The 243,793-nt window shown below is 39.6% G+C and overlaps 3 protein-coding genes across 14 annotated transcripts; 1 reads left to right on the top strand and 2 right to left on the bottom strand.

Annotated features, from left to right (window-relative positions):
* The first annotated feature begins 43,788 nt into the window (after positions 1 to 43,788).
* LOC129642121 (39S ribosomal protein L53, mitochondrial-like) lies at positions 43,789 to 44,136 on the top strand. Its single transcript, XM_055566682.1, has one exon. The coding sequence runs from the start codon at positions 43,789 to 43,791 to the stop codon at positions 44,134 to 44,136; it is 348 nt and encodes a 115-aa protein (XP_055422657.1).
* Positions 44,137 to 56,277: 12,141 nt separating this feature from the next.
* On the bottom strand, positions 56,278 to 132,880 carry LOC129629920 (protein FAM170A-like). Of its 12 annotated transcripts, none has more exons than XM_055550147.1 (5): positions 60,953 to 61,022; positions 59,050 to 59,190; positions 57,487 to 58,267; positions 57,180 to 57,239; positions 56,278 to 56,434 (listed from the first exon to the last, which is right to left on the bottom strand). In XM_055550147.1, the coding sequence occupies exons 1-4, from the start codon at positions 61,020 to 61,022 to the stop codon at positions 57,233 to 57,235; spliced, it is 999 nt and encodes a 332-aa protein (XP_055406122.1). In that variant the 3' UTR covers positions 56,278 to 56,434; positions 57,180 to 57,232. The 12 variants fall into 12 exon arrangements, 1 of the variants encoding a protein (XP_055406122.1); XR_008703396.1 differs by lacking the exons at positions 56,278 to 56,434; positions 57,180 to 57,239; positions 57,487 to 58,267; positions 59,050 to 59,190; positions 60,953 to 61,022 and adding exons at positions 61,306 to 61,589; positions 73,725 to 73,882; positions 76,217 to 76,350; positions 123,745 to 123,853; positions 132,087 to 132,880; XR_008703410.1 differs by lacking the exons at positions 56,278 to 56,434; positions 57,180 to 57,239; positions 57,487 to 58,267; positions 59,050 to 59,190; positions 60,953 to 61,022 and adding exons at positions 61,306 to 61,589; positions 73,725 to 73,882; positions 123,745 to 123,853; positions 124,078 to 124,162; positions 132,087 to 132,880.
* Positions 132,881 to 144,797: 11,917 nt separating this feature from the next.
* HSD17B4 (hydroxysteroid 17-beta dehydrogenase 4) lies at positions 144,798 to 243,186 on the bottom strand. Its single transcript, XM_055550183.1, has 24 exons — positions 242,979 to 243,186; positions 234,517 to 234,570; positions 222,843 to 222,950; positions 212,504 to 212,563; positions 210,641 to 210,662; positions 210,489 to 210,535; positions 208,903 to 208,987; positions 207,585 to 207,772; positions 200,767 to 200,858; positions 197,949 to 197,973; positions 196,331 to 196,459; positions 190,168 to 190,271; positions 188,539 to 188,775; positions 185,857 to 185,908; positions 179,569 to 179,640; positions 176,651 to 176,754; positions 174,653 to 174,718; positions 170,641 to 170,710; positions 168,628 to 168,734; positions 163,357 to 163,443; positions 160,740 to 160,826; positions 159,290 to 159,428; positions 153,249 to 153,376; positions 144,798 to 145,341 (listed from the first exon to the last, which is right to left on the bottom strand). Exons 1-24 carry the CDS (start codon positions 243,034 to 243,036, stop codon positions 145,252 to 145,254), a joined length of 2,211 nt encoding a protein of 736 aa, XP_055406158.1. The 5' UTR covers positions 243,037 to 243,186; the 3' UTR covers positions 144,798 to 145,251.
* Between the last annotated feature and the right edge of the window lie 607 nt (positions 243,187 to 243,793).

Consider the following 243,793-nt stretch of genomic DNA (forward strand, 5'->3'; position numbering starts at 1 on the left):
AAACAGAAACAAGACAAACAGTGAGATGAACAGCAAGAACAATTCTTTCATGATCTGGCAATTTAACCTTAAAGTTTCACAATGAGACAAGGAGGACCCTAACTCTGATGGTAACTGAGAGTGGGCTAACACCAATATTTGGTCAATCTCTCATGTATAAGAGGATGACCAAAGGGTGGAATGGTTAAAACTAATAAGCAAGGAGGGCATTAGACTAATGTGGCTTTAATGCTGTGACACCATCTGTAAGCGAACCAAAACCTCAGTCTATAACTGTCTCAAGATTACAAAATCAAAATACTGAGGACAACTAATCATAGTCAACTTGGCTTTAAGTTATAGCCAACAAATAATTTCCCTACTTTGCGTCTGCTTTTTCTCTATAAAAGCTTCTCCCCGAGCTCTTATTTGTGGATCATTCCTACATACTTCTGATTTGGAACTGTCCAATTCAAGTCAATTTTTGCTCAAATTAGCTCAAAAATTTCAATATGCCTGTTTATCTTTTAACAGCATGACCATGCCAGTCCTTCACCGTCCCCATGACTCTCAACTGTCTTGTAACAGTTATGTCTCACATTTGTGTGACTCAGTGACATTTGAGCTTGAAAGCCTCTGCTGTGAGTATGAGGTGGGTCCATTGGTAAGTGATTCAAGGAAAGGACAATTAAACTGTTAGATTACTGTTTCTGTTACCCCAGTTAATATATTTAGCAAAAAGCAAACTATATTGTATTTTAAGCTTCTAGGACTTTCATTCAGGATTCAAAGTTCATGACCAGAAAAATATGTAGTCATGATTGCTCTCTTCTTACAAAATATATATGTTCATGAAATATTTTCTGTGTGATTCAAAGAATCACAGCATAGATCTCTTTTTTCAGTATTGTTTAGCCTGCAATATATTTTCTCAGTATAGAACAATGGATGATGATGCTGCTGCTGCTGCTGCTGAGTCGCTTCAGTCGTGTCTGACTCTGCGCGACCCCATAGACAGCAGCCCACTAGGTTCCCCCGTCCCTGGGATTCTCCAGGCAAGAACACTGGAGTGGGTTGCCATTTCCTTCTCCAGTGCATGAAAGTGAAAAGTGAAAGTGAACAATGGACGAAGTACTTACAAATCCTGACACATAAATATCTAACATTTTTCTTTGATGTATAATAAAACAGCGAACAGAAAGCATTAAGAGCTGAATTATTCTGAAATTGATCATAAAGAACTCCAAAACATTTGTCAGAAGATTTTAAACAATAGGAAGGCAATGCATATATTTACATGAATTTAAGATCATTTTTGTAGCCTCCTACAGTTGAAATATACTGAGCCATAACAAGCCTCGAGATAACACTCAGATTACTTCTATAATTTAAGTCCCTTTTGCAATAACTTCATAGGACAGCATAGACATTAAAACATCCAATTGGTATTCACGGCAAAGATATTCCACTATTCATTCATCTTGAGGTTCTCAGCTGCAAACCAAAGAAATTGCTCTTAGTCATTAAAGCAGAAAGAAAACCTCTTCATTAAGAGGATATAAGTTTCAGAATCTCTGGGAAAGCCCCAGAAGCAGGGACGATGGATAATTCTTCCAAGAACAATCTTCAAAACAAGACACAAAATTGTGCCAGCACCAGGGCTACCACCTGGCACAACAGCACAGTTTGCCCTGATGGTTCCAGTTCCAGGACTGGAGACAACCAGCCTCTTTTGGACTGTGCCCTGGCAGGCTGCATGTCACAGCCTGGGTCATGTGTTTGTGTTTGGCTGCGAAGCACAACGGCTAGAAAACTAAGGTAATGGGCTCTGCCACCTAAACTGTGGGCTGATAAGGTGAAGACCTCCCCAAACACAAGATCAGTACACAAAATAAATGGCCAAAGCACCCTCCACCCCCAAACAAGAGGGAGTTAGATACTGGATAAGAAAATGATGAAGAAAATAAAATATCATGTCAACAAACAATTCTTATGAAAGTTTTAGTCTCTTGGAGAAGACAGGACAAAAATTAAGCAAATAATCACATTAATAAATGTATAACTACCAGCCACATATGTGATCCAAAGGAGAAAGATCTCTGAGAGTTGATATAAAAAGGATTTGACTTGAACTGGGGGTCCAGAAGATTTCTTGAGGAAATGATTTCTGATCTGGGATTGAAGAAGGACTAAGAATTAAACTGAAGAGAGGCCAATAGGATAGGCACATGAAAAGATGTTCAACATTGCTAATTATTAGAGAACTGCAAATCAAAACTACAATGAGATGTCACCTCACACCAGCCAGAATGGCCATCATCAAAAAATCCACAAACAACAAATGCTAGAGAGGGTGTGGAGAGAAGGGAACCCTCCTACAACGCTGGTGGAGATGTAAATTGGTACAGCCACTATGGAGAACAGTATGGAGTTTCCTTACAAAACTAAAAATAGAGCGATCATATGATCCTGCAATCGCAATCCTGGGCATAAATCCAGAGACACTCATGATCCAAAAGGATACATGCACCCCAAGACATGGAAGCAACCTGCATGTTCATTAACAGAGAACTGGATATGTGATACATACACACAATGAAATACTACTTAGCCATTAAAAAGAATGAAATAATGCCATTGTCAGCAACATGGATGGACCTAAAGAGTGTCATATTGAGAGAAATAAGTCAGACACAGCAGGAGAAATATCATATGACAGCCCATACATGTAAAATATAAAAAGAAAGGATACAAATGAACTTATAGAACAGGAAGAGACTCGTTGACCTAAAGAACAAACTTATGGTTGCCAGGGAGTAGAATAGGGGAAAGGGATAGGTAGGGAGCTCGGGATGGACATGCACACACTGCTATATTTAAAATGGATAACCAACAAGGACCTACTGTATAGCACAGGGATCTCTGCTCAATGGTATGTGGCAGCCTGGATGGGAGGGGAGTTTGGGGGAGAATGGACACATGTATACGTGTGGCTGAGTCCCTTCGCTGTTCACCTGAAACTATCACAACACTGTTCGTTAATCAGCTATACCACAATACAAAATAAAAGTTTTTAAAAAATAAAAAGAAAGAAACTGATGAAGAGGGTTGAAGAACATTCCAGAACATTCCATTCAAGGGAAGTACATATGCAGAGAGCTGTAATGTGCGGGAACACAGCAAGTTTGAGGAGGCGGAAGGACAGTGTATTTACTTGAGGTTAAGGTTAGGGTGGAAGAGGAATTGTATAAATAACATTTGAAATGTAGATGGGGCTAAATCAGGCAATGTTTATATCTCCATTCTGAATGCAAATGTGGAAGGGGAGTGCCAGAGAACTCTCATTAGATCTGATAGTTGTGTGCCAAGTGAGCACTAGGAGGCTGTAGACATTGTGTGGTTCAGGAGAGAGGTTATCCTGGTCTCACCTCCAAGAGACACTTAGAAAACCCATCGGCCACTTCATAAGAGATTCTTGCTGCTTTTTCTTCAGCATGTAAGTTCTATTTTAATCAGTTTTGCCATATCTGTTATTTTTGCAAAACTGAATTACATACATACCTAAACTATTTTCTGATTTTGAAAAGTTTAATGCCATAAATATTCATTTTTTGGAAACTGCATATGGAATGACACTATAGAGTATTTGCAGTTCATAGCCTAATGCATTTGGACAAGTTGAGATTCCTTGAAATTCAGAATTTACAATAAAAGGCATTATGGTTTCCAAACAGTAGTGGATGACCAGGGAATTATATTATTTATCACTGCCTTCCAGGCTTCCACCTGAAAATTGCCTTTTCATGGTTGTCATATCTACTGACTCTGTACCAATTACTTCTTAGTTAACTCCTACATAAATAGCAAAAGAAAGTTCTGTAAGAACTTCATTAATTTTTTTCAATTACTTGAAATTCAGTTAGAACTGAAGATTTCTTTGCATTAAAGCAGCCTTAAGTGTTAGATCAAGAAGTGTGGTTTGAAGACAGGAGACTTGACGTGAAGTATTATTTTTATCACTTCCCAGAAATATGACATTTTGAAAGTTCTATGGGGTCTTTAGCTTTTGTTTTCTCAACTGCAAAAGAGAGGGCCTCCAGCTTAGTCGTAATGAAGATAGGATACAACAATGTTTCATCAAAGCAATTTGATGCTAGAAAAAGGTAGAAGCAAAAACATGAAAATGATCTACTAGATAAACAGGAGAGGAGAGGCAGAAATATCATGGTACTTCACAGCAGAGAAAATATTCAAAACATTTGCAGTATTTTAAGAACACGCACAGAAGTAGAGATCAGAACTGCTGTGATTGTGCCCTGCTCCTTCCTTCAGAATTTTCCTTGCTGGTCTCTGAGTTTAGAGCACATGAAAACCCAAAATCAGCCCCCCGCAGACTCTCAGATGGGCCACACCCCAGAAGGCAAGAGTGGCAGGATTTAAGCAAAGCCAAGGAGTAAGCAAGGCACATTTCTCCAATAGCCATGAACATTTAGGTTCTTTTGATGCACTACACTTCATTTTACTTATTAGTTGTTTATCAAATAGACAGGGTGGAATTAATAATACTCCACACTTCAAGGCACAGTGGAATCATTGATGGATCATTGTGATGCACTCTTGTTTTAACATTTAGTCCACTTAATCCACAGCTCCAAGGTAGTCATTCTGTTGGATTTATTGCTTTTTATTTTAAAATGCTCCAAAATGTGTAATTTTTGTTGGCATATATTTTAAACTATGTAAATCTTTACAGATCTCATTCATTTTCATATTCTTTCACACCAAGTACTATCTTTTTAAGACCCAATCTAACACTTCCATGTGTACATCAGATATGTACTTCCTAAAGCTCCAAAACCATGTATTCTTCACATCTTCTCTATTTACTCTACCCAAACTGCCACCAACTCCCTCCACTGTACACATCACTGTAATAAGTGTCTTTATATATTTTGCAATATACAAATGCTAGAAATTTTCTTTGGGATAAATTGTCAGTAGCAAAATTACTGCACCATGGTATGCATGTATACTTGTCTATATCATGCCAGATTATTCAGAATGGCTGTACCCAATCTACTCCCCATGAAGCTTTTCGCCAAGCTGCTTCCCTGGCAACACTCAGCATTATCCAGTTTTCTCATTTTTGCCAATTTAATATTGTCAATGGAACCTGAATTTCTCTGATTACTATCTTTAATATGCCTTCAAGAACTTGGCTTTGAGAGCTCTTTTTTTTTTTTTTTCTTTTCTTTGAGAGCTCTTAAGTTGCTTGTTCATATTCTTTACCTGTCTTCCTATGACAGAAACTGACTTACCAATTTACAGAAATTCCCAGCTAATTATTCATTCCTTTGTAGTTTTAAGCATTGAAAATGCCTCTTCCCATTTAGTCACCTATTAATTTGGTACATAGTGTTCTTCTTGAATGTAAAAAACCTTAATTTTCCTGAGCATAATGAGGCTTTCACAGATTCTTGTTTTCTCACCTTCTCACCCATACATATCTTCCCCGTGGTCTTCTCCCTGAGGGCCCTGGAGACAGAATGGCAGCTGTCTAAGTACAGAGTGGGGGTCAGGTTTGTTTGATGCTTTCTCGCCGTGAACAATGCCTAGATCAGGGTTACTGCCATATGTATGTGCCAAGTGAATGAAGCTAGACAGCCTCCCAGAGCTATGAAGAGGTCACTTCATCTCCTGGATTCTTTAAGGTGCTCAGTTCCCAATGACTTCCTTGGTTTTTGTACAAGAAAAATCCTTCTTGCTCATGGAGGGAGGGCTGCAGTGGGGTGCAGCAGGGGAAGCTTTTTGTTAGTCCCTTTCCATCTCCATCATGTTCTCAGTGGATCCTTTCCAAAAGTCAGTATCTGGCAGATTTTACAGAGATAAGCATATGAGTAACTATCTTGCTGGTACAAACCAATCCAAAATGTAGATTTCCACAATATTTCTGATTATTTTCTTTATTGCGGTATAATTTACATGTAATAAAATTCTCCCATTTCAGCTATACGGGGCATTTTAAGTGTGATATAATTGTATTTAGCAATCTTTTGCTTTATGGCTTTGCCTTTTGAAATTTTTTGGTTTCCTCATTCCTAAATTGTGAAGATTATCTCATAAATTCTCTTCTATCAGCTGTATGTTTCTTCCCTTCCAACTTAATGTTTAACCTATCTGGAAAGTGAAAGTGAAGTCGCTCAGTAGTGTCCAACTCTTTGCGACACTGTGGGCTGTAGCCCACCATTTTCTTCCATCAATGGGATTTTCCAGGCAAGAATACTGGAGTGGGTTGCCATGTCCTTCTCCAGGGGATCTTCCCGACCCAGGGATCCCACATTGCAGGCAGATGCTTTACTGTCTGAGCCACCAGGGAATCCCTAACCTATCTGGAGGTCACCCTTTATGTAGGCTTAGGTTGGGATCCAATCTTTCTCCATTTGGTGAGACCACGTCCCTCCGCCACCCAAAATAAATAAATAAATAAATAACTCTGACTAAACAATTTCTACTGATTTATGGTAATTTCTTTAAACTTTATTAAATTCCCATGGATATATGAGTCTCATTCTGAGTGCATTATTTTCTTCCACTTATCTGTTTAGCTGATCTTACACCACTAGCCATCACTATTATTGCTCTGGCCTTGTAGCTGGTCTTAATATTACAGCTTCATTTTAAATAACACAGACAGCCATGAACTTTTATTTCCCTCTACAAATTTTACACCAAGTTTAATAGTTTATCTAAAATATCTAACCAGCATTATGATGGAAATAGCATTGTATTTATGTACTGAATTAAAGAAAATCTGTATCTTATTAACTATGACTTCATCGCATCCAAGAGCATGAAATGACACTCCCTTTATTCATATCAACTTTTATGTCCTTCATCCAAATTTCAAAGTGTGTCAGGAAAATTATTTGAAACTTGGAAATAAGACCACAAAAAGGTGAGTGTTGCATCCTTTCAGTGTCACATGGGGGCAAAGACCACAAAAGGATTCCTGTGAAATGTATTTATCTCATTGTTTACTATTAATAAAAGCTCTCAAACTTAGTGAGGTTACAAGTTATTTTCTAGAGTTTTGTCCAGTAGATGCAAATAATTTTGTGCCTAATGAAAGAATTAACTCCAATGATGTAGGGCCTGTGTTTGGGATATCAGTTTTATAACTAATTCAGCAATTCCTAATATTTCTCTGTTAAACTGCCTTTAAATCCTCGGCATCTTACATGCTCTTTGAACTGACCATACATCTCCTTGATTCTCTTACTAATTAATGAGTTCCAAATCTTTGACATGTTGATTTCATATTTGCATGAAACTTTTTGAAAAGCACACTTTGTTGAGTTTCTTAATAAAGGTTTTACATATTCTAGGTTACTTTAACTCTTAGATTCTTTATAGTTTTATTGAAATTATGTATATAATATAACATTTCTGGAGTTTTCTGATTATTGCTGGTATAGAGAGATATTTTTGATGTTGCATGTTGATGTTGTATCCAGCAACTTTGCTAAAATTTTATTGCTTCTAATAGGTTGTCTCCATGAGGTCTTTTAGGCACAAAATTATAATATCAACAATTAATGAACAGTTAGATACTATACACTAATAAATGTTTAGAGATACATAAAATGGATAAATTCCTAGAAAATTATCAAATGCCAAAATGAGCCCTAATGTTACAATTATTTCCCTTGAGGTCCTAGTTGTAGCTTCTGACCCTCAGTAAAAATTCACACTTATGTTGTACTTTCACATAAATGAGCTCATTTCATAGTCACTAAAATTTTGAGTTAAGTACTATGCCCATTATATATTGAAGAAAATAAATATGTAAAGGGTAAGTGCATTGTACAAAATCACACTAGTTTCAGTGGCTCTTTGTCAAACACCCAGCTCTTGTGCCTTGATCTGGCATAATTTTCTGAGGCAGAAATTTTTGTGTATCTCTCGGCCCCTATCCTCTAGACTGTTTTACTACCTATAACTTCCGAAAAAACCAAAACTGATCATAACAAAGAAAAGTTCATCAGCTAATAAGGTATCTATTTATATGAGGTTTTATTTTTGCCATCCTTAAACCTAGAAAGGAAGACCAATTTGTTGTCAAGGAAAAGAGAGAAATATAAAATGACAATATTTCATCAGGGGTATTGCTTGCTCTATGGACTCTTGATGACAGGCAGGTTCCTGTTACTAATGAAGCAACTTTTAAGTTGTGCTTGTGGCAGGGCTGCCAGATTTGGCAACTAAATATACAGGATATCCAGCTAAATTTAAATTTCAGGTAAACAATAGATATTATTTTAGTATAAACACATCTCATTCAATATTTGGGGTATATCCAGTATGGATGTGAGAATGGGACCATAAAGAAAGCTAAGTGCCAAAAAACTGATGCTTTTGAAATGTGGTGTTGGAGAAGACTCTTGAGAGTCCGTTGGACTGTAAGGAGATCAAACCAGTCAATCTTAAAGGAAATGAATGCTGAATATTCATTGGAAGGACTGATGCTAAAGCTGAAGCTCCACCACTTTGGCCACCTGATGTGAAAAACTGACTCATTAGAAAAGACCCTGATGCTGGGAAATATTGAAGGCTGAAGGAGAAGGGGATGGCAGAGGATGTGGATTTATGCCATTACCAACTTGATGGACGTGAGTTTGAGCAAGCTCCATTTCAGTTCAGTTCAGTCGCTCAATCATGTCCGACTCTGCAACCACATGGACTACAACACACCAAGCTTCCTTGTCCATCACCAACTCCCAGAGCTTGCTCAAACTCATGACCATCGAGTCGGTGATGCCATGTAACCACCTCATCCTCTGTTGTCCCCTTCTACTCCTGCCTTCGATCTTTTCCAACATCAGGGTCTTTTCCAATGAGTCAGCTTTTCACATCAGGTGGCCAAAGCATTGGAGCTTCAGCTTCAGCATCAATCCTTCCAATGAATATTCAGGACTGATTTCCTTTAGGACAGACTGGTTTGATCTCCTTGCAGTCCAAGGCACTCTCAAGAGTCTTCTCCAACACACAGTTCAAAAGCATCAATTTTTTGGCCCTCAGCTTTCTTTATAGACCAACTTTTACATCAAGATATGACTACTGGAAAAACCATAGCTTTGACTAGATGGACCTTTGTCAGTAAAGTAATGTCTCGGCTTTTCAATATGCTGTCTAGGTTGTTCATAGCTTTTCTTCCAAGGAACAAGCATCTTTTAATTTTATGGCTGCAGTCACCATCTACAGTGATTTTGGAGGCCCCCAAAATAGTCTCTCCATATTTCCATTGTTTCCCCATCTATTTGCCATGAAGTGATGGGACCAGATGCCATGATCTTAGTTCTCTGAATGTTGAGTTTTAAGCCAACTTATTCACTCTCCTCTTTCACTTTCATCAAGAGGTTCTTTAGTTCTTCCTCAATTGCTGCCACAAGGGTGGTGTCATCTGCATATCTGAGGTTATTCACATTTCTCCTGGAAATCTTGATTCCAGCTTGTGATTCATCCAGACTGACATTTCACATGATATACTCTGCATATAAGTTAAATAAGCAGGATGACAATATACAGACTTGACGTACTCCTTTCCCGATTTGGAATCAGTCTGTTGTTTCATGTCCAGTTCTAACTGTTGCTTCTTGACCTACATAGATTTCTCAGGAGGCAGGTAAGGTGGTCTGGTATTCCTATCTCTTGAAGAATTTTCCACAGTTGCGATCCACACAGTCAAAGGCTTTGGCATAGTCAATAAAGCAGAAGTAGATTTTTTTCTGGAAAACTCTTGTTTTTTCTATGATCCAACAGATGTTGGCAATTTGATCTCTGGCTCCTCTGCCTTTTCTAAATCCAACTTGAACATCTTGAAGTTCACAGTTCACATGCTGTTGAAGCCTGCCTTGCAGAATTTTGAGCATTACTTTGCTAGTGTGTGAGATGAGTGCAATTGTGGAGTAGTTTAAACAGTAGTTTTGCATTGCCTTTTTTGCATTGCCTTTCTTTGAGATTAGAGGGAAAACAGACCTTTTCCAGTCCTGTGGCCACTGCTGAGTTCTCCAAATCTGCTGGCATATTGAGTGCAGCACTTTCACAGCATCATCTTTCAGGATTGGAAATAGCTCAACTGGAATTCCATCACCTCCACTAGCTTTATTCATAGTAATGCTTGCTAAGGCCCACTTGACTTCACATCCAGGATGTCTGGCTCTAGGTGGGTGATCACACCATCATGGTTATCTGGGTTATGAAGATCATTTTTGTATACTTCTTCTATGCATTTTTGCCACCTCTTCTTAATATCTTCTGCTTCTGTTAGGCCCATACCATTTCTGTCCTTTATTGAGCCCATCTTTGCATGAAATGTTCCCTTGGTATCTCTAATTTTCTTGACGAGAGCTCTAGTCTTTCCCATTCTGTTGTTTTCCTCTATTTCTTTGCATTGATCACTGAGGAAGGCTTTCTTATCTCTCCTTGCTATTCTTTGGAACTCTGCATTCAGATTCTTATATCTTTCCTTTTCTCCTTTCCTTTTTGCTTCTCTTCTTTTCACAGCTATTTGTAAGGCCTCCCCAGACAGCCATTTTGCTTTTTTGCATTTCTTTTCCATGGGGATGGTCTTAATCCCTTTCTCCTGTACAATGTCACGAACCTCTGTCCATAGTTCATCAGGCACTCTATCTATCAGATCTAGTCCCTTAAATCTATTTCTCACTTCCACTGTATAATTGTAAGGGATTTGATTTAGGTCATACCTGAATGGTCTAGTAATTTTCCGTACTTTCTTCAATTTAAGTCTGAATTTGGCAATAAGGAGTTCATGATCTGAGCCACAGTCAGCTTCCAGTCTTGTTTTGGCTGACTGTATAGAGCTTCTCCATCTTTGCTGTCAAAGAATATAATCAATCTGATTTTGGTATTGACCATCTGGTGATGTCCATGTGTAGAGCTGTCTCTTGTATTGTTGGAAGAGGGTATTTCCTATGATCAGTGCATTCTCTTGGCAAAATTCTGTTAGCCTTTGCCCTGCTTCATTTTGTACTCCAAGGCCAAATTTGCCTGTTACTCCAGGTATCTCTTCACTTCCTACTTTGCATTCCAGCCCCCTATAACAAAAAGGACATCTTTTTGGATGTTAGTTCTAGAAGGTCTTGTAGGTCTTCATAAAACCTTTGAACTTCAGCTTCTTCAGCTATTACTGGTTGGGGCATAGACTTGGATTACTATGATACTGAATGGTTTGCCTTGGAAACAAACAGAGATTATTCTGTTGTTTTTGAGATTGCACCCAGGAACTACATTTTGGACTCTTTTGTTGACTATGAGGGCTACTCCATTTTTTCTAAGGGATTCTTGCCCACAGTAATAGATATAATGGTCATCTGAGGAAAATTCACCCATTCCAGTCCATTTTAGTTCACTGATTCCTAAAATGTTGATGTTCACTCTTGTCATCTCCTGTTTGACCACTTTCAATTTGCCTTGATTCATGGACCTAACATTCCAGATTCCTATGCAATATTGCTCTTTACAGCATCAGACTTACTGATCAAGACCATCTAATTCCCATGGTCTTACACTGCCTACCTCAACAACTGAGCATTGTTTTTGCTTTGGCTCTGTCGCTTTATTCTTTCTGGAGTTATTTCTCCACTGTTCTCCAGTAGCATATTGGGCACCTACCAACCTGGGTAGTTCATCTTTCAGTGTCGTATCTTTGCTTTTTCATACTGTTCATGGGGTTCTCAAGGCAAGAATACTGAAGTGGTTTGCCATTTCCTTCATCACTGGGCCACATTTTGTCAGAACTCTCCACCACAACCCATCCATCTTGGGTGGCCCCACATGTCATGGCTCATAGTTTCAATGACAGAGAATGTGGAGTGATGGCATCACCAACTCGATGGACATGAGTTTGAGCAATCTCCAGGAGGTGGTAAAGGACAGGGAGGCCTGGCATGCTGCAGTCTATGGGGTCACAAAGAGTAGGATACAACTGAGCAACTGAACAACAGTTATGTGTGCATACTATGTATCCAGTGTATATTATATACATATATATACACTGTATACATTATAAATCTTCATCACAAACCTGAAAGATTATTGCCTTTTAATATAAATAAGGAAGCTGTGATTCAAAGATACTAAGTAAATCATTCAAGGCCATTAGATGGTAACTGGGAAAGCTGATCAAGACCATCTAATTCCCATGGTCTTATACTGCCTACCTCATTCCTCAGATAACCCTTTGCAGCAAGCACCATGCTTTAGTTAACCCCAATCCTATTCCTAGCCCTCTCCTGCCTTGATCCACTCTATGGCAGGGGATGGGAAAACTAAATTCTCCCTTTCCAGCTTCCATCACAGCCAGAGCAGGCCATGTGAGACAGTTCTGGCCAAAGGAGTAGAAGCAGAAGTTTACTGCGCCTTCCGGGAAACCTTGGTTTTCATGATCAAAGGAACAAACATGAGTTACTGACCTGCCCCTCTTCCTCTTGCCATGATCACAGACTTGTTGATGTGAGATGTAGCCCTCATCTTGTGATGACTATTAAGGAAAGGCCAGGTGGTCTATAGTGTTGCCACCCAACCCTGATATTATTGAACCCCTGAACTAGGAAGAGCAGCACCTATCTCAGATAGGTGCTGCTGGAGTCTGCTCCAGACTTTCTATTGCATGCGTGCTCAGTCAGTCATATCCAACTCTGTGCAATCCCATTAAATATAACTAGGCTCCTCTCTTGGTAGAATTTTCCAGGCAAGAATACTGAAGTGAAGTTGCTCAGTCATGTCCGACTCTTTGCAACCCCATGGACTATACAGTCCATGGAATTCTCCAGGCTAGAATACTGGAGTGAGTAGCCTTTCCCTTCTCCAGGGGATCTTCCCAACCCAGGGATTGAACCTAGGTCTCCCACATTACAGGCGGTTTCTTTACCAGCTGAGCCACAAGAGAAGCCTAAGAATACTGGAGTGGGTAGCCTATCCCTTCTCCAGAGGATCTTCCTGACCCAGGAGTTGAATCAGGGTCTCCTGCATTGCAGGCGGGTTCTTTATCAACTGAGCTATCAGTGAAAGTGAAGTCGCTCAGTCATGTCAACTCTTTGCGACCCCATGGACTATAACCTACCAGGCTCCTCTGTCCATGGGATTTTCCAGGCAAGAGTACTGGAGTGAGTTGTCATTTCCTTCTGCACGGGATCTTCCCGACCCAGGGATAGAACCTGGGTCTCCCACATTGCAGGCAGACACTTTACTGTCTGAGCCACCAGGGAGGCCAAAGAGTAAACCTGTTTCTTCCCGGTTTTGAACCAGGGATCTTTCGGATGTTAGGTGAATACGATAACCACTACAGTACAGAAAGAATACTGAAGTGGATTGCCACTTCCTCCTCCAGGAGATCTTCTGACCCAGGGATCAAACCTGCGTCTCCAGTTTTGACAGGCAGATTCTTTACCACAGAGCCATTGGGAAGCCAGATTTCCTTAAAGAAAGAGACAACTATTTGTTTAGCTGCAGAATGTTAGGATGTGAACTTCCTTTCATATTAATTATTTGGATGTTCTCAATAGATTTGAATTAGCCAACATGTATTGGATACCTAATACTTACAAATTCATTGACAGATGTCATCGTAAATTAACCCTTACAATATCCTTGTTTGGTGGGGCTTATTGTACCCATTTCACAAAACTGTAATTCCAAGAAGCCTGGCAGCCTGTTTAGAGGCTACCCATAGCTTGTGGCAACATCAGGATTCTAAATCTGAATCTGGCTGTCGGCTTTTCTCTCTCAGATATGTGGAAATACTCAAATGATACTGAAATAACAGTTTGGTTTCATTTTGAAAGTATGCATTCAGCAGGAATTTTCCAATGTTCAGAGAAAATAAAATCATTTTATAAAGAAGTTTCACTTTTACTAAAACTCATATTCCTTAAATTCACTGACTATTTTAAACTGGCCTATGGTTTTTCATTTTTATGTAGAGCAAGCTCTGTTCTCTACTATGGACAAAAGATATGTGATAAAATAAAGATTAAAATCCAAGTACCGTTAAAAAAAAAGTACCCAAAAATGGTATGTTACAAATGTGAAAAAAAGATGTAATAGTTACATCTTTCATTGGCTGAGAATGGAATATATAATGCTATAGAATTCTCTTACAATTTCATTTTAGTGTGAGTTCATAATACGGCACTGGCGGGCAATCTCTCTTCATACAAAGTCTGTGAGCAGAGGAAAAGAGAAATAAGTTGTCATCTTTAAAAAAATAAAAAGGTACTATAGAAAGGAGGAAAGATTCAGTACTGGGTAGCACAATAACAAGTTATGGGAAGGCATTACAAAGTCAAAGAGAGCTATGTAACTGCTCGTTTGCCCACCATCTTAATAGGATAAATTCCTCCAGGCTCTTAAAAGATAATGAGCAAGCCAATTATTTTCTCAGGGCACAGGAGCACGACGAGGAATTCCTGCTGTTTTTCAGACATAATAACACAAGACAGACAAGTCAGAAATGTCATCCTTAAGCAGTTATCCTTATTTGAGCAGAAGGAGGGAAATGTCATCCTTAAGCAGTTATCCTTATTTGAGCAGAAGGAGGTTAATCACAGGTAAGTCTTGCCAGTGGCTCTCCAATCACAGAGGTCAGGGTTCCTTTGCAGTTCAAGCATGATGCTCTCAAATCCAATCTGGTATTAAGGATATCCCACAATAAGGAGATTTGCAGCAACTGTAAATCTTTTGATCTCTGAGTCAGTTGTCTATTTCTCCTTGTTGGCAGAGAGCACATGGTTACTAGGCTTTCAGGGGGATATAACTGAAATAGATGCCAGGGGTAGAAGACGATACCACTGATTCATGAGCATGGGATTCTGTGCAGTAAGTCTTTTGACAAGATAATAATTGCTATTTATTTTGTACATTATGAGTAATTTCCAAGTACAAATATTACACTCTGTTCAAATCATTGGGCTTTCAGAGGAAGTTACACAGTGGTATTACTTGGTGGTATCAGCACCCCTTTGAAGTTCTTTTGTTCTATCACTGTTCACTTGGGCTTTTAATCATAAAATTTTTATTTTAAAAATTTTAAACCAACAAAAATGTTTAAAGAGAAAAACAAATACCATCCATCTAAATTCGTCAAAATATTAACATGTTGTCACCTTTGGTTTTCTCTTCTGGGGATTTTCTCTCTTTTTTTAATTTTATAAAAGTATAGTTGATTTACAATGTTGTGTGAACATTCTTTACTTCTTTCCTACCTCTGGGCTAATCTTTTTTTTTTTTTTTTTCACATAAGAATGTTTATACTTTTTCGCTCTACCATTTGAAATAGGTTCCAGATACCATGACATTTCAGCCTTAAATATCATACATCAGCTAAGACTGTTTTCCTATATAACCAGAGTATCACTTTCATATATCCACATGCAAATTTGCAGAAGTGACCAAAATTGTATTTTGAAATTGTTTAACCTTTCAATCTAGGATCAAATAAAGGGAGGCCAGGGAGGCCTGAAGTGCTGCAATTCATGGGGTCGCAAAGAGTCGGACATGACTGAGCGACTGAACTGAACTGAACTGAACTGAATGTGAAATAGAAATCTGTTACACAGATATCATGTATTCCCAGATCTTCACAGATGTGAAGAACACAGAATAAGAACACAAGGTAATTCAAGCTCTTTGAGGGGGAAACAACCTCTATAAATACACAGCAGCAGCAAAATCTTTATTCCTTCCCAGGTTACTTGACATTTTCAAATTGTTTCGAAAACAGTTATGGACAGAGCTATCAATTTTCTGTTTAGAAAATCAACTTTCAAAAGGCTATGTGCTTTCATGATGTCAGAGGGCTCCTCAGAGGGTCAAAAGCATTTAAATTTCTCGCTCAGTCAGGATATTAAGATGATTCTAAGAGGCTTTAGATTTCATATAAATGTTAGATTAGAGAAGCTCATCATTAAATTAAATTAATAGAAATAACCATCACATTTAAACACTCAAAAAATAAAGCTACAGGTCTTTGTCAAAACAAAAATGATAATAACAATAATACTAGAAGCTACCATGTACTGAATGCCTTTATGTTCCAAACACATTACAGGCATCCTTGTAACAACTCATTGGATTAAATATTAATATTATTTCAAGGTTGCAATGAGGAAACTGAATCTCAAAGAGGTGAAATAATGTGACCAGCATCCCACAGCAGGTAAGTGAAGGAGTGAGGATTCAAGCATAAAGCAGAAAACAACACTGAAAATTCAACATTTCGTAACTGTATTTTAGTTCTGAAAGTAGAGCACAGGTTGATTTCCACTAAAGATAGAAAGTGCCAAACTAGCTCAGATTTTAACTTAGTCAGCATAAACTCTTACTCTCTTCTCTTTCATTTCTACCTTAGAATATTACGGGTCTAGCGCCCAAGAGAACCAGTCACCAAATGACCAGGGATGGGGCAGATAAACTATTTGGACTTTTCCAATTCATAGGATCACACCAACAATCAATTTGGAATTCAATGGCGTATGTCCTGTTGCGGTCTTGAGGGACCTGTTTTCAGCTGAAATCCATACTTCTCTCTATTACAACCACTCTGAACAAAGAAAATAAACCTCCTACCCAAAACTTGCTTGGAATGTCAAGACTGATGACATGCAGCAAGAAGGCATGAAAAGTTTATTACTTACATGATGATAGTGAAATGAGAGAGGTACTGATTTCAAAAGTACTTATAGATGGATAGGTTTAAAAAAAAAGTGCTCAACCATTGTTTACCTTCAACTTTGGAGATCTCAGTATCACATGTAGTGATAATGTAGGGTAATATTCTACATGACTGATACTTTTCAGAGCACTTTTACACACATCTCATTGGATCACCTCAATAACTCAGTATGAATGACAGAAAATTTACCTATACAAAGATGAAGCAAGTATCTTATGTAACCAGTGTTTGTGCTCTGGTAGGGGGAGTGTGCCAAGCACTTTCATAACCCCTTTGCCCACCAGTTTGCTCAAGTGGCTGTGGCAATCAGCTGTGCCACACAAATAGAACCTTTGACAAAATGAAATACCTTGGCTGAGCCACCCATCACTTGCTTTCTGGCCCAGGCTTCTCTGTCCTCTGAGATTCTAGGCTTGTGATGGATCATGCACAAAATTCTAAGTACCAGGAAATTAACACCTCTGGAGCATCAGTTCAGTTCAGTTCAGTTCAGTCACTCAGTCATGTCTGACTCTTTTCGACCCCATGAATCGCAGCACGCCAGGCCTCCCTGTCCATCACCATCTCCCAGAGTTCACTCAAACTCACGTCCATCGAGCCGGTGATGCCATCCAGCCATCTCATCCTCTGTCGTCCCCTTCTCCTCCTGCCCCCAATCCCTCCCAGGATCAGAGTCTTTTCCAATGAGTCAACTCTTCGCATGAAGTGGCCAAAGTACTGGAGTTTCAGGAACCATTAAATAAACACTCACCTTTCCCCATCCTTTGTGGACAATTCTGAGGCACATTCTGTACCACTTCAGTGGGGCTTTGGTAGCCCTGAGCCCCAACTGCACCCAGCCACCTTTTTAAAGCTACATCCTTGTATTGGCTTCCTCCCTTCCCTGTTCCATTCTTCCCAATCCATCATGCCTATTTTGCTTTATGAGATTTGGCTGCAGTCATTAATTAATAAACAGTTAATATATACCTCAAGATAAATCACATTTGCTGGGAACCATTCATCAAGCCCTTGTCATGAGATCTGTTTTGGGGGGAATCCAAGCAAAATCAGGGAGTTTAAGTAACTTATAAAAGAGTCAGTTAATGTTGGAGTTAGAAAACAGGTCTTCTGTCTCCTTATGGGGTATGATTAAAAGCATGGATTCTAAAGCCAGGTTCACCTGGGCCTGAAGCTAACTGAGATTCCTTAAGAATATGCCCTGGTTTTTCAAATGTTCAGTCACTTAATTGAAATGTTAATAAAAATGCTAACAGCAATGGCCAATCGTTATTGAGTGCTTCTGTGTACACTGTTTGAAGTGCTTTGCATATATTAACCTTCTAATCCTTAACATAACCTTGTGAGATATTTATACTATTATTGTCACTATTTTGTACCCAGATGATGAAACTGGGATACAAAAAGCTTACTCTGCCCAAAATCACAGAGCCAATAAGTAGAACTTCAGGGATTCCAACTCCAAACAATCAAACTCTAGGGCTCACACGTGTAAATATTATTAAACACTATTAGCCTACTCACGGGGCTGTAATAATAAAATTTTAAATAAAGCATTTAGTCCAATGCCAGGTACATAAACAGTGCTTATAAACATTAATATAAAAAGAAAAGAAAAATGCTGTTTTAAAAGTTTATGTCCTGATTGGGAAAAAAAAAAATGACAAATGCTTCTTTTCTGTTCATTTATCTTTATTTCTCTAATTTCTTCTTTTCCCAGACTCTCTTCCATCACTGTGACTCCCTGATGTTTTATCTTTCCCTTATGCCTGGTCCCCAATCACCTGCTCCAACATCTTCCATTTCTTCTTTACAAAGCTCATTTTTCTCAATTTCAAGGCCCCTGACAGATCAGCATAAGAAACATTAGAGAGTTTATTTTCATAACATTCCCTTCAGAATATCACCAGAAAAAATGTGTTAGTGGTCCTTGAGACAAACACCCCAAAATACAAGCACAGTTACTATCAGTAATTGTCAGACCCTTCAGTATGTAAACAGAGGCCTCTCAGTGATCAAAAGGGGTCAAGAAAAGCATCACCCTGCACTTTGGGTGCTGCTTATAGTAGGAGGTACAAGAAAACTAAATAGACACTTGATTTGATTCACTACTAAGATCGTCTTTCTTCTTAATTAATAGTATACATGCTAACTCACTTACCTTAACATTTCCTCACAAAGGATGCCAATGAGGATAATTTGCATATGCAAAAGAGTCACTCAGGGAGCTTTAATTACAGTGCCTGACAACTTCTCTGATTACATTTTTCACAACTACCAAGAAGTGTTGAACTTCAGTCTGGACTTCTTTCTCCTGGTGGAAGAATATTGTTTATGAAATTCTGAACAATTTGGTAATCACTAGTGAACATGAGCAGATGACACATAGATGATTCCACAACTGATGCACTTGGTCGTTCAGTCGTGTCCAATTCTTTGCAACCACATGGACTGCAGCACACCAGGCTTCCCTGTCCATCACCAACTCCCAGAGCTTGCTCAAATTCATGTCCATCAAGCTGGTGATGCCATCCAACCGTCTCATCCTCTGTCATCCCCTTCTCTCCTGCCTTCAATCTTTCCCAGCATCAGGGACTTTCCCAATGAGTCAGTTCTTTGCATCAAGTGGTCAATGTATTGGAGTTTCAGCTTCAGTATCAATCCTTCCGATGAATATTCAGGACTGATTTCCTTTAGGATTGACCGGTTTGATCTCTTTGCAATCCAAGGGACTCTCAAGAGTCTTCTCCAACACCACAGTTCAAAAGCATCGATTCTTTGGCCCTCAGCTTTCTTTATGGTCCAACTATCAAATCCATACATGAATTACTGGAAAAAACCATAGCTTTGACTATATGGACCTTTGTCAGCAAAGTAATGTCTCTGTTTTTTAATATGCTGTCTAGGTCATTCATAGCTTTTCTTCCAAGGAGCAAGCATCTTTTAATTTCATGGCTTCAGTCACCATCCACAGTGATTGTGGAGCCCAAGAAAATAAAGTCTCTCACTGTTTCCATTGTTTCACCATATATTTGCCATGAAGTGATGGGACCAGATGCCATGATCTTAGTTTTTTGAATGTTGAGTATTAAGCCAGTTTTTTCACTCTCCTCTTTCATTTTCATCTACAAGCTTGACTCTTCCCTGGAACACAGTATGAATTAATTTAATTATGTTAGGTATTTCCCAATGAAGAAACATTTTCAGGCACTATACGTAAGCTTGCAATTTAGCATCTCCCATTGAGGTAATGAGTATTTTATAATAACTATAAATGGAATATAATCTTTAAAGTTATAAATCACTATATTGTACACCTGAAACTTATATTGTACATCAAGTATATTTTAATATTTTTTAAAAAATCTTCCATCAAACAACCTCTTCAAGGCAGTTGGCATGTTGACATTTCCAAGGTTGGCACTAATTCCTCTATTCCTGTGGTAAGCAATTGCGTGCTCTGACTTCTAGACAATGGTTAATTTTTTTAATTAATCTACTTAACAAAAGACCTTAATGGATTCATATCTCACACTGAAATATTCCCCCAGGTGAAGAGTTTACATATTGCTTACTCTTTGAGTCATTACTTGTTTCAAATGAATAATTAAAAGAAAAGAAAAATCTTCAGGATCCACATGTTAACTGGTATCTGTGTCTGTCTAAGGTCAAGGAGGGGCTTCACTAGTAGCTCAGTGGTCAAGAATCTGCCTGCATTGTAGGAGACGCAGGTTTGATCACTGGGTTAGAAGATTCCCTGAAGGAGGAAATGACAACTCATTCCAGTATTCTTGCCTGGAGAATCCCATAGACAGAGGAGTCTGGTGGGCTACAGTCCATTGGATGGCAAAAGAGTTGAACATGACTGAGCAACTAAACAATCCAATCCAATATCAGGGATGTGAATTTCCTTGCATTTTAGGAGATAATAGTATCATGCCAAGTATCAATATGCCTCAATGGTAATCATATAAATGTCTATAATTTCAACTGTATGTGTGTGTGTGTTTTATCTAGTTAACTCAAATGTAGAGACCCATATTAAACATTCTGAAACATTGTGTCCTCCAGCTTTATCAGTTGAAGCTGCTATATATTGTTCAGTCGCTCAGTCATGTCCGACTCTGTGACCCCATGGACTGCAGCATGCCAGGCTTCCCTGTCATTCACTGTACTGAACTTTAAAATACAATGAAATAAGATGTTTCTAAAAGGGAATTTTTGGCACCACTTTTACAGAACACTCCTGGTACAGAAATCAAAATTATTAGCAATGTCTTTTTTTTTTTTTTTTTTTTTTGCTTGTTCTAAGAGATTTCTCCCTTTGGGCTGATGGTTACATTTCTAAGTAGATTTCAGGCTCCCTGCTCAGAAAAAGAAAAGCACACACAACTCTCCTAATATCCAAATAAATATCTCTTCACTCATCCTCACAGAAATCCAATATCTATCCCAGGACCTATTAAATTAACTATAAAATATTTGCTGGAGTTGAGTTCTCAATAAAAAAGCATGTCTGTGAGGACATTTTACTCATTCTACCTCACTATTCCACAGAATGTTCCAGAATGCACCTATATGACTTAAACAGGTCAATTTCTGTGAGCCTTTGAATTAACCATAATGACTTCTCTCAGTGACAAAAGAGGGTCTTACATGAAGAGAGATCTGAGTGTAAGAACTATGCTTGGTATGAGCTCCAGTTTAGGTATAGGGTTCACTTTCATGCATTGGAGAAGGAAATGGCAACCCACCCCAGTGTTCTTGCCTGGAGAATCCCAGGGATGGGGGAGCCTGGTGGGTTGCCGTCTATGGGGTCGCAGAGTAGGACACGACTGAAGCGACTTAGCAGCAGCAGCAGCAGCATTTAGCCATAGGAAGTTCAACTTACTGTAGTTCAAAAACACGAAAGGGTTGCAGAACCCAATTGAAGATGGTAACAATCTAGAGTGGAGGCAATTGAGTAAAAGGGAGGCAGTGACACCAAAGCTAAGCAGGGATCTAAGAGGGAAGGAACCAGGTCATACAGTGGGGGTATGGGGGTGAGGACAGGAAATCAGCCCAGAGCACAGCTGCTTCCCAGGTGGGACACACCCCCATCAGTTCTTAAAGACCTACCACAACAATGGTGACCTGCAGAAAACAGTCACGAGAGATGAAAGCTTTCGTTTTGAAGCTGCGGTGGCTCTCCATAGCCTCGTACTACCCAGAACCATCCTGTGCTGCTTGAATGGCATTTCCACCACCTTGTTTCTCAATTCTAGAATGTTGCCATTTTAAAAGGACATTCGAAATAGATCTCTCAATTGCCTCAGAGTATGGGGACCTTTGATTACCTTGCTAAGCACTGTGGGATGTGTGTTATATGAGTCATCTCAGTTAAATCCAACAGTGACCTGCTGAGACAGGTCCTACGTTACACTCATTCTGTACCATAACGAGATGGTTGGTGCTGGCTCCACCTCTCCCTAAATCACCTTCCCCACAACCATACCATCACTCTCACTTACAGCACCAGGAACCAATACGCAATACTACCCAAAGCTATCAAAAATGTAATTTTAAGCTCAAAAATGGTTTCAGGGGGTGGCAGAGTTGCTAATGCTACAGGACCTAAGCTAATGATAGTCAAACTTTAATGTGCACACAAATCTCCTAAAAAATTTTACTAAGATTATATAGTTCTGGAGTGATGAGTGCTTGCCTTTGTAACAACCACATGGGTGAGGTCAAAGGTTGCTGTTATGGATCACATCACTGACGCCGAGTGACTCAGAACCCCTGTAACTTTCCAATAATTGTGGTGCTCCTTCAGATTAGAATTCAGCTTAGAATCACATTCTCTATAGCAAGGGTTCTAAAACTAGACTCCATGCATCTTCAGCTCTGATACCAGACTTCATAAATTCTAATCCCAGCTCTTCTGCTTACCTCCTGTGTAACAGAGCTCCTAACGCTCTCTATGCTTCCATCTCGTTATGGTACAGAATGAGTGTAACATAGGACCTGTCTCAGCAGGTCACTGTTGGATTTAACTGAGATGACTCAGATAACACACATCCCACAGTGCTTAGCAAGGTAATCAAAAGACAAAGGTTAGTTGACCCTAGAGGATCCTGAAATGAACTTCAGGGTACTCTATGAAGGCTTCAAAGCTATTTCTAAAATATCCTACGTGCTGATGTTTATTTCCCCTAGAGAGAGTCTATGTCTTTCATTAGATTCTCAATGGGATAAATAACACTCCCCCCTAAAGTTTAAGAACTGTTGATTAAGAGTGACTGTGGGGCCCAGAGCCACCATGGTATCCAGAATACGGATCTAAGGAAAATGCACTGTCACGAGTCAAAGCCCTCAGGTTTGGGGTAAAGGCACAGGAGGACTGGGCAGTAGACTTAACTTTTTGCTATACTATATTACTTAGGATCACTACTGTGTTCACGCTCAGTCCCTAAGTCATGTCTCTTTGAGACCCCATGGACTGTAGCTCCCCAGGCTCCTCTGTCCATGACATTTCCCAGGCAAGAATACTGAAGTGGGTTGCCATTTCCTCCTCCAGGAGATTTTCCCAACCCAGGGATCGAACCCATGTCTCCTGTATTGGCAGGCGGGTTCTTTGCCACTGAGCCACCAGGAAAGTCCAAGGGTATCACTATTACCATAATCTTATTAACGGGTTTTTATCCATTGGGGTAAAGTTCTCCTGAGTATTCAGGTGTTCCAAGGACATAAAATGACATAATGTGAAAACTTTTCGAGACCACCAATGACCTCACATAGGTGACACGCTCAATTTTTAAACATCATCATCTTCATGCTTAGCATGCCCTACCTATGAGACCCCTATGGGGTCAGTTCCATCACAGCATGGCACAGAGTTGGGCAAAACAAAATGTTGATGAATGTCATCACCATACCAAACCTGTCCTGACTGCTCATTAGGACAGAGTCAGCTGTGAGCAACGTAGGCAGAAAAAACAGCTTCATTGTCCCTGAAGAACTTAAGCATCTACAAAGGCTAATGGCACATACCAAAGAAAACAGCAACGGAAAGCTGGAGAAAATTCAAAAAACACACCCATAAACATAATTCATAAACAATAATCAAAGTTGAGAGAATACTGTGGACCAAAGCTGAGGTGAAGGAAAACAATGCTTTAAACTTTGCTTTATTAATCATCTTGCTTACTGTTTAGTGAGCAAAAAGAAGTCCAGTTTCAGGAAAAAAAAATTAAAAAAAAAACAGAAGAAAAAAATTTTAATGTATGTATTATAGATACAATGTGAAAGCACTGAATGAAGAGTCAAAAGGAAGAGCAACTCCTTCTGTTGCTAACACTAATTTAAAGCAAACCATATGACTACACAGAACATTAAAAGCTAACACACTGGAAGAGTCCTGATTTTTCATATTGGGAAAAAGGCATATGAAGGCCAATATATATGCAAAATAGAAGCCCTTGAGCATTGAAAGAAAATATATTGATTGACTGTTTTATAAGGTCTCAAGGTGAAAAAATGGTTTCACAAATACATGTCCTAAAATCCAAACCTGAGTTTGCTTTCAAATTATAGAAGTAAACACTATGTCACAACAGATCACCAAAAGGTGCACAAAACAGTCATTTTTGTCAGGATTTCCACAGACCACAACATCCCTCCAGAATATGTGTGGATGGATACCATAAAAATAATTTTTATTTTCACTCTTTACAAGGTGGCTAAAAATCATTCTAATAGCTAAGGTACTTTACTAAATTAGATAAGCTGCTGAATTTTGTCATAATTTTTAAGTCACTGTGCGTACCATATTTGAATGGTTAACACTAAGTCTCAAGCTTATATTCATTTTTATAAAAATTATCACGCTAAGTAAAACCATTTTATAAATTTCAGTATTGGCACTTTTTTCTTCTTAATCATAATCTCTCATCTGGCAGCTAATTTTATATTTTATCTAGTTATAAAAACATCACAGGGTTTCAAAAATGAAGATTGTTGCAAATTGAGATGATTATGGGATATTTCAATTATGCCAAATATAGGCTAAGACAAGCTTTTAATGACATTAAAATAAAGAAGAAACTGTTTGACAAAATTTTGCTAAAGTGTTACATACATTTGGCTTCCTTCCATATAAATCTGTACTAGAAATGTCTTGAGGCATTCTATAGCTTATCCACTATACCCCTCCTTTCTATTCTGAGAAAATCATCCTTGCCAACTTGGCCATAGAAGAATAGCTGGACCTTAAAGATGCTTCATAAGTCAAATATATTTCTAATTCTTAAGATGTGTAGATTTATGTCAAATCCCACTTTCTCTTCCTTGACTAAGGGGCTCTCTGTTCTTTTGTTACAGAGGGTCCTTGAGCTATCTAGGAAGAATAAATTTCAACTTACTCAAATTTTTCCAAATGAAATGACATAGACTGATATCAATGAATATTTTCTGTCTGATATCAATGAACACTCTTTACAACTAGAAAATTAGTACCACTGGACCATGAGCTGGCATAGCAGGAATTTCAATTTCTATTTGTTGTTCAAAGAAGATAGTCAAAGAGGCTGAGTTCACTTTCAAAGCATCATCTAAATTAGGAAGACATTCTTTGCTGTATGCCTACAGAAGGATTGAAATGGGAAAATATATTTGAAAATCATATATCTAATATGGAACAAATATCCAAAATATCTGAGGAACTTCCACAACTCAACAAGGAAACACAACTGATTTTTTAAGTGGGCAAAGAACTTGAATAGACATATCCCTAAAGAAGATATGAAAATGGCCAAAAAGTACATGAAAAGATGCTCACTGTCACTAACCTTAATAAAAATGCAGATTAATACCACAGTGAGATATTATCTCACACCTAATTAGGATGGCCACTACCAAAAGAACAGAAAATAACAAATGCAGGTGAGGACCCAGAGAGTTCAGAACCCCATGCACTTTTAGTGGTAATGAGAAATGGTTCAGCCATTATAGAAAATAGTATAGAACCTCCTCAAAAAATTAAAAATAAAATTACCATATGATCCAATAATCCCACTTCTGGGTATATATGCAAAATAATTCAAAACAAGATCTCAAAAATAAATCTGCACACTCTTGTTCATAGCAGAATCATTCACAATAGTCAGGAGGTAGAAGCAAAGAAAATGTTCCTTCACAGATGAACAGAAAGACAAAAAATGAAATATTGCACAGCCTTAATAAAAGAAGGAAATCCTGTTAAATTAGCTACAACATAAATGAATCCTGAGGACATGATGTCAAGCAAAATAAGCTAGTCACAAAAGGACAAATACTATATGATTCCTCTCATATGAAGTATCCAGAGTAGTTAAATATCATAGAAACTTAAAAGTAGAAAAGTGGTTGCCAGTGTTGGTGGGACTTCAAACTAATACAGCCACTATGGAGAACAGTGTGAAGATTCCTTAAAAAACTGGAAATAGAACTGCCTTATGACCCAGCAATCCCACTCCTGGGCATACACACTGAGGAAACCAGAACTGAAAGAGACACATGTACCCCAATGTTCACTGAAGCACTGTTTATAATAGCCAGGACATGGAAGCAACTTAGATGTCCATCAGCAGATGAATGGATAAGAAAGCTGTGGTACATATACACAATGGAGTATTACTCAGCCATTAAAAAGAATACATTTGAATCAGTTCTAATGAGGTGGATGAAACTGAAGCCTATTATACAGAGTGAAGTAGGCCAGAAAGAAAAACACCAATACAGTGTACTAATGCATATATATGGAATTTAGAAAGATGGTAACGATAACCCTGTATGTGAGACAGCAAAAGAGACATAGATATATAGAACAGTCTTTTGGACTCTGGGAGAGGGGGGCCAGGGGATGATTTGGGAGAATGGCATTGAAACATGTATAATATCATATAAGAAACAAATCGCCAGTCCAGGTTGGATGCAGGATACAGGAAGCTTGGGGCTGGTGCACTGGGATGACCCAGAGGGATGGTATGGGGAGGGAGGTGGGAGGGGGGTTCAGGATTGGGAACATGTGTACACCCGTGGCGGATTCATGTTGATGTATGGCAAAACCAATACAATATTGTAAAGTAATTAGCCTCTAATTAAATAAATTTAAATTAAAAAAAAAAAAAAAAAGAAAAGTGGTTGCCAAGAGCTGGAAGGAGGAAAGTGGGGGAATAAGTATTTAATGGGTATCGAGTTTCAGTTCTGCAAGGTGAAAAAATTCTAAAGATCTATTGCACAGCAATATGAATATACTTAATACCATTGAAATGTATGCTTTAAAGGGCTAGGATGGTAAATTCAATGTTGTGCTTTCAACACAATTTTTAAAATATACACTGATGCCTGAGTACTAACCATAAAGAACATAATTTGTCTGAGATACAGACTGGACACTGGGATGTTTTAAAGGGCCCTGTGATTCATCAGTGCCATACAGGGCCATGGGCTAGTGTTGTCAGATGTTATGATTTCCCCAAGAGAAGGCAGAATCAAGAGTTTAATATAAACATTGGTATTTTTTTAAGTTATCAACTGATTTTTAAGATTCTATGACATCTACGATGGTCCGCTGGTTAAGAATCTGTCTGCCAACGCAGGGAACACGGGTTCGATCCCTGATGTGGGATGATTCCACATGCCACAGGGCAACTAAGCCTACATGCTGAAGCGACTAAGCCTGCCCACTCCAGGGGCCATGCTCCACAAGGAGAGACACCACTGCAATGAGAAGCCCACGCGTTGCAACCAGAGAGTACCCCACTCACTGCAACTAGAGAAAGTCCACACACAACAATGAAGACCCAATGCAACCGAAAAATAAAAATAATAAAAGTAAATAAATAAACTTCTAAGCAAACCAAACACACCATTTGCAGCTTCTTGGGCTACTGATCTCCAAGTTCTCTTCTAACTTAAAAGGTCTATGGATCTAAAATAAGTTTCCTGTCTCAGTAGGTAGCCTTCTTACCAGGGACTCTCCTCTGGCTTTTGAATCTTCCAACATGAAGTACTCATCGATAAAAAAGTCCGTAAGGACAATGGGGTGTCCCAAGGGGTTACAAGTCCTCAGCACGTGTAGATTATCCTTTCAGTCAATAAGGCAGATTGGAGGTTTTTTAACAACTTTTTCTGGCAGAGAAACCTATTTTGGAGGGCAGGGAGGGTGTCTCATTCATTTCCAACTTAACAGAACCTTGTAGTTTAAGTTGAACAGCACATAGATTCCTAAGTACATTTACCATACAAAAGCTGAATTGCTTTGATGTAAGTAGGACTGGAGAAGTGGGAAGTGAATGAGTGAAATTTATTTCCTGCCTTCTCAGCAGGCTTTTCTGTTCTAAGCAAACTTAACTCCACAGAGCCTCCATCTAGGTTCAGAGTGAAAGGTTTAGGGGCTGGAGAAGGGAAAGCAGTGAGCCACATGTCTTCACGCCATGCTTGAGTAACAGCTGCTCTTATCCGCAGTACTGAGCTTCTACTGAAGCTTCTATTAGAAAAAGGGTTCAATTGCTTTAAAGAAAGAAGTTTAAAAAATCTTAACTTTGGGACTTGCTGGCAGCCCAGTGGTTAAAACTTTGCCTTCAAATACAGGGGGTGTGGGTTCAATTCCTGGTCAGGGACTTAAGATCCCACATGCCTCACAGCCAAAAAACCAAAACATAAAACAGAAACAACATTGAAATAAATTCAATAAAGAGTTTTAAAATGGTCTACATCAAAAAATATACTGTAATAAAAAAAAAACCCTTACCTAGAGAAGGGTGTTTAGAATGATCAATATTTCAGGTCACATCAGCAGAGAGAAAACTAACTGCAAAATAGAAAATATAAGCACCAATGAACAGTGAATAAATAGATGAAAAAGGTGGAATTCTAAGGTTATCCACCAAATCAAATGATATGTTATTGTTTATAACACAACTTCAACCTAGGCAAAGCACAAGTAGAAGTCAGCATGGGGATATATGGCCCCTGAGCCCCGTGTCCTACTCCCTGAACCTCCATGTGGGCGACACTCCAGGCTGGACTTCAGTGTTTGTGGGGGTGAAGAGCATGCTTAGCAGTGAGCACAACTAAAGGTTTGTAACAAGGAACTTGAGGAAAGAGTAAGATAACCAAGATTATCCTCTTGAGATAAAAACACTAGAAAAGATTTAATATAAAAAAGGCTGCAGTTAGTTCAGTTGCTCAGTCATGTCCAACTCTGCAACCACACGGACACAGCATGCCAAGCCTCCCTGTCCATCACCAACTCCCAGAGTCTACTCAAACTCACATCCATAGAGTTGGTAATGCCATCTACCCATCTCATCCTCTGTCATCCCCTTCTACTCCCACCTTCAATCTTTCCCAGCATCAGGGTCTTTTCTAATGTGCCTCATCAGGTTCTTTGCATCAGGTAGCCAAAGTATTGGAGTTTCAGTTTCAGCAAATATTCAGTCCTTCCAATGAATATTTAGGACTGATTTCCTTTAAGATGGATTGGTTGGATCTCCTTGCAGTCCAAGGGACTCTCAAGAGTCTTCTCCAGCACCATAGTTCAAAAGCATCAATTCTTCGGTGCTCAGCTTTCTTCATAGTCCAATTCTCACATCTATACATGACTACTGAAAAAACCATAGCTTTGACTAGATGGACCTCTGTTGGCAAAGTAATGTCTCTGCTTTTTAATATGCTATCTAGGTTGGTCATAACTTTTCTTCCAAGGAGTAAGCATCTTTTAATTTCATGGCTGCAGTCACCATCTGCAGTGATTCTGGAGCCCCAAAAAATAAAATCTGTCACTATTTCCACTGTTTCCCCGTGTCTTTGCCATGAAGTGCTGGGACCAGATGCCATGATCTTAGTTTTCTGAATGTTGAGTTTTAAGCCAACTTTTTCACTCTCCTCTTTCACTTTATCAAGAGGCTCTTTAGTTCTTCTTCACTTTCTGCCATAAGTGTGGTGTCATCTGCATATTTGAGGTTATTGCTATTTCTCCAGGCAATCTTGATTCCAGTTTGTGCTTCATCCAGCCCAGCGTTTCTCATGATGTACTCTGCATATAAGTTAAATAAGCAGGGTGACAACATACAGCCTTGACGTACTCCTTTCCCTATTTGGAACCAGTTTGTTGTTCCAAGTTCAGTTCTAACTGTTGCTTCTTGACCTGCATACAGATTTCTCAGGAGGCAGGTCAGGTGGTCTCGTATTTCCATCTCTTTAAGAATTGTCCATAGTTTGTTGCGATCCACACAGAAAGGCTGCAGAAGAAGCAAAATAAATAGGTTAATTGACTATAACAAAATTTAATGTTCATGCATCAAACTTTCGTGGTATTGACTGATACTCACAGAATGAAAGAAAATATTTGCAAATTATACATCTGATAAAGGGTTAATATCCAGAATATAAACAGAACCCCTACAACTTGACAACAATTTTTAAATGCGCAAAGGACTTGAATAGAAATGTTTTCAAAGAAAAGATACAAACGTCAAATAGGCACATGAAGAGATACTTTACATCTCTAATATTATGGAAATACAAATCAAAATCACAGTGAGATACCACTTCCCATCAGAATGGTTATTATAAAAAACAAACAAACAGAAAATAACTATTGGTGAAGACATGGAGAAATTGAACTACTGGAGGGAATATAAAACAGGGTCAGTCACTGTAGAAAATACTATGGCAGCTCCTTTAAAAATTAAAAATAGAATTACTATTTGATCCAATAACTCCACTTCTGAATATATACCGAAAAGAACTGAAAGCAAGCACTTGAAAAGATCTTTGTCCACCCACTTTCATAGCAGTACCATTAACAATGTCCAAAAGGAGGAAGCACCCCAATTGTTCATCAACAGATGAATGGATGAAGAAAATGTGGTATGCACCTACAATTAAACATTGCTGCTGCTAAGTCACTTCAGTTGTGTCCGGCTCTGTGCAACCCCATGGACTGCAGCCTACCAGGCTTCTCCATCCATGGGATTCTCCAGGCAAGAACACTGGAGTGGGTTGCCATTTCCTTCTCCAACAATTAAACATTACACAGCCTTAAAAAGAAAGGAAATTCTGACACATGCCACAACACAGATGAATCTTGAAGATACTATGTGTAGTAAAATAAGCCAGTCACAAAAGGATAAAAACTGTATAATCTCATTTATAAAAGATACCTATCAGAGTCAAATTCATAGAGACAGAAGGTAGAATGGTAGTTGCCAGGGGTTAGGGGAAGGGAGGAAAGAGGAGTTATTATCTAATGAGCACAAGGTTGCCATTTTCTGAGATGAAAAACATCCTGGATGAAGATTAGTGACGACTGCACAACAGTGTGAATGACTGAACTGTACGCCTTTTTAGAAAATGGTTAAGATGGTAAATTATACGCTATGTATATTTTACCATAAAGAATTTAAATATTTTTAAAACAAAGACTACAACAATCATGAAACCTAGCTCATATGCCAAGTGAGTTTCATGAGATGCCAGCCATATGGACTTCACATATTTCTTCTTTACAATATCATCCCACTTCATCTGATGGACATGAGAATCTATGGTCCACCAGGGTGAACTCTGGCTGCACCTGCAATGGCAGGCCTTCTCATAGGGACTGTGAATCAGAGAAGAAAATCAATGGAAACAAGAAGGAAAGCTTAGAAGGACTGGTGGAACACAATGAGCTGAGCAGGCAGACTGAAAACATTTCAGGCCAAAAGGAGTTTAGAGAACCTGATGATTCTTGAACATTACTGGCAAAGCTACTGAAATTGACTGGTTTTATGAAGATCTCTACACCTTCTAGAACTAGCATCAAAAAAAAAAAAAAGATGCCCTTATCGCCATAGGGGACTGGAATAAAAAAGTAAGAAGTCAACAGATATACAGAATAACAGGCAACTTTGGCCTTTAAGTACAAAATGAAGCAAGTCAAAGGCTAACAGAGTTCTGTCAAAAGAACACGCTGATCATAGCAAACACCCTTTTCCAGAAAGCCAAGAGATGACTCTACACAAGGACATCATCAGATTGATTATGTTCTTTAGAGCCAAAGATGGAGAAGCTCTATCCAGTCAGCAAAAACAAGTCCCAGAGCTGATTGTGTGAGCCACACAATCAGACCATGAGCTCCTTACTGCAAAACTCATGTTTAAATTAAAAAAAAAAAAAAGGTAAAAACACTAAGCCATTCAAGCATGATCTAAATCAAATCCCTTATCATTATACAGTGGAGGTGACAAATAGATTCAAGGGATTAGATCTGATAGGGTGCCTAAAGAACTATGGAAGGAGGTTCATAACATTGTACAGGAGGCAGTGATCAAGAGCATCCCAAAGAAAGCAAAGTGGTTGTCTAAGGAGGCCTTATAAATAGCTGAGGAAAGAAGAGAAGCAAAAGGCAAAGGAGAAAGGGAAAGATATACCCAACTGAATGCAGAGTTCCAGAGAAGAGCAAGGAGAGATTAGAAGGGCTTCTTAAATGAGCAAGGCAAGAAACAGAGGAAAACAACAGAATGGGAAAGACTAGAGATCTCTTCAGGAAAAGTGGAGATTCCAAGAGAACATTTCATGCAAGGATGGGCACAATAAAGGACCGAAAGGGAAAGGGCCTAAAAGAAGCAAAAGAGATTAAGAAGAGGTGGCAAGAACACGCAGAAGAACTGTACAAAAAAGGTCTAATGACCCAGAAAACCACAATGATGTGGTCAATCACCTAGAGCCAGACATCCTGGAATGTGAAGTCAAGTGGGCCTTAGGAAGCATAACTACAAACAAAGCTAGTAGAGGTGATGGAATTCTAGCTGATCTATTTCATATCCTAAAAGATGATGCTGTTAAAGTGCTGCACTCACTATGTCAGCAAATTTAGAAAACAGTGGCCACAGAACTGGAAAAGATCAGTTTCATTCCAATCCCAAAGAAGGGCAATGCCAAAGAATGTTCAGTTTCACTCAATTCACATGCCAGCAAGATTATGCTCAAAATCCTTCAAGCTAGGCTTCAGCAGTACCTGAACCAAGAAGGTCAGAAGTACAAGTTGCATTTCAAAGAAGCAGAGGAACCAGAGATCGAATTGCTAACACCTTTGCTAAAACCTCTGTGTGGATCACAGCAAACTGTGGGAAATTCTTAAAGAGATGGGAGTACCAGACCACCTTACCTGCCATCTGAGAAACCTGCATGCAGGATAAGAAGCAACAAGTCAGAACCAGACACAGAACAATGATTGGTTCCAAATTGAGAAAGGAGTACATCAAGGCTGTATACTGTCACCCTGCTTATTTAACTTATATGCAGAGTACATCATGTGGAATTCCAGGGTGGATGAAGCACAAACTGGAATCAAGATTCCTGGGAGAAATATCAACAACATCAATATGCAAATGATACCACTCCAATGGCAGAAAGTGAAAAGGAACTACAGAGCCTCTTGATGCGGGTGAAAGAGGAGAGCAACAAAGCTGGGTTGAAATTCAACATTCAAAAAAACTAAGATCACGGCATCCAGTCCCATCACTTCATAGCAAACAGAAGCGGGGAAAATGGAAATGGTGACAGATTTTATTTTCTTAGGCTCCACAATCACTGTGGACAGTGACTGCAGCTATGAAATTAAAAGACGCTTGCTCCTTGGAAAGAAAGCTATGACAAACCTAGACAGCATGTTAAAAAGCAACAACATCACTTTGCCAAAAAAGGTCCATATAGTCAAAGCTATGGTTTTTCCAGTAGTCATGTATGGATGTGACAGTTGGACCATAAAGAAAGCTAAGTGCTGAAGAATTGATGCTTTTGAACTGTGATGTTGGAGAAGACTCTTGAGAGTCCCATGGACTGCAAGGACATCAAACCAGTTGATCCTAAAGGAAATCAACTCTGAATATTCATTGGAAAGGCTGATGCTGAAGCTCTAATATTTTAGCCACCTGATTCAAAGAGCAGACTCATTCGAAAATACCCTGATGCTGAGAAAGACTGAGGGCAGGAGGAGAAGGGGGTGACAGAGGATTAGATGGTTGGATGGCATCATCAGCTAAACAAACATGAATTTGAACAAACTCTGGGAGATAGTAGAGGACAGGGGAGCCTGGCGTGCTGCAGTCCATGGGGTTGCAAAGAGATGGACAGGACTTGGTGACTAAACAGCAACAACTTATAACAGACATCAAGCTTCTTATCATGACAAAGGAGATAAAAGTCAACTGCTACAGTTTGTGAGAATGAACTCTTTAGACTACTGCTGCTGCTAAGTCGCTTCAGTCGTGTCCGACTCTGTGTGACCCCATAGACGGCAGCCCACCAGGCTCCCCCGTCCCTGGGATTCTCCAGGCAAGAACACTGGAGTGGGTTGCCATTTCCTTCTCCAATGCATGAAAGTGAAAAGTGAAAGTGAAGTCGCTCAGTCGCGGCCGACTCTTCGCAACCCCATGGACTGCAGCCTATCAGGCTCCTCCGTCCATGGAATATTCCAGGCAAGAGTACTGGAGTGGGTTGCCATTGCCCTAGCAAGACAAAAGTGTAGACATTAGGGGCTGTTTATCAGATAATGAATCATACAGACAGAAACTAAGGCATCTTCTAAAAACACATGGATGTTGAAAAAATCCTACAGTTTGAGATAGCAATGATTTCATACATTTTATAATACTAGAAAGTCTGTCCCCACTGCCTCTGAAAAAATTCAAGATTCTGACTTCTTTTCAGCCTCTCTGCTTCAGATGGCTTTGAGAAACTCAGACTTGCTTGGCAGGACAGTTGCTACCATTAAACATGCTTAAAGAAGTGTAAATATCAATGAATAATGAATAATGTAAAACTAGCAATGAATAAAGGACATACCAAATTTGATACTCACAGGAATTGAGAACTAATAGCAAATTAACAACAAGTAAGAGAAAATGCCAACAAAGCAATCTGGAAAAAGTCCCCCACAATTTAGTTATAAATGGAAAAAAAAGAATTTTCAAGAAAACATTGTGTCAATGAAGCTTTTGGCAAGATTTAAGTATATATTTTCAATCCTTGAAACAACCAGCTTCAGGAGCAGACAGAAAGCTCTCGGGTCCATGGTGGTGCCAGAGAATCCAAGTCCCAACTGTGCCTGGGGTGAGCAGTGAAGGAAGAAGATAAAAGCCTGCCACCTTATGGGGTATGAGAAGAGCTGCCAAAGAGCTGCAGCTTCAAGCAGCCCCCCAATCCACTGGTGGCACTCTAGTAATCAGACACCTGATCACAATGCCTGAAGCACACGTTAAAAGGATGTTCTATGTCCAAAGACATGCCAGGCCTCAGAGGCAAAGGCCTGTCCAGGTGGGCAAAGTGTAACTGACCTACATGCTTTTCCTCTTTTTATTGAAACTCTACTTGGCTTCAAGTCACTGAATGTTCATATCATAAAAGCTATGTTCCATTTCATAGAAACAGCCGTCTCAAGGACTGGGGTTTAGACAATCCATGAGACCCACATCACTATTGTTTCTCAGCATTCAACCTTCTTAAATCCTCCTAGACAAAGGCTACATTTTACCCAAAAGACATCTATCCATTCATAGGAGCAGGCTTCATGGGGGAGCAATTACTCACACGGCCTCTGCCTCCCGAACACATTTCTTGTGAGTAGAGGTCACCATGGCTTAATACACTTTCTGTGTAGAATATGGAGAGGAATAAAATTGCATTTTGTAATCAGATCTATATTTGCGCTTGTGACACAGCAACAGAGGAGTGTTTTTTTTTTTAATAAAATATAATCAACTCAATTTGATGAAACAGACACAAGATTATGGAAAGAACAACTATCCCAAATTCAGAGAAGGTGTGGACTTCTCACTGTTCATTATTTCAGCAATTTTAAAGTGTTTTGAGATTCCAGTCTGTGAAATTTCTTTCTAACCCAAGGCAAAGACTTGGACTCCCTCCAAAATTTTTTCAAGAAAACATGGATTCAAAGCTAATGCAAATCAGTCACAAAGGGTGATGTGGCTTTTATAGTGAGACACAGATCTGAACACTGTTGTGAACATAGCCTTATCACTTATTAGTTACATGACCTGACATGAGTTTCTTTATCTTTCTGAGTCTCAATTTCCTGTCTGTAAGATGGTGCTGATAATGTTCACTTCTGCTGCTTGTGAAGATATCATATGGAGTAATGAAGTCTAGATTACCTGGCAGAGAGCCAGGCATATGGTAAATGTTGTAAAAATTGAAGGTAAAAGGTTAGGAAATTTCTAGCTTCTGTTTGTTCTGAGGAGGAGGAGGAGGATGGGGAGAGAAGGAAAGAAAAGAAGGAGTATCATAGCACAATGCACTGACATCCCTACGATATGTTGCTATCTTAATATCCTTTCTAACAGAAAGACAAAATAGAATCAAATACCCATCGTATGTAGCCATCTCATAAAGTAGGTATAGGACTCCCACCATATCATCAGGTGCCAAATGGTTCCACTGTATTTGACTTGAACTTGTACTCAGATTATTCAGACACAAGGATAAAATTATTTCTTAAACTAAAGAGAATTTAAAGATGACCCTTTACCCCCAGTCTCCATACTAAGGGCTAAAGAACTTCCATATTTGTCTCCCTTTTCCACTCACTTTGGACATCCTCTGCTCCACTAAGATGCATTTATCCTATTTCCCTCTCCTTCATCTGTGTTTGGGGGAATTAAAAAGAAAACATTTTTGTGTTGGTCCAGTCTTTTGAACCATTTTTAATCAGTTTTCTTCATATCTCCTCATAGAATGGTAACTTTAGCCAAGCCTTGAAGGTAAACTGCTGCCAACTAACAAATTCAAAACAAGCCCAAGGTTAGCAGCACACCAGTGAGGCCAAGGTTCATTATTTGGAGGTTAGAATAGTTTGACATGAAAATGAAAAGGAGAGTAATCAGTTAATGAATCTGGCACAGTAGCATCCACCAGGACAGGGGAGAACAAAACACTGAATGAGTTCAGAAACTAAGGAGACATTATAAACAAATAGGGTCAGTGCCTGCATGTTCCGGCTTCTCTCCATCATGTGTGAATGTCCTTTGAATCCTATCATTAAAGAGCGCAGCCCTTTGCAGCTCTGGGAGGCTTGAATGCCCCCAGTGAAATGCCAGCAGCAGTGAAACTCTAACGGCATTCCACCTGCAGCACCTGTGCCGACAAATGGTACCAGGCTTCAGACAAGCTGAAGGGCCTGCATGTGCTGAGGATGGAACAGTTGGGCCAGCCAGTGGTCATTTGCTGAATGGTTCCTGCAGTCCCAGCTTGAGCTGAAAAGGAAACTCTACAGTTAACTCAGAGCCTCCACACAAGAAACCTCTGTCATCGAAACAACTTTGGATGATACGCCTACCTTCTCCACTGTGGCAGATGATGACAAAGACGGCCACCAGAGAGACTGACGACGGTAGTCAACACATCCTTCTGAAGTGACGCAACAAGCCTCTGTCCCCACTGGCTCAGGTTGTTAAACAACATCTGGCCCAGAACCAGAGTCATTTACCCAACCCCTTCCTTGGAATAAAATGAACACTTGGTTATTCACAATGCATTTTATCCTGCTCCACTGAGGGGTACTTTAGCTACCAGCTTGTTTTATCTACTGACAGTACATAGTCTCTCATTGCATCTACTCTACAAAGTCTGTAAGTATTGTTATCAAAAGAAAAATGAAAAAAAGCGTTTTCCAGAACAGTGTGGCAGAAACCTTCAAACCACCCAACTAACTTTAAAGTACTTTGTAACCGCCAGAATTATCCCAGTGGGTACAAGTATATATTACGGAAATAATGTGTGTTTCAACAAAATGTTGTTTCTTTGTATGCATTGGCAAAAACATGTCTTCTCCCCATATGTAATTATTAGTTAGCTATTAAAGTTCTTTGAAAGTGAAAGTGAAATCGCTCAGTTGTGTCCGACTCTTTGCGACCCCATGGACTGTAGCCTACCAGGCTCCTCTGTCCATGGGTTTTTCCAGGCAATAGTCCTGGAGTGGATTGCCATTTCCTTCTCCAGGGGATCTTCCCAACCCAGGGATTGAACCCAGGTCTCCCGCATTGTAGACAGACGCTTTACCATCTGAGCCACCAGGGAAGTCATTAAAGTTCTTTAACAACTATTAATCAAACTATTTCTTAAGATAGGTTCTTCCGAAGATTCATATCCGCTAAACATCACTGATATGAATCCCACCCTATACCAGAGACTCTCAATAAAAGGAAATGAGAAGACTGCACATATAGAAAGTCTGTGTTCACACTTGCCCTCCAAAACTAATACATCAATAAAGCTAATAAACCACTTGAAAATAAAAAGAGATCCTTCCATGCTCCATGCCCACCAGATCTCACATTGTCCTACTTCTATTCTCAGCTTTGTCTTCATTTCCAGATCTTTGCCCATCTTTTGGGAATCTGAACTTATCTTCTGAATGAGAAAACTAAATGCCTTCAGTGAATACTCACCCCTATATCTTTCTTATTGCACAAACCCTGTCATACAATTTCCAGGTGACCAGCTTATCAGTCCTTCCCCAACTCCCCATGATGAGGGGAGGGGAATGTCCAAATTTTCCCATGAGAATGAGATTAGATTCAAAGAGCCATCTAAACTTTCAGGCTAGTATAGATTGTTCTGGATTTCACTCTTAGAGGATAAGGATCTCTTTCAATGATGGTCCTTTAAAATGTTATTGTTGGCAATGCACTTTAGCATCGCTTTAGGGGAAAACATATAACACTGTGTTTCCTACAGACACTTTACAGTCTACAAGCTGAGTTGGTTAATACTTGATATTCAGCACAATGTGATAGCCCAAAAGCTAATAAGAAGATAATTATGAATGACTTCATAGCCTAAGAGAGTGGCTTACAATTCCATCCTATTACTGGTTCTGTCCTCCCAACCTAAGGATTATTCCTGCACATAACTTTACACTTTGATTTTTCATCATTACCAAGCCATCAGACATGGACTAGGAGCAAAGTCAAAGTAATAAGTTATATCCCAATATTATTTTTTGAGCAACAGACAATTTCCACTTGAATGAGATGAATTTAATTTTACACCAAAGTCAATGATGCAGCTCTAGGCTGAAACTTCAATGCTGTAATCTACTTACTGGAGGCTTAGTTCATTAGATTCCTAGACCTCAGCACAGAGACCTTGAGCTCTACCCTTCAGGTCTGCCTCTGAGTTACTATGTAATCATGCCTAAGTCACATTTTAATTTGTTACTTTTTATCCACTTGTAAAATGGCAATAATTCAAATTCTCCAAGTCATGGACCTCATTTTAGGATTTATTTGTAAGCTGTTTCTAGAAGCCCTGAAATTCCACATAGCTGTTTCAAGTGTTACATATAAATAATTTGGTCCAATTTTTTATTTTTAGTGTATATTTTAACCCTGTGGGAATAGTCTAGGAGTCATTAACTAACACAAGATATATAAAAGATTTTAACACATATTAGTGAACTCTCTTGCAAGATATTATCTGGTTCACTCATTCTTATCTGCTGCTGCTGCTGCTGCTAAATCGATTCAGTCATGTCCGACTCTGTGCGACCCCATAGACAGCAGCCCACTAGGCTCTTCTGTCCCTGGAATTCTCCAGGCAAGAATACTGGAGTGGGTTGCCATTTCCTTCTCCAATGCATGAAAGTGCAAAGTGAAAATTAAAAGTGAAGTTGCTTAGTCGTACCCGACTCTTAGCGACCCCATGGACTGGAGCCTACCAGGCTCCTCCGTCCATAGGATTTTCCAGGCAAGAGTACTGGAGTGGGGTGCCATTGCCTTCTTATCTGCAAACCTCAGTAAAAAAAATCTAAAACCGATTTACATATGAATGACATTACTTCGGTTGAGTTCAGTTCAGTCGCTCAGTCGTGTCCGACTCTTTGCGACCCCATGAACTGCAGCACGCCAGGCCTCCCTGTCCATCACCAACTCCCGGAGTCCACCCAAACCCATGTCCATTGAGTCAGTGATGCCATCCAACCATCTCATCCTCTGTAGTCCCCTTTTCCTCCTGCCCTCAATCTTTCCCAGCATTAGGGTCTTTTCAAATGAGTCAGCTCTTCGCATCAGGCGGCCAAAGTATTGGAGTTTCAGCTTCAACATCAGTCCTTCCAATGAACATCCAGGACTGATCTCATTTAGGATGGACTGGTTAGATCTACAATATGTTATTTATCAATAAGGGTCATTTTTTTTTTTAATAACAGAATGCCTGGTTTACTATCATTTCTATAGAAATGTAATCAAGTTCTCTCATATGTCAAAGACTTTGTCAGGGCCTACAGGCTACACCAGTCCATGCTGGGCGTGCACACTACCTATTCTTACCATGGTATCTTTGGACAATGAGGCAAGGTGATGCTGGTGGTGTCGTGAGAAACTATTAGAGCCAGGTTACGAGGGCTGGTTGGCTAATGGTAGATTTTGTAATCATCTTGGGAATCATGATGAATTTTTAGGGTAACAATAGCTTTCTGGATCATAAAGGGTTAGACCCAGATACACCATTCTGGGTTTCATGCAACTGGATGGAGTCTCAGAGACCGGAGAATCCATGTTCCTTGAACATCTCGCACTCTGATCTTTTGGTACAATTTGCTAAGTACACATCCTTTACACTTATCATAGCAAACTCTTCTGTCTTTAAGATTTATATGATAAGAGAACTCAGTTTTCCCATATCCATAACCAGTTCTACAGTAATATGCCCCTCCCATTTATATATCGTGTAAAACTCAAACTCATCTACCTGGAAGATAGTCTTATCACATCATAGTTGACTATTCAGTAACTAATTTCCAAAGATAATGTCTTATTATTATTAAATTATAAATCTTTCAGTACTTATTAGAAGTTTTTTGTGCTTCTCTGACTTTGATGTTAATGATATGAAATACAAGCAATAGTTATTGTTGGTGATGGAATTTTTGAAGCAGAATTTCCTACTATAGCTCCTTTGGGTTTTTGGATAAATAAATTGCAGAGTGTCCTGAGAGCACACAGCAGTCTGTTACCATTATCAACTACCTGCCTATAGAATCAGTATTTTCATAATGTAGTTTATATTTTTGAGTTCTACAGAAAATTATATTTGTAAAAGGAATCAGTTACTGGGGGAAAAAGTTTGGCAACTGCTATTTTGAAGATACGACTGTCATTATTTGCAAGTCAACCTGATAAGTAGAGCCAAAACATTCAATGTGCAATCCACACTGTATTTTGTCCAAGCTATGAGTAGTCATCATAAACTAAGACAGGGGGACTGCTTACCTTGTGCCAACCAAAGACAAAGATGGAACAGCTCTCCAAAATCAAGTACATGGCCAATGCACGAAGCTAGAAAAAGTAAGTTTCATGTAGTTGTTGTTCGGTCGCTAAGTCATGTTCAACTCTTTGTGACCCCATGGACCGTAGCACGCCAGGCTCCTCTGTCCATGGGAATTTCCAAGCAAGAATACTGGAGTGGGTTGCCGTTTTCTTCTCCAGGGGATCTTCCTGACCCAGGAGCCGAACCTGCATCTCCTGCAGGTGGATTCTTAACCACTAAGCCACCGGGGAAGCCCATTAAGAAATTGCAAATTAAAACAATAGTTAGATACCACTACCCACTTATCAGAATGGTCAAAATTTGTAACACTGGGGAAGACATGAAATTTGAGTTTCATCTAATGACCACTGGTTGTCATTCACTAAACAGTTCTTATGTGCCAGGCAGGTACTGCACCAATGGTCCAGTGGCCATGACCTCATTTAATGCCCTCAACAATCTTATCGTCATCATCACCAGTTTAGAGATGAGGAAGTTGGCTGAGAGGAACTAAGTAATTTACTGAAGTAATAGATACCAACCCAGGTCTTTCAGTTGCCAAAATATTTGCTCTTTCTGCCTCCCACTCTTTTCAAAGGTCCCTAGATGGACAGATATATTTTCTTTAGCTTGAGTATGTCATTAGCTCTGGAAATTCTCTCTCAAAAACAGCACAGTCCACCCTTTTCAGAGAAAGACCTGTGTCCTGATATCTCTGGAATTCCAGCCTGTGTACCAGAAATGGAGAGACTTCCTGTCTGGTGGCCCTGCCACTCCGCCATGTGGACTTCGACAAGAAGCTCTCATTTAGTGCTCTGCACCTGGCCCTCGGTGCTTATCACTTTCAAAGAGCTGCAGGCACCATAACTTAGGAAACCAGCTCTGCTTCTGTTTCCTTTCCTGTCTGAGTCCCATTCACTCCACATGGTCATGGATGGGGTAGTTCCTCTTTTGTAGCATCACTGCAGCCTGACTTTTCTTTCACCTCTCCATATTCCACATTCCACCAAGTGGCAGTTTAATTCTAAGACCACCAGTCAGAACTTTAAAACAGATTTTCAAAGAACATCTGACTGCTAGAACTTCAAATAGCTCAAGTGTAACCATTTTCTTCAATAAACCTAAATTCTATTTTAAATAGTATTTTGAGTAAAATAATAGTTTATACTCACTTGTGTCGGTCCCTTTTTACTTCTGAGTCTCCAAGTCATTCTTAAAACCTTCAAACTTTAAGTCTTCTCATGTTATCACAGCCCATTTTTAATTACTGGTATCAAAAGGAAGGGATTATCACAGGGGAAAAGGCTTCTATGCTATTTTACCAGCTTAATTTCTAGACAAAAGCTTTGAAATGGTCAACAGAAAGAAGAAATGTGAGTTCAAATAAGCCACAAACCAGGAAGACAGTCCAAGAATTAGCAATGAAGGTCAAATTCGAGCACAATAAACCCACAGAGAATACTGATGTGTTTTGTTGTGGTGACAGTTCATAGTTAATTGGTAGTTTGTAAAGATTACATCTCTGAGATCAAAAGGGACAGTGATGAAAAACACTCAGAAGGGGGAAGCAAGAGGGCTCTACAAACGGTAGGTGTTTGGAAACTAGAAATGGTACTAAGTGACTAATAAGGAAGGAAGAGAAGCAGCTTATCACTTCTCAGAGAACTTTGTGACTTTCAAACCAGAGTGTTGTGGGCAGAATCTGATCAGAGGCCTTTAGGATACATTTTCATCCTCATGAGGTTAGGGGTCAGGAAGAGGAGAGGGTAAGGAGGACCAGTAGTTATAAAGCTGTGAGTTAGAAAGGGCTTTCACGGTTATTTACTTCCCACATCGTGCTCCGGAATCCCTCGAATTCTCACTTACTCCATCAGCTTCTGTTTCCACCCAGATTGTTACATGCGCCAGACCCCTTTCTACAGCAATGGCCCTTACAGGTCTTGAGTTAATTTAAAATAACACAAGGAAAGATCTGGTTTCCCCGGTGGCTCAGCGGTAAAGAATCCACCTGAGATGCAGGAAATGCAGAAGACAAGGGTTTGATCCCTGGGTCAGGAAGATCCCCTGGAGAAGGAAATGGTAACCCACTACAGTATTCTTGCCTGGACAATCCCACGGACAGAGAGAGCCTGGTGGACTATAATCCGTTGGGTTGCAAAGGGTCAGACACAACTGAGCACACACACACACACACACACACACACACATTTCATTGATTTCATGTTGCTGTTAATGGAAATAAGGCATCACATTCCAAAAGAGAAACAAAAATCGAAAATACTCACAGCCTCGGTTGAATCCAGTGACTACACGGTCTCAGGTATGACCTGGCCCCACACAGAAGAATTTGAGCTTATTGTCAAAATCCACTGTACACAGTCACCTAAGTGACTTTACTAAAGCACAATCTGACAGCGTCACTCCTCTGCCTTCACAAACTTCAGCGAACCCCCATTGCCCACAGAACGAAATCTACATGACAGAGCCCTGCCTCTCTTTCTGGCCACATCTATCACCCCCCACCTTAGATTTCACACCCCAGCCATACTTTTGAACACACAATATTCTCCTTAAGGATTCTATATCGAGTGGTCCCTCTGCTTGAAACTGTCTTTCTTCCTTCCATCTTTGCCTGGAAAGGTCCTGGAAAATTTCTACTCACCCTGCAGATCTCCAATATCACTTCCTTCGAAAAGTCCCTCTGAGCCGGCGTGGGTGTCAGCATGGCGGCGGCCTTGGCTCGGCTCGTACTCCACTCGGTCAAGCAGGTTCAGGTTCAGTTCTGTTCCTTAGAGAAGAACGTGAAATCGACAAGGACCTTCCACCAGGCAGTGAGCAATGAGAAAGTTCGCTGCACGAACCTCACCTGCTCTGTGATTGTAGACGTGAGGCACAACGGCTCCGAGCCTTGCGTGGACGTGCTGTTCGGAGAAGGGCATCGTTTGATTATGCGCAGGGCGCACCTCACCGCCCACACCGCCCAGGAAATGCTCACGGCCTATGCCCACCACATCCAGGCCAAGGGCGCGGAGGGGAGCAGGGACAAGCCCAGCGCCAGTACCAGGCGCTGACAGCACAGAAGAAACCAAAAGATTTTAACCTAAGACTGCTAAGGACACTTACTTAAGAAGAACTCAATTACTCACATCACTATCTGGAGGGCCATGGAACGCCAAAAAATGGAAAGAGGCCTGTGACTGCTAACATAACCAATGTTTCTGGGATGAGGAAAGATAGGAGGGGTGTGGACAAATTTGAATTTATTTCAGTTTCTTACCATCACTTACTGCTTAACCCTTTTGAATTTGGCTTCTCCCTCCACTACTCAAGGTACCTCTTACTCTTATAAATGCTGTTTTCTCAGTCCTCATCTTTCCATTTCTGTAACATGTGCCACTCTTAATTCATTCCTCGTGGAACTTGTCTTCCTCTGGGGTCCTTTTTCTTCTCTTAACCATAAAGGTGTACTACTCTCCTTTGTCTTATTTTTGGGACATCTTGTCTTCTGTCATGACTTGAACTATCCTGTTGGATTAAATCCTACATTTCTGTTTGGCTCTAATCTTAAATTCCGTGCTATATAGTCAGGGTACCTACTACCAAATTCTCCAAATTATAGCAACACTCTTTGTCCAAAATAAAACTGATAATCTTGCATACTGTCTATAACGACCCTTGAACAATGACAGGTTTGAATTGCAGGGGTCCTCTTACATGCCTATTTTTAAAATAAATACTACATTACTACATGCAAAAAAAGAAGTCCCTCTGGGTTTTCCATTCCCTATCCCACCACTGGGCTTAGATAAATCGGCCCTCCTGCTTACACCCACAAAGATCCACTTCCTTGGTTAAGTGCCTTACTTCCTATGTTGCAATTGCCTATTTCTTTAATCAGTCTTTTTGACTGAACTATACACTCCTTAAAGACTGAGAATTCATTTTCTTCACTATTGTATCCCAAAACCTAACAGAGTACCTGACACATGGTAGTACCTCAGCAACCCACCTTTTGGGTTTTGGGTGAATGAACAAATGAACAACACAGTGGCCATCTATATAAGGTCAACCCCTATTCCCTCCCTCCCTCTCTTATCTGTGACCCAAATTAAAGCCCAGTACTTCTGGTTGTCCTTCCTGGTCCTGGAGCATTTTCAAAATTACAGCAACGCCCTTCCCATCCTAGACACCTCCACTTCCGGTCATTTGTTCTCCCTGGCTCTAGTAAAACTAGTGTTACTTAAATTTGACCAGTCTTCTCCCGCTACATATGAAATCCTCTGAGCCAGATGTAGCAACTTCTTTTCACAACATTAAGACAGGCTACCAGGCCACAAAACAGATGACAATCCCTTTACACACTTCAGGGAGCAGCACCAAGGAAACAGCACTTGAGAAAGCCATTGACAGCCTGAATATTCATGGCATTCCTATAGACACAGCACTTCTCTCCCTCTAGGAGAGAAGGCCCCAAAAGCACATCAGAGAATGTTCTGAACCTCCATAGGTGTAAACAAGCTCCACCTTTGCAACACAATCTAGATAGAACCAAATATAAAAGTCTGCACGATGGATGAAGCCAACGCCTCCTCCATGATTTCCCTTCTGGGAACTATGTGAACTTCCTGTTGTCTCCACAACCATAAAAGATGAACTTGAAACTCAGGTCCTTGCCTTACCATCAGAAACATCCAAGTTTGGATCAGTCTTTCTAAGACCAGATCTTTGTGAACTATTAGAGACTTGTCACATATACAGAAGTATAACAGGGTTATTTCTGTCCATACAGGTACCTGGACTCTTTCACATTTCTCCTATTAAATCTCCCAGGATGGCAAAACTTTATCCACAAAGGGTCAAAGATATGTAACTCCCATCACATGGACCTAATTCCAGGAACTGGAAACATGGTTGCAAGGATGAAACTGACTTTGGGGGTTCCCCTTGGAAAGGGTCTTCCAGACTTTCTAAAGGGCCATTAAGAGAAAGGTTCATCCCACCTCAGGCAAACCCAAGGATGTACTTGCAGTCAAGGGCTAGTCATGACTTCTTGCTGCTAAGACGCTTCAGTCATGTCCGACTCTGTGCGACCCCATGGACTGCAGCCTACCTGGCTCCTCCGTCCATGGGATTTTCCAGGCAAGAGTACTGGAGTGGGTTGCCATTGACTTCTCAGCTACATCCAAAAAGAATTTTTGTACTGTACCTGGATCTCCAGAAGCAATCTGTGACTGTCTGAGAGCTGGTAGGTACTATCTCTGAACTGCCTCCACTGTGGATCATCAGAGGACTATCAGATTTAGTAAATAAAAATATAGGACACTCGGTTAAATTTGAACTTTAGAAAAAATAAATCATTATTTTTAGTATAAGTACATCCTATGTACTATTTGGGGTGTGTTGTTGTTTTTGTTGTTGTTGTTTAGTCACTAAGTTGTGTCTGACTTTTTGAGACCCCCATGGACTGTAGCCTGCCAGCCTTCTCTGTCCATGGATTTTCCCAGGCAAGAATGCTGGAGAGTGTTGCCATGCTACCTCCCCCAGGGGACCTTCCCAACCCAGGGATCAAACCTGCGTCTCCTGCATTTTTCTTTACCACTGAGCCACCAGGGAACTTACCTTAAAAACATACTCATTGTTTTCCTGACATTCATATTTAACTAAACAGCCTATATTTTATCTGTCAACCCTACTCATCAGTAATGATGGAGACTCATAAAGATCTGAGAGATGCCTCAGAGCATGCTTGACTATAATTAGACATCCTAAACAGTAAACATGAACTTTGCATTCCAATTTACTGGCTATGATGAAGTATATTTCAGTTTTAGAGTTTTTTTTCTACTTATCACTGTATCTTCTTTATTTTAAAGAGATGTTCATTTTTTTCCCAAACTTGATAGTTCATCAAAAAGTATTTGAAAGTTCGTTAGACAAAGGGAAAACAACGTGATTCTAAAAAGCTAAGGAAAAGTATTGTGGAGATCAAAAAAGCAAAGCTTAATAAGCAGACCTCTCTAAGGATATTTTTCATAACTTGATATCCTCCCACACCCTGAAAATATTATTGCATCAAGAATATAGAACTGCTTTCACAATATTGTAAAGTAATCATCCAATTAAAATAAACAAATTTAAAAAAAGACTGTAGAACTGCTAACCAGGTATATGGCATCCTTATGAGTCTATCAGACTGAAGATGCTGCTACACTAGCTACCCAGGGAGTTACAATGTGGAGCTCTGCGCTTTGGGACAGAAATGGTGAGTTTTGCTGTGGGCCTTTACCTTGGCCCGGGTAATACTACACTCCTAGTACCTGTCAACTTTAAGCACTTTTCTGCACATTTCCATTTTTCTATTACTATTTGGACTACACCTTAGACTTGACATTACATAAACTGAATTCAAGAAGCTATGTTTGAAAGCTGGTAGGAAATCTTGAATCTACAGCTTGCAGTCCGTGGCTTACTTTCATTTCAGGCTTAATTTCATTTCAGGTGCATAAGGGTTTTTAAAAGTAGTCTGTTTAGTTACCTCATATCACAACTCTATGCCTGTGTAAGAAATATGAAAATGTAACATGGTATTTAAGTTGTAGTTGCATAATCATCAAGCATCTCAGAGGGAGGCAATAAAGCAAAATGATTATAGAGGCATGGATTTTGATTTGCTCCAGCGTTTTGGGCAAGTTACTTGGCCTCTGTATTTATCTGTCATAAGGGGGTTATAATTGTACCTAGTCCATGGGTGTGTTGTAAAAAGTATATGTAACATAGTCAGAAGATACAGATATTGTGTAAGCACTCCACAGACATTGACTATTAGCTATTGGAAATATTTTTCCGTGAAAAAAACTACTTATTCATTGAATGACTCAGTGGGAGTGAATGAATCATAGAATCACAGCATGTTGAAAGTGACCTAGTTCACACTCACGTGAAAAAAAGAAAAAAGTGTGTATGTGCAGAAAATGACTGAAAGTTTATATAACAAATAGTTAATCATGTCAACTTGGAAGACTGGAATAAATCAGGAAAGGACTAAAGAAAAATTAGATGTGATTCAATTTCTTATCATTTGTGTTTTCACGCTGAGACTTTTAATACACTGTAAGTGCAATTTCTTTAATTCGGCAGGATAAATATTTCAAGTTTTCCTAATATGTCTCTGTATTGTAATTTCAGAATTGTTGGCATTCCTTGCCATCTTTGGATCTGCACCCATTTGAGTCAGTGGGCCATTCTGGACAGAGATGATAGAACAAAAGTAAATTGAGAGAAAAGGAGTCTTTGAAACAGGAACAACTTACAACCAAACTTTGAGGAAAGAACTTGATGGAAAACAAAACAAACATTCTACCTTGTGACGAAAATAATTCCTCAGGCTGGATGGAGGGATGTTGGAGGTGACTGGACAAGGAAAACGACTAGAAAGAAACACACACACGTGCAGAACAAGCTTTTAGAGACCATTCTGCCTTTCTGACTCCATACAAGTTGTGTCTCCAGCAGCCAATGATTCACTCATGGCTCCCCAGTAAGAGAGGTACCACAGGGGTACCAACTTATTCTGAGTCCATTATGCCCAAACATTCATAAACGCTTGTCTAATTTGTAAGGAACAAACTCTGAATGTTTACAATAAAGTTAGGAAATGAGACAAAGTTTATTTAAAGAGAAAAAAAAAAAGTTCAGGAAGGTAGGATGGTAGAGAGACAAGAAAAGGACCTTAAAAGATAGAAAGGATTTGCCAAAGAAGAGAAACAAAAAGAAATTATTTCTAATGGGTTAACCTGCAGCTAGAAAATTGCTTCCCTCATAGATCAGTCGGTGAAGAATCTGCCTACAATGCAGGAGACTTGGGTTCTATCCCTGAGTCAGCAAGATCCCCTGGAGAAAGAAATGGCAACCCACTCCAGTATCCTTGCCTGGAAAAGCCCATGGACAGAGGAGCCTGGTGGGCTGCAGTCCATGGGGTCACAAAGAATCGAACCCAACTGAGCAACACACAACCCTGATAAGTGAAGACTATGGAATAAAGTAGATAAAATTGATCAGAAGCAGCTGAGAATAAGGGAAGAAGCATGATTACCTAATTATAAATTTGCTGCAGTGACATTCTAGGGGGACACTAGGAAGGGGCAGTAAATGTTCAAGAGATGACAATAGCGCTTGGAAAGTTGTTTTGGGGGAAAATCAGTCTTAAACAGTCTGTATCTGAGGAGGGCACATATGAGCAAGCAATGAAAATCCCAAGTGCATACGTTTCCTTCACTGTGTAAACCCTGGTCAGCCTTGAGAACAAGCAGGACTTTAGGAGATCCTTGAGGCACTGGACCTAGATTTTATTCATCAGGACTTAAGAAAACACTCTCAACTCAGATCTCCTTTCAAACTCCATCTTTCCTTCTTGAGCACGTTTGGCCTCCACCCTCCCCCTCAAGCTGTGAACTAAATGCCACAGAGCAAGACAGATTAACTACCATGATTCACATCAGTGGAGTACTAAAAGCAATAACTAAGCAACAGGACAAAAAGGGTATATGAACAAGCAGAGAATCTGATAAGGCAGCAGATTTCTGTGACAGTGTGGACCAAGTCAACTTTACATGACTGGTATCACCTTAATAATAAGCATCCTTATGGGAGAAGTTCTCAGAAGGCAAAGCCTGGCTCTCTAGGGGTTCTGCACCCTCACAGCCCACTCAAGGACCTCAGTAACAGCTTTGCCCCACCACCATCTCTCCCTCTTTCTACTCTCAGTTCTTAGAGTCTTCTCCACATTTCTCTTGAGGGATGGAGGAGGAGGTGATTCTGGCCAGCTCAGACTCCCCTAGGATCCCAGTAGGATGCCTATCATTAACCTTCTACATTCTGAAAGCTCCTAAGGTCTCCCTATTTGGCGAGATTTTCTGTGCTTCAAATTGCTGGAGATGGCATGTTGGATGGTAGCTAAAGGCAAGCAAGGAGATCAAGCCAGTCCATCGTAAAGGAAATCAACCCTGAATATTCATTGGGAGGACTGATGCTGAAGCTGAAGCCCCAATACTTTGGCCACTTGATGTGAAAAGCCAACTCACTGGAAAAGACCCTGATGATGGGAAAGATTGAGGGCAGGAAGAGAAGGAGGTGACAGAGGATGAGAGGGTTGGATGGCATCACTGACTCGATGGACATGAGGTTAAGCAAACTCTGGGAGATAGTTAAGGACAGGGAAGCCTGGCGTGCTGCAGTCCATGGGGTCGCAAAGAATCAGACATGAATTAGTGACTGAAAAACAACAACAGCAACAAAAGGCAATCAGGAATGCTTCAGGCAGCCAGGCCCTTCTTGACTGTCAGATGTGATTGCAGCCATGAAATTAAAAGAACTTGCTCCGTGGAAGGAAAGTTATGACCAACCTAGCTAGCATATTAAAACACAGAGATATTACTTTGCCAACAAAGGTCCATCTAGTCAAGGCCATGGTTTTTCCAGTGGTCATGTATGGATGTGAGAGTTGAACTGTAAAGAAAGCTGAGCACCGAAGAATTGATGGTTTTGAACTGTGGTGTTGGAGAAGACTCTTGAGAGTCCCTTGGACTACAAGGAGATCCAACCAGTCCATTCTGAAGGAGATCAGCCCTGGGATTTCTTTGGAAGGACTGATGCTGAAGCTGAAACTCCAATACTTTGGGCACCTCATGCGAAGAGTTGACTCATTGGAAAAGACCCTGATGCTGGGAGGGATTGGGGGCAGGAGGAGAAGGGGACGACAGAAGATGAGATGGCTGGATGGCATCACCGAGTTTGAGTAAACTCCGGCAGTTGGCGATGGACAGGGAGGCCTGGCGTGCTGTGATTCATGGGGTGGCAAAGAGTTGGACATGACTGAGCGACTGAACTGAACTGAAAGTCCAGACAGGTTAAGTTACTTCATCAAAGGCCCAATGTCCTAACTCGAAGACTAGCATTTTTCACTAATACATAAGATGCAATCAAATTTACTATCTTGGAAAAATAAAGAAATCAATCATATAGTTACTTATACTTAAGTAGAGAAATAGCCATGACAGAATTACAGGTATTGGGGGAAACTGATGGGCAGAGTTTAAGATGTCAGTAATCCATGGGGAAATTGATACCATTTAAAACATTCATATTAAACCTCTGTATTAAAGACGTTCAAAGCTCTCTAATTTTTACAATAGATATGGTATGATACAGTTAATAGATCAAAATTCTCTATAAAGCTATAAATCACATGTAAAACACATATGTAAATTCATGGACCAAAAGTCTTGAAATCAGACAGCTAATGATTGATAATCTCTGCAAAACATAATAATAATGATCACCTCTGCAGAAGGAAGTAGTCTTGGGAGTGGGGTTGGGGTGTTATGAAGGGGGACTTTTATACATTATACCCTTTAAAAATAATTTCATTATTTATAAAGAAACTATTCCTAATATTATTCCTAAATTTTAAAAATATATTGTTGGAGAATACTATGAAAAATTAACTGGTATATTTATTATTTCTCTTCACCCCCTGGATTCTTTCCCCCACCCAGTCAGCAAGGCATTCTGAGTTGACCACATTCAGAAGGTAAAGAAAATTCTTAGCTTTGGAATGTTAAAAAAATAAATAGGAGCCATAGTAGAACATGTGAGAGTTCCGTGAACAAAAAAAAAAAAATCTCATCTCAACTGAGAAAGTACTCCCTCCAATGAAGGGTGGGAGAGAGAGGGAATGAAGGATTGAGGGAGGAGACCCCTGTGGCCGGGGACATGGAAACGGCGCTTGGGGCCAGGCTAATATTCCCAGGAACAGAATTAGTTTCTGAAGACATCCAGCCTGCATGTGATCATTGCCTCTAGCCACCACTGCCCATCTCAGACCCCCTGGAAACTCTGAGAGTTAGTGAGTGTAAGTCAGGAGGGCCACATACACAGTCTGCGTGGCAAGGATTGTGGCCATTCCTTATCTGTGAGAAAGCCCCAAATATTTTCATTTTTTGCTCTAGTTCAGTTAAGTGGATTTCAGGGAGTTCAGTTACATCTACTGAACTAGAATCCTAACCAACAGTTCAAAAAAAAATAGATAAGCTCAAATATGACTTCAAACTGCATGGATGTTACATTCTTCTGAGCATGATTCAGGCTCTTAACTCAAATTTTGTAAGTGGCCCTGCAGAGAAGATAGGCTTCCCAGGTAGTGCCAGTCATAAAGAATTTGCCTGCCAATGCAGGAGGCATAAGAGATGAGGGTTTGATTCCTGGGTCAGGAAGATTCCCTGGAAGAGGGCATGGCAACCCACTCCAGTACTCTTGCCTGGGAAATCCAATGAACAGAGGAGCCTGGCAGGCTACAGTCCGTAGGGACACAAAGAGTCAGACATGACTGAAGTGACTTATCACACGTTGCAGAGAAGATACATTGTGATATGTGAATTTGTATTGGTCAGAAAAGTATTCAAGCTGCAGGCCTCAATTCCCTCTTCCACAGTCAACTTGGCTCTTTCGAGAATAGGTAAGCACAGCGATAATTGCTTCCTGCAATGCTAAATCCTGCCTACAGGCCCTCATGTTACCCTCAGTCCATGCTTACAGGGAAGTCTCTATCCCAGAAGGAACAGCAGTGAGAACTCTCATATAATGACCAATTTCCTACCAATTTATGTGGAGGTCAGCAGAAGAGAGAAGTCAAAAAATCTCTCAAGAAAGTAAGACATGATAAAGACTTAGGAAAAGAGGGGAAAAGGATAAATCTTGGTAAGTTCAAGAGCAGGAGAAAAGGAACCAAGGTGAAGATCATAGAGTATGCAGAGAATGTCATAGTATGAGTGGAATCTCCCAGGTGGCATGAGTTTGGAAGGGAGGGATAAACCTCAAATTCTGAATTCGTTGGGATGACTGTGAGAGGAGACACTCGGGATCCTGAAGGGATGTGTCTGTATGGATGAGAGATCCATTCCCAGATGGAGAGACTGGGGAACATGAAGCCAATTTTTTTATTGGAGTATAGTCGACTTACAATGTTGTATTAGTTTCTGGTGAACAGCAAAGTGATTCTGTTTTATATATATATGTGTGAGTGTGTACATTTTTTCATATTCTTTTTCATTAGGCTATTTTTATTGAATATAGTTCCCTGTGCTATATAGTGGGACCCTGTTGATTATCTATTTCATATTTAGTAGTTCGTATCTGCTAATCCCAAACTCCTAATTTATCCCTCCCCATCCCCTTTCCCCTTTGGTAACTGTAAATTTGTTTCTATGAATCTGTTCCTGTTTTGTAAATAAGTTCATTTGTATCATATTCTAGATTCCATATAAATCATTTATTTGTCTTTCTCTGTTTGATTTATTTCACCAAGTGTGATAATTTCTAGGTCCGTCCATGTTGCTGCAAATGGCATTATTTCATTTTTTTATGGCTGAGTAGTACTCCACTATATATATGTATCACATTTTCTTTTCTTTTTTAATTTATTTTTTATTGAAGGATAATTGCTTTACAGAATTTTGTTGTTTTATGTCAAACCTCAACCTGAATCAGCCATAGGTATACATATACCCCCTCCCTTTCAAACTTCCCTCCCATCTCCCTCCCCATCCCACCCCTCTAGGTTGATACAGAGCCCCTGTTTGAGTTTCTTAGCCATACAGTAAATTCCCATTGGCTATCTATTTTACATATGGCAATGTAAGTTTCCACATTACTCTTTCCATACATCTCACCCTCTTCTTCCCTCTCCCCAGGCCCACAAGTCTATTCTCTATGTCTGTTTCTCCACTGCTGCCCTGTAAGTAAATTCTTCAGTATCATTTCTCTAGATTTTTCTAGATTCTGTATATATGTGTTAGAATATGATATTTCTCTTTCTCTTTCTTACTTCACTCTGTATAACTGGTTCTAGGTTCATCCATCTCATTAGAACTGACTCAAAGTTGTTCCTTTTTATGGCTAAGTAATATTCCATTGTGTATATGTACCACAAACCCTTATCCATACATCTGTTGCTGGACATCTAGGTTGCTTCCAGGTTCTAGCTATTGTAAATAGTGCTCCAATGAACAGTGGGATACATGTGTCTTTTTCAATTTTGGTTTCCTCAGGGTAACACACCTAGGAGAGGGATTGCTGGGTCATAAGGTGGTTTTATTCCTAGTTTTTTAAGGAATCGCCATATCATCTTCCATAGTGGCTGTTATCAATTTACATTCCCATCAACAGTGCCTTTTCTCCACACCCTCTCCAGCATTTATTGTTTGTAGACTTTTTGATGATGGCCATTCTGACCAGTGTGAGGTAATAATATCTCATTGTAGTTTTGATTTGCATTTCTCTAATAATGAGCAATGTTGAGCACCTTTTCATGTGTTTGTTAGCCTTCTGTATGTCTTCTTTGGAGAAATGTCTGTTTAGGTCTTTTCCCCACTTTTTGATTGGGTTGTTTGCTTTTCTGGTATTGAGTTGTATGAACGGCTTATAAATTTTGGAAATTAATCCTTTGTCAGTTGCTTCATTTGCTATTATTTCCTCCCATTCTGAGGGTTGTCTTTTCACCTTGCTTATAGTGTTCTTTGCTGTGCAAAAGCTTTTAAGTCTAATCAGGTCCCATTTGCTTACTTTTGTTTTTATTTCTGTTATTCTAGAAGGTGGGTCATAGAGGATCTTGCTTTGATTTGTGTCATCGAGTTCTGCCTGTGTTTTCTCCTAAGAGTTTTATAGTTTCTGGTTTTGCATTTAGGTCTTTAATGCATTTTGAGTTTATCTGGGTGTATGGTGTTAGGAAATGTTCTAACTTCATTATTTTACACGTAGCTGTCCAGTTTTCCTCCCAGCACCATTTATTTTTTTTTAATTTTATTTTATTTTTAAACTTTACAAAATTGTATTAGTTTTGCCAAATATCAAAATGAATCTGCCACAGGTATACATGTGTTCCCCATCCTGAACCCTCCTCCCTCCTCCCTCCCCATACCATCCCTCTGGGTCATCCCAGTGCACTAGCCCCAGGCATCCAGTATCACCAGCACCATTTATTGAAGAGGACGTCTTTCCCCCATTGTATACTCTTGCCTCCTTTGTCAAATATAAGGTACCCACAGGTGCATGGGTTAATTTCTGGGCTTTCTATCTTGTTTCATTGGTCTGTGTTTCTGTTTTTGTGCTAGTACCATACTGTCTTGACAACTGTAACTTTGTAATATAATCTGAATTCAGGAAAGTTTATTCCTCCAGCTCTATTCTTCTTTCTCAAGACTGCTTAGTTTGGGAAGCTGGCTTATTATTTTTATCTAAATAGTAATGACAAAACCAGCTCCCTGGAACCATTGTTGATTCAATGAAGCCCAGTGGAAGTCTCCTTACATATCCTAAGGAAAAAAAATAAACCCATGGGACTTTGGAATTAGACCTTATTCTGCTTAAACTGACAAAAATCTCTGAACTGCAAAATGATTTCCTTCTATAAGTCCTACCAAAACCTGATTTTGGCCCCTTACCCAGATGAGGAAGATACATTATTCCTCCCTTACCTTAAAGACCATGGATCATACATCAAAGTGAGTCTTCAGTGCCTCCCAGAGCCTTTGACTCTAGTGGATGGTAGCAGTGATGAGAAGACACAGTTCAGAGGTGATGTGGTCAAAACCTTGAGAGGCTAGAATAAGAATTTATTTAGAAAATGAAATGCATCAGAATTGGCTTAGATTCCTAACATGGTGATCTCTTCTCCAAATTCCTGATGGAGGTCTATATATAACTATAATAATGTCTTACCATCTCAGGAGGAAACTGTTCCATCAATAGCTTCAAGACAGAAAATTCCTCCTCTTTCCCAGTGTTTCATTGTGAAAGCATGCCAGTCTCTCTCTCAAGCCAGCCCTAAAGACACATACACCACCCTCCATCCTCTGAAGTTACTGGTCACAACATTTTCAATCATGACCCACTGGACACAGTTCCCACAGCACCTGCCACTTCCCAGTGACTTTACCTGAACTCAGTGTGGTCTGCCATGTTTTCATGTGAAGCATGGCATCCAGTCTTTGAAAACTAGTCACACAGAACCCTCATCAACCCTGGAAGCTTGGGGACTGCTGTTTCTGGAAAAGGCTGGTGGACGTCTTTGGTGCTTGTGTGAAACCTTGTTCACAAACAAACCACTAGAGATATAGATGTAGATGACTGATTGATGGATACATAAGTAGATACATACATAGGTAAATAAAATATCCAGAAAAGGTTTGGGAAACACCCTTTATTACATATCATGTTTATACTGTCATATGATGTTGGACTGAATGCCAGCCCCTTCTTTCTCCTTCAGACCACTGGCATTCTGTCTGCTACTCTCTCTGGGGTCCTTTCTTCTCTCTGGAAGGGACAAAACAAATGAGGCAGGACAGCAAGAGACAAGAAGCACCAGGAGCTCTGCTGATCGAGTTACCCTTCACCTCTGCCTCGAAGCTCAAGAGCCACACACACCACAGAGTCTGGCTCCAGATCAACTATCGCATAGTGACGGTTGGATGGCATCACTGACTCAATGGAAATGAGTTTGAGTAAGCTCTGGGAGTTGGTGATGGACAGGGAAGCCTAGTGTGCTGCAGTCCATGAGGTCACAAAGAGTCAGACATGACTGAGCAACTGAACTGAACTATCACACAATGAAGGTTCTGGAATATATTTCCAAACCTCAGGAGACCTCATTTCGATATGACTCCCTCTCCCATTCTCCTCTGTCGCAGAAGGCTAGGTACAGTGGTCAGGGTGAGGTCCCGGCTCAGGTCACAGGCTCTCAAGACCTCAAACTGTGGGTCCTGTGAGGCCCCTGTTCTTTCCAGACCACTCCTGGCTCTCTCTACCAAAACGAGCTGCTGGCAGTACATCCTCTTAGAGTCGAAGTCAATCATGGAGACCCTGAGAAAACTCAATCGAATGTTCCACCTTCTTGTCTAAATCAACAGAGGTCAATCCCTCCCAAGTGCTGCCTGGGCCCCAAGGTGATGCGACTGCAGAGCCATCAGGTAACCCAGAGCATCTCCTCGGCCCCTTCCCTTAGATTCCTCTGGGCCTTCATGACATAGGCTTAGAAGACTGTGCCAACCTCAGGTCTCACCTCTTCCAAGAGAAGGCCACACCATCTTTCAGGATCGTCTGGCCCATGAATTATCAGTTGCTGTGTGGAAATCAAGAGAGATGCTTTTGAGTTAAAGAGAACTTCCAAGGGAAGCTGAAAAGCTCAGGATAAATTCTCTCTTACAGTCATGACTTTATTAAAATGCCTGGGCCAGAAGCAAGGGGCCCAGTTACCCCCTTCGGTTGTCCCCTGAGGTGAGAAAGCCCCACTTCTCCCTTCTGAGCCAGGGTGGAGAGACAGGACTGGAGAAGACATAGCTCCCGCTGCAGCCCTGGGCCCTGCTCACTTCCGGTCCTTGGGAGAATGGAACACACAGCCTGGACACTGGCTCCAGGGTCTCCTCAAGCTGACATCTTCCCCTGCAGACTGCTGCTCCTCGTTCTCCTTCTCCTCCTGCTCCTCGTCCTCCCCATCCTCATCCTCGTCCTCGTCCTCCACCTCCTCCTCAGGGGTGTTCTCTGGTTCCACGTTGCCTGTCAGCTGGGCCATGGTGAGATGAAAGACGTGGCAGCTGAAGCCCTCACTGATGCCATTCTGCACGTGCTCCTGCAGGATCTCCAGGCTGGGGAAGACCCGGCAGCAGGCCATGCACCGGAAGCCAGTCTCCATGGTCACCAGCCAGTCGGGTGTCCTGGCCCGGGGTCTCTCCTCGACGGTGGGTGACCCTGGGGCGGGGCTGTCGAACTCAGCTCTCTCCTCGTGCTCTCTCTCCTCCCCGCTGGGCTCGCTGTCAGACAGGAGGTTTCTGGTGGACACATCCGAGGGGGGAGTCCCCGCCCGCACGTCCTCAGGAAGGGTCACTTCCTCCCTCCTCGGCTGCTTTTCTAGTGACTCCGAGGGTTTCTCTGCCTCCCAGGAGACAGCAACGCCCTTTTTCATTTGTACCCGCATGTAGTATATTTTCATGCCCCTCTTCTCTTTGTTCATATGCAGAGAGGTTGCACAGGTCTTGTAGGATGAAGGGGAGGAGGAGACACGTGGTGACAGGGGAGCCATCTCCCCTTGTTCTTGAAGACGGGCTAGGGGTGCTCTAGGCTGGGGACTGTCTCGATGCAACTTCCAGATTCCTGGGAAAGGAAATTAGAAACATAAGACCATGTATGGGTCCTTCCAGGAGCTGAGGGTGGGGAGGGACATCCGCATGATATAGTCGTGTCAAATGCTTGGGGTTTGTTGGTCATAGGATGGGGTGGGGTATGTGTTGGCATCTGTGTGTTCTTCATCTGTGGGAGAGGGAGCAGATACTAGAGCCATATCTGTGTGCAGGGGTGTAGAGTGTGGTGAGGGGGCATGCTGTGGTATGTGAGGGATGCTAGTGGGTGTGTTTACGAGGAGCAGGTGAGTTGGGGAATATCATTGATGTGTTACTTGTGGGAGGTGGGCTGTGGTACAGGAGGAGGGCCCTGGGGAATCGCCTGCTTGGGGTTGGTGTCTGGGGTGAGAATGGCCGAGTGAAGAGCAGATGCACGTGAGAGGTGTGCGGACCTGAGTGGCATGGTCCTGCCCTCGGGCTGAGCTCAAGAGCTCTGTCCTTCTCTGAAAACAAAGGCAAAGACAAGCCCTACATGTCCCTCCAAAGATGCTAAACCTGGTCCCTCTGCTCTCCACTTCAAGCCCAGACCTCTCCATCCCCTCTCCTTAACTTCCCTACCATGGTGGGACCAAGGCTCGCACACCCCCATGCTGAGCTTGGTCCACGCCCTCCTAATAGCTCAGATGTCCTCCCCAGGCTCCTCCACAGAGCCCTGACCACCTCTGAGAACCCTGGGTTTCTGTTCAGCCTTATTTGGATCTCTGTCCCTGCTCCAGAGCCAAGCACCCCTACACTCAAGGATTCCCGTACCCTTACCACCGTGGATGAGCTTGCGTGGAGAAGAAACACAGGAGAAGTATTCAGAGGCAGAAGAGACCTCCCCTGACCCTTGGGGGCAGACTCGGGCCACTGCAGTGCATCCTAGCTGAGGGGGATCCTCTTGTGATTTTGAGATTCCTGGGAGAGAAATTAGAGGCTGAGAGAGAGAGTGGTGTGGACATGTTTGCTCATCAGACGTCTGTCCAACAAATATTTACCAAGTGTCTGACACATGTTAGTGACTACACATGGTTTGTAGTGTATGGTTTGTAGTGAATACACATGGTTTGGAGCATGTTTCCTGGTATATACCCCAGAATTCAATTAAAATCAATAACTATTCTGTTGGTGTATTTGGGGGAATGTAGGTCTGAGAGGTGACTGTAAGTATATAGAAATATGAGTGATGTGTATTAGTTAAATCTGTGATAAGTGTGGAGTCAGTGTGGTAAGCACAGTGCAAATGTGTGTATCTGTGTCTGTGGCATTTGTGTGCGTGGTTTCTGTTTACAATTCAGGAATTATGGGACATGTAACTCTTCCTCGTTCCATGGTGTGGCTTGCATTTATGGTTTGTGTTCATTCATTCATTCAATAAGATTTGGTGAGCAGTCACTATGTATCTGGCACTATTCCATTATTCTGGTCTCTGGTAAAGCTAAGCATTCTAGTAGGGGAAGACAGACACTACACAAAAATATAAATAATATGAAAATATAATCAGTACATAACACTTCAGTGGGTGCCAGAGTTAGCAAACAAAAATACAGAACACCCAATTTTCAATGTGTGGTTTAGTAAGGAGCTTATATGTGGAAGTGTGTGATATTTCTGCTATATCACAGTGTACATGAGTATATGAGTGACTGTGTCGTGAAACACCCCTTACACACACTGAGGGTCACCCAGGTCCCAGCAGGGTGACAAGAATTTTACCATGCAGACTTTATATCTGATAAGCACTCTACCCCATTCTCCCCACTCTCTCTCCTCCACCACACATAGAAATATTCTGATGTGTAAGGGGCAGGGTAGTCATTGCTTTCCCCATCCTGTCCCAGCTGCTGCCTGCTCCCAAGTCCCACCCTACAGTCGCCAGGGCCCTGGGCCCGGTGGGAGGTGCTGCTCTAATATGGGGCCTAGGCCTCCAGCTGGAACTCTGGGATAGGCTCCATTCTGCCCCACTTCCTCATGTGACCACCCCCTCTCCCACGGTGACTACTCACCTACGCTTAATCCACACAGGCACCCTGTAGCCGTGGCTCTCAGAACTCCCCACAGGACTCTAACAACATTTCTCACCCCCACCCTTGTGGTCTCAGGTTCTGGAAGGCCCTTCCCCTCTCCCTTGATCTCCTTCAGGAAATTCTTCCTGTTGAATAAATAAAACCTCCATGTTTTCTATAGGAGGCCATCCCTAGACGAACAACCTCCTTTTGAAGAGCATTCCACTCCTTGAGATATTTTTCAACAAGGCCTTCAGCTCAGGGGGCTTTTCTTTCCTCTTTGGCAAAAGGGGCCAAGCAACCCATGGGTCTGTCTCAGCATCCTTCACGTCCCCTAGCCCGTGACCCCAGAGAAAAAGCAAAGAGAAGTAGAAAGAACTTGAAGATTGAGAAAAGCTGCATGTCTAGGTCTGTGCAGGCAAGATACAGCCTCTGCAAGTGCCACGAATCCCTAGGCCTGCAGCCCCTGGAGAGTCCTCAAACCAGCAGGGCTGACCTCCCATCTGCCTGGGGCATTTTGTCTTTCTGTGTCATCTCACACCGCGGGGACCTCCCCCCAGATGGATACAGCAACATCACCAAGACTGTGATGGTATCTTGCTCCCTGCTTCATATGTAACAGGTTCTCAGTACCCCCGAAACCCTTGTGCCCCAGACAAATTGCCCCCACATACCTCCTCCCTTCTCAGCAGTCTCCTGGGACTCTTCATTTTCCAGGTGTTTCCTCTTTTGTCGCCTTTTCATGGTCCCAACTAGAAGACCCCCTAGAAGAAGATGCCACACGTCCAGCTCCTCCTCTTCACTACAGGTTGGCCCTTCTTGGCTCTCCGGAGACCCGCTGAAATGACTTGATAATTAAATCAAGTAAAAGCAGTCAAGTCTCCGAAGTGGCTGAAGAACTCAGACCACTTAAAGCAGCAGCACTGCCCAGTGCTCTCCACAGCGCAGGGCTGTTAAGGTTCAAAGGTCGCCAGGCCCACAGCAGGATTCTCTGACCTCAGTGATGACATCAGAGCATTCTGTGGACCTAGGGGCAACGCTGTCTCTGCAACAGCACAGACTTCATTTTCAAGAACAATTCCTTTTTCCCAGTAGAACATCACACATGAATCCAACTCTCACATCTTTCAAATGTAGCAGGATATTTTGAGATGTTAATCTGTTCCTGTTTATTTTTTTTTTCTTTTCTCCCTTTATTTCACTCTTTCCCTTCTGCATTCAAGTGGGTAGCAGAGCCTGTGTTCGCTGGCCAGTGGAAGAACAGGGCAGGGTGTAGCAGCAATGGCATGCTGATGATCTTGGCTTTTATTTCTGAAATCCCAAACACCATGGAAAAGAGAAGATACTTGAACAGAAATGTAACAGAAGCAGGTTTTTGAAATTACATACTGTCTTGTTTCCCTCTTGGAGTGTTGAAAGGCGCTAATTAAGTCAGAGAGGGATGCCTGTGGATCCTGGAGGAGAAAAGGCCTCTCAAGTGTGGTTGGAGGGGTAGTGGGGCAAAAATTCTAGAAGGAGATGGCTGTAGTGTGTGTACAAGCAGAATCATGGCAATCTGTCCCACACCTGGCACATGCCTGCTCAGCTGCTCAGTTGTGTCTGCCTCTTTTTGACCCCAGGGACTACAGACTGCCATGCTCCCCATCCATGGGATTTTCCAGGCAAGAATACTGGACCAGGTTACTATTCCTTTTCCAGGGGATCTTCCTGATCCAGAGATCGAACCTGGATCTCCTGCATTGGCAGGTGGATTCTTTACCACTGAGCCACAAGGGAGGCCCACATGGCACAGGAGCCACCAAACCTAAAGGAGGCAAGACGTCCGAGCTGATGGGCGTCTTCACTACACTGTGTGCTCCAGTCAACCATGACCACACTTCCATCCCCTCCCGCAAAACCTTGGCCCTGTATGACTTTCAAATAGGGATGGATGGAAATCCAAACAGGACACCAGCAGGATCAAGGCTTAAAATACAAATTAAATGGAGTTGTAAAAAAAATTGTCATACTATTTCTTGCACACCTCTGCTTGCGGGCTGTAATTTATACCAGTTAAAAGTGGCAATCCATCTGGATCCTCCTGACTCCACTCTAGAATTAGGGTACACCTCATTTCGAGGTGTTGACCAGGATCCAGTGGGAGTGCTGGCACACAGGGATGGGGTGGACTCCCAGAAGTCACTGCTTGCATTAGAAACACCTTGGGGACTGAGGCGGGCCCCCATTTGAAAGGGCATTCCAGAATGATTGAAAGTGTCTGGCAGCGAAGAGTAGAGAGGACAACAGCAGCCTCGTGAGGGTTTGCTGATGAGAGTTAATCTTCCTGTTTCTTGCTGGATTCCAAGAAAAGAAGGGACATGGAGGATTTTTTCTTTTAATTATTTTTTGTGGTAGGAATTTTTAAACATACACAAAATAAAGAGAATGATATAGTAGGTATGCAGTGCCATTTACTCATCACTCAGTTTCAACAATTGTTAATATTCCGCCGTTCTTGTTCTGCTGCACATACACACACACACAAACACTCACTCTCACACTTAGCTTTCTACTCATTTATTTTAGTTTAGGAGTTTGGGGAGGGTGGGGCAAGTGTTCTATTTTAATGCAAATCTCAGACATTATGTCATTTCTCCTTAAATGTAATAGTATTTATCTCCAACAGATAAGAACTTGTTTCCAACATAACAACAACATCATTATCTCACCCCCAAAACTTAATCATCATTTCTTTTCAGCACAATAACCAAGCCATACTCAATTTCCTCCAACCGGGTTAAAACGTCTTTTTTATACATGGTCCATTGAAATCAAAATTTAAACAAGGTCCACATGTTGCAATTGGCTGATGTGTCTGTTAGTCTACAACAGCTCTCCCTCCTTTTTTGGCACTGATTTATTAAAGAAACTAAGTAATTTATCCTGTAGAATTTTCCACAGAAGTCTATTGACTATATTCCTGTGATGTTATTTAAGATGCTCCCTTTTACCTAATTTTCCTTATAAACAGTCAGAGCTAAAGAATTAATTAGATTTGGATGCAATTTCACGTTACTACAAGCTTATTTTGTAAGTGATGCTGTGTACTATCCTATTGCTTTGCAACAGAAAGTACAAAAATTGTCCCATTTTTAATGAAGTTAAGATTGACCAGCGAGTTCAAATACTGTCAGGCTGATCCCTTCGTATTTACAAGTTTCGCATCCACAGATTCAACCAACCTCAGCTAGAAACTTGATTTATGTTTGGTTGACTCTAAAGATGTGTATCTACTGAAAAAAATCCACCTGTAGGTGGATTCAAACCCACAGTGTTCCAGAGTCAGCTATAGTTCCAAGTCCAGTGCGGAGGGTCAGGGGGTTCCCCATACCACCAAGTGAGGACCGCATACTGAGGGCTGTACAAATGCAGCTGAGTTCTGACATTACCTACTCAAAGACAGCATCAGACTCCACAGATTAAGGGCTCAGTCCTACAAGAGCGCACACACACACACACACAAATCAAGGTTGCCACCTGTGCTTCAGTTGCTTTGAGCATGATTAATTCATTCACACAAAGTGGAGTCACAGAACTCAGAGAAACATTTTACTTACTACATATTATTAATGTTATAAATATATATAAAATGTTATATATGTATACATATATATATAAAAACTCAGGAACAGTCAGATGGAAGAGATGCATAGGAAAAGGATCCAAGTCTTTCCTGCTCTCTGAGCATGTCTTTTCCTCAAGTCTCCACATGTTCACCAGCTCAGAAGCAGTCCAAACCCCTTCTTTTGGGTTATTATGGAGGATTCATAACATAAACATGATTGATTAAATCATTTGCTTTTGGTGAACCATTCAACTTCCAGCCCTCTCTGACCTCCCCAGAGGGGTGAGAATGAAAGTTTCAACCCTCTAATCATTTGGTTGGCTCCACTAGCAACCAGCCTCCACCCTTAGTTGGTTTCCGAAAGTCACCTCATTAACGTAACAAAAGACACTTTCATTGCTCTCAGCACTTAAGAAATTCCAAAGGTTTTCAGAGCTCTGTGCCAAAAATATAGAAAACCAAACATCAATGCCTTATTATATCACACAACCACCTTCTTGAGATTGTACAGTCTATGTTTCAGTATTTTCACTGATAGGAAACAATTCCCCCCAAAGCAGCTCTGACATTTATCTATAGAAAACTTAAGAAAAACAAGGACCTTCAGTATCCCTGGGGCTTTCCCCATGCACCCCAGTTATATTCTTTGGAGACCATATCCATCAGAATAAACTTGATCGTTTCATTGTAACAAGTAATTCCCCAAAATCTCAGTGGTTTAAAAGAACAAAGGTTCATTTCTGACTCTTTGTGCACGTCCATTATGAGCTGGCTAGGAATTCTGATCCTCATAGTCCTTATTCCTGGACCCAGGCTGACAAAGCTCTCTCTCTCAATCATCTTTGTAGAGAGAAAGAATTTTGGAGCCTTACATGGGTAATGTGAATTCTGGCCCCAAAGAAACACACATCACGCCCACCCAAAATTGTGGACCACAATCTTATTGTATGTCTCCCCATTTTCTAGATTCATTAGGCAAAAATAATTGTGAACAATACTACTGAATAGCACAGAAACTATATAGTAAAATTCTAATATCTCCCCATTAAATACAAGACATGACATAGCTTTTTGTGAAGCTATGCATTCACAAAATTACAGCTAGAACTCAGATCTCTTAGATCATGATTCAGAACCTTTTTCCACTAGGCTCTGTTAGAATTTTTATACCAGGACAATGTAGTTGGGATAATATTGCATTTACTTCATTCTTTGTTTTGTTTCTTTTTTATAAATAGATTCAAGAGGGAGAGTTTGGAAGCCCCTAAAACACTTACCTTAAACTGAAAAGCAACTGGAAAATAGTCTGTCTTTTGAAATGGTTGACCTGGTAAAGATTAGATGTCTGGGAGGCTTTTATATTCTGAATATAGGGAATACAAAGGAAACAATCTTCTGAGACGTTAAGAAACAATGACAGAAAAACTCTTGACTCCCACTTTGCTTTCTGATTACCTTGTTGACACTTCAGTTCTTTGAGTAATAGTGGCAGCAGTTACAGTTTAGCCAAGATAAAAGTATATATTGATAGTGTGGCAGCCCCTGCAGAACTGCATTACAGGGTAAATGCTTTAGCTCAGTCCCTATTTGCTCATAGGTCTGCGCAAAGTAACAAATGGTTCTGAAACATTTATTCCAAATAGCTTTGTTCTTATTACTTTAAAGATGACTTGGCTGCCAAATACTTGCTCCGTGATGAAAAAGGACGTGCACATGGGAGGAAGATTCATGCATTAAGATATGCTGCTTATTTTGCTCCTGCAGATACAATGCACATCTAATGAATTAGAAGCAATCTTCCTCTCTTACCCAAATTGTAGATAAATGAGTATGTCATTCCCCTTCCCTTCAGTGCTTCCTAGTCATAGATATTTTCTTTAAGAATATTATTCCCCTGCTCAAATCTTAAATGGCTTCTCAATATGAGAAGAATAAAATCTAAAATATTCAACCAAACATTCAACACCCAGCAGGGTTGAAGACCCTACTGAGTTTTCCAAGCTAAACATAACATTTGCCTTCCAGCCTTCACTCAGCTACATCAAACTTCCTGCCTTCAATCAAAGGATAGTCCCTTGCTCAAGTCACTTCTTTCAAAAGTGCAAGTTTTCAAAGTACAACTTGTTTTTTGTTTGTTTGTTTGTTTGTTTCTTTGTTTTTGTCCCCCTGTATTTATGTCTCACTTGTTTTATGTTAATATTTTGGTTCATTTATTTAATGATTAATTAAGAATTTCTTAACAATCTAGACACGTAAGTTTTTTTTTCCCTTCTTCCCTCTTTTTTATAAAAATTATTATTCTTTATTTTAATTGGAGGCTAATTACTTTACAATATTGTGGTGGTTTTTGCCATACATTCACATGAAGCAGCCATGGGTGTACATGTGTTCCCCATCCTGGCCCTCCCTCCCCATCCCATCCCTTAGGGTCATCCCAGTGCACCAGGCCTGAGAACCCTGTCTCATGCATAGAACCTGGACTGGCAATCTATTTCACATATGATAATATACATGTTTTTAATTTCAACTAAAATCCCACTTTCTACAGGAAGCCCTTCCAAACATCCTGGTGAGAATGGACCATACATTTTCATAGCATGTTAGTTGTACCTCTGAGATTATTCTTCTCATAGTCTCTATTTGAGGAGACTCTTAATAGATGTGTCTGATTTCCTCACAATGTAGGATGTGAACCCTTGGAAGGTAGAGGCCAAGATTCCTTATATCCAAATTTTCCACAGCTCTTTGCACTGAGTATGATAGAGAGCAGGACCCTGTGGGACTCCTGGGCAAAAGAAGTCTTTCTGGTCTTGATTACAGGAAATAGGCTTCATTCAGCTTCCATGTCCTTCCCTGAGCTCCAAACAGTTTAGTTCAGTCGCTCAGTCAAGTCCGACTCTTTGTGACCCCATGGACCACAGCACACTAGGCTTCCCTGTCCATCATCAACTCCTGGAGCTTGCTCAAACTCATGTCTTTCAAGTCGGTGATGCCATCCAACCATCTCATCCTCTGTCATCCCCTTCTTTTCTGCCTTCAATTTTCCCAGCATCAGGGTCTTTTCCAGTGAGTCAGTTCTTTGAATCAGCTGGCCAAAGTATTGGAACTTCAGTTTCAGCATTAGTCCTTCCAATGCATATTCAGGACTGATTTCCTTTAGGATTGACTGGTTTGTCCAGGCAACTTTCAACAGTCTTCTCCAAACCACAGCTCAAAAGCATCAATTTTTCAGTGCTCAGCTTTCTTTACGGTCCAACTCTTTACGGTCCATCATACATGACTACTGGAAAAACCATAGTTTTGACTAGATGGACTTTTGTCGGTAAAGTAACGCCTCTGCTTTTTAATATGCTGTCTAGGTTGGTCATAGCTTTTCTTCCAAGGGGCAAGTGTCTTTTAATTTCATGGCTGCAGTCACCATCTGCAGTGATTTTGGAGCCCCCCAAAATAAAGTCTGTCACTGTTTCCATTGTTTCCCCATCCATTTGCCATGAAGTGATGGGACCAGATACGGTGATCTTTGTTTTTTGAATATTGAGTTTTAAGCCAATTGTTTCACTCTTTCACTTTCATCAAGAGGCTCTTTAGTTCTTCTTTGCTTTCTGCCATAAGGGTGGTATCATCTGCATATCTGAGATTACTGATATTTCTCCCTGCAATCTTGATTCCAGCTTGTGCTTCATCCAGTCTGGCACTTTGCATGATGTACTCTGCATATAAGTTAAATAAACAAGGTGACAATATACAGCCTTGACATACTCCTTTTCCAATTTGGAACCAGTCCGTTGTTCCATGTCTGGTTCTAGCTGTTGCTTCTTGACCTGCATACAGATATCTCAGGAGGCAGGTAAGGTGGTCTGGTATTCCTATCTCTTTAAGAATCTTCCATAGTTTGCTGTGATCCCCACAGTCAAAGGCTTTAGCATAGTCAGTGAAGCAGAAGTAGATGTTTTTCTGGATCTCTTGCTTTTTCTATGATCCAATGGATGTTGGCAATTTGACCTCTGGTTCCTCTGCCTTTTCTAAAACCAGATTGAACATCTGGAAGTTTTCAGTTCACATGCTGTTGAAGGCTGGTTTGGAGAATTTTGAACATTACTTTACTAGCATGTGATTATGAGTTCCAATATGTTCCAGATTCAAAAAGTTGATAATTAGGAAAGGGAGAGGTTGAGGAGACAAGTAAGGAACAGTTAAAAGAAACAATAGTGTAGCCGTAGGCAGGGTCCTGGTTCCCTCTCAAGGGATATATATATTCAACAGTATTTTTGAGCTGTTTTGCAGATACTTAAATCTCTACCAGGTGGGAGAATTTAAGGGTATGCTGGCCACAAACATGTAAACCCCAGACATGGAACCAGAAATTTGATGATGTTCACTCCCACTTACCTCACCCCCCAACCAATAAGAAGAATGTCCACAAGATGATCATGCCCTCTTTGAGCCATTTCTAGAAAATTCCTCACTTCACCCTACAAGTTGGGGACACACAGTTTTGAGCATTAGTTCACTGTGTTCCCCTTTGCTTGGCAAAGCAATAAAGCTACTCTTTTCTACTTCATCCAAAACTCTGTCTCTCAGATTTAATTCAATGTCAGTTGGGCTTCCCTGGTAGCTTAGAATGTAAAGAATCTGCCTGCAATGCAGGAGACCTGGGTTTGACCCTTGGGTCTGGAAGATCCCCTGAAGGGAATGGCAACCCACTCCAGTGTTCTTGCCTGAAGAATCCCATGGAGAGAAGAGCCTGGTGGGCTACAGCCCAAGGAGTCATAAAGAGTTGGACTAAACTTTCACTTTCAGGGTGCAGAGGCTGGATTCAGCTTCAAGTATGAGCTCCCCTATTAGCTCCCCTACCCCACAAAAATTAAATGCTTAAATAAATTGCCAAAGTAGTGGTCTTCTTCCTCCCTAGGCCAAACAAGGTCCTGACTAGTAGCCTCTTTTATTTGTTCCCACATGACTACAGAAGTGCCATCTCTTTATGCTAAGAAAGATGTTCATTCATTATGTTCATACATTTGAACAAAAGTGGGAGACGTGTTCATCCCATGTCCTGTGTAACCCACCCAACCCCCTTCATCTCCATCTGAATCGATTTTTGCACTGCCTAAAATTTAACCATAGAGAGTCAGTACTTTGAGTATTTTACCCTTCAAAGATTTTTATTAAAATACAAATAATTTCATAAGAAGTGGTGTCTTAACCTAAAGCACTGTCAGTCACAGTTTTAGCAAAGACTAAGGAAAAACAGGCTAAGAATTAGGCCATTTTTAAAATGTTATTGAAAATATAGTGACGGGGAAAAAAAAAAGAAATGCTATCTGGTATAGAGGTAGATGTTGGAGAGATGGTGAAAAGGTACTGACATAAATAGTCTACATCCTCATAAATTTGCAACAGGTGAAATCTTTCTGAGATGGTGCCCCAGTGTGAAACAATGTATTAAGGATGTAAGACATATTTATCTGGAAATTAATACTGTCAGTAACCTGAGCTAAGACTCAGAGAGTTCAAATAACTAGGGATGAGAAGAGCATTCTAAGTTTATTTATAAAGAATCCCAGAGATTGGGGTAAAACCCACAATTGTAAAGGATGTCTTCCCATCAGAGACTTAGCTGCTATGTATGAACCCCACTCCAGTACTCTTGCCTGGAAAATCCCATGGATGGAGGAGCCCTGTAGGCTGCAGTCCATGGGGTCGCTAAGAGTTGGACACGACTGAGCGACTTCATTTTCACTGTTCACTTTCATGCATTGGAGAAGGAAATGGCAACCCACTCCAGTGTTCTTGCCTGGAGAGTCCCAGGGACGGCGGAGCCTGGTGGGCTGCTGTCTATGGGGTCGCACAGAGTCGGACACGACTGAAGCGACTTAGCAGCAGCATAAACTTTAAGCAGAGGAAGCTGCCTTAGAAAGCAAACTCAGATGATGACTAGTGCCCAGAAAAACCTCTGGGCCAAAGGATTAATATGAATTGAGCTCCATCTTCCTCTAAATCCATTTGGTAGAGTTTTGAAAATCTCCTCCATGAATCTAATCCATTTGACATCAATTCATGGAAGTAAATGAGATTAACAGAATCTGACCAAGATCTCCGAGTCTCTTCCAAAGAATGGACAAAGTATCCATAATGAAGGAGGGAATATGAAACATTCATGGATACCATGCTTAAAAATGCCTCTTAGTCTATAAATCATGTTTCCCTGCTGTTTATAGCTCTGAAAAGAATTTGTAACCTACTCCTAGGTGTGACAGTTCGGGTCACTGAAGATTTGATGTTGCCATGAGCCAACAGAGTCTGCCCTGCAGAAAGCAATGAAGTCGATCAAACAGCTACTCCTTTTGCTGGAATATTTACTGTTGACACTTCAAGAGTTCATCTGTAGACTGAAAACAAAAAATGTCTGTCAATTGCTTTCAGTACTTAAATGGGTAAAAAGAGCTAGAGTTTCAAAACAGCTGAATATCCCTACCTGACACAGAGCTGGGAACAGTACAAATAGCATCTGGGTAATTTTTAAGGTTAATTTCAAGGGTGAATCACTTTGGTTCTCTCTCTTAGATGTCCTGAAATTGCCATCTTATTGAAATTTGGGGAAGAATTCAGGCTGTGTCTTTCCCCAGGGAGAGCACGCAGTCACAAGTTTTACAAACGTAGAGTTTGTACATACAGCAAAGTTAGACTTTCCAACTATTAGATCCTGACAATACTTAATACCTGATAAAATCATTGTCAAATAACATTTATAAGAACCCAATTGCATGGGATGGGGTGCTATGTTGAGGATCACAAATTGAACAGTTACAGCAAAGGCCTTCAGGTGCCCACAGTTTAAGACAAGCAAATTAGTATATAGGAAAGGCAAAATTTTAAAATGGCAGACCCAATTACAGGGAACCAAGTACTGCTTTGCTATTATAGATTCTTCATATTCCTGGCTACCCATCCATCTATCCATCCCCCAAAACATATTCCAACCCTGGTGACAAAAGTGAAGCCAAAGCCTGGAAGGTGCTCAGTCCATTGGTGCTGAGATGCTTAGGGTTGGGAAGGACTCTGATATTTGTGAAATCCAACCCATGATACCTTTGAATTCCCTCTGCCATGGCTCCACCAAGTAATTACTGGGCACATGTTCCAGGACCTTCAGCGACGGGGAATCCAACACTTCATTAAAAAAAAACTTACATATTCAGGCAAATATAACAGAAAAAATTCTCCCCTGCAAAGACAAATCTACTTCTCCAGAGGCTGTTGCTTCCAGTTGCATCTTTTTTTTCCACAGACAAAAAAAACAAAAACAAAACAAAAAAAAAAACTACATTCCTCTAAGGCAGTCCCTCTAATATTCAAAGACTGTTATCTTAGACCTTCAAGCCTTTTCTTCAGCCGGACAGCCCTATTCCCTCAAACATCCAGACTTCGTTTCCTCATTGAGATCCAAACTTTCTCCTGAATATGTCCTAGTTGCTTTATATTGGTCTTAATGTACATTGCTCAGAGGTCTTCCCAGGTGGCCCCAGTGGTAAAGAACATGCTTGCCAATGAAGGAGATGGAAGAGACAGAGGTTTGATCCCTGCACCCTACTCCAGTATTCTTGCCTGGAGAATCCCATAGACAGACGGAGCCTGGTGGCCTACAGTCCATGGGGTCATAAAGAGTCGGACATGACTCAAGTGACTTAGCACGCATGCTCATTTGCCAGAACTAAACACAGTATTCCAACCAAGGTCTGACCAAGGCAAAGTAGAGTGGGGTTCTTACCTTACCCATCACAGATACTTCTGTTAAGACTGGCTTTTTGGTAGCCACATCAAACTGCTAACCCTGGGGACTTCCCTGGTGGTCCAGTGGCTAAGATTCCATGGTCCCAGTGCAAGGGGCCTGGGTTGGATCTCTGGTTAGGGAACTAGATTCTGCATGCTGCAGCTTAGACCTGGCACAGCCAAATAAACATTTTTTAAGAAGAAGAAAAAACAACAACAAAAAAAAAAACTCTGCTAACTTTTACTGAGCTGATGCAGCCACTGTAAAGTAATGAAGTCAAAATTTAAAACCATTATTTCTTACCAAGTAGTGGGCTTCTGGAGAAGGAAATGGCAACCCACTCCAGTATTCTTGCCTGGAAAATCCCATGGACAGAGGAGCCTGGTGGGCTACAGTCCATGGGGTCACAAAGAGTCAGACACAATGGAGTGAATAACAACAAAATGGGCTTCTCTGGTGGCTCAGATGGTAAAGAATCCACCTGCAACGCAGGAGACCTGGGTTCGATCCCTGGGTTGGGAAGATCCCCTGGAGAAGGGAACAGTTACCCACTCCAGTATTCTTGTCTGGAGAATTCCACGGACAGAGGAGCCTGGTGGGCTATATAGTCCACGGGGTCGAAAAGAGTTAGGCACAACTGAGTGACTTTCACTTTGACAGTGTAGCTCTATAGGTTATCTAGACCTCTTCTGTTCCCCCACCCAAAGACCATCCATCCATAAGCCTCACCCAATAAACACAAAAGCATGAGAAATGGGTAAAGTTTTCTGTCTTATACATTCCTTTGAGGAAGCTGAAAGTTATTTGATTTGCCCAAGATTCCTCAAAATACTCCAGGTCAAAAATTGTCATCTCAAAACATGATGCACCTTGGTGAGCTATTTCATAAATCTTTAAACCTCATAAAGGATATCTAATACATTAAACCATTAAATGAACCCCATGTAATTAATATTATTAGTACAACATAGGAGACAGTCTGTCATCTGAACCACCTAATTCTGAAGCCCAGCCATATTTATAATGCTGACCCAGGATAGCTTATCCTAAGCCTTGCTTTCCTCCCCTAGAAAGGGGGATAATACTCCCATCTTGCCATGTTCTTCTATAAAGTGCTTGACACAATGCCTGGCCTGTGGAGGATGGGCAGTAAATGTTAAGTTTCCCCATGCAGCACAGATTATTCCAGTTTGCGCTCCACTTCCCTTAATAGATTCCAAGCTCTTAGACAAGGGGCCAGGGACTTGCTTGTCTTCACATCCCTCAAACCCTGAACACCCAGCCTGAGTACACACACATTCCTCTTGAATATAAATGTGAGCATTTGGCTTCGAATTCAGTTGTATATCATACAGAAATAATTACATTTCTGTTCTGGCCTCTCAGTTTCAAAGGGATATTTTTAAATTCTCATAGAGTAGCTGAGATTACCTATTACATATATGTGTGTATATATGTATAGAGAGAGAGAGAGAGAGAGAGACTCTCCTCAAGTCTCAGGCAATTGTGTTCAAATGAGGCTCAAGGTCTCATCTATTCAGGAAAAGAGGTTGGCACTGACATTTCTAATACTCTTAATGTTGGTCCAACTTTTAGCTCTATTTCTCTCCTCAAGTAATGGTGTTTCAAGACACAGCTAAAACAGGAGGGGCCAGAGGAGGCTCTGATGGGGAAAGCCAACCTCTGATATACCCAATTTCTGACCTATGGCTCAGTCAGCTCAGGGAAAGGTTTGTGGGTCCCCAGTGCCTTCCCTGAGCAATAAAATTAAGAGAGTTCACTCCCACACGGCCTCAAGCAGGCTGAGGTAATTGTTACTGTTATGGCTTTAGCAATGTGAGTGGGAGAAGATGAGAATTCTGAAAGAGATTTATTTACTGCAAAGCATCCCAAATATCTCACTAATCTGCTTTTCATTTGGCAAACTTTTCCATCATTAAAAGTGCCATGCTCAGCTCTGCGGTTTATGACAAAGCAAAAGATGCCCCTGGGAGGCCAAGCAGCAAAATGGAAAGAACGTGGGCTCTGGAACGAGTTAGACGCGGGTTTGATTTCCAAGTGTGCTACTTACTTGCTCTGTGACTGTGGGCAGCGTACCTTAGTCTGTTAGAACCCCAGCCTCCTCAGTGGTCAAGAGAAGATGATTGTCCTGTCCTGGTTTATGAATATAGAGATCAGCCCAGGCCCTTGGGCCCTATGTTTGTTTCTCCTTTAAGATTCAATAGCCACCTGCAAAATGAAGATCATAATAGTATCAACTGCATACACTTTGTGATAAGGATTTAAATGGGCAAATGTATATCAACTGTTTAGAACAGAGTCTGGCACAGAGCAAGAGCTATGTAATTGTTTGTTATCACCATTAAGGATTAAGTGACATGTGGAAAGAACACTTTGAATGGTCATTTGTACTTGCTACAAATGTGCTCAATACATGCACACGAAAATATCTCTCATAACTGAAAACATTTCCTTGGGACACGAAGAAAGTCCTTGGTGGGAGGAACCTTGCAAAATTATACACTCAGAACTTGGGAGAAGGAGGGATCACATAGATCAAACCTGTTTACAGAGGAAACAGACCGATAGAGGTAGAGGAGGAAAGCAGGGACAAGAGACAGAGAAGGGAGCTTCCCTGGTCAGGTGCACAGTTAACAGAAATGAAAATTCCAGGTCTCCTAATACCCTGATGACCCTCTTTTCCCCACATCATACTGCCTTTTAAGTGTAGTCTTGGTTAAGAAACACCTTCCTATAAACAGAGTTCAGATTTTTCAGGTGACCTCTGAGTCTCTCTGCTGAGAAGGCAATGGCACCCCACTCCAGTACTCTTGCCTGGAAAATCCCATGGACGGAGGAGCCTGGTGGGCTGCAGTCCATGGGGTCGCTAAGAGTCGGACATGACTGAGTGACTTCACTTTCACTTTTCACTTTCATGCATTGGAGAAGGAAATGGCAACCCACTCCAGTGTTCTCGCCTGGAGAATCCCAGGGACGGGGGAGCCTGGTGGGCTGCCGTCTATGGGGTCGCACAGAGTCAGACACAACTGAAGCGACTTAGCAGCAGCAGCAGCAGCTGAGCCTCTCGGAGGCTTTAATCAAGTGAGAATAAGGAAAAGTGGGCTCAGAATGGTTTAGGAAGATGCTGGGCATGTAAACAGAAAGGATGGCTCTGCAACAAAACCCCAGCTCAGAGCAGAGACTATTCACCACACTCTGGACAGTGAAACAGGGGCGCTGCACCCAGATACTTGCCACCCACAAATCCAAATCCAGCAAGCTCTGTCTCCCATGGTTAATTTTTACTGATTTTATGTTCCAGTTTAGATTTGTTTTGTTTTAAATGTACAGCCTCACTGAGTTCCAGATGCCTTACTCCTTAGCCCTAGGACTGAGAAGCCTTTCCAGCTGATTTGGTTCGCTCAAATGGAGAGCTATCTACCATGAGGGAGGTAGAGTATTCCCCTTCTGATTGGAAATACTAACTGGTTTTCAATGGGTCTCCTATGTTTCCTTCCCTTCAACCAGGGCGACAGATCTGACCTAAGGCATTTTGCCTTTGAAAGCAACTTTCACTTCTATAGCTAGGTTGTTCCCCCTCCCCCAATTAACCAAAGAAACAGAGGCCAAGAATACAAGAAAGAGGGCACAGAAAATAGAAGGGAAAGAATCAGCCCCGAGTTAAACACAAATATTGATATTTGGGGTCCCCTAAGCTTGCGTCTAGCTCTATTTTGTGCTGAGATTCTGGGCCTCTCGGCAGCTAACAGATATTAGTCTGCTAGAAAATACTAGTAAGTATTTTCATGAGGAACCAAGGGGAGGACAAGATGACAGTCTTAATATAGTTTTGATGTTTCCCAGTTTGTCCATGGCCTACCTACCTTCATGGACTAAAACAAGAGGGTTGTCCATCTAAAAATGAAGACAAGGAGTACTAACAATCCTGCCCTGCTTTGAGATCCAAAAGGGAGAAGACTGCATGTCCAGCCTCTGCCTGGCTCACATTTACAACTCCAAGAAAGAATTCAGAGGCAGAGGCAAGAATTGTACCAGGGGAGGCTGCCAACTGAGAGAAAAATCTGTGCCCCCTCTGAGGGCAGCCAGCCTGCCAACATGGCAGCTGAAGCAGAGGAGGAAGGAAACACATCATGGAACCCACAGGAGGTGGAAAGAACCGGGGCCAAGGAGGAGACAACCCCTGGGACTTCGCTGGGGGTGGGTGAGGAGGTTTGTAATAGCCAAAGAGATAAAAAGTTTAAAATACTGGTTATTGCCATTGATGTGACCCCTTTTAAAACTCCAGGCTAGCATGGCCTGAGAAAATGGGCTGACACTGGTAACATCACCTCTTTCTGTTATCTCTCTACAACTTAATCTGCTCACAGTGTTGTAATGAGCATCCCTAGTGGGCTTTATTCATCCAGATGAATGCTCTCCTGATGCAGGAGTTCCCAGTACAAGAAATATAATTCTTGATTCTTAGAATTTAATTATGTGCTGCTCATTGTATATTAAAGTAATTCAAACTACCATACCACAGGGGTATATGATTTGTATTACTTTTCTTATAAGTGAGACAGGCTGGTACGGAATCATCCATTTTCTCACTTGGGCTCCTTTGCAACTAATCCCACAGGTTTGAGAAATAGCAGATCAGGGCTAAAGGCACAGTGCGTGTCCACGAGAGAATTTCCCTGCAAAGAAGCAATATAAAGAACAGCAAATCAATTAAAACAAGGAGGCCATTAGACTAACACATTAGCACCCTACATAAAGTAACCAAAACCTAAGGTTGTAATGTCTCAAGGTTAAGAAAGTGAAACCTAATGACGACCAATCATAAATAACCAACTCAGCTTTTCCAAACAATGCAACTGCTTCAGCCACTCAGATAATTCCCTTCCTTCGCTTCCCTTGCATCTTCTCTATAAAGTCTTTCTCCCAGCTCCTGTATGTGGAGCATCCTAACCACTTCCCATTTGGCCTGATTCGCATCGAATTTGCTAAAATAAACTCAAAATTTGAATATGCCTCAATTTATTTTTCCCTGGTGGCTTAGACAGTAAAGAATCTGCCTGCAATGCAGGAGACGTGGGCTCAATCCCTGGCTGGAGAAGATCCTCTAGAGAAGGAAATGGCAATCCACACCAGTATTCTTGCCTGGAGAATTCCAAGGACAGAGGAGCCTGGTAGGCCTGGCTATGGGGTGGCAAAGAGTAGGACACAACTGAGCAACTTTCACTTTCAGTTTATCTTTTGACAGAACTAAGTAACATTAGTCCAGAAGATACCCCCCAAAAAAGCCTCAGCTAGAGCCTAGCCTTAACCTATATGGGTCTCAGTTTCCTCATGAGTTAAAAAAAAAAAATTCTTGCAGCTAAACAGATTTCAAATGCCTCCCTTTGGAGTTCCTGTGAGGGCCAAAAGAGAATATCTAAAACATTTTCTAATCTGTAACTCACTGTAAAAATATGGGGTTACCTAGCCCATTGGAATAATGGAACTTTGTTTTCAGATACGTTAAAATACCTGCTTTCCTAACTGTGATTTACAATTTAATAGTTTATAAAATGCATCACTCCAGCTCCTAATGCGTAGGTGATGACATGAAGTACGAAGGCAAAGAAAAAGACCAAATCCCCTTCCATCATACTATCCAGGCAGTCTTAGCTCATATTAGAAATCTCTGTATGATGTTACATTCTAACATCCAATATTAAGCTTCCTTTTAGAGAGAAAAAAAAAAATATGTGCCAATACTAAGTTGTTCTTGCCAGGTTATCTTAAATGACTGTGGGTGCCTTCTTAAGGCACCTCACCAATCAGTGTGCCGCCAATCTAGTGGAATGTGGCCGCACACACCAAAAGTGTGACCTGAGAGAAGCATCCGTCCCATGAAAAAAAACTAGGGCCCTCTAGTGAACAGAAATTAAACTGGAGTCTGTGGGTGGTGACAGCAGAAGAAGTAGGTCATCCTTTTAAAACTCATTTCCTCCACAGTTTTATGTTAATAGAGACCCAACGACCAAAAAGTGAGTTTCCATATTGCCTAGGGAAAATAATGTCCAAATAATTTGAATATTTTTCAAATAACTTTCCTTTATACCCTATACAACTGAGAAATCCCAGAGGCTTGTAAATCTTAGCAAAGCCATTGTTTCCAGCTCTAAACCCTGCCTTTGGGTTTGGCTTTCTCTCTTTTCTTTATGGATGAATAACATTTTCAATCAAGCTGTTTTTCTTGTTACTCTGGGAACCAAGATCATTTTGCATAAACTTAATCCTCATTTTCAGGCTCTCCAACTTTACCTTCCCTTTCTTATCACTACTGGAACATGAGAGTCACACTCCAGAAATCACATGGGGTACAGGAGAGCTATGCTGTGCAGTGGGACAAGTCACTTCTGAAGTCTTAAGAACAGGGTCACCTCCGAGAAGATGCTTCACACCTAAGACAGGTTCTCACTAGTAAGAATCACATAAGACTTCACTCAGTGACCCCTCTGCTATGAATGCTCTCCTGTCCACTTTCCCTAGTAGCTTCCCCAATAGTTCAGTGGGCAAAGAATCCGCCTACAATGCAGGAGATCCCAGTTTGATTCCTGGGTCAGAAAGATCTGCTGGAGAAGGGGTAGGCCACCCACTCCAGTATTCTTTGGCTTCCCTTGCAGTTCAGCTGGTAAACAATCCGCCTGCAATGCGGGAGACCTGGGTTTGATCCCTGGGTTGAGAAGATCCCCTGGAGAAGGGAAAGGCTACCCACTCCAGTATTCTGGACTAGAAAATTTCATGGACTGTATAGTCCATGGGTTGCAAAGAGTCAGACATGATTGCGACTTTCACTTCACTTTAGTGAGAAAGGCCCAATCCCCACCTTTGCCCCCACTAAGGTGTTTACAAGCTTCAATCACAGCGTTTCAGTCATCTGCTTGCTTGTATTTGTCAACTCTCACCGGACTGAAGACTTTTACAAAGGCAGCACTTTTGTCTTATTTACTTTAGGATTCCTCAGATCATGCTTGCCAATGTTTGGTATGTAATAGGCTGTAAAGAAATGTCTGTTGAAGGATTAATTTAATTAACAAGTTGATTGATTGAATGAATGCCACAGATGAAAGCACCTTGTAAATCTCCCATCACTAGACAAATGTAAGTCATTATTACTAGGAATTCCATGGATAAGCTTTGAACTTGAGGTAATTAGGCAATTGCTCAAAGTCAAGAGGTAATGGACCTTTTCATAGCATCCTTTGTTTTTGTTTATTTATTTAATCCAGACAGTTGACAATAATTTACATAACTTAAGATAATAACACACTAAAAAAAAAAACAGCCCATGCATTAGAAATACTGAGAAATACTCTCCTGGTTAAATTCAGTTCAGTTCAATTGCTCAGTCATGTCCGACTCTTTGTGACCCCATGAACCACAGCACGCCAGGCCTCCCTGTCCATCAGCAACTCCCAGAGTTCACCCAAACCCATGTCCATCGAGTCAGTGATACCATCCAACCATCTCATCCTCTGTCATCCCCTTCTCCTCCTGGTTAAATTAGCATTGTCCCTTAGAGACACAATGATGAAATAATAGACTTTAAGTTCCTCCTTAGGTACATACTGGTGTCCTGGGAAGACCATTAATGCTAATACCAACACCAAACATTGAGGGGACTGTCCTCAGGTGCCCATTTTGTTTTTACCAGTTTCTCTCAGTATGAGAGTACTTACAGGAAGTAGCTGGGTATTTCGGGGTTTTTTTTTTTTCACAATTCAATTCATAAAACTTGGACACTAGCTATGTGTTGGCTAAATACAAGAGATACAAACAAGGATTTCAAGGTGGAATGTGGGTTGCATGAAAGGGTCTTGACAAGATCACATATACCACAACCAATGCAGAATGAAATGCCATAAGACAAATGCATTAACTCCCCAGTGCTGTGGGTCTAGAGGCAGAGAGACAGAACAGGTCACTGGAGAAGATCAGAAAAGACTTCACAGAGGAGGTGGTATCCATGATAAAAGTTAAGCTTTGGACAATATATCAATCCACACAGACAGGGCGTGGTGGGGTTGGTGGGGGAGAGGGGAAGTGTCAGGACAGGGGGGATTCCAAGGAGCATGACACTGTACAGAAAGTCCAGCAGCAGGGCCAGCTCCCTTCATTTCTTTAAGTTTCCATTACATCTACTCCTGGGATGCTCATCTGACTCTGGTAATAGCCAATTTGATATTAGCTGTATTCAATGTAAAATGACACTGATATTATTATGGTAAATTCCTCTCTTTTCACAGCAGCAATAAACATTATCTTGAAGCAATGGATCAAATACTACATTTATATAATATCTCTAGAGACATTATTCAAAATACATTTTGAGTATACTTTAATTACATTTTCTTTAATTTTTATTGAAATTCAAAACCAATACTTCTCAGCCTTTTCTGAAAATGATCTGTGCTTAGCATGGAAAAAATCTTGTAATTACTATAGCATAACATCTTGCCAAGTTCTTCATCATTTCATCCTTGCCAGATTCTGATGTCTAGTATTAGAATTAACTTAACTTCTTTGGAATTTTATTTACATTTTATTTATAAATGTTTGTTATATTTACAATTTATTTATATTACATTTTATTTACATTTATTTATTTTTAATTGGAGGATAACTGCTTTACTCTTTGGGATATTTTTAAGAGCTGGGAATGGGCATGTTTAACTGTATAAAATTTCCTAATTTCATCAAATTCTAAAAATGGCATATCTCCCAAGCTAATGTTTTATAGGATATTAGGTGTTTCATTAAAAAATGAGAAATATTAATGGAACAAAGTTAAGTAAAAGTTTCCACATTCATGTGTGGAATTTAAAACATTCAACAAACCAGTGAATAAAAACAAAAAGGAGACAGACTAGCAGAAACTGAGAATACACTGGTGGTTGCCAGTGGGGAGAGAGGAGGGAGGGGGCATTACTTATAGGCATAGGGGATTAAAAATGGGGTTATCATACTATCGGATTATATGAAATTGTGTGTGTGAAACTTCTGAAAACTGTAAAGCATTGTAGAATTTAAAGAATTTTTCATTCAATAAAAAATTTTAATTAAAAAATTCTTAGATTTGAATAGAGAAGATTATCTGAATATGTTTTTAAACTGTTCTTAGAGTAGGTGATTCAATATCTGACAAAATAAAGGGTATATGCACCTTTTCCAACTAGACACCTCAGGAGCCTATGACTTTACTCCAACAATACTGCCTTTACTCAAAATATTTTTGAACACCTCTTAAATTTCCTTTAGTTTATGACACAGACTCAGTGATGACAAATTTTCATCATATTATAAGTAGATTTGGAGACTAGACAGACATTTAGAGCCGGATCAGGAAAATACGGTAAATGGTATTTTGATCAACTGGAATCTCCCTGTCAAGGAATGATACAAACTTTCTGTATAACTTATGAAGTGGTTCTGAAATCAGTAAGACCAGAACTCAAAAGTGCTTTAAATAATGGTGACATCATTAGAAAAGACAGCTTTCTCCAAAAAGAATATGACAAATTAAGACTTTGTTATAAACACTGAGATGGTTGTTCAAAATAGTTCGCAATCTCATTTTTCATATTTTGTTCAAAAGTAACTTGCTAAGGCAAATTCTTAAAGAACTTGTTATATACTACCTAGCAAATGGGTTATTACCCTTTTAAGTGTTGTTTGAAAGGAGAGATAAGGCTTATTCCATCTGCTCTGGCTCCCTCTCCTTTTCAAGGTAGAAAAAAATCTGAGAGGAGAATATATTTGAGAACAATATATCTGACAAGGGGTTAATATCCAAAATATATTATACAAAGAACACATGCAATTCAACATCAAAAAACAAACAACCCAATCAAAAAATGGGCAGAGGATCTGAACAGACATTTTCCCAAAGAAGGCACACAGATGGCCAACAAACAAATGAAAAGATGTTCAACACTGCTTTTCATCAGGAAAATGCAAATCAAAATGACAATGCAATACCAGCTCACACCTGTCAGAATGACTACCATCAAAAAAGACAACCAATAAACATGTAACAAGAAGTATATGAAAGGGAATCCTCACACATCACTGGTGGGACTATGGGCAACAGTATGGAGGTTCCTAAAGAAATTAAAAACAGAACTACTATACATTCCAGCAATTCTACTTCTGAGTAATATCCAAAGAAAACAAAACACTAATTTGAAAAGATATATGTGTTCCAATGCTTATTATAGCACTATTTAAACAGCCAAGATACAAAAGACACCTCAGTGTCTGTACACAGACAAATGGGGAAAGATGTGGGATATGACAAAAGTACAATGGAATAGTCCTCAGAATATTTGATAAAAATATCAAATCTTATCATCTGCAACAGCATGGATGGACCTAAATGGTATTATCCTAAGTGAAGTAAGTTAGAGAAAGACAAATACCACATGATCTCATTTACATGTGGAATTTAAAAAACAAAAGCAAATAAACATGAAATGAAATAGAATCATACATACAGAAAACAGGTGGTTGCCAGAAGGCAGGGGTGGGGAGGGAACGTGAAGCAGATGTAGAAGATAAGAAATACAAACCTCCAAGTTATATGATAAATAAACCATGGGAATATAACAGCATAAGGAATATGATTAGTAATATTTTAACAAGTTTATACATGGACAGAATGGTTACTAGAGTTATCATGGTGATCATTTTATAATATATACAATGTCAAATTACTATGTAGTAACCTAAACTAATATAATTACATACATCAACTGTTTCAATTTTTTTAAAAAAAAGGTTTCCAGAAATGAAAATAAGTGAGTAAGTGATAGTTGCTCAGTCATGTCCAACTCTTTGCAATCCCAAGGACTGTAGCCTGCCAGGCTCCTCTGTCCATGGAATTCTCCAGGTAAGGTGGAGCAAAAACTACTTGTTGCTTACAGCTGGTGTTCCCAACCTCCAGGATCTAATGCCTGATGATTGAGATGAAGCTGACTTAATAATAGAAATGAAGTGCACAATAAATGTAATGCATTTGAATTATCCCAAAGCTATCCCCGAACCCCAGTCTATAGAAAAACTGTCTTCCACAAAACCAGTGCCTGGTGCCAAGAAGACTGGGGACCATTCATCTACAGAATACCTATTCTTTTCTTCTTTCTCAGTAGCAGAATTCAGTTTTGTTGGGACCATAATACATTGAGCTAAAACAAAAAACATTTCCCCACCTCCTTTGTGGTTGCTATAGTTACAGGACACAGTTCTGGCCTAAGAAATGAAGGCAGTAAAATTTCCTGAAAGAAGAACAGAGTCAATTGGTAGTGCTGCATTCTACTAAAGTATGGGCACAATGCTGAGATGCTGGAGGTGGGATCACCATTCTACAAACTTATGGTTACTAAAGAAGAAAGGTGGAGCAGAGAGAAAGTAGGAGATTGGGGTTGACATCAGTCAATTCAGTCACTCAGTCATGTCCTATTCTTTGCGACCCCATGGACTGCAGCATACCAGGCCTCCCTCTCCTTCACCAATTCCCAGAGCTCGCTTAAACTCATGTCCATCAAGTCGGTGATGCCATCCAACCATCTCATCCTCTGTCGTCCCCTTCTCCTCCTGCCTTCAATCTTTCCCAGCATAAGGGTCTTTTCCAATGAGTCAGTTCTTTGCATCAGGTGGCCAAAGTATTGGAGGTCCAGCTTCAGCATCAGTCCTTCCAATGAATATTCAGGACTGATTTCCCTTAGGATTGACTGGTTTGATCTCCTTGCTGTTCAAGAGACTCTCAAGAGTCTTCTCCAACACCACAGTTCAAAAGCATTAATTCTTTGGCACTCAGCTTTCTTTATGGTTCAACTCTCACATTCATACATGACTACTGGAAAAAACCATAGCCTTGACTAGGTGGACCTTTGTCGGCAAAGTGATGTCTCTGCTTTTTAATATACTGTCTAGGTTTGTCAGAGCTTTTCTACCAAGGAGCAAGCATCTTTTAATTTCATGACTGAAGTCATCATTTGCAGTTATTTTGGAGGCCAAGAAAATAAAGTCTGTCACTGTTTCCATTTTTTCCCCATCTATTTGCCATGAAGTTATGGGACTGACTGGATACCATGATCTTAATCTTTTGAATGTTGAATTTTAAGCCAATTTTTTCACTCTCCTCTTTCACTTTCATTATGAGGCTCTTTAGTTCCTCCTCACTTTCTGCCATAAGGGTGGTGTCATCTGCATATCTGAGCTCATTGATCTTTCTCCCTGCAATCTTGATTCCTTTGTGCTTCAACCAGCCTGGCATTTCACATGATGTACTCTGCATGTAAGTTAAATAAACAAATGGGGGCTTGACATACACACTACTATATATAAAACAGGTAGTTAACAAGGACATAGGGTATAACACAAGGAATTCAACTCAATATTCTGTAATAACCTAAATGGGAAAAGAATCTGAAAAAAAATAGGGACATGTATATGAATAACTGAATTGCTTTGCTGTACAACTGAAGCTAACATAAAAATCAACCACACTCCACTATAACTTTTTTTTAATGTAATGAAAAATATAAAATAAGTGACAAGGAGACAACATAGGGAATATAGTCAATATTTCATAATAACTGTAAACGGAATGTAACTCAACTTCCCTGGTAGCTCAGATGGTAAAGAGTGTGCCTGCAATGCAGGAGACTCAGGTTCAATCCCTGGGTCAGGAAGATTCCCTGGAGGAGGAAATGGCAACCCACTCCAGTATTCTTGCCTGGGAAATCCGATGGACAGATTGGAAATCACTATATTGTACACCTGTAACATATGATATTATACATCAGTTATATTTAATTAAAAAAATAGTAGGGAGGGACCAAGAGGAGTGCAGCCAGTTAGGACCTCCAGGAGACAGACACTGAATCACAGTTAGGAGTGCAACTCTGGGGTATTGGGAGGGTGAAGATCAAAAGTGGTGTTGGGTGGTAGTGGGGGTTGAGCCACAAAATCCTTCAGAGTTTCTCATTTGAAAATTTGACCACTCTTATGAAAAGAAAGAGGGAAGAAGGCAGTATTCAACAGGAGAAGCCTTGAATTGAAATGCCTATCTGACAAAAATCTCAGCAAAGCCAATGGGACCCTCCAGAGTGGAGACTGTCCAGCTGATGATTCCTATATTGCACAGAAATGGCCATGTGCAAGTGCCTCCTGCTGCATTCAGGCATTGCTTGGGAAGCTGTGGCCCTGGATGGAAAGTTGAGGCGGATCCTGAAACCATTACATTTGCAATCTCTCAAGATAGGAAATTCTTTCTTGAAAGAAAATTGAAGCAGTGGGCCTGCCCAGCCACCACCACAGTGAAGGGTTCAGTCGTAACATCCTTAATCTGGGACTGCTGCTGGCAACGTCCCATCTCACTGGGTGAGGAAAATGAAACCACTCATTTATTCAGTTCTCTGTCTGGGGATTTCAGTTCTCTTGGCTTCTATAAATGATCAGTCCAGATTACACTGGGCGAGACTCCAGTTAACAGTGAATTAAGTGCCTGGGGAACTGTGCCATTCACCACAATTGTACCATTCACCACAATTCCAGGCCATAAGAGCTCCAGTCAATGAAACAACAGCCTAAGAGCAATGCCGTCACCAGGCAAATACGAGCACCAGTTTCCCAGGAGAATTTCAGTGACAACAAGTTGAATAGTTACTTGCAAAAACAGAAATAATAGGATTAATGAATGTCTGCTTAGAGGGACTGATGTTTGGACCTTACTGCAAGGATTTTCAGATAGCTACTCACATTAAGGAAATTATACTGTTTTCTTACGTCTGGATTCTTAACCACATTGTTGGTGACTGAAATGCTACAAGTCTGACTTCCAGAGAGCCTTAGAAAGCACACGTTAACCTCTCTGGACTTCAAATTCCTTTTCACAAAATGAAGTGGATGATGTACCACTGCAAGTATTGAATAAACAGAAGGGATTGAGGGCGCAGAATGGGTTACACAGGTGATGGAAAAGCTGAGAGTCAAACAGGAAATGACACAACCCAGATGTTAGCAACAACAGGAAGCCAATCCTACCTTTAGGCTGCAGAACAAAGAGAAGAGGTAGTACTACTGGAACCCAGGAGAGTCCATGAGCCAACAGAACTGGAACCATGGACAGCCTGTTCAGTGGGAGCTGGAGCAAGAGGAAAAATTCATGTGCTGCCAGAGCATCAGATCAGGGCAGAAGGAGGAGGGAAATTACCCTGGCTTCTCCCAATCTCCCTTCTCCAGGCTCTCACCAGGGCCTCCAGTGGCTCAACTCAGTGAGAAGCCATCAAACACAGGACTTTGGTAAACCACAGCCTCTGTAGGTAGCCGGGCAGCAGCCTCTATAGTTCTTCATGATAGAGAACACAACAGGGAAGGACAAAAAAGGAACCCAGGCAGATCAGGTCTAGACCACCATAGTCTAGATCAAACACATCCACACTTTTTCAGAAGTAGGTCACAGAAAACAAAAACATAATTGGGAAGACTGCCTGAACTGTTGATAATGCATGCATGTGCACTAAATTACTTCATTTGTATCTGATTCTTTGTGACCCTATGGACTATAGCCCACTAGGCTCCTCTGTCCATGGGATTCCCTATGTAAGAATACTAGAGCGGGTTGCCATTTCCTCCTCCAGTGGATCTTCCAGACCCAGGGACTGAACCTGCATGATAGCTAGAGAAGATCAATGATTATCATATAAACATGGAACTTAACTCAGAAATAAGGCAAATGCATGCCAAGGCATTATTCATACTTATAATCTCTTGATTCATCACACAGTTCTGGTGTAACTAGCTGAACTCAGATAGTTCACAATTACATATTTAATAAAACTCATTTCCATCATATCTGGTAGCATGATTCTGGGTCTGCCATTCATTCAGCATGAGCTCATGTGTGTGTGTGTGATTTTGTTTGGTCATTTTTCAAAGTTAATCAAAAGCTCCAGGCAGCCAGGACCCAGAGGCTGGGTGGCTGTGCTGCTCTTAGCACCTCTTACTGGATGCTGGGCCAGAATGCCACAGTTCCTTCTGATTTAATGGTCCCCGTTTCTCTAGGGTAAGAGCACCCTCCATGATGAAAGGCTCCTAGAAGCTTTGAGGAGGTCATGGATCTGTCCCTCGTTCACTTGGTCATGCCAACACTATCAACCTCCACCAGCAAGAGCTTACTGCTCTTGGCTAGGAAGTTCTTGAAGCCTCATTCTTACAGTCATGCAAACAATTCATAAAGCAGCTCAAAACCATTGAGAACATCCTGGAGCCAGAAGCACCTATCCATCTCCAGCCCTTTGGGGGACCAGATTTCTAAAATGAAATCTTTGGCAATTAGAGCTAAGCCAAAAGTGAAACTCCTCACCTCCCTGGGCAACCATCATCCTGGTTTGTTCTCTGGAAGGCTGCTGGGCACTGCGTGTCAGCCAGCCATACTAAAGGCACACAGTTGAAGCCTAGCACTTCTGTGTTTTGTGAGCATCAATTTAATATCCCTCCAAAAAAAATGAGTTAAAAATGATCCACGTACATATGAACTCATGTTTTTCTCTATTTGCTCAAGGAAAGAGCATAATTTCATAATTAAGAAGCCCCTGTTTTCATCTTTCAGATTATCCTCCTCTGAATCCAGAGTTCCAACCAAGGGTGATGTAGTAATTGAGGCTCCAGGAGGGCAATACGATGGCTGAGTGGAGAGTATCACAGTTCAGCCTTAGCTCAATAAAGCCAACCCAGCAAAAACAGGAGCACTTATCACTGAGACAACAGACAAACAGAATTTTCCTCATGACTTAAAAAATATACTCCCTATTAAACTTAAACGCACTTGCACAGCAAAGGAAACCAAAAACAAGAAGAAAAGACAACCCTCAGAATAGGAGAAAATATTTCCAAATGAAGCAAATGACAAAGGATTAGTCTCCAAAATACACAAACAGCTCATGCAGCTCAATAAAAAAAGAAGAAGAACAAAAAAAAAAAAAAACAAAAAAAAAACACCCAATCAAAAAGTGGGTAGAAGACTCAAACAGAAATTTTCCCAAAGAAGACAAAAAGAGGCCAACAAACACATGAAAAGATGCTCAACATCACTCATCATTAGAGAAATGCAAATCAAAACTACAGTGAGGTATCACTTCATACAGGCCATCTGCAAACAAATCTACCAATAAATGTGGAGAAAAGGGAACCCTCCTGCACTATTGGTGAGGATGTAAATTGATACAGCCACTATGGAGAATAGCATAGAGGTTCCTTAAAAAACTAAAAACAGAACTATCATATGACCCAGCAATCCCACTACTGGGCATATACCAAGAGAAAACCATAATGCAAAAAGACACATGCACCCCAGCGTTCATCACAGCACTGTTTACAATAGCCAGGACATGGAAGCAACCTAGACCTCCATCAGCAGATGAATGGATAAGAAAGCTGTGGTACATATAGAAAATGGAATATTATTCAGCTATTAAAAAGAATGCATTTGAATCAGTTCTAATGAGGTGGAGGGCTTCCCCAGTGCCTCACAGAGTAAAGAATCTGCCTGCAATGCAGGAGACCTGGGTTCAATTCCTGGGTTGGGAAGATCCCCTGGAGAAGGAAATGGCAACCCACTCCAGTATTCTTGCCTGGAAAATCCCATAGACAGAGGAGCCTGGAGGGCTACAGTACATAGGGTCACAAAGAGTCGGACACGACTGACCAACTAACACACTAATGAAGTGGATGAAACTGGAGCCTATTATACCGAGTGAAGTAAGTCAGAAAGAAAAATACCAATACAGTATATAAATGCATATGTATGGAATGTCTAAAGATAGTAACGATGACCCTATATGCAAGACAGCAAAACAGACATAGATATAAAGAAAGACTTTTGGACTCTGTGGGAGAAGGTAAGGGTGGGATGATTTGAGAGTAAGGCACTGAAACATGTATATTACCATATGTGAAACAGATCATCAGTCCAACTTCGATGTGTGAAACAGGGCACTCAAAGCTGGTGCACTGGGACAACCCTGTGGGATGAGATAGGGGGAGGTGGGGGGGGGGGGGGTTGGGAGGGGGGACACATGTACATCCATGGCTGATTCATGTCAATGTATGGCAAAAACCACCACAATATTGTAAAGTAAATAGCCTTAGCCTTCAATTAAAATAAATTAATTTAAAAAAAAGACACACGCACCCCAGTGTTCATTGCAGCACTATTTACAATAGCCAGGACACGGAAGCAACCTAAATACCCGTTGACAGATAATGAAAATGTGGTACATATACAAATGGGATATTACTCAGTCAAAAGAAAAATTTGTGTCATTTGTAAAGATGTGGATGGATCTAGAGACTGTCATACACAGTGAAGTAAGTCAGAAAGAGAAAAACAAATATCATGTATTAATGCATATATGTGGAATCTATAAACATGGTATAGATTATCTTATTTGCAAAACAGAAATAGAGAGAAAGATGTAGAGAACAAACATATGGACACCAAAGGGGGAAAGTGGGTGAGGTGGGATGAATTGAGAGATTGGGGTTGACACGTATTACTGATACTATGTATAAAATAGATAACTAATGAGAACCTACTGTATAGCTCAAGGAACTCTACTCAGCACTCTGTGGTGACCTAAATGGAAAGGAAATCCAAAAAAGAGGGATATATGTATACATACAGCTGATTCACTTTGCTGTACAGTAGAAACTAACATGACATTTAAAGCAACTTACACTTTAAACAATTTTTCAATAAAATTAATTTAAAATATACATGTATATACTCTCATGCACTCCATCTTAAGAATTTAGGAAAGAGGGAAGCAAACTACATGTCCATTGATAGATGAATAATGGTACACACATATACGATACAATGGGATATTATCATTAGAAAATAATGAAATAATGCCATTCGGAACCACATGGATGGACCTATATATATGACACCAAGTGAAGTAAGCCAGACAAAGACAAATATCATATGATATTGCTTATATGTGCAACCAAAGCAAAGATGCAAATGAACTTATTTACAAAACAGAAAGAGACCCACAGACATTAAAAGCAAATTTATAGTTATCAATGGGGAAAGGGCAGTGGATAAATTAAGAGTTTGGGATTAACATATACATTGGACTGCAAGGAGATCCAACCAGTCCATTCTGAAGGAGATCAGCCCTGGGGTTTCTTTGGAAGGAATGATGCTAAAGCTGAAACTCCAGTACTTTGGCCACCTCATGCAAAGAGTTGACTCATTGGAAAAAGACTCTGATGCTGGGAGGGATTGGGGGCAGGAGGAGAAGGGGACGACAGAGGATGAGATGGCTGGATGGCATCACTGACTCGATGGACGTGAGTCTGAGTGAACTCCGGGAGCTGGTGATGGACAGGGAGGCCTGGCGTGCTGCAATTCATGGGGTCGCAAAGAGTCGGACACGACTGAGTGATTGAACTGAACTGAACTGAACTACTATACATAAAATAAATAACCAACAAGGATGTAGTGTATAGCATAGGGAACTATATTCAATATTTTGTAGTAACCTTTAATGGAAAAGAATCTGAAAATAATACATGTGTTCTTTTATATGTGTGTATAACAGAATCACTATGCTATACACCTGAAACTAACACACACTGTAAATCAACTATACTCCAATTTAAAAAAAAAAAAAATAGAAAGAAGTAAATGCAGCAAACTCTTTGGTTAAGGAAAGAAATCCATGGGAGAATTTATCTGAGAAGGAAATTTTTTTAAAGGAAGGTATTTAATGCAATATAAAGGTTTATCTTGTTTACATTTAACATTTAATAGTTGGAAGGTTAAAGTTTGGGAACAGGAACTATTGCTATTTGCCTGGAAGCAAGTGATTACATTTTAAAGAACCTTACCCTCTCACAGATCTTTAAGGAGGCCTGCCATAATGTCAAGCCCTGATCTTTATCTTGAAAGGAGGCAAGAGACCTAAGAATTAACTCTATAAAATGGCACTGAGTCACAGAGAGCCAGCCTATCCATCTGCCCTCCAGGGAGCTAAAAAGACCAAAAGAGCAGATGGCAAGTCTGAAAAGGACAGAGGGGAAGGGGCATCTCAAATTTCATGATAAGTTCATTTTGCAGAAAAACAGGACGTGCACTCTGTGATGAGGGGACGTAAGGTCGTTGCTTCTGTTACAGGCTGGGGTCCTGCAGCAGATTTCTCTCTCTCTCCCCCTATTCTCTTCCTCCTCCCCACCTCATCGTTTTCTCTGTAGGATACAGATAATTAACAAGCACCCCTAAATAGAGGCCCCTGTAGTCATTCCTTAATTTCTTTTCCAATTGTTTAAATTAACAAGAATCTGGGGTTTTCTAAACCAGTTCAACAAGTGGGCCCCAAAAAGAAAATTTACACTTAGGGCTACTGCTAATACCCTTTCCACAGTTAAATGTGTTTTCTTTACTCTTGTGCTACTATTTAAAATAGCCAATCCTGCAGAAAATTGTCCCTCTAGAGAAAGTGCTGTGATTTCCAGTGTGAGAGGCCAAGAAGGCACTTTAAGGCGATCAATCTTAAATGGAGCAAAACATGCCAGCACCCAAGAGGGAGAGTGGCTGCATCAGGGGCAGCCACCTGCCATCCAGAGATGCTCCATGTGGACAAAGGAGGGCTGAGTTGAAAGAAAACATGGGGAGGGAAAGGAGGTCAGCATCAAAAAGCACCTAATCACCTGAAGGAGGAAACAGAACAGGCTCCACCTTGAAAGCAGGACTCCATCTTGGGCTGGACTGTGGACTTTGAGCTATATGCCAGTATCTATGGAAACGACAGACCAACTGGAAAACCAGACTGCCCCCCTACCTACCTCCATGGAAGAGCCCCAGGGCTCGTACCTAGACTCTCCGTCCCCTAAACGAATACCCTAATTATCTGTGTAACCTAATAAAATCATAAATTATGCTTATTGGGGTATGACCACAGGCCTACTGATAATTGTCTACTGTTAACTACCTAGGCTTTGGAGAAGGAGATGGCACCCCACTCCAGTACTCTTGCCTGGCAAATCCCATGGATGGAGGAGCCTGGTAGGCTGCAGCCCATGGGGTCGCAAAGAGTCGGACACGACTGAGCGACTTCACTTTCACTTTTCACTTTTGTGCATTGGAGAAGGAAATGGCAACCCACTCCAGTGTTTTTGCCTGGAGAATCCCAGGGACGGCGGAGCCTGGTGGGCTGCTGTCTATGGGGTCGTACAGAGTCAGACACGACTGAAGTAACTTAGCAGCAGCAACTACCTAGGCTTAAGGCATACGAATCACGGGTTAACTTTGATTGTATCTTTCTTATCCTTTGTTTCCGAGAATTTGGGGAGGTGGGTTTGAGCACATACACTTAAGATATACAAGGTTTTCACAAAAACTCGTCGGGGTCCTTGACTAAGAGGAGATTCTGCCTTGGGCCCACTGGTGTAATAAACTGCACTCTACTATCTGCGTTATCCTTCTGAGTGAGTTTGTTTCCCGGAACACGTGTCTAAAGCATTTGGTGCGTTGGCCGGAAAACTCCTCACTTTGAGGAGACAGGTCCCATTTGGGACTACTCCGTGGCCTTGCGGCTTGAATCTTCTAGAGGGGGGAAAGTGCCTCATTCTTCTGGAAGCATTCTGCTTCTCAACGCCCAGACCTTTCACGTTAGCAGGTGGTGGACGGCAGCAGGGGAACTGAGCGCTCAGGTGAGGAGGAACCCACCTGGCAGGGTGGAAGATGGGGCCTAATCACCCCCCTGGGAGGGACTAGAAGGGGCATGGACCCACAGGAACCTGTAATAGGCAGGTGGAAGCCATTGCTTGGTACACAGGTTGACGAGCATGTTAGGGCTTAGGAAGGAAATTTGTGAATGTCATTTAGGAGGTGTTGTCCACGCCGTCTTGGGGAAAATTATTACCAAGCAATCGCCAGGGGATTGTTAGGAGAAGAAACTTGGTCTTTGTGTACTCGTATTCTGCCATCCTCAAGGAGGTGTCCCATCTGCTGTGAAATTCTTGACCCCCTCGGAATTGTCAGGCTAGAAGGAGGGGGATACATAAGTGAGTACGAATGGGCTTTTCCAGAGACGGCCTGGGACGTGGGATATTTAACCCATCTGTGTTTTCATCCGCACCTGATCAAGCCCACCAAGGCAGAATGGACTTTAAAAGTTAAGGGAGAAACAGTCTTGGATTACGTGGTATTCTGGTTTCACCGTGCTGACCGGCAGGTGAAGACACGCTGATCCCCCTTCTCCCTCTGGGATCTGACAGGTAGGGCTCTTCTCACCCCATTTAGGAAGGATGTGGATGGCACTTTAAGTGTTTCATTGAGTGGAAATATCAGAAGTACATAGGGTACTGAGAACTTCGTAGACAGAAAGAAAAGGAAAAGTAGAATAAGATCTGAGAAGGTAAGCAAGATGGGGGAAGTGAATCTAAGGCAACAGTATTGAAGTGCATGATTAAACATTTAAAGAAGGGATTTGGAGGAGACCATGGGTAAAGATGACGCTAACTACCTCCACATACTCTGTGAGGTCGAATGGCCCCCTATGGGGGTAGGATGGCCACCAGAGAACACCATGAATTTAAAAATAGTGGAAGCAGTCTATACAGTAGTCACAGGAGAGCCAGGACACCCGGATCAATATCCATATATTGACTCATGGCTAGGGTTAGCTCAAGACCCTCCTACTTAGAAGCTTTTCCTACCTGGACTGAAAAAGCATCAAAAGTAGCCTGGTGCCTGCTTAGGGAGATAGTTCCCAGATTTGGATTTCCTACCAGCACTGGATTGGAAAATGGCCCGGCTTTCGTAGCTGATTTAGTACAACAAGGAAGCAAAACTTTAAACATGAAGTAGAAATTATATACAGCATATAGGCCCCAGAGTTCTGGGATGGTGCAAGGACCCAACCAGACACTTAGAGAGACACTCTCCAGGTGGATCTTAGAGACTGACTGCTCCTGGGTGGACTTGTTTCCGAAGGCTCTGTTCACACTCAGGATGACCCCATGGTCCCACGGCTATTCTCTGTACGAAATTGTGTATGGGAGGCCCCCTCCCATAATAAAACAAGTGTCAACAAATTTGCCTCAGGTACGGGGAGATAAGATTTCACAGCAGATGGAACAACTGGGTAAGGTAATAAATCAGGTAACTAAGTTTCTACAGGAAAGGGTGCCATTCCCCCTACGGGAACAGATTCATGAATCTGTGCCCAGGGATTTGTGTCAAGGACTGGAAACACGACTCATTGGCCCCACATTGGAAGGGTCCATATACTGTTGTTCTAACCACCCTACTGCAGTTAAAGTTGCACGTGTCACTCCCTGGATCCACCACATGAGGGTGAAGAGAACATACCAAGCAGACCTAGAAAATGCTGAGTGGGCTGTGCAGAGGGACCCCACTGACCCTCAAGAGACTAAGATCATCCTTAAGAAGAGGAAGGAAAAGAAGATCCTGGATGAGCGCCTTCAGGATGAAGTCGCATAATCAACTCCTGCTGCTTGGCCTCATCAACGTGATTTTGAATTTAACTTTCATTTCAACTCAGGACAATGTTTTCATCTCATGGGCACATTCCCACGTGGACTTCCACAACACCTTCAACTTCTGGCTATGTGGGGCTATGCCTCTGTCTGTGATGGATGGACTTCCTCGGTGGGTGTCACCGCTCTGCCAAGGAGATTTTAAACCACTCTGCTCTTTTCTGGGACAACAAAAAGAGACTTTCCTTTCTCTCGTCAATCATAATCTCTCCCTGCTCTCTTGGTGTAAGCCAGACCTACAGTCAATAGACTCGGGTCATGGGGTTACATTTGATGTAAACGCCAGTTTCATAGAAATAACAAAAGCCTATACCTCATAGTGAAATAAAAAGGAAAAAAGCTCCCTGACTAGTAAGGGAGGACAGGCCTCTAGGTATGTTGAACAATTATACCAAGTCTGGGATGAATATTTCTGGATGACCCCAGAAAAGGGTCAATTAATTACTCCTGCTGCTATATGCTGGGAACAAAAAGAACAAAGGGTAGGGTTTGGTGACCTCCATTAGACCCAAAAGAACTAAAATATATGGGGTACCTATCCCCCGAACAATGTAAATGAACATTCGAGGTCACATACCACCCCAACCAGTCCATCCATTGGCCAGGCTCTGATTGGAAATATAACCCTGGAATCCACTGGATGGTGCCCAATGGAACCCAATGGCTTTGTGGGCCTAACCTTTGGCCTTGGTAGGTTAGGGTAGCTGGGTAGGCCGCTGCACACTGGGATTCACTTTTGCCCATGGCAGCATACAGCCTAACCTACAACAAGCACTGGTAAATCTACCTTATTTACATGCTAGGTGGACAAGGTCTGTGTTTCAATGGTATGAGTATATTGCTGCCTTATTCGTACCTTCTATAGGGACAACAGATATTATGATTAAAGTACAGGCCTTGACTAATTTCATAAAACAGGCCCTCCTAGATGGTGCTAAAGCCATCCAAGCCTTAAATGAAGAACAAATCCAAATGAGAAAAGCAGTAATTCAAAATAAAATGGCTTTGGACATGCTCACAGCTGCTCAAGGAGGGACCTGTGTTATAATTAAGCTTGAATGTTGTGGCAACGTATCAGCTGCTTTACATGACATGAAAAACCAGGTAAAAGCAATGTCAAATGAAAAGATTCCTTTCTGGACTTTGGTCCTATCCTGGGTGAAGGGTGTTTGGTGGAAAACTATATTTACCATTGTTAGAGTTGCCTTGATAGTTCTGCTTTGTGGACCCTGCATTTTACAATGTATTATGAACTTTGTAACCCAAAGGTTGGTGTCGTTCTCCCAAATTGGCGGTCAGAGAGCCAGGGTGCAATATATCCCTATGAGCGATACTCATACTATGAGATAAGAGCATCAAGAAGGGGACATGAAGGAGGAAACAGACAGAACAGGCTCCACCTTGAAAGCAGGACTCCATCTTGGGCTGGACTGTGGACTTTGAACTATATGCCAGTATCTATGGAAATAACATACAACTGAAAAACCAGACCCCCCACCCCCACCCCTATGGAAGAGCCCCAGGGCTCATACCTAGACTTTCCGTTGCCTAAAAGAACACCCTAATTATCTGTGTAACCAAATAGAATCATAAATTCTATTATGCTTATTGGGCTACAACCACAGGCCTATTGATAATTGTCCACTGTTAACTACCTAGGCTTAAAACATAAGAATCCCGTGTTAACTTTGATTGTATCTTTCTTTTCCTTTGTTCAGACTAGTGTCAAAGAATTTGGGGAGGTAAGTTTGAGCACGTAAACTTAGGGTATATAAGGTTTTCACAAAAACTGGTCGGGGTCTTTGGCTAAGAGGAGACTCTGCCTTGGGCCCGCCGGTGTAATAAACTGCACTCCACTATCTGCATTGTCCTTCTGAGTGAGTTTGTTTCCTGGAATTTGTGGCTACAACACTCCAACTTGATACCAAATAGAACGTCAAAATAATATTTCTGAGATGAAAGACAGAGTTTTAGGTTGTCAGACTCAACTTTCCTAAGTTTAATTTCTTTCTGTGTTCTCAGCTCTACGGGAACGTTGGAATCACTTGGGAAGCTTTAAAGCAGTTGGTGATGGACAGGGAGGCCTGTCGTGCTGCGATTCATGGGGTCGCAAAGAGTCGGACATGACTGAGCGACTGAACTGAACTGAACTGAACTGGTCCCATGTTAGAGCAATTAAATCAGGCTATCTTAGAGAAAGCGAGCTTTAAACAACTCTCCAGATTATTAAAACTAAGATCATGGCATCTGGTCCCATCGCTTCATGGCAGATAGAAAGGGGAAAAGTGGAAGCAGTGACAGATTTTGTTTTCTTAGGCCCCAAATCACTGTGGATGGTGAATGCATCCATGAAATTAAAAGACACTTGCTCCTTGGAAGGAAAACTATGACAAACCTAGACAGTGTATTAAAAAGCAGAGACATTACTTTGCCAACAAAGGTCCGTATAGTCAAAGTTATGGTATTTCCAGTAGTCATGCATGAATACAAGAGTTGGATCATAAAGAAGGCTGAGAATCAAAGAACTGATGTTTTCAAACCGTGGTGCTAGAGAAGACTCTTGTGAGTCCCTTGGACTGCAAGGAGATCAAACCAGTCAATCCTAAAGGAAGTCAACCCTAAATAATTCATTGGAAGGACTGATGCTGAAGCTGAAGCTCCAATACTTTGGCCACCTGATGCGAAGAGCCAACTCATTGGTATAGACCCTGATGCTGGGAAAGATTGAGGGCAAGAGGAGAAGGGGATGACAAATGATGAGATAGTTGGATGGCATCACTGAGTCAATGGACACGAGTTTTAGCAAACTCTGGGAGCTAGGACAGAGAAGCCTGTCATGCTGCAGTCCATGACATCTCAAAGAGTTGGGCATGATTTACTGACTGAATAACAGCAACAACCAGATGATTCTAATGTGACAGGAGAATCAAGATCCTCAGGACTCCACTAGCCCTGCCTTGATCAAGCAACCACACTTGGAACACCCCCACTGATGATGAATTCACTACTTTCCAGGGAAACCCATTTCATGTTGAGACAGCTCTGAATTTTCAAAATCTTCCCTATGTTGAAGTTAAACCTGCCTTTTGGACCATCCCTCAATTTGGCCTAGCTCTGCCCACAGCACCATGGAAATCCACCCAATACATGTATCAAATTCCAGAATGATACAAAGCTGGAGACCTTGTTTGAAAGCACAATTGACAGGCTGAGAGCAAATTTAATGAAATGATATTCAACAGGCAACCTCTCTTCCTGGGGCTGAAAAAGTATGACACAAAGAGGGGATGGGAGAGAAAGGTTGCTGGCAGCAGAAGTTACTTGATAGATTCTGGGGTGGGGACTGGAGGGGACTGGAGGGGACCCCACCTGAGCCATCAGGGTGATGCGGCTTATGTTCTCCCAGGCTGCATTCACAGACATGAGATCTCCAGAAGGGAGACACACCTGCAGGAGAAAGCTAAGGTGACCACATTTAGATAGAGTGTGATAGAGTGATGGAGTGATAGAGAAAACCAGAGAAGAATGAACCCAACGGTGAAAGATTTTTAAGTGTTAAATGAAGAACTGTTAGGGGGAAAGCCAATGAAAAAGAAAATATTCAAGTAAGGACCAGGAAACTAGCATTTGAGGATATACTCTGTGCCGGGTGCCCTACATACATCACTTCAGATAATCATCAAGACAGCCTCTGAAGTTAACTAATTAACAGGAAGATGTTTACAGGGCCTCAAGGGATAACACTAGAAAGAAGGGGAGGGTTCAGAGCTTTAACGAGACAGATACCTTCAATTATGCTGCTTTCCTTTTCTTTTTGGGTCTCCTTCAGAGAAGACTAGGTGATGTCACACCTCAGTTGGTGGGGCTCAGTTCATAGGTCCACAGACTCCTCTCTTAATTATTAATTTACTCCTTTGTTTATTCACGTGTATATTTTAAGTCCCCATGGCCCACCAGCATTTCTCTCCTCCTTTATAAACAACATATACTCTTCGATCTGCATATGTTATTGTAAAATTTTGCATGTATTCTGTAAATTTTCTTTTCCTATACGTCACCATTTTCCACTAGAGATTGCACCTTTTTCTTGTTAATTTGCAGTAGTTTTCAGACATCAGTCCCTTGTTGGCATTAGAACTTGATTCATAGTCTGTTAACATTCTAATCTTTGTAATAACATTGCTCAGAGGTAAACAAAATCAACTTTTCTTCTTAAAGATTTCACATTTGAGCTTTTCGTTAGTAAATCCCCAGCTTAAGGTCACAAAGAAGTTCTACATTTTCTTCTAATAATTGTACAGTTTAAACTTTTAGACTTAGGTCTTTTAGTCGTCTGGAATCTGCCTGTGTATATGATGTTTGACAAGATCAACATTCTTCTTCTCTGTGTAATGAGCCTGTTCATCCAGTAGTATCTAATATACAATCTTTCCTTTTCCCACTGACATGTGGTGCCACCTCTATAATATATTAACTTCCAATCAATACATGAATCTGTGGAACTCTCTGTTCTGTTCCACTGATCAATTTGCCTGGCCTTGTACCAATATCGCACTGTTTTCATTACTATGGCTTGGTAGCCTGTCTCAGTATCTGCCAGGAAATGTTATATTCAATTTTCTTCTGCAAGCTTGGCTTATTATGGAAAAGTTCTGGAGACCTGCTGTATAACATTCTGCTTATAGTTAGCATTATTGTATTGTACATTTGTCAGGAGCAACGATCTGATGTGTTTACTACAATTTTTAAAAAGACATTGGCTTACTATTTGTGCACTTTTATTATTCTGTATAAGTTTTCAAATTCCGTTCAGTTGCTCAGTCATGTCCAACTCTTTGTGACCCCATGGACTGCAGCACACCAGGCTTCCCTGTCCATCACCAACTCCTCGAGCTTGCTCAAACCCATGTCCATTGAGTAGGTGATGCCATCGAACCATCTCATCCTCTGTCATCCCCCTCTGCTCCTGCCTTCAATCTTTCTGAGCATTAGGATCTTTTCCAATGAGTCAGTTCTTTGCATCAGGTGGCCAAAGTTTTGGAGCTTCAGCATCAGTCCTTCCAATGAATATTCAGGACTGATTTCCCTTAGGATTGACCGGTTTGATCTTGCTGTCCAAGGGACCCTCAAGAGTCTTCAACACCACAGTTCAAAAGCATTAATTCTTCAGTGCTCAGCTTCCTTTATGAAATTTCTACTAAATTTTCAAGTAGAGGCTATCAAATTCATCCAAAAATCCAAATGGAATTTTAATCAGGATTGAATGGAAATTATACATAATTCAGGAAAAATTGTCATTTTCATTATATTAGTCATTTCATCCAAGAGCATGAAATGTTTCTCCATTTATTCAGGTCATCTTCTATGCTCTTTATTTACATTTAAAAAATTTCCCCCATAGAGCACATGCATAATCTTAGATAAAGTAATTCCTAGATACAGTCTGTCTTGCAGAAGTTCCTATACACAGACTGATAGACAAATGATATCAGAGACTTCCCTGGTATCTTAGGGACTTCCCTAAGACTCCTTGCTCCCAATGCATGGGGCCAGAGTTCAATCTCTGGTCAGGGAACTAAGGTCCACCTGCTGCAACTAAAGATCCTGCATGCCACAAAGAAGATCAAAGGTCCCACGGGCTGTGAGTAAGACCAGGTGGTGCAGTGCATGCTCAGTGGCTTCTGACTCTTTGCAGCCCCATGGACTGTAGCCCACCAGACTCCTCTGTCCATTGATTTCCCAGCAAATAGTACTGGAGTGAGATGCCACTCCCTTCTCTAGGGGATCTTCCTGAACCAGGGATCAAACCTGGGTATCCTGCATTGCAGGCAGATTCTTAACCATCTGAGCCACCAGGGAAGCCCAATAAATAAATTAGGCACAGCCAAATAAATATTTTACAAAATGATATCAGTATAACTGAGAAGCTTCTGGTTAATATGGGATTTTCTCAACACCATTCATATCTTGTGCTACCCAGCAACAGCAGTTGTGTGCAGAACAACTAACCCAGCTGTTTCATGCATGGGCCACTCCACTCAAGACCCTTCACTCTCCTGGTCTGTCCTCCATCTACTTCAGGTCCCCCATGTGTGGTAACCAGTATCTTCCTGGAACTTGGTCTGTAACTGCAGCACCACAGACTTGAAGACCCTGTTTTTTCCCAGCTGGGTGCTATTCACTGTCCCAACTGAGCTGCTCAAGCAGATCATATACTCAGGGAGTGCCCCAACGAAGCAGATTTCAGCTCAGACCAAGGAAAGACTTTCTGACCCAGCCACCCTAGGAAGGAAAAGTGCTGTCCCCTTCTCTCTGCAAGTGTCCTCTATTCAGGAGGTCCTGGTGTGACACTGAGTCCCCATGTACCAGCCGAGGTCTCCCATCCTGAGTACATGGAGCTCTTGTCTGCTGGAGAGGTTGGGGAAAAAGAGAGAGAGGACCTGGCATCTTTGTGGCACATCTTTGGACTCAGTAGGCAAAGGCCAGGCTCCAATGTCTCCCTGGCACTGAGACAGCCACAGCCCCCAGCAGAGGGTGCACTCACATACACAGTGTGAATCTTATTTCTTACCCTAGGTTCATAAAATGAGCCAGCCAGTTTTTATCCTCATCCATTGTCTGGAACAAACAGTGTACATTAGAAAACAACTGTCTTTTGGAAGTTTCTTAGACTTTACCTGATAAATAGTTTTGAGCTTAGAGTTCCAGAGAAGGGAAGCCATTAAATTCCATTTCAGTTTATTTCATATTTATTTATGATTCTCTTTAAATTTTCTATTAAATTTGTGCTAATTGTGACATCTTCTATTTTTCAAGAAATGTATCCACTTCACCTACTTTTTAAGTTCACTCACATATAGTTATCATAGCAGAGAAAAAGCCATAAGTATAGTGGAAACATTAAAAATTAGTCATGTAAAGTTTGATGCAGTCCAAGTTAGATGCATGAAACAGGGCACTCAATGCCGGTGCACTGGGACAACCCAGAGGGAAGGATGGGGAGGGAGGTGGGAGGGGGGTTCGGGATGGGGGACACATGTACACCTGTGGCTGATTTATGTCGATGTATGGCAAAACCCAAAATATTTAAAGTAATTAGCCTCCAATTAAAATAAATTAATTAATTTAAAAAATTAGTCATGTAGATGAAGAGATATTTAATTGTGAAACTAATGAAATGTTCAGGATGAACTTTTACAACCAGGGGCCAGGAATTGCAACACCGCAGAGGTAAGGTTTACCCTGGCTAGCTGCACTGTGATGCCATCTAGTGGCTTCATTATAGATTGCAACAATTCTAAGACCCAAATCAACCAAAACTTCCAGGTCACTGGAAGAAAGTCTACAAATTCCCCAGTTTGCTGGTGGTCCAATGCTGCAGATTTAGGCTACCAGACTCCTGCCCACTTTGAGGCCTCTTCAGAGATTGTTAGCTGTTGCCCCCCGACCCCACCTTCACATTTTCACCACAGACCTCCCAGAAAAGATTAAAACTAAAGACCACAGCCATTGAGAACACAGGCAGGATACATCTTCATTCCTGATATATCAAGTTAATATTATTGTGAGGTGTTTCTGTAATTTTTTGTTATTTTTTTATATTTCTGTTGTATCTATTTATTTGACCATTCTATTTCTGTATCTTATTTAATTTTATTTAATTTCTTTTCCCCCAATACATTTGTTAGAGTTTATCAATCTCTATCAAGAGAATGGAAAAGACTAGAGATCCCTTCAAGAAAATTAGAGATACCAAGGGAACTTTTCATGCAAAGATGGGCACAATAAAGGACAGAAATAGTATGGACCTAACAGAAGCAGTGATGCTAAAGCTGAAACTCCAGTACTTTGGCCACCTCATGCGAATAATTGACTTACTGGAAAAGACTCTGATGCTGGGAGTGATTGGGGGCAGGAGAAGGGGATGACAGAGGATGAGATGGCTGGATGGCATCACTGACTCGATGGACGTGAGTTTGAGTGAACTCCGGGAGTTGGTGATGGACAGGGAGGCCTGGCGTGCTGCAATTCATGGGGTCGCAAAGAGTCAGACACGACTGAGTGACTGAACTGAAATGAACAGAAGCAGAAGATATTAAGAAGAGGTGGGAAGAATACACAGAAGAACTGTACCAAAAAGATCATGACCCAGATAACCACGATGCTGTGATTACTCACCTAGAGCCAGACATCCTGGAATGCGAAGTCAAGTGGGCCTTAGGAAGAATCACTATGAACAAAGCTAGTGGAGGTGATGGAATTCCAGTTGAGCTATTTCAAATCCTGAAAGATGATGCTGTGAAAGTGCTGCACTCAATATGCAGGCAAATTTGGAAAACTCAACAGTGGCCAGGACTGGAAAAGGTCAGTTTTCATTCCAATCCCAACAAAAAGTAATGCCAAAGAATGTTCTAGCTATAGCACAATTGCACTCATCTCACATGCTAGCAAAGTAATGCTCAAAATCCTCCAAGCCAGGCTTCAACAGTATGTGAACCATGAAATTCCAGATGTTCAAGCTGGATTTAGAAAAGGCAGAGGAACCAGAGATCAAATTGCCAACATCTGTTAGATCATTGAAAAAGCAAGAGAGTTCCAGAAAAAAACATCTACTTCTACTTTATTGACTATGCCAAAGCCTTTGACTGTGTGGATCATAACAAACTGGAAAATTTTTCAAGAGATTGGAATACCAGATCACCTTACCTGCCTCCTGAGAAATCTGTATGTAGGTCAGGAAGCAACAGTTAGAACTGGACATAGAACAACAGATTGGTTCCAAATCAGGAAAGGAATACGTCAAGGCTGCATATTGCCATCCTGTTTATTTAACTTATATGCAGAGTACATCATGCAAAATGCTGGGTTGGATGAAACACAAGCTGGAATCAAGATTGCCGGGAGAAATATCAATAACCTCAGATAGGCAGATGACACCATCCTTATGGCAGAAAGTGAAGAGGAACTAAAAAGCCTCTTGATGAAAGTGAAAGAGGAGAGTGAAAAAGTGAAAAATTCAACATTCAGAAAACTAAGATCATGGCATCTGGTCCCATCACTTCATGTCAAATAGATGGGGAAACAATGGAAACATGGAGAGACTTTATTTTGGGGGGGCTCCAAGATCACTGAAGATGGTGACTGCAGCCATGAAATTAAAAGACGCTTGTTCCTTGGAAGAAAAGTTATGACTAACCTAGACAGCATATTAAAAAGCAGAGACATTACTTTGCCAACAAAGGTCCATCTAGTCAAAGCTATGGTTTTTCCAGTAGTCATGAATGGATGTGAGAGCTGGACTATAAAGAAAGCTGAGTGCCATGAAGAATTGATGCTTTTGAACTGTGGTGTTGGAGAAGACTCTTGAGAATCTCCCTTGGACTGCAAGAAGATCAAACCAGTCAATCCTAAGGGAAATCAGTCCTGAATATTCATTTCAGGACCAATGCTGAAGTTGAAGCCCCAGTGATTTGCCCACCTGATGTGAAGAGCTGACTCACTGGAAAAGACCCTGATGATAGGAAAGATTGAAGGCAGGAGGAGAAGGGGATGACAGAGGATGAGATGGTTGGATGGCATCACCGACTTAATGGACATGAGTTTGAGTAAGCTCCAGGAGTTGGTGGTGGACAAGGAGACCTTGTGTGCTGCAGTCCATGGGGTCACAAGAGTCGGACATGACTGAGTGACTGAACTGATCAATCTCATTTATCTAGTCAAAGAAGCACCCTTTGGTTTTATTAATTTTTCTATCTGGGGGCTATAAATATTTTAATTATTTATTTTTTAATATGCCATAAAATCCATCCTTTTAAAGTGTAAAATTCATTTAGTTCAGCTTCAAACTCATGTCCATTAAGTCGGTGATGCCATCCAACATCTCATCCCCTGTCGCCCCCTCCTCCTTCCGCCTTCAATTTTTTCCAGCATTAGGGTCTTTTCCCCCCACTCCAGTACTCTTGCCTGGAAAATCCCATGGAAGGAGGAGCCTGGAAGGCTGCAGTCCATGGGGTCGTTGAGGGTCGGACATGACTGAGTGACTTCACTTTCACTTTTCTCTTTCATGCATTGGAGAAGGAAATGGCAACCCACTCCAGTGTTCTTGCCTGGAGAATCCCAGGGACGGGGGAGCCTGGTGGGCTGCAGTCCATGGGGTTGCAGAGTCAGACATGACTGAAGTGACTTAGCAGCAGCAGGGTCTTTTCCAATGAGTCAGTTCTTCACATCAGGTGGCCAAAGTACTGGGGCTTCAGCTTCAACATCAGTCCTTCCAATGAATCTTCAGGACTGATTTCCTTTAGGACAATTATTTGGTCTTTAGTATATTTGGGAGAATGTGCGAACTATTACCACTATCTAATTTAAGAACATTTTCATTACCCCCCAAAGAGTACCCATACCCATAAGCCATCATTTTCCACTTCCTTCTTTTGCCTACTGATCTGTTTTCTGTCTCCATGAATTTCCTATCCTGGATAGATCATATAAAAGGAATCAGAGAATAAGTAGCCTTTTATAACTGGTTTCTTTCACTTAACATAGTGTTTTCAAGGTTCATCCACATTATGGCAGATATCAGTCCCTCTTCCTTTTTATGGTGGAATATATTCCATTGCATAGGCATACCACATTTTCTTCATCCATTCATTAGTTGATATATATATTTGAGGTTCTACCTTTGGGGCAATTAAAAATAATACTGCTATAAACATTCATATAGGGGCTTCCTGGGTGGTCCACTGGTTAAGAATCTGCCTTGCTATGCAAGGGAGGAAGGTTTGATCCCTGGTCAGGGAAGATTCCACATGCCTTTGAGCAACTAAGCCCATGTGCCACAACTAGAGTGAGTGGACGCAATAAAGATCCCGTGTGCCACAACTATAACTCGACCCATCCAAATAAGTAAATACTTTTTTTAATTCACGTACAAGGTTTTCTATGAACATATGTTTTCCGTGGGGCTTCCCTGGTAGCTCAGCTGGTAAAGAATCCTCCTGCAATGCAGGAGACCCTGGTTCAATTCCTGGGTCAGGAAGATCCCCTGGAGAAGGGATAGGCTACCCACTCCAGTATTCTTGGGCTTCCCTGATGGCTCAAACTGTAAAGAATCTGCCTGCAATGCAGGATACCTGGGTTCAATCCCTGGCTTGGGAAGATCCCCTGGAGAAGGGAAAGGCTACCCACTCCAGTATTCTGGCCTGGAGAATTCCATGGACAAAGGAGCCTGGCAGACTACAGTCCATAGGGTCACAAAGAGTCAGACACAACTGAGCGACTTTCACTCACTCACTCATGTTCTCAGTTCTGAGTATATAACTTGGAGTCAAATGATTGGGTCAGGTGATAAAGCTGTTTAGCTTTTTAAGCAACTGCCAAATTTTTCCACCATGGCTATACCAGTCTACATTTTCATCAGCAAAATGAATAAGGGTTTCAATTTCTCCACATCCCTAATGGGTACAAAGAAGTATCTCATTATGTTTTTTTGGTTTTTGTTTTTGTTTTTGTTTTTTTAAACTTTACAATATTGTATTGATTTTGCCATACATCAACATGAATCCACCACAGGTATACACGAGCTCATTATGGTTTTGACTTGAATTTCCCTGGTGACTAATGATGGTGAGCATCTTTTCATTTGCTTATTGGCATTTGTCAATCTTCTTTGGACAACTATCTATTCAAAATTATTTGCCCATTTTTAATTCGGTTTTTTGTCTCCTTATTTTTGATTGTTGATAAGTTGATAAATTGTTGATAAGTAAGAGTTACTTATCTATTCTGAATACTGGACTTTTTCTCCAACTTTGAACAATTTCTTTGGCCAAAGATTTTATCTGTAAACTCAGAAAGTAAATAGCAGCATTGAGAGAAGGCAGTAAATGAGCAAGAGCGAAGGTCAGAGTACACATATTTTCATCAACTGTTTATCCCATCAGGGCTCTGGGTTGCCTGGACTTAACCATCCCAGCACCACAGATTTGGATCTTTGCTAAGATTTCTGAAATAAATCCCTATTTTTAGTCCATGATCTTGAGGATATTATTGATCCCTCCAAACTTCATCTGTAAAATGGAGATATTATCCTTGAAGCTCCTCTTGAGTATTATATGACATAATGTATAGAAACACTTGGGGCTTCCCAGGTGGCTCAGGGGTAAAGAATGAACCTGTCAATGCAGGAGACATGAGTTTGATCCCTGGGTTGGGAAGATCCCCTGGAGGAGGAAATGGCAACCCACTCAAGTACTCTTGGCTGGAGAATTCCATGGACAGAGGAGCCTGGCGGGCTACAGTCCAAGGGGTCACAAAGAGTCAGACACAACTGGGTGACTTAAGTTTGAAATAGTAGCTCCTCCTCCTCTCATTTTAATGTATATTTCCACATATTGCCTTCCAAAGTCTTAATTTCACATATTCCAACTGTTTAAATATAATGAATACGTAAAATAGATAGCTAGTGAGAAGCTGCTGTATAACACAGGGAGCTCAGCTTGGTGCTCTGGGATGACCTAGAAGGGTGTGACAGGTGGCGGGGGTGGGGAGGAGATATGTCTACTTACAGCTGATTCAAGTTGTTGTACAGCAGAAACTAACACAACTTCGCAGAGCTATTACACTCCAATTTTTAAAAACTAAAAAATAAGTGATATAATACTTGCATGTAAGTTTAATAGGAAAGTACAAATCAATATATTCAAGAATGTATATGTTGTTTAGGAGAAAAAGTTCTCATGGAGAATTGACACAGAAATAACTATGGAACTCTTTTTTTTTTAAATACAAGAAATTGTATCACAGATATTACATTCAATTTACATAAATTCATGTGGTTCAATTATGTAATTAAAATATTGTAAAATTAAAAAATATAATGAAGGTTTTCTTCCCATAATTCTTTTGGCCTGCTATGGGAAGAGGTCATATTGCCTAGTTAGATATATATGTTAAACATAATGCACATATGTATTTCCATATGACCAGAATTCTAGAACAACTTCATGTTCCACAAGCTTAAATGAGCCCTAAGTTAAACACTAGCCTTCTTTTCTGATTGCATTTCTAAATATGGTCTCTGGCTTATTATTTATTTCCCTCAGATGTTGCTGAATGGACTTTTATCCTAAAGCTTCATTTGTAAAAAAAAGAATATTAACATAAAAGAATCCTCAGAACCCTGAGGAAGATATATTACTCCATTTTTTTTCTAGACACCCAGTAGCAGAAAGTGTACATTTTATTAAAAAGATTCAAAAGGCAATTGTTTAGAAAAGTGACTCACATATAATCGGAAAAATAAGTCAAAAAGTGGATACATGAAGAATTGAGAATTCTTTTTTCAGCAATGTCTGATATATCCATGCTTCTCAAAATCAATTTCAGTCTTCACCATTCCAGGATAGCTTGATGATAGGGGAGCTATTCATTCAAAAAGAATGCTCAATGAGAAATCATTAGCTCAGGAGATAATACCCACACAAAGGAAGGGGTAATTTTAGAAAATTAAGAGCCTCATATCTCAAAGGTAAGGCACTCCTAAGGTGATATTCTTAGTTTTACATATGGTTTCTCCTTTATTCATATAAAGACTCTTATTTCCAAAAGCCATGAGTTTGGCTTGAGGTAAAGTTTGCGTTTAATTTTGTATCCTTTTCATTTCGGTGTAATGCTGTAGTGAAAAATCTTATTCGCCCTTCAATAATGAAGGGAAGAGATATTTAGGGAGTTTGGGACCGACACGTGCACACTTTTCATACTGTTCATAGGGTTCTCGTGGCAAGACTACTGCAATGGTTTGCCAGTCCCTCCTCCACTAGACCACATTTTGTCAGAACTCTGCACTGTGACCCGTCCGTCTTGGGTGGTCGTACACGGCATGGCTGGTAGCTTCAAGTCATAGAAGCCCCTTTGCCATGACAAGGCTGTGATCCATGAAAGGGTGGCTACATGAAGGACAGTCATCCATGAAGGACAGTGACTGCAGCCATGAAATTAAAAGATATTTTTTCCTTTGAAGAAAAGTTATGACAAACCTAGACAGCATGTTAAAAAGCAGAGACATCACTTTGCTGACAAAGGTCCATCTAGTAAAAGCTATGGTTTTTCTGGTAGTCATATACAGATGTAAAAGTTGGACCATCAGCAAGAGTGCTGAAAAATTGATGCTTTCAAACTGTGGCGCTGGAGTAGACTCTTGAGAGTCCCTTAGACAACAGGAGATCAAATCACTCAATCCTAAAGGAAATCAACCCTGAATATTCATTGGAAGGACTGATGCTGAAGCTGAAGCTCCAATACTTTGGCTATCTGATGTGAAGAGCCAACTCATTGGAAAAGACCCTGATTCTGGGAAAGACTGAAGGCAAGAGGAGAAGAGGGCAGCAGAGGATGAGATGGTCAGATAGCATCACTGATACAATGGAGATGAATCTGAGCAAACTCTGGAAGATAGTAAAGGACAGCAAAGCCTGGCGTCCTGCAGTCCATGGGGTCGCAAAGAGTCAGACACAAGTTAGGGACTGAACAACAACAACAATTTACCACTGCTATATTTAAAATGAATAATCAACAAGGACCTAGTATACAGCTGCTGCTGCTATGTTGCTTCAGTCGTGTCTGACTCTGCGCGACCTCATAGACGGCAGCCCACCAGGCTCCTCTGTCTCTGGGATTCTCCAGGCAAGAATACTGGAGTGGGTTGCCATTTCCTTCTCCTAGTATACAGCACATGGGACTATGTTCAATGTTATGTGGCAGCTGGATAGGAGGGGGATTTGGGGGAGAATGGACACATGTATATCTATGGCTGGGTCCCTTTGCTGTCCACCTGAAACTATCACAATACTGTTAAACAGCTATACTCCAATATAAAACAAAAAGTTATCAAAATAAAGAAAAATTAAAAAATAAAATAATAAATCTTATTCACCCTTCATATGAATGTGGCTGATACTTTCTACTGTTGGTTGGAGAAAGAATGAGAACATTAATACTATTCTGTCCACATGGCAGCCACTTAAATTCTGGTTACACTGGTGAAGGAAAATATTCATAAGATTCCATAATCCAACTGGAATTCCTTATATTCACCAAATGAATTAACTTTAATGGGAAGAACATGTTATACATATAATGATTTGCAAGAGAGCCTTCATATTTAATCTTCATACCGTTTGATTCTCATTAGACTTTTTACATAACTGATCCAAGGCTAAAAATGACTAAAAATCCCATGACTACTCTTCCTGCTGATGGTGCCTCTGAACTGGTATAGAGTTAAAAATGTCATTTCCACAAATGAAAATTGCCTTTACTGAAATTCAACAATTTCATGGCAATTATCCATCCATATTTACTTTTTAAAATGCTTTCATTTGGATAACATTTCATTGAATATCATCGAATAAGTTTTCTTTGGGGCACAGTGATTTTCATACTGTCAACTAATAACCAGTCAGGTGTGTGTCTTGCCGCTTCTTCCCAGAATCACCCTTTTTTCATTTTCCTTTTTAAGTCAGTACTTTCCTTCCTAGCTTCAGGAGTATTTTCTACTGAAGTGACAAGCCATCTCCCAGATTTTTAGAGAAAGAAATTTTGCTGTTAAATATGTGGACAAATTTAGCCACCAAAACACAACCTCCTATTAACTCATTCACTACCAGAGAGCTCACAAACAAAGCTGTCATCTCACTTCACCAAGAGTTCCTCTGACAGTCCCACGTACCTATGGGTGGGATCCACTGAAGGTGTATACACAGGTGGCTCTCCTGCTTGAACAAGTATCAGAATCACCTGGAAACTCATGCTGCTGGCTCCATGACCATGATTTGAAAACCACTGCATAAATCCCCATACATTAACCTCCACTCTAGAGAGATACAACCTTTTCTCAACACAGACCAACTTTAAGGTTAAAAAGATTAAAACAGGTAAAATCTTCAAGAACTCCTTTGCAGCCTGCTGCTGCTGCTGCTGCTGCTGCTAAGTCGCTTCAGTCGTGTCCAACTCTGTGCAACCCCATAGATGGCAGCCCACCAGGCTCCCATATCCCTGGGATTCTCAAGGCAAGAACACTGGAGTGGGTTGCCATTTCCTTCTCCAGTGCATGAAAGTGAATTCGCTCAGTCGTGTCCGACTCTTAGCGACTCCATGGACTGTAGCCCACCAGGCTCCTCCATCCATGGGATTTTCCAGGCAAGAGTACTGGAGTGGGGTGCCATTGCCTTCTCCAGTTATCCTGGATTCCATAATCACTTGCTGAAGTCACTGTGGCTTTCTGGATTCTAGGATCCTGAATCCTGTTCTTTTACCAAAATTTCCAGAATTTTCTAGACTCCCTCTATTTCACCACTAGACTACTGTTGCTCTTGTCTCAGTATCACAGAATTACAGCATTACTGCTATTTATCTCCTGACTCGGGAAAAAAAAAAAAAAAAAGCCCAGTGAAGAAACGGCTAAGCCCCTTTTCTGAAGGCAGATGGAAACTGCTCACCAGGTCATGATTTCTCTAAAGCACTTTTAAGAGTTCAACATTTATTACAAATTCAGTAAGTCTCTGTACATTTTTAAGTCTTTATTGAATCTGTTACAATACTGCTTCTGTTTTACGTTTCAGTTTTTTGCACGTGGAATCTTAGCTCCCCGGGTAGGTATCCAACCCACAGCCACTACATTGGAAGGTGACGTCTTAATCTCTGGACTGCCAAGGAAGTTCCTCTGTACATTTTAACACATTCCCATACTCAGAGGGAGGGGAAGTATCCTGTATTGTCCTTCATTACTGCAAATACTGTAATAGCTTGTGAACAGTTCTGAGAGGTAAAAATACATCCTCAGTGGACTAATGACTTGCAACAGACACAGCATAAGGGCAGGAGAGGTGGGAATGTGGCTGGACTCACATCCCCCTTACAGTCATCTTAATTTATTCCTCTTCAGTCCAAGCCACTTACAATACATTTAAAACATAGCTTAGGCTTTGTTAGAGCCCCTGGCACAAAGCATGTTTGCACACGGCACTATTTTTTCAGTCATGGAGCAAAATCAGGTACTGATTTGTTGTTGTTTAGTTGCTAAGTCATATCCGACTCTGCCACCCCATGGACTCTAGCCTACTAGGCTCCTCTGTCCATGGTATTTCCCAGGCAAGAATACTAGAGTGGGTTCCTTCCCAGGGCATTTTATAGACCCAGGGATCGAACTCCCATCTCCTGCACTGGCAGGAGGATTCTTTATCGCTAAGCCACCAGGGAAGCCCATGTACCAATTACCTGTGTCTAATACTGTATGTGAGATAGTTCAGGGAGAAGTCATGGGTAACCTTTATAAAAAACAAAACCCCTTTCTGAATGATCTTCTCACAGCTAACACAATAATTCAAGCCAATGCCAAAGCATTAATAACTACAATTAATGTACGGTAAAGAGCAAGAATTTAAAAGCACCTTGTTAAAGGACTTCCCTGGTGGCTGTTGGGAGGCACAGTGCAAAATAGACTTGAAGGAGGAGGTCCGTGGGAAAATGGCAAAGGGCCAGAAGTACCCAGGCATTGTGTACTGATTGCTGAAGAACATTTCCTGCCTTTGGCTATGCTTGGTGCCTAGATTTAACAATTAAACATTAAAGACGTTACTTGAGAAAATGGGTCATGGATAAATACATGGGTCGTTAAGAATGTGTTGTTTCTTGAAATATCTTTTACTGATTATATCCTAGCCTTGTACATGTTCTGCTGACTGTATGCTCTAAGCTCTTTGTTTCTTGCTCCTATAAAAAGGCTTGACCGCAGAAATAAACTTGTCAGTCCTTGCAGAGACTGTCCAAGTGTTGTTCTTTCAGGTTCACCGTTTCCAAGTCCTGGAGACATATCTCCAACAAGTGGCACCCGAACAGGGACTTGAAGGAAGACTGAACAAAGCAGCGAGCCCTGCAGAAAGAGGTAAGCAGGATGGGACAACATAGCAGTAAGATTCCTTTCATTTCTATAATGCATCACTTTCTGAAACAAAATGGTGTTAATGTTTCAAGAGATCAGTTGAATGACTGCTATCATATTTTACTGGAACATAATCCATGGTTCCCAGAGGAGGGGACGCCCAATCTAGACATATGGAAAAGGGTTAAGAATAATGTTTTGCGAACATATCGGCAAGGAGTCCGTATTCCCCCTCAATGGTGGGTTACATGGTCACTCATACGGGCTGTCATAGAACAAATTGAAGGGCATAATGTTGATTTGGAAGTAGAAATTGTTTGGTCTTTACATGAATATGAGCTTAAGGAACAAGATATGCAAGGTGCTTTGAAATATAAGCACCTTATGCTTAATCAGACACAATCCCTGGAAAAATAGCTTGGAGACGTATGTATACAGGATGTGTCAAAACTGAAGCCACTTAGAGCAGAGGTCATTTCATTCAACGGACAGCCCAAACCTGAGGTTTTTCCTTCTGCTCCGTCTGTAACAGCAGTTGCTAACTTTGCTCATACTAATCATTTCACTCCTCCTTGGGAGATGCCTACTTGTGCTTATGCTTTCCCAATACAGTTTGATCAGCCTGCCCAAGGCCAGAATGCTTGGGCTAATCTAGATTTTGGTATGTTGTCCAGCTTTAAGAAAGCATGCACTGTGTATAGACCTACTTCTCCTTACTGTGTAGAATTCCTCAGAGGATGGGCTGATCATTGGATGTCATATGATTTTTTTTCAAGTAGCAAAGATGGTTCTAAATCCTCAACAATTACTTCAGTGGCAAATGTGGGTTGGTGATGAGGCCCGACAAATGATGATTGACCAGCAATCTCATGGGAACCCTGCCAATTTAACCTATGATATACTCATTGGAACGGGAGCCATGGCTGATATGACTGCGCAATTAGATAATATTACCCCTCAGATGTTGCATTTCATTAGAGAAATTTCTTGCAGAGCATGGGCAAAGGTTGATAAAGTTAACTCTGATGGTTCATTTGTCAAGATTACTCAGGGACATGAGGAGGGATATGCCCAATTTATAGGAAAATTAAAGGATGCCATTGAAAAATCTATCAGAGATGAAACCTTACAAAATATTATTTTAAAACAACTTGCCTTTGAAAATGCTAATGAGGAATGTCAATCCATGCTTAGACCAATTTGAGAAACTGGTTCTCTTATGGAATATTTGAAAGCTTGTAGAGATATCGGATCTATGTCCCATAGAGCAAAATTAGCGGCACTAGAAACTTTCAACATGCAAAAGGCTGCCAGCGCTAAATGCTTTAACTGCGGGAAGGCCAGCCATATGAAAAAACAATGCCGCATGCCAGTGCAAACAGCTAAAAATAATCTTACTTCTAATAAAAAAAGGCCCCCGGGAGTTTGCCCAAAGTGTAAAAGGGGATTCCATTGGTTGAATGAGTGTCGTTCCAAATTCGATAAGGATGGAAATGCATTGATACCAGAGGCACAACAAAAACAACAGGGAAACTAATAAAGGGGCTATCCTCTAGCCCCACTACAAAAAGAGGACCCAACATTATGACACTGCAAGCAGCTACATCTGAGAGTGCTTACATTGATATACCTAGTCCTTATGATATGGAATTAACAGAATTATACAATCCTCATAAAATCCCCACTGGATATTATGGTCCGATCCCACCCAGAACAATTGGACTAATTTTGGGATGTAGCAGCTGTACAATGAAAGGTTTAGTAATATTGGCTGGAGTTGTGGATGAAGATTATGAAGGAGAGATACATGTCATGGTGAATGTCATAAAATTAAGAAATGTATATCTACAAAAAGGGGAACGCTAAAGTAATATACATGATTATTTTTGCCATATGTCAAACCAATGAGGGCATCTGATAAAATTAGGCAGGGAGGTTTTGGTAGCACCAGCCTTACTGCCGCACTATCCACCTTATTAAAGGAACATCAAAAGCCTATGCTTACTCTAAAGATACAGGGAAAAAATTTCACAGGTATGTTGGATACAAGAGCCAACATTTCCATTATTAGAACTGAAGAATGGCCCCTTGAATGGGGTAAGACTATGGCTCCTTCCAGACTGTTAGGGGTAGGAGAGGCTGATGCTACACGAACTTTCATCAGTGCATCCTATTTACAAGCTTATGGTCCTGATCAAATTGTAGTTTACATCAAACCATATATTATCACTATCCCTATTAATTTGTGGGGAAGGTATTTTCTTGAACAAACAAAAGCCACAATCTCTCTAAATGAGCCTTTTTGATGGGGGCCATTGAGTTAACACCTCTGCCTCTTGATTGGGAATCTGATGCCCCAATATGGACACCTCAATGGCCCCTGACTAAAGAAAAGTTGGCAGCTCTCACACAATTAGTAAATGAGCAATTACAAAAATATCATATAGAGCCTTCATTTTCCCCATGGAATTCTCCCTTTTTTGTAATAAAAAAGAAATCAAGAAAATGGCAAATGTTGATAGATTTAAGAAATGTTAACAATACTATGATTCCTATGGGGCCCTTACAACCTGGATTGCCCTCCCCTTCCATGGTGCCAAAAGGATGGCCTGTAATTATTATTGATTTATAAGACTGCTTTTTTACTACACCTTTGCATCCTAAAGATAGAAAATGTTTTGCTTTTTCAGTTCCCTCTATAAATCACATGGCTCCTGTTAAAAGATTTCAATGGAAGGTTTTACCTCAGGGGATGATGAACTCTCCTACCATTTGCCAATATCTCATATCTGTTTTATTACAACCCAGTAGAGATAAATATCCTACTGCCTTCATAATTCATTATATGGATGACATACTCCTTTCCATGGAATCTGAACTTTGTTTACAACAGTTATATGACGAAGTCACCACCACTCTTCAAAATCATGGCCTACTTGTTGCGCCAGATAAAATTCATTTGAAAGCACCCTTTAATTACCTAGGACATGTTATGGAAGAGTCTAAGATAAAACCTCAAAAAACTCAAATCTCTGTGCATTCTCTATGCACATTAAATGATTTTCAAAAATTGATAGGAGATATTAATTGGCTTCAGTCATCTATTGGCATTCCCACCTATGCATTACAAAATTTATTTAAAATTTTAGAGGGACCTCCTGACCCTAGTAGTCCTAGACAGCTAACAAAAAAAGCGAAAGAAGAATTAAAATTTGTTGAAAAACACATTCAACAATCTTTTTCAACTCGGCTGGACCATACCCAACTGATCTATTTATATATATTCCCCACCAAACATTCACCTACTGCAATCATAGCTCAAAACAGCCCAATAGAATGGGTATATCTACATACTAAGCAGTCAAAGAAAATCATATCATACATTGAGAAAATAGGACAACTAATTGTATCAGGAAGGAGCCATGTACAAACCTTAACTGGATTTGATCCATATGCAATACATGTCCCTTTGACAAAAAAAGGAATTACAAATTGCCTTACAGTATAACATGACCATGCAAATAGCATTAAGTGACTTTCAGAATGTTATCTCATTCCATTTGCCAAAAGGAAAATTATGGGACTTCCTACAATTTACTAAATTTATAGTAACTAATATCATTGCCTCCCAGCCTATTTCAAATGCACCTACCTATTTCATTGATGGCAACAAGAAAGGCATAGCTGGGATTGTCGGCCCTGATATCAAAGAGAAATTACCCACTACCTATTCTCCAGTACAAAGAGTTGAATTGTATGCTTTATATGCTCTTTTGTCTCTTCAACCTTCATCCTTCAGTGTCTATACTGATTCCAAATACCTTGCTTCCCTTTTCCCCGATTTTGTTACTGCCTTTTTATACAACCTAGATGAAGAATTATATACTCTGTTTTCAAAGACTCAAGCCTTAATTCGATCACATACGGAACCTTTCTTCATTGCACATATACGTGCTCATTCAGGTTTACTTGGCCCCCTGGCAGCAGGGAATGATGCTGTTGATAAGTTCATAGCTCCTATCTTTACATCTGCTATGGACGAACACGCTAATCTTCATACCAATGCTAAAAGATTGCACTCTAAATACCATATTTCCCTCACTGAAGCGAGACATGTCATTAAATCCTGTGATGTCTGCGCTCCTCTGCACTTACGTACCACAGTTTCAGGAGTTAATCCTCGTGGGCAACAGCCTAACTCCCTTTGGCAATCTGACTTCACTCACTGCTTCTTGGGAAAGTTTTCTTTGCTTTTTGTCTCAGTTGATAAATTTTCAGGTTTTATATGGGCAATGCCTATCTCTTCAGAATCCAGCAAACATGCCATTTCTGCACTTTTACTCACCTTCCCTGTTATGGGAATACCTTCGGTCTTAAAAACAGATAATGGCCCTACATTTACCTCTCACTCATTTCATTCATTTCTAATGGAATGGAATATAACACACATCACGGGGATACCCTACAATCCCCAGGGTCAAACAATTATCGAAAGAACCCATCATACTCTTAAAACTCATTTATTAAAACAGAAAGGGGGAATATGGAAGAGGAGATACACTTCTTATCCTATGAACCCTCAATTGTTATTATCTTTAACTCTTTATTCCTTAAATTTTTTAAACTTACTAAAAGATAGTTCTGATACTCGTGCAGACAGACATTTTGCAGAGGAAAACAGTAAGAAAACATTAGAAGCCAACACACCAATACGGTATAAGCAGTTTAATCAATGGTTGCCAGGAATCTTATGACTCCTAGGCAGAGGTTACAGTCTTGTCGTTGCAGATGGAGAAGAAATCTGGGTTCCACTTCGCCATGTCTGTTACCGAGAAGGACCCCAAGACCAGACTCCCCCAACAGGTGATGCAGCTGACACGAAGGGTCTCATCAATGACCATAGAGAAGCCGAAGAGAAAACGTCAATGTCTGAACCCCTACTGTAGGACCTGAGCAATGGCATGTGTGGAAGATTCCTGCTGCATTGGAGTGCTTTGCCAATGTGTATGAGACTGCAAAAGCCTTAAAAATCTCAAAACTATACCTTTTTATACGATAGTACAGGTTATATCCAATCTTGTGTGCACCTCCCGTACATGTTTATAGATTGATATAGATCTTTCTGCTAAGATTGTTAACTGTACAGCATGTGCCTTGTATACGTGTTTAAACCATACTATTTCATATCATTATGTCAACATTGCAATGGTCAAGCAAAGATCTGATTTGTGGCTTCCTGTTAACCTAACAGAACCATGAACTGACTCTGTATTTCTCTCAGCTTTGTTCAAATATGGCTTAAGGAGGTCAAGGCGCATAATTGGATAGATTATTGCTGACATTCTTAGTCTAATATCTATTGTTACAGTAGGAACCCTATCTGTTATGGCACTACACAATTCTATACAGATGTCTCTACTCAAGACTCCGTGCCTCCTACGACGGAGTCCAACTAACAGCTGCCATGCTTAAACTAAAAACAAAAGGAGGATATGTTGGGAGGCACAGTGCAAAATAGCCTTGAAGGAGGAGGTCCGTGGGAAAATGGCAAAGCGCCAGAAGTACCCAGACATTGTGTACTGATTGCTGAAGAACATTTCCTGCCTTTGGCTATGCTCAGCACCTAGATTTAACAATTAAACATTAAAGATGATACTTGAGAAAATGGGTCATGGATAAATACATGGGTCGTTAAGAATGTGCTGTTCCTTGAAGTATCTTTTACTGATTATATCCTAGCCTTGTACATGTTCTGCTGGCTGTATGCTCTAAGCTCTTTGTTTCTTGCTCCTATAAAAAGGCTTGACTGCAGAAATAAACTTGTCAGTCCTTGCAGAGACTGTCCAAGTGTTGTTCTTTCAGGTTCACCGTTTCCAAGTCCTGGAGACATAGCTCCAACAGTGGCCCAGTGGTTAAAACTCTGCCTTCCACTGCAGCAGGGCATGGGTTTGATCCCTGGTTAGAGAACTAAGGTCCCACATGCTGTCAAGTGTGGCTAAATTTTTTTAAGAATAAATGCACCTTGTTAATACAAGGTAAAACACAATGTATCAGGTATCAGAGATCACCTGTTTCACTTGTACAGCCCCAGTCTCTATTTAAGAGTCAGAGAGGAAAACTCAGTTGTGATAACACCCAAAATTAGGTGGCCATCCTAGCAGCTAAGGAGAAGGAGAACATTTATCAGTCATGTTGCCACTGTCTGGTTTTAGCTCCCTAATTTATACTCGCCTTCTCTGAACTTCTGAGGCCTCTTCCCCGTCACATTCAGAAAGAGAAAAATCTTATACTATAGAACAATGAAATTGGCTTCCAATGGCCAAAATGTATGTAACAAATATAACAGGAAGGCTTCTTGCTTCAAAAGCACACCTCGGGGTTCCCCTTAGGGTATTCCCTGCCGTAGGCAAGAGAAGCCACAGAAGCAAGAAATGCCTTCATTAGTCCACACGGACCAGAGGCAGGAGCTGCCTCCACTGCTTTCCAGGCTCCGTCCCCACCCTTTCATTAGGAAAAGTTCTCATTTCAACCCCTAACATTGGTTGACCAGACCTCAGGGTAAATGAATGCCAACACCTCATCTACACCAGGTATCTACTTTTATATATCTTATCACTGATTAGAGACTGAAATGTTTTCTCCCTTTACATGTATTCTAGCCATAAGCAAGTCTGTGCAGGGGTTTGGTGGCTCAGCGGTAAAGAACCCACCTGCAAGGCAGGAGAAGCAGGTTCGATCCCTGGGTCGGGAAGATCCCCTGGAGGAGAGCATGGCTACCCACTCCAGTATTCTTTCCTGGAGAATTCCATGGACAGAGGAGCCTGGCCAGCCACAGTCTGTAGGGTTGCAGAGAATCAGACAAGACTGAAGCAACTCCACGCAAGTACAAATTTGTAGGGAGCACCTAAGACTACTTTCTGGAAATGGAGGGAATGTGGTGGGTAGAAGGCATGAGCCAGAGGACAGAGGTGCCTTAGGGACTGGAGCCCTTCTTTCCTGGCATGAGTATCTTGCACAGTAGCAGCTTGAATGCAGAGAACATTTCGTCTCATTTCCCACCCCCTGGTCTCACCCAGCTCTGCTCCGGCTACTCAGATGCCAGGCTCCTGGCTCATTCAGACATATGGGGGTGTTTCTGGTTGTCACAAGGACTGGTAGCCCTAGCCTTTCCCAGACCTCCTTGCTCATCTCTCCAAACGGCAGAGAGTGTGTATGGGGTGGAAGGGGGTGTCACTCTATGTCTGTGGATCAAATGCAGCAGCTGTGCATTATAGCGTGCACATCTATGAGGGGGCTAACTTCTTCCCTTCCAATGTTACCGGGATGTAATTGACCTACAGCACTGTGTAAGCTTAAGGTGTACAGCATAAAGATCTGCCTCCTGTACCTCATGACATGATCACCACAATAGGTTTAATGGTAATATAGATACAAAATAAAAGGAAAAAATCACTTCATGTAGCTACAAAACAAAAGAAAAACATTTTTTTTTCCTTGTTATGAGAACTTCTAGGGTTTACTCTAACAACGGTCATATATAACCTATGCTGCTGCTAAGTCACTTTAGTCGTGTCTGACTCTGTGCGACCCCATGGATGGCAGCCCACCAGGCTCCTCCATCCATGGGATTTTCCAGGCAAGAGTACTGGAGTGGGGTGCCATTGCCTTCTCCGTATATAACCTATAGCAGTGTTATTTATATTTATCTCATTGTACATTACATCCCTCTATTTATTCTATAACTGAGGTTTCTTCCTCATTACCATCTTCATCCAATTCCCTCTCCCCCCAGCCACTGCCTTTGATAAGCACAAATCTGGTCTCTTTTTCTATGAGTTTCTTTGGTTTTAAAGTAGCATGGGCCTGCAACAATGTTGCTTCCCTTTATATAACATAGTGATTTGATATTTCTATACATTCAAAATGACCACCACAATAAATCTAGTTACCACCTGTCACCATGTAAAGATACTACATTATTATTGACCATATTCCCCACACTGCACATTTCATACCTGGGACATTTATTTGGTAACTAGAAGTTTGTCCCTCTTAATCTCCTTCACCTATTTCTCTCATCCCCTTTGCTCCCTACCCTCCAGTAACCACCCATTTGTTCTCTGTGACTGTTCCTGTTTTGCTCTGTTTGTTCATTTGTTTTTGTTTTGTTTTTTTTTAGATTCTACATAAAGGGAAATCACACAGTATTTTTCTTTCTCTGACTTTTTTCACTTAGCATAATACCCTCTAGGTCCGTCTGTACATGCTCAGTCGCTCAATCACATCTGAGTCTTTGTGATCCCATGGATCGCAGCCCGCCAGGCTCCTCTGTCCATGAGATTTCCCAGGAAAGAATACTGCACTGGGTTGCCATTTCCTGCTTTAGAAGATCTTCCCAACCTAGGGATCAAACCTGTGTCTCTGGCATTGGCAGGCAGGTTCTTTAACACTGAGTCACCTCGGAAGCCCCTAGGTCCATCCATGTTGTCACAAATAGCAAGAATTCATTTTTTTAATAATTAATATTCCATGGTACATGCATACCACATATTCTTCCATTCCTATGGGCATGTAAGTTTCTTCCATATCTTGCCTACTGTATGAACAATAAATGCTACAATAAATGAATAATAAATAAATACTGTATGAACAATAAATGCTACAATAAATGAATAATAAATGCTACAATGAACAATAAAGTTTGTGTGTGTGTGTGTGTGTGTATATATATATATATATATATGAATTAAGTTTTTACTTTCTTTGGATAACTACTCCAAAGTAGAATTGCTGGATCATAAGGTAGCTTTATTTTTAATGTTTTGAGGAAACTCCATACTCTTATCCATAGAAAGTTAGGCACTTAGTCATGTCTCTTTATTATCCCATGGACTGTATCCCACCAGGCTCATCCATGGAATTCTCCAGGCAAGAATACTGAAGTGGGTTGCCATTTCCTTCTCCAGAGGATCTTCCCAACCCAGGGTTAGAACCCAGGTCTCCTGCATTGCAGGTGGACTCTTAATCGACTGAGGCATCAGGGAAGCCACTAAGAGTCACATTTCTATAGTGAGTGCACCAATTTCCATTCCCACCAACAGTGCACAAGGGTTTCCTTTTCTCCACATCCTCGTCAACAGCTTTTATTAATATTTGTTTGTTTTTGATGATAGCTATTCAGACACATATGTTGAGCATCTTTTCATGTGTCTGTTGGCCGTCTGTTTATTTAGAAAAATATCTATTCAAGAGTTCTGTCTATGTTTTCATTGGGTGGTTTGTTTTTTTGATATTGAAGTATATGAATTCTTTGTATATTTTAGATATTAATCCCTTATTGGATATATCATTTGCAAAAACTCTTCTCCCATCCAGTAGACATTGCAAATATCTTCTCCCATTTTGTTTTGTTGATGGTTTTCTTCACTGTACGAAAGTTTTTTTGTTTGATGTAGTCCCATTTGCCTATTTTTCCTTTTGTTTCCCTTGCCTGGGGAGACATCCAAAAAAAATACTGCTAAAACTAATGTCAAAGAATATACTACCTATGTTTCTTTCTAGGAGTTTTATACTTTTAGGTCTCACATTTAAGTTTTTACTCCACTTTGAGTTTATTTTTGTATATGCTGTGAGAAAATAGCCGTTTTCCCAGCACCGTTTATTGATGAGGCTGTCTTTTCCCCAGCGTATCTCCTTTTGCCTCCTCTGTCATAGACTAATTGCCCGTAGAAGTGTGAGGTCATTTCTGAGCTTGCTATCCTGCTCCATTGATCCATGTGTCTGTTTTTGTGTCACTGTTTCGAAGACTAAAACTTTAGTATAGCTTGAAATCAGAGAGCATGATATTTCTTGTTCTTTTTTTCTTAAGATTGTTTTGGCTATTCAGAGTCTTTTGTGTTTCCATACAAAATTTAGAATTATTTATTTTAGTTCCATGAAAAATGCCACTGGTCATAATGTTTTGATCTGGATCGTGTCGAATCTGTAGATTGCCTTGGATAGTATGGTGATTTCAACAATGTTAATTCTTCCAATCCATGAGCTTTTTTTTTTTTTTCTTTTTCTTTTTACCAAGAAAATGTTCAAATATGGACAAAAGAATAGCATAATAACTATCATATCACTCAACCCTACATAATTCAGTGTGCATTTCTATAAGAACATTTTCTTATATAAGCAGAACACCATTGCCACTCTTAATAAAATTTCTTGATATCATCTAACATTCAGCCCATATTCAATCCTGAATTGGAGAAAAATATTTTTATTTTGTATGGATATCAAGAAAACTGATTAATATTGAAAAATTGATGATAGTAATATGACTATAAACACTGAACAACTACAAAGAGAAACAAAACTTAACATTTGGTTTATCCAGCTGTATTAAAATAACTCATTAAGACAATTTGTTCAACTGCTTGATATTTATCCCCAATGACAACAGATCATAACAATTATGCACGTCATTAAATGTGCTCTGGACTACAGCTGGAATCAAATAGAATAGACACAAGTATTACAGGAATCTGTTTGCAACTTAAAATTGTTTACTTCCAAAGAAATTGAATTGGCCTAGATACACTGCGTTCAGACCCAAGAGTACAAAAAGAAATTTTTGACTTCATCAAACTCCTGACAATCTTCTCTGATTACCTTTGCAATGATACATTATAATCTTAGCTAGGAGTGAAAAATGCTAATGTGAAACTACAGCACAATTACAGAAAATGCCATTGTTCTGGGACCTCTGAGGAAGAACTCTTTTCATGTGGAAATCCTGGAGCCTGGAGGACCACTTTCACACACTAGCTGTTTAACAACTCCTCTTCCTCTTCCCTATGACCACTTCCATTTGCAGGACTGCATAGGTGAGGGTTCAGAAAACTGACCTGGAGCAAAGAGGGAGATTCAGGCATCGAAGTCTTCTTCTCCATCAGTGAGCGTCTGCCATTAAGGCAGCCCCAGGCCCTTGTTCTCATCCTCTCCAGGCCTTGTGTCCTTTGGACACAAAAAGCTTCATTCTTTGGACACAGAAGCTAGTGAACTCAGGGACCTCAACTAACCCCAGTGATCAACCAGAACTGTTTTAGAATCCTCTCGCAAAAGTAATCTTGCAAATGTTGACCTCAACTCATTAGTGAGGTTGTAAGCATAACAGGGCAGCTTTTGTTAAGTTCACATTATCCGCAGCCTTCTGCAAAGGGGGAAGAAGGAAAGAAAGAGCAAGAGAAGAAGGGAAGGAGAGAGGGAAGGAAGGGTTGAGTTTGGAAATGCACTCTGAAACCAAAGCTCTGGTGAGCTTGTTAAAGATTTTTAAGTCTGACAGGCCAGCTTTCCCAAGCCATGGCAGCTATAAAGGGAATATAATTATACTTAACAGAAACCACCTGCATTTTGAACTTACCCTAAATTTAAAGCTTCTGGGGGACTTAATTAAATTTAATGAAAACCATAGCTGCTAAACAAAGACATACTATAGCTCCCACTTCGTTATTCCTGAGGAAATTAAGCAGCAATCATGAAGACATACCTCAGCTCTCACAAGGAAGCCTCTAGATAATAACGCCCAAAGTCTATAAATAAGATAATGCTCTCTTCTTTTCATTAGCTAATAGCATTGTCAAATTACTCATCTGTTCCTGTAAAAAGAAAGAAAATCAGAAGTAGAACAGAAGGGAAAAAAAAGGCAAGCACATGGACATTTTCCTGAGTGGGGTATAGGGTAATATTCCTGACTTCAATCCCTTGAGCCCTCCACCACCCCCACCCTCCCTCCACTGCTATTTCTTCTTTTCTTTTTTAACCTTTTAATTATATATTGGGAATATAGACAATTAACTTGGAGAAGGAAATGGCAACTCACTCCAGTACTCTTGCCTGGAGAATCCCATGGACAGAGGAGCCTGGCAGGCTACAGTCCATGGGGTCGCAAGAGTCGGACTTAGTGACTAAAGAGAGAGAGAGAGAGAGAGAGCCAATTAACAATGTTGTGATAGTTTCAGGTGGACAGCAAAGGGACTCAGTCATACACATACATGTATCCATTCTTCCCCAAACACCCCTCGTATCCAGGCTGCCACATAACATTGAGCAGATTTCTTTTGTTTTTAAAAGAATTGTGTGTTAATGCCATTGCAGAATAAATACCTGGGTAGTTCAGGTCAGGATGGATGTCTGTGAATCACAACACTAGAATATGGAACTGGTTATGCTCCCATGCTCATCTTACTTAACCTGAATTGTTTATATGTAAAAAACAATCATGGTCCTTTAGAGGACCATTTGAGCAACAGGATGATAGAGTGAAAGCTGACACCAGGCAAAAATTCTACTCTCAAACTAGTACAAGGGGAAAGAGCGGGGGATGAAGTAGCCTAAACTGCCTTCATGGAGGACAACCAGACAGTCCAGGACAGGGTGTGTAAACACTAATGTGCATCAGAATCCCCTGGAGAGGGACTGCTGGACCCTGTCCTTAGAGTGTCTGGTACAGTAGGTCTGAAGTGGGACCAAAACCCGCCTCTCTAACAAATTCCCAGGAGATGCTAATACTGCTGGTCCAGAGATCATATTGTGAAAACCACTGGTCTAGACATACTGTCTCAGAAGTTAGAAAACAGAGGCACATCTAGGAAATAGTTTGGTATTAGATGAATCCAATACAAAACACAGAAGATAGGGTTGAGACAACTAAGCTACCAAAGACAGAAAGTAGGCGGGAAATATGTGAGTCCCAGAAATCTGCTCCATAAGGGTGGGCCCTTCACCATCAGATGAGGAGAAAAACCTCACTAGGAAAGTGATCAGAGCTGGGTGGGGTCCCATAGCCATCATCCACTTGCTGGAATCAGAGCAGGACCTCAGCCCTCCAGGGAACCAGCCAATAGGCTATGGGAGGTCCCTCAGGGCTGATGGAATGAATATGGGACACAAAGCTTCAGGGAGGGGAAGCAAGGACAACTCCTACCTACAAGGAAGATCTGACTCATCTATGGGTACACTGGAACACATGCTCCCTCTCCACACATCAGACCTCTGACAACTAGAACCCATTCCACATGCCCACACAGACAGACTCTTGCCCACAAGTGCTCCAGAACTTGACAAGATGCTTATAACTGAGCAAAGTATCTGCATCACTGAACTCTATGCTCATCTGACAACATTTAGAGCACTGTCTGCCCCAATTTAATGACTCAGAAGGCACAGAACTATAAAGTGGTGTTATTAAAACATATTTAATACTCATTTTCATTCAACTCTTAAAACAACTCTAAGAGATGTGCCAAGAAAACAGCCAAGAGAAGGGATTAGCAAGAATCACAGGTCTGCCTCTCAGGCCCACCACTGTGTGAAGTTGAGACTAGCCTCCTGACTCCAAGCCAACATTGTTCTCATTAGTTCATAGACCTTCCCTTTTAAAAAGGATTTATGGGGGCTTTTGGGGGGGTGGACTTAATTTATTTATTTACTTATTTTATTTTTATCATTCTTTTGAAAATTAAAAAAAAATATTTTTAGACAATTTTTAAAGGTTATTTTCTATTTATGCTGCTGCTGCTGCTAAGTCACTTCAGTCGTGTCCAACTCTGTGCGACCCCATAGACAGCAGCCCCATCCCTGGGATTCTCCAGGCAAGAACACTGGAGTGGGTTGCCATTTCCTTCTCCAATGCATGAAAGTGAAAAGTGAAAGTGAAGTCACTCAGCCGTGTCCGACTCTTCGCAACCCCATGGACTGCAGCCCACCAGGCTCCTCCGTCCATGGGATTTTCCAGGCAAGAGTACTGGAGTGCGTTGCCATTGCCTTCTCCATTTTCTGTTTATAGTTACTACAAAATACTGGCTGTATTACCTGTGTTGTACAATGTATCCTTTTTTGTAATTTGAAGTATAGTTGATTAACAATGCTGTGTTCATTTCAGGTGTACAGAACATTGATTCAGTTATACACACATTTTTTTTTTCAGATTCTTTTTCCTTATAGGATATTACAAAATACTGATTATTGTTCTATATGCTATACAATAGGGTCTTGTTGGTTATCTGGCTGGTTATCTATATCTATAGTGGTGTGTATATGCTAATCCCAACCTCCTAATTTATCCCTCCCCACCTCCCCACCTTTCCACTTTAGGAACCATAGGTTTGCTGAAAAGGATTTGAGCCAACTCTATAGAACAGGAGAAATTTAATCTCCCCTGCTTCTTAAGCAAAAACAAAAATCAACACAGATTCCAGAAAACATATTTCATTATTACACTCAATTATGTAACACTTAGCACAGCCTGTTTTCCTAAGGAGGTCCCTCCCTCCCTTAGGAAAAACAGAGTTCTCCATCACAAGATGTAAACAAGAAAAGGCTGCACAAATACCTGCCAGGCACATCAAAACAGGAATTCAAATAACTGGCGGGATGGATGTTGACTGATGCTATTCATTCTATTGATTCTAACTTCTCTTAATCTCTCTATTAAGCTACTTTTTAAAAGAAGACTCAATATCCCTATGACCATTTCCATAATTTTTATGTGTAAAATGTTTCTGTGGGCACTGCAATTTCAAAAGACACTGAAAACCCAGTATTTCCATTGCAACATTTAACACAAATGATAATGTGTTTTTGCATACTTGCCATTTATTACTGACAAGCTGAAGTACATGGTAAGATATTTTTTACCAGAATCCATGGGCTTGGAATTCCAAAATTAGAACAATACCCATACCTCACAATCTCGAGTGTGTATATTTCTTGCCCAATGGTACTTTATTTTTTTACTATTTGAAAGTGTTTTTCTTTAACCTTCTTTGACACAATTTCTCCTATTTCTATTGCTCACACTGTAAACTTTGAAAATAAATGTCCTTAGGCATCAACTCTGTGATGTTTATTATAAAACCTGGCAAATTTTTAATGGAGTCATTATAAATTCTGCTTGTTAAACTCAAGTAAAAGTAGAGGTACATCAATATTTTAAGTGGAAAACCCATCAAGGCAACCTGCCACATAGACTCAGGAGATTAGTGATGTGAGCTGGGTTAGACTCCTGGCGCCACTATATCCTAACTCTGCAACTTGGGGAGTTTATTCTTTGGAAAAAATGATGAAAATTGCACATAACTCACAGAAATAGAATGCAGTCATGTATGTGGGGTGCCAGCATAATGGTTAAGGTGGCAGCGTTTTAGGGTGATTTACAAAGATTGACTGTATCCAAATCTCAGATCTGCCACTTAGCTGTATGCTGTTGAGTGAGTTACTGAACCCCCCCAAACCTGTCTCCTTGTCTCATCATCCCAAAATAGGGATGATGGTATTATCTACCTTACAAGCTTGTCATGATTAGCTGGGATAATACTTGTAAAACCCCTGGCAAAGGGGCCTGCAGGTGGTGGACAACCCAAGGATGCTAGTTTCCTTTTCCAGCATCCTCTTCCCAAGCTGTCTGCAACTCTCCCTACTCACCTCTACCTAACTTGCCCTCTGACTTTGCCCAGGAGGAAAAAAATACTCATAAGGTAGAGGCAGAGTTCCTTTCGGAGAGAGAATTATCTTTGTTTAGGCATATATATTGAAAGCCTCCCTAGCTGTGAAAAGAGCTCCAATGGCCTGGTTGAGAAATAGAGCTAAACTGTTAAGAATAATAAAGCATGAGGAGTATGGGGATTTTGGAGACCTGGGAGGTGAGGAGAGCAGATGTGAGAGGAGTCAGCCTGTTTGTAACTTTTCAACATAGGAGTGGCCAAGGCACTATTGAGCATCTAGTAATATATTACACAAGTGGCCCACAGGGCTAGGCTATGAGGTGAACCCTCTATATTCATCCTAAAGTTTCAGTCCTGGTTTAGTACACATAATTACTTTGTGTAAATGGTTTGGAGTAAAATATGAACAAAAATGAATGCTGTTCCACACTGAGATTCAATGCAATGATAAAAGAAAGGAATAGATGAATAAGGAGACCTGAGAGACTGCTAACTCAGTAGAGTCAGAAAATTATCAAAAGGTGATTTGGAAAACTACTAAACACTGCCCCCCTTCCCAAGAATACCTGGACATGTTGGTGGAGATATTGAACTTCTCACTGTAAGCAGGATGGAGACTGTTTGAATTAAATATTACATGAAAGATGACTAATGGGGCTGGAAAACCTGGACTCCCATCACCTTCATTCCATCAAGACTGCTGACATCTTAATTATGCCAATTCTCTTTTTTTCATCACTGGTTTTCATTGGACATCTATATACAGGATTATTCCTACTTGGGAACTTTAATGATTATGGACTCCTAAATCTTGAAACCAGAAGACCTTCTGATGATAAACTAGTTCAAGCTCTTAACAGGAAGAAAACCAGCCGAGAGAAAGCTTGCCTGGTTCTCATGCAAGTTACCAGCAGCAGATGGACTTGTGTTTTCAGCCAAGGGCAACTATTCCCTTTCTTATCATTAGGCTGGCTGTTTCAAGTCAGAAAGGGAATAAAATTCAGCCTAAGTATGTAAGGGGGGGTCACAAAACTAGGGAGCTATTACTAGTTGCCCACACTTGTTCTTGAGTTGAGGTGTGAGTTAATCCATTTTATCAACAGATAATCTCTTTATTTCAACTTCACCAACCAATAATGTCAATGCATTGTTATAAGAGATAACCTTCTAATGTTCTCCTTAGAATATAATATCATAATAAAACTCACCCCTTGACATATAAAAGTGAAACTGAGTATGAAAACAGGCCCATGTGATTATGAGAATTTCTGAAGATTTTTACAGAGAACAGACTTGTGGTGACAAGGGGGAGGGGGATTGGGGGGTGGACTGGAAGTTTGGGATTGGCAGATGCAAACCATTATACAGAGAATGGATGAACAACGAGGGCCTACTGTATAGCACAGGGAACTATATTCAATATCCCATGATAAACCATAATGAAAAATAATGTACATATTAACATAACTGAATCATTTTGCTGTACAGAAGAAATTAATACAACATTGTAAATCAACTGTAAATTGTTCAATAAAATAAATTTTAAAAAACAAACTCCTGAAGTTTTCATTTCAATAAAATAAATTAGAAAAATAAGTTCGAGAAAATAAAAAAAAACAAACTCCTGAAGTTTTCATTTGCTTTCCTATGTGTTGAACTGATTTACAGGTGAGTTAAAGTGAACACAATTTAGAAAATTCAATGACTTTACAAAGAATATGAAACTTACAGTATTTTTTTCTTGTAATCTAATTACTGAATAAGCAATTAAGCTAATTTTTACTGAATTTATGAAATGAAAATCAACTAAACTTTTTAATTAACTTAATTTGAAGATTTGTAACCTATGTTTTTTTTAAATAGCAGAGTGATAAAGTCATAGTTCTACAGCAATTCAGTATGTTTACAATAGGAATAATTTCACTTTTAAGATATACAAAGAAGATAAAGATGAACTACTGTATAGAAATTTTAATAGACCATGTCTTAGGCCTCTAAGTATTGTTATTTTATAATAATTATGGTTATAAGCATAATTAACTCAAAGAGAATTGGATTTTTGTCAACTACAAGATTTTATCAGAAAAATACAAAGAAAATTTGTTTGGATATTGGAGGAGGGGTGGAGGTCCAGAAGAGACATGTCCTTAAGATGTTGTCAAAAGGTAGTTAGGGGATGGAACTTTAATACATAAAAGAGGTATAATGTTAAGTCAGAAGCACATTTTTCAACCCTGCAAGGAGAATCAGAAATAAAAAATGTCAAAGACTGGCCTCTCTGGTCCAAGTAATTATGCAATATCTAGCCTTCTCCTATTAAACTTTTGGTTAGAGAATTTCTTACAATCCTAAAGTTAGAGCTAAAGTACTGCTAGCTTTATAGAAACAGAGCTTCTCAGAGCCCCATTCTCCTTCATTGTGGAGTATCTTGTAAGACAAATCATATTACCTTAAAAGACAGGGATGGAAAGATATGTTTAGAGATACTGCTTGGAATACATAGGAGAACGAACACAACTAGGAGCTGGTGACTTCGTTTCTTGGTCTGACTCTTACACCTCTCCCAGAATGACCTAGGACAACTCATTAACTTCTGTGAGTTTCATGGCCATATGCCAAAGCTTTTTTGTTTGTTTTTTTTTTCCAAGTGTCAACTCTGAAGAATAGACTGACAATTTACATTTGGAGAAATACATATTCTTTAACTCATGGGAAAATGTTCATTCTCTAATTTAAAAAATGCAATTTAAATCAAACCTGAGTAACCACCAAACACCTGCTAAAGAATAAGAATTCCTTTTTATAAGTATTTGTGCTGTGCTGTGCTGTGCTGTGGGAGAAGGCAATGGCAACCCACTCCAGTACTCTGGAAACTGCCATGGATGGAGGAGCCTGGTAGGCTGCAGTCCATAGGGTCTCAAAGAGTCGGACACACGAGTGAGCGACTTCACTTTCACTTTTTACTTTCATGCATTGGAGAAGGAAATGGCAACCCACTCCAGTGTTCTTGCCTGGAGAATCCCAGGGATGGGGGAGCCACTGGACTACCAGGGAAGTCCCAAGAATTCCTTTTAATGATAATAATCCTTAAGAAGTAATGATAAAATTGAATTCACTCATTCACACAATAGGAGTTCAATAAATACTCATTAACTGACTATTCATTGGTGGTCTTGAAAATTGTTATTTGGGAATCAACATGGTTACATGTAGCAAAAACCATATTCTGGAATAGCTCACACATTATGCTGAAAGATGAAGGATGAGGGGAAACGATTTGTTCCAATCTGTCCTAACTCAATCCACAGGCTAATAAAACTGAGTACTCTTAACTTTGCCAACAAAGGTCCATATAGTCAAAGGTATGGTTTTTCCAGTAGTCATGTACAGATATGAGAGTTGAACCATTAAGAAGGCTGAGCGCCCAAGAATTGGTGCTTTTGAGTTGTGCTGGAGAAGACTCCTGAGAGACCCTGGGACAGCAAGGAGATCAAACCAGTCAATCCTAAAGGAAATCAATCCTGAATATTCATTGGAAGGACCGATGCTGAAGCTGAAGCTCCAATTCTTTGGCCACCTGATGTGAAGAGCCCTCACTGGAAAAAGACCCTGATGCTGGGAAAGATTGAAGGCAGGAGGAGAAGGGGGTGACAGAGGATGGGATGGTTGGATGGTATCACCAACTCAATAGACATGAGTTTGAGCAAACTCCAGGAGATAGTGAAGGACAGGGAAGCCTGGCATCCTGCAGTCCATGGGGTTGCCAAGAGTCGGGCACAACTTAGCGAATGAACAACAACAACTCTTAACCAGGCAGAGAAAAAAGAAGACAGGTCAGTTTGTATAGGGGACAGTGGGCCAGAAGGTAAATACAACCTCAGATCACATCTCAGGTACCCTGACGACGAGTTCACCGCCCAGTCCACCACAGTCACACCCCTGGACCGCTATGACAGCCTGTGCTCACTCTGACCAGCAGACCCCCTTCCCCCAGGTCTCCCGGCATCCCTGAGCGAGCAGCGCTGGCCGCCTGCCTCACAGAGCACGTGCACAGCTTCCATCACCGCCTAGGGTGGGGGTGCTTTCCTTTCTTTTTTTTTTTCTAACTTTTTATTTTGCCTTTTTGTTCATGTCCCCATCCTCATTACTCCCGCTTCCAGTTTTATTTTGTTTTTTTTTTTTCTTTCAGCCCTCTGCCAAACTCACCTCAGCGGTCCCAGCGGCCCTGCCTCCAGAATCTTGTCCTGCCCTCACCTTTGTGCCCAGACCAGGATTGGGGAGACTCTCCTCTCCTGCCAGGACCAGGCCTTCGGGCAGTTGGGGAGATTCTGGTCTTTAATCAACAGAAGCCGCTGGCAGGGCCAAAACGTGGAGCCGTGGGGCCTACCTGAATTTCTGACTGGGGCGCCCACGGCAGCCTGCCTCTGCGTTGCTGCTCCTGCCAGAGGCTGCCTTCTGGTGGCCGCCCGGTGGACAGCACCCTGTGCCGCCTTCCTTGCCCTGTCGTGAGGTCCGGAGCGGCCTCGGGCCGTCCAGCTCCCTTCTCGGTCAGAAAAGCAGTCAAGTCCCAGGGCCTGGGTGGGGAGGAGGCGCGGCCCCGTGGAAGCCGCGCTCAGGATTGGGTTTCGGGCTCCCCCTAGTGGACGGGGCTCGCGTTGCCCCGTGGAAGCCAGGAGCTGGCGCAGAGCCTCTGGCACCGCCTCTGGGCCCTGTCTTCTCCGCCCCTCGCCTGCTCTCCATACCCTGTGGATGAGGCAGGAGGAACTTTGCTAAGCTAGCTTTCCCACCCACTAGCCCCCAGCCCTCCCAGGGCTTCCTTCCAGCCGGTCTTAACTCCTGCTGAACCCTGTCTGAGAATGGAGGCCGTGATCTCCCCCTTTGCTCTGCCTGGGGCGCAGGGGCGCCATCCTCGGCTATTACACATCTTGCACCCAGAGAGTATTGGGCCCGGTGGACTTGGGTTGAAGAGAGGGTAAGGGTGGGCGTCTGGTACGTACCGAGGTAGGGGCCTCTGAGAAGGGAGGCCCCAGGCCATCTCACTCCTTCGCCCTCTCTGGGCCCCACATTCTACAGCCTTAAGGTGAACGTGTCGGTGCTAGGGCACTCACGTGCGTGCCTCAGACTCTGTGTGTGTCTTGTGGGCGGGCATCCCTGTGCATCTAGGATGTAGATGTACGTGGCGTGTGTGCACGCACCATGCATGTCGGGTATGTGTGTGTGTGAAGGCAAGCAAGTCCCAGCCTCCACTGTGCATGGTTCGTGTAGGCTTGGGCTGCGTGCTGGGGACCGGGGACTGGAAGAAGTGTGGCCTAGCAGGGGAGCCACACTTGAGGTCCACTTGTTGCCCTGTCCCCGCTTTCCCCCCAACGTCTCTGTTTGGAATTTGGTTTTTGTGGTTTTGATCTCCTCATCTCACTTCCTGTAGATAGTTCACAGAGAGACATTCTGGGGTTGGAGGTGGTTTGGACGGGTGGGGTTCTTCTTCCCTTTTTGTGTGTGTCTGTCGTTAATCTGACAATTCCCCCTCCTCCCCACTGGCCTGGCCCCTTTCCTTATATTTGCACACTCCTTTCTCTAATCTCCCATCTAAGGTGAAATAACCTTACTGCCCAGGCGTCTTCCCTTGGGACATGGGCCAAAGCGTTGGCTTGCTTGCCAATGAATCCCAACTCCAGCTGATTATTCAAAAAGGCAAAAGATTCAAATCACTGAAATTCATAGTCCTACCTACCTTCTTACCATACATTCTGTAAACAGGACTGTGTATTCTGATGATGGACCTGTTCTCAATCAGATGCAGGGGACTACTCCTCCTGAGCCAGCATCTGCACACAGCAGTATTCGCTTCTTGCCTAATTTACTCCCACAAGACACCTATTTGAATCTAAGTCACAATGCTTCAATTGCTTTCTCTTGGTTGGTGATACAAGATTTAATCACATTAGGAACCAAGGGACTGATGCAGTCAGCACGTATTGACTTGCATAAGGCTGTCACTTCGTTTTTATGATAGAGCTTGCTATTCATAAACATGCTGATATGTTTGCTCTCCTTTCCTTGCCTCTCAAAGTGGGATAAGCACAAATGAAACTCTGTTGCCATAAAGGACTATCACAAAGCTTCTCTTCCCTCTTGACCAAATAATCCTACTCCTAAAAGCTTTGTCTAAGAAAACAGTTCAGAAGTAAAATATCTAAAACAGCAATGTTTAAATAGAGGGTATTTTTAGGAAGAGGGTATGTCATGAAGGTTGATGAAGATGAAAAGGAAGATCAAGGTGAAAATGGGAGTTTCATTGTTACTCGGTTGCTCAGTCGTGTCCAACTCTGTGACCCCATGGACTGCAGCACGCCAGGCTTTCCTGTCCATCACCAACTCCCAGAGCTTGCTCAAACTCATGTCCATTGAGGTGATGCCATCCAGCCATCATCTCATCCTCTGTTGCCCCCTTCTCCTCCCTCCTTCAATCCTTCCCAGCATCAGGGTCTTTTCCAATGAGTCAGTTCTTCACATCAGCTGGCCAAAGTATTGGAGCTTCAGCTTCAGCATCAGTTGTTCATTCCAATGAATATTCAGGGTTGATTTCCTTGATTGGTTTGATCTCCTTACTGTCCAGGGGACTCTCAAGAGTCTTCTGCAACACTACTGTTCAAAAGCGTCAGTTCTTTGGTGCTCAGAAAATAGAGTTGCTGGTTAAGAAAACTGAGAAGATGGCAGTGCCACTCACTGACATAAGGAATGCATCGTGTGGCTGGTAGGGGCACAGCCAGTGCATGTGCTGTGTGGTTGCACCTGCCTGGGCATGAGAGTGGGAGAAGGCCTCTCATACTTTCATAATTCATATGAATTCATACTTTCATAAATGTTTAAAGCAAATAAGTGACCGTTCAAAAATTTTTTTTCCAAACTGGCACTCTCAGCACCCAAGCCTTCAGGCCATATCCACTCCCTCTCCTCCTCCCCAGTTTTTCCACAAGGTTTTACATTTTTTAGAAAGTTGATTTCAAAAGAGAATATGCTACAGAGACCATATGTGGCCTACAAAGCCTAGAATACTACCATCTAGGTCTTTACAGAAAATGCTTGCTGACAGCTGATTTAACCCATCATCGTTTTTACTGACATGCTTGTAACTTCAAAAGAGATTAGGGAATAGGAGCTGTTCAATCTTCTGTCACATAAAATTCACTTGAAATGATCCTGTTGAGACATAATTTTATGTCTTCTTCCATGCTGCTCTCAAAAACTTCCCCAGGCCAATGCTCCCCCAACTCACAGTGCTTTCTACTTCTCTATTTTCTGATTTTTATCAGCTGTGGACTCAAAATTATGCAACCAAACTCTCTCAAACATGGCTTCTGGATGAAGCTATCAATAGCTCTTCCATGAGTAAATTGTGAATTTTAGTGCAACATTTCACCTCCTCATGTATCTTTTTATCTTTTAAGCTGTAATAATTCTGATAGCTAGATGTCACAGCTCGGATGGTAAAGAATCCGCCCACAATGTAGGAGACCTGGGTTTGATCCCTGAGTTGGGAAGATCCCTGGGAGGAGGGCATGGCAACCTACTCCAGTATTCTTGCCTGGAGAATTCCCATGGACAGAGGAGCCTGGCAGTCTATAGTCCATGGTGTCACAAAGAGTAGGACATGACTGAGCAGTCACTCAGCATAGCACAGGAAATTTCAGCCAATATACTGCAGGCATATGCGATATAAATCTAGATTTTGCCAACGCTCACAATTTTTCTATTTTGCCTATTTATGGGTTTTTAAATGGCTTATTGTCTTTCCTCCCCTCCGACCACCCTTAAATAGCTTAGTCCACATTGTCCTAAAAGCTGCTCTTCAGAAAATCACTTTCTGTAACTTTCAGCTTTTGGGGTCTCTCAACTTCAGAATTTCTCCTTGGGATTATCATTTAGTTTTGCTGCAATATTTTTGACTTAAAAAGGATAACTTTAATGTTGGGGTAGTAGTATTATTAAATTGGTTATTATTCAAATCTGTTTCTCTCCAATATAAAATTCAGCTTTCTCAGATTATTTGCTTTAAAACAAACACAGAGAGTTCTGGGAGGAGTCAAGAGACCGTTCTACTACTCTGCATTAAGAATAGCTTGGCACAGGGAATACACTGGGGAGGCTTAAGGATACAGAGGTGTTTACAGGTGATGAGGTGAGAAAGTGATTTAGGAGAATTAAAGCTCCTTTGAGGTAGGCTTCTGAGATTTGGTTCCCTGCACTCTAAATTTCCTCTGATTCACTCTCAGGCCTTGTAGTTTGGTTGGGGTTGATCCTATCAGTTAGAAGAGTCATCATGTCAGGCTTAAGGTTGCTATCCTTAGAAAGATTTGCCTGCAAGTTTGGCCCTTGGCTGAGATCTGGGAATGTAGATTTTGAGGAGGTTCCCAACATTCCCTCACTGAGAAGAGTGGCTTCCTGTGCCCAAACTGTACAAACAATGCAGTTGATACTAAATAACTGCTTTCCTTTTAGGAGTCTGGAATTCTAGTATGAAGTCTGGCAGAAGATGCCTGTGTGACCAGCATCCCAATGAAAACCTTAGACACTGAGTCTTGATAGACATTTCACATGTCACCACGACCTGATGCTGGGAAAATGAAGCATGTCCTGGATGACTGTATAGGGAAAGAACCCTTGAACAGCATGGAAGAAGACACAAAATTATGTCTAACAGGATCACTTGAATGCTTGTACCTGATTTCCTCTGGACTTCATTCACATGGCCTTTCTGATTTTGCTTTGTTTATTTTGATGTAATAAATCATGGTCATAAGTATAAAATTACATGCTGAATTCTGCAGGTCCTACCGATAAATCACCAAATTTGAAGGAAATCTTGGGGTTCCCCAACACACCATCCTTAGCTTACACTCATGGGCCCTGATAGATGGAGGCCAATCAGCATACCCACCATTTCTAGCTACTGTGATGATTAAGGGATTGGTTTATAACCCAATCACAGCTAGTGCGACCAGATGAGACCTTTGCTGGGGCTTTTGGGAGAACCCAGTGGTCTCTCTTCTGCTGGTTGATTAGAAATGGGACTATGAGGCTGCACCTCTTGGCTAACGTCTTGTGACCACAGGGAAAATAACCTGGAGCTGCTGGGGTGATACCACATGGAGTTTGTGGATAAAACAGGCAGAGAGATGGCAAGGAATTGGGCCTAGCTTCCCTGGTGGCTCAGTGGTAAAGAACCTGCCTGCAATGCAGGAGTCTCAGGAGACATGTGTTCAATCCCTGGGTCAGGAAATTCCCCTGGGGAAGGGTATGGCAACCCACTCTGGTATTCTTGCCTGGAGAATCCCATGAACAGAGGAGCCCGGCAGGGTACAGTCTATAAGGTCACAGAGTCGGACACCACTGAAGTGACTTGGCAGGCATGCACAACACTGACTCAGCAATTTCACTTCAAAGTCAGTCCTACACGTCTAGATTTTTTTCAATTTGATGAAAAAGTTTCATGCCAATTCGAAGTGGCTTTATTACTTGCCACTGAAAGAATTCCAACTGATGCAAACTTGAACCATGCTAAAGGGTCTGACAGAGAAGGCGATGGCACCCCACTCCAGTCCTCTTGCCTGGAAAATCCATGGACGGAGGAGCCTGGTGGGCTGCAGTCCATGGGGTCGCGAAGAGTCGGACACGACTGAGCAACTTCACTTTCACTTTTCTCTTTCATGCATTGGAAAAGGAAATGGCAACCCACTCCAGTGTTCTTGCCTGGAGAATCCCAGGGACGTGGGAGCCTGGTGGGCTGCCATCTCTGGGGTCGCACAGAGTCGGACACGACTGAAGCGACTTAGCAGCAAAGGGTCTGACAGTTAAGATAACCAAGTAGGAATCATCACAGGTTTCTAAGCTGGGGAGTGTTAACCTGGGAAGTTCAGATGTGTTAACCTTTAGAGGCTGCAGGGAAGTGGAGGGTAGGAGGGTGGTGGTGAAAGACTAGAGACCAGTTGGAAAGCCATGAACTATCAAGTGCGAGGTACTATAGTGCCAGTACTTGGGTGGCAGTGATATGGAGAAAAATCCTTAAATATTCAGGAGGCAGAAGTGACAAGAGTTGGTAAGGTTGAATGTGGGGTGTGAGGAAGAGAAAAGTCAAGGATCACTCTGATTTTAACTCAGCAAAAGGTGATGTTCTTAACTACAACAAAATAAGACAGACTTAGGAGTGGAGAGGAAGATCACATGTTTATTTTGGGCATGTGTTTGCAGAAACTATACTTGACCCTTGAACAATGGGTCAGACCTTTACCTAGACTCGCCCCCCCCCCAAAAAAAGAGACAGAGAAAACACAAATAAATAAAATCAGAAATGAAATAGGAAATGTTACAACTGATATCACAGAAATAAAAAAGGATCACAAGAGACTACTATGAACAACACCAACTGGATAATCTAGAAGAAATAAATACATTCCTAGAAATGTACAATGCCCCAACACTGAATAATGAAGAAATAGGAAATCTGAAGAGACCAATTATTAGTAAGGAGGTTGAATTAGTACTCAAAAACCTCCCAACAAAAAATGTCCAGGACCAGACAGCTTCACAGTGAATTCTACCAAACACTCCAAGGAGAATTTATATCAATCCTTCTAAAACTTCTCCAAAATTAGAAGAGGAAGAAACTCTTCCAAACTCATTTTACAAAGCCAGCATAACCCTTATACTAAAACCAGACAAGAATGACACTAGAAAATTACAGATCTATATCACTGATAAACATAGATGCAAAAATCCTCAACAAAATATTAGCAAACCAAATTCAACAATACATTAAAAGGATTACATACCATGACTGAGTGGGATTTATCCCAGGCATTCAAGGATGGTTCAACATCTACAAATTAGTCTATGTGATACACCGTACATCAGCAAAATGTATGGATAAAAATTGGATGATCATCTCAATAGATGCAGAAAAGCATTTGACAAAATTCAACATCCACTTATAATAATAACTCTCAACAAAGTGGATACAGAGGGATCATACCTCAATGTAATAAAGGCCATATATGACAAGTACAGAGCTAACATCATACGCAACGGTAGAAAGCTGAAAGCTTTTCCTATAAGACTAGGGACAAGACAAGGAGGCCCACTCTTTCCACTTTTAATCAGCACAGTGTTAAAATTACTAACCACAGTAATTAGGCAAGAAAATAAGTAAAAGTCATCCAAATTAGAAAGGAAGAAGTAAAATTGTCACTATTTGCGGAGGCTGTTGTTGCTGTCCAGTTGCTAAGTCATGTCTGACTCTTTGCAACCCCATGGACTGTAGCATGCCCAGCTCCTCTGTACTCCACTGTCTCCCAGAGAGAGTACTCCTGGAGTGCTTAGCTACTGCTAAGTCACGTCAGTCGTGTCCAACTCTGTGCGACCCCATAGACGGCAGCCCACCAGGCTCCCATCCCTGGGATTCTCCAGGCAAGAATACTGGAGTGGGTTGCCATTTTCTTCTCCAACTATCTCCTGGAGTTAGGCTCAAATTTATGCCCAGTGAGTCAGGGGTGCTAGCTAACTACTTCATCCTCTGCTGCCCCCTTCTCCTTTTGCCTTCAATGCCGAGGACATAATATTATATTTAGAAAAACCCTGAAGCCCCTATACAAAAACATTAGAACTAATAAATGAATTCAGCAAGATAACAGAATACAGGATTCATATACAGAAATCTGTGCATTTCTTCACAGTAACAATGAAATATCAGAAAGAGAAAGTAAAAAAAAAAAAAAAAAATCACATTAAAAAAAAAAATTCTATGAATAAACCTAACCAAGGTGGTGAAAAGACCTATATACCGAGAACTTAAAAACCACTGATAAAGGAAATTTAAGATGATACAAAGAAATGTCAAGATAATCCATGCTCTTGGAGTAGAAGAATTAATATTGTTAAAATGAATATACAATACAAAGCAATCTGCAGATTCATTGCGATCCCTTGCAAATTGTCCATGACATTTTTTTTACAGAGTTAGAACATATAATGCAAAAATATACATGGAATCACAAAAGACCAAGAATTGCCAAAGCAACCCTAAGGAAAAAAGAACAATGCTTGAGGAATAACCCTCCCAGACTTCAGATAATACTACAAAGCCACAATAGTCAAAATGGCTGGTATTAGCACAAAAACAGATATACTGATCAATGGAACAGAAGAGAAATCCCAGAAATAAACCCACACACCTATGGTCAATTAATCTTCAACAAAAGAGGCAAGAATATACAATGGAAAAAAGATAGTCTCTTCAGCAAGCGGTGTTACAAAAGCTAGACAGATGCATGTAAATCAATGAAGTTAGAAACTCCCTCACACCATACACAAAAATCAACTCAAAATAGCTTAAATGTTTAAATATAAGACACAAAACCACAGAACTCCTAGAAGAGAACACAGGCAAACATTCTCAGACATAAATCACAATGATATTTTCTTAGCTCAAACTCCCAGGGTAATAGAAATAAAAGCAAAAATAAACAAGTGGAACCTAATCAAATTTATAAGCCTACGCACAGCAAAGGAAACCATAAACAAACAGCAAGACAACCTATGGACTGGGAGAGAATATTTGCAAACAATGCAAACAACAAGGTCTAATTTCCAAAATATATAAATAGCTCATATAACTCAATATCAAAAAAATAAAAACAAACAATCCAATCCAAAAACGGAGAGAAGACCTAAATAGACATCTCTCCAGAGAAGAAATATAAACAGTCAATAAGCACATGAAACGATGCTCAACATCACTAATTACTAGAGAAATGAAAATCAAAATGGCAATGAGGTATCACTTCACACCAGTCAGCATGGCCAACATCAAAAAGTCTACAAATAATAAATTCTGGAGAGGGTGTGGAGAAAAGAGAACTCTCATAAACTATTGGAAGGTAAATTGGTACAGCCACTATGGAAAACAGTATGGAGGTTCCTTTAAAAACTAAAAATAGAGTTGCCATATGATTGATAGGCAAGATGAAAACTCTAATTGGAAAAGACACATACACCCCAACATTCAGAGCAGCACTATTTACAATAGCCAAGACAGGGCAGCAACCTAAATGACAATCAATAGATAAATGGGTAAAGAAGCTGTGGAGCACACACACACACACAATGGAATACTACACAGTCATAGAAAAGAATGAAATAGTGTCATTTGCAACAACATGGATGGACTCAGAGATTATCATACTAAGTGAAGTAAGACAAAGAAAGACAAACATTATATAATATCATTTACATGTAGAATCTAAAAAATACTACAAATCAGCTTATTTAGAAAATAGAAATAGACTCACAGACACTGAAAATAAACTTATGGTTACCAAAGGAGGAAGGGGAGGGAGAGAGAAATTATGAGTATGGGATTAACAGACACACACGAATATATACAGAATAGACAAACAACAAGGATTTACCATATAGCATAGGGATGGGGTTCCCAAGTGGTTCAGTGGTAAAGAATCCACCTGCCAATGCAAGAGATGCAGGTTTGATCTCTGGATCAGGAAGATCTCCTGGAGGAGGAAATAGCAATCCACACCAATATTCTTATCTGCAAAATCCCATGGAAAGAAGAGCCTGGTGGGCTCGGTCCATGGGGTCAGAGTCAGACACAACTGAGCAACTGAGCACACACACAGGGCACTATAATCAATATCTTGTAAAAACCTATAAAGAAAAAGAATCTGAAGTTGTACACCTAAAACTAACTCAATATTGTAAATCAGTTCAGTTCAGTCGCTCAGTCGTGTCTGACTCTTTGTGACCCCATGGACTGCAGCATGCCAGGCCTCCCTGTCCATCACCATCTCCCAGAGTTTACCCAAACTCATGTCCATTGAGTTGGTGATGCCATCCAACCATCTCATCTTCTGTTGTCCCCTTCTCCTCCTGCCCCCAATCTTTCCCAGCATCAGGGTCTTCTCAAATGACTCAGCTCTTACCATCAGGTGGCCAAAGTATTGGAGTTTCAGCTTCAACATCAGTCCTTCCAATGAATACCCAGGACTGGTCTTTAGGATGGACTGGTTGGATCCCCTTGCTGTCCAGGGACTCTCAAGAGTCTTCTCCAACACCACAGTTCAAAAGCGTCAATTCTTCGGCACTCAGCTTTCTTTATAGTCCAACTCTCACATCCATACATGACTACTGGAAAAACCATAGCCATGACTAGTCGGACCTTTGTTGGCAAAGTAATGTCTCTGCTTTTTAATATGCTGTCTAGATTGGTCATAACTTTCGTTCAAAGGAGAAAGCATCTTTTTTTATGGCTGCAGTCACCATCTGCAGTGATTATGGAGCCCCCAAAAATAAAGTCAGCCACTGTTTCCACTGTTTTCCCATCTATTTGCCATGAAGTGATGGGACCAGATGCCATGATCTTAGTTTTCTGAATGTTGAGCTTTAAGTCAACTTTTTCACTCTCCTCTTTCACTTTCATCAAGAGGCTCTTTAATTCTTTTACACTTTCTGCCATAAGGGTGGTGTCATCTGCATATTTGAGGTTATTGATATTTCTCCCAGCAATGTTGATTCCAGCTTGTGCTTTCTCTAGCCCAGATTTTCTCATGATGTACTCTGCATATAAATTAAATAAGCAGGATGACAATATACAGCATTGACATACTCCTTTTCCTATTTGGAACCAGTCTGTTGTTCCATGTCCAGTTATAGCTGTTGCTTCCTGACTTGCATACAAATTTCTCAAGAGGCAAGTCAGGTGGTCTGGTATTTCCATCTCTTTCAGAATTTTCCACAGTTTATTGTAATCCATGCAGTCAAAGGCTTTGGCATAGTCAGTAAAGCAGAATAGATGTTTTTCTGGAACTCTCTTGCTTTTTCAATGATCCAATGGGTGTTGGCAATATGATGTCTGGTTCCTCCGACTTTTCTAAAACCACCTTGAACATCTGTAAGTTCATGGTTCACGTATTGCTGAAGCCTGGCTTGGAGAATTTTGAGCATTACTTTACTAGCGTGTGAGATGAGTGCAATTGTGCAGTAGTGTGAGCATTCTTTGGCATTGCCTTTCTTTGGAATTGGAATAAAAACTGACCATTTCCAGTCCTGTGGCCACTGCTGAATTTTCCAAATTTGCTGACATATTGAGTGCAGCACTTACACAGCATCATCTTTCAGGATTTGAAATAGCTCAACGGGAATTCCATCACTCCACTAGCTTTGTTTGTAGTGATGCTTCCTAAGGCCCACTTAACTTCACATTCCAGGATGTCTGGCTCTAGGTCAGTGATCACACCATCGTGACTATCTGGGTCATGAAGATCTTTTTTGTACAGTTCTTCTGTGTATTCTTACCACCTCTTCTTAATATCTTCTGCTTCTGTTAGGTCCATACCATTTCTGTCCTTTATTGATCCTATCTTTGCATGAAATGGTCTCTTGGCATCTTTAATTTTCTTGAAGAGATGTCTAGTCTTCCCATTCTATTGTTTTTCTCTGTTTCTTTGCATTGATCACTGAGGAAGGCTTTCTTACCTCTCCTTGCTATTTTTGGAACTCTGCATTCAAATGGGTATATCTTTCCTTTTCTCCTTTGCTTTTCACTTTTCTTTTCACAGCAATTTGTAAGGCCTCCTCAGATAACCATTTTGCTTTTTTGCATTTCTTTTTCTTGGGGATGGTCTTGATCCATGTCTCCTCTACAATGTAATGAACCTCCGTCCATAGTTCATCAGGCACTCTCTCTATCAGATCTAGTCCCTTAAATCTATTTCTCACTTCCACTATATAATCATAAGGGATTTGATTTAGGTCATACCTGAATGGTCTAGTGGTTTTCCCCACTTTCTTCAATTTAAGTCTGAATTTGGCAATAAGGAGCTCATGATCTGAGCCACAGTCAGCTCTTGGTCTTGTTTTTGCTGACTATATAGAGCTTCTCCACCTTTGGCTGCAAAGAATATAATCAATCTGATTTCAGTGTTGGCCATCTGGTGACGTCCATGTGTAGAGTCTTCTCTGGTGTTGGTGGAAGAGGGTATTTGCTATGACCATTGCGTTCTCTTGGCAAAACTCTATTAGCCTTTGTCCTGCTTCATTCTGTACTCCAAGGCCAAATTTGCCTGTTATTCCAGGTGTTTCTTGACTTCCTACTTTTGCATTCCAGTCCCCTATAATGAAAAGGACCTCTTTTTTGGGTGTTAGTTCTAAAAGGTTTTTAGGTATTCACAGAAACGTTCCACTTCAGCTTCTTCAGCATTACTGGTGAAGGCATAGACTTGGATTACCGTGATATTGAATGGTTTGGCTTGGAAATGAACAGAGATCATTCTTCGTTTTTGAGATTGCATCCAAGTACTGCATTTTGGACTCTTTTGTTGACCATGATGGCTACTCCATTTCTTCTAAGGGATTCCTGCCCACAGTGGTAAATATAATGGTCATCTGAGTTAAATTCACCCATTCCAGTCCAATTTAGTTCGCTGATTCCTAGAATATCTATGTTCACTCTTGCCATCTCCTCTTTGACCACTTCCAATTTGCCTTGATTCATGGACCTGACATTCCAGGTTCCTATGCAATGTTGCTCTTTATAGTATCAGACCTTGCTTCCATCACCAGTCACATCCACAACTGGGTGTTGTTTTTGCTTTGGCGCCATCCCTTCATTCTTTCTGGAGTTATTTCTCCACTGATCTCCAGTAGCATATTGGGCACCTACAGACCTGGGGAATTCCTCTTTCAGTGTCCTTATCTTTTTGCCTTTTCATACTGTTCATGGGGTTCTCAAGGCAAGAATACTGAAGTGGTTTGCAATTCCCTTCTCCAGTGGACCACATTTTGTCAGGACTCTCCACCATGACGTGTCCATCTTGGGTGGCCCTACAGGGCATGGCTTAGTTTCATTTAGTTAGACAAGGCTGTGATCCATGTGATCAGATTGGCTAGTTTTCTGTGATTGGGGTTTCAGTCTGTCTGCCCTCTGATGCCCTCTCTCAGAGCCTACCGTCTTACTGTTTTGTAAGTAGTTGATACTGTAAATCAACTACTGCTAAATTTTAAAGAAAATCTGGAAACACACACAAAGACCTTTATCTTGCCTTAAAATGGAACTCTATTATAGCAAAGTATGTAAATAAGTACAATACAAAAATTCATGTTAAAATTGGGGTATCAATAAATCAGAGAAGAGAAAATAATAAAATGAAAAAGACATCAAAGTAGCCTCTACTCATTTAATTTTCCTTACAACTTACAATTGCTATCACAATTCTAAAGAGATTGGACTTGGGCGAAAACTTTTTATTATGAAGACATTGGTCTAAGGAAAGAAGGATAATCATGTGCCAGCTTACAATTCCTTGTAAAAGTAATAACATGAAAAATTAGTAGAAAATAAAAATCTGAAAGTTATCTGGGTTCTGAAAATGTTAAGCAGTTCTCCTTGTACCTTAATTTTGATCATTTTTGCTGGGTTATTTCTGCACATTTAGGCAAAGAGAGTATTTAATTTTTCTGTTGTAATTAGTAACGTAGTACATCCTTCAGAGCTTGGCATAGTCTTTAAGAATCATCTGGAGCTTCTGGCTCAGCAAGATATTCCCTCTGGCCTTCAGTCTGCCACTAAAGAACGCCTGGAAAGGAGAAAGGGAAAGAGTACCAACCTTTGTTACATCACAGTTTCTATCTTTTTAAAAAGGATCATTAAGACTGAATACAATTGAGTTAATAACTCCGGACAACAAAGGCAACTTTAGCAATGACAGTTTAATGATTATAGATAGTACTCAATTTTTAGATATCTAAGAAAAAATAACGATGCCTTGTATATTTTAGAAAACCATAGAATGGAAAGATCTGGTGCTTCTGCTTCAACCTATGCTACTGGGTTTAATCTATGTTCTTAAATGTGAATTTGAGACCATACGAATAAAAGGCTTTACTGTATTACTAACAATAAACACATTCAATTCAGAACTTTAAAAAATATATTTAAAATATTTATTATATCTTCATGAAACAGAAGGCCATATAGTGGCAAAATAAGATAGTCTAACAAAGTGGTACATAGATCCTAGGCTGTAGCATCAGAAGGCCTGGGTTAAAATTTAGGCTCTGCCACTAAATGGAAGGTGAGCTTGGACAAACAACTTAACCTCTCTGAGCTCTGGCCTCCTTATCTATAAAGAGTATGACAGCAGCACCTAAATAGCAGCTTTGTTGTATGAGTTAAATGAAACAGTGTGTAAAGTTCTTTGCTTAGCTCCTGACATGGAAGTAGGTATTAAACTCATTATTACAAGTAAAAGGCCATCATGTTAAAACACTAAGAGCTCCAGTTCTTTTCTGACCTGACAAAAGAAATTTGTGCAATTTCTCCTGTTCTACTCTGTTCAATTTCTACTGTTCTCTAATAGTAAAATAAAAACGATAAAACACATATAGCTTACTGAGAAAATAAGATATGGAATACGAAGTGAAAAGAAGTCTCTAGATTTTTAGCTAGATTGAAAAAAATAGTAATACCCATGTATACTTAACATGACAAAGCAGCCCCACAAATAAAATGTCACTTGAGAAGCACAGCCATCAACTTGAACTGGGCATACCAGCAAAAGAGATGCTCAGAAAGCTTAAAACATGCTCAAGACCATACTGCCAGCAACAAATGGGCCAGGACTTGAATTTGGGTGCTCTCTGCTTAACAGTGTCTCCCGATCATTAACAAGCAGCAATTTAATCTCAGTACCAAATCCTCACCACCTGGAGGAAAAGCGAAAACTACTTAAACTTTTTATCCCAAAATTAATACAGGATAATTTCATTCAATCAGGATCAAGTGCTAAGCTTTCAAACTGGAGACTGGAATTTTAAAACTAAGACTGCTTTCACTGTGCAGCTACAGAAATGATGGTCTGCAACTCCTGCAGAGAGTCACTACTGAGACCTGCTTGCCAGGTGCTACAATCTGAGAGGGACTTAACAACCAATAAGAACACCTATTTCCTTGAAGTAAGTACACCAATATTTGGTGGTTGCTATTGAGCAGAAGAATTTTGTACATAAATCTCTGTTCCTACTTAACTCTTTTCTTAGGACAGGTTCCTAGAAGAAGAATGACTGAATCATGGCATTTAGATTTTCTTGACCATACTTCCATTATCATGGTTTTCAAACTTTGTTCCTCAGTGCACTAGGGCACTGCAGTGAACTCAAACACACTTTGGAGTATTTAAATTTTTTGAAGGAAATACAGTGACATTGGTCAAAGACAACACAAAAAAACTACTCTTGTTTAGATCTATTTAATAAACTGAACCATTAGGTATTTCTTTTGGCCTAGAAATGCCATACAAACTTTTTTGCTGAACTGTAAGTTGCCATAAAAGAAGTCAGTGAAACTCTCACAGTGCTTTCCAGAAAGACTGTATCAAATTAATATTCCTTCTAGCTACGTGTAAATTCTCTTATCCCAACCTTAATAATACTATTTTTCCAATCTTTGAAAATCTGAGGCAAAAATGACATGCTTTAATTTGCATGCTTTAGATACTGGGGAAAAATTAGTAATTGTTCTCATGTATGTTAGTCATTTCTCTCTCTCATTAATTATTGGTTCATGTCTTTTGCTCATTTTTTTTTACACTGAGGTCTTAGTGTTGCCCATAGATTTTATAGGTTATTGACACCAGTATACTATGTACCATCATTTTTCCCCCCAGGTTTATGGAAGGTCTTATAGAGGGAGTCTGACAAGCAGAAGTTTTACATTTCTACACAGCCTAAACTACTATTATTGAGCTTATGTTCCTTATTTCTACCCTTGCTTTAATCTATTCAAGTGTTAACTGAGAATCTAAAGTACCCTAGACAATATTTTATGCTAGAAAAGAGACATCTCTCCCTGTTCTCAGGGTGCTAACATTACAATAGGGAAGTCAAAAAACAAAATGTGAACAAGTAACTAAAGACTTACAAATGCTATTAAGGAGGTTATGAAAAATTATAACAGGAGGGAACTACTCTGGATAAAACAAAGCTAGTCCTGCAAAAAGATAGGGATTGAAATTCCAGAAAAGGCAAATAAATAGACATTGAAGGAATAAAAATTGATGGGAAGGAACTAAGAGAAAGGCAATATAAACTGATTTAGTATAAGTGATGCGGCAGTCAGTGTAGGATGAGGCTGGGAAGACAAGCAAGGGAAGCGTCACAAACAATATGATAACAGGTAGTTTAGATTTTATCTAAGTGCAAAAGAAAATCTTGGAGGTTTTTATCAGGTGGAATAACCGATAATCTGATTTCATTCTTAAGAGATTATTCTGGCTCCCGTGTGAACAGATTGGTGGAAAGGCAAGACTAAGTATAGTAAGACCAGTAAGGGAGCCAGGTGAGAGATGATGGAAACTTGGGTCATGATATTCCTAGTGATGAAGAGAAGAAAATGAATACTAAAGATACATTTTTGAGAAATAACAAACAGGATTAAGGATAGTAAGGATACAAAGGTAAAGAAACAAACCAAGACAATTCTTGTATTATTGAGCATACTAATTTCAGAAGACAGATAATTGTGCCATTTCCTGAAAAAAGACTCGGGGGGGAAAATTAAATCACAAGTTCTAAATGGGGCAAAATAAAGTGTCCCATCGGAGATGCAAGTAGAGAGCTGGTTATATCACTATGGAACTCAGAGAAGATGACTGAGTGAGACAATTAAATCTGCAAGATGACAACATACAGATGGCTCTAAATACCACAGGATAGATGGACTCATTTAAGAAGAGTATTATTTAGAGAAGAGTCCTCAAATGAGCTCTCAGAAATACCAAAACCCAATGGCTGCGGGTAAAAGAAGACGACACCACAGGAGATTAAGAATAGCCAAAGGTGGAAAAAGCAAAATAGGAGAATAAGGTGTCATAAAAGGCAATGGATGAAATTATTTCAAAAACTTGGTGGTTAACTGAGTTAAATGCTACTAAAAGGCTGAGAAAGACCTAGACAGAGAAATATTCACTGGATTTAGGAGTTTTATGGTGTCATGTCTTATGTTTAAGTCTTCAAGTCCTTTTGAGTTTATTTTTCACCTTTTTTTTTAAATGTAGCCACTATATAATTTTTGATTTCATATGTGGCTCACATTATTATATGGGGTTTCACCTCTTGGCTCCGACAGTAAAGGAATATGCCTGCAACGCAGGAGACCCAGGTTCAATCCCTGAGTCGGGAAGATCTCCTGAAGAAGGGAATGCCTATCTACTCCAGTATTCTTGCCTGGAGAATCCCATGGTTTCAATTACATATGTAACTCACATTGTATGTTTAACATGTGTCTAATATTAAAACCAGGACAGCACTGGTTTAGACAATTCTTTTGTGAAAAGGAAAAAGATTTGATATGGCATGCTGGATGGGGATTGCTTTAAGATCTGTGTTAGCTTGCCTCTGTGCTGTAGGACACTTACATCATGAAATGAGAGAGAATTATGTAGAAAAAAGCGGAAGGAGAGCAACAATGACTTTTAAGTAGATACCTGGATGAGAAATGAAAACGTCTTTGACAGAAAGAGGGAGACTTCCTTCAACGCAATATACAGGAGATCAATGCAGATGCTGATGGGATTCTCTGACAGCTCAGATTGGTGAAGAATCCACCTGCGATGTGGGAGACCCAGGTTTGATCCCTGGATCGGGAAGATCCCCTGGAGAAGGGATGGCTACCCACTCCAGTATACTTGCCTGGAGAATTCCATGGACAGAAGAGCCTGGCAGGCTATAGTTCATGGGGTCACAAAGAGTCAGATATGACTGAGCAACTAATACACACACATGTAGATGCCAATAGAATAGATCTGGTGATAGGAAGGTAAATATTTTCATCTGAGGTCTTTCTTTTTTTCCCCAAAGAAGCATGAAGAAAGGTCAGCAGCTGAAGACAAATATGAAAAACACATCTCAGACAACAGGAATGGAAGCTTAGTGGAAAATCATGGTAAGATTGCTGCTGCTAAGTCGCTTCAGTCGTGTCCGACTCTGTGCGACCCCATAGACAGCACCCTACCAGGCTCCGCCATCCCTGGGATTCTCCAGGCAAGAACACTGGATTGGGTTGCCATTTCCTTCTCCAATGCATGAAAGTGAAAAGGGAAAGTGAAGTCGTTCAGTCATGTCTGACTCAACGATCCCATGGACTGCAGCCTACCAGGCTCCTCCATCCATGGGATTTTCTAGGCAAGAGTACTGGAGTGGGGTGCCATTGCCTTCTCCGCTGGTAAGATTGCTAGACAGTGCTTAAAGACTATTTGAGATTTGTAGTCAAAATTAGGGGCTACCCTGGTGGCTCAGTGATAAAGAACCCGCTGGCTAATGCAGGAGACTCAGGTCCAATTCCTGGGTCATGAAGATTCCCTTGGAGAAGGAAATGGCAACCCACTCCAGTATTCTTGCCTGGACAATCCCATGGACAAAGGAACCTGGTGGGTTACAGTCCATGGAGTCACAAAGGAGTTGGACATGGCTTAGCAAATAAACAACAAAAATCAAAATTTGAAAGGGAATTCAACTTGTCTAGTTGTACGGTTTTCCTCCTAACTCCTTCATCAATTCTGGTACAGATAGAAAGATGGCAGAGAGTAGAGTTAAAATAGGGTGGAATTTTCCACGCAAGTAAGATGAGAGATATACAGGGAGATGAGGATATTTTCAAGGGAGATATTATGATGGACCACAAAATCTAAGCTGAACAAGAAGAGATGAAAAGACAGAAGGGCGTTGACGGACAGAAAGTGGTGGTGTCAACAAACTGGAGGCCTCTGAAGTTCAACAGCAGTAGTAAGACTCACAAAACAAAAAACAAGCAAGGAATGGTATTGGAAAATGGTGATGTTTTGAAACAGATATTGGAATTTGTACGTTTTATGCTTCCAATAAAGACAAAAGCTGATACAGAATGGACTGAAAGATAATTTGAAACAGTATCAATAAACTAAGAGTCATCTGGTTAGAAAAGTCATTTTTATGAATGCTGAAGGAAGCCACCAAGGTTGACAAGAGTTGGTGCAGAGAGAGACTATAGACTAGGATATAAGGTGTTTGACGGCTGAAGAACAGGGGTGACGGCACAAAGGTGGGGCAGAACACAGTTGAGCCAAATGAATTCAGAAAACCTCTAGTATTAATTAGAACATCTATAAAGACTAGGTCTTTGAGAATAATAAGCAGCTAGGTTTTTATCAAGTTTTGCCTCTGCTTTAATTTTTTCACATTTAATTCCATCCTGTCTGATATTGACAAAATGGTGCACAGAATGACACAAAGCACTGTCATTTACTATCCAACTTCCCAGTATCACTCACCCCCAAAGACCTGATGTTCCTAATGATTATATAAATGTTACACAAAGGGCTTCCCCGATGGCTCAGATGGTAAAGCGTCTGCCCACAATGCGGGAGACCCGGGTTCGATTCCTGGGTCGGGAAGATCTCTTGGAGAAGGAAATGGCAATACAACTTGATAAAAACCTAGCTGCTTATTATTCTCAAAGACCTAGTCTTTATAGACGTTCTAATTAATACTAGAGGTTTTCTGAACTCAATGATTATATAAATGTTACATAAAGGTGTCCCTAAATCCTACATCTAATCCTTTAAAGGCAACTCAAGTATATCTTACAAAAGAACTCTTAATTACTCACTCAGCAGCCATAATGACCTTTAAAAATCAGATGTCAATCCAGAGCTCAACAGCTTCCTATCACATACAAAATCTAAACTCCTCACCAACATCTACAAGGTCCAGTATGATTAACCCATGCCTACTTCTCCCTCTTCCCCTCCTGCCTCTCTCCCCACTGCCTCTTTTGTGGGCCTCCTCACAGTTATTACATCCAATAAACAGAGCCACTGGTGCCTCCAGCCTTTGTACTGGTTGTTTCTTTAGCCTTATGGTTCATTCCCTCATCCTCACTTTGTTCAGGTCTCTATGGAGTCTTTTTGGACAGCCCTATCTAAACAGTGCCTCCATCCTGTCACACTCGAATCCAGGGGTTGGCAAACTACAGCCCAAAGGCCAAAACCAGTCTGTTGCCTGTTTTTGTTCATAAACAAATTTGATTGGAACTCAGCCCCATCCATTGGTAGATATATATTATCCATAGCTACTTTAACTCTATAAATGGCAGAACCAAGTAGGTTCAACAGAGACCATCTGACCTGCAAAGCTTAGAATATTTACAATGGGACCCTTTACAGAAAAAGTTTGCCAACCACTACTGTAACCCATAACTCTGACTTATTTTTCTCCATATTTGAAATTATATTTCTTTTCCATTTCCCTCTAGAACTAAGCTCTGCCCAGAAGGGGCACTGTCTTGTTTAGCCACATCAAGCACCCAAATAAAAGGAGGTACTAAATAAATTCCTGGGAAAGAATTAACTGAGAGCTCACTCAGTACCTGGCATTACAGTAAGCTCTTCATGCATATTAGAGGATTTAGTTATCATCCATTTAGTTATTTTGGATTATCATTATTCATTTTACAATGAGAAAATTAAGGTTTAGAGAGTAAATGTAAGAGCTAAGATTGAAACTCAAGTTTATCTGATGCCAAAAGTATTTTTAACCACAATACAACTTTATAATTCTTTTTAAATTAGTCTTTCTATCCAGGGAAATTGGAACATTTATCCTTTATACAAATTGTTCTGTAACTTGTAAAGCTGTATTGTTTTCTGCAAATAAGCACTGTGCTTTTCTTGTTTTGGTAGTCATTGGTACTTGGAAGTTTGGGCAGTTATTATAAACAAATTTTTAAAATTATATCTTCTAGTTGGTGTTGCTGCTATGTGAAAGCTATTTTTACATAATTACTGTGCATTCAACCATTTGTTTGAACTCCTCTGATCTAAGAATAATCTGATCATCTTGGGATTTCTAGCTACATAATCATGATTCAAAAATTACAAAATTTCCTCCTCCTTTCTAGTTGCTACATCAGTTACTTTAATTTTGTGTGTCTGTGGATTACCCAGAGGTTTCAGAACAATATTAACTTGTAATGGTCAGTGAAGGTACTTTTGTTTTAATCATGATTTTCTACTGAAATGTCTCTAAATGTTTTACCCTCAGAAAGATACTGGCTATTATGTTCCATCTTTCTATTTCCAGTTTACCATGATGATTAAGACAAGTTTTTAATCTTATATATCAGAGAAGAATGTCTAATTTTATGAAATATGATACGGTTTTTCACCTCTGAACTAATGACAATAAATTAAAAGGTCTAGATATGAGTTTTATATTGTATATATGCTGAAGAAGAATTTCACTCAAAACTTTATTTTTAACAAGTTATTGGCTGAAAAACTCCATTAGAAAAATATATGATCTGTCAACTTGAATACTGCTATCAACTCTGTCTTTCTTCAGAGTTGTAAGAAATCTGTCTTATAAATTAGAATTTTGGAGTCAGCCAAAAACTACAACTGTCAAACAGGAAGCAATAAAGACAAATAAATAAACATTTTAAGAACTTTACCTTCTGAGGATCAAGCTTGCCCAAGACTACTTCCATGAAATCTTCATCTGAAAGTGTGATGGTTACATCAGCAGAGCCTTTTGCAGGGCCTTGATACACTTTTCCAGAACCAGTTTTCAGGTCAATAGCTGGGAAAAATAGGAAGAAACCAATATCAGTCATTTTTATCTTTACAACATAAGAATAAAATGAACCAGATAAATGCAGACATTTTTAATAGTTTCAGAGTTACTTTGGTGTTTATTCTATATTATATATTACATATCACTTGGAAAAAATCTTTTAAATCCTGTATTTTTTGAGATGTTCTTTTTATAAAGAATATGATTTTCAAAAGAATCAAATTAATAATAGTTTTTCTTCATTGAAGAAGTTTACACAATAGAGAGATTTGAAAAGTGAATCAAGGTAGAATAATATAATGAAGTTAAGAGGTTGGAAGTTATATGGTTAAGGTCTTTAGATTCAAATAAAGACTCTACAGTCAACAAAGGAAGAAAATGGAATTTTAAAACAATTGCATATTGGTTGGGGTGGGGGAAGGGAATGCACACTCATCATTTTTCAATAACCTGGATTCATCAAAGGTTCTGCCATATGAAGTAAATGATAGTAAAATTAAAATTTTTAAAGTATTTCAATTAGTCATTTATTTACAAAATGCTTATCGCCCTAACTGTTGTGAATAAAGGTTAAAATTAAAATCTTTTCCCTTAACTGTTTTGGACAGCAGGATTAAGTGTCCCAGAAACAGGCTGGGTAACTGGAAAAGCTATTAAAAATTTACCTCCTTCATTGCTGTCTATATAGCACAGAGCTTTACGTTAAAGTTAAATTTTAGAAAGTTTTCATTGTCATACATGTGACTGAGACCACTCATCCAGAAAGGCCAATTCCACTCATCCTGATTTAGCCTCTTGAATGTGCTTTCTCTTCTACTGCAAAGAAGCTATGATCACATCACTCTCCCTAAGAGTGTGTAGGGAACTCCCAATTTAGGATCAAGAAAAGACACACACATGTAAGAAAAATTATATAGACTGGTTAGCCAAGTTCTGCTGCAAAGACAGAATTAAATCACTCCCACTGTCCATAGAAGAGAATTTTGCCAACTAAACTAAAAAAAGAAAATAACATGACTACTGACGGTTACCTTGGGGAGGAGAGTCTAAGAAGGGGAACTTTTTGCTTTGTTTCATTCACTCACTTCATTGTTTAGTTTCTTCTATGGTTCTCAGACAATATGCAAGATACTAGGAATAAGACGTGAAGAACAAAGGCTCTGTTCTTCCTGGCACATACATATTACAAACATGTTTTTCTGTGTTATTTGTGTAGTTAAAAACAAAAGTAGAATAAGAGAAGGAGGAAGGCAGGCAAGGAAGGAGCAGGGAGAGAATAATGGGAGGGGGTCAGAGGGTAGAAAGGAAAGACTAAAGAAAAGCAAACCTCTGACAGTCAACAGATACTGTTTTAATTCTTCACAAGTGAGTCTAAGGCCCACTGTGTGCACTAGTCTTGCTCAGGAATAAAACTGGACTGACACAATCTTAATACTTCAGTGTGGAGTAAGTCTCTTAGCTAATGAAAGCCCTTCTAATGAAGTGCTATCTACATGCCCTCTCACTCACTTGGTTTTACTTGCTGCTTCACAGCCAGATTCTTATGAAGCAATAAAACTTTTTTCTGTGGAAAGCTAATAACTAGTGCTGATAAGCAAAAAGAGGGCTAAAAAGGGGAAAGTTCCTAGCAAAAAGACTAGCGTCTGTCAGACCACCTCAGCCCAGCAAGGCAGAGAGCACACTGTCCTCGCTCAGGCAGCCTTCCAGCTCCTACGTGACCACGCATGACAGGCCTCGGAGGGGCCTAACCTTGAAAGACACAACGAAGATGCCTCCTACTCCGCAGCCCAAACCAAGCCTGATGTCAGAACTCTCCTCATTCTCTTTAGACTCACACTAACTTGGTTGTTAAAAATCCTGACACAGACACACCTCTGCCCAGAGATTCACTGTTGGTGTTGTCTGGATGGCAAGATACAGGAAGGAGCAGGGAAGATGGGCACAGTCCAGGATCCCGAGGTTGGAATGCATATCTCAGGCCACTGAGCCCAACCCCTTGGCTCCTAGACTTGCTCAAGGGTAGTCACTCTGTGTAACCCCAGTTCCACAGGTGAACAAAGTAGCTGAGCCTGTTCTCTCTAAACAGGTTTGCATCTGCCATAATATGAACAAGGCTGGGACAAGTAAAATGTTTAGAAAAACAGTTTAAAAACAGCTTGCAAAAAAAAAAAAAATTAGGTATTCCCTAAGTCAAGATATTTAGTCACCTATTTTATGTCATTAAGCACCAAGATGCAAAAAAGAGATGCCAACGTGGAATCATCTTCTAAAATACATCATAAGCCAAAAATCTTAGGTACTTTCTATTGCTGCCAGCTCTGATTTAGCTCAGTGACACAGACTGCGAGAAAACAATTAGAATTGAAAAAAGATACACACAGCTTAGAGTCAAATCAAAGACAGATAACCAAAGAGAATAATGAACACTTTCAGAGAAAGCTTCAAGATCCAATTTGATTGTTAGCTTTGATAAATTAGGACCTGAAGAAGATACAGTAAAACAAACAAAAGCCACAGGCATCAATTATAAGTAAGTATTAATAGGATTCAAATATTCCCATTTTGGGGTGGGAAATATAAGAAAAAACCCTTTGTCTAGGTTAATAAAAGGCAATTACTAAATGTAAGCACATTTGCTAATACTGTCTACAAGGCAAGTGACACCAAGATAAAGTGAAAATATTAGTTGGTTATTGACACTATATTTAAGAAAATTATCCTATTTGTCAGAATGAATTGCTTATATATTTTATAAATCTCTACACAGTTCTATTCTGCCAACTATGAGACACACAATTCCAGCAACTTTTCTCACTCATCTCATTCCTTTCCATGACCAGTATCTTCAAAAATTCCGTGCTTTATATTTATAACTCAACTTGTAATACAGTTTCATCTATAGGGAAAAGATAGAATTCCGTCATAGATAGATAGAAGGAAGGACAGAATGAAGAAAGAAAGGCAAGTGCTGATACCTACATTTCGTTGTTAATCGATAAAGATTTTTAGAAAAAAAAATAGACACTGATATTTGGGGAACTAAATACATATTACATGTTTGGCTTCCTTTATCCCCTTCTAAGTTAACTTCCTATAAGCACAAATGTCTTCCAGAAGGACAAACACCAAAAATGTTAACTGTGAGTAGTGGGATTATACGTCAGTATTTCCCACTTTATATATACCAAAATTTATATAATGAAAATACAGTCCCTAAAAGGAATAGCAATTGTCATATTAAAAAGAAACTTGTATAAAACCAAAATCAATTGAACAAAACTTCAAAATGTTTTCTAGGAATATATAATAGAAGATGGTCTCAAAAAGTTTCAGTTGATTTAGAGATACATCTTTAATTTTTTGGTTTTAACAAACATTTACAGTGATCTTTGGTTGTAATAAGGAATAAAACAGTCTGATTTACATGGTACTTAAACAGGCACTCTAAAACAGTAATCTTAGAATAAAAACAATAAAAATCTATAAAATAGTAGTTTCTACTGTGCAAGTAAAATCCTAAACCTAAAGATTTTTTCCTTAAAAAAAAAGTCTGTATAGACACATTATCTGCATGATATGTAGTGTACAAATAATGAATGAAGATGATTCATACCATCAGTTGTGGGACTTGCAGAAGCACAGCCTACAATCCTTACTTTCAGGTATCACCATAGTATAGTACTATGAGTATAGTCTTATACTCATAGTAGTATACTATGAGAAGGATTACAACCAGGCTTGAGATGGGTCTGAAAGTTTATATGGTCCTAGAGTATAAATAAGCCAGTCACAGGCCACTTTGTGGAGCCCCTCAGCATTCCAGGGGCTCCTTAGCCCATCTTAACTACATGAGATCTCACTGAAATAGTTCACAATTATGAAGGAAGGGGACAATCCTTGAGCTAAAAACTATTCTGAATGCTCCCCATACCACATTAGTAGATAGATGCTTGACCACAAATAAAAGGATCCTGTCTCTTGGGACTTCAAGACAAAAAAACATGAAAATCCAAAAATTTTCAGTGAACTTTCACTGGGATACCATATTTCTCCAGCATCTCTAGAGATTAGAATATTCTATAAAATAAACATATAGTTAGAATATAAAGAAAGAATGCTCTACAGATCAAAGTAAGGCTAGACTACTTTATAATATAAAGGTAAAGAAACGATGGTGAAGTTCATTAATAGCATGTTTCATGATTCAAAATATGAATGGCTGTCAGCTATGGAATGAATGTTAGTATCCTTCCAAAATTCATATGTTGAAGCCCTAATCTCCAAACAATGATGGTGTTTAGAAACAGAGCTCTTTGGAGGTGATTAGGTTTAGATGAGGTCATGAGAGTAGAGCCTCCATAATGGGATTAGTGTCTCTCTCTAAGAAGAGACACGAGAGAGATGATCTTTCTCTCTGCCTTGTGGAGAAACAGTAGGAAGGAAGCCATCTGCAAATCAGGAAGAGGGGTCCCACCAGAACCCAACCCTGCTGGATCCCTCACACTGGACTTTCCAGCCTCCTCACTATGAGAAAATAAGTTTCTGCTCTTTAACCTACCCAGTCGACAGTATATTTGTTACAGCATCCTGAACTAAGATACTCTTATTGTTAGAAGCAATAGCTTCTCAGTCTGTATGATTGATGATGAGAAAGAGAATGGATGTATACTCACTTCACTGTCCTTTCACCTATAGAGAAACACAGTGAAATCTGAAAAAGTTACGCATTTTTCTGTCATGACATACAGACACTGGATACTTAAAAACGTGTTAACAGATCTGGCTGACTAGCAAAGTGAGTCCACAAAAGTGTTAGTGCTTTTATTATGTGGACATAAAAAAAGAGAAAATTTTCTAATCTAGAAAAAAATTTTACTCATCTTTAGTAATTTCATCTTACCTTCCCCAACTTTAAGAATTAAATTAAAATTGGACCCTGCAGTCTTTTAATAGGCCACAGAAAAGAAAAGTTTGTGCCGTGATTAAGAATGTAGTTACACAACAGATACAAAATATATGGTAAAAATAAAAATTTCTTCTCCCTTTCTCTTTTTATCACCTAATTTTTCTTTCTTCATAAAATGGTAGTAAGGTTCTTTTGGAGCTCCATGTAAGTGAATGGAAGCATGACTGCTTTCTCTCTGCAGCTACTTGGCTTATATTGGATACCTTGCCAGGTTGCTAATGGCACTCTGATAGATAACTTTCTTAGATTAAATAAAATTAGTACCTTTGATTACCAGTTTTATACACTGAGAAAATAATTATGATTTATACTGATAATTAAGGTGATAATCCAAAATGCTACTTCTGGGGGGAGAAAGAAAAATGATTTTAAAGCTGTTAAAATATAATGATAATTACTCAAAACTTTAAAATATTTCATTTAACTTGATGTACTTTCTTTACGTTTAAAAGGAATCTGAAGATTAAAGAAGCATACAGCTAAGACAACTGTTTAAAGTACTAATTTCGGGTGTTACAATGAAATCTTCAAAACAGATTATTTTCATTTTAATTAATTCTTTTCATCTCTAAAAAACATACATGTCTGAGGGCCATAAAACCCATGGGACGTGAAAGTCGCTCAGTCATGTCTGACTCTTTGCAACCCCGTGGACTATACAGTCCATGGAATTCTCCAGGACAGAATACTGGAGTGGGTAGCCTTTCCCTTTTCCAGGGGATCTTCCCAACCCAGGGATCAAACCCAGGTTTCCTGCATTGCAGGCAGATTCTTAACCAGCTAAGCTACAAGGGAAGCCCATGAAACCCATTATTTCCCATTAAAAAAAAAAAAATCTTACTGAAGAAGGTAAGATTTACCTACCTTCAAAGAGACAGGCTTTAGTTATAACAAGGATACTTTATTCCTATTGACTAAGAGTTATCTTAGAATATTATAGGGACAGGACTTACTCCACTTGGCTGCAGTATTTTCACCTTTAGTGATATGCCACTCAAACACAGCACCGACTTTCTTCACCACCTCTTGCCCAACACCCTGAAGGCGGCGACCTATTTCTTCAAACACAAGGGTACTCTGAAGCCCCACACCCTAGCAAAAACAGAAAAGATAATCATTTCATTTTAAAAGATATGTAAAAATGACTCAAGGGGAAAAACTATCACAAAATCAATGTGCAATAAGGTAATTTTTTTAAAAACCTGCACATAAATAAGGCAAACTAGTTTTTGTTACCCTAGTCTTCTTTCACACCTTTCTATTTATTTATGTTATCCAGAACCTCAATCCCCTTAATAAAAGAATTTTACTTTTATCAGAATTCATAAATAATATTTTACAAGTAGACTAGGAACTAACTTAACAACTTATATCCTAATAGACTTCGGCAGGAAGATACTGGACAAATTAATCGACTTCTGTGATCTCATTTCTTCATTTGTAAAATGAGACTAAATTACATGAAACTTGAATTTCTTTCTAGCTCTAAAATTTCTTACGTTTTTGATCTTAGATTCTTTTTAAAGAAATTTTAATTTTCATTCAGTTATGTGATAATATGGCTAATGAAACACAAATATCATGGATTTGAAAACTTCAACATCACAAAGTTAATATTCTGGAGACAGAATATAAATATTTTTATTAATTCAGCATGTTAATAGCAATACAAATGTTTTAATAAATAATATATATGCTACTGCTTTTATATATGCACTGAATGCTTTATACAAATTTTTAAATCAAGAAAAAGGTACAAGATATTTAACTTTTTAACCTTTCTCCAAAATACTATTTACTTAAGATTTCTTATTAAACAAGTGATTTATTTACTCTAAAACTAGAAAATCAATTATATTCTCTTAAAAGATACCCTAGTATCACCACAAAAAAAGTTTTTTAGAAATTCGTCATTTTCAAAATATTCCTTTTCTTCCAAGCAGTTTTGAATTAACGGTCTCTAGTTCAAGAATTAAGAATCTTTCATAGCTCTGAATTTTCTAAAGTGATCTCAACTGAAATTCATAAATCAGGCTATAACTTGGATGCTGTGCTGTGCTCAGTCCTGTCAGACTCTTTGTGACCCCGTGGGACTGTAGCCCTCCAGGCTCCTCTGTCCATGAGGATTCTCCAGGCAAGAATACTGGAGTGGGTTGCCATGCCCTCCTCCAATGGATCTTCCCAACCCAAGGGATCGAACCCAGCTGTCCTGCACTGGAGGCAGATTCTTTCTGTCTGAGCCACCAGGGAAGCCCAAGAATACTGGAGTGGGTAGCCTATCCCTTCTCCAGGGGATCTTCCTACCCTGGAATCAAACCAGGGCCTCCTGCATTGCAGGCGGATTCTTTACCAGCTGAGCTACCAGAGAAGGCCATGACTTGGATATTAGTGGTTATAACCTACCTCAGATGGTGTCTTAGCTGAAATAGCAGACGCTGGCACAAGATCCACATATGCATTTGAAATGACGATGCCTCCAGTTTCTTGGACCTTATAAAGGGTTTGGAGATTGGAGGGGGTAAAAACAGCTCACTCTGATGAGGCCAATGAAAATGAAATTTTATTGTGAAATGCTATAAAGTCTTTTAAAAGAAATTTACATTTTTCTTCATATGAAAGAGAAAATTATCCAAATTAAATAAAGTTCATAAATTAAATGTCAACAGGAATAAACATGAAAGCTCACTGACTTATTAAAACTGCAATTAACCCTAACCATAGAATCTACTGAAGCCTTTCTCAAAAATACTTACGACCAGGTCCCATCTCCAAAGATTCCAATTTAAATGGTCTGAGGTAGAGCCTGAGCATTGGTATTTGGAGGATTTATTTTGCAATATAAGTATGTCTAGTGGGGAGCCAGGATGAGAATTGCTTAATTCTTATAAATAGTAAAAGGCATGGCACATAATCCACATGAGGCAGGGTACTCAAAGTGTATTTGTTTGGTTAATATACAACAAAACTGGGTAGAAACAGACCTTCTGTTTCAAATAGGAACTATACACAGTACAAAGTAAACACTTGAACAGCCTTTTTTCAGAATATTCATTAAAAGACTCAAATTCTAATTCCTAATATGGCACCTAAAATTATTTCAATAGTATTCTTTTATAAAATTATGGTACTGCTACGAATGTATAGGATAATGTCTAAAACTTAAGGTAGCACTTATTAAAACTGGTTTTTAACAATCAGAAAGATCATTCTCCCCTGACTATTTTCCATTATGCTTCAGAAAAATAGATCTTTCAAACAATTTCTTCATTTTATTTCAAATTATATACAGTGGAAAGCATGAAAGGAAACAATTTATGGACAAACTGCACTTTAGAAAATTACTCTATTGTAACTAAGGAAGGGAAAGGATTCCCACAAATAGCTAATAGAAAAAGAATACCTCTAATCACTGGGGTAAAAAATAGCAAATATACTGAATAGATAAGAAGATGTGCTGAGAATTTATTAAAATGACAAGAATGTGTTATATTTAGACATTAAACTATTACTCAACTCTTTAAGTTTTTATCTATATGAATTATTTCTATATTGTTCATCATGAGAAAATAGAGCCCACAATTGTTTTCATGGTCCTTAATTCTTTTAGGGTTCATAATTTTATTCAAAAAATAAACTTACATGAAATAGTTAGAAAATAAAAGGGTTCCGGAATATGTGGTACGAACATTTATTCCAAGAGGATTTCAGAGGAAAGCCAGGATGTGTGTTTGTATGAATGGGGGAAAGAGGAGTGGTAAGGGAATGCCTCTGAGGACAAGGCAGAGCTTCGGCTGGTGCTGAAAATACAAAGGAATTTGAAAAGTGAAATAAACAGTGTGCATAAGTGAATCAGGAAAATGATACTGAGAGCAGCAGGAAGTAATAAGGAGTGAGGCAGCCATACAAAAAACAGTTCTGGAAAGGTATTTATGTCTGAAAGAAATCATGGTACAGTTTTAAAGAAAAAATTGTGAGGACCTAGGAACTGAGTGCTGAGCCAGGCAGACCAGGGTGTATAGCCCAGCTCTACCATTTTCTATGTGACCATGAGCAAATTATTTAAAAGATCTGAACCTATATTTTTTCCAAATTAAAGGTAGAGTTGTTATGCATAGTAGAGATAATGGGATAGGCTGCTCATAGGTACTCAGTAACTATAAGCTGCTATTACTCTTGGTGGTGTTATTTAAATTGCTCAACACAAGACATTTATGTAGTACAAATGATCAGGCCAAAAGCTATCAGCCTGGTCAACGATGTTAACAAAAATTATCTGTAAACAACTTACAAAAGGAGGACTGTATGTTCTTTTAGTATTTTACTGGAGTACTGCTAACAGCCTCACCCCTAAAAGCACTTAACTCTATAGGGAGATATACTTTAATTTGTCTTGTTACTTACTATTGATTAAGCTCAGATTCTGTGACATAAGATGTTAATTTGTGGGTTTTTGTGTGATCAAGATGCATATGATTTCAGTCTAGTAGAAAATATAACCATAAAGAATATGGTTTTATTCTTCTATAGAACAATTAACTTGTTTTATCTCTTAACTCAGTAAAGTTATTTTAGAATGCCTTCCCCATTGCACTACATAAACCCTGTTGTTACTACTTCTCCTTTGAACCAGATTTATTATCTTTCTAACTCCCTCATTAAGGAATTAAAGTTTCATCACATTTTCATTTTATATCTGTCTATGAATCATGCCTTCAAGTTTCTGAAGATTATATTCTGACAACTTGAATGATAAGTTGAGCCAAAAAGATATGGTTGGTTGGATTTTCAGAAATGTTATGTTAACAGGCACCAATTTAGTTGAGAATAAAACAGAAAATAAAAAACAAGGTAGAGAGTCATCTTATTTTCAATTGAAAATTACCACTGATTTTTTTTAATTCCTAAGTTTTACTTCATATCCATAGTTATTAACCAAAAGAATGCTAGGATAGAACATAATTACAGGATATGGAAAAGCAGGTTAACAAAACAATGTACCTCTAACCACCTCAACTCATACCTTGGTTTGGAAATGGATTCTATTTCCTTCCTTCCACATCTCAGTCTGCAGAGTCTGTCCCGGGTATACTGGTTTTGCAAAACGAACCTTTAAAAGAAAATGTGTTTAAGGGTTAAAAATGTTTTAATATAAAGTTTTTCCATTTGGGGAGGGGGGTAGTTTCGGATGGAGGTTGGAGAGCATAAAAGGAAGAAATAGGTTTGACTATACTTAAATTCACAAAAACAGTAATATGATAAAATTAGTAAAGAAAAATTATAGTTAGTATAAGTTAATTGTCTTTCTAAGTATAGAATCAATAATAGTTCACTCTTGACAAATCAAGACATAGAAGAATAACCATATTAAGCAAAGTTATACAGGCAACCATTAGTACGACTAAAAAGAAGCAATTAAAAGTGGTACGAATTAAGTCTGGGGAATAAGATCTGGGATTGGCATATAGGAAGGAATAATTCTACTTTTTATTTCATAATTTTCTGTATGATTTTATTTGTTCTGTGTACATATTATTGGACAATAATAAAAACTTTATAATAATCACTATAAAATAGTTTTAATAATGAGAATAATCAGTGTTATCAAAGACAAAACATCAGAAAATAAATTTCCACTGCTGCATGGAGCACAAACTGATAAAGCTTTTTGGAGTTATTTGACACTGTCTTAATGATTTTTTTTTTAAGTGTATGTCTTGATTTATGCAAAGATACTGTGCAGAGACAGTTTTCTTTATAATTTGTAATGGATGAAAACTTGAAGCTAATATACTGATATAATTTTAGTTTATGTTTATTAACATTCAAATGCAGCCAGTTAACATTTTTAATTGAATTAAGGTAAATTATAAAATATTAAAACAAAATAATAACAATAATTTTTTAAAGGTATACCACAAGTTTTTGTTAAGGCATATATATTGACATATGTATGCTCCTAACTACTTGATCTCCTCTAGGCCGTGCCCCCTGACCTGGGAAGCGCGGTAGCTCCTCTCGGCCGTTCCTGCGCCGTCGCAGTCTGGTACCCTCGGCTGCTGCCCCTGACCTCGGACGTGGAGTAACTCCTCTTGGCTGCCGCCCTTCAGGCGTGGGGTCCTCTAGGCTTCTGCCCCTGACCTCAGACGTGGGGTGGCTCCTCTCGGCCGCGCTTAGCGAGCTGGTTGCAGCCGCCTGATCTTATTCTCCTGCGTCGAGGCCAGGGGCGGCTGCCAGGAGGAGTAACCCACGCCCAAGCCAGGGGCGGTGGCCGGGAGGACCAACCCCATGTCCAAGGAGCCGTGGCTGCGCTGGTGCAGGAGGGCCAAGAGGAGCTATCACACATTGAAGGTCAGGAAGGGCGGCGGTGAGGAGATACCCCTCGTCCAAGGTAAGGAGCAATGGCTGCGCTTTGCTGGAGCAGCTGTGAAGAGATACCCCACGCCCAAGGTAACAGAAACCCAAGTAAGACAGTAGGTGTTGCAAGAGGGCATCAGAGGGCAAACACACTGAAACCATACTTACAGAAAACTAGTCAATCTAATCACACTAGGACCACAGCCTTGTCTAACTCAATGCAACTAAGCCATGCCCGTGGGGCAACCCACGGTTGGACGGGTCATGCTGGAGTGGTCTGACAGAATGTGGTCCACTGCAGAAGCGAATGGCAAACCACTTTAGTATTCTTGCCTTGAGAACCCCATGAACAGTATGAAAAGGCAAAATGATAGGATACTGAAAGAGAAACTCCCCAGGTCAGTAGGTGCCCAATATGCTACTGGAGATCAGTGGAGAAATAACTCCAAAAAGAAGGAAGGGATGGAGCCAAAGAAATAAGAATACCCAGCTGTGGATGTGACTGGCAATAGAAGCAAGGTCCGATGCTATAAAGAGCAATATTGCATAGGAACCTGGAATGTCAGGTCATGAATCAAGGCAAATTGGAAGTGGTCAAACAAGAGATGGCAAGAGTGAATGTCGACATTCTAGGTATCAGCAAACTGAAATGGACTGGAATGGGTGAATTTAACTCAGATGACCATTATATCTACTACTGCGGGCAGGAATCCCTCAGAAGAAATGGAGTAGCCATCACGGTCAACAAGCGAGTCCAAAATGCAGTACTTGGATGCAATCTCAAAAACAACAGAATGACCTCTGTTCATTTCCAAGGCGAACCATTCAATATCACAGTAATCCAAGTCTATGCCCCAACAAGTAACACTGAAGAAGCTAAAGTTGAACAGTTCTATGAAGACCTACAAGACCTTTTAGAACTAACACCCAAAAAAGATGTCCTTTTCATTACAGGGGACTGGAATGCAAAAGTAGGAAGTCAAGAAAAACCTGAAGTAACAGGCAAATTTGGCCTTGGAATACGGAATGAAGCAGGGCAAAGACTAATAGAGTTTTGCCAAGAAAATGCACTGGACCAAACACCCTTTTCCAACAACACAAGAGAAGACTCTATACATGGACATCACCAGATGGCCAACACTGAAATCAGATTGATTATATTCTTTGCAGCCAAAGATGGAGAAGCTCTATACAGTCAGCAAAAACAAGACCAGGAGCTGACTGTGGCTCAGATCATGAACTCCTTTTTGCCAAATTCAGACTTAAATTAAAGAAAATAGGGAAAACCACTAGACCATTCAGGTATGACCTAAATCATACCCCTTATGATTATACAGTGGAAGTGAGAAATAGATTTAAGGGCCTAGATCTGATAGATAGAGTGCCTGATGAACTATGCACTGAGGTTCGTGACATTGTACAGGAGACAGGGATCAAGACCATCCCCATGGAAAAGAAATGCAAAAAAGCAAAAATGGCTGTCTGGGGAGGCCTTACAAATAGCTGTGAAAAGAAGAGAAGCAAAAAGCAAAGGAGAAAAGGAAAGATATAAACATCTGAATGCAGAGTTCCAAAGAATAGCAAGAAGAGATAAGAAAGCCTTCTTCAGTGATCAATGCAACAAAACAGAGGAAAACAACAGAATGGGAAGACTAGGGATCTCTTCAAAAAAATCAGAGATACCAAAGGAACATTTCATGCAAAGATGAGCTTGGTAAAGGACAGAGATGGTATGGACCTAACAGAAGCAGAAGATGTTCAGAAGAGATGGCAAGAATACACAGAAGAACTGTACAAAAAAGATCTTCACGACCCAGATAATCACGATGGTGTGATCACTGACCTAGAGCCAGACATTCTGGAATGTGAAGTCAAGTGGGCCTTGGAAAGCATCACTACGAACAAAGCTAGTGGAGGTGATGGAATTCCAGTTGAGCTATTCCAAATCCTGAAAGATGATGCTATGAAAGTGCTGCACTCAATATACCAGCAAATTTGGAAAACTCAGCAGTGGCCACAGGACTGGAAAAGGTCACTTTTCATTCCAATCCCAAAGAAAGGCAATGCCGAAGAATGCTCAAACTACCGCACAATTGCACTCACCTCACACACTAGTAAAGTAATGCTCAAAATTCTCCAAGCCAGGCTTCATCAATATGTGAACCGTAAACTTCCTGATGTTCAAGCTGGTTTTAGAAAAGGCAGAGGAACCAGAGATCAAATTGCCAACATCCACTGGATCATCGAAAAAGCAAGAGAGTTCCAGAAAAACATCTACTTCTGCTTTATTGACTAAGCCAAAGCCTTTGACTGTGTGGATCACAACAAACTGTGGAAAATTCTGAAAGAGATGGGAATACCAGACCACCTGATCTGCCTCTTGAGAAATTTGTATGCAGTTCAGGAAGCAACAGTCAGAACTGGACATGGAACAACAGACTGGTTCCAAATAGGAAAAGGAGTACATCAAGGCTGTATATTGTCACCCGGTTTAACTTATATGCAGAGTACATCATGAGAAACGCTGGACTGGAAGAAATACAAGCTGGAATCAAGATTGCTGGGAGAAATATCAATAACCTCAGATATGCAGATGACACCACCCTTATGGCAGAAAGTGAAGCGGAACTAAAAAGCCTCTTGATGAAAGTGAAAGTGGAGAGTGAAAAAGTTGGCTTAAAGCTCAACATTCAGAAAACGAAGATCATGGCATCTAGTCCCATCACTTCATGGCAAATAGATGGGGAAACAGTGGAAACAGTATCAGATTTTATTTTTATGGGCTCCAAAATCAATGCAGATGGTGACTGCAGCCATGAAATTAAAAGATGCTTACTCCTTGGAAGGAAAGCTATGACCAACCTAGATAGCATATTCAAAAGCAGAGACATTACTTTGCCAACAAAGGTTCGTCTAGTCAAGGCTATGGTTTTTCCTGTGGTCATGTATGGATGTGAGAGTTGGACTGTGAAGAAGGCTGAGCGCCGAAGAATTGATGCTTTTGAACTGTGGTGTTGGAGAAGACGCTTGAGAGTCCCTTGGACTGCAAGGAGATCCAACCAGTCCATTCTGAAGGACATCAGCCCTGAGATTTCTTTGGAAGAAATGATGCTAAAGCTGAAACTCCAGTACTTTGGCCACCTCATGCAAAGAGTTGACTCATTGGAAAAGACTCTGATGCTGGGAGGGATTGGGGGCAAGAGGAGAAGGGGACGACAGAGGATGAGATGGCTGGATGGCATCACTGACTCGATGGACGCGGTGAGTCTGAGTGAACTCCGGGAGTTGGTGATGGACAAGGAGGCCCTGCGTGCTTCGATTCATGGGGTCGCAAAGAGTCGGACACGACTGAGCGACTGAACTGAACTGAACTGAAGCATATTAAAAAGCAGAGACATTACTTTGTCAACAAAGGTCCACCTAGTCAAGGCTATGGTTTTTCCAGTGGTCATGTATGGATGTGAGAGTTGGACTATAAAGAAAGCTGAGTGCTGAAGAATTGATGCTTTTGAACTGTGGTGTTGAAGAAGACTCTTGAAAGTCCCTTGGAGTGCAAGGATATCCAACCAGTCCATCCTAAAGGAGATCAGTCCTGAGTGTTCATTGGAAGGGCTGATGTTGAAGCTGAAACTCCAATACTTTGGCCACCTGATGCGAAGAGCTGACTGATTTGAAAAGACCCTGATGCTGGGAAAGATTGAGGGCAGGAGGAGAAGGGGACAACAGAGGATAAGATGGTTGGATGGCATCACCGACTCAATGACAGGGGTTTGGGTGGACTCTGGGAGTTGGTGATGGACAGGGAGGCCTGGCGTGCTGTGGTTTCATGGGCTCTCAAAGAGTCGGACGTGACTGAGCGACTGAACTGAACTGAAGAGTCCTTCTCTTCTCTAACACTAAAAAGGAACAAATATTTAAATTAATAATTTACACATACCTTAATTGCCTTGAATCTCGACACATCATTATCTGCAAACTGCTGTAAAACATGCCTGGCAGAAAATCCAAATGTACATAATCCATGTAATATAGGCTTATCGAAACCTAAAAATAAGGGAGATGATTTAGTTAGATAAAGACACATTTCATGTTTAAAAACCAACAACAGTTCATTCAGAACTTCAAAAATAATTTTTAAACTGCATTAACCTGAATCATACCATGTATTTTAAGAAACATGAAAAATATTTTATAAATAATACTTCCTGGGGGAAAAATTATGAAATAAACAAAGAAAGAAAGAAAAAAAAAAAAAAACAAGAAAGGAGTGTCAGTGATCTGGGGACACAAAGAATTATTTTGTTAGGTTTGGGTGTAGCCATGAAATCATTCATGGTGATTTCAATATCCATGTATGTAGACGATCCTTCCTCAACCTTTCAGTTTTCCACTCTCCCCTCCAATGACCTTGCCCTTCATGCTCTGTCCTCCAATGACCTTGTCCTTGATGATAACTCAGATATTCATCTCCATGGTCCTAACACAGACCTTGCACTAGCAGGAGCTACCTTCCACCATAATCTGAATTTCAAGGACACCATTTTCTGAATACTACTTCCTACCTTTCCATATCCTTTGCATAAACATATTAGGAAAGGGCTATTTTTTAAATGTCACCAGTTAAACTGCCAGTCAGAAGTAGCAATGTCTTTATTATTTAGATAACTGAGCTAATATTTTCATTCAGTTCAGTTCAGTTCAGTTGCTCAGTCACGTCCGACTCTTTGCAACCCCATGAATCGCAGCACGCCAGGCCTCCCTGTCCATCACCAACTCCTGGAGTTCACTCAGACTCACGTCCATCAAGTCAGTGATGCCATCCAGCCATCTCATCCTCTGTCGTTCCCTTCTCCTCCTGCCCCCAATCCCTCCCAGCATCAGAGTCTTTTCCAATGAGTCAACTCTTCGCATGAGGTGGCCAAAGTATTGGAGTTTCAGCTTTGGCATCATTCCTTCCAAAGAAATCCCAGGGCTGATCTCCTTCAGAATGGACTGGTTGGATCTCCTTGCAGTCCAAGGGACTCTCAAGAGTCTTCTCCAACACCACGCTTCAAATGCATCAATTCTTCGGCACTCAGCTTTCTTCACAGTCCAACTCTCACATCCATACATGACCACAGGAAAAACCATAGCCTTGACTAGACAGACCTTTGTTGGCAAAGTAATGTCTCTGCTTTTCAATATGCTATCTAGGTTGGTCATAACTTTTCTTCCAAGGAGTAAGCGTCTTTTAATTTCATGGCTGCAGTCACCATCTGCAGTGATTTTGGAGCCCAAAAAAATAAAGTCTGACAGTTTCCACTGTTTCCCCATCTATTTCCCATGAAGTGATGGGACCAGATGCCATGATCTTCATTTTCTCAATGTTGAATTTTAAGCCAACTCTTTCACTCTCCTCTTTCACCTTCATCAAGAGGCTTTTTACCCCACATCCGTGGTCTGGGGCAGAACCCGGGAGGACCCCATGCCCGATGGGAGGTAGTCAAGAGGAGTTACCCCACATCCAAGGTCAGGGGAGGTCAGGGGCGGCAGCCGAGTGGAGCTACCCCGCGTCCAAGGTTAGGGGCCGCGGCCGGGAGGACCTACCCCACACCTGAGGCCAGGGGCCGCAGCCGGGAGGAGCAACCCCACCTCCAAGGAGCGGTAGCTGAGCAGGCGCAGAAGGGCCTAGAGGAACTATTCCACGTTCAAGGTCAGAAGGGGCGGCAGTGAGGAGATATTTCTCGTCCAAGGTAAGGAGCAGCGGCCGCACTTTGCTGGAGCAGCCGTGAAGAGATACCCCACGTCCAAGGTAAGAGAAACCCAAGTAAGACAGTAGGTGTTGCAAGAGGGCATCAGAGGGCAGACACACTGAAACCATACTCACAGAAAACTAGTCAATCTAATCACACTAGGACCACAGCCTTGTCTAACTCAATATTTTCATTGGCATATATTATTAGCAACTCACCTGCTAAGCTAGCAAAGTTAGGATCAATGTGTAAGGGATTCCAATCTCCACTGAGGCGGTACAAAGCAGCCTGTGGAGAAGAATTATAAAAGTAACTAGAATATCAGTGCTTTCTTAGAATACATTAAAATAAAAACAGAAAATATGACTGGGTATTGCATGAGAAATGCATCATAATATACTTAACTCTAGCTTTGATTAAAAAATAACTATTTCTAACAAAAAAAGGTTAAGCATAAATCAAATGCTTTTTGTAACACATGCCACTGAAATCAGTTGGGAAGGGATGAGGACTGTGCAAAAATAGCAATGGGAACCAAGAACTACATCTGGGAATAACACTGGTTACCACTGCCTAAGGAGAAATTCACAAAAAGGAATCTATCAATCTACTCTCATTAAAACACAATGAAGACAAGGTGTAAATGTTTATAGCCTCTTCTAAGCAAGCAAAATTTATGCCAACTTTCTTGTGAGGTGTTTTAAATTGAAGCCTATAACCCAAAACTAGACACATAAATATCAAACACTTCTAATAAACTTTCAATCGACTGGGTGCACTAAATCCTGAGATCAGCTCATCCTGCAAAAAAAAAAAAAAAAAAAAAAACAGACTAGTAGCCTGCCATTAAGATTACATTTCTGCTTAGTCCAGATCTTCACGTCCCTTCTGTACTTGGATAAGGCAGGGTTAGCAAAAAGAGACTACAATCGGGCTTCCCAGGTGGCTCAGCGGAAAAGAACTGCTGGCAACACAGAAGATGAGGGTTCCATCCCTGGGTCAGGAGGATTCCCCTGGAGGAGGGCATGGCAACCCATTTCAGTATTCTTGCCTGGAGAATCCCATAGACTGAGGAGCCTGGAGGGCTACAGTCCACAGAGTAGCAAAGAGTCACAGATGACTGAAGCGACTGAGCAGACACACGCAAAGATAACAGCAGGATCAAAAATTCTCTATACTTGTCAGCATTTAAATTGTGCACTGGTCAAATGAAAAAAAAGTACTTTTCAGTACTGAAGGAAAGACAATTCAAAAAAAGCTAAGAGTAAATATTTTAATGTATCTGTGTATGAACTTTGAGTCTGCCTCAAGAACTCTTTCTTATCAATTGCTATGTTAAGCTTTCCAAGACTATTAAAATGTTGTGTAAAGGCTAGCCATGTCAGCACACCTGATTTTCTTAGTGTTTTTTGTTATTTTTAATTATTGATTATTCTTTTTTAATAAATTTTATCTACAGAAAATAACATTTCCTACAATTCACAGGAAAATATTTACTTTTTAATATGCTTTACATAATTTTTAAAAACTCTTTCTTTCCCATCACTCCATACAATAGTTTTCTAAATTATTCATTTTTTCAATGAATCAGTGTTTTTTCCCTTTATGTGGCTTCTAAGATAATTAAATCAAATCAACAATTATCAAATAGATGTGATTTACAAGATCCTGTATCAGTTGTACAGGGTTAAATGATAAATTTTAGAAACGATTTAAAAAAATAAAACATTAGGCAAATATATATCATCATGTTACATACAAATAGAAAAAATGACAAATTTCAAACCCCAAATCCAGAGCTGGATTTGAACCTCAGTCTGTCTGATGCCAAAACCAATAATCTATTCAGTGTCTGACACCTTCTCCTTTGGTAATTTAATAAAGAATTACATTTTAATGGATAGCATAACCAATATTCCAAAGATTAACTTTATTTGACAAAGATGATAGCTAAAATTCTAATTGTTAGAGTAAGTAGTATAAGATATGTAACTGGGGAAACTAAAGACATTTGTTTTCTTTCTTCCCAAATACAAAGTCTGACATCTGTTACCTTCCTATTCTTTGGTCTTTCTAGGTTATTGGGGATGAATTTTCTCTTTATTAATTATGACTAACCATGAACCATACTTGTAATATCATACGAATTTGAAGATCAAGAAATTCTCCTAAAGAAATGAAAAACAAAGTATTCCAGAAGTGACACTGGTAGACCCATGTTTGCTAAAACCATGATTGTCAGTTCTCTTACTGACTGAAAAATGACTCATTTAATTTAAATACCTGGCAAACAGTTTATGCTGTAGTGGCATAATCCATTCCATTCCCACTTCTCTTTAAAGGTCTGTTCATCCATAATCACCTCCCGCCACTCTCCAATGTGAATTCTCTAATTCTTACTCCTTGTACATACATCAAGCTCTTATCTGCTATCATTATTAAGTTCTTATTCCCGTTCAGGCCATACTGCAAGTTTTACATCTCTGATAAGAGAGAATATCTATACACCAGTTTAGTTCAGAAGTCTCATTTTTCCTACTAAACTCTTTTGTGTATCATTCTCCAATAAGTAACACCTCTCTGAATGTCTACAGCACTTACTCTACAATTCAAAGCCTTGTCTTGAATCATTCATTGCTTGGAATAGATGCCCTAGTTATTAAGACATATACACATTAATTCTAAGTGTACTTTCAGTTCCTTGTCAATAGATCACACTTCTTCTTGATTTGTGTCTCCTACAGTACAGATCTAATTTAAAATAGCTCATAAATCCCCTGAACTTTATGTAAAATTTTATGCAAAATGTTTTTAAACAAATTATATATTGTTTTTAATCACATTCTCAAATGACCGTGTGATACAAATGGCCAGGAACCTCTGTGAAATGATGGGTGCCCATTATTCATACAAAAAATATGTGCTAACTTACAAACTGTTCTTTGTCACACAGCAAAGTACTCAAGTTGGCTAATAGCTAATGAAAAGTTCTATTCATCTGAAAAACCAGAAAAAGAAAATCTTTCTGCTTACTGTATAAAGAAACTCAAGCCATGGAAACTATTCAGCTTTTCTTATCTACAGCAGATATATTTTATTATTTCAGAAACCCAAGAATAATAATGGAGCATTGCTGGGCTTTGTGAACCATGAAACCACAAAGTCTTTTCTGTTCTTCAGTGCCACAATAAAATTCATTTCACTATGAAGCTTTAATTAAACATAAATATGAGTGTTTTCTTAAGAAATTGATAAGAAATAGGGATGGGAAGAACATTTAAAGGCAAAAACTAATCTGCGATAAAAAGTATTATTCTATCACCCAATTATATGGTGTTGAAAAAAACACAATTACTAATTATTACTTAATACAATACAATTACTTAATTCTTTCTAGCTCATGAAGTTATATTTCTATTTGTTAGTAAACACAAATCCTGCAGAAGTTCTCATATCAATATGTCAAAATTAGTATCAAAAAATAAGTGAATTTTATAAATAATCTGCTGTCATTACCTGTTTATTCACTGCATTACTTCAGAGCTTTATGTATTCTGTTCTAAATCTGCATGATTAGTATCCTAGCCATCTTAAAGAAGAACCTTCATAACTCTCAAAAACAAAGTTGCTTTTTCATCTTCAAGGTCACCTTTTGTTTATTAAATAAATCTTTGCATGCTTACAGAATCTGTTAACTGACAGGGTATTTTATCTCCTTCATCAGAAAACATACTATTCATGCCAAACAGAACAGATTAAATCACCTACTCCTTCTAAGATGCTTTATTGTACCTGTCCACTAAAGTTGGCATAAACTAATCTGTCTCTATGCAGTGCAGCTCAGCTTTCTTTTCCAACAGAAGAGAGGATAACTAAAATCTGCCCTTTATTTTATCCTGTTCTCTAAAGTTTTAATAAAATTCTTCACAAAGCTAGGCAATCTTTTTAAGGCAAGCAATCCACGCCAACAAAACATGATGCTTTCTCAACTGACTTGTAAAAACCACTTTATATTTTCTTTTGATATCTAGTGGAGAAAAACAACCGTTAAGTAAAATTCACAAAGAGCAAATTTCAACTACAGAAATATGCTGTTATTTCTATTATGTAGAATTCTTTTGAATTCTTAGGACTACTTTTGAATTCATAGGATTTACAGGGTATCAAGAGTTACACGTTAAAGTGCCAGGAGCCAGATGGCTTTACCACTTTTCAAAAACACCTTGTTACCTGATTAAGTGAGGTGGTATCTGTAAGTACAGCATCAGGAGGTCTATCGGGTATGGCTACAGCTGCCTGAAAAAAAAAAAAAAGACACGTTAAATAGTTAACAAAATAATTGCTAGTCTCTTTACCGAAATTGGTATTTGACAAACAACCATGTTTCTTTTTTTTATTTTATTTTATTTTTTTTAAACTTTAAAAAATTGTATTAGTTTTGCCAAATATCAAAATGAATCCACCACAGGTATACATGTGTTCAATGTACAGTTGTTTCTCGGTTTCCAGGACACCAAAATTTGCAGATGCTTAAGTCTCGTATACAAAATGGGGCAGTATTTGCATATAACCTATGCACATCCTCCCATACACTTTAAATCATCTCAAGATTACTTGTAATACATACTACAATGTAAATACTGTGTACATAGTCTGAGAACTTTCTAGAAATTTTTTTTCTGGCTATTTTTGATCCACGGTTGGTTTAATCTGCAGATGCAAAACCTGCGGATGTGGAACCCATGGATATGGAGGGCTGACTGTAATGAAATCTGTAAGCTGGATAAAAAGAAGCTTTTTTTTAATATATTCAGCACATAATGATCTTTAAAATTCTGTAACTGTGAGCTTCATCTACATTATGATTTCCCTGAAATGACTCTGTATAATGAAAGGAATTATATAACCAGGTCCATTCTCTAGGCAACAAACAGGGACTCTTCCCAATGCAAAAGAATACTTCTTTCCAGGGGAGGTCTTTGAGGTCAGTCTTTGAGGTTTGACCAACTCAGTGGACATGAATTTGAGCTCCAGGAGACAGTGGAGGACAGAGGAGCCTGGCATCCTGCAGTCCATGGAATTGCCAAGAGTCAGACATGACTTAACAACTGAACAACAACAAAAATGATCCCATGACAACTCTTCTTATCTGTCTCCTTGCACGGTTCTCTAGCAAACTTCTAGTTGGACTAGTTTACTTACTGCTTCCATGGAGCTACCAGACTCCTCTTGATTATCACTAAAGTAACTTTGTTTTTGAAACCATCCTTACTTTTGGTTCCAATTATTTGGTTCCAAAATGAGTCAGTTTCCTTGGGAAGAGCTTCGGAGCTCTCTATTATTAGAGCCTGCCTTGGCCCCCAGGCAAAACCTCTGCACCACTGCAACAGAGATGAGGGCAAGGACAGTGGTCCACTTCTCTCCAAGTGACATCCTCACTTTATAAGAAGGGGACTGAGCAGGAGTAGGAGCTTCTGGTCTTCTCAGCTTGCCTCTAGCAGCAGGGAACCCTCATCCTATGAGCAGGATGGGGCAAGAGTTATCAGAGCCCTAGTATTCTTAGCATGCCATCATAGAACAAAACTCTCCACAGTACAAGTGGGGGCTGGGTGAAGGAAGAGAACCCCATAACTCGCAGCCACTTTTACCTGTAATAGAGCTTCTGCTTCACAAGTTAGGGAAGGTGGGAGTGGGGAATAAGAAAAATGAGTGGCCTGCTCTGCCTAGGAAGATAGCGTGGCCCTATTCTGAGAGCTGAGGGCAGAGGTGAAGGCCAGGTTAAACTGGAGTAAAATCCAAATTACAAAATATTTTTAGGAAAAATATCGTTTGGGGCAGATTTTGAGAACTCAACAGTAATTTGAATTGTTTTATACATAAGAAATATTCTAGACATTTAATGAGTGAAGATTTTCATTTACACCAGGATCTCTTGTACATGTTGGGTTTTTCTAAAGAGTTCTGGGTGCAGACAAAGTTTGTATAAGTAAAGATATTCCAGTAATTATCTCATGTACATTACACTTACCTCAGCCTGTAACACATATAACGTGCTATATATTAAAATATACAAATATAAACAGCACTTCAAATTCAAGAACATATTCTGATTCAAGGAAGTTTAGATTACTAAAGCCCTACTCTATGAAATTGTACATATAGTAAGTTCAAAATACAGATAAGCATCCTTAATGACACACATATGTCATTTATGAAGTCGTAGCCTACCTTGGCTTTGTCTGATGTCCGTTTTCCACCAGAGCCTCCAGAACCAACAACAAAGATGGAGAACTGATTATAACATATAAGTTCCTCCCCAGAGTAAGTGTAGACTGAAAAGTAAATGAAAGAAGAAAGAAAAGAAGTTATTGTCAAAAGATACAACCAGTTAACCAATACATGATCAGCAATCCCTGTAGATGTTTCAGAAACAAAATTCAATTACTAAAAGGTTTTGCAATTTAAAGACACCCAAGTTTGGGTTACAGACCACTCATTTTAATCATACACATTACCAGTCTCTGGAAGGCAGAGAAAGGAAGATCTTGACAAATCCTTTCTTATCTATGAAATAGCAGTTCCTCTACCTTCTTCTAAAACTCCCCAACTGCCCTTCATATTTCAGTTCTCTCCTTTTCGAACTTTTCAGACAATTCCACCATACAAAGCAGACTAACACACCTGAAAAGATTTTTTACCACTACTAATTATTAGAGAAATGAAAATCAAAACTTTGAGGTAGTACCTCACACTGGTCAAAATGGCCATCACTAAAAAGTCTACAAATAACAAACACTAGACTGGGAGCGGAGAAAGGGGAACCCTCCTACACTGTTGGTGGGAATGTAAATTGATACAGCCACTATGGAAAACAGTATAGAGGTTCCTCAAAAAACTAAAAATAGAATTGCCATATAATCCAGCAATCCCACTCCTGGACATATATCCAGACAAAACTATAATTCAAAAATATACATGCACCCCTATGTTCATAGCAGCACTATTTACAATAACCAGGACATGGAAACAATCTAAATATCCACCAACAGATAAATGGATAAAGAAGACATGAGATACACACACGTACACACAAAATGTGTGTGTACACACAAAATGGAATGCTACATAGCCATAACAAAGAATGAAATAATGCCATGTGAGCTACACAGATGCACCTAGAGATTATCATACAAAGCAAAGTTAAGTCAGAGAGAGACAGACAAATGTCATATGATATCACTTATATGTGGAATGTGAAATACAAAACAAATGAATGTATCTACAAAACAGAAAAAGATTCAGAGATACAGAGAACAGACTTGTTCTCTCCCTAGGGAGAGAGGAGGTGGTGAAGGGATGGATCAGGAGTTTGGGATTAGCAGATGCATCCTATATACAGGATGGATAAACAAGGTCATACTGTATAGCACAGGGAACCATATTCAATATCCTGTGATAAACCATAATGAAAAAGAATATGAAAAAGAATATATCTATGTATAACTGAATCACTTTGCTGTACAAGAGAAATTAACACAACATTGTAAATCCACTAAAATTCAGTAAGATTAAAAATAAAATGCAGATAACCACACTCTAAAATTTTCAAACATTCTGCAGAAGCCCTCAATAGAGCCTAAAATATAAAAGAGGAAATAGCAAGAATGAAGGTATAAGCTTCTGGAAGGCAGGATCATGACTCTTTTGCTCATATCATACTCCCAGCAATTAGAATAGTACCTGGGACAGAAAAAGCACCTAATAAATATGCACTAATTAATGAATCAATGAACAAATGACATGAGTGAGCACATTAGTGAATAAGTAAGCAAGTAATAAATGAAAGATAGCTGTTCCTTTTACTACTGACTACTATCCTTGTGAGAGTTTGAGCAGCATCTAAATCTCCAGCTCTGTAAAATTAGGAATATGTTTTTGAATAACATAAGGAAAAATATAATTAGGACAAAAATAAGAAAAGGCATGGTTATTTATATATAAATAAGACATTCATCTTTATTACACAGAAAATTGGATATCTAATTTCATCTATATTTTATCTACAAATTCTAATACATTATTATCCATTGTCAAGCTATAGGTAAATAAATGGAGTAGATCAAGAAATAAGAGTAAAAACTAAAGCTAGGATTACCACAAAACTTCACAGTGGTACGTTACATTTGGTAGAATGGTGGGAAGATTAAAAGAAAACTGGGAGAACTGTAGCCAAATGTTAGCCAACATTTGAAATGACAAGAAAATACAAATATCTAAAAAAGAAGAGGGAGAAGGGAGAAGAGGAAAAGCAGAGAGAAAAGATTCATGTTCTATGTGTCTATGGTGAAATTTTAACAAAAACATGTAACAGGAAAATACTTACAAGCATTAAAAATGTTCTAAATATATTATTAAGTAAAAACAAGGCAAGTTTCAAAACAACATATTCAGTATAACCTCTTAGGTATGTATTAGAACAAAATGATAAAACCTATATTCCAAATACCAGATTACTATTAAACTTTCCACTGATATTTCCAAAATTTTTGATAATCTTTCTTGGTTTTGTTCTTAAACTTTAAGCGATAAATTTTAAGCAAGGTGTCTTTGGCTTATGTTTAATCATTAGTATTTCAATATTTATTAAACTACTATAACCTTTTTTTCCTCTGCAAATAAAATGTGGCTATGGTGTTTGAACCACATTATGAGTTCAATACGTCTGAATGTGCAAGGTTAAAAACCTAACTACCACTTATAAGAATGATTCAGGAGTCAAATAGGTTCCCAGTTCCAAAGAGCTAACATATGAAAGAATATTTACAACACAGCCTAATTATCAAATGAGGGTTGTCTTTGTATTCATTCCTGCTAAAACACACTCCAGGAAGCATAATTCCCCACTGTGTTCACTAGACCAGCCACATTTCTCATCTCTATTTTGGTTATGTTGTCACAAATCCCCTGAAATATCCCACTCTCCCCTTATTTTCTAAAAGAGTTTGTAAATTTTTAGAATGCTAATCTTGCTTTCTCACAAATTGGAAGATATATAGAAACTTATTTATCAACTTCTATGGTAAAGTATACTGCATACAAAGGCTATCAATTTAACAATATTATTATAAGAACTGGAAATTAGTTACCATCCATAAGAATTACTAAACCGGATCCTTTATCCAGGATATCAGCAACAATTGTTTCACATCTTAATTTTCCTAAAATGGAAAGTAAAAATAATAAATGTATAATAAATAAATGAGACTGTTTTAAAAACCATAAGTAATATATTATATGAAAACATGAGCAAATTTAACATAACTTCCACTGGAAGTTCAGCAAACTAAATAAATGCATGGTTCAGAACAATTTTCAATATGATGCTGAGTCATAAACATTAAAAGCAATCATAATGCCTGAGTTAGCAAATTTGAAATATTAGTAATTCTGATAAATTAGGTGGTAAAAAGTAACAATTTTCAATCATTTAATGAACATTTGTTAAGCAAACAATCAACACCATTTACTCCATTCCTTATTGAACCTTTATTGGCTTCAATAAGACAATGTTTCCTTCTAACCACTTTGTTCTTTCATGGACTCTTCTTTCCATTATTTAATTGGTGACTTCTTGATGGATTATCCTTGTTTGAGAGTGAACCCATAATCTTTTTTTCCAACCTGTTTCTCTCTTTTGTTCCCTACATGAATGAATGGTACTATCCACCCAACTGCTACGACAGAAACTTCAGCATGACGCCTGCCTCATAAATTAGTGTCTAAATGTGACAAGACTTGAGTAGGCAGACATGGAGAGACGTCAGAAGATATAAAAAGTTTTTTACTTCATCCTGAAGTCTACAAATAGCCATTTGGGCTTTTTAATAGGGAAGTGACACACACACTTGCATTTCAGAAATAATATTCTGGCTACAGTGAGATGAACAGATCGGAGGGGAGCAAGAATGGAGGCAGAGAGAACACTTGGAAAGTGAGAGATAATGGTGATCAAAATGAGGTGGACAGAAATAGGATCCTAAATGCACTGAAGGGAGAAAATCAAAGATCTTGGTACCTGCCTGGGTGTGAAAGATGATTAAAAAAATAAAATAAAATAATGCTGAGGTTAGCTAGGTTGCTGTCGCTTTCATCTCCTAAGCTGCTTCTGATTCTTCCACTTCTATCTTTCCACCACCACCTTTACCTAAGCTGCCATCATTTTATTTCAACTACCACAACAGCCTTCTAACTAGTTACCTGCACATTCACTCTGACCAACTTTAACACATGCTCCATATTATGTCTGATGCTATTTTTTCCCAGAGTTAACCTGATTATGCCAAATCCTTCTATGTTAAGTTCTAATGGTATCAAGTATGTTTCATCTGTACTGTTTATCACATATAGTTGTAATTATACATTTATTTGTGTACTTTTTTTTTTTATTATAGGCTGCCCTCCCCAACAACTGGGCTATATGCTCCAAAAGGGCACAGTCCAGATTTGTTTCATTTTCCATTTATTTGTAACCCTAACAGAAAGCCTAGATGTTAGGAAGCAACTGATAAATAACTGTCAAACTACAGATGATATCCCAAGATAATCAACTCCACATTTAAACAAATACCAAGCCTACTCCTTTCATAGCCCTACAGTTTCTCCACTTATATCCCTACTGATGCCTACAATCCTTTTCAATCAACCACATTCTCCAACCTAGATTATTACAAAAGGCTCTTACAAAATCTCCTTCCCTCTATCTCATTCCCTTATCAATCCAAGCATTACAAACAGGAGCCAGAGTTGATGCTTTCTAAAATCCACATTTGATCATATCTCCTTACAGTCCTTCAGTGGTTATCTTTTTTTTTTTTTTTAATTTTATTTTATTTTTAAACTTTACATAATTGTATTAGTTTTGCCAAATATCAAAATGTCAGACCTTCAGTGGTTATCTATTGTCTTTAAAATAAAAGCCAAACTTCCTCACATAACTACACACTGCACACTGCCTCAGATAAAAGGAACTGTGTAAAAACAGGCTGTAATACCAAACTGAAGACTCGCATTGAGATGGTAGAGTAGAAGGATGCAGAATTCACCTGCCACACAAACTCATCAAAAATACACCTCCACTGAAAATTAAGTGGAGACTAACAGAAAGACTCCTATACAACCAAGACTATAAGAAAGACCCACAGGTAATCAGGTAGGAAGTGAAGAAAAGCAATCAGGTAAGGACCTGTGGGAGAGGACTCAAAGGAAAAGGGAGATGGTATAGGGAGAGACCTTCCTGGGGGACTGAGCAATTTAAGCCACATATTGGGTGTTCAACAAAGGGAAGACAAGCCCCCATGGCTGGCTGGAAGGCCACTGGGACAAGAGGGTTATGGGAAGCCTGGACTCCAGGAGTGAGTGAACACTTACTTATTCTCAAGGCAGGGCAGAGAGGGCATACTGAAACCACCTGGGTGGCTGACTGGTTTTCTACAACTGCTCTGGTTCCCAGCCTGAGCTGAGGGAACATTTCAGCACCACTCACATCACATCACAGCTCCATAGTCTAGGCTGCCATGATCAAGGAAAAGGCTCAGCTATAAGATGCTAAGGACATCCAAACCCTAAGTAGCATCTGAACAGGGAGGGGACAGCCATTACTGGTGACTGCACAGGGGGCCCAGATCTCTGATGGTGGCCAGGCCAACAAAGCCCATGCCCCAACCCTCACTGAAATACCCATACCAGCCGCTCCTGCTCCTCTACTGAACCTCTCTGGGGCAAGGATGTCAGTGCTTGAAGTGGGAAGAGCACACACTTAAAGGGAACTGAACCAGCTCAGACCCAACCCTCAGGGCTTCTGCTCCAGCAATTAGAGATCTGCCCCTACCCCTAATGGGGAGTGGGGGTGGGGGGGTGGGGACAGCAACTAAGCTAAGGCGAAGCCCCACCTAACATCTGACTCTACTCTTCCATCTCCAGCCCCACCCCTTACAAAGGTGATATCTGTCAGCACACCCTGAAGAAAGACCCAAATTGTGCTCACATCAAATCCAGCTCTCCCATCAAAGCCACTGGGCACCTGCAGACTGTATAGGGGCACATCCACAAAAGAAAACCGTAAGTAATTTTTTCACCTAATTTCAACAGAAAAAGAAATAGATAAGCAAAATGAAAATACAGAGGAGTCTGTTTCAATTGAAAGAGCAAGAGAAAATACCTGAAAAAAAAAAACAAAACAGAAATAAATAATTTACCAGATAAAAAATTCAAAGCACTAGTAATAAGAATGTTAACTGAATTAGGAACAAGAATAGACAAATATAATGAGAGTTTTAACAAGGAACTAGAAATTTTTAAAAACAACCAATCAGAGCTGAAGAATAGACTAAATGAAAAGAAAAATGCACTAAAAGGATTTAACAGCACACCACCCTTATTGCAGAAAGCAAAGAACTAAAGAGCCTCTTGATAAAAGTAAAAGAGGAGAGTGAAAAAGTTGGCTTAAAACTCAACATGTAGAAAACTAAGATCATGGCATCTGATCCCATCACTTCATGGCAAATAAATGGGGAAACAATGGAAACAAGACAGATTTTATTTTTTTGGTCTCCAAAATCACTGCAAATGGTAAGTACAGCCATGAAATTAAAAGATACTTATTTCTTGGAAGAAAAGCTATGACAAACCTAGACACCATACTAAAAAGCAGAGACATCACTTTGCCAACAAAAGGTCCATCTAGTCAAAGCTATGATTCTTCCAGTGGTCATGTATGGATGTGAGAGTTGGACTAGAAAGAAAGCTGAGCACCAAAGAATTGATGCTTTTGAGCTGTGGTGTTGGAGAAGACTCTTGAAAGTCCCTTGGACTGCAAGGAGATCCAACCAGTCCATCCTAAAGGAAATCAGTCCTGAATGTTCATTGGAAGGACTGATGCTGAAGCTGAAACTCCAATACTTTGGCCACCTCATGCAAACAACTAACTCATTGGAAGAGACCCTGAGGCTGGGAAAGATTGAAGGCAGGAGGAGAAGGGGACGACAGAGGATGAGATGGTTGGATGGCATCACCGACTTGATGGACATGAGTCTGGGCAAGCTCTGGGAGTTGGTGATGGACAGGGAGGCCTGGCATGCTGCAGTCCCTCAGGTCGCAAAGAGTTGGACACAACTGAGCGACTGAAGGGAACTAAACTGAGGTGATACAGAAAAACACATATGTGATCTAGAAGATAGAATATTGGAACTCACTCAATCAGAACAGTGAAAAGTAAAAAGCAGAGAACATTTTAAGGGATCTTTGGGTAATATCATGCACACCAACATTCCATTAGAGGGGTCCCAGAAGAAGAACAGAGTAAAAATTTATTTGATGAAATTTGGCTGAAAACTTCCCAAGCCTGAGGAAGGAAACAGACGTCCAGGTACAGGAAGCACAGAAGATCCTAAAGAAGATAAATCCAAACAGACCCACTCCAAGACATACCATAATTAAAATGGAAAAAGCTAAAGAGAGAATTCTAAAGGTAGCAAAAAGAAAAAGAGAGGGTCATATAACAAAAGAATCCTCAAAAGGCTATCAGCTGATTTTTCTACAGAAACTTCGCAGGCCAGAAAGGAGTGGCATGATATATTCACAGTTCCAAAAGGGAAACATACAACCTAGGCTACTCTTCTCAGCAAGATTATCCTTCAGAATTGAAGGAGATATAAAAAGCTTTTGGATAAGCAAAAATTAAGAGTTCATCAATACTAAACCAACCCTAAAATAAATGTTGAAGGGTCTTCTCTAAATAGAAAAGGAAAGGATATAACAAGAATTAAGTATAGAAAAGGAAAAATCCCACTAGTAAAGGCAAATATATAGGAAATACAAAGGAAATATAGGAATATTTAGGAAATATTTAGCAAATATATAGGAAATATTTAGCAAATATATAGGAAATATAAAGGAAAGACAGAAGCTCAAATACCTAAATAAGCTACTACAAAGATTAAGAAACAAAAACCTGTAAAATCAAGTATGACTACAACAATAAGTAGAGATAAACATGAAGATGTAAACTATTACATCAAAAACACAAAGTGTGGGGGAAGGGAGTAAAAAATGTAGCTCTTTTAGAATGTGTCTGAAAAAGGACTGGTTTAAAACAAATATAGTTATAGATCAACATATATGAATTCCATGGTAACTGCAAATCAAAAACCTACAACAGATACCCAAAAACAAAAGAGAAAGGAACACAAGCAAAAGAAAAGTACAAAATCACAAAGGAAGAAAATTAAAAGGAAAAAAAAAACAGGGAAGGCTACAAAAACAACCAGAAACAAGTAACACTAACAATGAAATAGAACTATTCAGCCTTAAGCAATTAGAATCTTATAATTTTTAATAAAATAAAGTTGTTTAGTAGCTAAGTCACGTTCAACTCTGTGCAACCCCGTGGACTATAGTCCACCAGGCTCCTCTGTCCATGGGATTCTACAGGCAAGAATACTGGAGCAGGTTGCCATTTTCTTCTCCAAAATAAAATAAAAAGATTTAGAAAAAAATTAAAGTACAATTCTAGTTACTTGCTAACCTCTACATTACATAATATGAAATGACAGACTTTTTTTGTGTTTCACCACCTTATGCAGTCAGCATATAAATATTCTGACATCAGAGTAGCAACACAAAACAAATACATCAAATTAAAGTGAAAAAATGAGAAGCTCTACTGAACAAGTAAGATATAACTGAGAAAAATAAACTGATTATTAAGACAGACTTGATTTTACTTACTCTAAAAGAAAATATGAAAAAGTTAATTACAAAACATCCTGTATCTTTTAACCTTCTTTGCTTTACAAAAATCAGTACCAACACAAATACCTGAGAAAAGAATGAAGAATCCATGGGACTGATTATACACATCCATGACTGATTATACACAATCACTAAGTTTAAAATATAAAAAGAAAATGCTCCTTTTGGTTGTTGATCAGATTTTAAGTAGTTTTTTGAAGTAATTTATTAAATAAAACTATTTGAATAGGATGATATTTAAGTAACCAAAATAAGTACTAGTTAACATCAATGTGGGGATTCCTGGTGGCTCAGCAGGAGAGAATCCACCTGCTAATGCAGGAGATGCAGGTTCAATCCCTGGGTCAGGAAGGGCCCCATGAGAAGGAAATGGCAACACACTCCAGTATTCTTGCCTGGGAAATTCCATGGACACAGGAGCCTGGCAGGCTAAAGTCCTTGTGGTTGCAAAGAATTAGACATGATTTTAGTGACTAAACAAAAAACATCAGTATACACTAATGGTTGACATGCACACAAATAACATACAATAGACTTTATTTAGTCACTTCTCTGCCAGTTTAACACAATGACACAGTTTGGAAGGTTAGTCAGAACATAAAATTATGGTATGATCAAGAACTCACCTGCTCTGGGAAGTGGTTTATATAACTCCAAGTACTGCTCCCCATGAAGAATCTACATTAAGGTAAGCAAAATTTTGTCAGTAGACTTCCTTTCTCCATAGGCTCTTCTGTGAATACTGCTAATCCTAAATGGCATTTCACTGCCCACTTGTTCACATGACTACTTCCCCCAAACTATCTATCGCAGTTGGGCTCTTATTCCTTAACTATATTATTCAGAAATCATCAGTCCCCCAATTTAAAGTCTATCGGCTCTCTGGAACAGAGAAGGCATACTGTCTTCTTTCTTGACATTCTTAATCCTTGCTGAGTGATAATCATGGATTATTTGCCATGGAGACACTAAACTCAATATATTCCCAGGGCTCATCATCGTGCTTGGAACATACTGGGTATCCACTACATATCTACTGAATAAAAATAAACAAACTTGTCAGTACTAGTAATTTCAGGTGATACCTGGCAAATACAAATGACTCAGCCAAAACACAAAAATAAGTATTAAAGCCATGGTTACAGTAAAAGCACTATCAATGTCAACATTCCCTTAGTGTTATGTCTTACAAATTACCTACAAAGAGTAAATACTAAAGACCCTGTGTAATTTCACAGCCACATTAACCTCAATTTATCAAAACAAGAATATAAGAATATAATATAGGAAAACAAGTGAACAAAAAAAAACCTGACCATATATCCAAATGACCACACTCCACTGCTATGGGACAATTTAATTCCCAGTCTTCCTCAGAACCCAAAAAGGAAACAGAATGGGGAGGAGGATAGTGATGAGAGGACAAATGAAGGATAGCCTCAAAATCACATCTGGAAACATGGTTGGGAAGACTGGGATTCAAATCCCAAGATGGCTATCATTTCCAGCCACAGATTTTGAATACCATTCATGATGTCCAATTCCTTTCAATTCCAAGGAAGAATTCTGAAATATCGGCTTTAATTGTTTACAAGGACTTTATCCAAACAGGAGAACTGTATGCAAAAAATGCCATGGGAGAGTGACTGAAACAACAAACTGCTTGGCATCTATTTCTTGCCTCCTTCCCAACTTCATCAAATAATAAAATAAGTGTAGATTCTCATGGACTCAGAGAAGCAATGAACTAATGATTCTCTAGTAAACGGGTTCTCCAATCAATCAAAATCACAGAAATCAGTTTAAGGGTCTACTATTCAACAGTTATCAACTGGGTTTATGACCTGAACCTTACTTCAAGAAATAAAATATATCCTACCTCAAAAACCTCACAATTGTTTGCTCCTTCCTTCTTGAAATACCTTATTCACTCTGCTTCTCAAATACCACATTCTCCTGTGGTATACTTCACTCAGTCTCTTTCTTCCCAGTCTCTCTTTCCTTCCCAGTCTCATTCCTCCCATTCCTTCCTTTCATTCATTCCTTCCATCTCATTCCTTCCCAGTCTCTCTTGTTAACCAGGATCCCCAAACTCAGGATTTTTGCTACCTATATTCATACACTAGTGATTTCACCTAGTTTCATGTCTTTAAATCTTACTTAAACGCTAAGAATCCCAGGAGGGCCATCCCCCAACCTCTAAACTCATATATTCAACTGCCCACTTTGTATCTCCACTAAAACCAACTCCTGATCATCCCCACCTTAAAGTAACTGTACACATCTATTTTATTATACATAGTAATATGTCATATGTAACTACCATACATATTAAATATATTGTATATAATTAATTATAAATCATACATAGATAGGAGAAGGCAATGGCAACCCACTCCAGTACTCTTGCCTGGAAAATCCCATGAACAGAGGAGCCTGGTGGGCTGCAGTCCATGGGGTCGCTAAGAGTCAAACACGACTGAAGTGACTTAGCAGCAGCAGCAGCATACATAGATATATATGCATATACATCATCCCAGTTAACCAGACCAAAAACCTTCATCCTTGACTCCTCTTTCTTTCCATGCACATCAAGCCTTGTGCTAGAATTACTATAATAGACTTCAAACTGGTTTCTCTGCTTCCATGCTTGGCCCCCATATAATCTATTCTCTATAGAGGAGCAAAAATGAGCCTGTGAGTGAACATAGCCGGATCATATCACTCCTCTGTTCAAAGCATTACAAATGGCCTCTCATATTAATCAGAGTATGAGCTGAAATTCTCAAGTGACTACAAGGCCCTCTTCTCCTATCACTGCTCCCTTGCTCATTTACAGCTGTACTGACCTCCTTGCTGTTCCAAAAATAAGCTAAGTATGCACCTGCCTTGGGCCTTTTTCACCTATTCTCTCTGTTTCATATACTCTTTCCTCTTGCTCCTTCATCACTATGATCAGGTAATGATTACCATACAGAACTTACACATAAGGAAACTGAAGCTTAGAGAAGCTATTTACTCTTGGTCAATTAGCAACTAATGACAGAGAGAGAATTAATAACATTATGCCAAGGTTGCAGGACTGCACATAATTGTTGTTTTCTTCTTTTTGCTTGCTTTTTCAACTGCCTACCCTTCTGTTCTTAAAAAGAAAAATCAAAAGACATGTTAAATCTTTATTCTTGAATCAACCACTACATACTATTGCATTAATGCACCACACACACACACACACACACTAATGTGACATTTATCAATCATATTTAAAGAAACAGAAAAACAAAATAAAGATTTCTTATTATGCATACCTTTGCTAAGTTGATTGAAAGCCCAGGAATCTCTGCTAATCCTCCATTCATTATAGATTTCTGAGCAAGAATAACTCCAAAGGTTGGCAAACAGGAGAAATCAGAACTCCCTTCATAAATAAATTTCATATCTTTTGGCTCCTTGATTGATGCTCCCACTCCAAGGGCATACATAATAGTGTCCAGCTCCGCATAAGAAGAATAAAATGGAGGAAGTTTATGACCAATAGCTCCAGCCTGTGGACCAATTGTAGAAAATTATTTTTTCACTGATATTCTTATCAAATTTTTAACTTTTCAAAACTATTAACTGTTACATATTTAGTTTTGTAAATAGAATGGTATTTTAGTGAATTTGATGGAATATGTTTCACTACATTTGATTTTTTAATAAAACAATTAAAAACATGTGGGAAAAGACTTCATTTACAAATAAGTACTTTCTTATTGCCTGCTTCTTGCTAACAGATAGGATATCTCATTTTCAACCTTCCTGTCTCTGACGATGGAAAACCCTATTAATTCAGTGATTGTTAGCTACTCAAAATTATAAAAAAATAAATATAAATAGGAATAGTGAACAGCTCTGTAAACTCTATTATATAAAAGTCAGTATAAACAGATGAGCAAAACACTGCTTAGGGCTTATTATAAACTAGACTCCCTCATAATGGTTTGAGTTAAAATTAGATTTTTACCTTAAGTTGTTACCCAGGACTGTTCTTTATCTAACTGGATATTGTATTTTTCTACTTAGTGATGACCTGCCTAGCTAATTTGTGAATCATATTAGGTTATAAAAGAATGATGTCCAATTTTTGATCACTTTCATTCTAAGCAGGAGTCAACAAACAACAGCCAAGACTTAAGAATGATTTTTTACATCTTTTAAGAGTGGTCTAACAAAATAAAAATAAGATTATGTGTCAGAAACAGTGTATGGTCCATCTAGCCTAAAATATTTACTATCTGGCCTTTAACCAAAAAGTGATCCAATAGAGTAAAATCACATTTATAAACTGATCATATTCTCAGAGTTAAAATTAGATTGTTTATCACTATGTCTGCTGTGAGTCACAAAACACCACAACTGAATGTGTCAAATGATTTATTTCTTATTTATGCACTACAATTAAAAAAAAAAAAGGAGATGCACCAGAGATAGTTAATCAGTAAACTTCACAAGAGCTATAACCAGACTTCTATTAGACTTTCTGACACAGGGGAGACTTTTTACTTGCAGCCATGGTGACATATTTCCAAAATACAATCTGTCAATGCTTTCTCTTAAAAGACATGACTCAAAAGAAGCACTAAACTAAATATCCTTTTCTAAAAAGTTAGAAAGTGATGAAAGTATGATTATCAAAATGCTCCAAAATACAAAAGACACACTGAAGAAGAGTAAGTAAAAGTTACATTTAATATTTTAACCTTAATTCCATTCAAATTTTATACATATTTAGTACATGTTTTATAAAGTTTTATGGTCACTTATCTTTCCTATTTAACAATAAATTAATAGCTTGGAAAACCACTTTTTGCATGAAAGAATAGAGAAAGAAAAAAAGGAAAGAAAAGAAGAAATCTTTAGAGAAGGCAGAGTTTTAGGTTTTCTCCTCCACTTACAAATTCAGACGTGGCTGCTGATGTTGCACGGCTGGTAGGATTTGCTGAAACTTCTCCACCTGAATTTATTTTATTTAGAGCTTCGACTATACTGCCAATGGACTCTAAAAAAAAAAGGATAATAAATAATAATAATAATGATTTTTATCCATTGATGGATGGATAAACATGTGGTGTATATATATAATGGAATATTACTCAGCCATAAAAAGAACCAAAATAATGTTGAATAGAGACATGGGTGGACCCAGAGATTGTCATACTGAGTGAAGTAAGTCAGAAAGAGAAAGACCAATACCTGCGATACCACTTATATGTAGAATCTAAAAAAAAATGATACAAATGAACTTACTTATTAAACAGAGTTATAGGTGTAGAAAACAAACTGATGGTTACCAAGGGAGAAGAGGAGAGGGGAAGGGATAAATTGGGAAATTGTAATTGATGTATATACACGACTACACATAAAACACATATCTAGTAAGTACCTACTGTATAGCACAGGGAATTCTACTCAGTACTCCATAACGACTAAATGGGAAACGAATCCGAAAAAGAGTGGATACGTGTATAACTGATTCACTTTGCTCTACAACAGAAACTAACACAACATTGTAAATCAACTATACTCCAATAAAAATTAATTTTAAAAAATCACTCCAAGGTCGATGAACCTAGAGCCTGTTATACAGAGTAAAGTAAGTCAGAAAGAGAAAAGTAAATATTATATGTGTTGTGCTAAGTTGCTTCAGTCGTGTCTGACTCTTTGTGACCCTATGAACTGTAGCCCACCAGGCTTTTCAATCCATGGGATTCTCTGAGCAAGAGTACTGAAGAGGTTTGCCATGGCCTCCTCCAGGGGATCTTCCCAACTCATGTGGATCAAACCCACGTCTCTTACATCTCCTGTACTGGCAGACAGGTTCTTTACCACTAGTGCCAACTGGGAAGCCCAAATATCATATATTAATGCATATATATGGAATCTAGGAAAACAGTACTGATGAACCAATTTGCAGGACAGGAATAGAGATGAAGACATAGAAAATGGACTTGTGGACACAGCAGGGGAAGGGCAGGGGACGAAATGAGAGAGTAGCATCGGCTATATACACCACTGCTGCTGCTATGTCGCTTCAGTCGTGTCCGACTCTGTGCGACCCCAGAGACGGCAGCCCACCAGGCTCTGCCGTCCCTGGGATTCTCCAGGCAAGAACACTGGAGTGGGTTGCCATTTCCTTCTCCAACGCATGAAAGTGAAAAGTGAAAGTGAAGTCGCTCAGTCGTGTCTGACTCTTTGCGACCCCATGGACTGCAGCCTACCAGGCTCTTCCGTCCATGGGATTTTCCAGGCAAGAGTACTGGAGTGGGGTGCCACTGCCTTCTCTGACATACACTAGCCATGTGTAAAACAGATAGTTAGTGGGAAGCTGCTATATAGCACAAGGAACTCAGCTTGCTTCTCTGTGATGACAGGGAGGGATGGGGTCCAGGGGAGAAGGAAGGTGGAAGAGAGGCTCAAGAAGGAGGGGATATATGTATACTTAGAGCTGATTCACATTGTTGTATAGCAGAAACCAGTACAACATTATAAAGCAATTGCCCTCCAATTAAAAATAAATTTAAAAATACCACTCCCACTAAAGTATGGGAAAAATATTTGCATATGTGAAACATCTAGCCAATTATTGCACACTGCCATTTAAATAGTGGTATACCAAAAAAAAAAATAGTGACATACATGACAAACTTCCAGATTTTTCTTATATAGAACTATATTTCATTTGTACTGAAAAAATCTTCAGTCATGAAATTCAAGTCCCTCAACTGCAGGATAACTAAAGATGCACAAACTGAATTTTCTCTTTAGGATACTGGAATTTAAATAAGACAGCGTGCTTTGGTTAACCTATTACATAAAGATCGCAAAAGCATCATCTTTCAAGAGTCATAAAGAGCTAATGTTCCCCTGGTGAAATCCAAATAAATGTAAGCTATTTCTAAAAAAAAAAAAAAAAATGCTTTTGTTACAGATGTGACTAAGAAAAACTACAATGCTTTAGATAATCACGCCTGTAATATCCAGCAAACCTACTACAGAAACTTCACTTGTGTTCATGAACTGACTATATGATGTCAGGCTATTATTACAGGAAAAAAAAGTGAAAGACTGAGCAGACAGGATAACTGGGCGTTTCCATACTCTCTTAAGGTTATAATTCCAAGGAGGCTCAGAGTTTTGCAAAGTATGTGAGCAATTTTACAATTCTGTAAAGCGGGACCCTTGTCCGCAGAAGTACAATTCCAAGCCGGTGGAGGGAAAACTAATTTCCCTTCTTCTCCACCATCACCCCTCCTCCAGGATGCAACAATGTCGAGATTACCTCCCAGGTCTCTATACAGGTAACCTCAGAAAATATTACTGAAAATTCTTCCACAGAAAACCACCCATTGTGACTCCAGAGAGAGTTCAGAAGCTGCTATTCTGAGATCTAAAAGGTTAATAAAAGAAATTCATGGAGCATCCACATGTGCCCTAAGATTCCAAAAGCTCTGGGACCTTCCTAACAAACCTTGTATACATGGGCCTCCTCCTAAACTCAAACAAAAATGGTACCTAGACTACAGAATGTGAGATGACCAGGGGTTTCTGCCATTCCTGGTGAAGCTAGTGGAGAGGTTTCTTGCCTACTGATGCTTCTCTTACCACCCCATTTAGGTTGCTGCCTAGATAGGAGGCCATTTAACTGAAAGCATCAAGGCTTCCCTGGTGGCACAGTAGTAAAGAACCTGCCTGCCAAGGCAGGAGACGCAGGTATGATCCCTGCGTCAGGAAGATCCCCTGGAGAAGGAAATGGCAACACACTTCCATATTCTTGCCTGGGAAATCCCATGGACAGAGGAGCCTCTCCTGGAGCCAGACACAACTCCACAACTAAACAACAGCCTTGGTACAGACTGACGGTACTGAACTCAAAAACAGACCACCTGAATTAACTCAGCTCAAACACTGAGAAAGTGCGGCCCACTTATTCAACTTTTCTGAAATTTAGTTCCATCATCTGTAAAATGAGAACAGTGATATGGGTGCTTGGAAAGTCTCGATTTTACAAACAATGTAAGGTTTTTTCCACTGTACTTCAAATACTAGGGGTATCTTTTCATTTATAAGTATATAATTCATTAGTTAGCTTTTTCTTTATATTAGTCTAATATTTTTTAAAATTAATTTATCTATTTTAATTGGAGGCTAATTACTTTACAATACCATAGTGGTTTTTGCCATACATTGACATGAAATCAGCCACAGGTGTACATGTGTCCCCCATCCCAAACCCTCCTCCGACCTCCCTCCTCATCCCATCCCTCTGGGTTGTCCCAGTGCACCAGTTTTATGCATCAAACTTGGACTGGTCATCTATTTCACATACAGTAATATACATGTTTCAATACTATTCTCTCAAATCATCCCACCCTCACCTTCTCCCACAGAGTCCAAAAGTCTGTTCTTTATATCTATGTCTCTTTTGTTGTCTCACATATAGGGTTGTTATTACCATCTTTCTAAATTCCATATATATGCATTAGTATACTGTATTGGTGTTTTTCTTTCTGACTGACTTCACTCTGTATAATAGGCTCCAGTTTCATCCACCTCATTAGAACTGATTCAAATGTATTCTTTTTAATGGCTAAGTAATATTCCATTGTGTATATGTACCACAGCTTTCTTATCCATTTGTCTGCCGATGGACATCTAGGTTGCTTCCATGTCCTGGCTATTGTAAACAGTGCTGCGATGAACATTGGGGTACACGTGTCTCTTTCAATTCTGGTTTCCTCGGTGTGTCTGCCCAGCAGTGGGATTGCTGGGTCATATGGCAGTTCTATTTCCAGTTTTTTAAGGATCTCCACGTTGTTCTCCATAGTGGCTGTACTAGTTTGCATTCCCACCAACAGTGTAAGAGGGTTCCCTTTTCTCCACACCCTCTCCAGCATTTATTGCTTGTAGACTTTTTGATAGCAGCCATTCTGACTGGCGTGAGATGGTACCCACTGTGGTTTTGATTTGCATTTCTCTGATAATGAGTGATGTTGAGCATCTTTTCATGTGTTAGCCATCTATATGTCTTCTTTGGAGAAATGTCTGTTTAGTTCTTTGGCCCATTTTTGATTGGGTCATTCATTTTTCTGGTATTGAGCTGCATGAGTTGTTTGTATATTTTTGAGATTAACTATAAAACTCGTAGAGGAAAACATAGGCAAAACACTCTGACATAAGTCACAGCAAGATCCTCTATGACCCACCTCCCAGAGTAATGGAATTAAAAGCAAAAATAAACAAATGGGACCTAATTAAACTTAAAAACTTTTGACAATGAAGAAAACTATAAGCAAGGTGAAAAGACAGCCTTCAGAGTGGGAGAAAATAATAGCAAACAAAGCAACTGACAAAGAATTAGTCTAATTCTTTTAAGGCAATAAAGTGGAATTCTGACATCAGAGAAAAGTTTTTAAGATATTTGTTCCTTTTTCCTTTTCCTCATTTTCATTGATAGGTGATTGCTACTCATAAACTAAATTTACCTCAAATACTAAAAAAAAAGAATACAGAAAATGATACTGCTAATGACATAACAATCATACTCTGATTGAAAAAAGCATAAAGAAAATTTCAGCAAGTGTACCAGCAGACAGGGAAGCGTCAGTAGGATAAAAAGAAAAATAACAGGCTAGTCATTTTTCAGATATATTCTTCTATTGAATTTTAAATATAATGCTGGGGGGAAAATAATTTTCCTATAAATAATTCCAATTCACAATCTTTCCTAGACAGGCCCTTTAAATTTCATATACTATATACATACATGAGTTATACTAGAAAAAACAATATAATTTTTATTGGTCATTTCCTGTGGCATATCATAGATAAGATGATTCAGTAACTCAAGATAACAAGCATTTACTAAATGCTTTCTATGAGTTCAGCACTACCCTAGCACCAAATACAAAAGAAGGACACACAAGATATAGTCTCTGCCTCCAAAGGAACTCTCCAGTTAAGAAACCACGTACTTATGGGAAAAAAGCAGCGGAAAGCAGTTGTGATTAGAAGCTCAAGCGGAAGAGCTCAACTAAGAGAGAGATCCATGAAACCCAGAATATCTGGGAAGATTTTGCTGAACATCTAGGGCTTGAGTTTTTCTGAAGAAGCACTGAGATTAGCAGAGGTGATAAAAGCAGTAAGGAACATCTTAGAAAGGCCAAGAAACAGTAACAGGACAAAGTGCTAAAACAAAGCAAAATCTATTCACTAGATAGAAAAGCCCTAAGCCTAAATAAAATAGACTTAAACTTTTGAGGAAATTAAAAAAAAAAAAAAATCAAGTCAGATAAGAAGCATGTGATTAGATATGGCAAGACTGAAATCAACCATTAGATGGGGAATAGATGCATTGAGCACAAATGGGTAAACACTTTCTACTATCCCCCAATCACATATGTACTGAAAAACTAGGATCATAAGAAAACTGGAAAAACTAGACTTCCCTGGTGGCACAGCTGATAAGAATCTGCCAGCTAATGTAGGTGACACGGGTTTGATACTTGATCCAGGAAGATTCCACATACAAAGGGGTAACTAAGCTCGCATGCCACAACTCCCGAAGCCCTTGTGCTCTAGGGTCCACAAGCCGCAACTACTGAGCCTGTGTGCGGCAACTACTGAAGCCCACCTGCTCTAGAACCTGTGTTCTGAAACAAAAGAAGCCACTGCAGTGAGAAGCCCCCGCACTGCAACAAAGAGTAGCCAGTCCCTGCTCTCTGCAGCTAGAGAAAGCCCATGCAAAAGCAATGAAGATCCAGCACAATTATAAATAAATAAAACGACCACTGGATGCTCATATTTTTAAAATAAATAAAAATAAAAAGAGGCTTGAAAAAAAAAATGTAACAGAACAAAAAAAAAACGAAAATTGATAAACCGACAGTGGGAGTAACATACATATCTGAAACTGGAGAGTTCTAATACTTACTGGAGCAGAAAATGTACTGTGGATGACTCGAGCATCTAAGTTAACACAGTTAAGAAGATAGTTCCATAAGAGAAGAGAATGCTTTATTGCCTCTGATTCCCCTGGCAGGCCTGAACTCACTTCTTTACCTTGAATACTCTTAGGCTTGGTGGCATTATCGAAATCACAGATCTTCGTCCAGTTAGCCTTCACTGCCTCAGGAGTCATTGGCTGAGTCCTCTGTCTCACAAGGGCTCCAAGGCTTCGCTCCCATTGTACTGGTTAAAGAAACAAAACTGAGATGCTGAACACATAGACAGAAAGTAGAATTCATGAGTCCGATAAATTTTTTTTTTTTAACTTCAAGAAAGATGGAATTTGGAAAAAAGATTCTAACTTCTAAAGACTTTTACTACAAGCCTTAAATGGCATTTTATTCTTAAAATAACAAACCCACTAAGATAGTATTAAATTTCTTTTTTTAAATATTTAAAGCTGAAGCAAAAAAACCTCTTTCTCCTCGGACTATGCCAGATACTACAAAAGGTAGGATGAATTACTGAATCAGAAAAGTTAAATTGTATATAATCACACAAAAAGACTGACTTTATTACCACAGATCACTTAGATACTACACTTGAAGGTAACAACAGAATACAGCGTTGCTGGATAGCAAACTGAAATGATAACGGATCAAAGACTCCATATAATCAAATTAATGTATCAGACAGCCCCAAATAATTCTCCCTTTTCCTCCTTTTGCTCTTCCTCTCTATCCAGGGGAAGTCAACTTGATTGCCCAGATTCACAAAAATCATCATTGCTGCATAAGTTCCAAGATTTTTAACATTGTTTCTTTTTTAAAAGGCCTCAGAAATAAATAATCACTAGTAACCTTATTCAAACATGATGGTCAGATTTTGATGATGACTCAATTGAAGATTTGTCTTGGGGAATGACAGAAGCCTCTAGAGATTTCCTACTGATAAAGTTCCACATATGGCTTTTACTGCAATACCTAACCTTCCTTTCTTAAAGGTATCACAAGATACTTAAAAACGTTTGAATAATAAAGTTACTTCATAACTGGAGAGATCATTAATAATACTCTATTGTAACAATGTCATCCACTAATGGAAGACTATTAAATAATTCAATTAATTTCGATACCAACATCCAACTGAAAACTTGAACTGGGATACTGGGATGTTCACAACTTTTTTTTAAATGCCATGAAATAATTATCCAGTTTGGAGCTCACAGCATGTAAGAACTGGGGGAAGAAAGGATTGAAGCCAGATGAATTTACTATTGGGCTGAAGAAGAATAGCTCCAAGGAAGGAAAGAGTCAATGGGAGAAGTACAGAACCTGCCAGCTGAGCCATCTAGGACACAGCTTCTCCCATCTTTTCAAAAAACACTCTCCCTCCACTCACTCCTCTGCTGAACAACCATGTGGGGTGTGTCAGAGACATGGAAAGACAAACATCAATATAGAAACTGTGCTGTCTGAAGAAACAACCAGCTCTGAAGAAGACATACTGAATAAGGACTGCAAACAGGAAAAAAATTGAAAAGATCCCTGAAATGCCACAGGCGTGCAGGACAACTTCCTTTATTTAGAAGACGTGTGTGCTATAACGATGTTTGAGTTTGATTATGCATGCACTAGATCCTATGGTTAGACATTTGACAGCTCTAACTGGATAGACAGGTTTAAAAATACGGAAATAATGTACAGCAAACCAAAAATCAAAAGACACTTACATTTTCCAATCCATCCTGCTCCAACCTACCAAAAAGAGGGGGAAAAAGTTATACCATCTAATGTGGAACTACTAATAGAATTTTCAAAATTAAAAAAAACAGACAGCTATTTAAGAGTATCAGAATGCTAGATGACAATGGATGAAAAAAAATGCTAAATCTCCTAAAAAAGCTAAATGTACTAAACCTACAGATCTACTAAAGCCCACTGGCCCACATGACTCTGCACTATTTATGCTATCAAAGTAGAAAACTTAAGTAGCACCTACAGTAGAAACATATGTAGTAAGCATGACTCTGCAGGGTGTGATACCAGTTCTTCTGTGCAATCCTGGTCAAACTATTTGACTTCCCTATACCCAAGATTCCACTTATGTAAAATCAGGATAATAATACACTCTCCATGAGGTAACCATGAAGGGTAAACAACATAAATACCAAATGTGCCCAGCGCATCACTTGAAATATATGTCCCTCTACAAAGACTTAATGAATAAAAATAAATAAATGAAAAGTTAACAAAAAACAAAACCAGCATTTGACTTAATGAACTACATAGTCATTTTAATGAAACACCTTTATATATAGATAAGGCAAATGACCAAATACATTAATCACCATGCAGAAAGATGATATTTGTTCCAAAAGTCATTCAAGGAAATCCTCAGAAGAAAATGTCTGATGAAAGAAAACCTTTTTGTCCTATCTTCAAACACCACAACTACAGTGTTCCAATGCATATAAGAGAAGAAGATATTATCAGCAAACAACACACTTCTCAGTGGCTCTAGGTTCAAGAGTGTGGCTTTTAATCACCCTTTCCTTTATATATATTAATAGGCCAATCAGCCTTGATGCTGTCAGTGGCATGGCACTGATAACAGGCAAGAAAAACATCATCTTTTAACATACTTGGGGAGTGAAGCCACAAGCTGCAAACTCGTCTCAGGTGCTAAGAAACAATACCTCCAATTGACCCAAAACATCTCTGCCATTCTAGATATTTATCAAAACTTTGCAAACGAAGTGGCAACTTACATTCGAGGTCTAAGTCAGGATATTACACACCACTCTTACGTATTTTGTACTCAATTTTGCATACCCAGTGTCCCTTGCTAAAAATGTCCATGATGTAGTAAAATAAAGCAATAACATATAAAACTTCACTCAGCATTATCCTAATTATCTCTGTATGGATAAGTGTGTGTGTAAAATGTATATCTAAAAAAAGAGACTACCCATGTAAAATGCACATCTAATAAAAGACTGGGAGAGAATATACATAAAAATATGGATAGGAATAATCTCTGGATAGTGGTAATGTGGATGATTTTATTTTCTTCTATATATTCCCCTGCATATTTGAAGTTTTCTAAAAAAAGCGTACATTATTTTTGTTCACAGAATTAATAACAAATATAAACATAAAAGGCAAATAGATTTTTAAAACTCCCTTAATAAGATAAGACACGCAGGCCAAATTTGGAGCTCCACATGGCTTCATATTATTAAATCTCATCTTCTATAAACCTAGAGTCATCAAGTTCTTTCCACCTTTAATTTTCACAATTCACAATCAATTGTGACTGTGATTAAGACAGTGGAGGTACCCACCTCTGCTTAGACCTGTATAGACTGCTTTTCACTTACTACACAGCTTTTTATTCAGATAAATCAGACTAATGTATCATTAATTTCAAACTGAGCCAGGTTATTTTGCTACCAAGAAATAGTTTTGGAGTCATATATTTCCACATACAATAGGTTTATTATTATATTACCACAGAGACTCAAACAAAGGAGGATGATCTAAAACATAACAGCTCATGCTAGAAAAGAAAAAAAGATCAAACTCAAATGAGGACTCAAAAATACAGGGACTTTTGTGGCAGGCCTGTGGTTAAGACATTGCACTCCCAATGCAGGCGGCATGGGTTCAATCCCTGGTTAGGAAACTAAGATCCTATATGCTGCAGGAACAAACAAACAAACAAACAAAAAATATATATATACATATATATATATGTATACACACACACATTTATATATATAGCAGCATAAAGAAATCTGAAGGGATTTTGACTATAAAATGAAAACTGGATCTCACTGGATGGTGTGATTATGTGTGGTTTTTATTCTTATAACATTTATAAAGCTTTGCAACAGGGAAAAATAGAAAAGTTTCTTTTTAAAGTCAATACAACTAATAAGTTATGTTTACTGATCTATATACCCAGACTGAATTCCTGCTATACTGATATAATAGTTAAAATTAAAGGGTGACTGCCATGTATACTAAGAGTTTAAAAATATGATTTCCAGTTCTCACAGCAAAACCCCAAGAAAACTAAACTCAGAGAGATTAATCTGTACATTACTCTAGGGAGTCAGCAATTACCAGAGGAAGAAATCAAAATATAACCTGGCTGACTTTAAACCATCAGTTCTACCCTTTCACTTTATTACTCAATATCTCAATATCAAAATTACTCAATATCTCAATATCAAAAACATAAGATTTTCTGTATGACTAAATGCATCATACCAATCACAATCTTTCATCTGACAATAACATCAGAAAAAAATAACTAGGGAAAAGCAGAATTTACAAGTTGCTGTTACTTTCTCAAAAAAGGGTATCAGTCATACTTGTTCCTTAATTATGACATAGACATAATATTAAAAAAACATGTAAGTGATATTAACTGATATAGATTTTTAAAGTCATAAACAATTGAAAAATATGAATTTTTGAATCTTTGTTTATATTTTATTATACAAATATTACTTTGGGAGAAAGTAGAAAGGTGCGGAATACCTCAAACAAGCCACCGTTTTCTTCACAACTCTCATGGCAAAGCCAAAGGACCAGGGGTGCCACGTAATCCGGCTTTAGGGCTTCCAGAAGATCTGAAATAAATAGCAAAACAATCCTTACAAACAAGAATATATACATATTCCATCAATTACTTTACTTTCTAAAAATTCCTGACTTATAAATTATAGATTCAGAGACTTTTTAAATAAGAAAAAAAATAAAATATACAAAACTAATTAGTATTAACATTTAACAGAAGAATCTTTTCATCCCAATGGAGACTTTTAGGTTTCTAACACAGAAAGCATCAGACATACCTTTCCAAGGTCAGTAACGTTCTGTTTAGAAGACAAGTTAAAGCTGTCTCAGCGAAGACTGGTGAGCAAAGGCACACACAGCATAAGGAACTTAGATACCAGCTATTCACAAAACTATTTTGCTCTCCCAGGAGCTAGAAAACTATAAAAGAGCCCTGACAAGTGTAATGACAGTAAGATAATGATGTAAAATGGACCGTGCGGCCATTACTGATGAGTCACAAAGGGTAGGAAATATCTTCCTGCTGCATACCTTCTGTGAGCAACTTAACAGGCAGAAGGTGCTACAGAGGAGCATGAACACCTGCATTTTACTGCCGGCCCTGCCACACAGGCAACTTAGGGCACTGAGAACGTCACTCAGCTCTCAAGGGCATGTGTCTGCATCTGTAAGATGGCAGTCAAAATGCTTTGCCTGCTCATTCTACCAAGTTGTTCCAAGGTTCAAAAGAGATGTAATTTGTTAACACAGCTTATAAACTTTAAAGACTCAAATTTTAATTGTGAAATGACAAAATACAATTTTACATTTTGAAGTGACAAAGATGACATTTACAGTCCCTGTAAATGAAACAGCAGCTCTAAAAATCTTTCACTTTATGGTATTCCTGACCCCAGAAACTGTGAGATAATATATACTTCTTTTAATCCAAAAATTTGAAGTAATATATTACAAAGCAGTAAATAACTCATACAACTTGGGAAGATCATGGGTATTCATCCTAAGATTATGTCTCATTTTATGTAACAAACATGTAAGTTACATATATGACTTTCCATTGATCAAATATATTTCAAAGGGGAAAATGAAATTTCAGATGTCTCCACACACTACTCAGAACACCTGGTTCTTTAACAAATAATCCCTTTGATAGCCTGTAAGTGACTATTTCAGAAGAAGAGGAAAAAAACACTAGGCAAAATAAATTTTTGGCTTTTTCTAAACTATAAAAAAGTAATAGATATCAAAATTTTAAATAAAAATTTAGAATCTAAAGTGTCTTTTAAAAATGACCTACAATAATTCTCTTCTTTTACAGAGGAGAAAACAGGTCTAGAAAGATTAAGCTATTTGTCTAATGTAGATCTTATTCTCCCAATATCTTTCAGTAGAGTTTGGTGGATGTAAAGACACTACATTAAACATTGACTTAACTTCTCTAGAGGTACAGACCTGTCCAAATTAATGGAAATTACATTCTCAAAGGAAAGCGAATTTAAAAGCTATAGTTTTCAATATTTTCTTGAAGACTTGCTGCTTTCCCAAGAAAGTCTACAGCTGATGGAAAAAAGTGACTAAGGTAGAAATCTAGCAAAGAAATGATAAGCATTAAAATCTCAATAGTGGTTATCTCTTGGCATGAAGCAGAGGAATAGAAGGTATAAAGTTAGATGCAAGTAATGTTTCAGTTCTTGGGTTGAGCAGCAAGCTCATGACTATGATTACATTTTGATGCTTTATTTCTTACCAGTAACCTAAGCTGTTGCGCATATGTATGTAACTGTTGTGCATATATATATATATATAGTTAAAAGGGAGAAAAAAGTGAATTGTATCTCTTCTTCATATAATCTAGTTCTTTAACAAGAATTCCTTCAATACGATATGAGAGTATAGAGAGTTTTTAAAATAAGGGACTTTTTTAAATGGCCATGTTGACAAGGAAAAGGAAAAAAATTAGATCTCAGGTACAAATAACTATTCAACACTAAAGCAAACTGGTTAGGCACAGCTCTTAGAAAAAGCCAGCAAGTTCTAAAACGAATGGTAGCTCAAATGCAGAAAGTAAAATGGTCCTGTGAATAAGCATTTGTATTCCATGAAGGGATAGGCTACCCACTCCAGTATTCCTGGGCTTCCCTTATGGCTCAGCTGGTAAGAATCCGCCAGCAATGCAGGAGACCTGGGTTCAATCCTGGGTTGGGAAGATACCCTGGAGAAGGCAAAGACTACCAACTCCAGTATTCTGGCCTGGAGAATTCCATGGACTATATAGTCCATGGCGTTGCAAAGAGTCAGACACGACTGAGCGACTTTCACTTTCACTTTCATTCCATGAAGCAGCTAATTTTAAAATAATTTCACTCATCAATTGTTTTGTACTGTTTCACAGAAGCTACTTTTAAAGTATTATAGATGCTTTCTTTTTAAAACATATTTTAAAGCCAGGAGTATCAGAAACTACACCCAGTTTTGCACCAGTCAAGTATTCTATTTATTATATAACCAAATAAATCAGCATTTATTGAAGACTGAAGGTGGGAGCTGGGAAGATTGAAGGTGGGAGGAGAAGGGGACAACAGAGGATGAGATGGTTGGATGGCATCACTGACTCAATGGACATGAGTTTGAGTTAACTCTGGGAGTTGATGATGGACAGGGATACTTGGCGTGCTGCAGTCCATGGAGTCACAAAGAGTCAGACACGACTGAGCGACTGAACTGAACTGAACTGACTGAAATCAGCATTGGCTCTCGATCATACATTTAAATTTTTTAATTTAAAAATTTATGTTTCATGTTTTCAAAAAATAAAGTTGGCAGACTCCCATTACCTGATTTTAAGACTTACTCTAAAACTACAGTAATCAAAACATCATGGTATTAGTAAAAGGACAGGCCCATAGATCAATACAGCAGAACAGAGAATCCAGAAATAGACTTACACATATGTGATCAGCTGATTTTCGAGAGAAGAGCAAGGGCAATTCAAATCAAGAATGAGGAACAGTCTATAGAATAGGTGAACTGGTAGTTTCTTCAACAAATAATTGGCACTTTTTTAAAAGGAGAATGAACTATTACATGTTAAATGAAACTTAAGAGATACAATAACAAAATGCCTATGGGCTCTGTTTAGATCCTTGGGGAATAAACCAACTCTAAAAAGATCTGCCTGCCAATGCTGGAGACACAAGAGATGTGGGCTCTATCCCTGGGTCAGGAAGATTCCCTGGAGTAGGAAATGGCAACCCACTCCAGGACTCTTGCCTAGAAAATTCCATGGACAGAGGAGCCTGGTAGGCTACAGTCCATGGGGTAGCAAAGGGTCAGACATGACTGAGCAATTGAGTGCACACACACACACACAGACCTCACAGTAACAAAATGCCTGTGAGCTTTGTTTAGATCTTTGTAGAATGAACTAACTCTAAGAAGATACTTTTTAGGTAACTGCTACTGTTAAGTTGCTTCAGTCATGTCCAACTCTGTGCTACCCCATAGATGGCAGCCCACCAGGCTCCTCTGTCCCTGGGATTCTCCAGGCAAGAATAATGGAGTGGGTTGCCATTTCCTTCTCCAATACATGAAAGGAAAAATGAAAGTGAAGTCGCTCAGTCGTGTCCAACTCTTAGCGACCCCATGGACTGCAGCCTACCAGGCTCCTCTGTCCATGGGATTTTCCAGGCAAGAGTACTGGAGTGGGGTGCCATTGCCTTCTCCTTTTAGGTAACTAGGAAGCTTTAATATAAACTTAGTATTAGACAATGTTAGTGAATTATTTTAGTGTGATATTGGCATTGTGGTTATAATGTCCATATCTGTTGGAGAGACACATTTCCAAGTATATATTAGGTGAGAATAATGCCTGAGATTTGCTTTGAAATATCACAGAGAAAATGGGAGAGGGTAAGAAAATAAGTCAATAAAATAAAAGCATTTTGAAATATGCCCAGAGCATTCTATTCTCCTTAACAAAGGCCTATCCTTAAGGGAAAGTATCAGAGCTTTAATTAGACTAGTGAAGCCCCTCTAGTCTCCTGTCTCAAATAAGGGGGGTGGGGGGTAAGGCTAAGAAACTCTTCTAAAAGTCAGTGTAAAAGGGCTTTGATCTTCTAAAAAAAATGAAGATGTAATTATAAGATTAGAGAACACACCCCCTCCCATTAATTTACAGTCACTTCAATAGGACTCCAGTATAACAACAGCAGATTACAACTGCTGCAAACATACACTCTTTAACAAAGAGTATCTAAGGAAACCCAAAGACAACAGGGTACACAAAAACAAGGACAAAGAGGAAAATGTAGTCTCTGTCACCACTAGCTACAGCAACCAATAAACACAATCTAACTCCTGGCCAGACAAACATAAAACCTCACAATAAAGTTCAATTTACCACACTTCCTATCTACTCCCTCAACACATCATGTTCAGTTTTCAGCAACAATTTCAAAGCCTGCTAAAAGACAGGAAAAGTACAGGCTGAAGAGACAAAGCAAGCATGAGAACCAGCCTCAACAGACTTCCCTGGCAGTTCAGTGGTTAAGACTCTGCACTTTCACTACAGAAGGCATGAGTTCAGTCCCTGATTAGGAAACCAAGATCCCACATGCCACACAGTGCAGCCAAAAAACAAAACAAAGCAGAACAACAAACCAGAGATATAGCCTCAAATATAGCAGAGATTTTGGAATTCTCAAACCAGGAATTTAAAATAACTGTAATTAACATGCTGAGGGCTCTAAGGGAAAAAAGTAGACAATTTATAAGAACAGGTAACTACTATAAGCAGACAGAAGGAAATGCTTTGGAAAAAAATCAAAAGGAAATGCTAAAAAGCAATGTAACATTCTGAAATGAAAAGAAGAATCAGTAAGCCTGAATATATGTTAACAGAAACTTCCCAAATTGACATGAAATACAAAGAGAAAAAAGAAGAAAAAAAAGAAGGGGAACAGAATATCAAAGAACTGTGGTATTGTATAATTATAAAAGATAAACAGGCACATAATGGGAATACCAGAAATGGAATAAAAAAAGAAAAAAAAAAAAGGAAGAAGAAATAGTTGAAGCACTGATGGCTGAGAATTTTCCAAAGTTAATGACAGATACCAACCATAGATCCAGGAACCTCAGAGGATATCAAGTAGCATACAGCCAAAAATCTACACCTATTATTATGCATACTATATTCAAACTGCAGAAAAACAAGGAGAAAACCTTATATAAAAGGTATATATATAAAAAAAGGTATATATATAAAAATATACCTTATGCATAAAGAAACAAGGATAGAATTATGTCAAACTCTCTTTCAAAAACCATGTTAGCAACAGAAGAGTGGAGTGAAATATTTCAAAGGCTGAAAGAAAAAAATTACCAACCCAGAATTCTGTAGCAGTGAAATTATGCTTCAAAAGTGAAAGAGATTAAGAGAAACATGTTACAGATTGCAAAAAAATATTTTGCAAAACACTTATCTGATAAAGAACTTGTTTCCAAAATCTGCAGGGAACTCTTAAAACTCAACAATAAGAAAACGAAGAATCCAATTTAAAAATGGGCAAAAGATATGAACAGATACATCACCAAAAAAGACAAATAAATGGCAAAGAAGCACAGGAAAAAATGTACATCATGTGTCATTAGGGAACTGAAAATTAAAACAATGAAATACCTTACATATTAGAAGAACTAAAATGCAAAAGACTAACAATAATAAATGCTGGCCAAGATGTGGAGCAACAAGATCTCTCACAGCCAGCCAGCGGCAATGAAGCATGATACAGTCATTTTGGAAGGCGGTTGGAAATTTCTTACTAAGCTAGTCTTACCATACAATCCAGCAATTATCCTCCTTAATATTTAACAAAATGAGTTGAAAACGTCACCCACACAAAAGCCTGCACATAAATGTTCACAGAAGCTTTATTCATAATTGTCAAAAATTGGAATTAATCAAAATATTTCTTGATAGGTGAATGAATAAACAAACTGAGGTACTTCCATACCATGTAATATTATTCAGTGATAAAAAGAAACTAGCTTCAATCCTCTCAGACATTTGAGAGAAAGAGGAGAGGGATGAAGAGATGGAACACAGGGGATTTTCCAGGAAGTGAAACCATTCTGTATGATCTGTGATGGTGGGTACATAACATTACATATTTGTGAAAACCTATGTGATTGGACAAACTAAAGAATGAGCCCTAAAGTAAACTGTAGGTAATATTGGGTTGGCCAAGAAGTTCACTCTGGTTTCTCCATCAGATGGTATGGAAAAACCGAAACAAACTTTTTGGCCAACCCAGTTAAGAAGGGATCAGTACTGGTCATCAGTTGTAACAAATGTAGCGCTCTGACATAGGATGTTAAAAATAAGGGTAACTGTGTGGGAGGAGGAGTACATGAGCACTCTCTTTACTATCTGATCAATTCTTCTATAAATCATTCTAAAAAACAATCTGTTAATTTTTACATCAATTTTTTAAAATTATTATTACAAAACAGTAAGAATGCTATTACTTCATTCTGTTAAAAAAATATGTATGTCTACGTACACAGAGAGAAAGTTTACCTCAGTGTGTTAAAATTATGGGTCATTTTTTAATTTTTCCTGTTTGTGCTTTCCTAAATTTTATATAATGAATGTAAATTACACATCATGCTTTTTTAAATTGAAAAGAAATTTTTTAGTTACTCAAAAAATTAAATACTTTGGCAAAGTTCATTCCACACAGATATGTGGAGAACAGCACTGAAAAATTTAAACTTACCTTCAGGCAAAATGCTTTCGGTCATCCGTGATCCAGCAGTAGGGGCAATAGTGTTACAGTGAATGTTGTTTTTCTTGCCTTCCACTGCAAGACAGTTCGAAAGGCCCAGAAGACCCAGTTTTGCAGCACAATAATTTGCTTGGCCAAAGTTGCCATATATTCCTGAAGCTGATGATGTCATGATGATTCTAAAAAGACAAATCAATCTCTCAACATCATCTTTTCTATGTTTTAATAATGTTGCGACTCTAAGCGCTTTTTTCTCTTTTTCATTACTATTATACCTGTCAAAAGAAACTCTGTAAACTGGCATTAGGTTCTTAAAGTCACGATTCATATACCTAAATTAATAAGAAAAGTAATTTCTCAAAATTCAACTATAAGATTTTATTGTTTTAAAAAGAATCCCATAAAAAGAAAAAAAAAGGGATCCCTGGTCAGGAACAAATGAATTCAAGTGTAAGAATATATATTCATTATCTACTGAAAACAACAATAAGTATTTACAAACAAAAAATAAACTGCCAATTGACAAGTCAAAATCTTAGTAAGAAATATTAGATCATGAAATCCTAATTCTTTAGTCCTCATCACTTTGCTCCTTTCCCTGTCTGGATAATATTAAATGCCTCATATTAAAACAATACCATCTGAAAATCTGACCTAATCTTACTTACTCTACTTAGTAGAACAAGTAAAGTAAATCATTTTATCTACTTTCAGAAACTGCTAATATCAGGATACACCAGAAGTCTCCAATAAGAAAATACATCACAAGCAATTTACTTCTAGTAGATGTATGTGAACCCTAAGTTATAAGAATAGCCTTAAAAAAAAAAAATAAGAATAGCCTTTACATTAGAGTGCATGGAGCCACTTACTAGGTCTGTCACATCTGAGTCACACAGATGCAACTGTAAGAGTCCTACCATTCCTGGGCAATAAAGACTAACTCATGTCTGAGCAATGCCAACTACTCATCTCTCCCCAGTTGGTCACTGAACACACAAAATGATATTTTGGTTAGGGAATAAAGCACAGCTGAATCCTCCATGTTTGTACTGCTAAAATATCAGAAAATGGCAGGAAAATCATTAATAATGAAAAGTAGGAGGTAAAAAGAAATACAAAGTTGTCCAGCTCAGCTGATCCGTGACTGATGCCAATTTAATGGGGAAGCATGTGCCAAAACTATATTTAAAAAACCTGTGCATATCTGGAGGTATATTTTTCAATATCAAAACAATTCTTTTCCTCCATACACAAGAACCCACATACAACATCTCCAATCTCCCTTGACACCCACATACAACTCTACCTTCCAAACTTCTGTTTCTTCATGTGATCCCATGCTGCCCGGGTCACCAGGAATGAGCCCCGCAAATGAACTCTCTGGATTATGTCTAAAACAAGAAATTTTTATCATGAATGTTGTCAAAAATTAGATAGACATATCTCAGAATCAACATTAGCAATGATTTACTTATACAAAGATATTCTTTTTTATACCTAGCACTCAAAATCAACTACTGTCACATTGTACTCTGAGTGATCATTTTTGCTGTAGTCTCAATTATATATCCAATCAATAATTCATATCTATTTTGCCTATAAATTATGATCCGATTATTGCAACTTTATCACAAATACAATGCCATCTAAATATGATGCTTGTACACACATCTAAATACAATGTAATCTTTAATATATGCCTATTTTATACAAAAATTCATTAATACAAATACCCAAGAAATCTACATATTTAAATTGGGACTCAACACAAACATCAATTAAAGCATAATCAAAAATCATCCACTTTATCATCAAGAAATGTTTATAAAATGTTTATAATATCTCTTAATCCCTATTTTTACCAGGGTTTACTAAATGAGTTAAGAGTTGGAGGAAGGAGTGGAAGAGATGGAGGAAATAGGGGGAGGCAAAGAGGGAAAAAGAGAGAAAGAGATGCCTGCTTTTAGAAATGGCAATCTAATGAACAGAAAACTTGGAGGATGACTCAGATAGACAACTCTAGATTTAATTTTATCCTGATGAAGCCACTGCAGCCCATCAGAGTGCAAAGCAAAGCACCAAGGTAAGTCTCCTTTGCCAACAAAACTTGTCTTTCTCAGCTTCTCCTTTACTCAGTTATTACAAGGGAAGGGAAAACTAAAAGCCTGTCTTTGCTTAATTCTACATCACAGAGATAGCTTGCTTCTTCCAAAAGGACTTCTGGCAATCTTTGCCAGAAACACTGGGAAAGTGTTTCTTTAAACAATGACATAATTCACCTCAGTTACTACGTCTGCCACTGTCTCAGATTGTTTTAGTTCTGGTAGCTAATGAAAGTAAGGGCAAAAAAGAGAAAATATAGAAAAACATTTTCATAACAGTGACTGTTCACTATCTAAACTCAATTTTTCCAACATGACATTCCTAATGAAAAATTTTCCTACTTATTAGAAGTTTCAAAATTATATCTAGACTTTTCCCACCCAGTTTTCAGATTTCTATCATTTTTAGTGCCTCACTCTTCCACAGCCTTCTCTTGCTGTTGAAATAACAATTATACAGCCAGACAAACACATAAAAGGCTGTTAAAAATAACAATACTGCAAGAAAATGCTGACAATCTCTCAGAGACAAAAAAAAAAAAGATGAAAAGCACAAAAACTTTTTAGATAACTTTTGCCAACAGATTTTAATTTTTTTTAATTTTTTGAATGTTTAAAAAAAGGTTACTCCCAAATGTTCATCATTTTCAGTCATGAAGCTTATTCATCACTTACATTAGTAGAAGGAAGAATAGGAAGAAGCAAGATTTTCCTTAAGTGTGTATGTGCATCAAGTATTAGACAGCTAAATGGATAAGTATGTTCCATAGAGAATATTAAAACATCTTACCCCAGTCTTCATCACTTATTCTACTAAATGAACGGTCCCTCAGAATCCTAAAAATTGATATTATATTTGTTGAGATGAAAAAGTAAACACTAAAAAAAAAAAAAACTTTGCAAATACATTACTTTATTGGAAATGAAAAAAGAAATACTCACCCAGCATTGTTGATCACAATATCTACAATATAAAAACATACAAGTCACATATATAAAAGCAAGCATATTAATTTACATTTGCTTAAAACTCACATTTCTTTCAAAAGTGTTTTTCTCCTCATGGGTAAGTAGATATAATAAGCAACAAGTGCTAGCAAAACAAAATTTTATACCTATAGCAAAAAAAATCTGGTTCACAAATGCATAAGAATCACATTATATTAGTGCTTTCCTTTCAAACCTACATATCTAAAAATTTTTTAGATTTTTCCATCTCTACCTTCTGCCAAAATTCTATGAATTTATTTACAGAATTAGCAGTCACATAACTTAAGTTCTTAGAACTCAGCAGTAATCATAAGCCATCCCTCAAGCAACTTCAAAATTCACAGGGAAAGTTAAAAATTTAAAAAAATTTTCCTTGCCAATGAAAAGTCAAAAGCGAAACCATTAGAATTAGAAAATGACAGCCTATGTGAATACACAATTGCATCCTCACTATAAAAAGAAAGGGATTGTTTTTTAAGGTTCAACCATCATCTTGTGGCTATCTTCATTTTATGACTTCAAATCTTTAGAGCTTCTATCCCTGTGTCAGACAATATGTGAACATGTCTCACACAAACTCAACCAAACATAGCTAGAAAAAATATATATGGTAGACCAAAAAAAGGGAAGGTGAACACATTCAAACTATAAAAATCAACATTTTTCAGACTAGAAACATGTTGGGTAGTTCCTCCAGTAATTCAATAACCTTTTACAATGTATGGGATTAAATTAGGAAGATTAAACAATGTATTGAAATATTTCTTAAAAATGAACTTTTATATAATTCATCTTAATTTGCAAGATACAGAATCACTCCAGGCAAGAGTACTGGAGTGGGTTGCCATTTCCTTCTCCAGGGGATCTTCCCAACCTAGGGATCGATCCCAGGTCTCCCATATTGCAGGCAGATGCTTTACCATCTGAGCCACCAGGGAAGCCCCTATAATTACTTAGTAACTATTAAATAAGTGTTATAATAATTTAATCATACCTCTGATATACATGGAGAAGGAAATGGCACCCCACTCCAGTACTCTTGCCAGGAAAATCCCATGGACAGAGGAGCCTGGTGGGCTACCGTCCATGGGGTTCCAAAAAGTCAGACACGACTGAGCGACTTCCCTTTCACTTTTCACTTTCATGCATTGGAGAAGGAAATGGCAACCCACTCCATTGTTCTCGCCTGGAGAATCCCAGGGACGGGGGAGCCTGGTGGGCTGCCGTCTATGGAGTCGCACAGAGTCGGACACGACTGAAGTGACTTAGCAGCTGATATACATGCCTGGAAAATCCCATGGATGGAGGAGCCTGGTAGGCTACAGTCCATGGGGTCACAAAGAGTTGGACACAACTGAGCGACTTCTCTTTTGTTCTTTCTTTCTTTCTTTCTGATATACATATATAATCATACCCCCAATATTGAGGGTATGATTAAATTATTATAATATCTTTAATAGTTATTAAATACTTATATAATCATGTAAATTATTGTATATTATATATGTATTTTTATATATTGGGGATATGATTAAATTACTATAAAAAGAAACTTGGAGAATGCTTTTAAGTTTTTCTAAAGGCCCTTAAAATACAAAAAACAAACAACCAATTCAACACATGCATGCATACAAACTGTCACCTCAAGCCCTTTGTGGAATAAGATTAGCATATGTTAAAAAATTAAATTTTAAAACAAATCTAAAAATTTGATTACCAAGAAAGAGTTTTTAGCAAACAAAAGTAAAATAAAAAATAATTCATTAGAAAGGTAGAAGCTGCTCTGTGAGTACCATAAATGCAAAGAAACATCACCTATTCTTCCAAAAGCATCCAGTGCTGTCTTCACAATCTTCTCCCCTTCTTCCACTGAATCTGAAGGAAAGGAAAATTAGGACAAAACTTCAGTAATAATCTTCACAAATGACTTCTAAATTCTGTGGATCAGAGTACATGACAGATACAATTCATTCAACAGAATTCATTTCCAGGAAAAATACATTTATATTGTAGGCACATACTAACTAAAATATAGATGATCTATATTACAAAAGAAATTTAGTTTCTAAGACAATTCTTTAACCTACAAAAAAAAAAAAAAAAGGAGCTGGGTAAATAACAAGCATTTGACAAATAATATCAAAGACAGGACTGTCTAATAGAGCTTTGTCTTATGAAAATGAAATGTCCCTATTTCTGCACTGTCTAATACAGTAGCCATGAACCACATGTGGCTACTGGGCACTTGAAATGTGGCTAGGATGACAAATGATTATTATTTCATTGCTATTGAATTTTAAGTTGTCACATAGGACTTCTCCTTAAGGATGCAAATGAGAATTTGAGAGGGAGGGAAAGAGGAGTGTATTTAATTTGAAAAAGCATGGCCAAGTGTATATGACTACATTTGGAAAACAAACCTATTGTTTTTGTAATGTTGTTGTTGCTTAGTTGCTAAGTTGTGTCCAACTCTTGAGACCCCGCGGAGCCCACCAGGTTCCTCTGTCCATGGGATTTCCCAGGCAAGAATACTGGAGTGGGTTGCCATTTCCTCCTCCAGGGGATCTTCCCGACGCAGGTATCAAACCCACGTCTCGTGCATTGCAGGTGGATTCTTTACCACTGAGCCACTAAGGAAGCCTGTTTTTATAATATAATACTAACCACAAAAGGCAAAGCTCAATGAATTATTATGGCCTTGTTATTTTCTGCTAATCAGCCCAGGAGAAGGGCTGATATCATCAGAGCTGTGTCTCAAATGGTCAGCTGTCAACTCAACATCACTAGTGTTTTTTCTACTTTCTCGGCAGTCACAGGAGGAGCCAGGGCCCTTCTCTGAGGCCCATACAGTCCTGAGTTAGGTCTTCCAAAAAGAGACACTCACTTAAAAGGTAGAAAAGTAGGAGACTGCAGGGGCAGGCAGTCTCATGAGGAGCTGCAGACGTGACACTGGCAGCACATGCAGGCAGGCTCTTGAGAACCACCCGCCACAGGCTGAGATGGTCTCCTACAGTCTCCCTGACATGCACCAGCCCAGACCTTCCAATGGTAAGTCTCTAACTCTCTGTATAAAACCCCTCACTCTGGGAAAACCAAGAGGGGCTTCTGTTTTCCTGACTGAATCCTGACTATTATACTCTGTATATCAAAACTGAGGGGTGGAGAGAAGAGTCTGAAATTTTTATCTTTAAAAATTAGGTTCTAAAACCCCAGAATTTTTTTTCTAAAGATGAAAACACTTTTCTAGACTCTCAAAGCAGAAATAAGATACTAAAATATCTGTCTCATTATTCCCTTGAGCACAAAAAACAAACCATATCCTATCTTCTTCTCTCTAAAATTTCAAAATAAAGACATAGGCAATTTAATTTTCTTCCTGGCCCACAAAAACAATCTAATTTGCAGAAAAGTCACTAAACACTAGCTTTTTAAAAGTAAATCTATTCAAGAAGATTCCTTACAAATACTATTAGAATCAGACAGTCCTAAGATGGCAGAGGAATAGGACAGGGAGACCACTTTCTCCCCCACAAATTCATCAAAAGATCATTTGAACACTGAGCAAATTCCACAAAACAACTTATGAACGCTGGCAGAGGACACCAGGCACCCAGAAAGGCAGCCATTGTCTTCAAAAGGAGGAAGGACAAAATATAAAAGATAAAAAGAGAGACAAAAGAGTTAGGGACAGAGACCCGTCCCAGGGAGGGAGTCGTGAAAGAGGAGAAGTTTCCAAACACCAGGAAACCCTCACACTGGTGGGTCTGTGGGGGAGTTTTGGAATCTCAGAAGGCAACATAACCAGGAGGGAAAATAAACAAACAAATAAATAAAACCCACAGATTACATGCCTAACCACAACTCCCAGTGGAGAAGTAGCGCAGGAGCTCGCATCTGCCACCAGCAAGCGGGGGCTGAACAGGGAGGTGCAGGCTGCATTGCTTAGGGTAAGGACTGGGCCTGAATGCCCTGAGGACAATCTGAGGAAGCTAATGTGAGATAGTAACCCAAACTGTGGGATAGCCAGAGAGAGAGGAAAAAAAGAGAGAGAGAGAAAGAACTTTCCCGCGAAAAGCTCTAACCTAAGGCACTGCCAGCCCACTCACGGAACAAAGGACTGAGCTAATACCAGAGGAGAGCTAGTCCGCTGCCCAACAGCCCATCCCCCGCTGGAGGCAGAGAGGCAGGCAGGCGACAGCCAGAGCCAGAAAAGGGCATCCTCTACCAAACTGCGAGCAGGCTCCCAGTCGTTAACCAAGTCTTCCTGGGATTCTGGATGGCTGACATCCACCAGGAGGGTCGCAGCCAGAGATCAGCTCCCCAGAGGACACACACAGCACACCTGAGACGTGCTCCCACTGGACACTCAGGAAACCAAGTGGCTGGGACGGGGAGGTGATAAGACGCACCACACACCTGGGGACGGTGCACCCGCCAAGCACCTGGTCACCTGAGCTGCTCGGACCTGGGAAGGGCACAAAACGCAGGCCCAACCGAGTGTGCCTTTGTGGAGTACCCAAGAACCTGAACCTGAGCGGCTTAGACCTGGGAAGTGCATGTAACCCAAGACCTGCTTTAGACAGTTCCCCTGAAGAGCAATCTGGAGCCTGAGCAGTGTAGACTGGGAAAGCACACACGCTGTGAGCGGGGGCAAACCCAGTGTGGCCGAGACACTGCGAGCACTCCCCACACACGCCAGTGATATTTGTTTGCATTGTTCCTCCCTCCCCACAACACAACTGAAAAAGTGAGCCTTATAAATAAGTGACCACCTTTGCCCCCTTGCGTCAGAGCAGAAATTAGACACTAAAGAGACTTGCAAACAGAAGAAGCCAAAATAAACAGAGGGAACCGCTTTGTAAGTGACAGGTGCAACAGATTAAAACCCTGTAGTTAGCACTGACTACATTGGAAGGGGCCTATAGACCTTGAGAAGTATAAGCTGGAACAAGGAACTATCTCAAACTGAACTGACCCCACACTGCCTGCAACAGCTCCAGAGAAATTCCTAGATATATTTTACTATTATCATTTTTTAAATTTTTAAGTCCTTTATTACTCATTTAATTTTCATTTTTATAACCTATTACCTTGCAAAAAAAAAAAAAGATCCTTTTTTAAAGCAAATTTCATATATACTTTTTATAATTTTTGTGTTTTGTTTTTTTAATATTGTATTTTTGAGAGTCTAACCTCTACTCTAGATTTTTAATCTTTGCTTTTTGGTATTTGTTATCAATTTTGTACCTTTCAGAATCCAATCTTCAGTACCCATTTTTACTTGGGAGCGAGATTACTGGCTTGATTGCTCTCTCCCTCTTTTGACTCTCCTTTTCTCCCCCCGGTCACCTCTGTCTCCTCCCTCCCCCTTCTCTTCTCTACCCAACTCTGTGAGTCTCTTTGGGTATTCTGGGCTGTGGAGAACACTTAGGGAACTGATTACTGGCTAGATCTGTCTCTCTCCTTTTGACTCCCCCTCCTCTCCTCCTGGTCACCTCTATCTCCTTCCTCCCTGTTCTCTTCTCTATGGAACTCTGTGAACCTTTCTGGGTGTTCCAAGCTGTGGAGAGCACACAGGGATTTGATTACTGGCTAAACTGCTCTCTCCCTTTTTGATTCCCCCTCTTCTCCTCCTGGTCACCTCTATCTCCCTCCTCCCTCTTCTCTTCTCCATGTAACTCTGCGAACCTCTCTGGATGTCCCTCACTGTGGAGAATCTTCTCTCCATTAACCTAGATGTTTTATCATCAGTACTGTATGGATGGAGAAGTCTTGAGACTACTGTAAGAATAAGACTGAAAACTAGAGGCAGGAGGCTTAAGTCCAAAACCTGAGAACACCAGAAAACTTCTGACTCCAGGGAACATTAAAAGATAAGAGCTCATCCAAAAGCCTCCACACCTATACTGAAACCAAGCCCCACCCAAGAGCCAACAACAACATGTCCAGAGCAAGACATACCACGCTAATTCTCCAGCAACACAGGAACATAGCCCTGAGCTTTAATATGCAGGCTGCCAAAAGTCACACCAAACCCACAGACACCTCAAAACTCACTACTGAACACTTCATTGCACTCCATAGAGAAGAGATCCAGCTCCACCCACCAGAACACGGACACAAGCTACCCTAACCAGGAAACCTAGACAACCCACTCATCCAACCCCACCCACAGGGAGGAACCTCCACAATAAAGAGGAACCACAAACTTCCAGCCTACAGAAAGGCCACCCCAAACACAACAATCTAAACAAGATGAAAAGGAACAGAAATATTCAGCAGGTAAAGGAACATGATAAATGCCCACCAAACCAAACAAAAGAGGAGGAAACAGGGAGTCTACCTGAAAAAGAATTCAGAATAATGATAGTAAAAATGATCCAAAATCTTGAAAACAAAACAGAGTTACAGATAGTCTGGAGACAAGGATCGAGAAGATGCAAAAAATGTTTAACAAGGACCTAGGAGAAATAAAAAAGAGTCAATCAATAATGTATAATGCAATAACAGATCAAAAACACTCTGGAGGGAACCAACAGTAGAATAACTGAGGCAGAAGATAGGATAAGTGAGGTGGAAGATAGAATGCTGGAAATAAATGAAGCAGAGAGGAAAAAAGAAAAAAAGCATTAAAAGAAACGAGGACAACGTCAGAGACCTCTAGGACAATGTCAAATGCCCCAACATTCGAATCACAGGAGTCGCAAAAGAAGACAAAAAGAAAGGCCATGAGGTAATACTGGAGGAGATAATAGTTGAAAACTTCCCTAAAATGGGTAAGGAAATAGCCATCCAAGTCCAAGAAACTCGGAGAGTCCCAAACAGGATAAACCCAAGGCAAAAAACCCCAAGACAATTTGTTAATCAAATTAACAAAGATCAAACACAAATAACAAATATTAAAAGCAGCAAGGGAAAAACAACAAATAACACACAAGGGGATTCCCATAAGGATCAGCTGTTAAGCTGATCTTTCAATAGAAACTCTTCAGGCCAGAAGGGAATGGCAGGACATATTTAAAGTGATGAAAGAGAAAAATCTACAACCCAGATCACTGTACCCAGCAAGGATCTCATTCAAATATGAAGGAAAAATCAAAAGCTTTACAGACAAGCAAAAGCTCAGAGAATTCAGCAACACCAAATCAGCTCTCCAACAAATGCTAAAAGATCTTACAGAAAAAGTGTATAAACTCAAACCCAAAACAACAAAGTAAATAGCAACGGGATCATACTTGTCAATAATTACCTTAAATGTAAATGGGTTGAATGCCCCAACCAAAAGACAAAGACTGGCTGAATGGATACAAAAATAAGACTCCTATATATGCTGTCTACAAGAGACCCACCTCAAAACAGGGGACACATACAGAGTGAAAATGAAGGGCTGAAAAAAGATATTTCACGCAAATGGAGACCAAAAGAAAGCAGGAGTAGCAATATTCATATCAGATAAAATAGACTTTGAAATAAAGGCTGTGAAAAGAGGCAAAGAAGGACACTACATAATGATCAAAGGATCAATCCAAGAAGATATAACAATTATAAATATATATACACCCAACATAGGAGCACCACAATATGTAAGACAAATGCTAACAAGTGTGAAAGGGGAAATTAACAATAACACAATAATAGTGGGAGACTTAATACCCCACTCACACCTATGGATAGATCAACTAAACATAAAATTAGCAAGGAAACACAAACTTTAAATGATACAATGGACCAGTTAGACCTAACTGATATGTAGAGGGCATTTTACCCCAAAACAATGAATTTCACCTTTTTCTCAAGTGCACACGGAACCTTCTCCAGGATAGATCACATCCTGGGCCATAAATCGAGCATTGGTAAATTCAAAAAAGTTGAAATCATTCCAAACATCTTTTCTGATCACAATGCATTAAGATTAGCTGTCAACTACAGGAAAAAAACTATTAAAAATACCAACATATGGAGGCTAACCAACACAATTCTGAATAACCAACAAATCACAGAAGAAATCAAAAAAGAAATCAAAATATGCATAAAAACAAATGAAAATGAAAACACAACAACCCAAAACCTATGAGACTCAGTAAAAGCAGTGCTAAGGGGAAGGTTCATAACAATACAAGCTTATCTCAAGAAACAAGAGAAAAATCAAATAAATAACCTAACTCTACACCTAAAGCAACTAGAAAAGGAAAAAAGGAAGAACCCCAGGGCTAGTATAAAGAAAAAAATCATAAGACTTAGGGAAAAAATAAATGAAAAAGAAACAAAACCATAGCAAAAATCAACAAAGTTAAAAGTTGGTTCTTTGAGAAGATAAATAAAATAGACAAACCATTAGCCAGACTCATGAAGGAAAAAAGGGAGAAGAATTAAATCAACAAAATTAGAAATGAAAATGGAGAAATCACAACAGACAACACAGAAATACAAAGGATCATAAGAGACTACTATCAGTAACTATACGCCAATAAAATGGACAACTTGGAAGAAATGGAAAAATTCTTAGAAAAGTATAACTTTCTAAAACTGAACCAGAAAGAAACAGAAAATCTTAACAGGCCCATCACAAGCACAGAAATCAAAACTGTAATCAGAAATCTTCCAGCAAACAAAAGCCCAGGACCAGACGGCTTCACAGCTGAATTCTACCAAAAATTTAGAGAACAGCTAACACCTATCCTACTCAAAGTCTTCCAGAAAACTACAGAGGAAGGTAAACTTCCAAACTCATTCTATGAGGCCACCATCACCCTAATACCAAAACCAGACAAAGATGCCACAAAAAAAGAAAACTACAGGCCAATATCACTGATGAACACGGATGCAAAAATCCTTAAATTCTAGCAAACAGAATCCAACAACATATTAAAAAGATCATACATCATGGCCAAGTGGGCTTTATCCAAGGGATGCAAGGATTCTCTAATATCTGCAAATCAATCAATGTGATACACCACATTAACAAACTGAAAGATAAAAACCATATGATTATCTCAATAGATGCAGAGAAAGCCTTTGACAAAATTCAACATCCATTTATGATAAAGCAGGATTAGAAGGAACATACCTCAACATAATAAAAGCTATATATGATAAACCCACAACAAACATTATCCTCAATGGTGAAAAAATTGAAAGCATTTCCCCTAAAGTCAGGAACAAGATAAGGGTGCCCACTCTCACCACTACTATTCAACATAGTTTTGGAAGTTTTAGCCACAGCAATCAGAGCCGAAAAAGAAATAAAAGGAATCCATATTGGAAAAGAAGTAAAACTATCACTGTTTGAAGATGACATGATCCTCTACATAGAAAACCCTAAAGACTCCACCAGAAAATTACTACAGCTCATCAATAAATATAGTAAAGTTTCAGGATATAAAATTAATACACAGAAATCCCTTGCATTCCTATACACTAACAATGAGAAAACAGAAAGAGAAATTAAGGAAACAATTTCATTCACCATTGCAACGAAAAGAATAAAATACTTAGGAATAAATCTACCTAAAGAAACAAAAGACCTATATATAGAAAACTATAAAACACTGATGAAAGAAATCAAAGATGACACAAATAGAAGGAGAAATTTACCATGTTCATGGATATGAAGAATCAATATAGTGAAAATGAGTATACTACCCAAAGCAATCTATAGATTCAATGCAATCCCTATCAAACTACCAATGGTATTTTTCAGATAACTAGAACAAATAATTTCACAATTTGTATGGAAATACAAAAAGCCTCGAATAGCCAAAGCAATCTTGAGAAACCAAAGCAATCTTGAGAAACAAGAATGGAACTGGAGGAATCAACCTGCCTAACTTCAGGCTATACTACAAATCTACAGTCATCAAGACAGTATGGTACTGGCACAAAGACAGAAATATAAATCAATGGAACAAAATAGAAAGCCCAGGGATAAATCCAAACACCTATGGACCCTTTATCTTTGACAAAGGAGGCAAGAATATACAATGGAGAAAAGACAATCTCTTTAACAAGTGGTGCTGGGAAAACTGGTCAACCACTTGTAAAAGAATGAAACTAGAACACTTTCTAACACCATACACAAAAATAAACTCAAAATGGATTAAAGATCTAAATGTAAGACCAGAAACTATAAAACTCCTAGAGGGGAAAAAAAAAACTCCTAGAGGAAAACATAGGCAAAACACTCTCTGACATAAATCACAGCAGGGTCCTCTATGACCCACCTCCCAGAATAATGGAAATAAAAGCAAAAATAAACAAATGGGACCTAATTAAACTTAAAAGCTTTTGCACAACGCAGTAAACTATAAACAAGGTGAAAAGACAGCCTTCAGAATGGGAGAAAATAATAGCAAACGAACCAATGGACAAAGAATTAATCTAAAAATTATACAAGCAGCTCATACAGCTCAATACCAGAAAAACAAACAACCCAATCAAAAAAATGGGCCAAAGAACTAAACAGACATTTCTCCAAAGACATATAGATGGCTAACAGACACATGAAAAAATGTTCAACATCACTCATTATCAGAGAAATTCAAATCAAAACCACAATGAGGTATCATCTCACACCAGTCAAAATGGCTGCTATCAAAAAGTCTACAAACAATAAATGTTGGAGAAGGTGTGGAGAAAAGGGAACCCTCTTACACTGTTGGTGGGAATGCAAACTAGTACAGCCACTATGGAGAACAGTGTGGAGATTCTTTACAAAACTGGAAATTTAACTGCCATATGACCCGGCAATCCCACTGCTGGGCATACACACCAAGGAAACCAGAATTGAAAGAGACACATGTATCTCAATGTTCATCGCAGCACTGTTTACAATAGCCAGGACATGAAAGCAACCTAGATGTCCGTTGGCAGACGAATGGATAAGAAAGCTGTGGTACATACACACAATGGAATATTACTCAACTATTAAAAAGAATGCATTTGAATCAGTTCTAGTGAGGTGGATGAAACTGGAGCCTATTATACAGAGTGAAGTCAGTCAGAAAGAAAAACACCAATACAGTATACTAACACATATATATGGAATTTAGAAAGATGGTAACAATGACCCTATATGTGAGACAGCAAAAGAGACACAGATGTATAATAAAGCCTTTTGGACTCTGTGGGAAAAGGCGAGGGTGGGAGGATTTGACAGAATAGCATTGAAACATGTATATTATCATATGTGAAACAGATCGCCAGTTCAGGTTCGATGCATGGGACAGGGTGCTCAGGACTGGTGTACTGGGATGACCCTGAGGGATGGGATGGGGAGTGAGGTGGGAAGGGGGTTCAGGATGGGGAACACATGTACACCCATACATGATGTGGTTGATTCATGTCAATGTATGGCAAAAACCACTACAATACTGTAAAGTAATTAGCCTGCAATTAAAATAAATAAATTAATTTAAGACAAAACAAAACAAATAATATTAGAATCAATGTATCAAACATAAAGGCTGTATTTGCTGTTTTTCATGACTTTTTTCTTTATTCTTAATGCCTACTTTTGACTCTTAAGTTTTTATAAAGATAAGAAAGTTACATATAGCAATGATTTCCTATGCAGAATGGAATATGAAAGCTGGGTGCAGAATGGAATATGAAAGCTGGGTACAGAATTGGGGCATTTCACTTCTTACACTATATTACTTTAAGAAATACAAAAGAAATTTTTTTCAAGAATTTAATATAATTCTGTAGAAATATAAGAGATGTTTTAGCTTTTAAAAACAAGAGTAAGGACTTCCCTGGGGGTCCAGTGGCTAAGACTCTGAGCTCCCAATGCAGAAGGCCCAGGTTCAATCCCTAGTCAGGAAACGAGATCCCACAAGCTGCAACCAAGTCCAAGTGCAGTCACATGAGCATATTTATATCCACATTTACAGCAATGTACTGGTTATATCATGTGCTCTTTACTAAAAACACTAAATAAACAACTGAATAAAATTCAGACTTATGAAATAATCTACATCAAAAAAAATCTCACATATAAAATCTGTTGCTAAACATCTTTGGCAGACTTAGATAAAATCTAATTTCATAATTACACTGGAAAGCTGAGATATTTGCTAAGTGATTTATTAACATAAGAAATAGCATTAGTTGAGGAAAAATAAAAGAAACAGTATAATTTTCTCAAATACCATACCATAGTTAGCCACTGCTTTTCCACCTTTCCTTCTTATTTCTTCAACAACCTTATCAGCAGCTAAGGAGCCTTTGCCAACTCCTGTGAAGTCCCCTCCTAGGTCATTCACTGCAATGCAAAAATAAACAAATAAGAATTCAGTTCTAGACATTAAAAAATACGAGGTGGAATGAAATTATATTATTAGCATATGTTTTCAGTAATCTTCCTAATTCCCTCCTACTGTATTTCCATCCTACTGAAGACACCATGATATATGTACTTTCAAAACATGTCTTTGTTTTTAAATATAGACATGAAGCAGTGAAAAGATTTAAACACAGGTTCATGCCATGAAATTTTTAACTGTGCAATGCTTCTCTTTTGGAAAGCAAAAGACTGATTCAACACATTTTTAGAAAAAAAAGGAAAAGAAAAAAAGATCACTTTTAAGAGTAAACACAGAGGAAAACAGTATGCACATCCTTCAAAAAAAATTAAAAATAGAACTGCCATATGATCCAGCAATCCCACTTCCGGGTATTTATTCAAAAGAATTGAAATCAGGAACTGAAGAGATAACAGAACTCCAGTGTTCAATGCAGCACTATTACGATAGCCAAGATGTGCAAACAATCTAAATATCAATTGACAGACAAAATGGATAAAGAAGAAGTGGCACATACTACAATGTACTATTATTTAGCCTCTAAAAAAAAGAAGGAAATTTTTCAATATGTAACAACATGGATAAACCCTGAAGATGATAAGGTAACCCAGTCACAGAAGGCCAAATACTGCATGATTGTATTTAAAATGGTCAAACTCATAGAATCAGAGAGTAGAATAGTGGTTGCAGAGATTAGCAGGAGGAGAAAATGGGGAGTTGCTAATCAGTGGGCATAAAATTTCAATAATGCAAGATGAAAATGTTCTAAAGATCTTATCTGCTGTACACATAATGCCTATAGTTAATAATGCTCTATTATACACTTAAAAATTTCTTAAAAGGGTAGATCTCATATTAAGAGTCTTATCACAACTGAAAAAAAGAAAAGAAAGGTTAAATACATAATGTGACATATCTTCCCCATGTCAAGAAAGCCATTTACAGCAATGGTGATAAAGAACAAGCATATTAAATTCACACTGGTGAATTTTTATAAAACATAATATGTCATGGTCTACCAAAAAAGGAACAAAACTATTTATTGGAAAAGGTCAAAAACTATGCACACAACTAACATGTGTTCAGTCACTAATTTATACCATATATGTAATCTATATGTTTCCCTAGTGGCTCAGATGGTAAAGAATCTGCCTACAATGCAGGAGAATAGTTTTGATCCCTGGGTTGGACAGATCCCTTGGAGAAGGGAATGGCTACCCACTCCAGTATTCTTGCCTGGAAAATTTCATGGACAGAGGAGCCTAGCCAGCTACAGTCCATGGGAGTCACGAAGAGTTGGACACAATTGAGTGACTTTCATTACACTTTTACATCTTCCTGTATATATAGACACAAACATTAAATGAACATTTACCATTTGCAAGGAAATGTATAAGAATGGTGCCTATCCTCAAAGAGTTTATAATGTACTGAAAGTTAAGTATGTGGTAACTACACTAATGCATTAATTGTATCATAAGTATATAAAGGCAACATAACTAAATAATGTGATAACAAAGGTAATTTACACAATCATTCAAGGTTGAATTTACAAAATAACATGCAAAAACAAATGAAAAGATAAACAATGTGTCAGTCACTCAGTCATGTCCAACTCTTTGCAACTCCATGAACTGTAGCCCACTAGGCTCCTCTGTCCATGGAATTCTCCAGCCAAGAATACTGGAGTGGGTTGCCATTTCCTTCTCCAGGGCATCTTCCTGACCCAGGGATTGAACCTGGGTCTCCTGCATCACAGGCAGATTCCCTACCATCTGAGCCACAGTAGATCGATGCCAAACATCTTGGAAAAAACAGAACTTAAGACAAATACTGGGGACAAAGAATTAACTTGCATTGCAAAGTGATCATTTTTGTAGGGTTATTGCATAAACCATGAGGAATATAATAATTTAAAAATTACTAATTAATAATGGCATAGAGGTATAGGCTAAAATTTAAACTCTCTTAATATGATCAAATTGATGATTATCATACCTGAAAAAAAGTGCACATCTTTTTTTCTTTTGAAGTATAACTCTCTTATGCGGGAACTGGGGTGAGGGTCGCAACTGGAGTAGTGTAGTAAAAGGAGATAAAGGGCTGACTCAGAGAAAAACTAATCAAATGTGATTTTGTGCTTAAAGGAAATTAGTTTTTCAAAATGTGGACTGAGATATATTTTTTCTAACAATATAGTCTTATCAGTCTTATTGCAAATAAAAAAAGCTACAAAGACAAAAAATAATGGGGGAAAGGCTTACATTATCCCTCAGAGAATTTTTTTAAAATGTTAAGATTCTTAAGACTAAATTCCTATTAACTATTCATTATTTGAGTACAGTTACTTAAATAACAGGAAATAAACAATTAAAAAAAATCAAGATTTTGAAATATATAACTAACAGTCTTCTAAGACCCTTTTTACCCAAGCAAGGAAAAGTTCAAAAGCAAATTGAGGAAGACAATATTGAAGTAAAGAAAGAAATGTTCAATTGTGAAATGAAACACTATCCCCAAGTGTAAACTATTCCAAGTGCAATCAAAGGTAAACATTGGAGCCTAAATACATAATTACTGAGATCAATGATCAATGCAGTGAAACAGTATCAAAATAGATTTATTCAAGACAAGTATTCACTTCAGAGGACAAATTTAACACTGACCCTACTCAGTTACCCTACCAGAGCTAATTCACAGGAATTACAGCCTTAACTAGAAAAGCACTGATTACACACTGAAGGGCTTAGCCAGCAGCAACATTAAAAGATTGTTTGTAAATAAAGAGAAATGTACTTATACTATGTGGCCCTGTCATCACTTATATATATGACTAATATTCCAGTGGAAAAAGTTGGCTTAAAGCTCAACATTCAGAAAACAAAGATCATGGCATCTGGTCCCATCACTTCATGGGAAATAGATGAGGAAACAGTGGAAACAGTGTCAGACTTTACTTTTGGGGGTTCCAAAATCACTGCAGATCATGATTGCAGCCATGAAATTAAAAGACACTTACTCCTTGGAAGGAAAGTTATGACCAACCTAGATAGCATATTTAAAAGCAGAGACATTACCTTGCCAACAAAGGTCCGTCTAGTCAAGACTATGGTTTTTCCAGTGGTCATGTATGGATGTGAAAGTTGGACTGTGAAGAAAGCTGAGCGCCGAAGAATTGATGCTTTTGAACTGTGGTGTTGAAGAAGACTCTTGAGAGTTCCTTGGACTGCAAGGAGATCCAACCAGTCCATTCTAAAGGAGATCAGCCCTGGGTGTTCATTGGAGGGAATGATACTAAAGCTGAAACTCCAATACTTTGGCCACCTCATGTGAAGAGTTGATTCATTGGAAAGACTCTGATGCTGGGAGGAATTGGGGGCAGGAGGAGAAGGGGACAACAGAAGATGAGATGGCTGGATGGCATCACCGACTCGATGGACATGAGTTTGAGTAAACTCCAGGAGTTGGTGATGGACAGGGAGGCCTGGCATGCTGTGATTCATGGGGTCGCAAAGAGTCGGACACGACTGAGCGACTGAACTGAACTGAATATTCCAATTATAACAATATTTTAAAATATCCCTACCGCCTACTGTTAAAGACACATCTGGAGGAGAAGGGGACGACAGAGGATGAGATGGTGGATGACATCACTGACTCAATAGACTTGAGTTTGAGTAAACTCCGGAGTTGGCAATGGACAGGGAGGCCTGGAGTGCTGAAGTCCATGGGGTTGCAAAGAGTCAGACATGACTGAGCAACTGAACTGAACTGACTGAATATTCCAATTATAACAATATTTAAGATATCCCTACCACCTACTGTTAAAGACACAACTTTGTACATTGCTGCATTTGAGCTCCATACAGTTTTCTAGGAGTTTGGCAGGAACAGTTGTTCCTATTTTTACAGAAGAAGAAAGAGTTTAGGAAAAGTTAGGTAACTTGTTCCAGGCTCCAAGGCTGTATGAAATAGCAAAATTCATACAAGAACCTGGACCCACCACAATACCACTCTGCTCCTCTAATGCTGTGAACAAGTTTCTTTTATCCTAATTATATCCTTAAAAAAAAAAATCATGCTTGCTTGGAGAGAATACAGAAGAAACAATAAATCAGCCACCTCACTCAAACAGCTTCAAAATACACAGTATTTTTACTACCTATTGGTAAGATTATGATAGTTAAAGGATAGAGTCTTTTCAGCTAACACCATCAAAATATCCCCAAAAGTGATATATTTGTAAATCCTCCATATAAAATCCAGCTTATAGCTCTGAAGAGTTTTTTGTTTTTTTCTTTTTTAAGATGTAAAATTTTTTGCCTATTTCCATCATTTTAAATAAATCAATGACTTTGATAGTCTATTAAAGACTAAGTTTTTTTAATTAAAAATCTACTCTGAGTTTTTATTAAACACCTACTTAGTATACACTAACCACTAGAGTAGGATCCAGAGAATTATAAACACACTTGGAGCCTATAAAAGTACCCTATAAATAGGAAAATGGATACCTAAACAAAAAGTACTGAGTTATCAGCTAATAAAGCCTGAAAACCGAACCAGGTTTGTGAGAATGGCTGTTTCCCCATATCCTCCCAACACTAGACATTATCATTCTTTTCAGTATAACAACTAAATGATTATAAATTGTAGCCCGTTATTTTAGCACTAGTAAAGTTACATTATTTTCATAGGCTTGTCATTTATATTTCTGTTTACTGTTTTGTCTGCTTAAATAACATTTCATTTGAGGTGCCTTTTTTTCATACAGATGTGTACATGTTGCATGCGTGTATGCTCGTCACTTCAGTCATGTCCGACTCTATGGAACCCAATGGACTGTAGCCCACCAGGCTCCTCTGTCTATGGGAGTCTCCAGGCAAGAATACTGGAGTAGGTTGTCATGCCCTCCTGCAGGGGATCTTCCCAACCTAGGGATTGAACTCTGGTCTCCTGTGTCTTCTGCATAGCAGGTAGATTCTGAGCCACTGGGGAAGCTCCATGTACATGTCACTTATTTATAAAAGATTTTAATTTTTAATCATATATGTTGCAAATTATAAATTCTTTTATTGAAATGTTGAAAGAGAAACAGCAGAGCATTAATACTATTTGATAGCATTACGTACATTGTTTTTTAACATTTTGTTACATAAACCAGATTCAGAAATCTGGATTTGTCTTTAGCAATCCAATTTGTGTACCAGGCTTGGCTCTCAGAAGTTGGTTTTCCCATTCTCTCATGCTGTTCTTCAGCCCTGACTACTGGCCTCAAAGACTAGAGCAAGAAACATGTTTTGGGTCTCCTGATATCAGGGCTGCTAAACCAGCTGAGGCAACACATATCACTTTTAGTGATGGGGCAAAAAAAAATGCAAATCAAACTGATCATCATCTTCCTTCAAACTGTCCCGCCCTCTCAGCAGCACTTTGCTGGCTAAGTCATTTCCCAGGTATTCTCTCTTTTCTCCCATTTCTGAACAGTACGTGCCACCAAGCTATCAAGGCTTGACCTCCATTTCATTATGATTCATCAAATAGTCACTCTGTTCACACTCTGTAGCCAGCACTGGGCTTGGTGCTTGGAGCTTGGAAGGTAGATAGTTTGTGCACTGAGGAGTTTCCAGTTCTTCTGAGGAACCAATTATTGACATGTCTTTCCTGTTCAATCATTTCATGCCCAGACTACTGTACGTGCCTCCCCAATGGCCTTTTCCCTCCAATCGTAATCATTCCAGGCTGCTAGCAGCCAGTTGCTGGGTAATGGCCCTACAACAGCCTTAAACTAACTCATTCCCCCACTGAAAATCTGCAGTAGAATCCTGTCATTCACTGCCTAACTTTCAAGATCCCTTAAATCTGACCTCACTGTACTGTTTGACTTTACTATAAGTAGTTCCTCCTCTCTGGGAAATTGCTTATATAGCTATTTCTAAGTTCCCACTGAATTATCAGGAGTAATAACGTTACAATGCTTTATATCTGAAGAGTGCTCTATAACTGTGCTTATACATATTCCTGTTCACATATTTATTCAATCCAAGGATTTGACACCAGCTAAGTCATATCTATGACCAGTGACATATCTATAAACTACTTTTATTTCCAAAGTAAAATGTTGCCTCCAAATCTACAAAATCGAAATAATTGTTATATGCATTGATTTTGCACATGACATGCTTTACAATGAGTAATCTGAGAAGTGTATAAAAAGATGACAAAGGCAATATTATACTACAAGTGTACTTATTTTTTGGAGAGGTTATTTACTTTTTTTTAATGCTTTTAAGAAATTCAAACACTACAGATTCAAAAAGCCCTTTCTAACCCGTGTCCTATCCCAGAGGTAACTGCTGTCCTTCCAGGCATTTCTGTTTTCTATGTTGATGCCTTTCCTCCCATTCTAAAAAGTTTCTGATAGCAAACAACAGCATTAAGAATCATTTCATTGATATAGTGGGCCCAATGGGGATTTCCTCCTGTATTCCGTTTATGTCTTGACTGCTACCAACAAGTATTTAAAGTGCCTTTAAATATAAAAGGCATGTGCAAGGACTATTAAAAGATGGAAAAATTAAGAAAATGCCACATGAGAGAAAGAGAAGCCTACTCAAAGCATGGGCTAACGGTGGCTACCCTGGCTGAGGACAGTGTCAGGTTTACCCTTAGGCTTCCTGACAGTCAAAGAAAAAGTGCAGAACACAGAGCTGCCGTTATATTTTCACTGTTTGGCAGAAAGATACCATCACCCTAATTCATCAGGAGTCTTTTCCAGAATGGCCATGCTGCTGTTGCTGCTGCTAAGTCGCTTCAGTCGTGTCTGACTCTGTGCGAACCCATAGATGGCAGCCCACCAGGCTCCCCCGTCCCTGGGATTCTCCAGGCAAGAACACTGGAGTGGGCTGCCATTTCCTTCTCCAATGCATGTAAGAATGGCCATAAATGTATCTAAATATTTGTAGGCCTCCAAAATGTGGTAACAGTTTAGAAAGCAGTATCTTAAATGAGGCCCCCTTAATTTCAGGGACGGAATCTGTCTCAACAACAAGAAGCCATCAAGGGTCTCTTGAAAGGAAGAAGAAACTGAAAATGAGCGACTGAGTCCTCCTGGGACTCCATCTCCTGTCTATCTGCACTCACCACCTGGGTAATCTGACCCAGTCTCCTGGCTTTACATACCACCTGGGAACTGAAAATAGACTTATATAGCTTCAATGTCCCCCCAGCTATAGAGTCCTATGTCCCACTGTCTACTTACTAGCCTCATCTGAAAATCTACAGGAATGTCCCCTCTCTGGGAATCTGCCCTCCTCCAGTCTTTTCTCTCTCACTCTATCCTCCCTCCTTTTCAACCCACATCAGCAAATAACCAAATCCTGCCATACCTACCTTCCAAATATATCCAGAATTTAACCTCCTTGTACCACCTCCATCCCTACCAACTGTCTGAATCAACCCCTTCTCTTTTACAGATTATTTCAATAACCTGACAGATCTCTCTGCTTCCACTTCTTTTTTTAATGAAGAATTATAAGTACAGACAATAAGAGTTCATATGATAATAAACCCCAACATGCTCAACATCCTCCTCCACTTCCATTCTTACTCCTCCAGAACCTACTCCTCAGACAGCAAGCAGAATGATCAATTTAAACCTTAAATCGGGTCATGAAAGTAGGTTCTCATTAGAAATCTAGAAAAATAGTATACACGATCTTATTTGCAAAACAGAAATAGAGACACAGATGTAGAGCACAAACATATGGACTCCAAGTAGGTAAAGGTGGTGACATAGGACTTGGGGTGTTGGTATTGACATATATACACCATTGACACTATGTATAAAATAGGTAACTAATGAGAACCTACTGTATAGCTCAGGGAACCTTACTGAGTGCTCTGTGGTGACCTAAATTGGCAGGAAATCAAACAGAGGGGCTATATGTACACCTACAGCTGACTCAGGTTGCTGTACAGTAGAAACTAACACACCATTGTAAAGCAACTATACTCCAATAAAAATTAATTTAAAAAAAAATCAGGGTATAAGCCAGTCCTTCTGAACTAAATGGTCCTATATGATCTGACCTCCTGTCACCTCTCATCTCTCAGCTTCATTCCCCTAAATGACACTACTCCAACCTGGGATGCCCCTGAAGCTCACTTTGATATAATCCTGAGCACAGCGCCCAGGACATGGTAGGCAGTCACTAATACTGTTTTCTTTCCCCCTTTACAAAAGACTTTAATTCTTGGTGTCATTTAATCCCCACCATAATCCTGGCAGTTATTAGGGAAGGTGGCTACTAATATTCAGACAAGTCATGTAACTGGACAGCAGAGCCAGGATTTAAAGCCTGACCTAACTTCAGAGACAATTCACTTTCCCACACTGAAGTTCACCTTCTGGCTATCAGGATCACACAGCAGCTAAAAACACAGGCTCTGGCATCTGACAAGAGGAACTTTAAAAACTCATCTTTACCAGTTGTCATGTAACTACAGCACAGAAAAGAAATCGTGCCAATCTTACTTTAAAAGACTTCAATTCAAATTACCCCTAAGTGCTACTCCTCCAGTTCAAGAACAAAAAGCATTTTGCCTTTCTTACTGTCAAAGAAGAGGTTCTGCTTGCTGGAACACTTCAATCTTCTTTGTGTTCAAGCCCTCAAGATAAAACTTACTATTCAGAGAACTTGATATGGCTCACCAACTGAGGAAACCTCAAACCTATTCCATTCCCAACATTGTCTTCAGATATGCACACACATTCTTCAAAGATGTAATCTGTACAAAAACAAATGTCCCTTATTGCAATTATCAGCCAAAGGCTTAGCAGTTCTTACACTCAGATTTAAATCTCCCATAATGCTTGATATTATGGAACATAAAACATAGCAATCATATTAACAGGAAGCTTGAGAATATCTTAAATGATACCCTTAACTTTGGGCTTGGCCAGGTGACTTCCTTTGGCCAGTGAAATGTGAGTAGAAGTACCATGACACTTCTAAACAGAAGCTTTAAGCACCACCATGGGGAACAGCCATGATAAGAGTCACTCCTTCAGCTGGGATCCTGAAATTAGTAAGACACACAGAGCAGAGAGACAACTGACCAGAAGGTGAATCATCAGGTAACAGTGAAACTATCCTTTATTATGATAAACCAATGAGATTTGTTTGTTAACTCAGCATAACCAAGAGAAAGCTCTCTCACATGAGAAACAAGCTACTCCATGTCTTAAGGTTTTACTTCTTACTGGCCTCTGAGCTAACCTTAAGATTAACTGATCAGTAATTTTACCACAAACAAGCTGCTGCTGCTGCTGCTGCTGCTAAGTCGCTTCAGTCATGTCCGACTCTGTGCGACCCCATAGATGGAAGCCCACCAGGCTCCCCCGTCCCTGGGATTCTCCAGGCAAAAACACTGGAGTGGGTTGCCATTTCCTTCTCCAATGCATGAAAGTGAAAAGTGAAAGTGAAGTCGCTCAGTCGTGTCCCACTCTTAAGGACCCCATGGACTGCAGCCCACCAGGCTCCTCCGTCCATGGGATTTTCCAGGCAAGAGTACTGGAGTGGGGTGCCATCGCCTTCTCCGACCACAAACAAGTGACTCTGTCATAAATCCTACATGTGCTTACTCCTGTTTCCTATTTTTTGCTTCCTCAGGTAAAAATATGCTGAGCAGAACAAAATTAACTCAGGAGAAATGGCAGTGCACATAAAACAATCTGGAAGCAGGGCATCTATGTTTTAAAAAGTTAAAGCACAGGGTAGTGGTGATTAGAAGAACAAAAACCACTGGTAGCCTAAAGAATTCACAGCCAGGTCGCAGGATAACAAGTGGTAGAAAAGTTCTGCACTTTCACATAAACTAAACGATATCTGGTTCTCCAGCCAAGTTTGGTAAATAATTTTCCAAAAACATGAACTTTCTACCTCTTTGGACTTTAACAAGCACCTGCTGCAATACCATCCCTGGGTCAATGACAAGAGACACACCATCCCTGTTTATCATTTCCTTAGAACTGAAAAAGTCCAACCTGAGTTCAACAAATTCAAAAGTAAAAGATATAGGAATTCTGATCCTCACAAACACATATTTCTGCAAAAGGTTTTACAAAACAAATGTATAAACTAAGATTATAACTCAGCCACAACCAAAAAAGTAGAAATTTACTCAACCAATCTCAAAGGCACACCAACCACTCCCCACCCCACCCCCTCCCCCAAAAAAGGGCTACAACAATAAAAGAACCAATGAATAAAGTCCTTTCTTTACAAAAGGCAATATTCTAGGTCCTTAAGGAGATACAAAAGATAAAAAGAGACCCTTAGCATTTATGGAACTGAGTTCAAAGATGTAAATAAAAAGTTATGAGTAAAAATATTAATAAATTAATAGCAATATTTTTTTAAAGAAAAAAACAGACCCTGACACATTCTTGGGACAATCTGGCAAAAAAAAAAGTCTGAACTATACACTCCTGACAAACTATCACAATGCCAAAATGTGTTGACATTGTGTTCTTCTTCTTGCCACAAGCAGCAGACTGGATTAACACACTGTGGTTATGACCTTAAACAACAACCAAGGTCTCTGTGTACCTTCCATAAAGATAAGCTACACATCCACACTGAGGGAGAAAAGTATATTCAATATCCCACTTAGGTCTTCTTGGTTTAGAAAACCTGGCTGCTTGTTAAGTCTGTTACACAAGTCTTCATAAACAAATTGGGAGAAATCTCTCTCTCTGTAAACTGTGATTGGGAGGCTAAAGCCCAGGAAAGATATTAATAAATATTGGGGCATACAACTGCCCTGCATACCTACCTGGCAGCGAAGGTCCATTTAGTTACTCCCCACAAAGACGTGGCTGTAGACAAACCCACTCCTATGTCCACACCAACTGCCAAGCACACCAGGCAAACCACTGAGATTACTAAAACCTCCCACATTTAGTGTGTTCTCAAATACTCCATCCTCCAATTGAATCCCCACAGTAAAACTCATGTAAATGCCCCTTCAATTAAAATTTTTTAAACTGTTATAAAAGCTCCCATTTGAAAAATTTTGATGTAAGAAATTAAAAACAAACAAAAAAACATACTTTGGATTTCCTGATTTCAAACTTCCAGTTAAGAAAACGCACTTACTTCTTCCCTTACCAATACATTTACACTTACAGGGATTCATCTTCTACCAGTCTGCTACAAGAAAAAATTACAGCCCACAATATACCAAATTCAAGAATTTTATAATGAACGCCTGCTTATCTTTCTCAATTCTACTGAGTTGTAAATTCTAGTTTACTTTAAATAGTAAGTTACAAAAAATAAATAAATAAAAAGTAAGTTACAAAATCAGCCTCAAAGGGAAAAGATTTTGCTGGCAGAAGAAAAAAAAATTGGTGATAAAATTTGACCTTGACAAATTAGTTGATGTAAATACAAAGCTGTCTTGTGAAGACTGTATTTTAGTTCCTAGGTGCTAAATGAAAAGAAAAATTTATCAACTTACCAACAACTGATGCACCTCTTTCTGCAAAAGCCAGGGCATAGGCTCGGCCCAATCCTATTGAAGAAAAGAAAAAAAAATCACAAAGTTGAGCAAATGTTAGAATAATTTTTTTGGTCTACTCAATCCAATCCCTATTGAAAAGTAACTGATGTGCAATTAATTACAAGAGGAGGCTTCACTGGTACTCTCAGCCTCTACTACTTTTAGGAGTTGGAAAACTTAAAACTGTACTTTACACCCATTTTCCCTACCATTTCCTACATTCTACCGAGCTTCTAGGATGCTGGATGTGATCTGTGTTCCACCGTTAAATGCATGTGCATGAAAACGCACGTGAAATGAAATTTGGAAGGAGGAAATGAGGCAGAAGTCACTGTACTGTGCCAATTGACCAGTGCTGCTGGTTAGGAAGCCAATTTCTTGAAGCTTCCTAGGTAGTAAGTGGATATACTGGCAGCTTCTAGATCAAGCTCCCTAATCTCTGGATGGCAACTTCCATTCTCTAGGTTCCTAGAGCCAGTGACTATTTGGGTGGTGGCAGTTCCAAGGGCAGCCTCAGAGATACTGGCTCCACTAATGGACCAGTTTTACAAAAGCCAACTGCTTCTACTGAGTCCTTTCCTGTTTCAAATACCTAACAGTTTTTACATTCTGCTCTGATCCTTGACTACATAATCACCACGAACACACACAAAATACTTAATTCAGATTCAAAGCTATAGGGTATAAATTTATACATCCAAAAATGGATATATGCCTATGTAAACCTTATAGACAGAGAATATCTTAGGAAGACTATAAGAGACTGGGAATTAGTGGTTCACCTCTGAGTAACAGAATTGTGTGATTAGCAACTAGGAGTGGAAAGCTTGCTTCTGTATTTTTTCAATCATTTTAACATGTACACATTTTTAAAACTGAACTGATAAACTTACTGGTAGTTTATCTTGCCTTGAGAACCCCATGAACAGTATGAAAAGGCAAAAAGATAGGACACTGAAAGATGAACTCCCCAGGTTGGTAGGTGCCCAATATGCTACTGGAGATCAGTGGAGAAATAACTCCACAAAGAATGAAGGGATGGAACCAAAGCAAAAGCAACACCCAGTTGTGGATGTGACTGGCGATAGAAGCAAGGTCTGATGCTGTAAAGAGCAATATTGCATAGGAACCTGGAATGTTAGGTCCACGAATCAAAGCAAATTGGAACTGGTCAAACAGGAGATGACAAGAGTGAACGTCAACATTCTAGGAATCAGCGAACTAAAATGGACTGGAATGGGTGAATTTAACTCAGATGACCATTATATCTACCACTGCGGGCAGGAATCCCTTAGAAGAAATGGAGTAGCCAGCACAGTCAACAAAAGAGTCCGAAATGCAGTACTTGGATGCAATCTCAAAAACGACAAAATGATCTCTGTTCGTTTCCAAGGCAAACAATTCAATATCACAGTAATCCAAGTCTATGCCCCAACCAGTAACACTGAAGAAGCTGAAGTTGAATGGTTCTATGAAGACCTACAAGACCTTTTAGAACTAACACCCAAAAAAGATGTCCTTTTCATTATAGGGGACTGGAATGCAAAAGTAGGAAATCAAGAAACACCTGGAGTAACAGGCAAATTTGGCCTTGGAATACAGAATGAAGCAGGACAAAGGCTAATAGAGTGTTGCCAAGAGAACACACTGGTCATAGCAAACACCCTCTTACAACAAACCAGAGAAGACTCTACATGTGGACATCACCAGATGGCCAACACTGAAATCAGATTGATTATATTCTTTACAGCCAAAGATGGAGAAGCTCTATACAGTCAGCAAAAACAAGACCAGGAGCTGACTGTGGCTCAGATCATGAACTCCTCATTGCCAAATTCAGACTTAAATTGAAGAAAGTGGAGAAAACCACTAGACCATTCAGGTATGACCTAAATCAAATCCCTTATGATTATACAGTGGAAGTGAGAAATAGATTTAAGGGACTAGATCTGATAGAGTGCCTGATGAACTATGGACTGAGGTTCAAGACACTGTACAGGAGACATGGATCAAGACCATCTCCAAGAAAAAGAAATGCAAAAAGGCAAAATGGCTGTCTGAGGAGGCCTAACAAATAGCTGCAAAAAGAAGAGAAGCAAAAAGCAAAGGAGAAAAGGAAAGATATAAGTACCTGAATGCAGAATCCAAAGAATAGCAAGGAGAGGTAAGAAAGCCTTCCTCAGTGATCAATGCAAAGAAACAGAAGAAAACAATAGAATGGGAAAGACTAGAGATCTCTTCAAGAAAATTAAGAGATACCAAGGGAACATTTCATGCAAAGATGGGGTTAATAAAGGACAGAAATGGTATGGACCTAACAAGCAGAAAATATTAAGATGTGCCAAGAATACACAGAACTGTACAAAAAGATCTTCACAACCCAGATAATCACCATGGTGTGATAACTCACCTAGAGCCAGACATCCTGGAATGCGAAGTCAAACAGGCCTTAGGAAGCATCACTACGAACAAAGCTAGTGGAGTGACGGAATTCCAGTTGAGCTATTCAAATCGTAAAAGATGATGCTGTGAAAGTGCTGCACTCAATATGTCAGCAAATTTAGAAAACTCAGCAGTGGCCACAGGACTGGAAAAGGTCAGTTAAGTCCAATCCCAAAGAAAGGCCAGGCCAAAGAATGCTCAAACTACCACACAATTGCACTCATCTCACACGCTTGCAAAGCAATGCTTGAAATTCTCCAAGCCAGGCTTCAGCAATATGTGAACCATTAATTTCCAGATGTTCAATCTGGATTTAGAAAAGGCAGAGGAACCAGAGATCAAATTGCCAACATCCACTGGATCATCAAAAAAACAAGAGAGTTCCGAAAAAACAAAATAGTTCCATCTATTTCTGCTTTATTGACTATGCCAAAGCCTTTGACTATGTGGATCACAATAAACTGGAAAATTCTGAAAGAGATAGGAATACCAGACTACCTGACCTGCCTCTTGAGAAACCTGTATGCAGGTCAGGAAGCAACAGTTAGAACTGGACATGGAACAATAGATTGGTTTCAAATAGGAAAAAGAGTACATCAAGGCTATATATTGTCACCCTACTTATTTAATTTATTTGCAGAGTACATCATGAGAAACTCTGGGCTGGAAGAAGCACAAGCTGGAATCAAGATTGCTGGGAGAAATATCAATAACCTCAGATATGCAGATGACACTACCCTTACAGCGGAAAGTGAAGAAGAACTAAAGAGCCTCTTGATGAAGGTGAAAGAGGAGAGTGAAAAGTTGGCTTAAAGCTCAACATTCGGAAAACTAAGATCATGGCATCCGGTCCCATCACTTCAAGGCAAATAGATGGGGAAACAGTGTCAGAGTTTATTTTTGGGGGCTCCAAAATCACTGCAGATGGTGACTGCAGCCATGAAATTAAAAGACACTTACTCCTTGGAAGGAAAGTTATGACCAACCTAGACAACATATTAAAAATCAGACAACATATTAAAAACCTTTGTCAACAAAGGTCTGGTTAGTCAAGGCTATGGTTTTTCCAGTAGTCATGTATGGATGTGAGAGTTGGACTATAAAGAAAGCTAAAAGCGGAAGAATTGATGCTTTTGAACTGTGGTATTGGCAAAGACTCTTGAGAGTCCCTTGGACAGCAAGGAGATCCAACCAGTCCAACCTAAGGAGATCAGTCCTGGGTGTTCATTGGAAGAACTGATGTTGAAGCTGAAACTCCAATATTTCGGCCACCTGATGTGAAGAGCTGACTCATTTGAAAAGACCCTGATTCTAGGAAAGATTGAAGGCAGGAGAAGAGGACAGCAGAGCATGAGATGGTTGGATGGCATCACCAACTCAATGGACATGATTTTGGGTAAACTCTGGGAGTTGGTGATGGACAGGGAGGCCTGTCGTGCTGCAGTTAATGGGGTCGCAAAGAGTCAGACACAACTGAGCAACTGAACTAAACTGAACTGAATTTAAATTAATTCATAAGTAAACAAATAACAAAAGGAGACAGCTAAATTATCAAGCTCTTCTATAAAGAACCAAAATTATAAATTTTTCCAAAACTAAATGATCACCAAATAATTTACTTTAAAATTTAATCTACTCTAAATGGATGATCAAGAACCCAGCCAATACTGTAACTCAAGCCTCTTCATATTTTATCAGATCAAGGCTGAAGCACTAGATTTAAAGATGAGGTTTTCAACGAAATCAGTACTCATGACCAGAATGCAAAAAATGGTAACAAAGTAGAAAATCATCAGATGAAAGGAATGGGACACATCTCTAGTAGAGATTGATCTCAGTTGATCAGAGTATTATCTCAAAACCAAGCTATACAATTCTCTGAAAAGGTATGTGAGTAAGCTACTTTAATCATAATGGCCCAAGCAAACTGTACACAAATCTGTACATAAAGTTAATACCACCACTAGTCCATTAACAGATTCACTGGGTCTTCCCATGTTTGTGTATCTATGCTTATATAAACGTCATTTAAATACTTTATGTGTTAGTCTGTCTCCCCAAATAAACTAGAAGGTTCTTAAAGGATGAGATTTATGTCATTCTTTTGCATTTCCCACAATGACCAGCACAACTGTAGAGTCAAAATGCACAAAAAAATTAAATTCAAGAGTCTCTATTTTCTCTTAATCTGCTTTCAAAGCCTGTCTTAACTTTCTCCTGCACCTAAGTTCACTGTCAACCATCCTCTCTTCCCTATTTCTCTTCTGACCGTAACTTCTTTCACACTGTCAAAAATCAGTTGATTCTTTTCTCACAGTGCTTGTTCAGTGCTCTTCTCAGTGGGATTGACTGCCCTCTGCTTCAACTTAACAGAGTCTCTGAGACTAACTTCTTGGAATATTTCACTTTCCAGGTTTACCCAAAGGAGGTCAAACAACTTCAAAGTCCCTCCTGACTTCAGAATTTCCAACTACTCATACACGTCTTACTATCTCCAGTCGACAGCTTGTTATTTTATAACCATTTCAGATTCACAATGGCCAGACTCCCTCTTCCACTGACCAATTCCATCACTCTCACATTTCCATCCCCAGCAACCGCTACTACCATCTCTTGATAAATACAACTTCCTGTTACACCACCCATCATGGCAAAATTGTTTACCGGCTAGACAATTCTGACAGAGAAGGCAATGGCATCCCAGTCCAGTACTCTTGCCTGGAAAATCTCATGGATGGAGGAGCCTGGTAGGCTGCAGTCCATGGGGTCGCTAAGAGTTGGACATGGCTGAGCGACTTCACTTTCACTTTTCACTTTTCACGCATTGGAGAAGGAAATGGCAACCCACTCCAGTGTTCTTGCCTGGAGAATCCCAGGGATGGGGGAGCATGGTGGGCTGCCTGCCATCTATTGGGTTGCACAGAGTCGGACATGACTGAAGTGACTTAGCAGCAGCAGTAGCAGACAATTCTGAAACTTCTTCCAAGTTGCCCAATAAACTCTTCAATATTCCAAGCTAAACAACAGCACCTGAATAGTGCCAAGATATTTCTTTTCATTTCAGAATATGAGTGAGTTGGAGTCAGACTAATTCCCAGACACAGGCCTGGCAAGCATTCACAGCCACCCTCCTGGGATGTTCAGCAGTTACGCAGTTCTACAGATACATATCCTTAAAGGAGAATGCCAAGGCCTCAAGGGCAACAGTCTGTGTTATGGGACTGCAATTAGATCTCAGTCTTTCTTTTCTAATGATGACCCAATGTAAGTCTCAACTTTCCCACATGTATCTCCTCCAGATGAGTATTCAAATTTAATGGCTAGTAACTGTAGCATAATCCAGGTTCTTTAAAATATGGATCAGTTTATAAACAAGAGGCGCTAAATCCAGAATTGTCTAAAAACAACTCATTAGTTCAGTTCAGTCACTCAGTCGTGTCCGACTCTTTGAGACCCATGGACTCAGCACACCAGGCTTCCCTGTCCATCACCAACTCCGGGAGCTTGCTCAGACTCACGTCCACCGAGTCAGTGATTTCTCCACTCTTCTCCAGTAGTCTATTGGACACCTACCAACCTGGGGAGTTCATCTTTCAGTGTCACATCTTTTTGCCTTTTCATACTGTTCATAGGGTTCTCAAGGCAAGAATACTGAAGTGGTTTGCCCTTCCCTTCTCCAGTGGACCATGTTTCATCAAAATTCTCCACCATGACCCGTTCGTCTTGGCTCACAGTTTCACTGAGTTAGACAAGGCTGTGGTCCATGTGAACAACTCATTAATACTTCACAAAATCAATTTAGTGAGTTTTAATCTGCATTTACTTAATGAAACAGAATAGAAAAGTTCAAAGTGCACTGAATGTACTATGTTTCAAATACAGATTGTGTGTGTGTGTGTGTGTGTGTGTGTGTGTGTATACTGGGTATTGGCATATAACTGTTATTGCATACTGTGAATCACTCACTGTCAAAAAATGGCTTAAAACATGAGTGCTTTACTTACTTTCAACAAAAACTAAGTGTAAACCAAATGTTTTCCCCAAAACATATGATCATTTCAGAATGAAAATAGCTACAGATATAAAACATTTGGCCACTAATTAATACTAAAGACATTTTCTAAAAGGAAGCATGAGAATCCATTTTATATATGAAAATATGTATGATTTAACCCTGGTGGCTCAGAGCATAAAGAGTCTGCCTGCTATGCAGGAGACCCAGCTTTAAGCCCTGAGTGGGGAAGATCCCCTGGAGAAGGAAATGGAAACCCACTCCAGTATTCTTGCCTGGGAAATTCCATAGACAGAGTAGCCTGGCAAGGCCCGGTTCATGGGGTCGCAAAGAGTTGGACATGTCTGAGCGGCTGACTTCACTTCAACTGTCAGAACTCCATTGTGACTTTTAATATATAATTTAAATTAATTCTGCATTAGGTCCATTTTTGGTATAAGGCACTACCAGTAGGTAATCAAAGGCCCATAAGGTCAAGAATCTTACACTTCAGTTCACTTCAATTCAGTCACTCAGTCATGTCAGACTCTTTGAGACCGCATGAACTGCAGCACGCCAGGCTTCCCTGTCCCTCACCAACTCCTGGAGTTTACTCAAACTCATGTGCATTGAGTCAGTGATGCCATCCAACCATCTCATCCTCTGTTGTCCCCTTCTCCTCCCACTTTCAATCTTTCCCAGCATCAGGGTCTTTTCCAATGAGTCAGTTCGCATCAGGTGGCCAAAGTATTGGAGTTTCAGCTTCACCATCAGTCCCTCCAAAGAACATTCAGGACTGATTTCCTTTAGGATTCACTGGCTGGATCTCCTTGCAGTCCAAGGGGCTCTCAGGAGTCTTCTCCAACACCACAGTTCAAAAGCATCAATCCTTCAGCACTCAGCTTTCTTTATAGTCCAAGTCTCACATCCATACATGACTACTGGAAAAACCATAGCTTTGACTGGACGGACCTTTGCACTTGGAATAGTGTAAAATCTCACTGCAAAGCATCCATGTAGGTATGAGTAGTTTGTCTTAATTTCTGTCCTTTAAAAATAAGAGTTATTTCACATAACAAATTTCCACTTTGCTTCTGAAATACAGGAAGGTCCGGCCCACTTCAGAAAGACCTCTGCTCTCCAGTTCCTAATGCTCCACCCCACACTCACTTTACTCCTTTATCGCCTGCCTGAGTCCAGCAGTCACTTGAGTTTACAACTCCATGCCAAGAATCCAGTGGACTTGACAGTACTGTGCTTGGCTTGATAAGCAAAAGAACTCTTACCAGATGCGCTTTTTAAAAGGAAGGCCCTCTCAAGAGCTTAAAAATCATCCGACAGAGGAAAAGACAACTGATTTTTCAAAGGCAAGGGGCTGACATCTCTACTACTGGGGGCAAGGGGTGGGGAGTGATTCCAATCACCAGATGGCTTTTCTGCCATGTTTAAAAGACTTGACAGAGGCCTAGAGAGTCTATTGACAGGAAGAGTTACATTTGATACGCACAGATGACCGCTGGAATGAACTTTCACCTAGTTTTGGAATCCTTAGCCCAGCCCGGTCTCTGTCTTCTCCAGATCCGAAGCCTTGAGGGACCGGGGGGCGGCGGGGCGGCGCGGGACAGGGGAGGCGGGGCGGCGCGGGAGGGAGCCGGACGGGAGGGGGTGTGGAGGTGAGGAGAGCTACACCAGGAGTTTCTGGGTCCCCACTCAAGGCTGGCCAGCCCCACCTCTCCACCCTCAGGAGATTGGGCGACCGGAGAATAGTCATTGTCCGTCCTCCACCTCCCACCCTCACCAAGTCCAATCACTTGCTCCCCAAGCCGCCTAGTCACCGCGGCCCGCAACCCAGATGCTGGGACCGCAGCTACAGCTGTGTGCGTAACCCCGACCAAAGCGGGTAAAAAAAAAAAAAAAAAGTCGGGGCCGGGGGTTTCCCAGCAGGACAGTGAGCTGAACACCCGCCCTCCAGCCTTCACGTACTCACCTCCCCCCGCGCCGGTAACCAGTACCACCCTCCCGTTGAACCTCAACATCGAGGCCATAAGTCTAGTCTGCAGCGGCACACACACACACACCAGCAGAAGTAGTGCAGAGTGGAGTTCAGACTGCGAGGCAGCTAAGACGGAGGGAGTGGCGGGTTCAGGCTGGTAGCGAGCGACCTGCCAGCTTCTGAGAAGGAGAGGGACGCGGTAGTTTTCCAAGCGCGCCTGCGCAGAGATCCCTTGGAACTCTGGGAAATGTAGTCCAACATTCCTCCAGTCGCGGCCCTGCTCAAGAGACTTGGCTCAAAAGGACCAGTTCTGCCGCAGAAAGTAATGCGAGCTCTTAAGATGGCAACCCACTCCAGTACTCTTGCCTGGAAAATCCCATGGACGGAGGAGCCTGGTAGGCTGCAGACCATGGGGTCGCTAAGAGTCGGTTATATTTATAGGAATAGGCAGCTGTAGAAGTCCCATTAAGGAACTATAGATAGAGAGGAAAACTTAGGAAACTTTGGGAGATCACTGTAAGTTAAGTGGGTAGCCTTTCCTTTCTCCAGGGGATCTTCCCAGTCCAGGGATCAAACCCAGGTCTCCTGCATTGTGGGTGGATTCTTTACCAGCTGAGCCACAAAGGAAGCTAGCTATACATAAGGGCTTGCCACAGGAAATCCTACCCCTCTGGGCTTTGTTCAGCTCATAGAGAGACAATATGACCCTGCCCACCTGAAAAGAAGAAATTAACATATCCCCTCCCCAGGGATGGCCATTCCAGGAGATATTTGCAAGACTTATGAACTTATGACCTTTTTACTTTACT

This window comes from Bubalus kerabau, chromosome 1 (assembly GCF_029407905.1).
Source record: "Bubalus kerabau isolate K-KA32 ecotype Philippines breed swamp buffalo chromosome 1, PCC_UOA_SB_1v2, whole genome shotgun sequence".
NCBI lineage: Eukaryota > Metazoa > Chordata > Mammalia > Artiodactyla > Bovidae > Bubalus > Bubalus kerabau.

Excerpts from the sequence above, each read along its gene's own strand:
- LOC129642121 (XM_055566682.1), top strand. The coding sequence starts at position 43,789 with ATGGCGGCGGCCTTGGCTCGGCTCGTACTCCACTCGGTCAAGCAGGTT.
- LOC129629920 (XM_055550147.1), bottom strand. The coding sequence starts at position 61,022 with ATGAAAAGGCGACAAAAGAGGAAACACCTGGAAAATGAAGAGTCCCAG. Across the intron at positions 59,191-60,952 it reads GACTGCTGAGAAGGGAGGAG|GAATCTCAAAATCACAAGAG; the intron begins GTATGTGGGGGC and ends TTTCTCTCCCAG. Across the intron at positions 58,268-59,049 it reads ACGCAAGCTCATCCACGGTG|GAATCTGGAAGTTGCATCGA; the intron begins GTAAGGGTACGG and ends TTCCTTTCCCAG.
- HSD17B4 (XM_055550183.1), bottom strand. The coding sequence starts at position 243,036 with ATGGCCTCGATGTTGAGGTTCAACGGGAGGGTGGTACTGGTTACCGGC. Across the intron at positions 210,663-212,503 it reads GGATGCTTTTGGAAGAATAG|ATATTGTGATCAACAATGCT; the intron begins GTGATGTTTCTT and ends TTTATATTGTAG. Across the intron at positions 200,859-207,584 it reads CGAAAGCATTTTGCCTGAAG|ATCTTCTGGAAGCCCTAAAG; the intron begins GTAAGTTTAAAT and ends TATTTATTTCAG.